The sequence below is a fragment of the Natrix helvetica genome (genome assembly GCF_964273705.1).
Source record: "Natrix helvetica genome assembly, chromosome: 3".
In the NCBI taxonomy this organism is placed as follows: Eukaryota; Metazoa; Chordata; class Lepidosauria; order Squamata; family Natricidae; genus Natrix; species Natrix helvetica.
Genome location: NC_138549.1, coordinates 143,925,136 through 144,208,622, shown reverse-complemented (window position 1 = coordinate 144,208,622; position 283,487 = coordinate 143,925,136). Strand labels below are relative to the sequence as shown.

The 283,487-nt window shown below is 39.8% G+C and overlaps 6 protein-coding genes across 9 annotated transcripts; 2 read left to right on the top strand and 4 right to left on the bottom strand.

The window, feature by feature from the left end:
* Nucleotides 1-73,378: 73,378 nt before the first annotated feature.
* Nucleotides 73,379-75,677, bottom strand: LOC309389841 (beta-3 adrenergic receptor-like). Its single transcript, XM_081948694.1, has one exon. It carries the CDS (start codon nt 74,840-74,842, stop codon nt 73,778-73,780), a length of 1,065 nt encoding a protein of 354 aa, XP_081804820.1. The 5' UTR covers nt 74,843-75,677; the 3' UTR covers nt 73,379-73,777.
* A 30,853-nt stretch (nt 75,678-106,530) lies between these two features.
* On the top strand, nt 106,531-137,613 carry PIGU (phosphatidylinositol glycan anchor biosynthesis class U). 3 transcript variants are annotated; one of them, XM_081948065.1, is made up of 12 exons: nt 106,531-106,761; nt 107,946-108,010; nt 109,683-109,742; nt 110,879-110,941; nt 112,736-112,845; nt 115,643-115,743; nt 118,034-118,131; nt 119,142-119,296; nt 124,154-124,297; nt 125,481-125,605; nt 126,750-126,892; nt 129,122-137,613. In XM_081948065.1, exons 1-12 carry the CDS (start codon nt 106,632-106,634, stop codon nt 129,233-129,235), a joined length of 1,308 nt encoding a protein of 435 aa, XP_081804191.1. In that variant the 5' UTR covers nt 106,531-106,631; the 3' UTR covers nt 129,236-137,613. The 3 variants fall into 3 exon arrangements, with proteins under 3 accessions (XP_081804191.1, XP_081804193.1, XP_081804192.1); XM_081948067.1 differs by lacking the exon at nt 106,531-106,761 and adding an exon at nt 106,790-106,975; XM_081948066.1 differs by lacking the exon at nt 106,531-106,761 and adding an exon at nt 107,241-107,401.
* MAP1LC3A (microtubule associated protein 1 light chain 3 alpha) lies at nt 136,865-165,532 on the bottom strand. The gene is made up of 4 exons (XM_081948068.1): nt 165,203-165,532; nt 148,093-148,148; nt 141,050-141,156; nt 136,865-138,001 (listed from the first exon to the last, which is right to left on the bottom strand). The coding sequence occupies exons 1-4, from the start codon at nt 165,240-165,242 to the stop codon at nt 137,839-137,841; spliced, it is 366 nt and encodes a 121-aa protein (XP_081804194.1). The 5' UTR covers nt 165,243-165,532; the 3' UTR covers nt 136,865-137,838.
* A 2,197-nt stretch (nt 165,533-167,729) lies between these two features.
* On the bottom strand, nt 167,730-176,353 carry DYNLRB1 (dynein light chain roadblock-type 1). Its single transcript, XM_081947552.1, has 4 exons — nt 176,229-176,353; nt 173,318-173,393; nt 171,227-171,394; nt 167,730-169,565 (listed from the first exon to the last, which is right to left on the bottom strand). The coding sequence occupies exons 1-4, from the start codon at nt 176,229-176,231 to the stop codon at nt 169,522-169,524; spliced, it is 291 nt and encodes a 96-aa protein (XP_081803678.1). The 5' UTR covers nt 176,232-176,353; the 3' UTR covers nt 167,730-169,521.
* Nucleotides 176,354-179,331: 2,978 nt separating this feature from the next.
* ITCH (itchy E3 ubiquitin protein ligase) lies at nt 179,332-234,594 on the bottom strand. Of its 2 annotated transcripts, none has more exons than XM_081948352.1 (24): nt 234,472-234,594; nt 210,588-210,678; nt 205,560-205,701; nt 203,970-204,094; nt 202,696-202,833; nt 201,032-201,074; nt 200,096-200,259; nt 199,046-199,271; nt 197,500-197,595; nt 196,863-197,037; nt 196,255-196,315; nt 195,347-195,431; nt 194,438-194,566; nt 192,906-192,978; nt 191,632-191,703; nt 191,370-191,458; nt 190,020-190,179; nt 188,911-189,044; nt 187,985-188,125; nt 186,876-186,996; nt 185,814-185,918; nt 184,993-185,089; nt 182,446-182,518; nt 179,332-181,912 (listed from the first exon to the last, which is right to left on the bottom strand). In XM_081948352.1, the coding sequence occupies exons 2-24, from the start codon at nt 210,655-210,657 to the stop codon at nt 181,813-181,815; spliced, it is 2,619 nt and encodes an 872-aa protein (XP_081804478.1). In that variant the 5' UTR covers nt 210,658-210,678; nt 234,472-234,594; the 3' UTR covers nt 179,332-181,812. The 2 variants fall into 2 exon arrangements, with proteins under 2 accessions (XP_081804478.1, XP_081804477.1); XM_081948351.1 differs by lacking the exon at nt 234,472-234,594 and adding an exon at nt 232,793-232,874.
* Nucleotides 234,595-248,879: 14,285 nt separating this feature from the next.
* AHCY (adenosylhomocysteinase) lies at nt 248,880-278,911 on the top strand. Its single transcript, XM_081949355.1, has 10 exons — nt 248,880-249,038; nt 253,402-253,592; nt 255,254-255,329; nt 256,147-256,299; nt 264,078-264,190; nt 267,066-267,273; nt 269,206-269,293; nt 269,936-270,053; nt 275,049-275,243; nt 278,150-278,911. The coding sequence occupies exons 1-10, from the start codon at nt 249,011-249,013 to the stop codon at nt 278,279-278,281; spliced, it is 1,302 nt and encodes a 433-aa protein (XP_081805481.1). The 5' UTR covers nt 248,880-249,010; the 3' UTR covers nt 278,282-278,911.
* Nucleotides 278,912-283,487: the final 4,576 nt, after the last annotated feature.

Below are 283,487 nucleotides of genomic sequence, written 5' to 3'. Positions count from 1 at the left end.
TTTTACCTAAGAAGAGTTGCGTTCAGTTGAAACATAAACAAGTTGTTTTATAGTTTTATTTTAATCATTCAATCTTTAGTTGTGATCACAGACCAGGATACAGATACTTTAAAGATGGCAACCCCTTCAAAAGGGTTGCCATCTTTAGTTTGGAAGCGGATGTCGGGTTTGGTTCAACATTATCTAATTTAGAAGCAAAGGCATTTATACTAAGGTTGACGGGCACTATTAAAATGTGTACTGTGTGTGCCTACGAAGTATGTGTGAAAAGCTCTCTCGAGGGTGGTTTCAGATAAGCAGATACTTTTAAAAGATCCTGTAACATAACCTGGTGTCTTTTGCTATGCTGCAAATTTATATAATCTATTGGAGGACACTAGATTGGGTAAAGCTATTCTAACAATATTTAAAAAGGAAGGCAAGGTTTTAGTTCCAATAATGGTTAATTCTGCCTTAATCTATATCTTTTGAACAAATCAGTCAAAATACTAACCCTACATTACCCTACATTATAACCTTACATTATAATCTTACACAGGGCCGGATTTTCCTATAGGCTAACTAGGCTTCAGCCTAGGGCCTCAAGATCAAGAGAGGCCTTTTTTATTTTTATTTATTATCCGTGCCACATTTTTTATAAAGGTTAGTACCAATTACAACATGTTTCATTTAATATATTGATATATATCACAGTAATGATGTATTTTATTATCTCTCATGTAATTTACAAACTTAAAAATGGGAGGTGAAAGGGCCCCATAAGTGGAATAGCCTAGGGCCTCTTTTCATCTAAATCCGGTCCTGATCTTACATCATATCACTAGGACATAGAGATGCTACATTTATTTAAAAAAAAAAAACTCTCAAGGCATTTTTAAGGACATGTTTACATTCTTGCCTTCTTGACTCCTAAGTCTGTCCAAAGGAGCTCAGAGCTGACCTTTGGCTGTCTGCACTTCTACTGACTTCAAAACACAGAATAAGCAGAAAATGCCACAGGCTAGCCAGTATCAGCCTTGCATCAGTGTGTGCTTTCAAAAAATGTTTTACTATTGATACCTTGATAGACTGACTGCAGGTTCCAAAGTAACAAAATAAAAAAACCCAGCCAAAAAACCCAAACAAAAATGGAAATAAATTGCTAATATACCTGTCCCATCATGCTTTTTGTTCAGGTTGTGTGCTTTTGTTTGGTTGATTGTAAAAATAATAAAAATGACCATTAACAAGAAGGAAAGCAGAAAGCTGCCCAGAGAGGATAGTGAATAACAACTTGGTACATGCTACTGCAGCAATTGATAGAGTGGAGATACCTTCCAAATCGGGGTGTCAAACTCAAGGCCCGTGGGCTGAATCTGGCCCACACGGTGTTTAGATCTGGCCTGCGGGACTGCCCTAGAAACACTGAAGGACTTGCTCACGGTACCTCTGCCATTGAAGGAGCTCAGGAGGGCCGTTGGCAGAAGATTGCAGGAAGCCGTTGCAGCCAAAAACAGAGCTCAGGAGCCTGTTTTTGTCGGCAGAGCATTCAGACCACCACAGAAACCCTCAACAAGTGACGTTGAGCTGGCCACGCCCACCCTTGTCATGCCTCCTGGGGCCCCCCTGAGGTCAAACACAACCCTGGTGTGGACCTCAAATGAAATCAAGTTTGACACCCCTGTTCTAAATGAACAGAATCTGAAGTAATGAAGATGCTGTTTTGAATCCGGGAGGCAGAGAGAGGGAAGAATTCCCAGTGATACTTGTGAGCTCGTGTTTACATGTCAGCCACATAATACACCTCCAAAACCCTGCTCAAAACTTTGTCTCAGTTTATCCTATATTTAAAAATCCAGGATTTTGTTTTTGTGTTGTGAGATTCTTCAAAGATCAAACATTGCCTAATGCATTTTCCTTTCTGTATGGTGATCTTTCTATTACATGAACCTTAAAATCCCCACCTTCACTCCATGGTCCAACAGGTTTCACAGCTTTGCAAATCTTTGGATATTTTTTTTTTTTTTGCACTATGCAGTGGTAACTGTAAATCTCTCTTACAATAGTTCTCCCCATCACCTCCTCCCACAAAATGAGACATACTTCAAAATATTAATGATCATGCGAACAAATCGTGGCCAAAACATTTGCTCATAAGCTGCTCCTTAAAAGACTGGAGCGGTTCAGTGGACTTATTGTGACATGTTTAGATAAAGTAACTTCTATTTCACAAGTCCTTTAGCCTTTGAGGTGCCTCAGAGGTTCTTTATTGCTTTTGTTATAGCAAATTAATCTCACTGTCTGCATCAAAATGTTGGGAATTGCCCTGTCTGGTGAAGTGGGGTTCTTATTATAGTCACACTGAATGTGGTTTTAGTTGAGGAGCCACGAAGTGAAGAAAGAGCTAAAAAAAGTCAGCTTGTTGGCTAAAATTATAGTATAAAAATTACCAAATGAATAAATTGCTAATTTCTAAGAATCTTCCCCCACTTGCATTAACCACAGCAGAAAAATGCCCTTGGCAACAGCTTTGTTTTCTGTTATGTCCTCATAACATGGCCTTCATCTTATTCTCAGGCCATAAATGAGATGGCCTTAGCTTGTCCTTGGATGTACCAGATTAATATTTTCCTTTTTCTTCTAGTGCTCTCCAAGGGCAGCCTCAAGGCTGGCCATATCTGTTAGGCTTGGTCACCTTTATTTTGGAGGGAGGTCAGGTGACTGAAGTGATTTGAGAAGAAGCAGATGGGGATTGGCAATAGGAACAAATAATGTTATGCGGGCCATGTTTAATGTCTACTTAAGGATGAGTGGATAGCACTTCAACTCAGCAGTGGAGAAAGGACCTGTGAAGGGGAAAAGATTGCTACTGAACTTGACAATCCAGCTATGTAAATCTGAACCTTCATTTTAGACTTGGTTTTGTTGTACTGTGTAGTGTAGGGTAAACTACATTTAGAATTCAAGCAGATGACCTATGACCAATTTGGTCATCCTTTCAGAAATATTTCCTTATTTAATGAAGAAGCAGAATAATCATGGATGGGCAAAAATCAGTGGGAGTGGGAGTGGAAGTGACTTTTGAGTTCCTGCTGGCTTCCCCAATAACTTTGTTTGTGGGAAGCTGGTAGAGAGCACTAGATGTCAAGATCATGTGACTATGGATGAGCCCAGTCACACTGCAATGGCCACAAAATGCAACTGTTCTGAAAATCCTTAAAATTTCAATTACATGGGAGTAATGGGCCTTGGATTTTGGCCCCATTATTTAAATTAGCCCATTTGAGTTACCTTACTTCAAAAATGGTTGTCCTATGATGCACAGATTGGTCTAAAAAGAGATTGGAGACTTTTCGAGTCATATACATTAAACCATTTTGAACACTTACGTCCAGCTTTTTGACCCAATTATTGTGAAATTAAAATTTCACACTAGTTGTAACAGCCTAAGATAATGGATTCAAGAATTATAGAATTCTCAGTCTTGCGTACCAATGTATGTTATTAATTCTGAAGTTCAGCATGCTTCTTTTGACCTCCAGTGATGGAATATGTCTTAAAGAAATATAGCTTATTGTGAAGAAAAACATTTGAGTAAGACATTTAAGGAGACCTAATTGGATATTTGCTATATTCCATCATTAAAATCCCCATGTGAACTCATGAATGTCAGATGTTGCTATGCAGTTATATCATGCAGTATTATTTTCCTTTTCACTTTCATAATCTTTTTAGAGTGGAATTTTTTGGTTTAGAAATGTTACATTGCAATACCTTCCTGATGTTTATAAATGTTCTTTTTTTTTCCTCCTATTTTTTTTTAAACAATGAAGCAGGGGATGAAGTCAATGATCTCAGCACTGAAGCAGCCAAAAAGTTCAGAGGTGGAAGTCTCAGTATAATGGAAAACTCAGTATAACTATGCAGGTGAAGAGAGAGAACCTGCAGTCAGATCTTATACTGTCTGGTTGTTCTTTAGCCCTGGAAAACGTGATGTGAAATCTCTTGGTAAGAACTGATGGTTCCATTTAGTCACCAGGGACCAATAATGCATCTCACCAGGATCTGAGTTTCCCACTTGAGATTTCTGCTGAGATGATTCTAGAGTGATTTCATCGCTGCATAAAACTTGTTGAAAACATTGCTTCTTGACTACTCTGACTAGTATGGCTGGGCCAGCTGTTCCAGTACAGAATGAGTTGGGCAGAAATAGAAACAGGAACAGGCAGATTGTACAGGAAAGGAGCACTGGGAAAGCAGCAGGAATTTATATCTTCCAAAATCAGCGCAATAATCTGTTTTTTGAGTCATTATCAGTGTTTGATATGACACTTTTCCATTTATTCAATGCTTACCTGAGCTATATTATTGTGCTCCCAACCAAATTTATTTCTGTGATTGGTTGTTCCTGGAATTCCCTTGGATGTTGGCTGTGGAACCTTCAAAATATAGCAAATAAAAAGAAGTATTCAAAGCATGAGATAGTGAAATATTATGAGATGTCAAAGTGCTAAAAACCAAGCAATTTACATCATCTTGGGCTAAATGCCCAAATCTCGTACATTACGGAAAAACACATAAGATTTTGGCATTTGATTGGATTGAGATGGACAACTGTAGAAATTGAATGGATGAATAAATAAATAAATGAAAATAAAAAGTTCTGAATTTGTGAAAGATTGTGAAGAGTTGACAAATTTATGAGGTTTCGCCTATTCTGATGGACTCTTGCGCAAGTTTGGGCAGTGGTGAAAAAGTTATAATTCCTACTGAACTACGTAACCTGAAATGTGTATCCCAACTTCTGATATACAAGTACAGTGTCCTGCAATATAACTTTAACATTATATGTTTTATAACATAAACCGGGAGACTTGAGTTCTAGACCAGCCTTAACCATGGAAGCTGGCTGGGTGACTTTCAGCTCACCTCACCTCATGGGTGGTGTTGTTGGCAACAAGGAGAAGAAAGAAGGAGCGCTAGGTATGTTTGCTGCCTTCAGTTATTTATAAAAATAATAAAGGCCAAATAAAAAATAAATACTGTAAAATAAACATTAAAAATAAAAATATTACCATTGCAAATAAGTTTGTTTCAGCAATCAGGAGTTTTTTGTCCTCCATTTCACAAAGAATTGGGCAACTTTTCTTTAAAACAATGAAAGGGATTTTCTTGGCATGCTAAGGATGCTGAATATCAGGACTTGGTTAGGGTGACCCTATCAGAGTGGCAAAAATATGAAGAATTCGTAAGTGGCAGGAAAGAGTTTTTAAAATATACATATTATACATATTTGTACCTGTACTGAATAAATACAAATACAATAGCAGAGTCGGAAGGAACCTTGGAGGTCTTCTAGTCCAACCCCCTGCCTAGGCAGGAAGCCTTATACCATTTCAGACAAATGGCTATCCAACATATTCTTAAAGACTTCCAGTGTTATTCACAACTTCTGCAGGAAAGTTGTTCCACTAATTAATTGTTCTAACTGTCAGGAAATTTCTCCTCAGTTCTAAGTTGCTTCTCTCCTTGATTAGTTTCCACCCATTGCTTCTTGTTCTACACTCAAGTGCCTTGGAGAATAGGTTGACTCCCTCTTCTTTGTGGCATCCCCTGAGATATTGGAACATTGCTATCATGTCTCCCCTAGTCCTTCTTTTCATTAAACTAAACATACCCAGTTCCTGCAACCATTCTTCATATGTTTTAGTCTCCAGTCCCCTAATCATCTTTGTTGCTCTTCTCTGCACTCTTTTCTACATCGTAGCGGCCAAAACTGAATGCAGTATTCCAGGTGTGGCCTTACCAAGGCATTATAAAGTGGTATTAACACTTCACGTGATCTTGATTCAATCCTTCTGCTTATGTAGCCTATAACTGTGTTGGCTTTTTTGGCAGCTGCTGCACAGTGCTGGGTCATATTTAAATGGTTGTCCACTAGGACTCCAAGATCCCTTTCACAGTTACTACTATTGAGCAAGGTACCACTTATACTGTACCTGTGCATACAAATGCTAACAGTCTGCTTCCATTTGGTTGACATCTAGTTTTTGCAGCCCATATATAGTATCTCCAGCCTCGATGAACATTGCAAGAACTACGTTTTTGCAGAAAATAAGAAGTTCTATATCAGACATCATAACTGAAAAGACTTGAATATTGGTCAAGGAAGCTGGGTGTGTGTTGTGCTACAAGGAGGTTTGTAGTGCTTCCAGCCACTAGTAATCCAAAGCAATGTGCAATTATTTTTTCTTCATTTTATTAAAGATGTTTATTCAGATGCCAGAAATTAAAGCCAAACCATGTCCTAAACTTGTCCCCTTCCATATTTTAACAGCATTTTTACCAGTCCTCGTATTCCAAAGTAGCCAATAGAATTCTGGAGGCCTGAAAAACAGATCTTTATTCTTGGCAGTTCATGTTTGCTCAGAAGAGAAGATTCTAATAATGTCTGAAGATAGCTGGAGTATAACAGTTGCTGCCCAAACCCTGTTGGTTTGTTTGTACATAATTTAGTGTTGCTTTGAGCATTGTACCATGGCAACTTAATGTAGAATGAGGCTTCCCGCAACCACATCTATTTCTCAGACTCTGAATGCTCACAAAGACAAGTACTCTATCCTTGATTTCACTTTGTATGTGCGTTTTCTGACCTTCACTTACAGCCAAAGTGCATAACTTTTTCCATGCAAAGGGATATTCTTAGCCTTTGAGCGTTGGTTGAGGCTCAAGCTCCCAAAAATGGTAGGTGATTGATTGGGAGATGTGATTATAATAACATCTAAAGTTCATTTTATTTCATTGTGGGGGTATTTAAATACGAAAGTTATATTTTATATTTATGGAAGGCAGATTCCTTAAGGTGAACATCCCAAAGCAATAAATCAGCATAAATGCAGAGCCTTCTTTCCAGAAGAGAAAGTTGCTTGACAGTACCCTTGTCAAGAGGCCAGTCTTGCATCACCACATGTTTCTGATAGTCACAGAATACTATTTAGCATTTGGGACATCAGAAGAAGAGGGCACTGGCAAGTGAGGGTCATGGCAACTTGCCTTATGAGGCAATAGTCATTTTGCCCTTTGCATGCTTCAGCAAGATCTGACGGGCTTGGGGAAATCAAAACCTGGATTGCTTGTCCCATTTGGCATTGACTCTGGTTATTGTAAGGCAAGATCAGAAACAGTGGATGGAAAAAAATCAAGGAGTGAAGCAACCTGGAAGTAAGGAGAAGCTTCCTAACAGTGAGGACAATTAACCAGTGGAACAGCTTGGTTAAAGAAGTTGTAGGTGCTTCATCACTGGAGGTTTTAAAAAAAAGACTGGACAGCCACCTATCTGGAATGATATATGGTCATCTGCTTGAGCAGGGGATTGGTCTAGAAGACCTCCAAGGTTCCTTCCAACTCTATTCTGATTGGTTTTTCAACTATGTCTTCTGAAGAGGAAGAGAAAGGAGAAGCAGAGTTGTATTGTAGGAGGCAATGGTGGAAGATGTTGTGGGGTTGGGGATCCTATGTTTACTGCTGCTTTCTTTTCCCCTGGGTGGGAAATGGGAGGGTGGAATGGGTATTTCTTAACTAAGCCGTTGTGGGTTGCTATTTCTTACCCTGTTGAGAACAGGGGTAAGCACAAGGTGGTGTGGGCAGATGGCAGCTATTGCCCTAGGTTTGGGGTGCTAAAGGGAGGCATAAATATCATTGACTTCTGGATCGTTAAACTGGAGGAGAGTTTAATGAGTTCCATAGCCACCAGGGATGGTTAAGAACAAGTGCCAAGGAGAGAATATATATATTTGAAGGATTAAAAGCAAGCAATAACATCCTGATGATGAAGGGAGGAGGAGCTGTTGTGGAAACAAGAATTGGCCCTTTGGGGAGCACACCTGCAAAGTTCACCACTAATCCTGTGCTCCAGCTCTCCTCCTCACGAAATTCTATTCTTTCGCCTGTTTATTAGATATAAGATGACCTGGTCTCCAGCTGCAGCTACTTAATGTTGGGAAGAAATTAGTAGATTCCTAGACTAAACAGAGGGTTCGACTAGAAAATTTTCAAAATGTTTCTATTTCCTACATTTATATAGGAAATATTTTCAAATTATATATTTTACATATAGATTATCTATCTATCTATCTATCTATCTATCTATCTATCTATCTATCTATCTATCTATCTATCTATCTATCTATCTATCTATCATCCACCTACCTACCTACCTACCTACCTACCTACCTACCTACCTACCTACCTACCTGAAATCAAAAATTACATAAGATCAGGCTAAATTAATAATAAACATCAAATAACCGCACATTTAGGACATATGTATCAGTTGACTCCAGAATGGGCTACAAGTAGTGATTGCTTCATTTAGTAACTGTGAACAGTTACAACAATGATAAAAAAGTAACTTTACAACTTTACAAATATGAAGATTACTACCAATCTTCATATTTCACAGATCTGTAAAGGAAAGGAAAGCTGAAGTAAGGACATAGGCATAGTTGTGATTTTACTTAGAAACTGCTTTGCTTAACAGCTGAATTGCTGTGTCTAATTGTACTCACTAAATGAGGGCTACCATTAATAAACTAAATATAATCTTGAAGGAAAATAAATAACATGAATGGAAGAGTACTTTTTATTGATGAAATGTTGCATCAAATGTCAGTGATTTTGACATCTTAAATCATCTTCATCCTTTCATCTTTGGCCCCTTGAATTCCTTGCTGGAAAATGACCAGGCAGGTGAGTTCATGATAATTCTGAATCCAAAATTAGAATCAGTCAGAACATTAGCTTTATTACATTTATCTTCCAACTGTAATTCCCCCTCTTCAAATTTGCCAAGACTGTTTAAAGTCTCCAACCATACGCTATGTCCTCCCTGTGGATTCTAATACAGAACTGGACTTGTGTTCTCCAAATTGCCTTGATAAAGTGCTAAATTTAGATGACCGAGCCATTCCCTAACTGGTTTACAATATAAATAGCAAAAGGGAGGGTTCTTCCTTTTAACCATTGCAATCTCTGCTGGTAATGTTCCTTTTCTTTTCATCACACTAGAATCGTCATGTGACCCATAATATGTTAGACTTTAAGGGGAATCTTCTTGGTAATTTAAACATTTCAGCCAGAAATCAGTCAACACATTTTTTTTGTCTTAGTCTTGTAAATTTAATACCACAGGAACTATCTATACAGGCAAATTTTTAAGAAGATACTTTGATTTGATTAGTCCAACATATCTATATATGAATGCAATGAAATATTTAACTAATACTTCATATTTATAATTTAAATAATGCGGATACCTGCTAGCGGATTCAGTAAAACCAAGAATGTTACGCTCTTCATTCTATCTTAACAAAGGTTGACATGCAACGTTAAATCCCTTACCCTCTTGTTTCATTTTTTCATTGCTGATATTGACCTCAATTTTTTTCCATATATGTTTCCATGTATTCCATCCATGAACACATCCTTATTTGTAACATGAGATAGTTAGGAAGCTGATGTCAGGTTTGGTTCAACATTATGTAGCTTTTGCACACCTTAGAATTTTATAAATATGCTAAAACTAGTTTCAACTGTCTATCACATTCTTCTTGTTTGCTTAAAATAACACTGCATCTTTCAAATACATTAGCAAAGTCAATTATGCTCAGGAGTTATAGTTCTTGATTGCCATATTTTGAGTAATGTCTACATCTCATGAAAAAAGTTTACTCAATTACTTGATTTTATCTTTCCAAAAGATAGCAGCTGTTTTGTAGTGAAATCATTTTTGTTTTAGCCAGTCTTATTTCCTTGGCTACATTAATTCTATTTTATTTCTTAATTTCATTTCCCCCTGATTAGAGAATAAGACCCTGTTCTTAATGGGACATCCTTGGAACATACTTCATAATAATCTTGTTGTCTGAAACAGACTGTCTGGAATATGATCATCTTACTAAATATACTTTTTTTTGCCAGTATCTCATTAAAAAAAATCTAAAGTTGGCCCACATATAATTGTATCATATGAACAAAGAAAAATATCCTTCTGCATCATAACAGTGAAACTGTGAAATATGCAAGCATTATTTACCATAACAGTTACTCCCCCCTCTTACTGGTGGTATTATTGTGATAATGATCCACTGAGAGCTTCTGCACTATAGAGACAAATTCCTTGTTTGTGTAATCCCACTTGGCCAAATGAAGTATTCATTCATTCATAGATCTATATTCAGGTTGATCCTAACATTGTGATTTCTAGATCCCCTGGAATTCAAAGAAATCAATGACATTTTTCTGTGATATTGTCTGAAGAATACAGTAGTTTATTCTTATCTGTACCATCAGAACTCTCTGTTAAAAAGGAAAATATCCAAAGTGACTGATCAAAATAAACATATATGCAACTTTTCAGTCTCTTTAATAAAGTTACCAGCTCTGATGTTGAAAGCTCTACATACTTAAAGATACAGCTTTGCCTGATCGGATGTACAAATGTTATTCTACACTTTCCATCACCATGTTTTTCTGTATTGACTAGTCTAGAAACTGGTTGGGTTCCATTTTCTCCAAATCAATTCATTATAAAATTTTAAATCTTTTCTCTTGTCCTTTAGGAAGCTGCCTGCCTGCCTTAATCTAGCAATACTCTTGATGGCATTATGAGTGTTTTTGTATTTATCTATTATTTGATGAGCAGATGAATTTACCATCAGGGAGTATGTTGGCAAAACTGACTTTTATCAGGATTGATTGCCCAATCTGTTGTCTGGGAAATTATTGTTGGGCAAAATCATGCCCCAGGTTTACTATTTTTTTGTTAAACCAAAACAAGCATTTTGACCTCTATACTGTATATAGAAGAGTGGTTTTAATGAAATAGGATACATGACCACATTAAGAATCACTAAGAGAAAAATGGATTATCTATGGTGCCTGGCCTCATTTCAGAAGCCTCTTGAAGTGATAAATTAAGATTTCTAGGAAAAACTAAAGGCATTTGAATCATACTAAGCCATGATTTGTGCTTCATATTAATTTTGTAGGTTTTGAACCCAAGCATTTGTAAACTACATGTTATTTCTTATTTTGCTGTGCAAATGCAGTCAATTGATTCAACGAACTATAATAAAGCAGATTTCAGCTGATTTTTCCCCTTTTTTCTAGAGATGTAGAAAGAAGTCATAGAGATGTCAATGATAGATGAGCCCAACACACACATACAATTTGTAGATTGATTTTATACACCCCTTTTTTAGATGCAGGTCTGATATCAACAGACATACAGTGCGGTGGGCTTTAATTCACAGTTGTGCCTATTTCCCCATTATGGACAGCTCTGCTGATCAATACTGCCATGTTAAGTTTTTAGTATGTCTTTAGGATTTTGTGAAAAACATCTGTTACGATCATTACCTACAGAGGTTTAAGAGAAATAACACATGTTCAAGTTTACTTAAGGACAAGTCTAAATTTAACAACCTGGTAGACTTAGGGTTGTATTGCTCTCGAGATAATGAGGAATAGAAAAAGAAAAGTTTATTTCAGTTATTTATCAGTGCTAAATTTCAGCAAAAATACCCATGTTTAACCTCCCATTCAGCAAGGTGTACTTTGCCTAGGGACTTGCTCATTATTGCACTTTCTTAATAGGGTTACTGTGAACATAATGTGTGTTTGTATATGTATGTGACAGAAAGGAAGAATTCTATCTGTCACTTCAAGCTCTTTTAGAAGAAAGGTATGGAAAAAATGTAAATATGTGAACTAATACACTAACATTTCCAAAGTACAATATGCCTATATGCATGGCTATTAGTAATGATACCAATAATTGAGCCACTAATTCAGGAATCTTTTATGATGCTTTGTATATGTATCTCATATATACAGTATACATACACACACATGTACGGTAGTTTTGTTACTTGGAGAAGCAAAGCTAATAGCTGCTTTTGACTGCCTTTTTGTTAGAGGGGATACAGCAGCACATTTGGTCAGAATGCAGCTTGCCTCCAAAGTTGTATATTCACTTTGTTATTTCTTAGATGATTATCCTGCCCACTGATTCATCTCTACAGTATTATGATCTCATTGTGCATTTTGTCTTTTCTACTTTGAGCAATGGATGGATGGATGGATGGGAGGGAGGGGGGGAGGAAGGAAGGAAGGAAGGAAGGAAGGAAGGAAGGAAGGAAGGAAGGAAGGAAGGAAGGAAGGAAGGAAGGAAATTTTTGTGGTTACAGTTCAGTGTTAAAATCTTCTGCACACAAACAAATTTCATACGGATGGAATTTTTCTCCCATCATTAATGACAACAACCACATGCTTGTGAAGGGCTGTGGGTCAGAGCCTACCCTGGTATGATGAGCTATTAATCATTTTGCAGCCATCCACAGCACACGTTCAAATCACTCTATTAATAGTGCATTGGCAAAAACAGTAGCTGATGACATGCTGACACACATAACTGTCTTTTTTGGGAGATGGAAAAAAGACTCCTGTCTGGGTTACTCTGAACGAGAAAACTCATTATGATAAAATTTCCTTTTGTGCAGCAAATAATAGCCCAATTAAGATTAACCTGAAAAAAAGAGGCAGGTAGTTTACTGAAATGAAGTTCGCAAGTGCAGTTCTTTTTATCAGTATTATTATGGGTACATTCTATATACAGTAGAAGCACACACATAAAATGCCTACATATAAACAAGCACATTGCAAAGCAAAGTGAATCAAACTCTTAATTTAAGTTTTGTTTGTTCTTTGTGGGCCACCATTTTTATTCAGCTGTTTGAAATTGACCAACATTAGAAAGGGAGCTATTTTTACCTTATTTTCCTTTATTGTTTTAATAAAATAAAACAAAGTGTGGTGGGGGGAAACATACTGAAAGGAGAAAAAACAGTACAACGTCAATAGCAAAAACTCCATGCAGCAAGCTAAAGTGGAGATTTAAAAAAAATACAGGAAGAAGTTACTTGCAAACAAGAAAACTGCTTGTTTCATTTGTAAGAAAACTGCTTTCCATGCCCATGTCATTAGGCCTCGGTATCAGTTTGAAGGCACTTCATTTATTTATTTTTATTATATATTTCCTGGTGCTTCTAACAACAGGCCCAACTTGCTTCACCTGTACAGCATAGTGACATGCTGTGTCATCTTCCACTGAGTCTTTAGGATTGTGAGCCTTATTGTTTGAAAGCAATACTTCTGAGTCATGCAAATGTGGTTGCAATCCTGTATGACTATAAAGCAGGTGGGCAATATTTTTGTCAAAAGTGGCAGAAGTTAGGACCACTCCCTGTTGTGTCTCCATTCTCTGCTAGCACATGACCTACACAGTCCATTCGGTTGAGCAACGTCACAAGTTCATGCAGCCGAGAAATACAAATACTGCAGTAGAAACATAGTAATTGAAGTCTGTCTTTGTTGAAATATTTGTCTACAACAAAATGCTCCCAAAATAATGGGATAGAGTAGATGGCTGCAGCAACAGTCAAGCAAATGGAATATGATCAAGAAGTAAATGTGTGTGTGGAAGGGAGAATAATGTGTAGTGTACTTAGCAACAGAAATTTTGGGCTCAGTTGTGGCCATAAGTTAAGGACTACTTGTAATATGACATTAAGCCATCCACTGTGACCAGTATGTGCAGGACTAGTTAATGGTGATCTAAAACTGAGGTGTGTTGTGTTCACAAATTTACTGAATGACTTTCAAGCATTTTCAGTGTAACTCATGTCTTGGTGTAAAAGGGAGAGAGCTGGGTAGGCTATGGAAGGCTTGGACACAGTTCATGATATGAAGATAATACATAATAATAGTTTGAACCTGATTTGTTAAATGAAGCCCGTTTACATTTGGCAAGGAAACATTCTATATATAGGATTGAACAAATGTTTAAATATGAGTTTGCTCATTGCTACACCTCTCAAGAGAAAAATATTGGATCCATATAATATTTTAATCTGAATGTCATCTCCTTAGTGTGTTTTATTAATATAACAAATATAACTGTGAACTGGGTTGATGATTTAAAGTAGAATTTTTCATGACTGAGGTCCCCAGTTAACATTTTGGCAGGCTGAAGTCTAGAGAGCATAGATTTTATCAGGCCTAGAATATTTTTCACTAATTTCCTTAAATTTTATATAGCAATTTTGTCTGTCTGCCTCAAAATGGTGGATACAGATTTCAATATCTGAACCACTGAATTTTAGAGTAAGAGCTACAGGTGCAGTCATGGCCCACGAGACACTAAGAAACAAGAGTGTGTTATTCAGGATTCTTAAACAGGAACAGTGTGTGAAACTATTTGTTTTCCTAATTCCAGTCCTCCCCCCTCCCCCCATGAAACCCCATGGATGGTTTCCAATTCTTCATAGACTGCAGCAGAAACTAATCAAAGCTGCTTGAGCAGATACCTAAAATTATAAAAAGAACTTAACTAGAGCTGAAGTACAGTAAAGGAAACAAAGTGGAAAAGTGTATTATGGTTGTGAAAACTGAGTGATTTGTGTGTGCGTGTGTTTTGTATTTCTTCTTGGTATTTGGATAGTCACCTAGTTATGGTAGTTAGAAGAAGCCAGATGGTCATGTTTGATTACTCAAGGCTTTTGTTTTAATCTGCAATTAAACCATAAATCAATTACTGTAATCACACATTAATTGATTAATTACATGATCAATTATCAATGCCTTGTGTTGTAGTGCTGGAAAAAATGTCCATCTGGGTTCAGTTCCAAAAGGGAAGAAAGACACTGGAAACATGGTGGCTTTTTGGAAAGATGGTTTAATGATGAACCGGATCACATAGTTTGAGGTCCTGAGCAAAAAGGGAAGAGATGCTGAGAGTGCCCCGGTTTTATGCCCTCTCTGGCCTTTTGAATTTGAACTGGTATTCTGATTGGTTGTCAGACTCCCATGGGGCCATGCAGGGGTAACTTTGTAGGTTGTTTTTTGAGTCCCAAGCTTGGTTGAGCCTTGCTGGATGATGATGTAATGAAAAGGCTTTGGGCAATTCCTACTATGGCTCTGTCTGAAGGAGGTGGACCTTTGTTATGTTGAATAGACTGGCCCAGGCCTTAAATTGACAGGGGTGTGTGTGTGAGTTTCTGCCTCCCTTTTAGGAGAAATATTCTGTCCTTTTAATATTTCCTAAAATGTTTCATTTTTCTAGGAGAGGAGTGGGTGCTAATTTCCCACAGTAGTATTTCTCAGTTGAATCCTCACCGCTGATCAGTAAAAGAACCCCGCATTGTGCACGCTATCCCAGTTTAAATGAGAACGGGAAAGAGAAGTGCAATGTCAGGGGACTAAACCACGCGACAACATTACCGAGAGCTGCTCTTCTAAAACAGCCCTTTGAGATTGTAATGGTACATGGAATGACCTTGGCCTTAGACCTTGACAACTCTCATACAAAAAGAGTCCACAGAGACAACGAGGACATGGGAAGCATTTCAGAAGAAGAGACGCTCATTAGTTTTCCAGAGAGTAAAAGGAAAGGAGGGAGGAATGCTTTCAGACTTGCCAAGAATCTGTTAATGTAATCTTTCAATAAAGGTAGAACTGATATTCATTATTGTATGTCTTGTCTGGGCTACCTCAAAAGGCTAGCATCAATCTCGCAAGTCTGAAAGTATTCCTTAGCATCTCGGTGAGTGGCAAATAGGAGCCAGTCTTTCCTGGGATTGAAAGCTAAGCAGGGCTTGGTGGATATTTGGATGAGATGTTACCAGGAATCCCACGGCTGTAGACTACATTGAGAAGTGGAAAACAATGTCCATGAGGGGTGGGATTCAAAATGTTTTAATACCGGTTCTTTGGGTGTGGCTTGGTGGGCGTGGCGTGGCATAGCTTGGTGTGCGAGTCAGAGGAAGATCAAACATTGGTCTGAGCACAGGTTAAGAGAAATCATAGAAAATTCATAACCATTGTTTTCAGTAGTGGGAACCAAATTTTATACTACTGGTTATCTGGGTGTGGCTTGGTGGGCGTCGCTTGGTGGGCGTGGCAGGGGAAGGATATTGTAAAATCTCCATTCCCTCCCCACTCCAGGGGAAGGTTACTGGAAAATCCCCATTCCCTCCCGATCACCTGGGACTTGGGAGGCAGATAATAGATGAGGGCGGGGCCAGTCAGAGGTGGTATTTATGAACTACTCAAAATTTCCACTACCGGTTCTCCAGAACTGGTCAGAACCTGCTGAATACCACCTCTGATGTCCATGCTGTTGCATGCATACAATCATCAGTAGTCAAGCTGGGTTTGAGGGCAATAGTACTTTTCCTTTATTGTACAATATTGCAAAATAAAGATAAGGATCTTTCAGTTATGACACCAAGCTGTGGCATGGAAATGTAGGCAGAAAAAGGCCTCCTATCCAATATTGCAGTTCCCAGTCATCCACTGAAATGAAATACTCACATTGCACATGGATTCTTTCTGGCTTCCTCCGAGGGACAGATATCACACCAAGGTGCCATTTATGCTTTTTACCAGTAGAAAAGTTGCTTTTATTAGACATTTCCTCATTTCTTATGACTCCAGTGTTACTCATTTATTTTTTTAAGCATGCCTTTTAAGTTGTACAAAGCAGCAGGACACAGGAATACTTTTCTTGATACTGCCAAACAGCACTGAACAGGAAGAAGCTGTCATCTATTTTTGCTTGTTGATCTCCTTGGGTCAAAAACCGGCTAGACAAATATGCTTGTGTAATCCCATGGTGTGATGGGGGAGCAGAGAGGTTGCAAATCATTTCAGTAATACTAGAAGCCCGGTTGGCTACACATACACGCCTTGGTTCATGTTGCTTTGAACTGTTTTGAGGGGACACTAAAGTTTCTACTAATCCCTTCAGATACCGAGGTCTGGTGTAGATCTCATCTTTAGTGTTAAATGTTTAACACTAAGATATCTGCATTGATTTCAATGACTACCTGAAAGATGATGAACATAAATTCTTGGCATAAGAACGCTGACAAGCCCAGCCAAATTTTACAAATTTGTGAAATCTCTAATGAGATATCAAGGATGTTAACAATAATCTCTATCCTGTAACAACCAACTAATACAGCAGGTGCTGTCACAGTGTGTGGATGCTGTAGGGGCTGGGATGAGGAGAACAAGCTCAGACTACCAAAATTAAATGGTTCTGGACTTTGGAGGCTTCCTAGATCTGGGAACTAACCTTTGGTATTGAATGGCGTGGCACTTCCCTAGAAACAGTTGATACAAAACTACCATGTTTCCCTGAAAATAAGACCCGGTCTTATTTTCTTTTCACTTCCAAAATAAGTGCTGGGGCTTATTTTGGGGGGAAGACTTTTTTTTTTTGCTCTACACTTCAGGGCAGCTTAATGTCCCAGAGAAGCTGAAAATGGAACTTTGGCTTCAGCCTCTGCTGCTGCAAAAAGCATTGCTGGCGCTGTCTGAGCATGCTCAAGGCTAGAGAACAGGTGTGATTGGAGCCACAGCTGCAGCTGCTTCTTGCTTTAGTTTTCCCTGAGTCAGGAGTGGAGTGTTCATGGCGAAATGGTGGGTGAATTCACTTGTGAAGTATTCCTTGCTTAGGTAGTAGGCTGAGAAAATGGGGTTAATACATGAGGTGTTGATATGGGTCAAGCTTGGCATTTCACCTTCCTGCCCTTTTGCAAACTTTTGGCTGAATGCAAGGAAAGCAGAAGCAACGGATACCCTGGCTTATTTCTCTCCCTCAAACTCAGCCAAAAATGGGTTTTAGCGAGACTCATCATGCTGGCATAGCATCTTGCGGCTGGACACTGCAAGTCTTGTTGTGCCATTGCATGCGTGAGTGGCGATACCGCCCTGAGGTTGATCCCACTGGTGCAGCGGCAAGCGGCAGGATATCACAAGGCTCATCGCTACGGTGCAGCCGTGAGCGGCAGGATGCTGCGAGGTTTCTTGTGCCATTGCATGCATGAGTGGCGGCACTGCCTTGACGAGCCTCACAGCATCCTGCTACTCGTGGCGGCACTGGCAGGATGAACCTCGTGGTGCCGCTGCTAGTGCACACAACTGCACAACAAACCTTGCAGCATCCTGCCGCGAGAGGCTCTGCCGGTGCGACAAGCCTTGAGAAGACCTTGCAAAGGTGCAGGCTTGAAAATGAGACTAGGGCTTATTTTGGGGGTAGGTCATATTTTCAGGAAAACACCGTAGATGTACAACTTGCCTGATCAGGAGGTCCTTTTGACAAACCCATTTCATCTGACAGTTGCACTCATTTCTAATCTGAAAATCCCTACTCAGGGTCAATCATGTTTTGCCTCACCTCAAATTTTGGATTGTTGCAAAGTGATTTATATTGGGCTGCCCTTTATTACCACTGAGAAACTACAGGTGGTCTAGAATGCAATAGCACAGGAAATTAAGTGACTATAAAGCTCCATGATATAGGCCAGGTCTTATTTATTAAGTTTATGTATTACCCAGAGTCATTAGGAGTCAGATGCATTATCATCATTAAGACTATTTGTCTCCTGTCATCTCTGTTCATTTCACAAAGTTTAATGATGAACATGGTCCCTATTAAATAATGTAATCTAATACAACTCAAGAATGTGCCTTTGCTATTGTAGCGCCTGTTCTATAGAACACTGAATATCTGAGTCTTCACCCAAATATTGGACCAGGTTGTGGGGCAATCCTGCCCTAATATTCTATTGACATCCATGTTGAGTTTCCGCTGGTGCATTGGACTGTTTTAATTGCTTTTAGATTTTTAAAAATTATTATTATTATTATTGGTTATTCTGTTGCTTGTGAGCATTGAAAAATATGTCAAGCGGGCTGTCATAATTAATTTATCAGTCTCCATACTCCATCTACTCTGCCCATTAGGAGTATAGGCAGTCTTGACTTTCAGAAACCACAATAGGAGCTTCTCTTGTAATCTCATCAAAGAATTTATGGGAGTGAATGACAAAAAGATCACCTACAAACTTGGATATGTGGCAGGAAAAGTGAAAGAAAGACTTACAACTAAGCTTTCTTCATATGTAATTTTTTTTTAATCATTTCCCATACTGATCAGGGATTATCAATTAATTATGTACCTGGAGACTGTCTGGTTGGGGAAAACCACTGTAACTTTTTTCTCACAGAAGTCCAAAGACTTTTCTATATACATTTCATTGTGAATTTTAGGAATTGCCCCAAAGTCATAATCTGGTTTTGATAACAAAAAGTCTGCTTTTGTTTTTATCTGTTTAAAAGTTCTTCCCAAGCAGTTCTTTGTTCCAGCTAGCAGTATCTGTGAAGGTCAAAGTTAATTTCTAAAGCATGGCCTATAAATAGTTCACCTGTAAACACTGCATAAGGCTAGCTAAATTAGGTTTAACTGTGGGTTAAGCTGACCTTAAATTGGTAGGAACTTCTTTCATATCAACTCAGCTTACTTGCTCATGTAGCTCCGTGTTAATTGACTGGTATTGGCTCTTCAGGGTCTCAAACAGAAATAATTTCCATCTAATGGCAAAATAATTTTAACTAAGAAATGGAAATAAATTTAGGGAGTTTTCATATGTGCTACACCACTGAGGCTACACCACTGAAGTGTATTTTTGCTTACCCTTAGTTGAAACTAGTAACGGCCAAATCTGAAAACTTAAAATGCTAAATTTTGAACTGCCCTTGGGAAGCTCATCTTGTTTCATCTTCAGTGAAATTAAAATAAAATTAAGTAAACCAAATATCAAATATTGGGATTATTTCTCATATAGTTAATATTTAAGTGATGTAAATTATTTACGAACTCTGCAGTCTTTGGATTGGGAATCCTTATTGTACCCACCAAACTGGGAGAGGAGGAGAGGTGAGAGATCCTATTCTGATCCTAGCATTAATGGAATCTGAATCAGAAAATTAATCCTAGAATAATTCTAGAGTTGTCCTGCATGCATATCTTTGCTAATAAATGAATGATTGATGATTGATTGACATGTTTGAAACTCCCCAATGAATTACATTTAAAGTCTTCCATCTCTAATTTGTGTCTCAGATTGAAGCCATCATACTCTCCCATCAGTGGCCCAGAAAACCATGGCAACAAAACGTGGCATTCTTTCATTTGGAGTTGCCTACATTTGACTATGAGTTACATGTTCATCTGATTTTAGACTGAGATCTATTCTTGGTTAAACAATAGTACAAAAAAAAAGCAAAAATAAAATATGATTAAAATTTAAATCTAGATTGAAATTTTGATTAATTCATGAGTTACTCCAGAGATATTAAACACATTTCTCTTTGGGTATTTACGGTAGGTTTCTGAGGAGCTTTGGGGGTTCACTTTCAATAGTGCAGAAGGGAAACTACAGTTTTGGTTTCTAAACTTAAAGAATTATTTTCGGCTGAGTCCACACACATGAACTTCACTTGCTGTCTCATGAATGCATTCCCAGCTGGATTGCAGGCATAGAGGAGTTGAATTTCCTTTCAGCCAGTGCTTGCTTGCTTGCTGTCTTTCATTTAACTCAGCTGTTTGTCTCACTGATCCAAAATGCCAGTTGGTATGGTCCTGCTTTGGAAAATTAATCACCCTGGAGAAAAGAGGACCAGATGGGTAAGCTTAGTGACAGTCTGAGTTATTTAAGGACCAGGGGGAAGAGAAAGAAAGAAAAAGTTAAGATGAAAGGTATTTCAGAGTGGTTATTGTATAGCTACCAGGAATTCTACATTTCCACGGTGCTTTCTTTAATGTAATTTCAAAAATGACCCACGTAAAATTATGGCTGCGGTCTCCTGAGGCCATTGAGTGAACTTCCTAGCTTCAAAGTGAGTTCTCATACCGTCAGAAGGTGGATATTGGCAGATTTTGTAGGAAATAGTTGAAGAGTTTGGTGAGGGTAACATGGCTAAAGCTTCTATTTATTCTCAGTATCCTCAGTAAAACTTACACATCCGCTTGTAAAAATAAGGCAGGAGGAAGAAGGGTGTGTTCTTTAGTAGCTAGGAAAAGTCTGGTCTGCTTTGATATGAGAGGCTCTACATCTCAAAATAGAAGCAGGAGAGGAATGGGAACAAAATCATCAGCTCAGTGAATTTGATAATGGCCATAAGTGTCTGAACATGATCCTTTTTTCGTCTATGTCCTTGGCATTAAATTCACAACATGTGTCATTTTATTTTGGAACCAGTATTTTGCATTTAGCGTACAAGTGTTTGCCACATTTTGGAATTAATTGGAAAGCTACATGACATTTCAAGGTTAAAATTTCTGCAAGGCTATTCCCTGAAGAGCATTATCTCCTTTTTCCTGTCTTCATAACCGTAAACAATCTTCAGAGTTCAGTCAAAGAATGTAAACTATTATTATCTAATTTACTGAACAGTGTTAGTTTTGCAATTGGCTATAAGTGGGCTCCTTGGGCCCCCAGACAAACCTCTCAAATGGGGCCCCAGAATGGGTTAAGATTATTTGGCTGTTGAGCATGCTGTAGGCTGCAGCAATTGAGGATTGGTGGGAGAAAGGGTCCCTTGGCCACTTCTTTCTTCCTCCCGATGCTGCATCAGCTGCGGCCACAAGCTCAGAAGAAGAACATCAAGAGCCAGGAAAGCCATGGGACTTTGAGGAGCTTTTCCTGCACCACCTGAACCCCTTAGCTCACCTCCACGCAATCCAACTTATCAGAGAAAGGCGAGGAGGCTGGCATCTTGGGTGTTGCTGCTTTTGCTACTGCTGTTAGCTAAGGCAAGAGCTGACATCAATGGCAGTGGAGAAGATGATAGGGAACAGCAATGGATGTTCCCTCCCTTCCTACTGCTTGTCTTATTGGGACTTCATGCATGCAAATTTGTTGAAAGTTGAGACAAGAGGGAGCATGGGACTTCCTGTTCCTGCATGTCCCAAGTCATCTGCCTCTCCTGTCTTCACTGTTTGCATGTCCCTGCTTGCAGTGCAATCTTATTGCAGTCTAGTCCAAAGTAGCCTGGTTTAGTTAAGAAAGCTTACTCCCAAGAAAATTAGCATAGGATTACAGTTGTAAAAATTAGAACGTATCATTTAACAAGGACATAAATGATGCATGGATTCGGCTTTAGCACATGTTATCGTGACAGCAAAGGAATAATAATATAAGATTAAAATACTGTGGGATTTCTGAGCACAACTGATAATGTTACGGCACGTAATAATACACCAGATTTAACTGTGGTTGAAAAGAAAGTGTGGATAATTGATGTGGCAACACCAGGAGGCAGCAGAATAGAAGGTGAGGAAATGGAGACCATCACAATCAAGATTTGAAAAATGAAGTTGAAAGATGATGGCATAAACCAGCATGGTGATTCCAGTGGTTAGCAACACATTGGGTGATCTTAGGTGGCACTTGGAATTTTGTCGATCAGCGTGTTTTCTATATGTCAATTAGAAAAGGCCACACTGTTTGGATCTGCACATATACTCCACTAATACATTATAACATCCTTAAGTTTTGGGAAAGAACATAATGCACATGAAGACCAATACCAGCTAACAAATTGGCAGCTATGATTTCACATTGTTGTGTATAATATAATAATTTATTAAATTGTATAGCTCCTAACTCCCAGCAATAATTAAAATATATGCAATGTAATTTTGTTCTCTTAGAATTTTTCTGTCATCCTTGTTATCCAAAAGCCTGTGAACTACTAAAGGTGGCATTAGCTTACTAATACATTTAGACAAACTAGCTCCGAAGGCTTAGAATTACCCAAAGCTCAAAATAACTACTGTATCCTATGAAACAAATACATAAAATATCAAGTAAAATGTAAATGTGTTACAGTATTTTTGTATCACTCATTTTTCCCAACAGTTACTTAATTCAAACATATTTCACCAAGTTCACCTGTCACACCCCTAGAAATATTTGCAGGAAAGGTGTTTCCCAGTTGGTGTTTCCCATTGTTATAATGAAGTCATAAAGAAGGGATGGGTAATGTTTTGGAAATTTTATATTTCGTTTTTGCTCTGGTACATCCAGTCATTTTTTTTTTGTTGCTGCTGTAAATTATGAAAAAGCCTCTCATTTCTCCTCATTTTACTCATGGCCATCTTAATCTAACTCTGTATTTCTTTTTTCCTCCTTCCATTTCCTTAAATTTCCCTCCGACTTTTCCATACCTGCTCTCTGTTACTAGCTTTTCTCCCATCACTGAAGACATTCAATGTCTTCCGTGGAGCTCAACTACTTTTACCTGATTTGAGTTTGAGTTTGAGTTTATTAAATTTATATACCACCCTCTCTCCCCGCAGGGACTCGGGGCGGTGTACAAACAGTACATATATAAAACAACAAGGCAGGACATGAAAACACTAGACAAACAACGTAAATATACAGTCTGTATAGTACCCAAACTAATTTATAGTTAAAAACAATCTAAAACCGGATTAAAACCCCAAAATTTACAATTTAAAACCCCAAAATTTACAATTTAAAAGCCATCCAGGAAGGTCAGTAATAGGTTGTACTTGTGATTACAATTGGGCCAGGCCGGCTAGTCGGAACAGGTGGGTCTTGAGTTTCTTACGGAAGGAGCGGAGATCGACAGTAGTTCTAATATCAGGGGGGAGTTCGTTCCAGAGGGTTAGGCCCATCACAGAGAAGGCCCTATTCCTGGGCACCGCCCGCCCGCATTGCCTAGCAGAAGGTACCCGGAGGAGTCCCTCCCTGTGTGAGCGGATTGGTCGTAGGGATGTATGGGGTAGAATGCGATCCCGCAGATAACTAGGTCCCGAGCCATGAAGCGCTTTAAAGATGACAACACCTTGAAACGCACTCGAAAAGCCACAGGCAGCCAGTGCAGCTCACGCAGAAGTGGTGTTACATGGGAGTACCTAGTACTCCCCATAATTGTCCGCGCGGCTGCATTCTGAACCAACTGGAGCCTTCGGGTGCATCTCAAGGGGAGCCCCATGTAGAGAGCATTGCAGTAATCAAGACGGGAAGTCACCAGGGCCTGAGTGACTGTGCGAAGGGCGTCCCGCTCTAGTAGGGGGCGCAATTGGCGCACCAGGTGAACCTGGTGGAACGCCCTCCCAGCCACGGCCGTCACATGATCATCCAGTGTCAGCCGGGAGTCTAGGAGGACGCCCAAATTGCGTGCCCTATCCACCGGGGGCAATTGTTCCCCCCCGATGGCCAGAGATGGAACACACTGGCTAAAGCGGGGCGCCGGTAGCCACAGCCACTCCGTCTTGGAAGGGTTGAGCCTGAGTCTGTTGTCGCCCATCCAGACCCGGACGGCTTCCAGACACCGGGACATCACCTCAACGGCTTCGTTGGGGTGGTTCGGGGTAGAGATGTATAGCTGAGTGTCATCTGCATACAGATGACACTCAACCCCGAATCCTCGAATGATCTCACCCAGCGGTTTCATGTATGTGTTGAACAGGAGAGGTGAGAGGACCGACCCCTGCGGCACTCCACACGTGAGCGGCCTCAGGGTCGACCTCTGCTCCCCTGTCAACACACATTGCGTCCGACCAGAGACGAAGGAGGAGAACCACCGCAATACGGTGCCCCTCCTTTAAATACATTTAAAGGATGTATTACTTCAATTTCTTCCTGTTTTACATTCGCAAGCCATTGGTTAAGTGCCTGTAAATATTGTGACTGAATATGTCCAGTTCTGTCCTTAATTGGTACAATTAGTTCAATCTCCTGGCCACTGAAGCCTATGAGGGTGCCAATGTTTCTATTATTTCCTGTCCTTTCTATTGTCCTGTTGACCTTAAGGCTTATCTATGGTCAAGAAATTTTGGTACAAGCTTGTATCAAAATCTGGTAAGAGAGGGGGTATAGCAAGGCAAGAGAGTAACATAAATTTGTGATATAATTAGAACATAGAATAATAAAGTTGGAAGGAACCTTGTAGGTTTTTCCCAGTTCTGGAATTAAAAAAATGAAAATGCCACTGCCTTGGCACTACCCACCAAGTTCCCTAATTTTAATTTTTGAAGCACTGCTTTCCTGTAAATTCTATAAATAAATACTGGACAATAATTCAAATACTGTAAAGCAACAACCTCATCTATCCCCCTGCCCCGAATGCCTTCCTATGAGCTCAGAGTTTCAATTCAGCTGGAAGTATCTCTTCCTGCCTGAAGGCAAACTAAGTTTATACTGCAAAGGGCTAACACATTGGTGACTTTTGCAGAGGTCTCTATTGAACCTGTTGGAAATTAAAACCCACCCCACCCCTAGAGAAATGAAATATTTTGGGAAATATTAAAAAGGCAGAATATTTCCCCTAAAAAGAGAAGCAGAAACTCAGCCGCCCCCACCTTTGTGAATGAGGCATTAGGGCCTGAGTCAATCTATTCTACATAACAAAGATCTACCCACTTCAGCTCCAGGGTGATGGGCCTCAGGACATGATAGTATTAGCCCTTTACCCATCTCACCACATGGCACCTGGGAAGATTACATCATCACCCAGTAAGTCAAGCAAGCCTGGGAGATAGCCTACAGAGTTGTCCCTGCATGGCCCCATGGGAGTCTGACAACCAATCAGAATACAAACTCAAGTTCAAAGCCCAGAGGGCATAAAACCAGGGACTTTCAGCATTTCTGCCCTTTTTCTGCTCAGGAACTCAAGCCATGTGATTCTGTCCACCATTAAACCATCTTTCCAAGCAGCCTCCATGTTTCCAGTGTCTTTTTCTTGGAACCACTTGGAACCGAACCCATATGGACATTTCTTCCAACAAACCTTTATATTGAAAATCTATTTAGTAGATTGAAACTCTTGTAAAACAACAGAGGAAGCATCAAGGCGTCAGTGCAAGCAAAGAGACCATGTTACTTCACTTATAAGACCCCCTTAAGGAAAGCTTAACATTTTTGTGTCGTTTTCTTGGCAACAGCACAGAGTTGCTGGCCTTCTTCTGGGATTCATTATCTCATTTATAAACTGCCTTGTTCCAGAGCCTCTATGGAGTAAGAAAATTGGAATGCAAAATAATACAGTGAAAACAAGTTTTTTACTTTCTAGTCTAAGGATTTCACGGTGGTCTCCAGAATTGTCTGTGGGGTATGGTCAAAAAAACTGAATAGGTGCAATTGAAGCTTCCCCTGTTTTTATGCATGTTGGACATTGACATCTTAAGTCAGGGGTGTCCAAACTTGGCAACTTTAAGACTTGTGGACTTCAACTCCCAGAATTCCCCAGCCAGCTGGCTGGGGAATTCTGGGAGTTGAAGTCCACAAGTCTTAAAGTTGCCAAGTTTGGACACCCCTGACTTAAGTACTAACCAGGTTTTGTTCTACATAGTTCTTTCTAGGCTATCCAAGATTGGCCAGACTTTTCTAGATGCCTCACTTTTATTGGCGTTGATCACTGATCATTTCAGATAATTAATAATGCATGGAAGAGATGAAGTTTTTCAAAAGTGACAAACAGACCATGAATATTGCATGATCCAATCCCACCATTCCATAACTGCATAATACAATGGAAGTATTCCCAGATGTTTAGCAAGTAGTTAAGTAGCAACCTCATTAATTTGCATTTCCATATTTGGGATTAGCTCTCATTGTCAGTATGGCACCCTGATGAAAACTATCCTACGTATTAGGTTGCCCACACTTTTCTGTCAGAATCTCAAATGTAGATATTAAGTCTAAAAAAGTTGTGTTTTCCTGATCTAGGCCTTCCTCCCTTTGCTGTGAAGAGGCAATCTTGTTAAACATCCTTTTCAAATGACTTTCCAACTGTAGCCAGAAAAATCTAGTGAATTAAAACATTTGATTTTACAAACTGAATATAGAATATACAGTCCAGTGACATGGATTCTTGTAGCTGACTCAGAAACCTCTGTATTAAATAGGTCATGCAAGACCAAGTCAGACAAAAAAGTATTCACAAAATACTAGTTTCTTCTAGTCTTTGATTAATTCTAATGTCTGCTGAAGATCAGGAGTTGTCCAAGGCTAATGCTAAGGCAAACTGATTAACAAAGGAGAAGAAGATGGGGGTAGCCGTTGGTTGTCCAATCTTTGGAAAAAACGTGTTTGCTTGCCATGACAACTCATGGCAATTCATGTTGTTTTGTTTTGCTTAACAAAAATGTGTCTGTCTGTTTTTTAAGCTTGTGGAATTTCAAATTAAAAAAATCCTTATTAGGATTTCCTCACACATTCCATTCTGTTGCAATAAAATAATTTCTATACAATTCTAGTCTGTCCATTAAGGCAAAGACATGGGTGGAAAGTCATGTGGGTGCCAGCTGAAGGACATTGACAGTTGCAATTATTTCCCTATACTACCACTACTACTACTACTCTATATGTTTATCATTAACATATAGTCTCTGGATAACCCACAAAAGCAAAAAAAAATATAATATTAAAATGTATAATTATATATAGAATAAAAAATATATCTCTGTGTGTGCATCTTCAGTCTTGACTCCTGGATATTTCCTGAACAAATTTATGTAGTGTTTTTTTTTGAGCAAGACTTTTTGTAGTTGCCCATTGCCACTTTCATCCTAGGGCTGAGAGACTAGCCCAAAATTACCCAGGCATAACTGGAACTCACAATCTCCTTTTTCCTAACTTATTGCTTTTAACCACTATTCCGAACTGGCTGTCTAAAATATATGAATTATATTTAATTTATAATTAAAGCTATTTTAAAAGAGTAATTTTCTCTCTGGTGGAGAAGAAACCATAAACACTTCAAATTGATATTCAGGATCATGTGTGGTCATATCACATGCAAAATGTCACCTATAGAAATACGTAGTGCCTATTTTACCATCTCTATGTGTAACGAAATAATTGTGCAAGCATTTCTCATTTTTAATTGTATGGCTATTCCACATCTGAAGAAACTTTACATGGTTCATTAATGTATTAAGTTAGTCCAAATTTTCATGTGACTCCCATTTGTTTTGAGAGTATTATAATACATAATACTTGTCAGTTGAGAGAAATGGAGAATGTGGAATATATACCATATTTTTAGGAGTATAAGACGCTCCAAAGTATAAGATGCACCCAGCTTTTGGGGAGGAAAACAAGGGGAAAATATCTGCTTCTGCCTCCCAGCAATTTGCCTCCTTGCAACAAACAGCAAACAGTACAGACAATATACACTGTTTGTAGTGTTACATTTCAGACTATACTTGTACAGATGCTTAAAATTGATGTGGCTTTCTGGAAGTATACATTATTCTCTGCTATTTAAAAGAAGATACAATAGCACTAGGCCTCTTCAGATCAAGCATTTATTTTAAAAAGCTTCTTCATTTTGTTAAGCTGTCTAGAACAATAATAAAGCAGTCTTTAAAAAATAAGTCTAATAATTTGAACATGCTAGCCTATTGCAGCCTTCTCAAGCCCCATTTTCCCTGTTTGCTGCAAGGAGGTAAATTGCTGGGAGGCAGAGGCCAAAGGGTTGGGGTGGGTGGGGCTACATTCAGTGTATAAGATGCACCCAAATTTTCACCCTCTGTGGGGGTGGGTGCATCTTATACTCCGAAAAATACGGTACCATCTTTTTAATGCATACCATTTTTGCAGAGCAGGAGAATAGGATGCCATGCAATTCTACCCTGTAATTAAAATTATTTTTCTTATACCAGACAAGTCAAACAGGCATTTAGTTTAGTTTGTTATTTTTATGGCTCAGTGTTGAATGAAAAAGTGCAGAAGAAATGGCATCTACCACCAACTATAGCTTCAGTGCCCCAAGACCTTGCTATCACTCCCGTAATAGTTCCTCCATCTCCAGAATTACTATGGCAAAATAATAAGGCAGTTGCAGCCAGCTGTTTTGGCATTTCCATCACCATCACAACTCTTTGAGAAAAGTAATCCCAGCAGATGGCAATTTAGAGCTCCTCTTGAGTGACTTGGGGACACAGTGAGGGAAACATAAGCAAATTTGGAGTTGGTCAATATTGGGTAGGAGTCTATCCCAGACTCTATGCTAAACTGGAAAGTTGAGAAAATATCACAGAGGAGGCAATAGCAAAACCCTCTCTTATTGTTGTCAAGAAATCTTTATGGAGTTGTTCATGGAACCATCAGCTTAATTTAACAGAATAATAGTTGGAAGGGATCTTGCAGGCCTTCTAGCCCAACCCCCTGCTCATTCAGGAAACCTTATACTAGCGCTCCCCAACCTTTCCAGCTTTGCGGACCGGCGTGGGTGGAGGAAGAAGAGGGAATGGTTATGCGCAAGTGGTGGACAAGCATGCAGCTCCATTTGCACAAGCAGCAGGCACATACCTGCTGCTCGTGCAATGCCTGCTGCTCATGCAAATGGAGCTGCATCCACAAGTGGGGCTGCGCACACACTGTTTCCGTGCCCTGGTTCCAAATAGGCCAAGTCCCAATAGTGGGCCACGGCTTGGGGAGTTGGGGATTCCTGCCCTATACCATTTCAGATAAATAGTCCAATCTCTTCTTCAAAACCTCCAGTGTTCGAGCACCCACAACTTCTAGAGGCAGATTGTTCCACTGATTCATTGTTCTAAATGTCAGGACATTTCTCCTTAGTTCTAGGTTGCCTAAGGTTGTCTTTCCACTTAGTGTTTAAAAAAAAGTGCTACTACCTACCGTGGCATTGCCCTATAGTTACTTAATGTGTTTGCTCATTGTGTTCACAGCTGCTACCGTAGAATTGATGGGGTCTCCAGAAGGTTTTTTTCTAGACAGCCCCCCCCGTCTTTAACTTACTATTTGTGCTGCTGCTTAACAATGGATATATATTATAAATATATTTTCTTATGAGAAAGATAAGATAGAATCCAATTGTATTAAGCACCATCTGACAATTGAGGACAGACTGGAGAAATAAAATTCTCCTGAAGATTTGTAAAAACAGTCTTAACCTAGAACTGTGATGGTGAACCTATGGCATTCATGCCTGAAGTGGCACATGGAGCCATGTCGCCTGAAAAGCATGGTGTCACCCATTCCTTTTCCGGGGCTCTGGTGCGCATGTGCACACAACAATCAGCTGGTGTGTGTGTGGGAGTGCTGGAAACTGGAAGAGCTGGTCTTCCATTTTCTGGTGTGAACATTCATGGTAGTAACTGGAAGACTTGCTGGCTGCAGCGCATGTGCGTACCAGAAATCAGAAGTTCATTTTCTGATGCGCGGATGCCCCCTGGGCAACTCCTCTTCCTGATTGTGGCGCAGACGAGCTATACAAAGCGTGTGTACATGCGAGAAGTGCTCCCATTTCAGCACTTGGTGCCACCCAACCCATGTGCGTGTTCCCTTTTCGGCACTCAGTGCCCAAAAGGTTCGTGACCTAGAAGGACCACATGAATCTGGGGGCTTTTTCCAAAATAGTGTTTTCAAGTGTTTGCTCAACAACTAAGTTGTCATAAAGTGGTTAGGGTTATGAAGGGTGCAAAAGAGGAACAATAATTTTCAGAAAAAATAAAATACTTAAAATGCTTAAAATGTGCATGAACCATCTACTACATTACTCCTTTCTAACATCCTTTATAACATTTTGGTTGAATAAATAATAGTAAATCAACTTGTTTAACATTTGACTTCTTTTTCTGAAAAAAACAGTTGTTGAGAAGGAGTGAGTGTGCTGCATAAAAAACTCATTTTACAGTGTGGAAAGTTATCACCCGACCCTCTCCCAGAAAAATGAAATATCCTAGGAAATATTGAAAAGGCAGAATATTTCTGTGGATGTGAAAAGGAAGAAACGTGTTTTAAAAGACAGAATAGCTCCCTGCAGCTTCCTGCCTATCCCCCTTTGTCAATGAGCCATTAAGATGGCCAAGCCAGTCCCTTTACATAATAAAGAGTTCTCCCCTTCAGCTCCAGGGGGATGGGATTAAGGCATGATAGTATTGGCCCTTTACCCAACTCCCCACATGGCATCTGAGAACTCAACCAAACCTGGATTCAAAACGCAGCCTAGAGTGTTGCCCCTGCATGGCCCCATGGGAGTCTGACAACCAATCAGAAGACAAGCTCAAGATCAAAGGCCAGAGAGGGCATAAAACCAGGGACTCAGCATCTCAGTCCTTTTTTCTCTTCTTCTCCCCAACATTGAACCATGTGATCACCTTTTCTGTTCAGGACTCAAGCCATGTGGTCCTGTCCACCATTAAAACCATCTTTCCAAGCAGCCTCCATGTCTCCAGTGTCTTTTTCCCCACTTGGAGCCGAACCCAGAAGGACATTTCTTTCATCATTTCAATAACAGCTTTCCCATTTTCTCTTCAGGGCAAAAGACACTCTGGAGTCCAAGTACAGGACAGGGTATCATTTCTGAAGAGAGGCAGCAAATTCATTGTCAATCACTTCTGGTAACCTCAGATAACATAATGACATAATGGAGGGTAACATCTAAGGTTTCAGCAGTTTCCTTTTGTTTGTTTTTTGTTTTTCCACTTAGAAGAAAGAGTACCAAAGATGTGGCTACCATCCTGACTATTTTGATCATACCCTGTAGAGACCCCAGGCTTCCCCCACTGCTAATTTTCCCGTTAAGTGTAAAGCAATTTTGTGTTATAAACAAGAAACAGGCCTGGCACTGAGTGTTAATAAGTAATTGCTGAAATTTATGCTTCAGCAGTTCCACTGCCAGTTCTTGGAGTCTTCTGGCCACTGATTTTTGTTCACTGCCTGTTTATTTGTCTGTTTGGAAGGCAGGGATAGACTGAGAAGTAACATCTTTCACTCTTTGCACTTAAGGATGGAAGTGAAATTCATTTTGTCTATTGTAAATCAATTTACCCAATTTATCAATCTATGTTTGTGTGTGTATACTACATAACTATGAATAAACAATTGCATGTGAGAAGCTTATGATGCGATTCACTACTTAAATTATTTCCACAACATACTATTTTCCACTCACTTATCAGGGATGAAATCCAGCAGGTTCTGACAGGTTCTGGAGAACCGGTAGCGGAAATTTTGAGTAGTTTGGAGAACCGGCAAATGCCATCTCTGGCTGGCCCCAAAGTGGGGTGGGAATGGAGATTTTGCAGTATCCTTCCCTTGTCACGCCCACCAAGCCACGCCCACAGAACCGGTAGTAAAAAAAAATGAATTTCACCACTGTCACTGATCCATTATAAAGCAATTTGAATGAAGCCAATTCATTCTTGACTTCCCTTCTGAAGATCTCAAAACATGGGGAATACTCAGAGAATCTCATGAGCCAATTGGTGTGTCTACCAGCTGCCTAGGTGGAGGCCACGAAGCATGGAATTTAATTGGTGCCACATCTTCTGATTTGCTCCAAACCCCAAATAACAAAAATCTCCTTCCTCATGCTATGGAAAATTGAGACGTGTCACTGGAAAATTGAGACATGTGACATGTCTCCCATTCCTACCTCCATGCTTGTACGAAGGAAGACATGGAGGCAAAGTTCAGTGAGGGAAGAAAATGGAAACTTCCAAGCTGTCTGTCCACAGTTCCTTTGTTATGCTGACAGATAAATGGGGTGATATGAGCAGTTTTGCAACCAAACAAAGGAGACAAGCCTAAACTACAAGCTTTAGGAACAGATAGTCCAGGAGGCAGTTTGAGCAAGAGTTCCCATCAAATCGAAAACTGATCAGCCTCCACTTCCAAATTATAGCATTTCAAAGAAATCACATCTTTGTTTCTGTTTCAAAGAAACACATTAGAACTAGAAAAGAAAGATCTCTGCTCTCAGGAATACATGATGCAATTACATGGGTCTAGAGTTGGTTCCAAAATGGGGCAATACCCTCAGAGGGCCAAGGAAAAGTTATAAAAAAGGCACATTGAAGGGAAATGCATGCATACACACATGAGTATATTCGGGGTGATGGTGGTGTTTGTTCACAGAAATATGCATGCAAAAATTGACTATCAATATTTATATAGGAGTGCCCACGGGGGGGGGGGGAATGAGCAAAGGTAGACATAAAATTCAGATGAACTTAAAACATGCAAAAATTAGAAGATTTCCCCCATCTCTACCATATCCTCCTGGCCAATGGTACAAAGCCCATACCCAATTTGGAAGGCAGTCCTTGACTTACAACAGTTCATTTAGTGACCATTCAGAGTTATAACGGCAGTGGAAAAAGTGACATGGCCATTCTTCACACTTAACGACCGCTGCTGCCTCCCCATGGTTACTTGATTTACGTTTGGATGCTTGACAACTGACTCACATTTATGATGGTTGCAGTGTCCCGGAGTCATGTGATCCCCTTCTGCGACCTTCTGACAAGCAAAGTCAATGGGGAAACCAGATTCACTTAACAACCGTGTTATTGATTTAAGAACTGCAGTGACTCACTTAACAACTGTGGCAAGAAAAGTTGTAAATGGAGCTCAATTGTGGGTGTAAGTTGAGGACTACCTGTGCAATCACATTAATATTTTTTGCTGTTCAAAAGTATCATAACGGGACCGATAGAGAGCAATGCATGTTCATAATGCAGTATAGAAAGATTATTTAAGCTAGTGTAACTATAGAATGGCTTGTCTATCTGGAGAATGCACTATATATAGCCAATATATATAGCCAACTGGCTTCTGCTACAGCTCTTTCTTTCTTCACTCATAGCTAAATGTCACTTGCAAGCAAACCGCAGCTATCTTGCATTCTTTATGCACACAGAGTTATAAAAAGGTTGGCTCAGCAGTTCAGGAAAAGACATGGGCATATTTTTATCATCAAAGAGCCCATGGGATAATGTAAATGATAAGCTGTGAATGCAAATGAAAGAAGAGCTCTTTTATTACAGAAGACTGTTACACAGATGCGGAACTTGATTGGTAAAAGGTAGAATAATTTCCATTGTCCATGTTCACTAGGTTTCCACAGAGGTCAAAACTCTATCCAACCCAAATGAACAGAATAAAAGAAAATGCTTGCTATATTCAAAAGCCGTAAACAGATTGAGAAACCTAGCTGATCCCATTATTATTATTATTATTTAAAAACTTAATAAGAAGACCTTGGGTCACATGATACATGTCGTCCTCAAATATTGTGCATGCTATCTCGATACCTTTTAAATAATTAAACTCAGCATTAAAGTATTAATGAAATATTAATGAAATGACGTTTTCCTAGATGGCTCATTTTCAACACTGGCAGGGGCATCTGCAGAAGAATTTTAGAAAGTCGAAGTGGCGGTCACAAGCACATGACCGAAGCCTCATTCATTTTTACAGGTAGTCCTCAACTTACAATAGTTCATTTGGTGACCATGCGAAGTTGCATTCATCCTATTAACTGTAATGTTGCCCTATTCTGAGCCCCTTTGTAGCTTACAGCAACACCAAGCAAATAAAAAAATAAATTGGTAGCATTTAAATTAATTAACAACAAACTTATTTTTAAAACAGTGGGAATCCTTTTGATCCTCAAAGCTGGTGCCCAATCTCTAACTCCCAAACAATCAGCAAAATGACATCTTCACTTTTTAAAATAGTTGTATTGGCTTTAGAATAACATCTTCACCATCTAAAGCTCAGCAAAGACGGAGCCGTTCTTCACGAGGGGTTGGTTTTTGGCCTGTTATGCCATTACAGAGAAAATCTAATCAAGCAGTACCCGAGGGATTGCTGTTATTCTGTGATCCCAATTCTTCCACACCCATACCCAGCATTTAAATCTATGTCAAGTATAATTTCCAAGTGGTCCTCTAAAGAAGCTCCAGCAGAGCATGTTAGGGAGCTGATAAGGACAATGGTCATTGTCCCAGTGTTTCCTGATCCACAACGGCTGCCATGGATGCTTCAGCTATATCTGGGCAAGACCTCTAAGTTGCAGACTTTCTTGAGATTGGATGGGACTCCAGAGCAAGGGTGGGCTTCAAAAATTTTATAAATGGGTTCTCTGCCCACTTATTGGATGGGTGTGGCCATGGTGGGCATGGCCTTGATGGGCTCCTGCACCACATTGGGGGGGGCCTTTTGCCCTCCCCAGGCTCTGGAGGTTTTCTTTGAGCCTCCGGGAGGGCGAAAAGGGCCTCCCCCAGTCTCCGGAGTCCCTTCAGAAGCTCTGGAAGGCCTGTTTTTTGCCCTCCCCAAGCCTCCATGTGGGCCCTGTTCTTACCTGGTATCCCAAACGGACACGTAGGGACTTTTGGGAGGGGTGTGATGGGGTTGGGTGGGCCAGGGTGGGCAGGGCCAGCCAATGGTTATTGACAAACTAATTCCATCTTTCTGTTCCGTTTCAGACTTTAGTATCTGAACAATGACCTTTAACCAAAGTAGTGTGTTGGATTATAAAACCTCTCCTCCACAGCCAGAAGAGTTGTAATCAGTTTTCTCAACATAATATTGAAATAGTTGATTAAACTTCCTCTGCTTCAACTTCATTTTTGCTTACCACACAACTAGCAAAAAAAATAGAAGAAACTTTGCCAAGAAATGAAAAAACTTGGCAAATTTAGAAAGGATCCGCTCCATTTCCTAAGACTTGCAAGCCAGTAAGCTATCTAACTAAATTACTTCATTCAGAGCAACCTAAGACCATCTGGGAGTAGAAAGAGAGGGAGAGGGAAGGTCAAGTACCATTTCTTTCTTGTTATTACCAATTTTGTATTTATCATTCTAAATAAAACTCAAGCTATGTATTCAATATCATCATAATGGAGACCTTGATTTAAAAAAATAAAATTCTGTCTCAGCTTCGTATTTTGCAGTCTATTCATTTAGGGCCTTCTCCCCACAGACCTTTGTTCATATTATTGATATCACAGATCCTCTTGGAGTCTTTAGGCCTCTCTGGCTAGGAGGGCCATACTTCCTCTGGTAAGTGCTCTGGGTGTGATTAGAGACAGGATGAGTTGAAGTAGAGGAATAGAGAATACAGAGTCTAACTCAAGAGTTTTTCAGAAGACTAAGCTCATATGTTCCCAAGATTGGACTTCTTCAATAGATCTTGCAGTAAAACAATCAGAGATAGTATTCAGCAGGTTCTGACCAGTTCTGGAGAACCATAGCAGAAATTTTGAGTAGTTCGGAGAACCGGTAAATACCATCTCTGACTGGCCCCGCCCCCATCTATTCTCTGCCTCCCGAGTCCCAGTTGATCGGGAGGAAATGGGGATTTTGTAGTAACCTTCCCCTGGAGTGGGGAGGGAATGGAGGTTTTACAGTATCCTTCCTTGCCACGACCACCAAACCACACCGCACCCACCAAGCCACGCCATGCCCATCAAGCCACGACACGGCCACCAAGCCACCCAGAGAACCGATAGTAATAAATTTGTGTCCCACTACTGAAAACAATGCTTATGAATTTTCTACGATTTCTCTTAACATGTGCTCAGACCAATGTTTCACCCTGATTATCTCTTGACCCACTAATGAGTTTGGATAGATTCAACTATTATAAGTATTTACTCTTATACACACTAAAGTGCTTAAATTAGCTACTAGTATATCAAGGAACAGTAAAGCATCATAGTTTATCTAATATGAAGAACCCCTCAGGTCTATTCTTGCTTGGTTGAAATACTCACCCAAGGTTTACCTTTTATTGAGTCTATGGCAGAGATTAATGGTGTTTAAATTACAGGTGATCAATATATTAATCTTACATCTTAACAACTTACTGACAGTTTTTTCATTTATTTCTTAACATGGCCATCCAGGGATTCTCTTTATTCATCTTAATTGCAAAAAGTAAATGGTAGGGGTTAAGGCAGGGGTGTCCAAACTTGGGAACTTTAAGACTTGTGGACTTCAACCCCCAGAATTCTGGGAGTTGAAGTCCACAAGTCTTAAAGTTCCCAAGTTTGGACACCCCTGGGTTAAGGCATAAAGCTCAAAACCAAGATATTGTAATCCCGCTTTAGGCATGAGGCCAGCTGGATGGCCCTGAGTCAATTACCTTTTCTCAACCCTAGGAAACAGGCAATGGCAATCCACTTCTGAAATCTCGCCAAGAAAGCTGCAGGAACTAGTCTAGGCAGTTGCCAGGAATCAACACTGTTTTAAAGGAAAAGAAAAAGAAAAGAAAGAAGAGAAGAGGAAAGGAAAGAAAGCAAGTCCTTTAAACGATTTCAATTTCTTTATGAAGAAAAGAAGGTAACTATGATTTTCTGTGATCTGCTGCATATTTTTTTCAGAAACAGGTTCTGCTGTATTCAGGGTGATGTAATGCTACATAAGGTAATTGGATTGCAACCCTAAATTAGCACTATATTACTACCTTCTACAATAGCTATGCTGTTGTTCCTGAAGGAAATTATTATAATTTGTTTAAAAAAATGAGATTTGCAAAATATAAAGATTTCCGCTGAATTTGTTTTTGAGAACATGTGAATGATGGTGCAACTACATTTGCCTACAGTTTTTAAAAATGTCTATTTGTCACTTAAGACTTTTTTGATGCATTTTTTTCTGAGTTTGAGAGCTTGTAGCCTTATGTAAGGTGAAAAAGACCATAATATTGCATTAATATTACCAGTGAAAAGCAAAGAACAAGTTACAAAAGGGTGCAAGATGCATCAAAATGAACTGAAATTGCATAGCAACAAGACTTGGACTTACAGAGATGGCAGTCTTTGGGACTACAATTCTATAATATATTCTAACTCTCTTTTATGCAATGTTGTTTGTTTCTATTAAAACTTCATTAATAGTACAGCATAGCTTACACAACCATGACAGAGACACACCTCATTCTTCAGCTGGAGCACCTTGTCATTAAATTAAGAGCCATAACTGAGGAATATGGTGGGGCTGTCGAGCAAGTTTCCACTTTAACTATAGAGGTTCATAGAGTTTCATTGTGTACTGAATTACTGTCCAAATGAGCAAGGATGAGACAGGTAACTAGCATGTTTATGAAAGAAGTATGGAACTGTTTCTCAACAACTTGAAAAATAAAGTGCCTATGAAAGCATATGTTCTTCTTAAATTCTGTGATCCTAGATCTTTCTTCCACTATCATGGTGATGTGGGAGTTACCATGATTGTTTTCCATAAACTCAGCTCATGTAAGAGATCCTTCTACTAAGGTTTCTTCCCATGCCAATATTCTCTGAAAGATTAACAATGAAGTGGGGAAAAGTTGCAAGGTATATTCTTAGAAATCATGTGAAGCTTTTCATGTTATACTGGACAAATTGATGCCACAACAACTGTTCCCACACTGCTAGATCAGTATAAGAATGGGAAGACACACAATCTCATAGAATTCCTAGTCCTTTTAATATTTCTCCAATCACCTAGCTTGTTATTTCTGAATGAGAAGATATAAAATATGTTTGACTTAAAATTATTTCCACAAGCAGATAACCTCAAAGGGACCTTCTAGCCTTTTAAATTTTAGTATATTGATGCCTCTACACACCTTTCCTTGAAACCCTTATTGTCCTATACCTAGTCTTCTTCTCTCTCCTAGATGATCTCCTTCAGTAATATTGCTGAATATATATACCGACTGTATTCACAAGACATAAAGGAAAAGGAACAGCACAAGGTAACAAGATTCTGTTATAGCCAATCTCAATAAAGTTAATTTTAGTCTTTCTGCAGAGTTGATTTCTTGGTCTGGTCTTCTCATTGATAGTGCTCACTTAATGATCACAATTGGGATGAGAATCTCAGTTGTTGAGCAAAGTAGTCATTAAGCAAGATGTGATTACCCAGGTAACTCTTTTTCTCAATGACCACAATCCTGGCACTTCTGGTTGTGGGCATTAAGCAATTGTGTGGGTGATTAGACCTCTTGGGTAAGGTCAGAAGATTCTGGGAAGGTCCGCTTGAGATCTGAAAATCCTACTGAAAATGAAGAATTGTCTTACCTCCTTTCAGAAATCCTGGTTAAAATTCTTTGGTATCTACAGTAATAATAACGAAGGATGATTTCTACACAGCTTCACCACAAAACATAATGCTTCCCCTACTCAGGAGGTTTATATGTTGAATGACCAATGTGTAAATATGTGCATACCCACTAGGCCTCTGACCTTACAATTAACCTAATCCAAGGAAGAAAAACACCTGCACATTAGCACAATTCACATTTTATTAATCATCACAATAGACATTTGAAGACATGACATTCTGGTTGTTATAGTCCAATATAGAGTTCCAGATAGGGTAAAATCATTCTATCCAAGAAAATGTTGTGTAGAAATTTTGCAATAAACGGGCTGTCTACATATATTACTTCACAAGGTAACTGCAGAAAGTATGGCTGTTGAGCAACTTGTCCAGTACTGTATTACAAGATGACTAACTAAGAAACTGAAACCAGGCCTTAATTTGCATAATGCCTCTCTCTCGTTGCTAGTTTGACTTTGAGTTTATATTTAAACTTCGTTCTGGGTATGTTTTAAAAGAATGTTTGCTTTAAAGACTAGAATAGATAGAGTGTATATTAAAAGTCATGGAACCCTTCAGCAAGTCTAACAATGAAAAATGTATGTTCATTTTTTAGTGTTACACTCTTGCTAAATTCAACATTAAAGCAAAATAATTGGGTCCATTAAATGCACCCTCCCTCACCCTCACACTTGGTGCTATCCAGGTTTGTTAGACATTTGCTGGAAGTTGTATGATTGTAGACTTAAAACATTATGTATGTATGTATGTATGTATGTATGTATGTATGTATGTATGTTGTATTTGTGCTGATAAATAAATAAAGGGAGACTAGTATAGATCCATTTCAAGCTATTTAGCTCAGCTTGAAATGGATCTATACTAGTCTCCCTTTATTTATTTATCAGCACAAATACAACACAAATATAAAAAGGCAACATTAAAAATAAAAATATGGTTTTCTGCCTGCATGGTCTTCTGTGATGAGCCGAAGGACAGAAAGAGGGAGTAGTGAGCTCCCTCCCATATTTGGGCATGCCAGGGGTTGTAACACAAATACATACATACATACATACATACATACATACATACACACACACACACACACACACACACACACATATACACACCATTTTGATTAAAAGTTCCTAAAAATTTAGAAATCAAATAGCAATGGAAGAGGAGGATCTATAGCTTCACTTCAGTTTCTTTTAAGTTGCTAGACGCGTTCTTTGCTGTACATAAGAGGAACAAACCATTGAAAAAACCATTTTCACAAGTGACATGACTAATTCACCATTTACAACACTAGAGGCATTGTTCAAGAAGTGCTCTTAACATTCACACAAGTTAATTCCATAAAGCCATATGAAGAGCAATGAATACAGTTTCTGGGGAATTTTCCAATTTCCCTTGTAATAAAAGTACGCTTGGAAGACTGGAAAAGTATATACCATATTATCTCCACGGTGGGAATATTATTTTTTAAGAAGTGAAGTGATAATGTATATTAGATTTTATTCTAGTTTCACACGAAAATATTTATAGAATTATAAAATTGATTCAGACATTGAAACAAGCATAAAATAACTCAAACGATTCTGCATCTTTCATCTTGCTATTTATTTTTGTTTCATTCTCATACCAGGGCAAAATTCAAATTTCATTGGAAGCAACAATGGGAGAAATCTGAAGTGGGAGGATTGCTTTTAAGACCAAAATTATGTGTTTCTATGATTTATTGTACATGGATTGATCTGTAAACACATGAAAATGTGCTAATTGCCAGAAGTTATTATAGATTTGTCAAAAACACATTTTGCCAGATTAATCTTCTATCCTGTATGATAGGGTATGGTTCTTAACAGAGGTTGGGGATGCTGTAGACCAGGGGTGTCAAACTCACATCATCACGGCAGCATCACATGATGTATCACAGCTTTTTCCCAGGCGTGAAATTCAGTAGGTTCTGACAGGTTCTGGAGAACCAGTAGCAGAAATTTTGAGTAGTTTGGAAAACCGGCAAATACCACCTTTGGCTGGCCCCAGAGTAGGGTGGGAATGAAGATTTTGCAATATCCTTCCCCCAGGAGTGGGGACAGAATGGGGATTTTGCAATATCCTTCCCCTGCCACACTCAACAAGCTACACCCACAGAACCGGTAGTAAAAAAAATTGAATTTCACCACTGCTTTCCCCCCTTCGCTAAACTGGGCATGGGCATGGCCAGTGCATGACAGATCTGGCCTGCGGGCCGCGAGTTTGACAACCTTGCTGTAGACCTACTGTATTGGACAAAGTAATACATAATGTGCAAATTATCAGCTAATTAAGTATGGGTTGAATGTCGTGACAAGTGGATTTGTAGCCAGCTCAACAGTTCTATTTAAAAAGTGCTCATCACCACCAAATTAAAGATCAGAATCAGGTAGGGTGCCACCACAATCAGTATGAGCCTCACCTCTTTAATAACTTCATTAGTTATTTGGGCAAAGAAAGGAATGCAATTTGTAGATTATACATTATCTGAGTGCATGAATGAGGAAGCTTCCTGCTTTCTTTAAAATGTTGAAAGCCCTGTCAGGCTGTTCCTGTGCAAACTCCACCCTTCTGGAGCATGTATGCAATGTCATAATGCATGTGTGCAAAGGGCGGGGGCTTGCATTGCAATGGCACAAGGCTGAGTTTGTTATTCTCTTCTTGACCTCCATTAGAGAGATTGCTGTTTGAATAAGATAGCTAATAGTTATAGTTCAACAGTAATTGGTTATTGAAATAAGTTTAAGGATGTGTTTTGTTGGAGAAATGGGATGAAAATAGCCAAATTTAACAGAAACAACTGCAATGGTCTTCACTTACAAAACACAAATCAAATGGCAATTATTGGATGGGATATATACCATATTTTTTGGAGTGTAAGATGCACTGGAGTATAAGATGCACAAAGATTTTCAAGAGGCAAATTAAAAAAAAAGGTTTTTGCACTCTGCAGACCTCCCAAAACCGGCCCATTTTTCACGAAAACGGGCCTGTTTTTTGCCCCCCGAAAGGGCACGTATAGCCTTTAGGAGGCTTATAGAGTGTTCCCGGGGGCTGGGGGGGGAACGAGCAAAAAACATCCCGTTTTTCACTCATTTTTGTCCTCCCTAGCCCCCAGGAGCACTCTACAAGCCTCCTAAAGGCTATGCATGGCCATTTTGATGAAGGGGGTGGCTTTTCAGGAAGCCAAAAATGCTGTATTCGGTGTATAAGACGCACTCAGATTTTCACCCTCTTTTTTGAGGGAAAAAGGTACATCTTATACTCTGAAAAATACGGTACGTCTTCAAAAAGGTACTTGGTGAAAAAAGTTTTTGAATTGATTATAGCAAACTGAACTTGAACTAGCAGTTGGCTTTGGCAAATACAGTTTTAAGCTAGATACACAGAAATATAATTTTCAAATCACTGGGAATAATTCTCTCCCTTCCTCCTGACTGGTCAGGTCCTACATCGAATACTGGATGCAATTCTGGGTATCACTCTTTTAAGGTGGATTCAGAGGAAGGCAATAATCAGGACATTCGAAACTAAGATCTGTGAAGAAAGATGGAAGGTATTTTTAGCCTTTAGAAAAGATGATGGCTAGGACAAGGAGAGGAAACATGATAGCACTTCTCAAATACCAGAAAGAACTTCAGATTAAAAAGTCAGGACCTGTTTTATCTTGTTCCAGAATACAGGAAAAGGAATAAGGAATTTAAATTATAGCAAGGAATATATATGATTGAATGTTTATAAAAATATTTAATGATAGACAGTGGAATGAGTTGTGTGGGCTTTCTTTCATGTTCTTAAGCCAGTGTTTCTCAACCTTGACGACTTTAAGTCCTGTGGACTTCAACTCCCAGAATTCCCTAGCTGGGGGATTCTGGGAGTTGAAATCCACAGGACTTAAAGTCGCCAAGGTAGAGAAACACCGGCTTAAGCAGAGACTAGGCAACCATCTCTCTGGGTTCAGATTAGACCTAAGACAGAACAGAGGTTGAACCTAATGACCTAAATAACCCCTTCCAATTCACTGTTGCTAAGATTATTTGATGTTGAAAAATGGACAAAATAAATGTAGAAAATTTCCTAGAAATATTTTTGCAAAATTTACTATATAAGGTTAATGCTTACCAATAGTATCATTAACTTTTGTAGTATGTAGTTCACAGTTGAACTGTGAAGCCTTTGGTGCTCTCTGAGCATGGTTGCTTTCTTGCAGACATTTAATTACCCAACTAGGAAACATCATCAATGCTGACATATAATTAATGAATCATCGTGTGTATGGGGAAATTGACGCAACTAAGGTACTTGCCTCACATTGTATGACACTAGTAATAAATTGAATCCTTTGCCAAAGAACCTTATGATACGTCTTTCATTTTGATGTCATCATAGTTGGTTATAGATGCTGCTGATACATTTTCTTCTATTGTAGTGATACTTATTTTTCTTCTGTTCACTTATATCTGATTCTTGGAGGCTGCCTAGACAAGTCCTTGCAGTTTTCTTGGCAAGGTTTTTCAGAAGTGCTTTGTGATTGCCTCTATTCTAGGGCTGAGAAAAAGTGATTGGCTTAAAGTCAGCAGCTGCTTTGGGCCTAAGGCACAACAAGAAATCATGTTGTTCTAGTTTCTAGCCTTATATCTTAACCACTATACAAACTGGTTCTCGGTAATAATCTACAGCAGGGATGCCAAACTCCCACTCTGCGGGCCGGATGCGTCACATGCTGGCCACAACGATGCACAGTTTTGCAAAGGGGGAAAAAGTCCCAATACATCATGTGATGACATGACGCTGTGAGTTTTACACTCCCGATCTACAGGCTGTGTATTATGGGAATAAAGGGCAACAAGAGAAAGAGAGGAGGAGGAAAAATATTTATTTTATTGTTATACTGTATTAATTCTATCTTGGAATAAATTACTCAAATGACATAAAAATGGGCTTGCTTTTATGAGACATAAATCATATTGCCATGCCAGAATGCCTTAGGATGAAGAATTGTGCCCAATCATTCCAAAATGCTGTGTAGTTCACAATTTCCATCTTAGAGCAACCTATTAGATGCCTTTCACCCACAAAAGGATCTGAATTAGCTTCCTCCAATCCCTTTGGCCTTCCAGAAAGCTGTTAAAACCTGGCTCCCCTCTCCTTGCAAATATTAGGACCAGGATATTAGGGTAGGCAAAAGCATATTTCTGTCTATGGATTTGTTATATGGTGCAATATGCTCTATATTTTTCTAATGAATTGGGCTTTCTTATATTTTTATTGTGTGTATTGTTTGTTGCCCAGATAATGTGCTTATGAAGGGTGACTGTATACAGCAGGGGTGTCCAAACTTGGCAACTTTAAGACTTGTGGACTTCAACTCCCAGAATTCCCCAGCCAGCTCTGCTGTGCTGGCTGGGGAATTCTGGGAGTTGAAGTCGACAAGTCTTAAAGTTGCCAAGTTTGGACACCCCTGGTATACAGATATTCGTCAGTTTATAACTGTTCATTTAGCAACCATTCGAAGTTACACTGACACTTTAAGAAATGATTTACATCAGATTCTTGCACTGAATGACCATTGTAGCATCCCTGTGGTCACATGATCAAAATTTCAGTGGATTCAGAACAACTGCAGCATCCCGGGGCTATGTGATCGCCAACAAGCAAAGTCAATAGGTGAAGCCCAGATTTGCTTAACAATTTGTGTGATTCACTTAACAATTACAATGGTTCACTTAACAACTGTGGCAAAAAAAAATTAAATAGTTTTCTTATGTATAATGTACACTGAAGATGGCATTTAATTTCATGTACAAGGTGGTGTAGTTCCTGGAGCACCGGGGAACTACCAGAGGACTGGAAAAGAGCTGATGTGGTTCCCATCTTCAAAAAAAGGAAAAAAACAGATCCAGGAAACCTTAGACCTATCAGCCTGACCTCAATACCAGGAAGGATTCTGGAAAAGATAATCAAGCAATGAATTTGCGAACACCTAGAAGCAAACAAAGTAATAGCCAAAAGCCAACATGGATTTGTCAAAAACAGATCATGCCAGACTAATCTTATTGCATTCTTTGATAATGTGACAAAATTAGCGGACCAGAGGAATGCCGTCGATATAGTTTACTTGGACTTCAGTAAGGCATTTGATAAGGTAGACCATAACCTACTACTATATAAAGTAGAAGAATGTGGGTTGGACAGCATCACCACCAGATGGATTCGTAACTGGCTGACCAACCACACTCAACATGTAGTCCTCAATGGAATTGCATCTACATGGAGGGAGGTATGCAGTGGAGTACCCCAAGGCTCTGTTTTGGGCCCAGTACTCTTCAATATCTTCATCAATGATTTTGATGAGGGAATAAATGGGGAACTCATCAAATTTGCAGATGACACCAAGCTGGCAGGAATAGCCAACACTCCAGAAGATAGGCTTAAGATACAGAAGGATCTTGATAAACTTGAACATTGGGCACTATCTAATAAAATGAAATTCAATGGTGAAAAGAGTAAGGTTCTACATTTAGGCAACAAAAACGGAATGCACAGGTACAGTATAGGTGGTACCTTGCTCAGCAGTAGTAACTGTGAAAGGGATCTTGGAGTCCTAGTGGACAACCATTTAAATATGAGCCAGCAGTGTGCAGCAGCTGCCAAAAAAGCCAACACAGTTCTAGGCTGCATCAACAGAGTGATAGAATCAAGATCACATGAAGTGTTAATACCACTTTATAATGCCTTGGTAAGGCCACACTTGGAATACTGCATTCAGTTCTGGTCACCATGATGTAGAAAAGATGTGGAGACTCTAGAAAGAGTGCAGAGAAGAGCAACAAAGATGATTAGGGGACTGGAGACTAAAACATATGAAGAATGGTTGCAGGACCTGGGTATGTCTAGTTTAATAGAAAGAAGGACTAGGGGAGACATGATCTCAGGGGTTGCCACAAAGAAGAGGGAGTCAAACTATTTTCCAAGGCACCTGAGGGTAGAACAAGAAGCAATGGGTGGAAACTAATCAAGGAGAGAAGCAACCTAGAACTGAGGAGAAACTTCCTGACAGTTAGAACAATTAATCAGTGGAACAGTTTGCCTCCAGAAGTTGTGAATGCCCCAATACTGGAAGTCTTTAAGAAGATGTTGGATAGCCATTTGTCTGAAACAGTATAGGGTTTCCTACCTAGGCAGGGGGTTAGGCTAGAAGACCTCCAAGGTCCCTTTCAACTCTGCTATTGTATTGTAATAAAGTAAACTTTATGAAGGTTGTAAAATTGGGCCTGACTCACTTAATAGCTACCTTGCTAGCAATGGAAATTCTGGCCCCAGTTGTGGCCATAAGTCAAGGCCTACATGTACATTTTCTAAATAAACTGTATCTAGCAACTCATGATTAGAAGGATACTTGACAAGTCTTTTGCCTCCTCAGGAGTAAGGAAACTTCTGCCCCCTGATATTAGACTGCTGCCTCCTATGCAGCTTTCTTGTACAATTGCACCACTCATTGCTCACTCTCTAGCTGTCCACTTCCTGCACACAAAGTTATGTCTGTAGTGCACAGTCCATGCACAGTGATCAGCTGTTCTGGCAAGTCACATACAATGAACATGTGCTCCAGGCAGCAGACGTGCATGGCAACAGAAACTCTGAAAGTATCTTCTTCATTTGTACAGGGTACAGTAAGCCCTGAGAGTTGCTGAATGTAGAAAATGACTGTCAGAAGATGCAGTTAATTGAATGGAAAGAGTTGTAGGAATGCACATTCAACTTTTCCACCAAGCCCAGGCTCAGTTAACTGATCACTATACAACTACTCCAACCTGGCAACCTCTAGAGGTTTTGGATTACAAAACCCATCATTTTATCAGCCACTTTTGGGGGTGGAAGGAGAAGTCACCTGATTGTTTTGACCCTACAACATGTGATGATAGTTAATTTTTTCCATTTGATTTTAATTGTTATTTATTATCATCTTAAAAATGGATTATTAATAATTAAGTGCAGGCTTCCAGGTATAACTAAAGTGTTTTTTTTAATGCAGTGGGTTTTTTTAAGTGAGTTGTGGACTATCCTTAAGAATTCAAGGATGCTTCATTTTAGAGGTGAATGAGCATGATATTATTTAGCTGTTACCTTTCCCAAAAAGCTGACCACAAGCACATATTAATATTGCAACAGCAACATACCACTCCCTCATAGTCATATACCTTGAGCTGATGAGGAACTTTGGCAGCCCTACCCCTAAAGATTGCAAACAGAAATAATCCAGGTAAAGTTAACTATTCAGTCACTGCAAATTGCAAGCCAAATCTTAAACCACTGCCACTGAAGCGGAGAGGGATTTAAGCATTTGAAACTAGTTGAATCATGCCAAGATTTTTGGGCTTTAAGGTAGCCCATTGTCTATATTGTTTTCATGTAGTAATAATAGACGGCATATAATACAGTATGATAAATGTGACATGTTGACCTTAAAAGAAAGAAAAAATAAAAAAGGAACAAGGAAGAACTTAATATAGCCATCAGAATCCACATTTCATTTACTGGTATCTGTCTTCAGTCAAATCACATTTGCAGTAGGTAAACTGACACAGGAACTCAACTGGATTATGATCTTGAAAAAGAAAAAAAGTATTTGGGAACATTTTCAACCTGTTGGGCCTAAGGAAATGGATATGGTCTTGAGGATTATGATCTCAGTCTCTGCTCTTTAGATCCATGCCCAGTCTTACTTGCTAAATCCAGCCGAAGAGGCGTCATGTGACTGGGTTCTAATGGTGATGAATCTTCTTTGGGTGGCAGGGTTGTTTATTTACTTCACAAGGAGATCTTAGTTTTTCCCTCTTCTAAAGAACCTGACCCCACTATAGTGAACCAAACTCATTGTCTGATTTGCTTAAAGACAATAACTTGAATAAATTCCTTGTGACTTGAACACCACTGTCAGATTTCTTCCAAGATAAGGAGAAAAATGAACTTTTGACTTTGGGATGTGAGGATTAAAACCCATCTGATTGTATTGTTCTTGCCGTTGCTGTTGCAAAATTATAGCATATTTGCTTTAAAAATAAATAACAAAATAAAGGAGTCAACCTGTTATCCAAAGCATCTGAGGGCAGAACAAGAAGTAATTGATGGAAACTTATTAAAGAGAGATCCAGTCTAGAATTAAGGAGAAATTTCCTGAAGATGAGAATAATTAATTAGTGGAATAGCTTGCCTCCAGAAGGTGTGCGTGCTTAATCACTGGAGTTTTGGGTGAGATTGGATAGCTATTTGCACAGAATGATATATGTTCTCCTGCTGGAGCAGGGAGTTAGACTAGAAGACCTCAAAGGTTTCTTCTAACTTTCTGGTTTATATGATCAGAACTGAAATCTTATTTCAACAGTAAATATATACTGTGTGTGATTTAAATGAATTTCGACGGACTAATCAACTAGCTGACACCTTTCTCCTACCCAAAGTGGAGGAAAATGCTCTTAACTTGAAAGTAATCAATAGGGAAGAAGTGGAAAGAATGGCATAGAAAGAAGATCACCAAGCAATAATAGAGCTGGACAGAATCAAGCATGGGACTTAAACTTAAGAGTAATGATGCATTGAATCTCATGGCAGGAGAAGCTATTGTGAAAAGAAGTTTAGGATGGATGGAAATTCCTAGAAGAGACTTTAACAGTACACGAGTATGAAGATCAATTAAGAAAAAACATAAACAAATGGAAGATAGGATAAGAAGCTAAAATAATGACACAAAAAGCTTTGTGAGGACTTAAAAAGTAAAATGAACACAGAAATAAGCAGGGGTTTATCCATAGCATGGGTCAAAATAGGCAATATAGTGTTTGTGGCATAGTGATCAAATGTCCTTTTAATATTTGTGACAAAGATGCACATACATGCAAAGAGGTGAAACCTGCCATCTTGCCTGTTTTGATAACCGCTGCAAGCGCTGCTGACAGGAAATGAAAACGAACAATTTATTTGTTTTTTCTTTATTGGATACCTATGGTGTCAACACTCTGCAGACTCATGGCTGCTTACAGTAAAATTGAAACATCCACAATATACCATAAATATCCAGATAATAAGATATGGGTGATAAGTCAAAAACAATAGCATCACACATCAACATTAAAATGCCCCAGATAAGAACAAACACCAACCCATAAAAAAAACAAATTAGGTTATAATCAACTTCGCTACACCCATCATATATATAATAACATAGAAGAAATCCACACACAATTAGAAATTGGGCAGCAGCAACAAGACGACATCAGCCACCAAAAACCTCAGGAACAATCCAGTTTTAAGGTTACGTGGAAAATAAACTAGAATTCAGAGGGGTACATTCTTTGGTACTGGATATATTATACACAAAATGTCTGCCTCCCACTCCTCCTCCAACATCCAGAGAAGGCTATCATTATAAAAGGCAATAGAGTTATGCAACACTATGGAAATAATTCAGTAGAGGTATTTTGTAGCATATAGGAATACACGCAAGTCACTTCCGCAAATGGTTAAAGTATTAAAGTGACTTTGCATGGCCAAAAAAAGATGGCGGACATAACAATGTGATCAAAGTTCTGCCAGGGCTATTTGTTTACACATGATACACATAAAAAGGGTAGAGTTTCAGCTGCATGATTGTGGTCAACATCTTAACACTTTTCACCATAGCCTATGACAGTGATGGCTAACCTTTTTCTCGTCACGTGCCAAAAGCACACACACCCATAATGCAATGCGTGCGCGACTCCACTGTGTGCCCCGCCCCCAGGCATGTGCACACACATCCTGCATGCACCCCGCCCCCACACACGTGACCTCCACACATGCACGTGCTACCCCCTGCCCCCCTGTGCATTGCACACATCTCCCGCATGCGCCCCACCCCTTGCGCATGCACAGCAGAGACCCCATAACCAGCTGGCCGGTGGAAGGCGCATGGACATGTGTGGTAGAGCTGAGCTGGGGCGACGGCTCACATGCCCGCAGAGAGAGCTCTGCATGCCACCTGTGCCATTATAGGCCTATGAGCTTTCCTGAGGCTCTGTCTTTACCCCTCATCCCATAGTGGTTTTCTACAATTGCCATGTAATACCAAAAAGAAAAGACGAGGCCACTTTTAAGAATGGTAGAGAGATGCTAGGTTTGCCCTCTTCCAAAGAGGATCTAAAACACTTAGAAATTAGTTAATTATTCAAAAAATAAAATAAACTGTCTTACAAAGATGGTGGATCATTCCTCCATTATTTGACTTTATTCCCAGTATTCCAGAAGATCATTCCATTTAATCCTACTACTTTGCACTTGAATTACTTTTTTCTGTGAACTTGGGAAAACAGAAACTATGGAATCCCTCCTGGCTATCCTCAATTAAATGTGCTTTTAAAATCCCAGAAAAGAGTAGAAAAAATACTAAAAAGAAGGGTCATTTAACAAAACTGTTTTAATTGCTTGAAAACTGAGTAACTTACAACAGTGAGTCCCTTGAGTAACTTCCGCAGTCCTCAAACATTCTTCTACTATGATTACCAAAAATCAGTTTACAATTTCCTACCATTACATTAAAAAGTCACTTCAACATAATTTTACAAACACAAGTTTAGTTTGAGATTAAATGCAGCACAGGAAATCATACATGTTTATCAAATTTTGTTTGAATGACTGATTCTTCCCTGTCATAATTTGTACTTTTTCATTATCTTATGTTTTCTTACCTTTGGGGAATTCCTCCTAATCATCTGAGAAAAATGCAATTTCTTAAGTTTATTGTCTGAGGTTGAGCTTATCCACATGCTATCAAACTTGTCACCCTAATTCTAAAGAACTGGAAAGATGCTTTTTATTTCAAATTAGACTCATGAGTCCTAGTTATACAAGATGTAACCTAGTAATATTTTGTTATGTATGTTTCAATGAGGTTCATAAACAAGGACTATTTTTGTTGATGACAAAATGCTACAGTCACTCAAAGTCAAGGGGGAAGAATGACCCTAAATTTTGTTTTTCTTAGCCCTCAGTATGTACAATATGTAGGTAATGTAGAGTGTGTACAGTAGAGTACAATATGTAGGTAATGTAGAGTATGTACAATATGTAGGTAATGTAGAATGTAAATAAGTGTGAATAATACTGGGAGAGAAAGACCTGCCAGAACTGGTTACAAATAAGATTCTTATCTTTGTCTTCTGGTAATTAGATACTTTAAAAACTAGCTAGGAAACATTATGTTCTCCTGTGTTAGGAGTACAGTTCTTGGAATTCAAAGATATGTCACTTTGACTTCATCTCAAGGACACCAGGGTGGTTTTAAGAAGATATAGGTATGCATTTTCTGTCCTGAAAATATGTATTCTGTCATCTAATACCTAATGATAGATTAAACCATGGCAAAGTGACATACACACCTGGACAAAATATTACATTATGGTTAAGGAGTAATGTCTTTACTGTAATTTATTACTGTGTTTTGTAATAGGCTTACTTAGCTCAATAATAGGTCCATGGGTCATCTTAATTTCAAAGCTGCAGAGTTAATGAATGGCAAACTTCTTCCAAGCTTCAGAGACAGAGATAGGAAAAAGAAGGCACCATAAAAAGGTCTCTCAAGCAGTGTCTCCACTATTCCCAGCTCTGTTTTCATTCTCCATTGAAATATAGGACTGATTGGGAAGTAGAAGGGAAGAATTTCAGGCATCACCCAGTCCAAATCCCAGCTGTCTTGATGCAGTTTTTTAAAAAATCTGCCTTGCTATTCAAAATCTATGTGGACTATGGTACTATCAATATGCTTGTAGCACTCAGCTTTATCTCAAGAAAAAACAAATGCACAGGTATAGAATAGTTGGTACCTAGCTCAATAGTAAGCAACTGTGAGAGGAATCTTGGAGTCCTAGTCAGTGGTGGGATTCAATTTTTTTTACTGCTGGTTGTGTGGCCGTGGCTTGGTGGTGTGGCATGGCTTGGAGGGTGTGGCTTGATGGCGTGGCAGGGGAAGGATACTGTAAAATTCCCTCCCCATGCCAGGGGAAGGTTACTGCAAAATCCCCATTTCCTCATGATCAGCTGGAACTCAGGAGGCAGAGAATAGATGGGGTGGGTCCAGTCAGAGATGGTATTTTCCGGTTCTCCAAACTAATCAAAGTTTCCACCACCGGTTCTCCAGAACTGGTCAGAACCTGCTGAATACCACCTCTGGCTAGTGAACAATCACTTAAATATGACCTAGCAGAGTGCTGCAGCTGCCAAAAAACTCAACCAAGCTTTTGGCTGTTAATGCAACTAGGTTGCATTAACAGAGGGATAGAATCAAGATCACATGAAATGTTAATACTACTTTATAATGCCTTAGTAAGACTACACTTAGAATATTGCATCCAGTTTGGTCGCCATGATATAAAAAAACATATTGAACTTGAGACTCTAGAAAGAGTGCAGAGAAGAGAAACAAAGATGATATGGGGACTGGAGGCTAAAACATACAAAGAACATTTGCAGGAATTGAGTCTGACTAGTTTAATGAACAGAAGGACTAGGGGTGACATCATATAGTGTTCCAATGTCCCATATAGTGTTCCAATATCTCAGGGGTTGCCACAAAGAAGAGGGAGTCAAGCTATTCTCCAAAGCACCTGAGGGCTGGACAAGATGCAATGGGTGGAAACTAATCAAGGAGAGAACCAACTAGAACCAAGGAGAAATTTCCTGACAATTAGTACGATTAATCAGTGTGTAGGAAGTTATCACCCAGCCCTCTCCCAGAAAAATGAAATATCCTAGAAAATATTGAAAAGGCAGAATATTTCTCTGGATGTGAAAAGGAAGAAACCTGTTTTAAAAGACAGAATAGCTCCCTGCAGCTTCCTGCCTATCCCCCTTTGTCGATGAGCCATTAAGATGGCCAAGCTAGTCCCTTTACATAATAAAGAGTTCTCCCCTTCAGCTCCAGGGGGGATGGGATTAAGGCATGATAGTATTGGCCCTTTACCCAACTCACCACAAGGCATCTGAAAACTCAACCAAACCTGGAGCTGATCTCAGAAAGACATTTCTTCCAACAAGCGGCACAACTTGCCTCCAGAGGTTGTGGATCCCGCAAGTTTAAGAAGAGATTGGACAACGATTTGTCTGAAATGATATAGGGTTTCCTGCTTGAGCAGGAAGTTGGACTAGAACAGTGATGGCGAACCTATGGCACGCGTAGCCATTTGTCAGGGCACGCGAGGTGCATGCGCGTGCTGGCCAGCTGAGTTCACCCTTTTTTAAAGCCATTTTTTGCCCTCCCCAGGCCCCAGAGGCTTTATAGAAGCCTGGGGAGGGGGAAAAGAGCCCCCCCCGCCTCACCAGAGACCCTCCAGAGGCTTCATGAGCTTCCCTGAAGCCTCTGGAGCACAAAAAACCTGGCCCTACGGGCAAACTGGAAGTTCGGGGACGGACTTCCGGTTTGCTCAGAGGGTCGTTTTGAGTGCTCCAAAGGTTTCAGGGAAGCATCTTGAAGGTCCCTGAAGCCTTCGGAGCACTTAAAACGACCCTCTGAGCAAACCGGAAGTGACTTCCAGTTTGCTCAGAGGGTCGTTTTGAGTGCTCCGAAGGTTTTAGGGAAGCCTTTTGAAGGTCCCTGAAGCCTTCAGAGCACTTAAAATGATCCTCCGAGCAAACCGGAAGTCACTTCCGGTTTGCTCGGAGGGTCGTTTTGACTGCTTCGGAGGCTTCAGGGAAGCCTTCTGAAGGTCCCTGAAGCCTCTGGAGGGCTTCCGGGGGGGAGGCTGTTTTCGCTCTCCCCATGCTCCTATAAAGCCTCTAGAGCCTGGGGAGGGTGAAAAAAGCAAGTAAAAATGGGGGGGTCACACCTGTAGTGCGCGCATGTGCACTTGGGGGGGGGGTGTCGCACATTGCATTATGGGTGTGGCATGCCTGCACACGACCCCCCTGCGCTCCCCCCACTTATGGCACGAGAGCCAAAAAAGGTTCGCCATCGCTGGACTAGAAGACTTCCCAGGGTCCCTTCCAACTCTGTTATTCTGTTATCCTGCCTTTTGCCAGAAGCTATTGCTTGGCAATAATGGTGGACTGTGGGAGCGTCAGTCAGCTAACACTGAATCTGACTAAGATGGTGATAACTTGGATAGGTGTTCTCATGCCTGAGAAATAGGAAGATGACTATACTAGCCAGGTAAGATAGAATTCCTTCCAAAGGAGCATGCATCTTCTTTGAGATATCTCCTTGATTCCCACCATCAATGGGTTGGGATTTTCCCTGCTGAGATGAGGTACTCCTACCATAGCTTTCATTATTTGAAACTCGTACTCCTGGATTCTGCTATAAATATTTTACAAGAATGTCTCAAATGTTATTATTTTATACACAAAAAGATTGTGCTATAATCTTTCAATTTAGATTTTTGTATCTTGATACTTTGTGATTTTCTCCAATTCTTTGTCTCCTATTATCTCCTGTAGCTCAATTATCCACACTTTATTCTTTTCCATCACAGTTACATCTGGTGTGTTATGGGCCAAGGCATTATTCCACAATATTTTAGCCTGACTACTTCATTTAGACTACTTCTTCAACTCTGTGTTTATTACTGACACATGATAATTTTTATGGATGTTCCAGTGAATCATTTTGGTGACTGTGTAATGTAGTTGTTTACAATCGGTTTGTGCAATCTTGCACAAGCTGAGTGTGTGATCCATGGTTTCTTCTTCCTCTTTGCACAATCTGCACTTCGAATCATTTGATGATTGTTTCTTTCCAGACTTGATTGCATTAATTCGAATAGCTTGTTTTTGAGCAGCCAAAATCAAGTTTTTCATTTTTTTTCATGTTCCAGTTGTAAGCTATTTCCAGTTTTTATCTTTATTCACTTTATCCTTGACCTTTTGTGGACTGTAGAATATAAATGATTAAAGTTTGTATGGAATAATACCAAGTAATAATAGTAGTTATATGAATGAAAGGCTTATTGCGTAAGACGAGGTACAAATATACATGTTTATTTTGCATTGAGAATAAATGTATATGAGCCTCTGTAGAGTTTTACAGCTTTCTGGGAACAAATCCGAGTGTTTTCAAAAGTCTCTAAAAATTTATTCTTAATATAATATTACTAAAAATGGAAAACAACTATTTAAAGCAGTAAAACTACAGTTTGTTTAGTGAGCACTAGATGGTGCCATTGAACAAGCCTACTTTAAGATTCTCCTGGTGGGGCTGAGATGTCACATGTTCTTGGAAAGTTGGCAAATATCCTAATTCATTAGGGATTTTTATCCCACTAGGAACAAAACGTGGCTGCAATATGAATAACAAAAAAGAGAGAAATATTAAGAGTACATAAAGATAAAAATAAGCTGTCAGGCCTGTAATTCTGTTCCTTTTAGGATCTTTGGCCTGCCACATAATTAAAACATATATATATTATGCTGTTTCATTGGTATAGTAGTTGGGAGGGGGGGAATAGAAAGGAGTAGGATTGTGGAATGTATTGTTATGAATTTCTTAGAAGCTCAAGGTCGTCTTTTGTCTCCGCACCTCGACACCTGGCCGGAAGAAGAGGGGTGTACATCCCAGCGTGGAAGATGAAGATTGGACCATGTGATGAATTATGGGGTGTGGGGAAAAATGATGAACTTTTAACTGGGTGAATTCACCGGATGTACATTAGAGTTGAAATTCACCAGCTTAATGCCAACATGCCTGTCTTATTAAATTGGAGTTTTAAGGACTACTTTGCCTTGGACAATGATTTAATTCTGCATGATATTTGGAACGCTGACATTATTTCAACTCTCCCATAATTTTTTTTCTTTCATCGGGGTACTGAATCCCAGTTCTGACCCAACCCTGGGCAGGACGAAATTTCAGTGAAGATGGAGGAGGGAAAGAATGCAGCAGAGAAAGCTAAGGATGATGGATCGCTTATTTTTGTCGAGACTATCTATGCACCTTCTAAAGAAATAGTTCAACAGGCAGAGGTGAGGGAAAAGGAACCGAAACCAAGATTTTCCTCACAGACGGAGTTAGACCTGCGAGAGGAAGTTTCGGGATTTATTGCTTCTCAGGAATGCCTGCTGGAAGGAGGGGGGCCCCCCAAGGGAACTCTGACAGACGGCTGGAGCATGGGGAGAAGAGCAAATGAATGGAGATCTCAGTTGCTATCACGCAGCCAGTCTTTGATGGGCCTTCACGACCAATTCCGACGCCTAAATGTGAGTGAACAAAAACCCCTGGGGCCCCCAGAACCACCCGGGTGGAGGCTAGCAAAGCCCACATTATCCTTCCCCAGCAGAGAAACTGCTGCGCAGTGGAGCGGAGACCTTGGGTCTTTCCACACAGCCATCAGCGAATCAGCAACCCCCCCTCCTGGAGTGAAAAAAAGTTGGGAAGTAAAACTTAACCAGCCGAAAGGGGCCTGGAACACTTTCACCTCCCCCCCTTTGCAAAGCGATGGCTCTGGACCCATCAATCAAGCCAATTCAGGTTGGGCTTTCTTCCCGGGTCATGGATGGGCTCAATGCCAGTGGACGCCTGCCCCTTCCCAACTAATGGCGCCACCCCAAATAGCTGCCCAGAGGCAGAGCCAGGGACTGGGACCACCACAGGGCCCAGCCCCCCCCCCACCAATGCCTCAGCAGGCTTTTGCCCAACCGATGGGTGTGGCCCCACAAAGAAGCTTACCACCCCAAGCAGCAGGCCGACAGGTTGCTCCGGTTCAACCACCAGCACCCCCTCCTCCTCCCACACCCCCAAGGTTCCGTGCAACCTATGATGGCAGCCGAGACAAACTAGCTTACTTTATGAATCGAGTGTTGGCATACGTTGACCAAGTAGGCCCACAATACCTGACGGATCGAGAACTGATCCAAGAAATAGCAGAGGGGATGAATGAAGGAGAGGCAGCACAATGGATAGCGGAACTCCATGAAGAAGCAGCTCCTGAGTTAGATGACATAACGGGGTTCATCCAACTGATGCGGGCCCGATTTTACGATGTGGCCCAACAGGTAGATGCTGAAGACCAGATCCAGGAATTACGACAGGGGGGTCGGCCGGTCAAAGAATTAGTTTGGGAATTCCGGAGAATAGCTGGAAGACTACGTTACTGGCCAGAGAGACTATTGGTCTATACGTTCAAAAAGGCCTTAGATCCCAAACTGAAACAAGCTTGTGCCGTAAGGGGGACCCCAGATCGTATCCAAGAATGGTACACCACTGCAATCATACTGGACCACGAGATTAACACCTATCCAAAGCCAGGTACCAGAACCCCTGAAAAAAAACCGTTAGCCCACCGAACGCAGAGGCAGCAAACTGAAAAGCTCCCGCCAACCCCGCGTTCCTGGGGCCCCAAAATAAAGTGCTACCGTTGTGGTCAGCTTGGCCACCGGGCATCTACATGCTGGGCTCCAGCCCCAGTTCCACAACCACGCCAACCACCTGCCAACACTGTCGAGAAAACCCCAGTTTGACAGTAAGAAGGAAGAAATTTTCCACCCCATCATATCTCCTTCTCACCAAAAGGCAGCTCAAGTCACCAGTCGAAGCCAAGATAAACTGAGAACCGAACTGAAAGCAGCCCTCCAGACAGACCCATGGTTCAACAACAACAAAGACATCCTAACCATTAATGATGGCGTAGCCTGGAAGGGATCCAAACTGTACGTCCCTGCAGAAATGAGATTGCAAGTGCTACAGCGGAGTCATGATGCGAAACTAGGAGGTCATTTCGGATTCCTGAAAACTCTCCACCTCGCTAGACGTCAATTTTGGTGGCCAAAGATGAGGTCGGAGGTGGAAGATTACGTAAGAAGCTGTGCTACTTGTGCAACAATGAAAACCCGTCCGGGAAAGCCCCCTGGACTACTACAACAAGTGGCCAACCCTAGCCGACCATGGGAAGAGATAGCAATGGACTTCATTGTCGAACTTCCAGATAGCAGTGGTAATAAAGTAATCTGGACAGTTATTGATTTGTTTTCCAAGCAAGCACACTTTATCGCTTGTTCAAGCCTACCATCCGCAAAGAAATTAGCGAAAATGTTTGTGAAACACATTTATCGCCTACATGGAGTTCCAAAAAAGATCATTTCAGAGTTCAATTCACCGCCAAGTTCTGGAGAGAATTCCTAAAATCGATCGGGTCCACGCAGGGACTCAGCTCAGCATTTCATCCCAGCACAAATGGGGCAGCAGAGAGGGCCAATGCGATGGTGGAACAGTATATCCAGTGTTATGTGGACTATCAGCAAGACAATTGGTCGGACTTGCTACCTTTCGCTGAAGTAGCATATAATAATGCGGTTCACAGCAGTACCGGATTAACTCCTTTCCAGATTACCAGTGGCATGGAATTCGTTCCCATGCCTGAACTACCTAAGGAACCTCCCGCATCCATGTCCCTGAATGAATGGCTGGAGGCACTAAAGAAGGGATGGGAGAATACCAAAAAGGCGCTAACAGATGCGGCAGAAGCCTACAAGAAGCAAGCTGATAAACATTGTTCCCTACAACCCCCCTTTCGAGTGGGGGACAAAGTTTTTTTGTCTACTAAATACATAAGATTAAAGATGCCTAGTAAGAAATTAGGTCCAAAATTTCTAGGTCCTTTCCCAATAGAAAAGATAATTAACCCAGTTACAGTTCGACTCAGCCTACCTAGACTCTTAGGGAAAATTTACCCGGTATTCCATTGTAGCTTATTGAAGCCGGTAAGGGAGTCTAGCACGAGACCATCCACCCAAACTCCACCTCCTCCCGTAGTGGTAGAAGGGGAAACACATTATGAAGTGAAAAAAATATTAGATTCCAGGCTGTATAGAGGTCGTTTACAATATTTAGTGCATTGTAAGGGATACCCTTTGTCAGAAGCTATGTGGGTGAAAAGTTGGGATCTGAAAGCAGATAAATTAGTGAAGCAATTCCATGAGAAATTCCCTGATAAGCCAAAGGGTCCCCCTGGGGGAGGAAGAGGTGGTTAAAATTTGATGGTTAACATTTATGTTATTCTCTTTTCAGGAAACGTTTTTCTCTTGAGGAGAGGCCGCCTGTCAGGCCTGTAATTCTGTTCCTTTTAGGATCTTTGGCCTGCCACATAATTAAAACATATATATATTATGCTGTTTCATTGGTATAGTAGTTGGGAGGGGGGGAATAGAAAGGAGTAGGATTGTGGAATGTATTGTTATGAATTTCTTAGAAGCTCAAGGTCGTCTTTTGTCTCCGCACCTCGACATCTGGCCGGAAGAAGAGGGGTGTACATGCCAGCGTGGAAGATGAAGATTGGACCATGTGATGAATTATGGGGTGTGGGGAAAAAAGATGAACTTTTAACTGGGTGAATTCACCGGATGTACATTAGAGTTGAAATTCACCAGCTTAATGCCAACATGCCTGTCTTATTAAATTGGAGTTTTAAGGACTACTTTGCCTTGGACAATGATTTAATTCTGCATGATATTTGGAACGCTGACATTAGCATTATGAACACATGGATTGGGCAGAATAAATGTTGAAATAAATAAAAAGCAACGATATATTTGAAAAATGTGAAGTTGCCTAGATGGGAAAGGAACACAGTATCAACTGAATGGCAGAAGAAAAAATGGAGGAAAATATCAATTAGAAAATTGTTATCAAACGATTGCTATGAAATAACATCTCCTTTAGGAAGAATTATAAGATTACAAGACTTCGTTTGGTCTAGTACTTAAGGTATTTCAGGCTCGAGAGTGGGACACTGTGAGTTCTGTTTTGTTGTTAGTTGCAAAGTCGTGTCTGACCCATCGTGACCCCATGGACAACGTTCCTCCAGACCAGTGGTGGGTTTCAAATTTTTTTGGAACCTACTCTGTGGGTGTGGCCTCCTTTGTGGGAGTGGCTTGCTGGCCATGTGACCTGGTGGGAGTGGCTTGGCAGTCATGTGACCAGGTGGGCATGGCTAACTTGGAAAATGTGGTGAAACTCACTTAACAATGCTCTTGCTTAGCAACCAAAATTTTGGGCTCAATTGTGGTCATAAGTTCTTTTTCTTTCTTTCTTTCATCTCTCTCTCCCACTTTCTTTTTTTCTTTTTCTTTTTCTCTCTCTCTCTGGCTCTTTCTCTCTCTCTCCCTCTCTCCCTCTCTGTCTCCCTCTGTCATTTTCTCTGGGTGTCTATCTGTCTGTCTCTCTCTCTGTATCTCTGTCTCTCTCTCCTCCTTCCCCCATCTCTGTCACTCTGTGTGTGTGTGTCTGTCTGTCTCTCACTCACTCTGTGTGTGTGTGTGTGTGTGTCTGTCTCTGTCTCTCCCTCTGTCTCTCTCCCCTCCCTTCCTCTCTCTCTGTCACTCTGTGTATGTGGGTGTGTCTGTCTCTCACTCATTCACTTAATCACTCACTCTGTGTGTGTCTCTCTATCTTTCTCTCCCTCCCTCCCCCTCTCTGTCTCTCTCTGTGTGTGTGTGTGTGTGTGTGTCTGTCAGTCTCTCTGATTCCCTCCCTCACTCCCTCTCTCTGTCTGTCTGTCTGTCTCACTCACACACACACACTGTGGTCACCTTGTTGAGTGTTCCAATCACATTTGAAACACTCAACAACTGGCTTGCATTTATGGTATTTTGCAGCATTCTGCAGTCATAGGACCAAAATATATGCTTTTAACCATATATTTTGGTCCTATGACTGCAGAATGCTGCAAAATACCATAAATGCAGGCCAGTTGTTGAGTGTTTCAAATGTGATTGGAACACTCAACAAGGTGACCACAGTGTGTGTGTGTGTGTGAGTGAGACAGACAGACAGAGAGAGAGAGGAACAGAGAGGGAGTGAGAGAGGGAATCAGAGAGAGACTGACAGAGTCTGACAGAATCAGAGAGGTACTTTTAACTACCTGGCAGCGGCGTTTTTCCTTGGGGGGCTCCTCAGAACATCCTAAGACTTCGGAGGGAAGCCTCCAGCCCGGAGCAGGAGCAAAGCCCCTTTTCCAACTGGCCTTTCCTCGCTTGGAGGGCTTTGGAGGGAAGCTTCTGCATAAGCCCGGCCGAGTGACAACAAGTTCCCACCGTTACGAAGCCTCGGAGGCTGTAATTTTCTGAGCTGTGCGCGCCCGCCTGTTTTCCACGGCGTGGAGCAGCAGCGAGGTTTGTGTGGCCGGCAATAACTCCAAATGCCATCCGGGAAGACGAGGAACGTGAGGGGGGACCGTTGACGGCCTCCGCAATCATCGCTCGCCTCGCAGAGCCTCGCTGCTGCTCCACGCCGTGGAAAACAGGCGCGCGCGCACAGCTCAGAAAATTACAGCCTCCTTCGTAACGGCGGGAACTTGTTGTCACTCGGCCGGGCTTATGCAGAAGCTTCCCTCCGAAGCGTTCTGAGCCTCGGAGGCTGTAATTTTCTGAGCTGTGCGCGCGCGCCTGTTTTCCACGGCGTGGAGCAGCAGCGAGGCTCTGCGAGGCGAGCGATGATTGCGGAGGCCGTCAACGGTCCCCCCTCGCATTCCTCGTCTTCCCGGATGGCATCCTGAGTCATTGCCGGCCTCGCAGAGCCTCGCTGCTGCTCCACGCCGTGGAAAACAGGCGCGTGCGCACAGCTCAGAAAATTACAGCCTCCGAGACTTCGTAACGGTGGGAACTTGTTGTCACTCGGCCGGGCTTATGCAGAAGCTTCCCTCCGAAGCGTTCTGAGCCTCGGAGGCTGTAATTTTCTGAGCTGTGCGCGCGCGCCTGTTTTCCACGGCGTGGAGCAGCAGCGAGGCTCTGCGAGGCGAGCGATGATTGCGGAGGCCGTCAACGGTCCCCCCTCGCGTTCCTCGTCTTCCCGGATGGCATCCTGAGTCATTGCCGGCCTCGCAGAGCCTCGCTGCTGCTCCATGCCGTGGAAAACAGGCGCGCGCGCACAGCTCAGAAAATTACAGCCTCCGAGACTTCGTAACGGTGGGAACTTGTTGTCACTCGGCCGGGCTTATGCAGAAGCTTCCCTCCGAAGCGTTCTGAGCCTCGGAGGCTGTAATTTTCTGAGCTGTGCGCGCGCGCCTGTTTTCCACGGCGTGGAGCAGCAGCGAGGCTCTGCGAGGCGAGCGATGATTGCGGAGGCCGTCAACGGTCCCCCCTCACGTTCCTCGTCTTCCCGGATGGCATCCTGAGTCATTGCCGGCCTCGCAGAGCCTCGCTGCTGCTCCACGCCGTGGAAAACAGGCGCGCGCGTGCACAGCTCAGAAAATTACAGCCTCCGAGGCTCAGAACGCTTCGGAGGGAAGCTTCTGCATAAGCCCGGCCGAGTGACAACAAGTTCCCACCGTTACGAAGTCTCGGAGGCTGTAATTTTCTGAGCTGTGCGCGCGCGCCTGTTTTCCACGGCGTGGAGCAGCAGCGAGGCTCTGCGAGGCGAGCGATGATTGCGGAGGCCGTCAACGGTCCCCCCTCGCGTTCCTCGTCTTTCCGGATGGCATCCTGAGTCATTGCCGGCCTCGCAGAGCCTCGCTGCTGCTCCACGCCGTGGAAAACAGGCGCGCGCGCACAGCTCAGAAAATTACAGCCTCCGAGACTTCGTAACGGCGGGAACTTGTTGTCACTCACCCGGGCTTCTGCAGAAGCTTCCCTCCAAAGCCCTCCAAGCGAGGAAAGGCCAGTTGGGAAACGGGCCAGAAGACAAGGAACAGCAGTGGCGGCGGGGAGTCAGCCCCGATGCAAAAAAAAACGCCAAGGGGGCGGGGCCGGAAATTACTTCCGGGTTCATTCTTCAACCGGTTCGCACGATCCGGTGCGATCCGGTAGAAACCCACCACTGCTCCAGACCTTCCTGTCCTCTACCATCCTCTGGAGTCCATTTAAGCTCACGCCTGCTGCTTTAGTGACTCCATCCAGCCACCTCATTCTCGGTCGTCCTCTTCTTCTTTTGCCCTCAGTCTTTCCCAGAATTAGGCTCTTCTCCAGTGAGTCCTTCCTTCTCATTAGGTGGCCAAAGTATTTGAGTTTCATCTTCAAGATCTGGCCTTCTAAAGAGCAGTCAGGGTTGATCTCTTCTAGGACTAACCGGTTTCATCATCTTGCAGTCCAAGGGACTCGCAGGAGTCTTCTCCAGCACCAGAGTTCAAAGGCCTCCATTCTAGTCTGTGAACTAACCCTGTGAGTTCTAGTCCTGCCTTAAACATGAAAGCCAGTTAGCTGAGTTTTTTCTCAGCCCAACTCATCTCACAGGGTTGTGATTGTGGGAAAAATAAGAGGAGGAAGGAAGTACATTCAAAGCCTTGGGTTATTTATAAGAATGATAAAGGCAGAATATAAACAAACAAATAATCTGGTAGTTAAATTAGGCTGTTGTCTACAAATAGCAAGGACTTCAAGGGGAATGATGGAAAGAAATAAATTTGTATGTTTGGATTACAGCAAATCTCCCTGTCTGTGTTAAAAATATGAAATAAGATACATGGAAACATTTGGAAATGGTTTTCAAGAAGAAAAATCAGTTGGAAATTTCATGAGGCCCAAGTGAACTATTTTTTTTAAAGTCACTTTTATGAGAAATGATTTTGTAGTGTGGATACCTGTTGGATTGGGTACTGGATAGGCACACACAGGCTTAACGGTAACAACAGCTCTTTATTAAGTACAACAAGTGAGAACAATCCAGCGAAGGTTGAGTCTGACAGCAGCCCTTTTATAGGGAGCTGTCAGACCCTTCGACCAATAGGTTTAAACCTCTGTTCCCACTGGAACAGAGGACCTTGGTGGAAACCACTGTAGTTAGAGCAAGTATCTAACATCTCTCCCCTCTTGGATGGAACAATCCTACTTGTTACATAGTCATGCAGGTAGGCGGGCTTTTGGGTAGCTCTGCCTGACCTGCGCAGTTCAGTAGGAGGGGTTTCCTTGGACAGGTCGGACAGACCTGTTTGCTCCACAGCTCCGCTTGGTGGAAGCTCCCGGAAACTTTCAAAGGCCGCGGCTGGAGCTTCTAGAGCCAGTTTGCTCGGAGCTCGCTGTGGGCCTGCAACTTAACCAGATAGGTTTCCCGGTACCCTTGGGCTTGAGCTGGCCATGGAAGGAGTGTTTGCTCCGTTTGGGTAGGGCTTTGGCTAACTCATGCAGGAGTTACCTCTGGTTGTCTAAGAGTGGAGTTGGAGAGGCAGCCACGGAGTTGATCAATATGCCTTCTCCAATTCCTACCATCCTCGAGCTCTAGGAGATAAGAGCGAGAGCCGGCGATGCTATCACTGTGGCAGAAATCCACAGAGTTCCCTGACGTAGTTGTGGGCATATACTGAATCGCTTACTCTAAATGTCCAAATCTTGCTTATAGAGTCTGGGGGCGATGAGGCAGAATAATTAGGATGTAACCAGTCTAAGTAGGCCGGCAACCCATGAGAAGCTCGGAGGGGCATCTCCCTGTAGTGGCACTGGGTGTGATGTGCTGAATTAGCAATTAGTGGTCAACCCATGTTTGCCAATATCCCGGGATCATCCTAGAGAGGGCCTCTTTTGCAGATCTCACCATTCTCTCTGCCTGGCCATTGGAGGCCGGATGGAATGGTGCGACCAGGGCATGCCTGATTCCCTGAGCTGCTAGGAAGGTGTCAAATTCATGAATTGGGGCCCATTGTCAGAGACCAAGACGTCGGGCAGGCCGTGCATAGAGAAAAGTCTTGATGCATCTTGATGACCGCTTTTGCCATAGTGGAGGTCATCAGTAATACCTCTAACCATTTCGAGTAGGCATCCACAACTACGAGAAATGTCTGGCCATGAACTGGGCCAGCAAAGTCAATGTGCACCCTAGACCATGGTGCTTGAGGTTGCTCCCACTCCTTAGCGGGCACCTCTGGGGGAGCTGGCCTGGACTCCTGGCACGGTGTGCAGGTTGCCACCCATTCGTCGATCTCCCTGTCCATGTTAGGCTACCACATGTAACTCCTAGCCAAAGACTTCATCCTGACAATTCCAGGATGCATGTAAAGCCTCTAATACTGCAATGCACAGTTTGGGTGGAACAACAACCCAGTCCCCCTACAGTAAACAGCCATTTACAACTGATAACTCATCGCGTTTGGCAAAGTACATTTTGAAATCAGCCCCAACAGGCCCCTTGGGCCATCCCCTCCACACCCAGTTCAAAATTTTCTTGATGGTGGAGTCCTTTGCAGAGTGACAGGCAACATCATTGGACGATACAGGCCCAGTCTCAAGGCAGTCAATGAGGGGTAGAGTCAGCGAAAAGTTCAGGCAGCGGGCAGCGGCTGAGAGTGTCAGTGTGCCCCAAAGTGGAGCCTGGTTGGTGGATGAGACGGTAGGAGTAGGCAGCTAGGAAGTTGGTCCATCTGGTCATTCGGAGTGATAATGACACTGCGGTAGGTTGGTCCCCAGCCAGTAAGCCCAACAACAGCTTGTGGTCCATAACCAGTTCGAAGTCTCGGCCGTATAGATACTCATGGAACCTCTTTACTCTGGCCACTGCAGCCAAAGCTTCATGGTCCAGCTGGCTGTAGTTCTGCTCTGCGGCAGACAAGGTCCTGGAGTAAAATGCTATAGGAGCTTCGGTTCTGTTGGGCATGTGGTGGCTGAGGACGGCATGACGCAGAACGGGGAAGCGTCGCAGATCAGCACCAATGGCAGGGTCTGGCTGTATTGTACCAGGAAGGAGTCCACCAAAGGAGTCGTTTTATGGCGGCAAATGTGGCAGCCTCGGCTCTGCCCCAGGACCACTATGGTGTTCTTAGCCAGGAGATGGTGTAAGCGCTCAGCAACGGTGGCTTTCTGTTTAAGAAAGACACTGTAGAAATTAAGGAGCCCGAGGAACGCTTGCAGCTGGGTTTGATTGCGTGTTGTGGGGGCATCCTGAATTGCTTTGATTTTTTGTGTGGTCGGGTGAATCCTAGAGCCATCGATTAGGTACCCTAAGAATTCAACTCTTGGCATATTAATTTGGCATTTCTCTTTTTTGTGGCAGAGACTTTTGTCTCTAATTCGAGCCAAAACTGTTCGTACGCATTTTAAGCAGCTGAAAACCATAAGAAACTACATTTATCATGCAACACACCCAACTCATGGGGTATGAATAATTCTTAGGCTTTAAAAGCAAATTCATGCTTAGCTTATTATATTTCACAAGAATCATTTCACTTGAAATTAAGTAGAGGAAAAAACATTCTTCAAAATATAATAAATATTTATGTAAAATATAGTAAAATATTCTGACAAAGGTTCAAGAGAAAAATGGAAGACTTGTAATCACTCTATATTGCTCCACAATCCAGAGCCCTTTCTAGCATTTTTTCCAATGATTCATAGTCTGTATAAAAAGAAAATTGATTGCAGGTTTCCTTTTTGGGGATTGCAGGATTGTTTTCAATGGAGATAAAAGTTTCTCTGTAATCCTCATAAGATAGTGTGGGGTTCTAGCATGTTCCTTTATTCTAATTATAAAGTGACAAGGGATACTTTCTTATAGCAAATCCCACCATCGTTTGGGAGCACTGATTGGTTCTGGATTTGATAGATCACATTACAGTTTGTTATTTGTTTGGATGAAATAATTCAATGTATATCTTTTTCAATGACTTGCTGCAAATGACAGCAGAGTTGGTGTTTCCCTTCAGGTTACCACGGGTCTTTAGACCTTTGCCAATATAGCAGATTAAAGGAGATTTTAATTTGGTGTGACCTAGTGACTGGTTGTAAATGTTGCTCGCTAGCTGGGAAGCTTTTAAAATTTTTGAAATCACAGTGATTGTCTCAATGGGAACTAGCCAAACTGTGATCTGTTAGATAATTGTTTCAAAGACCATTAGACTAGACATTCCCACTTCCTGTAACCATTTTACAGCTCCTGTAACCCAGTTCCTGTGAAGAAGGCAGGCAGCATGGCAGCACTGAAGTGATCACAATTTAGCCAAATTTCAGCCCTTTAGGAGTCATGGGTCTTGGATTTTGGATGTCATTTGAAACGTAGCCCATTTGAAGTACCTCGGTTCAAAAATGGCTGCCCCATGAAGCACTGTTTCCATCAGTTAAAGGTTATGTTGCAGAAAATTAAGGGACTCAGACTTCGGAACGAAAAGAAGTAGTTTTTATTTGTGCAAAGGTTCAGAGCATTCAAGCCGAAGCTAACATCTGAACAAAGACTTATAGAGAAGTCAGTTCTTATATATCTTTCAAAAACAGCAAGACATGGAAATGTAATATGTCAGCATTAATTGGTCACATGATCTATAGACTACTGTTACTATGCAAAAGCAGATAAACATCTTGGCCTCCTATTGTAGATCGATTGAGGTCACAGGTGACTTGCAAAGAAGTGTCTAAGTTTCTGATAATGGGTTTGTGGTTGGCTGAACTTTAGCTGAACATGAGGCAGGTGTGAATTTTAAATTTCCTGTTGTTCTACGAGTCTTAAAAGTTATTCCTTCTTTCTGTCTTGCCTCATTTCATGTCTTGTCTCACTCTTATGTCCTGCTTTACTTTATGTCCTGCCTCAGTTACAGACCCAAGAGTTTTAGTGGCATACAGATGAGGGAATGGAGGATATTTAGTTTTTCCCAGAGATTGTGTTGTCATCCCTCTAGCAGTAATTCGTTTGCCGTCTGCTTGGTTTCCTAGGCTTTAATTAAATTAAAATAAAGATCTGATGAGACAATTCCTCTCATGGGACTTTTTTTTCAGAACGAGGAGGAACAGAGAAATGAAGCTTATATTCAAAGTAAGAATTGCATCCAGTACCCTGAACCACTTCATAATAAATATACCACCAAAAGAAATTCAATAATGCTCTTTGTGAATAAAGGATGAAAAACTGAAACTTCAGCTGCAAAGGAATAAACTTTTTTTTTAAAAAGAAGGAAAGCTTTCCCCACACTAATAATTTGCATCCGGAAATTATTCAATTCTTAAAGAAACACATGCACAGTTCCTTTGTGTTTTAAAACTTAAAACTCAGTTAGAATACCAGTATTCTTTTGGTTTGGATATTGTAGAGTTGCAGGAAATGGAAAAGATGAGGTTAAAAACTGATAAAATCTGATAAAAATGTAAAACAGTAATTGCCCGGTGTTAGAAGTATATCAGATTAGAGATTTCCTCGGCCAAATTTCTCTAGGAAAGTTGCACAAGTAAACTTCTAAAGGCAGAAAAATAATTTCCTCTTAAAACAGTGTTTTTCAAACTTGGCCACTTAAACTCCCAGACTTTCCCAGGCAGCATGAGTCCACATATTTTAAAGTGCCCAAGTTTGGGGGGGGGGGGGACTGTTCTAAAGCTTGAAGTTCAATAGACCTCTCAGATATCAAAAACATCACTGATCAATTCAATCAATAGGTTGAATAGTTTAGAAGAAAGTTTGGTCTGAATAGGATCACACTCTCTCTGAAGGAGCAGCCCTTTGATTGCCATTTTGCAAGCATTTTGCTTCCAGCTCCATGGGGTTCAGTGGCTACAATCATCCTTGAGCAAAGAAACTTGTCCATAGAAGTAATTCATGAATTCATACCCCCCCCCCAGTTAGACTATAAATCCATGTTCGATTTTTCTTGAAGGTATTTTGGAGCTTACAGTTTGTACAAAATGCAATTGCCGATGGGATGGAAAACCACAACTAGACAATCTTTTTAAAAAAAACTGCAGAAGCGGTCTTGTTGTCATGATGATTCCATCTGAAGGTGCATTTATATTTAATGCACAAATCTTTACATATAGGACTTAGGAGATTTCTGTTTCAGAAGCCTTGTCTAATTACTTAAAGGAGTCTTCTTGTTATATGGGATCTGGTCAAGAAGCCTTTCTGGTTATAGAATCACTGAATAACTTGTAACAGGGCATGGAGAAGCTTTTACAATAAACATTGGCACGGGGCTACTTCTCTGTATGGCCAGATCCTAAGCAAATCTTGACCACTTCTAAGGTTTTGATGCTATGGAGGTACCTAAAACAGACAGGGAGATGAATAAGATAAACACTGCTTCTTTTTTCTTTCTGCAAGCATAAGTCTAACCAGACTAATGGACCATCTGCTTTCAGAATATGAGTCTCCTGTGAAAGAATCCCACATCTGGAAAATGTATCACACAAGGTTTAGTTTCTACTAAGTTTTAGTCAAATTTCTTATCTAGGATATAATATAGACAACAATTTGACCTATAATAATAACAACACAAAACATTATTTCAAGTAACAGGTCTTGAATAGATAATTTACTCAACATGTTTCTTAAGAACAACTCTCTGCTGTGTATTTTTTCACAAAATGTTTAATTCAGTCTACAACTTTGCAGTTTTCTATTTCCTCATTGCATTTTTCCTGTGGGCTTCTAATGCCATTAACTGCCCTTTACAGCAGTCAACAGCTACAGGCAGCATTTTAAGTATATAGCATAATTGTTGGGGACCTCTCGGGCAATAATGTGACCTTAGGAATAGTCCTCATTTTTCAAGACAGTACAGCAATAGGCTTGGTCTGGTCTTCAGCCCAGTTTTCATGTTCTTTTGCAGTTATTATTTTGCATGACTCCTTTGAAAAACACCAATAATTTCATACTTCCCTTGTTTGGATATATTGTAGCTAAGGACTTGTTCTATTATTACCCATAACAAGGAGCCAAATCTACAGCTGAGGGAATTCAGCCTAGTTTCCAAAATTTTGAGCCCCTCACTCAAACATACTGGTATCTACTACTTTTGTACCCATTGTTCATATGCAGCTGATACCGCCACTAGATTGAACCCACGAAGAGATTGACCCTTGTTCTGTGTGCATTTCTTACATGGAAAACTTTATCCATGCCACCATAATTTGTCACTCTAAGCTTGTAGAAGATAACTTGTCCATAGATATAGTCTGAGTAGTTGGACAAAAGTGTCCCATCACCTTTAATAAAAGCGTTCCTCTTGTCTTTTCTTCCTTGTTTCCTTTTCTTTTTTCTTTTTTCTCCTTTCCTTTCCTTTTCTTTTCTCTCTTCTCCTCTCCTCTCCTTTCCTTTTTTTGTCCCATGATTAAAATTCTTCTTGGATTGATCTCATTGTGACTGCCTCCAACTAATGTCTTTCCGAACAATACAGCAGAGTTTGCTATTTTTTTTTCAGAATGCTGTTTTTCAACTTCCCAGTCTAGTCAATGGAGAGCCAGTTTGGTGTAGTGGTTAAGGCATCATGCTAAAACTAGGGGACTATTGAGTTCTAGTTTTATCTTAGGCATAAAAGCCACCCAGATGACTTCAGACCAGTTAATTTCTCTCAGACCCAGGAACTCAACAATGGCAAATGTCTGTAAAACCTTGTCAGGAAAACTGCAGGGACTAGTATAGTCAGTTGCCAGGAATGGGGAAAATGACTCAAAGGGCCTCCTTTCTCCAACCTAGTCAATAGCCCTGGTATTCCCAGTTGGTCATCCTTCCAATACTAACCAAAGCTGACTTTGCTTGACTTCCAAAATTATCCAAGCTTGGCAGGTTGTGTCATCTGCTAATGTTTGTTCTTTGTTGATCCAACTCTCAGATCAAAATGTCCTAAAATCAGAAGGCAGAAATACTATAGAAAAATGCCTATTATTTCCTGGTCTTTCCTAACCTGGTAGGCTTCACTTTATTGGGATGTTAAATCTCAGAAATCCTGAACTATAGGCATTCCAGAATTTTAGTTTAACTGCAATCAGTTGGCACTAGGATGGGTGGGTTGTTCCAGGACATGTGTAAATAAAAAGGCCTTGTGCTATTATTTCACATGCAATGAAATACTGTGTATCAGATTAATTTAATTACAAGATTTTCAAAGGTAATCTGGATACATTGCAAGGGTTACTGAAGGAACTCAAGAATTTGCAACATGTAAGAGACAGGGGAATAGTAATTAAGCAAATTTTGGTTGAAACTCACATATAGTGCTAACTGGATGAGAATAAGCTTAGCTCAACCTAATTCTTGGGAATATAATGAAGAGAAACTTCCATGACACCCACTGAGTTCCCAGAGAAATAATGGGATATAAATGTAATATTATACAAGTCAATATTTACTATTTCAGTGGAGTTATTGATCAAGCATGTTCACATGTTTTCTATGCCTAGGTACAAAACACTTTGAACTGTTAAGAAAAGGATGAAAAAAATAAAGGAAACATTTATGCTCAGGAGTTCAGATGTAGCTTCATATAGTCTATTTTGGATTTAAATTACAAGAGGCTAGGGGAACATTATCTAATTTAATCTAACTGAACAATGGAAAGAAGTATCCCTAGAGTACCATGTAGTTCGCATTTTTAGATGATTTCAAGAAAAGTTTATAGAGGCGTCAATCATGTCTTCTGTAGTTAATGAACATTATGTTCAGAACAGAGAAGGGCATTTTGCTAACAAATCTGCTCCAGCAAGGAAGAATTTCATTTTCCAGTGGGAATGAGATATTAGTCAGTTGTAAAAAATATTTGGGCACCACGAAGCTTATTTTTTTTAATGACACTAGCTTCTTGAAATCACTATCCATGCCTCCAGCTCTTACATTTTATTTCTCTTTAATTTCACAGGCCCAAGTAAGAGTAAGAGCCAGCTGTTGCGTCCTTCACTGCTTGTGCAAAAGCCATTTGAACTGATACTGACTCCTTCAGCACTGGCAATGTGCAATGCTGTTTATATTGATTGCTCTAGGCTGACTTGGTTTCCCCACTCAGACCCATGGTGCATATAAATTCCTTTCTCAAGATTGTGAGTCTCTTGACTCATGACATGAGTCCACTTAAAAAGTTTTTGACTCTTTAAATTTATGCTAGTTGTTAAGCTGCAAGAAGACTCTAGTTTAATGAAAAGAAGGACCAGGGGAGACATGATAGCAATGTTCCAATATCTCAGGGGTTGCCACAGAGAAGAGGGAGTCAGACTATTATCCAAGGCACCTGAGGGTAGAACAAGAAGCAATGGGTGGAAACTAATCAAGGAGAGAAACAACTTAGAACTGAGGAGAAATTTCCTGACAGTTAGAACAATTAATCAGTGGAACAACTTGCCTCCAGAGGTTGTGAATGCCCCAACACTGGAAGTTTTTAAGAAGATGTTGGATAGCCATTTGTCTGAAATGGTACAGGGTTTCTTGCCTAGGCAGGGTGTTGGATTAGAAGACCTCCAAGGTCCCTTCCGACTCTGCTATTGTATTGTATAAGACTTCCTTATAATTTGAACAGTCACCCACACTCTGTTTTTTGCTTCATTCTCTGCATTTTGTTCAGATACTATACCTGAGTTCAGGAGAAACCAGTTCCTCAATTTTGCAATAAAAATCATTTGTGTGAAGTTCTAATTGTGTAGAATGAGGGACTTCATCAAATCATTTTATCTCTCCTCAGACATGGTCTATCTTAGAAATATAAAGCTGAATGCCCTGCCTGAAATTCAGCAAAGGATAACTGCAATAATGATTTGCCTGTATCAAAGAGCATTAGCTATTAGTTTTCCAGACATGATTTTGCACTCCATGAATCAATGGACATCATGGCATCCAAGAACTTGGGTAAGAATGCAGTCTAAGTTAAGACACACACACACACCTCCCCCATGGCTGAAGAAGTCAGGTTTAGTATTCTATTTCTGTTATTCTTTTCTTTTCTAAATTAAAAAAATTAAGGAATTATGAAATATTTGGCAGTCGTGTGTGTGTGTAATATGTATGTGTACACACATACATATTAAACACACACACACACACACATACAGAGTATGTGTGTATATGTATGTTATGGAAAAACTGTGTATAAGTGTATACATTGAAAGGATGATTGAGTAACTCAGCACAAGCCATGCTGCTTCTAATTCTGAAGAAACCTTGAACCTCAAAGTATAACAGGTTGTGTTGGCCCATTTACTTCCCACACAATCAGTACAAAGCTTTTACTTAAAAGGTGTTTCCTGTGAAAAGATATTAGTATTGACAACTGTTACAAATAAACTTTGTGTGCCTTTTAACAGATTATTATTTCGGTGTCAATATTTGATCAATGATATTTACCTTCATAGAACACATGCACAATGTTTATTATCAACACAACCACATACAGTAAATGTTGAAGTTATTTTAAGCCAATCAAAACAGGAATAGTAGTAATAAGAGCATGAGAATAGTTTCAGATTTCAAATGAAAGGCACGTTACCCATCCTATTTCTTATTGTGATTTTACATTTTTCCGTTCTTTCACTATCAACAGTCTTGTACAACCAAACACTGATTACAAACATGCTGCATGAATGAACTTCTGGACTTGATTTGGAAAAACTGAATCATTTTTTCCTATATTGCTGCAGATTAATATAATCTTTCTTGCAAATATCAATGTCAACAAAACGTCAGCAATCATAAAAAGTTCCATTTTACCATTTTTAAATAGGCAATTTTTGTGCAAATACATTTATGAATAAATGCTATAGATTAGAATATATACTGAGTACTATAAGATTAACAATAATTAAAAGGTCATTGTTTTTCAAGTGTACAATGTAATATATTACCTTGGATTAATTTTGCAAAACAGAACACAGAACATATTATTTCAGCCCTCATCATGCCTAGAGATTCACACATTCATTATGTGATGTATTTTAAAGTTTCTTCTTTTTCTTTCTCTCTCTTTCTCTTCTTTTATTCCCATCCTGTAAATCAAAACGGGGATATTTTTATACGGATCAGGAGTCACTAACAAATAGCTGCTCTGTGTTAAGATATTTTTCTAGCAGCAGTTTTTAAAAGTGCAATGTGCTTCCAACACTCTGAAATGCATCCTCATAAATTCGTTCTACATTTGCTATACAAAGGTCAAGAGGCTCCAATCCAATGAATGGAAAGAAAAATCTGGCACTAAGAAAGTACATACTTTAGGGGGCGGGGGAGGCATTCCATTAAGCTGCAACAGCTGAAGAGGAAAATAGTTATTGAAAAATCCAGAATCTACAGCTAAAATACCCATACTGCTCTGAAGCCAAAAAAAACCCAATCATCTCTTTAAAAACAGCAGGTACCAATTCTGCCACTAGTTGGACTCTGGACGGAGCATCTCCTTGAGGACTATTACACAAGCAGGGGCAGAACAGTGCCCCTCCGGTGAGTGACTGGAATGCTGCTGGGGATCGGCTTGCTTGCAGAACATTTCCCGCATCCCTTGCCGGAATTTGGGGTCCCAAACACTATAGATAGCCACATTCCAACAGCTGTTGGAAGCCAGGATCCAGAAAGCATAGAAGGAGAATTGGCACCATTCATATCTCACCACAGAGCCCACAACAAATACAGCAATGGGAACGAAAGACGCGGAGAATGCAAAGGTCAGGATGCCAATGGTCCTGGCAGCAGTGACATCAGGGTAAGAGAGCCGGTGGGTTCCTTGTGGTTCTTCCCTCAGTTGCTTCCGCATTTTGTAGTACTGCCGGAGTGTGGCAAAGGTGATGGAGTTGACAACAAAAATGCCAACTAAGAGGGTGAAGTCAAATATTGGGTACAGGAGCATGACGTTCCAATTGGACTCTGGCAACTTGCCTGGAGGAAAGCCGTAGTTGCACATCTTACTGCAGGAATTGTACTCAAAGGTGATGTTCCGAACCGAGAGCAGAGGTATCACCGCCAAGGAGAAACTCAGGATCCAAGATCCAAGAATCAGCCAAGTGATCCTGCGCTTGGTAATCACAGCTTTCCTGTGCAAGGGCTTCAGCACAGTGATGGTCCTCTCAACCGAAAGCAGAAATACGGTGCTGATTGAGACTAAGGTGCACCCGGCAAAGATAGGGCCAATGATCAAACAGACCGACAAGCCAGGTGGCCTCTCCATCCCATAGGCCAACATGTTCGTCTCCTGATAAACGGAGTAAGGTACTACAATGAGCCCCACGGCCAAATCAGCAACCGCCAAAGAAGCTTTTAGGTAGCTTTGGGGAGTCCGGAATTGCCTTACACAGAAGAAAACCAGGAGACTCACCAGGTTTCCAAGAGTGATGGCCACGATTAGGAGGACCATGAAGAGCAGCTGGCAGACCACTCCAGCGAAGGCCACACTGCACTCTGTGCTATTGGCATCCCTGTCGCTGCTGCTGTTTCCCGACATCGATCAGGCTCTCTTTCCTTTCACAGGGCAAAACAGAAAGAAGCCAGCTAGGGAGCTCCACTTTCAAAGGGCCATGGAAGAGGTTCTACAGACTAGCAGTTTCCCAGGATGCTTGGCTCAGAAACGACTAATTCATAGGGAGGTCCATGCCAATAAACGGTTCAGTCTTTGAAGCTCAGATCAGCTGGTGCAGTCACATAGTCTGTAGGTACGTGAAGCACCTGAGCAAAAGTCAAACAGGAAGGGCTCTGAAACAAGAGGTCTTCTCCATATGTCAGAAAGGGGAAACAAAAGTCAGAGAAGCAACAGCTCAAGGGAGGGATCAGATCTGTGGCTTGCATCAATATTCGAAGAGTAAGTCCACCTTTTCAATCACTGTGTTTGATCCGCCGCCAGAACATCCACCCAAGATTTTCTCTCCTCCTCTCTGATAACATATGGTGAATTGATATACTCCTTTAAGTGATAATGAATATTCTTGATGCGTTTTGATGCTATTTGCTCCTGAATACAATGGAATATCCAGGCTCCTCCCTTCCTTGGTGGGGGAGGGGGAGGGGGCACACACCAAGTAACATGGACAGCTGCCTTTCAGGATAGAACTTCAGGGCTGATGATCCTGCATTCCACAGAGTCTGTGATTACCCAATTGCAACCTCTGCTTGTAACCCACTTCTGAGCTACCTCCCTGTAGTAATTGCAGGTGGGCATTCTAAAAGGGGGCCAAGCCAAGAGTGCATCTTAACCCTTTCCTCTGCACGCAGGAGGATCTTCCAAGGTGAATGCTCCCACCCAGACTGAGGCCTGTTTATGCTGCCCATCAGCCCAGCCCAGCCCACCCCTTCCCTCCCCAAGGGATAAGGCGGCTTTTAAAAACGCACCCTAAAACACTTCAGACTGGGGCAATTTGTGCCCAGCATCTTCCGGCAGCGCAAAGTAACCCTCGCACGGGGATGAAGTCCAACATCAGCTGGGCAACCTCAGGGCGAAATCGCGGCCCCTGAGCACTTTCTTGCCTTCGTCGGTATTGCTCCGCCACGATCTTCGCCGAGCTCCTCGGCCAGCCCCGAAGGGAGCTCGGCTGACCCCCGAGGCCCTTCCTGCAGCGCCAAGAGCGTCCGGCTCCTACTCGCAGCTTCAATGCAAGCTCCGGCCGGCCAACAGCTCCTCCGCCTCCCCCCCCCCCCCCCCGCTTCTCGCTTTAAAAGTCAGAGCTTCTTCGCAACAGCTTCGCCGCCTCCGTCCGTTCCTCTCTCGCCTCGCTCTCTGCGCGGCCGTGCAGCGATTTGCTGCTAGAGCCGCTCGCAACAGGTGTTGCTGGTTACCCAGGCAGGTAACATCACCCTGGCTGGCCTGCTGAGAAAGGCGGGCAGGTGGGCTCCGCTCAGCGCTCCTGTCTCCCGAGTCGTGGAAACGAACCCGTCCGCCCAAGCGAAGAGCAACCGCCGTCTGGATTTTCGCTCCGTAAAGCATGCCAGCCCGGGTCGGGATTGTTCGGGGCCGCCCGCCCCCCGAAGCTTCTGCGTCTGCCCAGAGGCGGCTCTTTTGCTTCGTGCTGGACGCCCGAAGGAGCCTTGGAGGCGGGAAGACCATCAATCTTCCCGCCAATCTTCAGAAGGCGTCTTTCTCTGTTTTCTGGGGTTCGTGGGCAAAGAGCCCCCTTGAGGCCCTCACCTCGGGAAGCCATATCCTACCCGCTAAGCATCCAACAGGAGAGGTCTATGGAGATTCTCAGTCACGGTTGTCCCAAAGGTGCTTTTTCAAAAAGCAACTGGACTCCCTTTGTTCTTGCTTGAAGAGGTTTCCCTTCTTATTCAAGAAGCTTCTTCAGTTCAGCAGAATAGGAAGGGGAATTAGCAACAGATGTTGCTAATTTTGTTTAGATTAGAACAGGGGTCACCAACCTTTCGGACCTCAGGGACCAGAGGTGAGTTTCTGCCAGTTCGCTCCAGATCGGGCAAACTGGCAGTGGTGGCGGCAGAGGCTCCGCCCACCCACATGACATGCATGCGCAGAAGTGTCGCATGTGTGCGCACACGGGTGAACCAGTAGTAAAATAAATTGAAACTCACCACTGTCAGGGATCACTAAATTCATAATTTTAAATCCCACGGACCACTAATATGAATTTTTAAAAAGATAATAATTAGTGCAATATAAAAAATGCAAATGATTTTTGTGTGGACCACCAAAATTTTCTCATGGGCCATCAGTGGTCCAATATATCAGTGGTCCAATGTACCAGTGGTCTAATCCAGCGGTCATCAGTGAGAAACAAATGTCTAAATTGCCCAGCCTTCTCCATTCAGGTGCCTTCCAGGTGGGTCAGGTATAACAGCTCTTATCAATCCCAGGCAACATGGGTGATTGACTTGCCTGTTTTGCCAGGAGGGTAGAGGGAGAATTATGGTTTTTAAAATTAGATACCCAATTTGTGAAGCGATATATAAGTCTCAGTGCTATTGCTATTGTGGATAGTGAAATGAACGGAGCATTTTCTCCATAAGAAGAAGAAGAAAGTCTCCAGCAATTTCTCAAGGGAAAAATTTCCTGTTAACTATGACACAGAGTGGCAAAAACCTCATGGGAGGAATAGAAACTGAAGCAAGAACTGAACTGAAGCATGGGAAGGTGACGGAGAGAAAACAGCAAGGAGGGAGGAGTGGTTATTGAGTCCCCATGATTATGGTCACTTATAATCAAATAAATGCAAAAATGCCTTTCTCTCTCCTTGAGAATTTATCTGAAATTCTCCATTAAAAGTTTCTCAAGTACTTTCTCCCCATCAAACGAAACAACAACTGATGCAAAAAGATGCAAGAAACTATCTCACTCCAGCATTACCCCAGAATTTTTCTGAAAATACCTGAGGCAGAGTTTAAGATTTTCTGCACAAAAAGGACACTTCTGAACTACAGACCTCCTTAGTTATTGTAATCTAGTCTTGAAATTGTATAGATTGCCAGATACATGTTCTCTGGGTTTACAATTACAATCTTCAGGTTTTTATTGAAGGAAAACAATAGATAGGCAAGATAGGCAGAACACCCTGCCCAATTTTTTTCTAGGGGATTACTTCTGGAATTACTTAGAGAAGTAATAAAATGCCAGTTCAGCCAAAAATAACCCTTATAAATCAAAGGATAACTGAGGGACTAGCACTGATGATGTTACCTAGTTTGAGTATTGAAACATCTACAAGAAAACAACTAAGCTCAGAGAGCCTCAGGGACTCCACATTTCAACCTTGAGCTACAAATATTCTCCTTTGTTGCCAAAAGAAAGTTATTTCAAAGGGGGAAAGGCTTATTGAAAGTAAGGCCAAGGGAGATAATACTTAAGGGGAAACCACACACTAAAAGGTATTGTTTAGTTAATTTTTTTCCCCAAAACACACTGTCTTTGTACAACAAGCCACTGTCTTTCTAGTTCTGCCTTTAGTATTCCTAATTCCACAAGTTACATGTATGATATTTCATGCTTTGCATAAATCTATGTAAAAAGGGTAGCATTCCATATTTTTAAAGATTTAATCTCATAGTTTATAGTAGTGCATTAAAGTAATAATTTCTATTAGTGAAATAAAGTCAATTTGTGTTTCGAAAGGAAGGCTGTGATCTTACTAGTGGGGAATGTTTTCCTAACCAGTATTCTATCAGTAATGAGAAATATATAAGCCAAGAATATTTCTGGAATAGGATGAGTTTTTGCCATTCATATCCCACTAGAGAAGGGAGCTACTTGTAAAGAATTCTTCCCTCCCCAGGCCTCATAGCTGCTGAGATTAGGCAGAGGGTGACCAGGAAAGAATCTTAACAGAACAGAACAAAATAATAGAGTTGGAAGGGACCTAGTAGGTCATCTAGTCCAACCCCCTGCTCAAGCAGGAGACCCTGCACTATTTCTGACAGTTGGCAGTCCAGTCTCTTCTTGAAAGTTTCCAGTGTGAAGCTTCCACAATTTATGAAGGCATGCTGTTCCATTGGTTGATTGCTCTCATGGTCAGAAAATGTCTCTTTATTTCTAGGTTGAATCTTTCCTTGATCAGTTTCCATACATTGTTCCTTGTCTGGTCTTCAGGTGCCTTGGAAAATAGCTTGACCCCCTCCTCTCTGTGGCAGCCCCTCCAATATTGGAACACTGCTATCATGTCTTCCCTGGTCCTTCTCTTCACCAGACTAGCCATGATCAGCTCTTGCAACCGTTCTTCATGTGTTTTAGCCTCCGGTCCCCTAATCATCTTGGTTGCGCTTTTCTGCACTCTTTCCAGAGTCTTTTAATCTTAACTTTGATAGTACCTAAATTAGTAGCATTTTCATTAATAAATAATCCTCAACCCCAGATTTAGTCACTCTGAAATCTTTATTGGTCTCTCTTTATTTAATTTTATGAGGCTTCTGGTAGTGCTTATACAGTAAGCCTCTGTTTTTTCCACTTTGGATGCCTCATAATGTTCAATGAGGCATACCTTTCTTTGTTTGCTTTCAACCTATCTGTATAATTGGGGATGGAAGTAATTTCCATTGGATTTGGTGAATATCATTCTTCTACATTTGCATAAAATTTCAGTGTCAAGTTTCCTCTTCCACTGTTTTTGCCCCTGAATTTATTCTTATTATATGATGATGCTTTATGTTGATAAATTGAGACTTCTTGTAACAAAACAATCAAACATCAAATCTACAAATAAATAAATAAAGAGCATTATCTCCACCACCACCCAAAAATTGTGGGGAAAACAGGAGGAGGAAGGAGAATTAGGTATCTACACCACTTTGGGTTACTTAGAGTAATAAAAGGGGGATACAAATCTAATTAATAAATAACTGTTTTTTCTATCTGGGGGAGATGAGACGAAATGTATGCCAAGAGTATATATTCCCACAGGGTCATCTAAAACATGAAGGTCAACCCAGCTGCTCAGCTAAAGCAAACAGATACTTATATTCAGCCAGTAGTGAAATTCAAATTTGTTTACTACTGGTTCCGTGGGCGTGGCTTGGTGGGCATGGTGTGGCTTGGTGGGTGTGGCAGGAGAAGGATACTGCAAAATCTCCATTCCCACCCCACTCCATGGGAAGGATACTGCAAAATCTCCATTCCCACAACATTCCAGGGGAAGGATACTGCAAAATCTCCATTCCCACAACACTCCAGGGGAAGGATAGGGTAAAATCTCCATTCCCACAACACTCCAGGGAAAGGATACAGCAAAATCTCCATTCCCACAACACTCCAGGGGGAGGATAGTGCAAAATCTCCATTCCCACAATACTCCAGGGAAAGGATATGGCAAAATCTCCATTCCCACCCTACTCTGGGGCCAGCCAGAGGTGGCATTTGCCGGTTCTCCAAACTACTCAAAATTTCCGCTACCGGTTCTCCAGAACTGGTCAGAACCTTCTGGATTTCACCCCTGCATTCAGCAGCAGAGATATAGGAAGATTCTAGAGGCAGGCAATGGCAGAAACGTACATTCATATTGCGTAGAAGAAAACAATAGGTATCACTCTTGTACCTTTACCAGGAAAGCCCATATGAATGGAAAATATAAAAGAACGATATAATAACCCAGAGTTGTGTCACAGTGAGATGGGCACCATGTACATTTAATAAATAAATAAAAAAATAGCCGATGATGAGCTCCTCAGGTCATATTGCACTCAACATACTACTGTGGATCTTTTGGTGTACTAACGGTGTCTCTGCCATGATTGGATTAAGGGCATCAGGCCATTGAGTTTTTAATATTGTCATACAACACCCCCCCTCAAAACTGCAAAAAACGAATTACAGTGAGAACATGGAAAGTAGGAAACATAAAAATGGGAAATTATAACACTGTGAAAGATGAAATGAAACAACTTTAGTGATAAGCTATTTAGATGTATTGGAATTGGATGCTTTCAGTTAGAAGATTACACTGCTTATTACTCTGGGCATGGAAAACAAACAAGAAATGATATTGCTTTTACTATTATGAAGGCTATAGCAAGACAGTACTTAGACACAATGCAATGTGACGGAATAATATCAGTTAGACGTTTTGGACAACACCTCAATATGAAAATTATCCAGGTTTATTTTCCAACCACTAATGCAAATGAGGAGTTAGGAACTAATTGACATGGGGAAAATCTATCTATTGAAGATTAACAACAATTGGAAAACACATAACCACTTATTTTGCTAAAAACGTTTCTGTAGATGTCTCCTGGAAACAGTTTCAAAAATCTGCCTGGAAAAAGACTGCCATATATTGTTTCCTTTCAGGCAGAAAAAAGATTATGTAGTAGTAATATTTTTTTAAAAGCCATGCTAGAGAGACAAAGACTTTGATGCTTTCAAGATATGCAAATTTGATAAGTTATCTGCAATTCCTATAAAACTCAAGGAAACGTATTCATAATTGACTGGTCAAATTTTTTAATAATAATCACCTTTGGATGTTCTATAAGCAGAAACTTAAATAAAGAAAAACTGTCTAAAATGCCCAAACTACTATCTTTTTATTTTCATACAAGCTACAACCAATATTAAATTTGGCAACATTTCAATATTAAGAACTGGCTATCAAAATCATGCCATGCTATTTCCAAAAGGTGTTCCATATATTTCTGGCCATTCATGTGAAGTGCCAATGTTTACCTAGAAATTTTGTTCAATTAGAGTACTGAGAATGTAAAGGGTGAATTTAAAAAAAACACCACCAGCTCATGAATATGTGGCACTATAAATACAGAAAAGTGCAATTGTGCACACGCTTGAGGGTGATATTTGGTGTCCCCTAAAAATCACGAGGAGTCTGATAACACCTTACTCCAACTAACACATTTGTATTAAAGGTAATAATCTGTGGGATTATAATCTGTGGAGCTCACTACAGTAGATGGACAGATTGCATGAAGCAATCCAATAGTAAGATCTGAATAGTCCAACTCTCTACATTTTGTTGGCTGCTTCTTGCAAGGCAAAAATGAGGATGGAGAGCTTTGTATTCCCCCCTCTCCACATTGCAAGTAATGGCTAGTCTAATTTTTCTCCTGGACTGCAAACATAAATAAGGTTCAAACATAGCAAAGATTTTTTTTGAATCTTGAGGCTATTTAATATCCCGTATATTTCCTTAATTGTCCACATTTACTGAAGGCATGTTGGAATCCAATGCATTTTGACTCAAAATTGGACACTAGACAGGGGAGATCTAATTTAGTACAGCAGCATGTACTGGGATTGCATAGCTCAAATGTCTACAATAATGGCAAATATTCAATATTCTGGGCAGTTCAATTATTTCTTTAGTAGAGCGCACTGTTGAAATAAGCCAGGCCTTCTTAAGAATAATAACAGGCCCATGATATGAAAGCCAAAAACCTCTGATTGTTTATCTCATCTTTCAATCCACAAGAAGACACATAAGAAAAAGACTAAGCCTTCCTTTATTATGTCCTTGCAGAACAAAGTCATTTTCTAGTGTGGCTAAAATGTGTTCATGATCTCCAAATCCTTCATAAACTGTCATAAACAAGCTTGGTAATAATAATTTGTCACTCTTAGAAGCTACTTCAGTAAATGATGCCCTTGGCCATGACTCTTAAAAGAAATGAAATCTTCACTTGATTTTCTTGAATGGCCATCTATCAAGCATATGTTTATTATCTCCAAAAACTCCCTAAGGAGTTTAGCTACTATATATAATCGTGATGGCGAACCTATGGCACGTGTGCCACAGGTGGCATGCGGAGCCATTTGTCAGGGTACGCGAGGCGTTGCCCCGTCAGCTGGACAGTGTGCATGCGTGTGCTCATCAGCTGACTTTGGCCTTCTTATGAGGCTGTTTTTCGCCCTCTGGAGGCTTCAGGGACCTTCAGGAGGCTTCCCTAAAGGCTCTGAAGGGCAAAAATTGGCTCTAGGGACAAACCGGAAGTCACTTCCTGTTTGCTTGTAGGGATGGTTTTTGCCCTCTGGAGCCTTCAGGGGCTTCAGGAGACTTCCCTGAAGGCTCCAGAGGGGAAAAACCAGCCCTACGAACAAACCAGAACTGACTTCCAGTTTGTCTGTAGGTCCATTTTTCGCCCTTCGGAGCCCTTAGGAAAGCTCATGAGGCCTCCGGACGGCGTCCAGGGAGGCAGGGGAGGCTGTTTTTGCCCTCCCCAGGCTCCTAGAAAGCCTCTGGAGCCTGGAGAGGGTGAAAAAAACCACAACAAAAGTGTGGGGGGGGTTGCTGGTCATGCGCGCATAGTATTATGGGTCTGGCATGCCTGCGCACAATATCCCTGCGGCCCCCCCCCCCGCTTTTGGCATCAAGGAAAAAAAATTGCCATCACTGATATATAAGGTCAATTTGAAAGGAAACAACATGATCATCATGGTGAAATAGCTTTAAGCTACAACTGCATTATTTCAGTGTATGGGCAGTGGTAGCAGTTAAAAGAAAGTTTTTAAAATAATTTTTTTATTTTTGAATAAACACAGACAAAACACAATGAACACCACAAAAATATCTTCCATTACAAATTATAAAGAGTGTGACAATTAGCTACAAAGAGCGTTCATGCATCCCTTCCACAGTCATCACCTACAATTCATATCAAGTTATATGTTTTAAATCAAATATATTTATATATATTACTATCATAATATCTCAATCTTCATATGACTATGATTGTTTTTACATCCCTTTATATAAAATATGCCAAAATTTAAAGCAAAACCATATGATGGCATTCCGTTATCTATTCTCAATATCATCCAGCAACATTACATCTTTATGACACTTTCTAAATAAAAAAATATTTATGTTTAATAACAAAGTTTCTAGACCTCTGTTCTTAATCACTGTTTACAATCTATATCCAATTTCCCTTTTATCATGTCAATACTATATTACATTATTATCATTATCATTATCAATCATTTCAATCATGCTTTAACTAAAGTAGAAGAATGTGGGTTAGACAGCATCACCACCAGATGGATTCATAACTGGCTGACCAATCGCACTCAACGTGTAGTCCTCAATGGAATTGCATCTACATGGAGGGAAGTATGCAGTGGAGTACCCCAAGGCTGTTTTAGGCCCAGTACTCTTCAACATCTTCATCAATGATTTGGATGAGGGAATAAATGGGGAACTCATCAAATTTGCAGATGACACCAAGCTGGCAGGAATAGCCAACACTCCAGAAGATAGGCTTAAGATACAGAAGGATCTTGACAAACTTGAACATTGGGCACTATCTAATAAAATGAAATTCAGTGGTGAAAAAAGAAGGTTCTACATTTAGGCAACAAAAACGGAATGCACAGGTACAGTATAGGTCAGTGATGGCGAACCTATGGCACGCGTGCCACAAGTGGCACGTGGAGCCATTTGTCAAGGCACGCGAGGCGCTGCCCTATCAGCTGCCCAGCGTGCATGCGCGTGCTGGCCAACGGATTCACCTTTTTAAAAGCTATTTTTCGCCTTCCCCAGGCTCCAGAGGCTTTATAGGAGCCTGGGGAGGGCGAAAAGAGCCTGCCCCCCCCCGGAGGCTTCAGGGACCGTCCCTGAAGCCTTCGGAACACTTAAAACCACCCTCCGAGCAAACCGGAAGTGACTTCCGGGTTGCTCGGAGGGTCGTTTTAAGCGTTCCGAAGGCTTCAGGGACCGTCCGAGGCTTCCCTGATGCCTTCGGAGCGCTTAAAACGACCCTCCGAGCAACCCAGAAGTCACTTCCGGTTTGCTCGGAGGGTCGTTTTAAGCGCTCCGAAGGCTTCAGGGACCGTCCAAAGCTTTTCTGATGCCTTCGGAGCACTTAAAACGACCCTCCGAGCAACCCGGAAGTTACGTTTAACCAGAATGAGATTATTGCTTTAAAAAAGATCTGATTTTATATCATTCACGCTTATTTTAAATACTATCATATTTGTAATGTTTGATTACCATCAAACTCATTTAATAAGAAGGTAGCGGAATAATACAGATTAAAACAGCTAAAACAAATATTGAATTATCCTTTATTGCTCTTTTATTACATATGGTTCGAATTCTTATGTTTAAGGGATGAGGAAAGGTGTTTATGGGAGAGGAATGCCAAAGGGAGGTTTTATGGGACTAAATCATGTTTACTGAAATCAGCAGGACAGAGATTCAATGTGCATCCCATTAATTTTAAGCATAATCAATTTAGAGGCCAGCTGTATTTTTGAAGGAAGTACATGAGCAGATACAATACATGTAATTTCATTGTTATCTCTGCTTTACAGAACAAATCTTGCCCAAATTATTGTTCTGGATTTCTAATATCACCTTACAATCAAGACCTACCTTTGCCTTCCTAAACCCAGTGCCATCAGATTTATCAGATTATAATTTTCAGAATTCCTACGAGAGTGGAAAATAGAGCTGCAAGAAAGGCTACCTTTGATTTGATCAGATGTTTGATAAATGAAAAGAAAAACCATGTTATTTTATCTGCCCACATACTTTAATACTAATCCGACTTTAATACTACAATGATAAATATACACATACACTAGTGAAAGAATTTGCTCTATCTGAGTGGCAACAAGAATTTAATTACAGCTTTATTGGTACTAGGATATATGGGCTATTTGCATGCTTATTTATTTAGATTACTTAAAATAAATCAGAAGCTATTTTAAGCATGCACAGATAGATCTTAGGATAGTGTTTAATCTAATAATAATAATAGTCGTTTCTGAAAGGTAGCCTCCTCTGAGATCTAAATTTGATTCAGATAATTTACTTTCAGTATATTAGGTGATTTCCAGTGAACTAAGATTATTTTAGGATGAAAAAGCCAGTTCAAACAGGAAACACAGAACCTCCCAAGCTTCAGAAATGAAATACAGATTCAATTTTTAAATCTTGCTTATCTAAATGATCAAAAACAGGGTAAGCAGCAATGTGACTGCCCAGCTCATGAAAATGTTATTCTGGGTAGCATATAGTAAAAACTATAACAATAATGTATGTATGTATGATTCAGAAAACTTTAAAAAAATCATGATTAAAATTAAGAGAGAGCAGCAGATGACACCTTAGTTTCTCACTGGTCCCCTGGGGCCCAAAGGCCTGATGGCATACCCAGATTTTGAGGGATTTCTAGGAAATCAATGGGGATGGAAACAGTCTCACTTTGGGATATGGACAGAATGGTCCATAAAGCGATCAATATAGTCCACCTCCTGGTCCTGTCAAGTATAAATATCTAGCAGACTGGATCGGCAATACCTGTTCTGCTGGGACAGTCAGATGTAACTGGGAAGAGGCAATCCCTCAAATAACTTGGTTCCATGCCATGAAGGGCCTTAAAGGTCAAAAGTAGAAGCTTGAATTGGACCTAGAGAGAAACTGATAACAATGGAACTCATGGAACAGAAGTATAATCAGAAGTGGCATTCAGCCGGTTCTCTCCAGTTGGAGTGAACTGGTAGTGGCGGCTGCGGGAGGCTCTGCCCACACCCCCCATCGTAATGCACAAGCACTGTGCATGCACAAAAGGTGGTGTGCCTGCGCAGATGAGGCGTGTGCGAGTGAAGCAAGCGTGCACACAAGCACGCTCACATTTACGAATCAATAGGGAAGGTAAGTGAATCCCACCTCTAAGTATAATGTATATCATTCTAGAGCAGTGGTTCTCAACCTGTGGGCCGCAACCCCTTTGGGGGTCGAACGACCTTTCACAGGAGTCGCCTAAGACAATCGGAAAACACATATTTCGCCAGTGTTTGGAACCAGGGGAGCGGCGGTGGCGGCCACTGCCTTGTGAAAGGGAGGGGCTATCTGACAAGAGCAGCGGTGCAAGAACAGCCGGAACCCAGCCAATTGCAACACGAGAGGCACCGGTGGGTGGATTGGACGGCTCCGCTTGACGAGGGGATGGGAGGGGCGAGAATGGAGCACCTGAGCGCCAGTGAGGCAGTGCCCTGTTAGGTGGCCGGGCTGAGCTCGGTCTCCCAGTGAGGAGGGGAGGGGATGCTGAGAAGAAGGAGCCGAGAACCAAGGCGGGAAGGATGGCGACGATGTCTGCAGCCTCCTCCTCCTCAGAGACTCGGAAGTTCACACGACCACTCTGCAGCAGCTGGCTCCAGACATTCGGATTTTCCCTTTTCTGTAAAAACCTCTGTCCATTCACAAGGAGACCCACCTTCATTTCCTTCCCGCAATATCTATGAATGAATGAGTGGTTGGAAAACTTGGGATCAAGTGGATTCCAGGAATTTAGGGGCAGAGGGGGAAAAAGGTAGCCATCACAAAACATCTTCAGCAGCCGCTTTGAAAAAAAATAAAGCACTACATCTTTTTAGTTTTAAGTTTTAAGCTTCCATGCTTAGAATAGAATGGAATGGAACAGGAAAATGGAATGGGAATGGGAATGAAATAGGAATAGGATGGAATAGAATAGAATAGAATAGAATAGAATAGAATAGAATAGAATAGAATAGAATAGAATAGAATAGAATAGAATAGAATAGAATGAAATAGGAATAGAATGAAATAGAAATAGAAATGTTTATTGGTGAAGTGTGATAAGACACACAAGGAATTTGTCCCCAGTGCACCAACTCACTGTATTATAAACAGCAAGTAATAGGTCATAGATCATCATAATAGTTACAATCATTAGTTACAAACAACAATTGATAAATCATAAAGAACCAGTAGGACAAGATGAAAAATAGGAGGGGATATCCAACCTAGAACTGTATTTCTCTTTGACCCATTTTTTTCTGCCTTTCTTCTCTGTTTTATTTTTATTTTGTTACCAACTGAAATGTTTCATGGACTTTTTGTAACAAGGTTAGAGATTATATTATATTATATATATATTATTTTCATTAGCAAACCATTTCACAATATATAATTACATATTGTTTTTGTGATTAATCACCATGCTTTAATTATGTTCAATTTGTAATAGCGAAAATGCATCCTGCATATCAGATATTTACATTACGATTCATAACAGTAGCAAAATTACAGTTATGAAGCAGCAACAAAAATAATGTGATGGTTTGGGGGGTCACCACAACATGAGGAACTGTATTAAAGGGTCGCGGCATTGGGAAGGTTGAGAACCACTGTTCTAGAGACACATATAACTACACATTCTGCTGCATTTTGCACCAGTTGAAGTTTCCAGATACTACACGTGCCCCGAACCGGCAGCAACCCACTCTTGTTGGTAAGTCTTGTACTATAGTATAGTATAGTATACTGAAATATCAATTCTGTGACAGTGTTTCCTGAAATGTGTCTTCCAAACTGTATGTACCGTACCTGTTTCTCTTTATACTATTTTATATTATCAAGGACAGCAACAGGAACTTTACAAGAGGAACTACATTGAAAAATACTCAGTGGTTTCATATCTTTGAGGTTATTGTTTTGGCATTTGCTTCTATTATCAAATTTTCATAGAAGACGTGAGGCATTAAAACAGGAACAGATAGGCACAAATGAGGATATTGCATGTAAATTGGTCTGTTCTTCATTATTAGTCATTTGCATCCTGCTTTGTGAAAGGTTTTTCTTCAATGCAAATTCTTTGGACACTTTCCATTTTTTTTCTTTATGAGCACACTCACTGATGCTTAAAAATTTGTTAATCATGAATTGTTTATTGCAGTATCAATTCTTTTAAAGATAATCTGTAAAAATAACTTTTATTATATATCACATCACACCACAAATAAATGCTTTCAAATAAGAATCCCAAATTATTCATTGCTTAACTTAGCTGGGATGACAATTCATTATAGCATAATTTATCAAAGTATTTTCATTCTATTTTGTGTTCCCTGAAGTCATAATTTTAATGTATGTGAATGAACTATCAGTGGGGTTTTTTGAGCTCTAGGTTCTTCCATTGTATATCAATTACTTATTTCTGCAGGAATATTTCATAAATACGTTTATGATCTTGCTGTTTTAAAAATGGTAATCTTATATTAATATATGCCTGATAGACTAAATTTAGTCTCAACTGAACAAAATAGCAAGAAAATTACAATTACAAGAAAAATAATTCTGTGCAATGATAATAACCTAAACCTACCTACCTACCATTTTAGCTTTACTAAAATGATTTATAGTACAATAGCTCTTTTGTGGCTGCAAAAAAGCCCTTCTGCAATTCTTAGCATCCCCTATCACTACTTTCACCAGACAATCTGTTTTAGTGAATAAGTTAGTCTTCAAATCCTTCTTAAATGGATCCAAGGATTTGTGGAGTGACAATGGAAGGGGACTGAAAACTTAAGTGAGAAGCCAGATCATGAAATGTGGCACTGGCCCTAGGCTGGAATTCTTGATTAGCTTCCTGTAGGCTACAGGATAGGCCAGTAATTCCCTAACCTGGATAAATTATCCAAAATTGGGTAAAAAATGTTTTTTCACCATCATAACGGGGATATTTTAAAAATAACTTAAAGATTTTCTTGTGTAAATGTCTATTATGGAGATTTTCAATCTTCCAGGTCATGGTTGTCCCACCATTCAGTCAGAACTGAAAATGCTTCTTTGATGGGAAGTAAAATGTCTTCACAAGGGGGAAAAAACTCAGAAAGTCTAGTTGCTTTTTGAAAAAGCACCTTTTGGCATTTTCTTATGTAGTAAAATATATTCAAAAACCTCCCAAAGTACTCTTATTAAGACAAAAATGATCCAGTCACATAATTACCACTAAAAATGTCTAAAGGGACAGTGTATTACAGTACCTAGTAGAAGGTTCCTGACCTTTTGACACCAACCAACTCACAGCCCTAAAGGACGAATGGAGAAAAGCTTCAGGGACAATCTGATTAAAATTTCAGAATCTTGGTCTGGCTCATACTTAGTTTAACTAGAGTGCAGACATCAATGACAAGATGTCTAAAAGACTTCTAGACAAGCAGAGCTACACATTTTCATTTATCTCAGTAGCAAGCTATAAACCTGGTTTCATATAGCAATGAAAACCTAACTTTAAAGTTAGGCAACCAAGAGGAAGGAAGGAAGAATAGAACTACTCTGGGGATGCCCACTGAAAATAGCATGGGATGAAATGGGTGTAAGAATGGGCTGAGATACATTATTAAGACCCAGATAAAGACTAGAATACAATAGCATAGAATAGCATAGAATAGCATAGAATAGCATAGAATAGCATAGCATAGCATAGCATAGAATAGAATAGAATAGAATAGAATAGAAAATAGACTAGACTAGACTAGACTAGACTTCTTTATTGACCAGTATAATTGGACACACAAGGAATTTGCCTTCGGTGCATATGCTCTCAGTGTACATAAAAGCTATAAGTGATAAGTTATGATCATAGTCATCATAAAAATACAGCACATTCATCATAAATCATAAGATGCAACACTTAGTGATAGTCATAGGATACTAAATAAGCAATCAACATAAATTATAGTCACAAACTAAATAAAACAATATAAATCATAAAGATACAAGCAATAAGGTTATTGTCATAAGTAGAAAAGGAGATAGGCAACAGGAAAGATGAGAGGAAGAAAAATACAGTCCTATTAAACAATTTGACAGAATTGTGGGAATTAGTTGTTTAGCAGAGTGATGGCATAGGGGAAAATGCCCTTGTGTCTAGTTGTTCTGGTGTGCAATGTCCTATCGCGTCGTTTTGAGGGTAGAAGTTGAAACAATTTATGTCCAGGATGTTGGAGACTGGAGCTTTGTCAACAGTATCTGGGAGTTGAGAATATCGAACATAGTAGACAGAACTAACAGCATTGTTAACTGAGGAACATAATAACCAAACATTTAAGGATTTAGAGCAGGGGTGTCCAAACTTGGGAACTTTAAAACTTGTGGACTTCAACTCCCAGAATTCCCCAGCCAGCCATGCTGGCTGGGGAATTCTGGGAGTTGAAGTCCACAAGTCTTAAAGTTCCCAAGTTTGGACACCCCTGATTTAGAGCCTGCTTGAACACAATATGCTAATTAACAAATATAGCTGGTTTTTTTTAATGGCTGTGATATGAACCCACCCATTTAGTTAATTTACAATTCAATATATTGCCCAAATGCTTAATTTAGTGTCCAAGTTAAACATGTGGAGAGAAAGAAGCCACTGCAGCATAAAGGCATTCATGCCCATTTCTTGAGGTTGCTAATCATAACAAATGACTGTTGGCTTCCTGTTAGAAATCAAAAAGACATAAAAGTCATCACTAAAGGAAGTATTTGTGAGCTTTAGTTAAATTTTCTTGACCATTTCTTAACCTTTCATACAAAAACAGCAGCGCTGTTATGAAGGAAAGGGGATCAAAGCAAAAGGGAAAAAGGAATAAGAATGTTATGTTTCATTTTCATATATTATCTCATTATTCCCTTAGGTGCTCAAGGGGATGGGTTTAGTATGCTCACTCCATATTTTATTTACTATTCTCTTAGAAAGATTAGGATAAGAGTTAATAACTGGATTCACCATTGGTGCTCAGCCATGGCTTGTTTATGATTACTGAGTCTGCCACAGTAGACCAGTTTCACTCAGTATGTTAAAATATAATCCATGCTTTTCAAGTCATAATATTCAGTCCATACAACATATTAAAGCTAACGTGATTTCATGTGTGTAATGAATTAGGCCAGTGACACAGTTACAAAGAGATTCGACCCTGAGTCTACTTCTCCAATCTTAATGTGAATTTAACTCTGTTCCACATGCCTTTGAACAATCATTCATTATGACTGTCCACTATTTGGTTTTTAAGCATGTCATATAAACTCTGTAAAATAAGGATATGGTTATGGTGCTGGACCTCAGAACTCTTCCTAAGAATCACAACTGCAGTCTGGATGGCCTCCTGAATTAAGTGTGTATGCTTCTTGACAGCTTTGTAACATTGGAAGGGCCTTTTACTAGTTTTGGTTGATAAACCAACTGCTGAAATAGGCCTGGCCTGTGGCAAATCATATGCAGACAATTAGATTTAGACTTAGACTAACATTATTATCACTTTGAATGTACACTAATCGGTATACATTAAAATGAAATTTCATTGCATACAGCTCTCAAAAGGTCACCACCTCCAATATACACTACATAAACTTAAATAAATAAATACACACACACACACACACAAAATTGTAATGTGCTCTTTGTGGGGAGCCTTTGAAAATGTTGTAGAAGTTGCATCTGACCCAGAATGCAACAGCAGGGAAGTGAGCAAACCCTCTGGAATGTCATACATAACCCATTATATTGATACCGCTCCACTAGTCACTGGTTGCCTCTATTGTAGGGCAGTAGTAGCATCACATCTGCCTTGTGAGAGGGGCTTTTGGTGGAGATTTTTAGTATATAAAGAATGGGCTCTATATTAAGCCATGACCTTTCTTCTCTGAGCACAATCTTGTTGTGATGTCCACAAGATACAGTCAAAAAAGTCAATAGGGTAGCCATGATGGCGAGATTAAAGTTCCAAGAAGCAGAGAGTTGATTGTACCATATGTCCACCATCTTCTTTGTTGACCATGCCTTGTAGATACCTTTGTGTTGGTGTTTCTTACATGCAACTATTCTGACGTTACTTAAGCATACTGCAGGTGTTAAACTGGAAATCCCTGAAACCAATCTGCATTTCAAATTCCATAGATGCAAAAATAAAATTGGTTAATTGATAACACAGGCCTATTCTCTAGCCTATTTCTGGCTGGTTTTAGTTGTTGCTTTTTGGACATTGCTTTCATTCTTATTATTTTAAATAAACAGCTTGAGTAAAATGTGTGAATAAATTAGATATGTTTGCTGTTCTACTAATATTCTATACTGCTATTTGTTGCGACAAATTCAACTAGATTTATATGAGGCTCTGAGACATTTGTACAATTGGAGGAAATGGCAAAGGAAAAAAAAGCTCTTTATGCTATTATTGTTAAACAACAGCTTTTCTTCTGTTATGGAAACTACCATATCACGCATTTGGCACCACCTTTGCAGTGACAATAGTGTGCTTCAAGGTTTCCCAAAGTGATACAAGTACTGTGTTCCATGAAGCACAAAAGATTGAGAACTGTTGTGGCCAGAATCAGAGACAAAGGCCTCCGCCTCAAAAAGGAAAAATGCCAAATTAACATGCCAAGGGTTGAATTCCTAGGGTACCTCATTGACAGCCCTGGGATTCACCCGACCGACAAAAAAATTAAGACAATCCAGGATGCTCCTACACCTCGCAATCAGACCGAGCTGCAGAAGTTCCTCGGGCTCCTTAACTTCTACAGTGTCTTTCTCAAACAGAAAGCCACAGTTGCTGAACCTTTACATCGGCTTCTCGCAAAGAACGTAAAGTGGCCCTGAGGCAAAGCAGAAGCAGCTGAAGCAGCCGTATTTGCATTTGCAGTATTAGAGGCTTTGCATGTAGGACATCCTGGAATTGTCAGGATGAAGTCTTTGGCCAGGAGTTACGTGTGCTGGCCTAACATGGACAGGGAGATTGAAGAATGGGTGGCTACCTGCACACCGTGCCAGGAGTCCAGATCAGCTCCCCCAGAGGCGCCCACTAAGGAGTGAGAGCGACCTCAAGCACCATGGCCTAGGGTGCAAATAGATTTCGCTGGCCCAGTTCATGGCCAGACTTTCATGGTAGTTGTGGACACCTACTCAAAATGGCTAGAAGTAGTCCTCCTGACCTCTACCATGGCAGAAGCAGTCATCAAGGTACTACGGAGACTTTTCTCCACTCATGGCCTGTCTGATGTCTTGGTCTCTGACAATGGGCCCCAATTTACAGCCATGCAGTTCGAGACCTACTTAGCAGCGCAGGGAATCAGACATGCCCTGGTCGCTCCATTCCATCCGGCCTCCAATGGTCAGGCGGAGAGAATGGTGAGATCTGCAAAAGAGGCCCTATCCAGGATGGGCCCGGGAAATTGGCAAATACAGGTTGATCAATTCCTCCTCATACAACACATTATGCCAAGTGCTACCACTGGGAGAAGTCCTTCCGAGCTTCTAATGGATCGCCGGCTGAAGTCCCACTTAGACTGGCTATACCCAAGCTACTCTGCCGCATCGCCCCCAGATTCGACAAGCAAAATAAGGAACTTTAGCATAGGGGATTCAGTTTACACCCACAACTACGCCGGGGGAACTCTATGGATTCCTGCCACAGTGATAGGCATCACCGGACCACGTTCTTACCTAGTAGAGCTTGAGGACGGTCGGAATTGGAGAAGGCACGTTAACCAACTCCATGGCCGCCTCTCCAACTCCAATCTTAGGCAGCCAGAGGTAACTCCTGTATGAGTTAGCCAAAGCCCTACCCAAAAGGAGCACAAAGTCACTCCTTCCACAGACAACTCAAGCCTGAAGGTACAGGGGCACTTATCTGCTAGTGTTGCAGGCCCGCAGCGAGCTCCGAGCGAACCGGCTCCAGAAGCTCCAGTCGCAGCCTGGGAAAAGTTCAAGGAGCTTCCACCAGGCAAAGCCGCAGTCAACAGGTCAGTCCGACCTGACTGAAGAACACCCACCAACTGAACTGCACAGGTCTGGGCGAGCCACCAGAAAGCCCGCCTACCTGCGTGACTACGTCACAAGTCGGTTGATCCCATCTAAGAGGGGAGGAGTGTTAGATACCAGAATCAGTTACAATGGTTTACACCAAGGTCCTCTGTTTCGGCGGGAACAGAGATTCAACCTGATTGGTCGAAGGGTCTGACAGTTCCCTATGAAAGGGCTGCTGTCAGACTGAACCTTCGCTGGATTGTACATAGTTGTCTCAGAGTTAATAAAGAGCTGTTGTTGCCTAAGCCTCAGTGTGTCTTTTCTTTACCTGATCTAACAAGAATCATATTTGTTCTGGATTTAAGTTCACTTCACATACCATATTAAGTTATAATTTGTTTTGCTTGATGTTAATTTACAATGCTGTTAACTCAGACTTTGCAGCTTGTAAACAATGGTTTATAGTTTAGGTTGTCGTACAAAGCCAAACAATTGAGTTTATTCAATAAACCATTTTTTAAAAATCATATTTTAACACACTGTATATTACCAGGTCAAAATTATACTTGGAATAGCCATATTTAAAAAGTGAATTTTGTTTGTTTGAATTAATTAACTCCAAATTTGATTAACCACGGAATCCAAGTACATCTCTCTTGTTTCACGAAGTAGAACAAAGTAAAGAGACCCTGACTATTTGGAATCATGACTTTGTATGACCTTATTCCCAGGATTCATATAACTGGAAGGCTACTGCTGATGCATAGTTATTCTACTATACCAATAATGCTTACGTATTTCATTATCATGGAACTACACAGTTGAAAACAACCTCAGAAGTAATCTAATTGAAGTTCCTGTTCAGGGCAGGATCTGCTGATGCCTTTCAGACAGATGGCTATTTAGTCTCTGTTTCAAGAATTCCAGTGAATGAATGAATCCTGTTTATTTATGTTATCTACTTATTGGATTTATATCCTGCCTTTCTGTTTACACAAGTCAAGGTGGTTCTACTTCCTCCTAAATTGCTTTATTGTAACACGCACAATCCTCAGAATCACGGACTTTTAATACAAAACCATAGAGCACTTGGTCAAAGATGATATTTCATTTTGCTCTTTGAGGGTTGGGTCTTTTCCCCATTTCATAACTAAGTCTAAATATAACTTGAACATGGGAAGCAAACCAGCTTCCTTTACTTAGCAGTCAGAGAATAGAATAAAAGAAACCAACACTTTTGCAATTTACCGGTGCTAACGGCCAAATTATCAGCATCAGACTATATCAGGGGTGGGTTTCAAAATTTTTTACTACCTATTCTGTGGATGTGACCTATTTTGTGGGCGTGGCGTGGTAGTCATGTGACTGGATGGGTGTGGCCAACTTGATGTCACTCACCAGGAGATGTCATGAATTGAGTAAAATGTGGTGAAGCTCACTTAACAACGCTCTTGCTTAGCGACCAAAATTTTGGGCTCAGTTTTTAGTCATAAGTCAAGGACTATCTCTGTCTTCCTCTGCATGGCAGCCTTGTCCTAGTAAACTTCTTCTCCTTTCTGGCAATTTTCCTCTCTGTTAGAGGCACCAAAATAATCCAGACAATGTAAGGTTTCCTGCTGCAGCAGGGGGTTGGACTAGATGACCTCTGAGTAACCTTCTAGCCATAAATTGTTGTTCTTCTTTCTTTCTTCTTTCTTTCTTTCTTTCTTTCTTTCTTACTTACTTACTTACTTACTTACTTTCTCCCTTCCCTCTGTGGGAAGCAACCCCCCCCAAATAAAATATTACTCCCAGAAATGCTCCCAGAAAAGGAAAAATCAAACTGCTAACAAAGAAACGGCTGAAAAGTGAGTTTCCTTCTTTCTTTCTCCTTTCCCTCCCTCCCTCCCTCCCTCCCTCCCTCCCTCTCTCTTTTAGTTTTTATAGCCCTTTTTCCCCTTGCCTGAACTAACAGGGGGAAAAAACTTTTTTTTAAAAAAGCTGATGAAGCTTCTGATGGGAGAACAGGCTCGGGGGCATGGCCAGGCCACCATTACTACCGGTCCTATCCAGTAAGCCAGATTTTTACTACTTCTTCTGGCATACCATACCGTATCAGGAGGAACCCACCTCTGGAATAATATATAGTAAGAATGAGGAGAGAGGGTAATCAGATTTGCAGTCTTCAAAAAAAGAGGAATTTATCTCTGCTTTCGAAGGGAAATGTCTAACTGCAGAGAATACAATCCACTCTGGAAGACAAGTTGTCTTGGAAATGTCTCCCTGTAGGAAGCCGATTTCAAACAGACTTTCATAATGTTCTTAAACAGGTGAAGATTGATTTATTTCAGTGTTCCTCAGTTTTGGTGACTTTAAAATGGACTTCAAGTCCCAGATTTCCCCAGCCATCATGCCATTTGCTCAATTTGTCCATTGAGCAAAACAGATTTATTCCATTGAGTTTTACAGCGTAAGCAGCTTTTTGTCCTGTAATTTTTCACTATTTCATTTCTCTTCTTCAGAGCCTTGGGGTACTCCACTGCATACTTCCCTCCATGTAGATGCAGTTCCATTGAGGACTACACGTTGAGTGCGGTTGGTCAGCCAGTTATGAATCCATCTGGTGGTGATGCTGTCTAACCCACATTCTTTAACTTTATCTAGTAGTAGGTTATGGTCTACCTTATCAAAAGCCTTACTGAAGTCCAAGTAAACTATATAGACGGCATTCCTCTGGTCCACTAATTTTGTCGCATTATCAAAGAATGCAATAAGATTAGTCTGGCATGATCTCTTTTTGACAAATCCATGTTGGCTTTTGGCTATTACTTTGTTTGCTTCTAGGTGTTAGTTCTCAGTTGCAATAAAAAAAGCAAACAAGCAAATAATAATAAAAATGCTTTAATCATACTGTAACATCCTGGATGATGATCCTGAGATCATCTTGTTCTTGCCTTGTGTCCCAACCCAATGAGTATTTACGCAGAGTGAAACAGTCAATCAAGTGTGTAAATGCCCTCCTTAGGCAAGCTTATCTGACACTATCATTATATTTTCAGTGCCAAGGGAAGAGTTTCAATTGCCAATTCTTGAACTACCTGAATCTTCTGTACACTTCTAGAAACCTATAGATTTTTTAAAAAATGTATCTACTGCGTGTTTGCTGGAATTTCTTTATTGTTTTTAATCTGTGGCTCTCAGGAAAGACTTCTACAAGGCTGTATAGATATCTTGGCAATAATATCAATGTGATATGCTGAAAAACTATTATTAAGACAAAAAGCAAGAGTCTTTGTGCCTTCTAAAACTTATGTGTCTTAAATGACATGAGAAACAATTAAAATATAGTTAAAATATCAAATTTTACATGACTAGGCAGAGAAAAACTATGTTGATCTAAACTGTATTGAAAAAAATAAATAAAAGGATCCATTGAACACATACTTCTTCGTTGTCTCTTTCAGGTACCCAATGTGAGGACTTAATAACACCCCTATTAATCAATGAGAGGAAATTATTATTTAGTTGTTTTAGCTAACTGGTCAGTTGCAATTTTCAGAAGAAGCACAAAATTATCTTTAATCATTATTGTCACCTTTCATGTAATGTTATACTTCTTGCTGCTCAGAATACCATCCTTGTTAACTTTGTTCAGATAAAGGGGAACATTCTTAACCAATAGTTGCAATAAAAAGGAAGAAGTCTTGTCTGTTTTCACAGTTGTGGTCTATTTTGTTTTCAAATACATTTAATCTCTCTAGGTGGTATTATGTTTCTCTCTGCCCCAAAAGACCAAGCTTCCTAATACGTTCGCTTGCAAAATTTGTTAAAATTGTTAGTGTGACTGTTTTTAATTAATCATTTTCCTATAAACATGTAAAACTCATTTTGGTTATGAAACAGATTTTTTCCCAAAAGATAGTGCTGATGGAAAGAAAGAGTTGAACAGAAATAGAATGTTTGAAAGCAATCATCATACAGATTTGCTACAGTCCCTAGAATAGAGATTGATCTAACAATCCAATCGGAGAAATTGATTGTTTAAAATGTGTTAACCTTCAGTTTTAAAAATTGTTTAGAAGAAGAACTTATTTTTTATAGCAAGCATGAAGCATGAAGTGGAGACGAAGCAGCATACAGGGGGAGGCTCAAAAATTATCCACACGGTGCTCAGAAAACAACTTGTACCTGGACATCAGCAAGACAAAGGAGATGGTACTAGACTTCGGGAAGAAGAGAGAGGAACCTGCTCCACTTTACATCAAGGGGCGCTGTGTGGAGAGAGTCCTCTCCTTCAAATTCTTGGGAGTCCATCTTATCAAAGATTTCACCTGGAAAAACAAAACAATCCATGTGGCCAGCAAGGCCCAACAGAAACTCCACTTCCTTCGGGTTTTGAGGAAGAACAAGGTGGAGCAACAATGACTTCCTTTTACTGGTCCACAATAGAAAGTGTCCTCACTTATTGCATTACAGTATGGTATGCTGGCTTGAAACAATGGATAGAAAGACATTACAGAGGGTGATGGACATGGCACAAAACATCATGGGCTGTCCCCTGACACCACTAGATGAAATTGCTAGGACTCGCTGCCTTAGAAGAGTGAGGAAAATCCACAGGGACGACTCACATCCTGGTCAGCACTTCTTTACTCTCTTACATCGGGCAAGAGATATAGAAGCATAGCCAGTTGTACAAACAGGCTGAAGAACAGCTTTTATCCATGGGCTGTCAGACTCCTGAATGCAACATAACATCTTAAGTATGTAATATGATAGACTTGCAGGGGCGGCGCAACATGTTCATATTGGTGCAATATATTATATAATGCAGTAATGCATCTATTCACTTCATTATCAGTTCGGTAGCGGGACCGCACATCCGGGCATGTGCAGGAGGTCCGTGATGACGTCAGGGTGGGTGGGCGGAGCCTCACGCCGCCTCCACTACCGTTCACCTGAACCAGTGAGAACTGGCACCATACCACTTCTGATGTAATGTTACAGACATATACATATATAACACTGGTGGGTTGCAGGCGGTATTCCCCGGTACGGGCGTACCGGTGCCTGCTGGGAGCACCGGGTACCATTTCAGTATGGTGCTCCAGAGGGCCCACACGCCCTCCCACCCTCCTTACCTGTATTTGAGCTCTTCAGCGCTTCTGCACACGAGCAGCTGGAGCGTCGCAGAGGCATCGCAGGAGGTAAGGACACATGTACGCGTTCATGTGGTGGACGTTGGGCCATATTGCACCATACCGGTTGCAACGGGATCCGGAATCCACCACTGTATAGAGGATTGCGTGTTTGTTAATATGATTAAGTGGGCTAGAGATTTTCTTTCTTTCACTGTGACTTATTGAGATGTATTTGTGTTGAGGGGGGTGCACTAAGGGAGGTTCAGCCAATCCCATTGTACACATATTGTGCTTTGACAATAAAGTTTTGAATGGAATGGAATGGAATGAAGTGCTGTTTAAAAAAAAAAACTACATTCTTGATACACTACTCTGAATTCCTTTTGCTAATTATGGAGTGAAAGCGGATAACTTTGCACAGATGATAATTCCAATTTAAGGTATTAATCTTATTTATTTATTGTTCAAAGTTACTGAAGTGCCTAGAATAGGCATAACAAGGACATAATGTAATCAAAACAAAAAAAGTTGAGCACTTATATTTTTTTCAAAAATTGCCTTGTTGCTGTTTTAAATCCTTTCAAAGACTTTGGAAACTTTGCCTGGATGTAATGCACTACATAAATATTTGTTTTGGAATTACACTCCAAAGATGCTCTGGGCTTGGAGTTTTACCTCCTTTGTTTTGTTGCCAATGTTTCCAAAGCTCATCATGTAGAATTTAGCTTGCAATTGATACTTGATGATTGACCCTGGTTTCTTACACCAAATACTATGCCAAAACCAAAGGCACGTATCAATATAATGGTTTTTATGTATTTATTTGTGATGCTTACATAAATATTCTGCCTTTCTTTAGATAAAATGTAGAGATGCACAGTTTGGGATGAGATTCATCCTGCCAGCATTCCTTCTGCAGCTTTTTTGATGGATGGGCTTAAAACCTTAGACCTTTTTCTTACTGGGCTGGGATATCTCAGGTGCAAAGTAAATATTTTCAGCCTTGCAGATGTTTAGAGTACTCATTGCAGTCCTTAATTTGACCTTTGCAATGGCTAGTGAGGCTTTTGAATTAAAGGAAGTTGTACACCCATGTTTTAAGGGCTCAACAGAGAACTCTTCTATACTTTTATCCTTGAAAAATGTCTTTGTTAAGAAACAATGATAGCCTCAGAGTCATAATGTCAGTTCTCTGATCAAGTAGGAACCTGAGTTTTACAAGTAAGGATCTTAACCAATATGGCATATTGGCACTGATTGAATTAAGATCAATATAAAGAGGTAAAGGTAAAGGTTCCCCTTGCACATCTATGCTAGTTGTTCCCGACTCTAGGCGACAGTGCTCATCTCCATTTCAAAACCGAAGAGCCAGTGCTTTCTGAAGACGTCTCCGAGGTCATGTGGCCAGGCGCACGGAACGCTGATACCTTCCCACCAAAGGTGGTTCCTATTTTTCTACTTGCACTTTTATCTGCTTTCGAACTGCTAGGTTGGCAGAAGCTGGGACAAGTAACAGAAGCTCAATATAAATGAGATCAATGTATTTATGTATATAAATATACATAAATATATGTCTTAATGACTTCATTGAAATTATGTCTGCTTGGTACGTGCCTCATTTAAAAAATGTCTGGGGAAATTAGTCCATCTTACAGGGAATGCCATTTGTGATTAAAGTTCACAAAGATGATACAGCAAAGGCTATCAAAAGTAACATGCTTTACTCTGGATATCTTTAGCACATAAAAAGCAGGATACAAAAGAAAACCTATCCTTGATTTCTTTTCAATTTTAGTATATTTTGTGCTAAGCCAAAACTTGGCTATATCCTAGCTTCTTTGTAGATCTTTCTGCATAGCTGCACAACATGAGAACAAATATAATTCAACGTGCTGAGTTCTTAAAATAGGAGTACCTGACATTAGCTCAGCAAAAACATTTAACGTTTTAGTCTACTTATTCCTCTGTTTCAGGAATAGGAAATTATGGATAAGTACACTGAACTGAATTGGTATAAATTATTTTTAGCTATATTTCCTTTTCTTTTTATTATCTCATGTCTTAATTTTTGAGCATGAACTTTTTTCTTACTTATTTGTATAAATATCGCTACATGCAGAATAGAATTGTGTAACATCTATGCATATAAGTATGGAGAGAGAAACCTTGAAAAGTATGTCGAGATATAGCATCTCTACTTCTTCCAGCCAATCAGAAATGATAAGGAACTGTCATGTAGCTGACACATAATTATTTGAAAATAGTGATGTTTTGTGTATATAAGGTTCTAAAGTAATTCACTAAGTTTATATTCATATTCAGAAGATAAATAGCAGAAATTAATGGATGTTGATCAGGAAAGTGCTTCTCATCACTTAACATTACTCAACCATTTAAATTGATATTTTAATGCTAAGGCCAGCAGCTTGCCAGGGTTTTCAAAAATAATTTCTAATCCAATCTGCAGATGCTGGAAAATAGTTCCTTATAGAGGGCTAAATCTTCATCTAGCAAAAAAACCTGATAAGTAAACTAGTGGCATTTTAATTTAATACCAGACTGTGGTTTACACATTCAATACATTTATATTGAATTTTAGTAAATTTCTGCAAATGGAATTGCATTATTTTAAAAATAAGGAAATATGTTTTATATTTTCTAGACAGACTGCTTCTGTAATTAGAGCTGCAGAAAGATGATATATGATGCCACCTTCAGTGAAAGAACAATACTACATTAAATTTCAATGTATTACTTTCACATTTGGTTTATTTAAAAGTATATATCCTTGCTACATGAAATTCAAGAGAAGGCATACATGGAATTCCAGATTAGGGTCAGTTAGGAGGAATCTTTTTAGAATAGAATAGAATAGAATAGAATAGAATAGAATAGAATAGAATAGAATAGAATAGAATAGAATAGAATAGAATAGAATTCTTTATTGGCCAAGTGTGATTGGACACACAAGGAATTTTAAAAGTAAAGCAAGACCTTTTTGTAATTATTTTTTTGCTATAGCAGAATAACACGGCTATCTACCTTTTCAGAAATGCTTACAATGGAAATTCAGCCATATCAAGCAAATATAGAATTCTTTCATAAACAACTATACAATACAATAGCAGAGTTGAAAGGGACCTTGGAGGTCTTCTAGTCCAACCCCCTGCCTAGGCAGGAAACCTTATACTATTTCAGACAAATGGCTATCCAACATCTTCTTAAAGACTACCAGTGTTGGGGCATTCACAACTTCTGGAGGCAAGCTGTTCCACTGATTAATTGTTCTAACTGTCAGGAAATTTCTCCTCAGTTCTAAGTTGCTTCTCTCCTTGATTAGTTTCCACCCATTGCTTCTTGTTTTACCCTCAGGTGCCTTGGAGAATAGTTTGACTCCCTCTTCTTTGTGGCAACCCCAGAGATATTGGAACATTGCTATCATGTCTCCCCTAGTCCTTCTTTTCATTAAACTAAACATACCCAGTTCCTGCAACCGTTCTTCATAGGTTTTAGTCTCCACATCTTTTCTACATCATGGTGACCAAAACTGAATGCAGTATTCCAAGTGTGGCCTTACCAAGGCATTATAAACTGGAATTAACACTTCATGTGATCTTGATTCTATCCCTCTGTTTATGTAGACTAGAACTGTGCTGGCTTTTTTGGCAGCTGCTACACACTGCTGGATCATATTTAAATGGTTGTCCACTAGGACTCCAACATCCCTCTCACAATTACTACTATTGAGGAAGGTACCACCTATACTGTACCTGTGTATTTCGTTTTTCTTGCCTAAATGTAGAACTTTACTCTTTTCACCATTGAATTTCATTTTATTAGATAGTGCCTATTAGATACCAAAATCAGTTACAATGGTTTACACCAAGGTCCTCAGTTCCGGCGGGAACAGAGATTCAACCTGATTGGTCGAAGGGTCTGACAGCTCCCTATAAAAGGGCTGCTGTGAGATTGAGCCTTCGCTGGATTGTACATAGTTGTCTCAGAGTTAATAAAGAGCTGTTGTTGCCTAAGCCTGAGTGTGCTTTTCCTTTACCCGATCTAACACTGGCGACAAAGGTGGGATTGGAAAGCAACTAGGCAAACAAAAAGAGCCTAAAAGAACAATCCAGCAAGTAAACCCAGCCCGGAGCTCGGCGCGGCATTGAGCAGCCATCTTTGAGCGGCAAATTCAAACACACTCAGGGACACAAGATGTCAATGCACGCCCCACTGACTCCGTACAACCCAGTCACTGAGCACTGGGAATCCTACATGCTGAGGTTCGACTGCTTCCTTGAAGCCAACGATCTCATGGGCCTTCCTGATGGCCGGAAAAAGAACATGTTCCTGAGCTATTGCGGATGAGAGGTGTTCAAGAAAGCAAAGGACTTGTCCGAGCCAACACCACTCCAATCGGTCGCTTGGTCGGTGCTACAACAGACGCTGAGGACACACGTTAAATCGATGGAAACCCTGCAGCGCCAGAACAGTCCTAAAAACATGTGGAAGAGTGCAGGCGTGCATCGCGAGGCTACACAGCCAGAAGGCTCAGAGAGCGAAGACGACAGCTACCGCATGCGCAGTGACCTCACCAAGCCGGCGTGAAATTTTGAACCGCGTTTCCTGCCTTGCACCGGCTATAAAGGAGACCATCTCAGAACACATTGCCATTTCTGCGACGCAATCTGCCAACACTGCGATCAAAAAGGGCACATCGCCAAGGTATGCAGTAGCGATCACCCCGCTACAACCTGGAAGCCCAGAAGCCGACCTAACCTAAGGATCTGACGGCTCCTTATAAAGGGGCTGCTGTCAGACTGAACCTTCGCTGGATTGTACATAGTTGTCTCAGAGTTAATAAAGAGCTGTTGTTGCCTAAGCCTGAGTGTGCCTTTCCTTTACCCAATCTAACAGTGCCCAATGTTCAAATTTGTCAAGATCCTTCTGTATTTTAAGCCTGTCTTCTGGAGTGTTGGCTATTCCTGCCAGCTTGGTGTCATCTGCAAATTTGATGAGTTGCCCATTTATTCCCTCATCCAAATCATTGATGAAGATGTTGAAGAGTACTGGGCCTAAAACAGAGCGTTGGGGTACTCCACTGCATACTTCCCTCCATGTAGATGCAGTTCCATTGAGGACTACATGTTGAGTGCGGCTGGTCACCTTTCTAGCCAAATGAAAATGGCAACATAATTCCTAAACTTTAGAATCTGCCATTATTCATTTATAATATGGATTATATGATAAATTGTGATAATTCCCTTTTCCCTCCACCCAAACCTATTGAACTATTTTATTATAATAGTCTTCATAAACAGAAAAAGATAAAAATACCACCCAGGTTGAAATTTTGCATAAAATCACAACAGCTGTTCATACAACTGTTTACTTTGGAATCATCCTTCAAAACAAGGCAAGCAATTTATTATGTATAACATGCTTCTCTAAATAGAGAAAAAATCAAATTCTAAACTCCCTATTTGAATAGGTCACAATAAATTTCACAAGTCTCCATCTTTGTCCCACTAAGACATACTAAGTGGAATAACTCAATATGATGAAGTAATTTCTTATACATATGCAGAGCCAAATATATATAAGCACATCTGATGAGGTACACTATAGAACAGGGCTGTTAAATTCCTGGGCCATGGGCTGGATGCATCACGCGCTGGCCACGCCAGATTTAGCAAAGGGGGAAAAAATCCTGATATTTCACATGATGCCTCCGTGACATGAATTTGACACCATTGCTATAGAAGGATATACAAATGCCCCAAATAAATACTGTGTATTTTAAAAAGTTAATCATCAATGTACACTCCAGAATATATACTTTACAAAATTTAAATAATGTCCGTTTCAGCCCCATACCTACTTCTCTTGATCTGCTATGGGCACTGTAGGAAGGAAAGGTGGCCAAATTCAACCTCTTGGTATTCTCTAAATTTTTTTGAAGTGCCACTCTAGAATAAAGATTCTAGAGGTTTCCTTTCTATAATGTTCAATTCCATCATCTGTGAACTTACACTGGGGCTTATGTGTGCATTCAGTATATAACATAAAATATACTTAGACTGAGCATCCCTATCATTTTTAAATACTGCCTGCATTTTATTTTTCGTGTATTTCTGATTATTATTAATAAACTTCCCCTCCCAGAGATTTTTAAGAAACAGAAGTGAATTGCAGTCTAAAAGGTTTATACTATAACACGTTATTCTTTAATTGCCTCCAATACTATTACATTGAGTGTGAGATACGCTATTTAAATCATACATGAGCAAGCATATTTTAAAATCATCTTTCATCCTGGCTAATTAGCTTCAACAAAATAGTTGCTTTTTATATAAAAATATATGTAGTTTGTTTTTGTAGATTTTCACGGGTGTAGGTATGCTGGTCTTGTTGTATTCGGGTCTTTTCCCGTGTAAGATTGAGATTGTCTTGGCAACGTTTCGGCAAGGTCCCACTCGCCATCTTCAGGCTGGTGTCACGAAGCCGAAAACACCAGCCTGAAGATGGTGAGTGAGACCTCGCCGAAACGTTGCCAAGACAATCTCAATCTTACACGGGAAAAGACCCGAATACAACAAGACCAGCATATATGTAGTTTGTATGTACATATAGTACATAGATGCATCTCAATCAGTCTTAAAATAACACAAACATCTCTTCTACAACGTCCACCTCTGCCTTATGGACTCTATGTATTTAGACAACTCTCAACTCTTCATTGAATTGCAGGATGTGGGCTGCAGTTAAGGCAGTTTCTGTTACCAACCCCAGGATTATAAATTACTATTGTCCTTTTCGAAATTGAATTTTGGAGTTTCCCCCCTCTAAGCAACCTTGTTATTCAGAAATTAAAGCATGTTTTCTGGTTCTATGGAGAAGGTCCGATCGAAAAACCTAATCAATAGTAATTCTTATAATTTTTTTAAAAAAGCTGTTTTGGTAACGTTTCAAGAAATACAATAATATAGTACAAAACAGCCCGAAGAGCCGCGCATCACACTATACTCATTCATCCGCAATTTGTCCTAACTCTTTCGCCATCGTCTTCAGGAAGTAAAGGCTGCGCAATGGCTTCTGGGAGTTGTAGTGTTCTTCCTGTAACCTGTCCTGTAGATCTCCAATGCAACAGACTAGCGTGGGAACTACTGATAGCTTAGACCGGTGTTTTACGCTAAAATGGTGGCTCCCTTAGTGTTGGTGGTTTTGGTGGCCGTAACGGTTCGGGCCGCTTTATTCCGCTCCAGCCTGGCCGGACTCATCTCTGAAAGGGTGGAGGTGGCGTCTCCTTTAAATGCCTGGAAACGAGGTGAGGCCTACGGAAGGGGACGGGGGTGGGGATTGGTGGTCCTCAAAGGGTATCTCCAGGAGCTTAGACGCCTGGAAGCACTGAGGCTTCGTGGGGCGTCGCTCTTCCCCACCCGCCGCCCCTCGCGAGCCTTGGAGTGGTCGTGACCGAGCGGGGTCTTTACCTTGGGAACGATATGTTGGTGTCAAGGACTCTTTGGCTGCGTTGGCACGATGTATTCTAACCTATTGAGTTCCTGTTTTTCTTAGGACTAAGCCTCGAGCCTTGCGGTCGCAGCCTTGGGTCCAAGGAAGGGTTAAATAGACATAGGGGAGGAAGAAGGAAAGCAGCGGGAATTTGGGGGCGTTTCTTTGCACGGGGCTTTGTTTTTCTAACGGCTTTGTCCAAGAAATTATCTTGCCTTTGTCATTTTAGTCTGAGATGTCAAACGGCTCCAGAATTTCACCAAGACACGCATTCCAAACCAAAAGGTTTGGGTTCATATAACAGGCTAAGCTGCAAGTACATCACACTTTAGATCCAAGCTTCATGAATAGGCTGTCTTCTAGATGCGCTTCTTTTATTTCTACAAGTCAAAGTACCAACACGCTCTTTGACACTTGAGACATCCCAGATCTCTGGGATGCAAAAAGTTAGGACAGTAAGTGATGTCTTTTGCAGTAAAACCGAGATGTAGTCACCTAACAATTTTGTAAGAAACTTATTAACCAAATTGTATAGAAAGTGAATATCTACCCTTGGGTCATACTAATTTGTTCTTGATAATGCCCGGAACTGTGCGCAGTTCAGAGTGATGCAGTTTAATTGAATTTTTAATTTAATTATTTGTCAAGCATGTATAAGATAACAGATATAAGTATAAACATGATTATGAATACAGGAAATGGATACGAATAAGTGGGGACAGTAGGACAGGGACGGTAGGCACATTGGTGCACTTATGCACGCCTGTTACAGACCTCTTAGGAATGAGGTGAGGTCAACAGTAGACAGTCTTAGGTTAAAGTTATGGGGGTTTGGGGATGAAACCACAGAGTCAGGTAGTGCATTCCAGGCATTGACCACTCTGTTGCTGGAGTCGTATTTTCCGTAATCAAGTTTGGAGCAGTTTACCTTGAGTTTGTATCTTAAGTTTGTATATTAAGAAGGATGTAGATAACAAGAACTTATTTTCTATTTTCCAGTGGTTGAAGGACTAGCCCTACTTGATTTGGGTGTATCTCCGTATTCTGGAGATATTTTTCATGAAGTAAGTATATACAGTTTTTGCTGTGAACTGCTTTGATATTGTTACTCCCATATAACATGCTTTTTATATAGAAGATGAGAATATAATGTGAAAGAATCTATGGGGTTTAATAGAGTTATATTATTTTCTCACTTGAGCTCCTGAGTGCATAGGTGGACACACAAATGCAATTCACGGGAATGCTTATTTTTAAATTTTTTGATAATAGAAATAACTCAAAACTGGCATCTCAATTTGTTGAAGTCTATTATTTCCTGCTTTGGGAATATTTTTACAAAATGAAAAAGATATATAGAATAGTTAAAATGAAATAAATAGATATAATTCTACAGTGCAGGTGGTGATTACAGGAAGTAAAATATCTTGTGTTCTTGGCATAAGGAGAAAAGGAACAGGTCTTTTTTCCCTCAGAAACTGGCTTATCACATGTATAATTAATAAAGTATTTTTAAAATACCAAATTTTATCCTTACAGTGTCACATCAGTAGCAAAAAGATTCATAGATATTTTGTCAGAGTGTTTTAGGAAACTTAAATGGAGGGTTATTGTTTATGCCACCCGATAGCGCTTGTGGCGCAGTGGTTAAGTGCGGTATTGCAGGCAAACTGCCTAGCCAGGAGTTTGATCCTGATAGGACTCAAAGTTGACTCAGCCTTCCATTCTTCTGAGGTCAGTAAAATCAGGACCCAGATTGTTGGGCGCAATATGCAAAATAATGCCTCTACATTATAAACTTCCCAGAGAGTGCTATAAAGCACTGTGGGGCACCATATAAGCCTAAACGATATTGCTATCGCTATGCATAAAGGAAAAGTGAAATTAATATGACATCTAAAGTATTTTGCTTGGAAGGGAAGAGTCATCCTCCAGGTCCATTTATCATAAAAACCCACTAGCTGTAATAGCACCGCTGTTAAAATAATAACATTGTATAAAAGTAATGAGACTGAAATGATCAAAACTAAAAATATAAACAATCCTAATTTGCGGACATGCATATAATTTTTGTATGCCATAGTACAAACTAAGTTCACACCCTTAAATAGCAAATTCTAGGTTGCGACTACTTTGTGACTATGTTTGACCACAATTGAGCCCAAATATTTCATTGCTAAACAAGGCAGTTGTTAAGTGGGTTTTGCCCCATTTTACAAGGTTTTCTTTTTGCCACAGTTGTTAAATGAATCCCTGCAATTGTTAAGTAATCATACAGTCATTAAGCAAATCTAACTTCCCCTGTTGACTTTGCTTGTTGAAAGCTGGCTAGGAAGGTTACAGATGATGATCCCATGTTCCTGAGGCAGTGCAACTGTCATATATACATGCCAGTTGCAAGCTGAATTTTGATCATGCAGCCAACGGGATAATGCAATGGTTGTAAGTGTGAAAACAGATCATAGGTTACTTTTTTCAGTGCTGTTGTAACTTCAAACGGTCACTAAATGAATGGTTGTAAGTCGTGGACTACCTGTCCGACTTCAGTATTTTTTCTGTCACATCAGTCTTAGACTTGTACAGTGAATTACTTTTGCATTAATGATTTTGGGTATTCTCTGTAAAAACCATTCTTAGAGGACACTAGATAGCTGTCATTTCCACAATTAATAAATAAATAAGCTTTGATCTAAAGACAAGTTGTCTAAAATAATTGTTTCTTTTTTTTCTTCCTAGACACCGTTTATAATATACCTCTTTCATTTCCTGATTGATTATGCTGAACTAGTGTTTATGGTATGTAATTTTCAACCATCATATAATTGGCTCTTTTTTCAGAATTTATTCTTTGATTTCTTCTGCACACAGAACACATTTTTAAAGTTACAATATACACTTTTTTAAAGACCTAAATCTGGCGGAAAGTCTGAGCACAATTAATAAGTAAACGTAATTCATTGAACTCATTAGGAACTTATGGAACTTAGTAGGATTTTTGGAAAAAAACATGTTTAGGATAATATTGATATTTTATGTGTATTTTTAAAACAAACATATATGGAAAAAATGATTGGCATAACGTGTACAGCACCATTGTTCATCTTCGTGATCTCTTTGAGTACCTTTCTATATTTCCAGAAATTTTCGATAGAACCCCACATCTGGAGTGCAAAAATCTGGATGACAGACATCTAGCAACACAGAGATATAGGCAGAATTTTTTGTCTCTGTTTGCTGCCCTGTTATGGTTGTCCAGACCTGTAGCTTTATACTTTTGCTTTTATCTAGTGATTGACCAGATGTTTGCAGCCCAGATCTGTTAACTCTAATTTCATTCAGGGTAAGCTGTCCTACTGCTGAATAATTATCCAAGGCATTGGAAATTATTTTAGAAACTCTGGTATACTGTAATTTCTTAACATTTACTGCAAAACTTCTTCCAAAAATATTTTTGGATAATATTGAATATCCCAGAGTACATTAACTAAATAATTTATTGAATCATGTATGTAAAAAAAGTTTCACAGTTGTTTATATTGAGATCAGGACATCTCAAAGTTTATATACATAATTATCCATTCATAACTATCTAAGATAGAAATCACTTAGCCATAGGGATGTGTACAAAAAAAATCCATTGCTGGCAAGTTGAAAATACTGTAAATCCACTACCAGCAATACTTTCTGAACAAAGGAATTTTGATGTCTAATAAAAATGAGACAGTTCCTTGATGAAATTAATTCTACCCATAACTTCCCTGCTCTAACCTACATAGCCAGAGCAATGTCTAATTACAGTATAGTAATATGAACTAATTTGTTCAGACAGTCCTAATGTTAATTTAGAAAACCTATTTAATCACTAAAAGTACAATTTTACATTAAGAAAATAACCTGTGGTTTGGTATTCTTTTGATTTGTTTTCTGCTCAGTTTATAGATATTTTGACGGCTATAGCCCTTTATTTAGCTGTTCAGGATTACAACAAAGTTTTGGTGAGTAGATAAGTGTCCATTTGTATTTATATTACTTTCAGCGCATTTTCTTCATACTGTTATATCCTTCCCAGCTTCTATTTCAAAATACAGCCATGTTTTTCCCTCCCAATATTTTACATATTGTTCATTTGGGCTGAGACTCCTGGGAGTTGTCTGAAGACATTTGCAGAGTATCCAGCTGAGGAAGGCTGGTCTTCTCAGACACCTTGACTTGGAACTGCCTTGCTGTGAGCTGGATTCCATTCAACATGCTCCTTTGAATGATTTCATGTGTCAGTTGTTGGCAGAGCAATCCGGGTTGAACATTTAGCACTTCTAGTTTTCGATTGATTCATGGTATGCCCCAAACCTCAAAATTTTCAACAATTCCCTGAAAGTGAAGAAGGGGAAATGCTGTTTCAGGGGGTAGGAATAGCAACATAAAGACCCTTCCTCCATGGCAATGATGGGGCTGATGCTAGCCTTGCCAAAACTTATAGGATGGCCAGAATATACACAATTATATTTAAAGGCTAAGGTCCGTGCTTAAATCAAAAACAGGGTATGGACTAGGGTTTTTTGTTTATTTTTGCAGAGAAAAACTAATTTAATGTGTCTTCAAGATCAATGAATTCTTTTTGTGTTCTGGGTCCCATCAGTGCCATGGAGACATGCTTCTTATGTTGCTACTCCAACCCTCTGGAATACCATTCCTCCCTTCACCTTCAGGAAAATGTTAAAATTGTGGGAGCAGGGAGGGGGGGCAGGGGGTTGGCAGATCCTTGGTCATTTGTAAACCCATTTGAATATCCATCTTCAATCTTTCTTTGGTTATTATATCTTATATTTTGTGACATTTCTAAATGTTACTGTACAATGCTCAGAGTCATTGCCAATTAGTTGATGTTACAATTTGGATAACATAAACAATAACGAATTAATGATGAGTATAATCCATGAACGGTCATGAATATGCTTCTTAATAATAGCTGGCTGCTTCCTTTCCCTCAGCTGCATTGTTTGTCTGTGCCCTCTAGTGTTCCCAACTGGAGAAACCAGTTAGGAACACATTATCCATGATCACAAGCAGAGTACACAGTATTACAAGCCAGCAGCTGCTTGAAATACATGTTAGGCAAATGTGTTGAAGATAACTGGCATGAGTAAGTTATCCAGTTATGTGTTGAATATGCTGCATTTTACTACCGTATTTTTTGGAGTATAAGACGCACCGGAGTTTAAGACACATCAAGATTTTGAAGAGGCAAATTAAAAAAAAAGTTTTTGCCTTGTTCAGACCTCCCAAAAACGGCGTGTTTTTTGCGAAAATGGACCCTTTTTTGTCAAAAAAAAGAACATGCATACCGTTTAGGAAGCTTGTAGAGTACTCCTAGGGGCTGGGGGGGGGGGAATTGAGCAAAAAATGGCCCATTTGTCGCTCATTTTTGCCCTCCCCAGCCCCCAGGAGCACTCTGGAAGCCACCTAAAGGCTATGCACAGGCATTTTTGCGAAGAGTTTCGGGAGGCCAAAACTGCTGTATTCAGTGTATAAGATGCACCTAGATTTTACCCTCTTTTTTGAGAGAAAAGGGTGCGTCTTATACTTCAAAAATACGGTATATATTGCATCTTGTCAATAGAAAAGAATCAGGGCGTATGTAACGATAAGTCAAGTTGGTGCAAATATTGAATTTATAAACCTGGATAACAATCCAGGGAGGTAAGTATTTCTTGCAGGAATCATCATAAAAATGGGCAGAATTGCTAAACAAATACATTACTTTTACTTACACACTTTTTCTTTGTATTCAGTTTAAAAAGCAAAAACTGCTAATAGAATTGGATAAATATGCATCTGATGCTGCAGAGCTTATCCGGACTCCTATGGAAATGTACTATGTTCCTCTCAAAGTAGCATTGTTGTAAGTATTGCTTTTCAAAAGAGATTGGAAACTACTGTATTTTTCAGAATATAAGATGCACCGCAGTATAAGATGCACCGGGGTTTTGAAGAGGCAATTTTTTTAAAAAAGTAGGTAGGTAGATAGAGGGATAGAGAGGGAGAGAAAGAAAGAGAAATACAGTAGGGAGGGAGAGAGAGAGGTAGGTAGATAGGTAGGTAGATAAGAGAGAGAGAGAGAGTGAGTGAGAGAGAAATACAGTAGGTAGGTAGGGGGAGAGAGAGAGTGTAGGTAGGTAGGTAGAGGGATAGAGAGAAAGAAATATATAGAGAGAAATACAGTAGGGAGGGAGGGAGAGAGAGAGAGGTAGGTAGATAAAAGAGAGAATGAGAGAGAGAGGGAGAAATACAGTAGGTAGGGAGAGAGTGTGTGTAGGTAGGTAGGGAGAGGGAGAGAGAGAGAGAGAGAGAGAAATACAGTAGATAGGTAGGGAGAGAGAGAGAGTAGGTAGGTAAATAGATGTTTCCAAGTGTATTTATCCATGTGCTGGAGAAGGAAATCACTGACAATCTGCAGCACCTAAGACTTTGTTTCTGCTGGCAAGGCACTTGAACAATGTAATTCTTATCAATCAGTTAAAGAGCTTTCCAAAAGGGAAAAAAAAAGTTTTTACACTCTGCAGACCTCCCAAAAACGGCCCGTTTTTCGGGGGGAGGGGCTTGCAGAGTGCTCCTGGGAGGGATGGGGGGGGGAAACAAAAAAGGCCCATTTTTAATGAAAACGGGCCTGTTTTTTGTCGAAACAATTGCATGCATAGCCTTATGGAGCCTTGTAGAGTGCTGCTGGGACCTGGGGGGGCATAAACGGCCCATTTTTTGCTCATTTCTGCCCTCCCCAGCCCCCAGGAGCTCTCTGAAAACCTCCATAAGGCTATGTACGGCCATTTTGGTGAAGGGGCGGGGCTTCGGGCGGCAAAAATGCTGTATTCGATGTATAAGACGCACCCAGGTTTTCAGCCACTTTTTTGAGGAAAAAAGGTGCATCTTATGCTCGGAAAAATACGGTACTTAGTTGATCTTTGTTATGCAGAAAGCATGGGAACATTTATTTTATTTTTGAAGACACCGTGCCTCTTATTTTGCTTTTTCAGAAGTCTGTGACTTTGAGTGATTGAGGAATGCTTCTTGGCTGAGGATTTGAGATTTGTTTAAATTAGATTTATACCCCAAATAAGAAAACCAGTTTAGTGGAGTGATTATGGCATCAGACTAGAAAATGGGAGATTGTGTTCTACTCCTGTGTTAGGCACAAAGCGAACTCTGTGATTTTGGGCCAGCCATTCACTATCAGCCCTAGAAAAGAGTGGCAAACCACTTCTAAAATCCTGCCAAGGAAACCTTAAGGAGGTGTTTGTTTCTGTTTCTGTTTATTTGGATTTATATGCCGCCCTTCTCCAAAAGGACTCAGGGCGGCGTACAACATTAAAAAACACACATCCCAAAAGTTAAAAAAATTATATACATATCCAAAAAAACAACCGAATTTAAAAGACAATACATTTAAAATAAGTTAAAATTAACAGGCCAGGCCAGCTTGCTGGAAAAGCCAACTTTTTAGGGCGCGTCGGAAGGACCGGAGGTCGGGGATTATGCGAAGCTCCGGGGGCAGCTCATTCCAGAGGGAAGGCACTCCCACAGAGAAGGCTCTCCCCCTGGGGGTCACCAGCCGACACTGCCTGGCCGACGGCACCCTGAGGAGGCCAACTCTGTGTCCAGGCAGTCACCAGGAATCATGATTTGACTCAAAGGCATCAAAAATAAACAAACATAAACCCCCCCGAATGGAGTTGTTTAAACAACCAAATATTTAGGTATACAGTTGCCTGGTGAAAGAGTCAGAATACTTTTATTGCTGAAAACATTATTAGGTAATGATTATTCTTATATCTTATCTGCCAAAGGGGAGAGGGCTCCTTGTGATTGGAATGTGTCAGCTCTTTTGTTATTATGTACATATCCACATGCTATTGCCTTCTGGGAAAGCAAATATTATGTAAAGCATTATAAAAGAGTAAGAAGTGCTAAGCAGATGAAATTAAAGACAGGGAAGAAGAGAAAAAAGAAACCTAGTTACCAACACCATTAAATATACATTTCCATACTTTAAAAACTATTCTTGCTTGTATTATGTCTGCATAATTCTTCATATATTGCATTTGTTCACAGTCCTCACTTTTATCTTTTTGAGGGCCATCACCTCTATCCAACCACAACTTGTTTGTCTTTCATTTCAAGCCACTCACTTTCCTTTCATGTACTGGTTTTGTGATTGAGTGCAGAATCCCAAATGTTTGGCTTGAAGAAAAGACAATTGCAGGGATACATAATTAAGGTCTTTAAAATAAAGAAGGAAGTGGACAAAGTATTTCTCCCTCTCTTAAAATACTAGAATTAGAGTTCATCCATTGAAGTTGACTGGAAAGAAATTTTGGACAAGCAAAAGAGAACTCATCTTCACTCAGTACATAATTGATTTATGGAATATATCACAGATTTGCATAAAGTCATGGAGGACATATCCATTAAGATTAATAAGGGTTATTAATCTTGAGACTCGATGTTACCTATGGATCGAGATAGCATACTTTCAAATACAGTTGCAGAGTAACAAAAATGAAAGAGGAGAATATTTCTATCTATATCAATTCCAGTTGTAAAACCCTCATGAAGCATCTGTTTGACTAATTTGATGAAAAGAAATTGATTTATATATATATATATATAAATGTATGTGAACTTGGATGTCTCTTTTTTTCCAGTTACCTATTGAATCCATACACTGTGTTGTCTTGTGTGGCAAAATCCACCTGTGCCATCAACAATGCTATAATTGCATTCTTCATTTTGGCAACAATAAAAGGTAATGTACTTTACTTTTCATGTAGAAATAGACCCCTTTATACTGCTGTGCATATTGAGCAGCAAATTCTTTCCAAGGTTTTTGATCAACTGAAGATGTTTCTGCTTGATATCAGCAGTTTACACATTTCGTGGAATGTTCTGCACCAAGTTTTATAACATCTGCGTCTCTTCCGTTTTCCTCGGATGTTGTCCAGCTAATTGCAGTCTTGGCATGATGCTGATCTGGAAGAGATAAAACTTGTCTCATGAAGCACATCCTCTGCTGTATCACAATATCCTGTATTCCGATGAGTTACTTTTTTGTAGGATCTCAGCATGTAGGATTGTAGGATCAATGATCATGATAGGCAATGCCAGGATCTTTCAAAGGCAGCCCTAATGGAACACATTTAATCTTTGTGCCACCTGCCAGGTTATCTTCCATGTTTCACTGACATTGAAATTGGCAAAACAATACTTTTGTAAAATTGGAACTTTGTCTCAGTGTTAATAATTGCATGGACCAGACTGGGAACAGCCACTGAAACAACCACCAATGCTTTTTATAAACATACTTTATTTTATTAACGTATTTAATTTTTTCACGTTTCTGTGTAACATTTTTGTGCCTTATATCGGATTAAATCCGAAACAATGATCTGCATCTGCTTTCAATATATTCTTTCACGTCGTGTCTTAAACAATGGAATATTGAGATCTACTTTGCATGCTATTGCATGATAGTTCTGCTACAGCATAAAGATATAGAACTGGGAAAATAGAAAAATAATGCAAACGTCAGCAGAAACACCTGGGCTGCATTGACTTCTAAAATAATTTACTCTCAGAATATGTAATATATGTTAATATACCGTATTTTTAGGAGTATAAGACGCATCTTTTTCCCTCAAAAAAGAGGGTGAAAATCTGGGTGTGCGTCTTGTACACTGAATACAGCATTTTTTTCTCCCCAAACCCCGTCCCTTCACAAAATGGCTGTTCATAGCCTTTAGGAGGCTTCCAGAGTGCTCCTGGGGGCTGGGGAGGGCAGAAATGAGCGAACAACAGGCCGTTTTTTGCTCAATTATGCCCCCCCCCAGCCCCCAGGAGCATGTCCTTTTTTGACAAAAAACCCAGCCCATTTTCACAAAAAATGGGTCATTTTTTGCTCATTTTGGGGGGGACCCCACCCCCCCAGGAGTACTCTACAAGCATCCTAAAGGCTATGCATGCCCTTTTTTTGAAAAAAAAACGGGCCATTTTTGGGAGGTCTGCAGAGTCCAAAAACTTTTTTTTAATTTGCTTCTTCAAAGTCTTGTTGTGTCTTATACTCCGGTGGTTCTTATACTCCGAAAAATACGGTAGTTATACTTGGTGTAACCCTATGTTTGCATGTCGGACATGTACACTTAGATTTCTTTAAAAGTGACACAATTATACTAATGTTTGTAAGGACCACAAGGGAATATTGATTGTACTGCTATTGATGGTTTCCTGACAGAGAAAGGGGAAATACAAATATCATTACAAACCTCTTGGTTTCTGTCATGTCTTGTTTCTAATAGCTAAGCCTAATGAGATTAAGAGTTAGGTCACATCCAGGCACCAAGACCACTTGCTCTTAGTTTAGAGTTAACAATATTAACTTAATTTGTCAGAGCGTTTGCAGCGTGACTACTATTAGGAGGCAACCCAGGAGCAAAACACAGCACATAGAGACTTAGACATTTAACAGTGGTTTCTATATATATACAACATTTAAAGAAATATACGTGATAGCAGATGCTTGATAAGTATTCAATCTTCTTCTTAACTCTACACGGAGAACTGGATACCGGACACAAGGAGAGAGAGAAACGCCCTCTCCTGGCTGCCTTATATAAACACCTTCTAAAATGGTAAAGACTTTTGTGGACCCCTTCATAGTCTTCAACTGGCTATACCAGTGCTGATTCATCTTCATTGCATCAGCCTTACATTTCATCAGCTTTACAGTTGCATCGGCTTTACAGCTGGTGAGCTCTTCAATACCGTAACATAATTGATGAAGGGAACCAGTGCAGCAGATGCCTTTAAAAACTGGATTCCTTTTGGGTCATTTCAGCCTTACAGTTGAGGCACCAACATTTAGACTTTACTGTTCAGTTCAGAAAGCACGACATCTCTACTGAGAATTGCTGCGCCAGCCCACATTTTATATGGATTTGCCATAGATATTAAGTACTGTAAATATAAGAGATTATGTTTTCATGTTCACCTAAAAGCTTCTTGCTATTGGCTATTTATACCCTTTTCTCTTTATTTTGCAGGTAGTGCTTTTCTGAGTGCTATATTTCTGGCATTAGCAACGTATCAGTCTTTGTATCCTCTTACTTTGTTTGCACCAGCCCTTCTCTATTTATTACAGGTATCTTATTCCCTAACACCAAATGAGTCTTTTTAATGTTTTCAGTAAATAAAAAGATTAGCCACCATGAATTGCTAGTCCTGCAGAGGAATAACTATACCTACAGGATTGCTAGTAGGGTGATGGCTAGAATGAGAACGCAAACTGTAAATTGCTTGCAAATCATCTTCATAGGATCAGAGATCTTAACTTGTGACCAAAATCATTGGGGAATTATCTGTGCTGCTGCGAGGTAACTACTGTTCGCAGCTATTTCTCTGAAAACAATTAAATCTAGAAGAACTGCAGCTGGCAGTGGTTCGTTTTCATTTACCTCTCTCCCACTTCTCTGACTAAAGATTTGCAAAGGCTTTGCTGTAATACTGTTCTCTCAACTCCTAATCCAGAGTCAATGCAGAAGATTAGCCTGGTTGATAGTTTCAAAAGTCTTTTAGAGCAAGAAAATCCAAAGGGTTGATCTACCATTTTCTTTTCCCATTAAGCTCAATCATGAAAGCAACCCAGGCTGATACAGGCCATCAGGCCTCAACCAGAGTATATAATTTGCATTACTATAAACCACCAAGAGTCACTTTATAGGGGAGATAGGCGGCATAAAATTTTAATAAATAAAATTATATGCAATTTTGTGAACTGCAACGCTATTATGTAAAAATCATTAAGAAACAAAGAAGAGTGGATCCACGATTATTTCCTACAAGGTATCTTGTACCGTCCCTCCTGCAAAGATGGATTTTCATGTTCTAGATATATCCAGACAGTTTTTTTCAGCTAGATCAATTCCTTCCTATTCAGGAAAGACCACACAATCGTAAACACAATAGCTTCCGATTTCTATATGAGCTTGAGAGTGAATCTTCCCATAGCAATTTTTTTCTTCTAATGTCTACACTTAATATCAGAAATAAATGTGCTAAATTGAAAGAAAGCTTTTTCACGCAGTTTGCTTGCAAGAAGCTACATACAGACATTTCAAAACTATACTTTGTTGTCACTTTTTTCCTTTTCAGCGTCAGTTCATACCAGTGAAAATGAAAAGCAAGGAGTTCTGGTTTTACACCATGCAATATGCGGGACTATATTTGGGAAGTCTGATGGTGATAATTTTCCTCTCATTCTTTGTCCTCAACTCATGGGATTTCATTCCATCTGTTTATGGTTTCATGTAAGTAGATCCTGTTTGTCTGCATTATAACTGGTACCGCCCCAGGCACCTGATGGAATCTGACAGATTCCTGACGGAGCTTGGGCCAATACCTGTAGCCTTGTCCCGCTCCCGTTCCGAGGACCTAGTGACTGCCTGGAATAGGGCGACGACTGGGGCCTTGGACCGGGTTGCGCCTTTGCGACCTCTCCTGCGGCATCGACCCACCCGGGCTCCTTGGTTTACTGAGGAGCTTAGGGTGATGAAGCGCCACAGGAGACGTCTAGAGAGCAGGTGGAGGTCCTCACGCTCCGAATCTGACCGAACACAGGTAAGAGCCTATTTGCGGACTTACCTTGTGGCAATAAGAGCGGCCAAACGTAGATATTGTGCTGCTCTTATTGCGTCCGCGGATAACCGCCCGGCCGCCCTGTTTAGGGTGACCCGCTCCCTTTTATCGCAGGGGGCGCGGGAGACACCCTTACAGGGTAGAGCAGAGGAGTTTGGGGAATATCTTCAGGACAAAATCGATCAGATCCGGAGCGGGTGGACCTCCGTCAGTGGACCAGACGAGCCGCCAACAGCGAGTCTTGAGAGACCATTCTGGGAGGAGTTTGACTCTGTTGCCCCCGAGGATTTGGACAGGTTGCGTGGACGGCTGCGACCCACCACTTGTTTAACGGACCCGTGCCCCTCCTGGCTGGTACTGGCAGCCTGGGAGGTGACACGAGGCTGGCTCCTGGGCCTGGTGAGCGCCTCACTGGGTGAGGGATACTTACCAACCGCCTTGAAAGAGGCGGTGGTGAGACCCTTGCTCAAGGGGCCTTCGCTCGACCCAATGGAGCTAGCTAACTATCGTCCAGTCTCCAACCTCCCCTTCTTGGCGAAGGTTGTTGAGAATGTGGTGGCGCAGCAGTTCCCACGACACCTAGACGAATCCGACTATCTAGACCCACGCCAGTCCGGCTTCCGACCCGGACACAGCACTGAGACAGCCTTGGTCGCGTTGGTTGATGATCTCTGGAGGGCCAGAGATAGGGGTTGCTCCTCTATCCTGGTCCTATTAGACCTCTCGGCGGCTTTTGATACCATCGACCATGGTATCCTATTGCGCCGGTTGGAGGGGATGGGAGTCGGAGGCACCGTTTTGCGGTGGTTCGGCTCCTACCTCTCCGACCGGAAGCAATGTGTGTTGACAGGGGGGCAGAGGTCGTCCCTGAGGCCACTCACTTGTGGGGTGCCGCAGGGGTCGGTCCTCTCGCCTCTCCTGTTCAACGCATATGTGAAGCCGCTGGGTGAGATCATCCGTGGTTTTGGGGTTGAGTACCATCTCTACGCTGATGATACTCAGCTGTATATTTCAACCCCAAACCACCCCAACGAGGCTGTCGAAGTGATGTCCCGGTGTTTGGAAGCCGTCGGGGTCTGGATGGGGGACAACAGACTCAAACTCAACCCCTCCAAGACCGAGTGGCTGTGGTTACCGGCACCTCGGTTCAGCCAGCTGACCCCATCGCTGGCCATAGGGGGCGAACAACTGTCCCCTGTGGAGCGGGCGCGCAATTTGGGCGTCCTCCTTGATGCCCGGCTGTCAATGGAGGACCATGTGGCAGCCGTGGCAAGGGGGGCGTTCCACCAGGTTCGCCTGGTGCGCCAATTGCGCCCCCTACTGGACCGGAGTGCCCTGCGCACGGTCACTCATGCGCTGGTGACGTCTCGCCTGGACTACTGCAATGCCCTCTACATGGGGCTTCCCTTGGGACGCATCCGGAGACTGCAGCTAGTTCAGAACGCAGCCGCGCGGGTTATTATGGGAAGTACACGTTACTCCCACGTAACACCTCTCCTGCGCGAGCTGCACTGGCTACCTGTGGCCTTTCGGGTGCGTTTCAAGGTATTGATCACCATCTTTAAAGCGCTCCATGGCAGAGGACCTAGTTATCTGCAGGATCGCATCCTTCCACATACGTCCCTGCGACCTATCCGCTCACACAGGGAGGGGCTCCTCCTGGTGCCGTCTGCTAGGCAATGCCAGCGGGCGACACCTAGGAGTAGATCCTTCTCTGTGATGGGCCCAACCCTCTGGAATGACCTCCCCCCAGACATTCGAACTACCACCGACCTCCGTTCCTTCCGGCAAAAGTTAAAGACTCACCTGTTTCAATCAGCTGGCCTGGCACTTTCTTAGTTTTACCTCCCAGGGATTTATTTTATTTTAGGGTTTGGGGTTTTAATTGTGATGTTTTTAGGATTAGAATTATTTATTTCTTAGTACAGCCTATCTCCCCTCCAAATGTATCTTAAATGTAGCTTAAATGTATTTAATTTTATGACTGGTTTTATTGTATTGACTGTACACCGCCCCGAGTCCCTTTTTGGGAGAGGGGCGGTCTAAAAATCTAAGAAATAAATAAATAAAATAAATAACCACCTCATATAGGACATAGATCTCTTTCCCAAGTTGTGAGTTCAAAGTATGAAACAAAACAAAACAATTGAATTAAATTGTTAAAACATTTACTCTTGTTCAATGGCTTACTAATTAGACGATTTCTTGCTTCATAATATACCTTTGTTGATCTGAATGACCTGAGAAGTGTTTAATTAGTTCAGTGAAACAGAAGGGTGATTAAGTTATCCTGGCATTCTAAGTGTGGGCTGCATGATTTAAAAAAATCCAGTTTAAATTTTGTGGAATGAGAAAAGCTTTGTTCACAAATGCAACAGTGCATGTAAAAAGCTGCATATAAAAGATGAAATATCTTCATTGGATTTTGAAAAGGTTAGATTAGCACTTGCCAGGATTGTCCCAAAGATGGTTTTCAAAAGGCCACTGGACTTTCTTTTTTTTTCTTTGAAAATGTTTCATTTCTCATCCAAGAAGCGTCTTCAGTTTTTTTCATTTCTTCCAGAATTGAAGAAGCTTCTTAGAGAATAAGTAAAATACTTGAAAACTACCAATTTTCAAAATCCAATGAAGATATTTGGGGCAACTGTGGCCTGGATGAGTGAAAATCTCCATACACACCTGCCAGGGTTATTTTATAGGAAAGTCAGTATAGTGCTGTGCTTTGGACCACGTTGTCTGTTTAGCGTCTTTGAATTTTTTTTGTTTCCAAACACTGACTTTCCCAGAAATGACAGTAAAAAAGAAATATAATTTTCAAATTGCTTTTACTAGTTTTGAATGATAGTTGCTGACATTTGTCTTGCAACTTGTTTCACTCTATGGGAAAAGATCAGCATGATCTTAGATTATATATGACGTACACTTGAGAAATTATTAAATGATAAAGTTCAAATATATTATCTATTTTTATTATGTTCATTTATTCAATTTGTTTCCCCACCCATCTCAACCAAGTGACTCTGTATTATCTATACAATTGTCTTTTGAGTAGAATTACTAAAAATGGATGTTTATTTTCTGCTCTTTTATTATTGAGGGGTTTTAATATATTTTTTTACTAATAAAGACCCAATCCAAAACCCAAAATAAAATTGTTAAAAGAAACAAAACTTGCTGCTGTGAAAAGGCAGGCGATGGTGGACGTCAGTTTCTTGAATAAAAATCAAAAACATTTTCAGATGAATGCTAATACTTTATTTCTGTTGGGTATGATTGGTAAAATATAGTGCATTTTGCAACTGAGAAGAGCAATTATACAGTAGTTGACTAGGCTGGAGAGTCAGGGCTCAGTTACTTCATCCCTCTGGCAATGAATTAGTTCAGAATTCAGTAAGTTTTATTTATTTTTATTTTATGTATTTATTAATATCCCACCTGTTTATTTAAATATCATATTTTTCAGAGTACAAGATGCACCGGAGTATAAAACGCACCAAGATTTTGAAGAGGCAAATTAAAAAAAAAAGTTTTTGCACTCTGCAAACCTTCCCAAAATGGCCCGTTTTTTTGCAAAAATGGCCCGTTTTTTTGCAAAAAGGGCCCATTTTTTGTTAAAAAAAGAGCATGCATAGCCTTTAAGAGGCTTATAGAGTGCTCCTGGGGATTGGGAGGGGGGAAAATTAGCAAAAAATGGCCCATTTCTTGCTCATTTTAGCCTCCCCAGCCCCCAGGAGTTCTCTGAAAGCCTTCTCCAGGCTATGCACGGCCATTTTTGCAAAGGGGGCGGGGTTTCAGGAGGCTAAAGCTGCTGTATTCAGTGTATAAGGCGCACCCAGATTTTCATCCTCTTTTTTGAGGGAAAAAGGTGCGTCTTATACTCCAAAAAGTACAGTAACTCAAAGTGGTACACATACCTTATTCTTTCCCTATTTCCCCCACAACAACACTCCTGTGACCTAAGTTGGACTGAGAGAGAATGAATGGGCCAAGGTCATCCAGTCGGTTTCCATGCATGAGGCGGCACTAGAACTAAGACTTTTGGCTTCTAACCTGGTGCCTTAACTACTAAATCATACTGGATCATTGGAAATCACTGTGACCAGTCATGCTTAGGCTTAATATGTTTCTGGACAATAGACATTCTATAGCATAGTTAAAAAGAAACAAATATATAATCCTTCCTTCCAGCTTTAGGGATGTTTCTTCAGTAAATCACTCTCTTTTGAGCTAACCTATCTCATAGAAATGATTTGGGGGAAGATAGAAGGAGAGAACCTTGCGCCCATTAACTTTTGCTCCTGAAGAAAAGGCTGAATATAACTCTTAACAAACAGAAAGGATCTTAAAAGTATCTTTTTAAAAAAACTGCGTTTATTCTCATGTCTTCATAGTGAACAGAAACACTTCCTGTTTATAGTGTTTTCTGCAACATACTAACCCAGACATCTTTTGAAGTTATTTGTGAACCTGAGTATAATTTTATAGATCTAGATAATTCACTAATGATGATATTATTCTGTCAATTTCAGCCTTTCTGTTCCAGACCTGACACCCAATGTTGGCCTTTTCTGGTACTTCTTTGCTGAAATGTTCGAACACTTCAGTCTCTTCTTTGTGTGTGTTTTTCAAATCAATGTTTTCTTCTACACTATTCCATTGGCTCTAAAATTAAAGTAAGCAGCTTGTTGACATTTATTTATTTATTTGCATAATTGTAACATGCTAGTTTAGGTCAGATTAATTGTTGGTAATATTTGATATTACCTTACTTTAACTAAAAATTAAACTTTCAAGAATTGAGTCAAAATAATTCAGTCAGTTTAGTTTTTCCTATTAAGAATTTACACTTTTATAGGTTACTAGTATTATATAGCGATAGCTATTTTTTCTATTTCCTTTGTCTTACACACACTACAGGTAATCCCTGGCTTATGACCACAATTGAGCACAAAATTTCCATTGCTAAGCACAATAGTTGTTAAGTGTGCTTTCCCCCATTTTATGGTTTTTCTTGCCACAGTTGTTAAGTGAATCACTGCAGTGGTTAAGTTAGTAATAGGGTTGTTAAGTGGATCTGGCTTTCCCATTGATTTTGCTTGTCAGTAGGTGATCACATGACTCTGGGACTGCAGCTGTCGTAAGTACATGCCAGTTGTCAAGCATTTGAATATTGATCATGTGACCATGGGGGGGTGCTGCAATGGTCGTAAATGTGAGCAATGTTCATAAATCACTTTTTTTAGTCCTGTTGTAACTTGGAATGGTCAAGGACTACCTGTAATAGCTATCTTATGAGAGAGAGTGTCTCTTTGGATTAAGTGTTATGGCAGGAGGCTGGGGGAACATTCCCTTGTTGGAAAAACAGTTTCTCCATGGCCGAAGCCACCTAGGAGAGCAATGAAATCTTCATTGAGTATTCCCCGAAACTATTTTGAAAGAGGATGTGGCAGTGCTTTAATATATACAGCAGCGCTTTCATTTCTAAGGCAAATAATGCATTGTTAGTAGAAAAGTTACACAAATTGAGGGTTTGAACTCCTCCAGGCATGAGCTAATACCAAACAATTGGTTTTAATTGACTTTTAATGAAATAATCCAATACTACTCTCCTGCTTGGTAATGTTTCTAAGTTTCTGTTTTGCCTCAGACTAAAATGCCTGCATGCATCATCCGTACATGAAATAAATCAGAAGCTCTAATGGCTTCTATATTTTTAATACTGGGAGAGCAAACTGCACAGTGACACCAATGGATATTGTGCATTAAAGCTACTTAATTGTAATTCAGAATATATAAACCAGAAGAACAGCAGCAACTGAGTAGTCACCCAATTACTTATGGTCTTTTCTTTTCTAGGGAACATCCCATGTTCTTCATGTTTGTTCAGTTGGCCATCATTTCCATCTTTAAGTCCTACCCAACTGTAGGTGATATTGCTCTCTACATGGCCTTCCTCCCTCTCTGGAGCCACCTATATCAGTGTGAGTTCTATATTATTATTCATGTGATAATTGTGCATAATGGTCCTTACCTTGACACTGGGCCAGGAAGAAATATAGAGTATCTAATAAGATATCATAATTTTTCATAAGTGGATCTATCTATTTGGGTTTCAGACTATGCTAAGGAGCTCCAAAATCTGCTTCCAATGGCTGGTTTCTCCAACGGTTTTAATACATTTCTGAGTGAAGCAGATACAGCAGTGGAGTGTTAATTTCATCAATTGGGAAAGTTAAAAAATGTGAATAGTTGGTTCATGAAAACTGAGCAATATTCTCTACTTATTTTTTTCTTCTGATGTATTTATCTGAAACATAAGATTTTTCAGAGAATAGTATGTCACTTTATGGGTTCAGTGCAGAGGTGGTATTCTACTGGTTCGGACCGATTCGCCCAAACCAGTAGCGGAAATCACGGGTGGCCCTGCCCACCCGCCCCGGTTCTACGGCATCCCATTTAGGCCCTTTTTTCACCAAGCGTGCATGCGCGGAAGGCTGAGCGCATGTGCAGAGGTGGCGCGTGTGCTCACATTTGCGAACCAGTAGGGAAGGTAAGTGAATACCACTCCTGGTTCAGTGTACTGTTGAATCACTTTGGGAGTCTTGTTATAAAATATAAAACTAAAAATAAATCAATGAATTATAAAGTACTTTATCAATGTTAAATATATATTTTAATTGCTAAGCATTGACTTAAGTAATGCATCTTAAAAGGGTGGTGGGAGACAGTACTGTATTCTATAAAATACTAGAGTTCAGAACATTTAACATTTTATTTTAGAACAGGAAGAATTCATTCCAGAATTAGCTTTCCACCCAGTACCCACCCATATTGTATTGTGATATCCTTGTATTTTATAGTTCGCACCTGCTTCAATTCAAGAAGTAGAATCTGGGCCTGTGTAGTTGGGAAGTCTACACAAATAAACCTGTCAAAAGTTTTCCTCCCCCAGAGGAACTATGGTTAATTACCAATTCTAAGAAAGGGATGTCTGTAGCAGCTGTCTCTGGATCCACCCTCTAAATTAGTATGTGCCACCCGTTGTAACTAAGATAGGACAAGCCAACAATGCCTCAGTGTATCAATTAACCAGCTTTAATGATGTCTCTGCCTTTTTTGTTGCAGTTTTGCGGAATGTCTTTATACTTTCCTGTGTCCTCATTGTGTGTTCCTTGCTGTTCCCGGTTTTGTGGCATCTCTGGATTTATGCAGGAAGTGCAAACTCCAATTTTTATTATGCAATCACATTGACATTCAATGTAGGGCAGGTTAGTGAAACTAAATATTGCGTTTGAGTTAAGTAGCCCTCACAGACTCTCTTATTCCTAATTTTTGTTTTATATCAGTATTAAGGTACTAGACATTCTAGACATATTTGAAAGTACTATGGTACTAAACATAAAAACATATATCCTTGGGCTCTTGGCTTTCTTTTATATCAAAAAGAAAAAGTACTGCAAATCTTTCCAGAATTAAGAGTGGAGATAATTAGGAATTAAGTTAATAAAGGCTCTATGTAGATCCTTGCATTTTCCAATGATGGGACCAAATTTAATAACTTTGTATGCCTGTGTAACAGTTTTTCTAGGGCAAGTTGTTTAATACAATTTGTTTAGTTAATATCCATCTTTCAAATGTGCTATCACAATATTTGTCAGGGTTATTGAACTGGACTTTTTGGTTCTTTGTTTCCAACTAATGGGCATCAACAGTGATGACCAAGGGTCTGTCTGTGTCCAAGTAATGATCTATATGTTTACACAGAGGCCATAACATATAGATTTATCAGTTGTCCTGCCTGAAATATATAATTACAGCATTTGCATGATTTTGTCATTATATACATGGGGTAATATTGGCAACCTACCGTTTTCTGCAAAAGATGCTGTCTCAAATCCAAATACATTTTATTAGAGTTGTGTGGAAAATGGGAAAGTAAAACACAATGTTCACTTATATGAGTATTACTTGCATGAGAATTTGGTTCAGCCTGGCAGGTTGGAATGGCAGCTGCTTCCTCTGTCGTAGCTGGAATTTTCTGACAGTATTGCCAATTTCCTAGACCCATCTGATTTAGTTGATAAGTAATCAGCAGTGTGCAACTAGTCCTTTTCATAGTGCTCTCCTATTCTTTAATGGTTGTTCATCTGAAAAGGGAAGTGGCACTTCTGGAAGTTATATATCATTAAACCTTATTGTGATGAAGTGTGTTGCTATATAAAATCTCTATTTTCTGCTATAACTAATCAGTATTGCTGACAAGAGATAGATATGGAACTGAAAATGATAGAGGTGACTACTCGATTGAAGCTAAGATTCAATTTTTCAGTGCATAATACTGCTGACGGTGATGCAGCTATCCATCTTGGTTTGTTCCTTTTATGCTGAATATTTCAAAGCATTAATCTATACTTTTAGTGGAAATATTAGCTCATAGATTAGATCAGCTGTTCATAACTACACCATCTTTAAGGATCTACAGTACCATATTTTGTCTCTCCAAATTTATCTTCATATATTGTTTTGGTTCTATAAATCCAGAAGTTGAGCCTTTATTTTTGTGTTGATCTATTAGTCTAAAAAAATTCTTACAATATTGACTTCGGCTTTTCTGTCTCCTAAAACTGATTGCCACATTTCAACCTGTATCATAATGGGAGCATTGCTGGCAAGGCTCAAGTTTTCATTGGCAATACATTTTGTTGGGTTTGCAAAGGAAAAACAAACCCTAATATCTTACAAAAATAGTCAATTGTGCAATGGTTCTCAAACTTTTCATAAGGCAAAAGTTTCATCCTAGCTAACCCACATTGTCTTGCACAAACCTGACAGGCAGCAATGTTCTTTTTGGAACACTGATTGTATTACAACCACCGAAGCTGTTCTTTTGGCCAAAGACAACATTGCTCTTCAGCGTGCAAAGAAATACACGATCCAAGACACACATATCTATTTTCCTTTTTACCCTTTGCCATTGGCAGGTAGCTATGAATTGGCTGCATTTTCCTGTAATCACTATTTGTCTCTGAAAGGAGGAAACTGTTGATGTCAGAAGAATTCCAACAAGGAGAATTTTAATGAGAACAAATTTGGTGCCAGTTCCGCCTATAATATAGATCAGCATTCCTTAATCTTGAGAATATTAAAATGGACTTCAACACCCAGAATTCCCCAGCTGGCTGGAGTTTTCTGACAGTTGAAATCTACAGATCTTCAATTGTAAAGTTTGAGAACACTGATATAGTGTATATACCCATACGGATCTGGGTATGATTTGAAATTGGCAATTTGAGATTTCTTGATTGTAATATTATCATCATGTAGTCATCTGGCTTTAGATAAAGTGAATCCGTATCTCCATAAATCAGTCTGATGTTGTTTATACTACTACTAAACTGCGTATTGGGCTAAGCTTTAATGTTTACAATATCTCGAGTGCAACCATTTTGTTTTAAAGGAAGTTATGTCAACTTTTTTTCTCTCTCTCTCTCTTGCAGATTTTTCTCATCTCGGATTATTTTTATGCCTTCCTGCAGAGGGAATACTACCTCATTCACGGAATCCACTTAATAAGAAAAGATAGGACAGAGCCTATGTTGGTTCTTAAATAATCCTGGCATTTGATGTGACTTGAGGAATAGACATTTATGAAGAAAAGATGATACTTAAGTGGGTGGGGGACTGATTTTTGGGAAGAAACTGTTTTGCATATGGAGACTAGGCTGCAATATGGGAATAACGCTAATCCTGATACAGAGTTGATTCTAAGAACTTGTGAACAAGGTGGAAGAGACTGCATTTATAGCCTGTATCCCTATTTAAAGCTATTTCCTCCAGCCATAGCATTGCTGTTCAACAATCCTTGAGTTTCTTCAGGTAAACTGCATTGGGACTTACAATCAGAATGAGCGTTTGTACCTAGAAGCAAGGCGGTAGATGATGATGGTGGTGATAATAATGACGATTTCTCGGAATACTGTTCGGAAGGTTTTTTTTTAAGGAAACAAAAAGTATACGTTATTTTGGTTTTTCCTGCATTGCTTCCTTTGCTGTAATTGTTCATTTACCTGTCTAAATTTACAGAGATCTTTGAAGAAATGGAAGCTACATGGAAATTCTTGTGCTAATACTAGAAACTAGGAGGAGGCCTGATACGACACGGTGCTCCAGACAGATGGTGGATTCAGCACCAGTCAGAACCAGTCTGGCAGACATGGAGAGCTAAATCCCAGATTTTAAACGATAGTGGTCAGGATTAGGATTAAGGTCACGAGGTGGATAGAATTTGCTCACATTTCTTTAAGGGAAAATTGTGTTTCTCCATCTGGAGATATCACTATGTTATTTGGATATTAGTTTTAAGGAAGAGAGATTAACACAGCATGTTATAGGAAATCTTCCCTACCCAACCACCCCCTTCCTCCCCCGGTGGAATGCACATGGATCTACAGGGTCATGGGTGAGCTATGTAATCCATTTTTTAAGAGATGCATAAAATAACTCCTCTACCTTGATCCAATTTTGAGAGCATAATATGTATTTTTTTTTATTTTTCTGATTTTGTGCAAAAATAATCAGAAAGCACAAACCTTTTAACTTCTCTCCAAATGTATTTCCACATGATCCTAAGCCTTTACAATACTCAGACCATTACATACATATTCCAGCCTAAGTATTACCTCTTGACAGGACAAGCAATCAAATGTGAAGGTGTTAGAAAAGAGGCTATGCAAAAAGGCTGGTCCCTTCTCATCTACCTTCAGTGTTGTCTGGGCAAATTTTCTCCCTATGTATGTATGTATGGTATGTATGTATGGTGTGTGTGTGTGTGTGTGTGTGTGTGTGTGTGTGTGTGTATGGTACTTGCTATTTAAAATTTTTCCAACTTAATATAGCTGTACCTGATGTCTTTCTCTGTTAGTCACAGTGTGTTTTTATCACAGGAAAGTTCCCAGTTATCAGAAAAAGGACACAACACTTTTTTTTTTACCTGCGAGCAGAAATGATGAGATTGGGAGGCACTGAATTTAGTATTAAATATGCCATCTGTTACTTTTTGCAAAGCCACTCTGCAGGTCACACGTACGCTTTTCTTTTACAGTGTATTTCTTACTAAGTGCTTTTTCAAAAGGAATTAAAAATAAAGAAACATCTTGCCTTATTAAACGACAGAGTGTATTTATATGTAGAATGCTGCAGCTGTGTCTAGAAAGGACTCTACATTGTATTACCCAAAAAAATCTGTATTGTCCAATCCCAAGATTGTGAACAGTGTGTGCATGTATATAAAACAAAGAGCCGTTCAGCTGCCTCAATTAATAGATACAATCAATACATTAAAAACCCAGTTATAATAATACACTCATTATCTATATATTCATATATTGGAACAGCTTATATCTAGCCTTGGTAGTGCAGTGGTTAGAGTGCAGTACTGCAGGCTATTTCTGCTGACAGCCGGCTGCCTGCAATTTGGCAGTTCAAATCTCACCAGGCTCAAAGTTCCATCCTTCCAAGGTAGGTAAAATGAGGAGCCAAATTGTTGAGGGCAATATGCTGACTCTGTAAACCACTTAGAGGGCTGTAAAGCACTGTAAAGTGGTATATAAGTCTTATTGCTATTGCTATTATATTCCACTACTATAAATCCTGAAGTTCACCATCAAATCAAAATTGTTTCTTGTTTCATGCAAATTGATAATCCTTGATGAATGATGTAATCTGATGTAAATTCCAACAAATTGGATACAATAATTTAATAGTAAGAAATGAAATTGATACTTTGCTAGAGAGCCTGTTGTTTTGTCTCTTATTGAGGGGGTCTTCTTTTGGCATCTTATGTCAAATTCAAGGCTGTTGCAAGGTGACATGTTGACAAGAGGAAAAACTTTTTAATATGTGACTTGATATAGGCATAAGAAAGTCAGGAACTGCTGCATTTCCAACGGACATAATTTGCATTTGGCTAACTTATTCTAGAACTCTGCTCTTTTCATATCTTATCCAGGGTTTAAAAAACAAGAACAATTCAGTTTCCTACTTTCGAACCAATATGGAAATAATATCAGTGGACTGTATAATATACATGAAATTCCTATTGATATTTTTGGTAGGCCACTTTAAGATTTATAAATTGGTATGAAAGCTTTTTGAGTTTTTTATTAAACAAGATAATTAAAATGTCCAGGAATAAATTAGCATTGCCCACTTATTTTATAAAATTGTGTTGGCCTAATAAACAATTGCTTGAATATGGATTTTCTTTGTTCGGCTACTTTTTCTCATGGCCAACGCAAGTACCTTCACTAGTCCACTTTTTAAATCAGTGAACATTAACAATAAGATGATGGCAAGAATAGGAAATAAATACTGGTATATATTCAGGATCTACTCTAGCTATTTTGCCGCCCTAGGCCTATAGTTTGGCTCACTTTTCACTTTTGTAAGGATTTTTAAAAGGCGTCCTCTTGCATTTTTTTCTTCTTTTGAGTTTTCCATTTATGATTTTCAGCCCCAGACATTATTTTTCTGGGATATTTTTCATTTTTATTTCATGTTTATGCTGTGAAATTTTATTCAAACCGCAAGTTGCATGCCAGCTCAGGAAATGTGTCATTACTACTTTGTGCTTTTCTGCTGTGTTTTTCGGAAGACTTTTTGATTTTTGCATCTCTTAAAATTTGGTGCCCCTAGATTAGTGCCTGTTCAGCCTTAGCCTAGGAGTCAGCTCTGTATATATGTTGCTGTCAAACATTGAAAAGTGCCAGTTATTGTATGTGCTAAATTTTATATAATTACAGTGCCTGCTTATTTATACTTATTCCTTATGAATGTGACATACCTGAAAAGTCCAATCTCACAAAGCAAACTTGCCATAAAGGGATAGATGTACACCATTTAAGATACTGTTGGGGCTTTTCCAACAAAAGGAATAGTAGTAGGGGAGATTTCAGGGTGACGATGAAGAAGGGGGGGGGGGAAGGCTTCAGACTGAGAGAATATGCGAAAGGATTATAGAAGAGAGGGAAATTAAGATTTTTAGAACCAAGGCTTGCGCAACTTTTGATGCGTATGATATGGAATGGATGATAAAGAATAAGGTGAGAATAGAATTGGAGAAAAGGAAGTGAATGGTCTGAGAAGCCAAACTGGGTCGGACCTCATTACTGCTATGGTGGAAATGTGTAGATTACATTACATTAGATTGGAAGAAAAGTATTCTGGAAAAAGGTAATGCAAACTTCTCCTTTTAGTTGCCAAAAAAACCCACATAGAAGCATTTGAAGCCATCAGGAGTTGTGCTTGACCTGAAAGAGACTTGACTTTTCCTTTTTAAGTTTTAGAAGCAGGGAAAAAGGCAGGTGAGACAGGTTTACATATACAGCCGTGGAAATGAAAAACAAAATATGAATTGGCCTATGGGTCAAGCAGAAGAAATAAATGGTAAATCGATGCAGGTCTTTGATGGTTGGTGAACCTGATCTTTTCTTGGATGAAAAGAATTTCTAGAACATGTGAATTTCTTTAACTAAAAAAATAGTGAGGTTTCACTTCAGCATAGTTCCTCGGAAATAGAAAACATTTGTTAAAGTGGCATGCAGGAGGAAATTTCCTCCTTTGGTATTGAGGGATAGGGGAGGAAGGAGATAATTCTTTTGTGACACATGGCTAGACATTAGAGCAAACATTTTCAAATTAGACCCTACTAATATCTGGGCATCTCAGATACTTTGCTCTAATGGGAACATAAGATCTCAGTTACTTGGGATATGCGCCTTCAAAGAGTATTGAAAATTTGTGTTTTCATTACATATACCGGTATCTACCGAGCTAACTAAATAAAAGATTAATATTAGTGACAAGCTGTATTGGAATGAGTAGAACCTATGACATGATTGGGATGAAATGGCACCCAGCGGAAATAATGTCTAAGGAGCATGGTAATAAAGCAGCCCTATGGTTTTCTGGACCATGAGTATATTTCTCTTCTCATTTGGCCTTCCAGATATTTTTAGTTACAATGCAGCAGCTCCACTCAGCATAATTAACAGTGAAGATGGAAAGGTGGTGATATCTTGAAATATTTGTAAAAATAATAAAGACAGGATCCAAATAAATAATAATTTGGAGAGTTTTTCATCTTGGAACTACATAGTGGCAATTAAATTAGATGGCGTTAAAGGAAAATTACAGAGATTCATGGGAATATGGGTCTGTCAGTAGTAATTTACCATGATAGGTTCAGAGAATCTCTACAACCATGGGCAATAACCTTACTAATGTGTTACAGAAGTAAATCAGTGTGTTGTGCATTCCCTTGAGATCAGATCGTATTACTTTCTTGGAGGATAGGATTGAAGTCTAAAGTATCTTCTGGTGTAGTATAGAATTATTTTCTTGGTTTCTTCCTGGTGCAGGGGCTATCTGGGCTGGCCTAGGCAAAGCTTAAAGAGCCCATTCTCACGATCTCCAGAGCTCCATAAGGTCTATAACCATGATGGTGAACCTATGGCACGCGTGCCACAGGCAGCATGCTGAGCATACCAGCAGATTGCCATTACCATTGCCTTAGCTCATTCCAGCATGCATGCATGCACTTGGCTAGCTGATTTTTGGCTGGCCCACCCATGCTGCCCTTCCCTTTCTAGGAGTCTCCACATAATGCCAGGTAAGCATAGGGTTCGCGTGGAGGCTCTAGAAGGGCGTTTATCTGGTTCTGCCCCAGTGGTCGGTGCTGGATCCCATTTCAACCGGTACAGTTGCAACAGGGCCTGGCGTCTACCACATGAACATGTGCAGAATGCGCATGCGTCCTTACCTCTTCCGACACTACTCGCCGGAGCGTTGCGCAGGCACTGTGCACTCCGTGTGCGGAAGCGATGAAGAGCTCAGATATAGGTAAGGAGTGCGGGCGGGTGGGCCCTCTGGAGCACCGTACTGGAACGGTACCCCGGTACTCCGGACAGGCACTGGTACGCCCATACTGGGGCAAACCGCCTGCAATTCACCACTGTTCTGCCCAGATATAAATTGAACTATCATTTTTCATTACAAAATATCTAGGATATTGCAATCCAACAAACATTATGTCTTCCATAACTCTTAAGACTTCTGTTATTTATGGAAATAATTTCCTCAATAAATATGAACTAAACTGAAAGCTTTAGTATTGTCAAATACATTTTACTTGGCAAAATAGTTGCCTGAAGTCTAAGCTTTTGGTAGCATAGAAAGTAACATGCTGATGAGATTCTCTTGGACTACTACAAAATACAACACAATTGCCCTTCTGTGGAATGGGTTTTCCATTCAATGGCATTTTCTCTGCTTTGTATTCTCTTTGTGAACTGGAAAAGAAATGCTGGTTTTATATGCTATGAGCAACACCAACCAATCCCATCTTGAGTGAGTCAATGCCTTAGATAAATTAGATTCTTTATGGAGGAGATGAATTGAGTGAGAAGGGGGAAATATGCATATTTGGTATATTTATTGAACAAAGGACACAAAGTACGGATTGTATGCTTATGCAGTGGTTAGTTGCATATTTCTACATGAGGTTTACTGAACACTTATAAAATCTGTTCAGCTAAATGTAATCATTTTTATCTGGCTATATCCTAATACCCCCACCCCCATTGCAATTACTTCTCTAGAATAGCATGCAGAATTCCTGTAACTTCAGTATTCTGAAGTTTATAGTTGTTGTGGCCTTACTATTTTTTCACGTGGCTGAAAGACATCCAGAGGCTCTATTTGTAGACTGCCTTGCATGTAAGTTGATCACCGGTCAGGCAAGATTGGGAAAATGAAAATAGAAGGACGCCACTTCACTCACAAAGAAACAGAATGATTGAGCAGCATTCCTTCTTGGCTGTAGAAAATGCAACTCCCATGCACGGCAGTGTCTGGCACGTAGCCCTGCTGTCTAGAATCAGATGTAAAGATAGGCTCTAGCTCAACTTCTACCTGGTGCTCTCCAAATATGTTGTAACATTACCATATTACAAAGGGCACTAGATGGAGCATACTATATTGACTCAAAGTCAAATAATTGAACTAGTCTACCTTTTAGTCAATAAATTGGATGACCTCCATCTCAGTGACCGAGTCATCCCCACCTAACTTTCTGAAGCAGGGGTTTTTTGGGGGGGTGGGGTGGGGTTTTTGGAAGTTCAGGTAGCCCTTCACTTATGATTGCAGTTGGAGCTGGCGTTTCTATTGCTAAGCAGTATGGTCATAAAGCGTGACTACATTACTAAGTGATGACAATCCCTGAAGTCCCAATTGCCGTCATTAAATGATCAATAGATGAGGCCATTTCCTGCCATCTCCCCACAACTATAGTCAGTAGAGAAACTGGCAGGAATTTGCATGTCCCAGGCCCACAGGCAGGTAAGTGGCAGGTAACCAGCTAAAGGTTGACTCAACCTTCCATCCTTCCAAGGTCGATAAAATAAGGACCCAGATTGTTGGAGGCAATATGTTGACCGCTATAAACTGCTTAGAGAGGACTGTAAAGCATTGTGAAGCAGTACGTATAAGTGTTGTTGCTATTCAATTGCAGGGGGAGCAACAGGTGCATGGGAGTGTTGGGGAGGATGCAGAAGAAGTGCAGAGTGGGTAGAGTATGCGAGAGTGCAAGGAGTGTGTTAGGCACAGTGCCGATCAGGGAGGGTGTGTGAAGTGGGAATCATGTTTGCAAGAATCACAACACGTATCGGGGAAAGTGTGCAAGTGACTGGTACAGTGTGAGTATTAGCAGGACTGGGGGTGGGATGCTAGGTTGGGGGGGGCATTACCTTCAGCAATTTGTGACCTTCCCTGCCCCAATATGTTTCTAAGGAAGCTGGCGGGGAGGGTTGCAAATGGTGATCACATGACCATGGAGTGTTTTGCAACTGGTTGTAAGTATGAATGGGTTGCCAAGCAGACCGCAGGGGTGCTGAGACAGCTGGCACTCTGAGTAATCCCATTTCATTCAGCGCCATTGTAACTTGCAGTGTTTGATGACTGAATGGTCGTAGGTTAAGGGCTAGCTGTATGTTAAACTGAGCCGTGTAATAAATGTGTGAAAAAAACATGAGTAGAATATGGAAAGTCTATCTGCATCATAGCAGTAAAATCAAAGTGATAAGAAAACGTGATAAAGGGACCACTTTTTTTTCAAGGCCAGTTCCTTAACTTCAGAGATATGTGATGATGAGTTCAGGGCAGGGAAACTAGTTTCCATCAGAAGAGAATTTTAATTTATCTTTATTTATATAGCTAATTATATAGATTTGACTGGGCAGATCTTTGTCCTCTGTCATACACACTTTTTGGTATTATAGTCTTTTTTAATAAAATAACCAGGTAGAATAGCAATATAAATCAGTACATTCCTTGAACCATATGGTCTGTTTGCCACAATGGGATTAGAAATAGGAAAAAATAATATCAATGCATGCATTAAGAGCAAAAAAGGGGAAAAAAGACTGGCTTTTGAAAAATAAACCTTATAAAAGGCAAATAGAAACATTGTCAGAAACAGCACAGAATACGACACCTTTGTGAAATTAAGCTACTTTCATTCTCACTTTTACAACATTTTAAAGTGCAAAAAAGCATAAGATTTTTTTTAAAGGCTACATCATACAAGCAAATTATAATCCCCCTCGTGCTTAAAGATAATAAACTTAAAAGATATATATATTTTTAAAAAATACTGGAAAAGATGCCTACATCTATTGTGTAGCACCAAGAATCAATAGCTGAAAACTCCAATAAAACCCCAATAAAAGTTATAGTAATTTATTTATGTTTTAATTTTCTGCCCTTTAATAGCAGAACAAATACATCCCTTGCTTTAAAAAGTGAGGAAAACAGTTTATTTGCCAGACTGCCAGGGGTTCCATCAATTTGGCATTGGAGTAAGAAAGAAGACATAATATGAAAGGAGAGAGCAAACACACCTGCATGAACAAGATGGGAGACAATGTACAGCAATCATAAAAGACAAGAGGCAATGCAAACAGAGAATTATGGGTCTCTCACACACCTACACACTGAATTATCTTGGTCTGATGCGCTACGAAATTGGAGGAACACAGTCGCTTCCAGGCTGCTCCTGGACCAAAAGCTGCTCTCTGCACAGGGCTTGCCAAGGTGGGGTGCAGTGAGGAGGCAGAGATGTTGCTGCGACAGTTTGGAATTAGTCCTCTGGTGGTGACCCTCAATATCCAAAGGTTTCCTGTGAGGCATAGACCATGTAGAGAAAGCCATCTTCATCCTTCTCCTGCTCATAGATCTCAGAGATTGGGGTAGAAACGCTCACCATGCTGTGCTGGTTTACCAATAGGAAGAAAGCCTGGGTGGGATTCAGCTGTAGCCGGCGCCTGAGGAGGTGCAGAAGGCAATTATTGAGCCTGGGTTAAAATAGCATAATGGAGCATGCACAGCTAATTCTAGTTAAATATAAATGAACGAGATACGGGGCATCAATACCACAAATGTCTAAAAACTAACAGGCATGTCAGTGCTATTTTATTACATGTTCTATCATCCATTTAATAAATCTGCCCTGCTAAATTCTCTTTCTTTTTCTAATTTGCTTGTGCTTTTTAAAAAAAAACCTTTGTAATGTAGGCTAGGCAGCAGGTCAGTATTAATGGTTACAAGAGCATCTTAAGATATTTAAATGGGAATGGTATTCCCAACACCTCCTGAAGACAGTATGCTTATTTGAAATTGATTTTGCAATCATGCTGCCTTCAGAATGGGTCGGACTGCCATTCCCAGAGATTGTGGGAGGGGGGGAATGGCATTGGCGAGGTTCAGATTGGTCAAAGGTGCTTTACCCTTCTCATTCTATAGTTTACTCCCACTTTGGACACTTGACAGTTTCAAGCATCCACATTTCTATCACACTTAATAATGGAAGCCTTGCAAAATATATCTGCTGCCTTGCTTTAACCGTCCATGTGTCTCTGCCACACACATTAATCATCTTGGGGGGGCCTCCAAAGTGTCCTTCTGTGTGATTTGCACACAGTTGAAGCAAGAGCTAATCCAAATAATGACTATGGAGCTATGAAGCTCTTTTAACTCTCAAAAAAGTGCAGTTTCAGGGAAGAGACAGAAATTTGATATACTTCTGATTTGATAACTGCGACTTGATAAATGCAGGCCGGTGAATTAGTCAAAATGCAGATATTGCAAATCTGCATCCTCAGTGCAGGGTTATCTAATGTCTAAGACAACTACCCATCTTCATGGAAGACAGAAATGCCATCATAATCCTTATATTTCTTCAGGAACCAACTGCGGCCGGCTTGAATGAAGAGGTGGGTTGCAAATCCTGGTGCTACCGGTTTGCTCGTGAGCCACGCTTCTGCGTCCGGGAGGGTGGGCGGAGCCTCCCGCCGCCACCACTACCGATTCACCTGATCCAGGCCAAACCGGGAGCAACCCACCTCTGCTTGAATGGGTAATAATCTTCCAAGCAACTACCTATATACCTGAGCAGCAGCAGGCAAAGAATTATGGAGGATTGCCATCTGTAACTGGGAATGTGTATTTATTTATTTATTTATTCTTCGCATTTCTAAACCGCCCCCTCTCCCAAAAAGGGACTCGGGGCGGTGTACAGTCCACACAACAAATAACAGATAAAATACAAATATAAATATAACTATAAATATACGTATATATGTGGAGGAGGTTAAAATTAGAGTACTGTACAGAAGAATAAATATGGCTCTAAAAGCCCTAAAATCAATTAAAATTAAAACATTAAAATATTACCTTTAAAATAACCAGTTGAGTATACTTCCAGGAGTTCATAGTTGTAACATTTATAATCATGCCAGGCCAGCTAATCGAAACAGGTGAGTCTTCAATTTTTGTCGGAAGGAGCGGAGGTCCAAGGTGGTTCTAATGTCGGGGGGGAGGTCATTCCAGAGGGTTGGGCCCATCACAGAGAAGGCTCTACTCCTTGGCGCCGCCCGCTGGCATTGCCTAGTGGACGGCACCTGGAGAAGGCCCTCCCTGTGAGAGCGGATTGGCCGCAGGGATGTATGTGGGAGGATGCGATCCCGCAAATAACTAGGTCCTGTGCCATGGAGCGCTTTAAAGATAGTAATCAGGACCTTGAAACGCACCCGAAAAACCACAGGTAGCCAGTGCAGCTCGCGCAGGAGCGGTGTTACGTGGGAGTATCTAGACCTCCCCATGATCGCGCGGCTGCGTTCTGGACTAGCTGCAGTCTCCGGGCGCGTCCCAAGGGAAGCCCCATGTAGAGAGCATTACAGTAGTCTAGGCGAGACGTCACCAGTGCATGAGTGATTGTGCGTAGGGCATCCCGGTCCAGTAGGGGGCGCAATTGGCGCACCAGGCGAACCTGGTGGAACGCCCCCCTTGCCACGGCTGCCATGTGGTCATCCATTGACAGCCGGGCATCTAGGAGGACGCCCAAATTACACGCCCGTTCCACAGGGGGCAGTAACTCGTCCCCTATGGCCAGCGATGGGGTCAGCTGGCTGAACCGAGGTGCCGGAAGCCACAGCCACTCAGTCTTGGAGGGGTTGAGCTTGAGTCTGTTGTCCCCCATCCAGACCCCGACGGCTTCCAAACACCGGGACATCACTGCGACAGCCTCGTTGGGGTGGTTTGGGGTTGAAATGTACAGCTGTGTATCATCAGCGTACAGATGGTATTCAACCCCAAAACCACGGATGATCTCGCCCAGCGGCTTCACATATGCATTGAACAGAAGGGGCGAGAGGACCGACCCCTGCGGCACCCCACAAGAGAGTGGCCTCGGGGTCGATCTCTGCCCCCCTGTCAACACATATTGCATCCGGCCGGAGAGGTAAGAGTCGAACCACCGTAACACGGTGCCTCCGACTCCCATCCCCTCCAGCCGGCGCAGAAAGATACCATGGTCTATGGTATCAAAAGCCGCTGAGAGATCTAATAGGACCAGGATAGAGGAACAACCTCTATCTCTGGCCCTCCAGAGATCATCAACCAACGCGACCAAGGCTGTCTTCAAAATATGGTAAGCCAGCCATTTATACATTTGGAAACACTCTTAGTCATTCTAATCCTTGCCACTCTAAACTTTTGTCCCCAAATCTTCCCATGACTTGAGCAGGGTTCCTTTCTTCTGGTTGAATGAGATGGTTAAAAGGCAAGGTACTCTACAGCGAAAGAGAACTTGCTTTCATACCGCAGGCCGGAGGGTCTCCAAATTTGGCAACTTTAAAGATTTGACTGGCTGAGGAATTCTGGAAGTTGACGTCCACAAGACTTAAAAATGCCCAAGCTTGGCGATCCCTGCCATAGGCAACCAAATTGTCAGCACTATTCTACTCAAAAGGAAAGATGCTCCTTGGTCATATGATATAAAGCAAATCCCAGCTGCTTTGAAGTATTTCACTTACCGGATTATTTTTACCAATTCACTCATATTGACATGATCAGGAACTAGAAATTTGGTCTTATCCAAAACAGGTAGCTGCTTCTCCCCTTTGTATCTCTCAATAATGACCTAGTGAGGAAAAAATGTGGTGCTGTCAGATTTTTTTCTTGCCCAGCAAAATAAAAAAAAAAATCCTTTTTAAGGCAGCAAACATTATTGATGAACAAGTAACAATTTTTTGGATCCACACAATTAAGACAGAGAATTGGGTCCTTTTTAAACATATTTCTTCCAAATTATCTTGTGAGATGTTGAAGTTTGCACTCAAAATCTAATTAAATTTCAAATGAGAACACAAAATAAGCAAAATCCACTGGTCTCGTGAGATTTGAAACATTTTGATATGTTACATTTCTTTAAAAAAAAAGTCTAAGGGTCCCAAGAGATGATTTGAAGGAGGTGCAGGTGCTATATCACTCAGCTGATTAATGCAAGAAGTTTGTACAACCTTTAATAATGATGTAGAATCTGTAAAAAGGAAAGCAGGGAACCACTGTTTTCCATCAGTAGAAAATGAGCAATTAAAATGGTGTTCAATCATGGCAAACTCAAAGCCATATCATTATAATTTTGCTTTATCGTTATTAGTACTTCCTTATTGTGTGATCATAGAAAGAAAAACTTCCATTATGATCTAAATAAAACTCAACCCCAGAAACCTGTTTCTTGTACAATAAAATATATTTAAGGCCAAATTAAAATTCTGCAATAAGCAACTGCATCTGTTCTTACTCAAAAGTGTGACTTCTAGCCATAGCCTGATAGCATATGATCATCAAACTCTACCTTTGGGTATAGATGGCTGGAGAATCCCTACCTGAAAGCAGATGTTCACCCAAATAAATTCTACGTAATCCTAATGGCTATTCAGAGGTCCTAGTTATGTATACTGCTTGCATTTAGGGGGTTTTCTTCAAACATCTGCATTCCAGCCACATGATATTGGACAGTAAAAACTGTATTCTGTGACAGTAACACATGGAATGTGACACAAAAATAGAGAGGACTTTCTCACTTTGGAATGATAGACACATAATCAGCAACATTCATGATGGAAAGCCAAGCTTAAGCCTTATTTTCCCAATGATATCCTAGTTCTTCATATTCAATTTTGTGTTCCTTTCACTATGGAAAAAAACAAATATATAGTGATTGTCTCTTTTTCTTTTGCTATATTCCTTTACTGTATTTTACCAGCTAAATTGTTTATATTCTGCTTATATTCCTTTACTGTATTTTACCAGCTAAATTGTTTGCTAATCTTGCTCTTTTCACAATTCTTTCTGTCTATTGTTGTAATCCATATACATTAACTGTGCTTGCCTACCTATCAAAGGTGTGGACTATTTATGTGCCAATTCTTAATCAGGTCACCAAAGATATACAATGTTTGCAGCTGCACTCTTTATTTCAAAACAAAAAGCAAACTTAAGTGCTGTATGCAATATACAAACAGTTGCTTAATTCTTTGCAATATTAAAGAGGACTGTCATTTGTTTTGACACTCCCCATTATCACACAAAGGAGATAGTTGATCACTCACCTGTATTGGGGCTGTATGGGGTGCTTTGGATGCATAGATTACTCTTAATTGCTTCTTTGAGTTGTAAACTTAGGCTTCCCTTCAGCTGTCAGTGATATCATCTAGCCACCTCTCTCTGTAAGCTTCTTTTTCAGTTGGCCCTCATTTTCCCAAGCAGCGTCTTTTCCAGTGACACTTGCCCTCCCATTATGTATCCAAAAGGCTTTAGCTTCGTTATTAATGCTTTCACTGAGTAATATGGTTTTGCTTAATCTAATATTGAATTATATGGCGTATCAGAGGCATAGATTTTTCTTTGTTCATATTTGCACAGCTATATATCAAAACTGGGAAAACCATGGCCTTGGCAACATGTGATGTTGTTAGTGTGTCACATGTTAATGTCCCACTTACTGTCTAAGAGAATTTCTGAGCCTGGGAAGAAACAGGGTTTGCTATTACTTTTACTGCGCCACCGTGGCTCATGGCAGGACTATAAAGATATTATCAGAACACTGCCATTCTTTCCTAGGTTACACTTGGAGCCAAATAAAACCTAACCCTAAATAAGTAGCAGACTGCCACATGATGTTGCTCTTTTCTCAAAAGAAACCATGGACTTCGTACTCTGAACTAGAACCAAAGTACGAGAGTGTGAGACACAGTCCTTTGCCCCCTATGGTCAAAATCAGAAAAAAACTACATAGCAACAATTCGTAGGGCCAAAAAAGGAGCCACTGATTTTATGTACATGTGGCTTGTAGCCAGGTCTAAGCTATAAGCAGCTACACCTTTTTAACCACCTTGACTCAAGTGTTAATCTTCAGTCTTCAGTGTTTGTATTTTGATGTTTGTGAATTCTCCGCTCCAGAAATGAATGACAGTTATTTTTATTTCTTTTTATACCTAAAGTGGACATATTTCTTTCAAGCAAACAATTACAAAAAATATGTGAATGACTTTCAAGCCCTGCAAAAGCTGTGAAAAAAACTGCTTCCAAAAGGCATAGACAAGATTGTGATGTTTTTGAAATATCTTTCTCCCCTATGCCCCCGTGGCTCATTTTAGGCAGCATAAGATGTCTGTAATTCTTCTAAAATCAGCTGTCTACCAACATATATTATATTTAGGTAAGGGTTGTGTGGTCCTGAGACCCTGCAGGGTCACAGGAATTGGCAAGTGGGGGAACTAAAATTAATATAGAAAAGGAGAAAATAGCTTCGGAGAGAGAAATGGTAGTGCTGAATCACTTCAGGCATTAAAGAAGATTATTTTGAAGTACAGCAGAAGCTTTGGTGTCACCTCCTCTGGGGCTGTGAATTTGAGATCAAGTTTAGCATCCAGAAAATCTTAAAAACGAATTCCTAGTCTAGCTCTCCTCTTACCATCTGCTAGCAAGAAAGCTGGACTGGAATTACACCCAACAGCATTCACCCCGTTTCCCTTCTCCAGGACGGAAGTTTGTTTAAATGTGGAATTTGGGTTTAATTCCTTCACTTCTATTACTTCTACCATTACTAATAAAAATGGCACAATCTGAATAATTTTTAAGACAGAAGCAGGACAAGCTTTCGCCTATTTTCCTCCCAAGTCATTCACATCGGATTCATATGTAAATTGGCAGGTTTCTTGGACTCAGTATCACATGTATGACATCTGACACTTGGAGAGAACTTAATACAGCAAACCTTTGATAGATCAGCTGCTGAAAAGAATCTCACCCTGAATTCGCTCATAAACTTTTAACTCCAGTGTATACCGGCTCTTGAATCAGGATTTAAAATCCTACAAATAGTACTAGAGACCCTCAACCTAATTTATAACCCAGACATTTTCATAGCTTCTCTGCATGAAAGTCAGCTTCTTAGTATCAGGCGATTAGAAAAGAAATCAAGGCTAGAGGCAAGGTATTCAATTTAGATACAATTCCACAGCACATCAAAATAATGAAACATACACGGTCACATCACAATACAAGCTTTTTGTACTCCTGTTGCAATGTCACACACAAGGATGGAAGGGGAGATGTTTGCACCACAAAGTCATTGTGCAAGTTTATAATTTTCCCCTTCTTGCTCTCTTGCTTGTCTCTCTCCCCACCATTGCTTATGTTTATAACATATTCTTTACCTAAATTGGAACAAAAGAAATTGGAGGAAGGTAGCTCTATCAGTTGATTGTAAGGTAGTGGATGCTTCAGGGATGTATTCAAAGAACAATTCAAGGTTTAACAAAGGCATGCATTTAACTTTTCCTATTCACCTTGCATTGGAGAGGTTGGTGGAAATGCTAAGGGTACAGTGTGAAAGACACGTTTAAAAATTACAAGATTTCTTAATGTGTTTTCAGTCACTTAAAGAAGTAAAGCATTACAACCATTTCAAAACAGTTAAACCATGTGCTTAAATCAGTAAGCTCTAATGCCTGATATGCAAATTGTGATGTGCAACGCAGCCCTAACATAAATCAAGTTGTTTGGAATTTTTTTTATTTATTTTATTTTTCTTAACTTGTACAATCATACCTTGGCACTCGACTGCTTCAATGCTCATTAAATTTGGAGTTTGACACATTCTGAAGCAGAAAACCTATCCTGGCACTCATCTTTCTCTTGATAGTCGATGTACAAGAAATAACTTGCTGAAGTTGGCTGCCTGGTGACTCGCTATTTCTTCTGGCCAAAATAGTGGGTCACGTGGTTTTCTCGGTACTCATCGGTTTTAGTATTTGTCGTGTTTCCCAGAATGAATTACCGATGGGTACTGAGGTATCACTGCATTCTGTACACTAAAAGCAGCTTACAAAGAAATTGTATATTTATCTATTTAAAATGCAAACATATAAACAGTGTACCATACTGAAAATGAGCAGGAAAAATAAGGAAAAGAGCCAGTAGTTGTAGTGGTTAAGGCAGGGGTGTCCAAACTTGGGAACTTTAAGACTTGTGGACTTCAACTCCCAGAATTCCCCAGGCTGGGGAATTCTGGGAGTTGAAGTCCACAAGTCTTAAAGTTCCCAAGTTTGGACACCCCTGGGTTAAGGCATCACACTAGAAACTGGGGGGGGGGATGTGAGTTCTAGTCCCAGCTTAGGCATGACAGCCAAATGGGTGACTTTGGGCCACTTACTCTCCCTCAGCCTAATCCACCTCACAGGGTTGTTGTTGTGGGGAAAAAAGGAGAAGAAAGGAGCATTAGGCTGTGTTCTCCGCTATGGATTATTATTTTTTAAATAATAAGGGTGAGACAAACAAACAAACAAATTAATAAAAAACACCAGCAGACTTCTATAATAATTATGAACCAGTTAGCACTTGTTCCATAGGGCTGACAAACCTTTTGAAAGGTGGCTTTCAGATTGCACAGCATCTCTTTTCGAATTGTTAAAGCAGGTGCATCTTTTTTGAGCTGGCACAGCTGTTTCAGAAACTGCTCCCAGCTATCTCTACTGTACATGCATTAGCACGATTAGCCCTTTAGCTCTGTACTTCAAAGACAGCCAGAAACAGCTTCTGAAGTATGTGAGAGCCGGGGGTGGTGATGGTGGGGGGTGGGGTGAATGTTTCAATCATTTGAGAGAAGAGCTACTGTATATTCCCGAGCACTTTTTGAGAGGGAAGGATTCATACTATTAACAAAGGCCCACCTATCTAATATATTGGCTGAAACACAAATGCTGTATTGGATAAGTAATTGACACAGAGCATTTCATCATTACATTTAATTAGGTATTTCATCATCCATTTTAAACTGAGGCATAGCATTAACATTAAATATCCCAACGACAATCTCTTTACATTAATTCCTTGTTCCCTTTTTGCCCAGAAATGAGTCTGGGATGCTTCTTTTGACTGTCACATTCTACATGGTATCTTTGTGCAATATTGATACAATCAAGTTTTTGATTAATATTCACGTAACTTAATTGTTGATTAATAGAACTTTGCAGAACATGCCTATGAAATTTTCTGCCTTGGGCAATAACATTTGGGGCATGACTAGTGAAAAAAAGAAAGAGGAGCTTAAATTATTTTATTATCTAAGAACAATAAAGGAAAACAAGAAAAATAAATAGAGGATAATTGATGGCAAGCCTGTACTATGCCAATTTAGTGCTTTCCAGTATGTTTATATATTAACGTAATGTAATAAGCAAAACATGATACTTCCATGCACGTAATCAGTTATTACTATAGCAATGGAATATTCACATATGAATAATAATGCAATAAAAATTCCAGTCTCAAAGAATTTCTTTGGAGGAAAAAACTTAGAAGAAATATTAAATGGGACACAAGAGAGTTCCTATGGGGCGAGTCTTATGGGAGTCAAAACATTTCTGTTCATCTCATGTAATAAACAGATAAGCAGTTTTGCTTTTTGCTCCCTATCATCACAAGAGGTGATTTATTACAGGAGTAAAGTTGGCCAAACCTTACTCCCATTAGGAGACTGGCCAAAAGCAACATCTTCCTCTTCGTTCTTAACTTGGCATGAGATCTGCCTTGGTAAGAGGAGATAAATGTCATAGCTTGACACCATCCCAATCACCACTCTTCTGCCACATATTTCAGAGACTTGAAGGGGTAACGCTCTTCCTGTTCCCCAAAGACTGGATTCAATTGTACTGTGACTCTGATTGAACTCAGATCAAACCCCAAGTACTTATTATCATGTGTGGTGGACTTGCATGAAAGCAAGAAAATATTGGAACAAAATACATACGCGGTTGGAAAAGATGATTAAGCAAAATATAGATCTGAAACCAGAAATATTTTTGTTGTGTATAATGCCAGAGGGTTATGATAAAGGGACTATATATTTAGTTTTGCATTTACTGACAAGAGCAAGGATTGTGTTTGCACAATATTGGAAAAATGGGAACAATCCATCAGATGAGGATGTAATTCGAAAAATATTAGACTATGAAGAGATGGATAGATTGATTTTAAAATAAAAGACAAAAAAGACACACACTATTATTTGACATGGAATAGATTTTATGAGTGGTTAGAGATAAGAGATAGAAATTAAATGAAGAAAGATTAGTGCTATGTATGAATTAAATGTAAAGATGGTTTATAATTATAACTATCCTTATATAATTAACAGGATTACGAATAAGCTAATATAAAGAAGAAATTGAGCCAAATTTATTCTGTTATAGTACTACTATTGTTATTAGTATATACTGTATGTTAATATTTAATGTTGTTTTCTCTTTGTTTTTCTTTTGTAAATGATATACCCTAACAATATACTGTATTCAAAATATTTATGAATTTTTTTAAAAAGTCTCTTTTAAAAAGAAAATAACATTTATAAAGCTACTCCCTAAACTTAGCAATATATACAATCAAATGGTCAACGTGGAAAAAAACAGGGAATGCTTCATGATCCTGGCATATGACCTACCAGACACTTATTATGTTTCAGGGATTTATATAAATTGATTTAAAAGCATAGATAATCTTCTTTACTTACTGGAATTTTGTTTGGATGCTGTTCTCGGATCTGCTGTACCTCTTTACAACGATCCGCTGTGAAAGGGAAGCATAATTAAATTTTAGGAATTTGAAATAATTTTCTAGCCCACAGTATATTCAAGAGTTTTATAAACCTCAGAAAAAATATGGAAGAGGGAGTGGTGATTCTAAGCAGTTTTTTTAAACTAAAAAAACATTAATCTTTCCAATCCAAATATAGTGGCATGGTCCAACAGTAATACTTATGAAGAAGAATATTTAGTATTTTCGTAACAACATTGTTTAATTGTTTAAGCCATCTGAATACAAGCCTTCTTGACCTGTTCACCAAGAATGTGAATTTACTGATCCCTACCCATTTGCACCTCACATTAAAAAAATAACTCTCTTTTTATGACCCTCAATTCTGGACAGAGTCAGGGACATTAGATGGAGCTAAGCTTTTACTGTCCAGGTGCCCTTCCTGACACCTATACAGAGTTCATAGCAAATGTTTTTTTCTTTGCGCCCTGGGAGAGATACATCTGCAACTACCTAGGATTGAACCCTCAATCTTCCAAGTGGGAGGATGAGCATCTTTACCACTAGGCCACTACACTGCTCTATTTGTACTTTATATACAGTATAATGGATCCAATACCTTTTAATCTACCAAGAAAGGTAGAGATAAAATTCTGCAATAGTAACTACCTGTTCTTGAAGCATCTGTCATTGTGCAATGTAAAATGAATTAGGGACTGCCTTCTGTCCAGATATTTACTTGAGCAGCAATAATTTTAGTATCAGATTATGTATTTTAAGGATTATATAGCCTGTTTTGTTTTATGTAGCTTCTATCAGCACAAAACACAGGACTGCCCCCCCCCCCGGGTTTGTTTGTTTTTTAGTTTTTATTTTGCCTTCTTTAAAAGGATGCTATGGGTGCTATACTATTCAGTAAGTCTTGAAAAATGAATGAAGCAAATAATAAAAATCCACTATTTTCAATCTTGTCCTTTCTGGAGGGTTTTTAGGCCACAATGACCAAAGGCAGTCTTGTCCTTAATTTTTCTATCTTTCAGTCTTCTACCTCACAGGTAAGCAGAAGATAAAACATGATCTACTATCTCAGATCTATTTAATTCTTTCCAGCAGATCTGCAACAATTTCTAATTCTTGAACATTTCTAGTTTTATGTTAATTTGCTTATTTCACAACCTTCTTTATTATTTGCTTCATTCATTAATCTATTTTGACCAAAGTTGTTTCTTTTCAGCTCTTCAAGCCTACTTGTTTTGTTAAAATTCCTAAATCACATATACATTTCTGCATATTTCATATGTGATCACTTGGCTCAGCCCCCTGAACCAGGATGAGGAATGTCACTGTCAATGAACTACATAGTAAAAATGAGTTCTATTTTTTATTTCCTTGCAAAACATATTTCTGGTCAAACTAGTTTTTAGAGGTAATAAATTAGATTCGACTAAGAGGATAGCACCTGACTGGGAAGGTCTAGAAACACAATACTGTAGACTAGACAGGCCTGGGAAGTACAGAAAGGCCAATGCAAACAAACCAAAAACTATCACCTACAATAAAAGGATTCTGGGACAGCTGATAAAAAGCAGAGCTCAAAGCTATGTTTACAAGAAATTTCATTATTAACAGCAAGGAAGATAACTTATTAACTTTGTTCAGTGTCAGATACTGTTCCACTTGTTCGCATGCAAGAACAGTTTCATTTCCTGGAAGCAAAACACAACACCATTACCCTAACTCATGATCAACAAGCCAGTGTTAAGGACTTATTGGTGGTTTGTTTACTCCCAAAGGATCATGTGAATATTTTTGCAAGAAGCTATCTTAAAAAAAAAGGGGGGGGGTGATAGCTGAGTGAGATGCAATTACTACTAGCCAGCACAATATTTACAGCCAAAGTACTGAGATTAAAATAAATTTGAAATCTTAAATACATTCAAGCACTTAACTGAAGGTTAGCCAAATTATTCGGTTAGTGCAAGTATTACATGCTGGATCTTCCTTTTTCCCACAATATGAATGATCCAGATTACTGAAGAACAAAGTCAGACTTTAAAAAAGATGTTAACTTGGGGAAGGGTTAATTAGCAGATACATGCTAATTAGCACAATTCAATCTGAATACTACAGCAATATCTAGATTGCAAACATATTAATGATTGAAATAAATATTCTAAGCAACTGTGTAGGATTTCACATGCAACAGGGAAAGAAATACAGTTTGTTTGATGACAAACAAGTCTGATGTTACCTTGTTTGGTAATGAAACATTTGCAAGAAAACAACCAAGCTCAGAGAGCACCAAGGACTCTACAGTTTGTTTATTTAAAACGTGTATATAGTCACCCATCTTATATCAAACTCTTGATGGTTCCCAAATCAACAATTAGAAAACAGAACTAGGAATTTTTAGAAGCACACATTTCTAGTATCTAACATAATATGACTTAAAAGTTGATATCCTGCCTGTAAATATCAATTAGCTATTTTCCACCTTAGCATAAAACTGATTGCCTTAGATGCTTCCAAAGAGCCTTTGGAATTTATGAGTCATTGTTTGGAAGCTGCCTAAAAATTAGAGATGTGCCTAATCTGACTCTGGGAGTGTTTTCACCTAGAACAGCCCATTCTACACATTCTAAGAATTGGCTTCTGCCTTTACTCAACCATATTACCCAGAACAGGGAGTGGCTGGTCATGTTCCAGAGTAAAATCACTCCATTTTAAAAACCATTACTAAAAATATTTACCTGTGACCACCATGTGGGTCCTCTGTTTATTAAAAAGTATAAGAACAATGGTAGGTAGGTAAATTAGATAGATAGACACACACACTCGCATACACACACACAGATAGAAATATTTATGGGCAATACTTTTACTGTATTAGTGAACTGAAGTTGTAAACAATAATTTCAGGTTTAAGTTTCATAAACTTTTCCTTAGGCAAGCTTTTCTTTTAAAAAAACCAAATGGAAATAAAGAAAAAAAAGAGATCGTTGTGGAGGCCTCTCTACAGGTTTATATTGTGAAATAATATGTTGGGAGCTGTCAAACCTGCAATTTGATTCTTGACACTATCAAGTGGGATGAGATATCAATAAGGACTCCCCAAAGCAATAGTAGTAATAAAATATTTATAAATCCTTCATTTTGGAAAGATCTAATGATAAAAACTGTTTTCATGCTATCAAGATTCACAGATTCTTTGACCAACAAAAACAGAAGAGATTATTTATTAGTTAATTTATTGATGTATAAACATATAAGCAATATATCTCTTACCCTTGGCTGACACAAGACATCCTGCAACAAAGCCAACATTTTCACATTTGAGATTGAGGTTGTGATTTATTAAATCTGATTATGTAGCCCCAAGACTGGAGTTTACTGCTGGCTAACAGGGACAGCATATTTCTGTTAAGGTTTCCAATAAGAAAATAAATCCAAATCTGAAAAAAAGCTTACTTTATTCCCAGGCTTACTCAGGTTGCTTTTAAGTAGCTATAGGTCATTACCACGTAGACTTATATAGTTGAAAACAATGAAATCTCGCTGATGAAGTTCTTTTTATCATAACATTTGTGCTTTCCAAGAAGTTCTCTAGTCAAAGGCATTTGGAAAGCTCTGGTTTCATGACCACTTATCATGAGACAAGCAATTTCAGCCTCCAATTTGCTCACATGTTCAAGGGGAGAAGAGAAATTGAAATGTCAACCAACTACTAGCAAGAACAGAGCTGTCTTAGGTTTTCAGCCCACAGCTAGCCATCAGGAAAATAGCAGAGAGTAGATAATTTTATCTGATGGTCACAGTTTCTAAAGGAACACAGTGACCTGTAAGTAAGACAAGATAACACTGGGTTAGGGCTAGGACATTTTGGAAACCTATGTTCTCTCTCACAATCTTTGCAAACTGTATAAAATCAAGAGTTCTGAAAGAGAAAGACATTTGGTATGTATATATCAGCATAATGGATTAAGGAAATGCTGTGGAAATATCCAGCTATGCCCACAATTGAAAATCTGGAAAGGAGCATGGAATACAACCACTGTTCTGTCCCTAATTTCTATATGTTCAATAGTGCATATGCACATATCAAGTAAGCACTTTATATAACCAAGTCATATATTTGTTAGGGCAAATGCTTAGCCATGTGTACCAACAGCTTATAAATGAGAATCTGATAGTTAGATGAAACAGTCATGTTGGATTCTGCCAGCTGCCACAAAAGAAGCTGAATGGGCATTTCTGCCTAATAAATAAAATACAATAAAATCCAAAGTGGATATTATGGGCTGACTTAAGAGAACGTACCACCTAACCTGATAGGCATTGCTATACCTGGTTTTAAGAGGAAAACTGGCACATTCTTGAAAATCAGATATATTGAGTAGGAGAATGCTTACAAATGCTAAACCTTTGTAAAGCAAGTCAAAAAGAGGAAAAGCGTATAGAGGTATTAGGATGTTAACATACATTAAGGTTGACTGCATTGTGAAGCACTAATTTTAAAAAAATCAGAATGTCTGATGCTTCTCCAAGTATTTTATAAATGGATTGTACTATCATGCCCCAAAGCATATTACTCAGTGACTTTATTTACTGCACAAGCTAAAACTGAATTCACAAACAAGATTACAGTGATCATATAACAAGCTGAGGCAACATCTACAATAGGTCCCACAACATGTTGGATGATTGATTTTAGTTCAGTGTTTTGTGCTAATCTAGCTATAAAAGTAACAAGACTCACGGAGACCTTGAGCTTTGAAAATACTTCAGGCTTCCCACATTTTTCCTATAATAATATTTACTCCCAGATACTGCAATACATATTACAGGTCCTGTTGTATCCAGACTTCTGTAAATCATTGTGACTGATCACAACCTGGTATTTGAAAGCCAAAAGAAAAAAATGGAAGTACAGAGAAGGCATTAGAGGCTCTATTTCATTGTGGCCTTTTGAAATGATCCATTCTTGTCATCCCTTTAAGGGCTCAGAAATACCTTAAAATTTAGCTGAAGAATAAGGAATGGTAGCTCTACCACATGCACAGAAATGAGGATTTTGGGTTCATAGTTTAAATTTAATGTATATAATTTGAACTTGGTAAGGTGGCCCTAGCAAGGCATTATACTAGTCTCTTCTTATATGAAGAAGAGGGTAAGAAAAACTGCTCAGTAAGAGTAAAGGACAATCAGCATTTTGTGCAGACCTGTGGCCAACCACAATCTTCCAGGGACTTCACACTAGTGCTTCCTCTCCCTCATCCCAAGTGTCCTTGATTTAGCTTCAGTGGGTGATTAAAGAAATGATGAAGATCATTATGTGTCTTAAGCTGTGTCTTAAACTCCATTTATATTCTTTACACATTACATAATGTATATATGAACTGTGATCAGGTATATATGCATGTCCCCATATAGAATGAAATTCGGCAGAAGAATCAGCAAGAAAAAATATTGCAACATGGACATTTTTTCAAGCCACTTTTGGCCTGAAATTATTATTTTAATCATCATCTTATACCTTCCATAACTATTGTTTATATATTATATAGATTACGTCTTTAGCATTGACTGTATAGTACCAGGTAGTCATACATCAAAGCAGCTTTCTACGCCTGACTCAAGAAATCACAAACAGGCAGAGGAAAAAAACAGAGTGAAATAGACGTGAGGTACACAAGATCAGAACACAAGATTATTTTTCTGAAACATATATTCTCTTAACCATTCTCTTGGGACATAAAACTGCCTGCCAATAGACATTTGTTTACCTTTGGTCTCATATATTGAGACCTGTCATATAATGAAAACTGAAGAGCCAGTTTAGTCTAATGCAGGGGTGTCCAAACTTGGGAACTTTAAGACTTGTGGACTTCAACTCCCAGAATTCCCCAGCCAGCACTGGCTGGGGAATTCTGGGAGTTGAAGTCCACAAGTCTTAAAGTTCCCAAGTTTGGACACCCCTGCCTTAACCACTACAACTACTGGCTCTTTTCCTTATTTTTCCTGCTCATTTTCAGTATGGTACACTGTTTATATGTTTGCATTTTAAATATATAAATATACAATTTCTTTGTACTGAGGCTGGGTACTGAGATATCACTGCATTCTGTACACTAAAAGCAGCTTACAAAGAAATTGTATATTTATATATTTAAAATGCAAACATATAAACAGTGTACCATACTGAAAATGAGCAGGAAAAATAAGGAAAAGAGCCGGTAGTTGTAGTGGTTAAGGCAAGGGTGTCCAAACTTGGGAACTTTAAGACTTGTGGACTTCAACTCCCAGAATTCCCCAGCCAGTGCTGGCTGGGGAATTCTGGGAGTTGAAGTCCACAAGTCTTAAAGTTCCCAAGTTTGGACACCCCTGGTCTAATGGTTAAGACACCAGGCTAGAAACTTTGAGACTGTGAGTTCTAGTCTTATCTTAGGTATGAAAGCCAGCTGGGTGACTTTGGGCTAGCCCAATCCACCTCTTGGGAAAAATAGGAGGAGGGAATATTAGGTATGTTCACCATGTTGAATTATTTATAAAAATAATAAAGGTGAGATAAATAATATACTGTATCTTTTGCATTATAAGACGCTCCGGACCATAAGACACACCTAGCTTTTGGAGAGAAAAACAAGAAGAAAAATCTGCCTCCGCCTCCCAGCAATTTGCCTCCTTGCAGCAAAGAGCAAACAGCCAGGTCAGCTTCAGCACAGCCTGATTTAGCACAATTGGTGGTTGGATCGGCCTCCCAGAATACACACAGAGATTTCCACCCACTTTTGGGGAGGGGGGGGAGTGTGTCTTATAGACCAAAAAATACGGTAACCAGCTGTCAGGCCTGTGTGAAGCCTCAAGAAAGGCTCTGTTCAATGTTGTTCTTCAGAATGCCATGACATCAGCTGCTGAATGCCACCTTAAGGTAATGTGCCACCCTGCAGATATTCTACAAGTTTATGTATGTGTGTCAAAACACATGTGCCAAAACATAGAGCACAAGAGCTTTCTTTCACTCTTCCAAACTAATGAAGGACAAAGCATTGTCTTTGTTTTGGTTTTTTAAAAAAATAAGTTTTGGGTTTTTTTTAAAAAAATATTATTATAGTAATAATAAAACGTCTTAGAAGCCCCATTATGTGACTTTAGAACACTTATTTTCTTTTGACCCAAACTACCTTATGCACTATTGTTTTAACTTATGCTTCTGAGAGGAAGGTTGAGATATTCCAGAAATATAAGAATGTAATAAAACAGATGTAGTGTCGTATTTAAGGTACTGGATTAAGAGTTGAGAAACCCACATTCTGGTCAATGCACAGTTATAAAAATACACTGAGTGTCTTGAGGCTCTCTGTCCAACCCACTGCATGGAGTTGTTGAATATGCTGTCTTAAGCTCTCAAATGAGAGATGGGACATAAATCTACTAAGTCATTGTGGCTTAATTCACATAATGAAAAAGCTTAAATGACAATAGGTACCATATTTCCCCGAAAATATGACCTGTCCTGGAACTAACGCCTTACCACATTTTTCACGTGGGAAAAAATATAAGCCCACCCCTGAAAATAAGCCCCCTTGACAACCCTCCCCTCCGGCCAGGCAGAGCACCGCTCATCGATCTAGCGGTATCCCGAAGGCGCAAGCCATGGGAGGCGGGAGGGAAAGCGCTCACGTTGCTTGGCGCCTTCGGGATACCACTAGGTTGGGGAGTGGCATTCTTCCTGGCCGGAGGGGGGAGTTGCCAGGCAGCTGCTCCCTTGCAAGCGGGCTCCCGAAGAGCCGGGCACAGCCTCAAGGGCAAAGCAGGCATGAGGTGACCATGCTCACAAGCAGCTGCCCAGCAAACCCCCTCTCTAGCGGGGCAGAGCACCATTCACTGACCTAGGGGGTATCCCTAAGGCGCTGAGCCACATGGCACTCTGCCCGCCCCGCCCCCAGCTCCCGCAGCTTGGCACATTAGGGGATCTAGGGGATACCCCCTAGATCAGTGCATGGAGCTCTGCCTGGCTGGAGAGGGGGGTTACGCGAGCGCCTGTTCCATCCCCAGCAAGCATGCCTCACCAGCCTCACCATGCCCTGGCCCAGATCTCCCTGCAGGGCCAGGGTGCTGCCAGCGCCGCGCTCCGAGTATAACTTCTTCTCCGGCTTCCAAACTTCAAAAGTCGGCTGCTGAGTCTTCCAGTCTTCCGAAAGACTCTCTGTCTGGCAGCCAGCCCACAACCATAGAGCACACTCCTAGAGCGGCCGCTGCTGGAAGATTCGGCAGCCGACTTTTGGAGTTTGGAAGCCGGAGAAGAAGTTATGTTCGGAGCACAGTGGTGGCGCCCTGGCCCTGCAGGGAGAACTGGGCCAGGGCATGGTGAGGCTGGGAGGCATGCTTGCTGTGGGCGGAACAGGCGGTCGCACAACCCCCCTCTCCAGCCAGGCAGAGCTCCATGCACTGACCTAGGGAGCATCCCTAATGTTCCAAGCCACGGGAGCTGGGGAACGGGCAGAGCCCCACATGCCTTGGTGCCTTAGGGATACCCCCTAGTTCAGTGAATGGTGCTCTGCCCGGCTGGAGGGGGGGTTTTCCGGGTGGTTGCTCGTGAGCGTGGTCACCTCATGGCTGCTTCACCTGAGGCTGTGCCTGGCTCTTCGGGAGCCAGTTCGCAAGGAAGCAGCTGCCCGGCAACCCCAAAACAATAAGCCCTCCCCCTATAATAAGCCCAAGGCCATATTTTGTGGGGCAAAAGAAAATGAGACCCTGTCTTATTTTCGGGGAAACACGGTAAGATACACATCTCATATTAAACCTAACCAAGCAAACATAATGGCCAAGGAAATTATCTGAAGCAACTCGCTTTGTGCATTAAATTGCAGGCTAAGATTTTCTTGAGGCTGGGGATGCGGATATGAGGAAAAGAGCAAACACTTAGAAGGATTGAGAAATATTTAATAATTGAAAACAAAACCATTAGTTAAAAAAAAGCTGTGGGATAATCCCCTCTATTTGATTATGAAAATGTATGTGTTTTTGGCTGTTTTTTGCTTCATTTTTATTTCTGGGCCAAGTGTGTGCTGTTGAGTTCCCATCAAGGAAGTGTTTTCATTTGAAGCTTTCTAAAGCATTTCACAGACTTGCACAATACAACAACAGAGGTTGCCATGTGACAATACTAAAAGGAAAGATGCCGCCCTGGGGACTTTCTTTCGAGATCAAATGTCAGCAATATTTCTGAAGTACAAGAACAATGAAAATCTAACCAAACCCCACCCTCAAACCAAGCCAGACTACATTTAAAATCTCTGCATTAATTTTATGTATTTATTTGTTTGTATAAAATTTGGAGACCATCCATCTCGCTCACAGAGTGGCTTACAAAAAAAGATCACAAAAAAGAGGAAACAATCCAATTATTTCCTAGTTCAGTGATGGCTAACCTTTTCCGGACCAAGTGTCCGAAGCAAGTGTGTGCGCCCGAACACCCAAAATGCAATGCGTGTGTGGCCCCGCGCATAGACCCAAAGATTAGCTGGCCGGCGGGAGGTACGCACGCATGCATGGTGGAGCTGAACTGGGGCGACAGCCAGTGATGATTCCTACTTGTTCGGATCAGTTTGGCTGAACTAGTAGTGCTTTGGCGGCCTGGGTCACAGGAACCAGCAGCGACTCAGGCCTGCCACGTCCCCAAAACGGTTTTTGCTTCTGCGGTATACGCAGAACCATTTTTATTGCTCTGCCAATGGCTCATGTGCCCTCAGAGATGTCGCAGCATGCGACTTCTGACATGTGTGCCACAGGTTCGCTATTCATCGTCCTAATCTAAAAGTTTAAAAGTTTAAAAAGTAACTTAATGATGAAAGCAATGATACAAAACACTAAAAGGAACTTTAAAAAAAAAACCAATTCTTTCTAGAAACCCCTTGTCAACAAGTTTTAAGTGCAGTGCACCTGAGGGCAGGTAAGAGCGTTTTTCAAGTGTTTTGTAAACATTCAGTTATGTCACTGCCAGGTTTACACTGTTCAGGCTAGTCTAATGCTACACATTTTGCAGCCTGAAAAATGCTGAAGCCCAGAGGACATTTGATCAAAAGGCATTTTCTTTCATGAATATTACTCAGCTTCTTAAAGATCCTCCCCCTTTTCTCCCCTTGTCCATAATTGTGGCTCTATACAGCTATCTGGCTGACCCCTCTATCCCTCTGCCTTTCTTCCCAGAAAACAGAGAAAGCCAGTCAGCTGAGAAAGCAAAAAAAAAAAAGAAGAAGAAGAAGATATGTGGAAAATAAGCTGAAAGGCACTCAACAGTTGCAGCTGCCTGGGCTCACATCCCCCACCCACCCCTGCTGCTTTTGAGCTATTTTCATCCTGTTTGCTTTTGAGCTGGGACAGTCAGGGAGAGTAACAGGAGGCAGACCAAGCACCATCTGTCTACTCCACCCCACTGGCATCCAAGCAGTTGCTGCCAGCAAACGGCGGCAGGGAGGAAGGCAGCTTCTCAGCCTGTTATTTTTCGGAAGGACATCCACTGCTCCATAGAGAAATGAAGCTGAAAGGGACAGATGGAGAAACAGGGCATGGCACCTGTTTTCTCTGGGATTGTTATTCTCTCTTGCTACAGAGTTTTTGTCAACGTTGGGGTGAGTCAGAGTGTAACAACAACAAACTGCTGGAGGTGCACTCGGAGTTGTGGCATGTGGAAGGGTCAGGGTTATAATGACAATCCACAAGATGAGGGGAAAACAGATTTCCTTGAGTGTATCTTCTCTCTATATATAGCAAAACTCTCTCTCCCAACCTAGGCACTCCATATGTAAGAATATAATTAATATTTCCCGGCCAGCAAGGACACTGCTGGGAATTCTGCAGGTTGAAGGCTGCACATCTGGATTCAAGAGGAAGTCAAAATCGCAGACGCTTGCAGAGGCAGAGGCAGTTTTAAAACTTCTGAAAACCAACACATTTAATGCTGTGTGACCTTATGCAATAATAGAGCAACAATAGATATATTGTCCTTTAAAAAGCCACCAGATTCTTTGGCTGAAAGGCGAATAAAGATAAATGTTTTCTATAAAAGCCGCCTTCAACTTCTAAATGTAAGCCAAGATATAGGCTAAAGGCCAAAACAATTAGCATAGAGGTTATACAGTATACATTCTTGATAAAACTTTATCAAGAATGAGATTACACACAGTAATTGCTTATGAGGAGTAAAGCAACATAGGAGGATTGATCAAATCTTCAACTGGCCAAAGTAAATGCAAATACAAACTATACTTGCTAGTGTCCTACGTAATGCTGCCATCTATGGATTTTCAGCTGTGGCTTGCCTTTAAGCAATGCAGAATTCCAAGAGTGGCAGCTCTATACAAAATTGAAGCCTTAAGTTCATTTCAACATCACCTCTTCCCCCAATAAGTCATGGACTCTGGTCACAAATTGGCAGTATCTCTAACAACAACAACAAAAAGACAAGTGGCATCATTTCCCTAAACAGTTACCAGTTGCATTTCATGATGTCATCAGGTAAGCAGTTCAATTCCATTCATCCCTCCTTATCCCAAATCCTCCATCTACAAAAGGCAAATGATAACAGTATCTTCCACATAATATATTTGAGGCTGAAAATGCTTAAGAGTGTTATCTGCCTATTTGCAATAATAAAATTTACCCGGGGCAACTTGGAAGATAAGCTTCTGAATATCAAGAAAAAAATCAAGTGGATGTCTTGAGTAGTTGTAGGGTAGAAAACAAGATAGGAATGAAATAAATGAAGCTCCTTTTCCACTTATTATTTATAATCCTCTCAAGGACACTTTGAGTACTAGAGATTCAGGATCCCAAAATGTATTCATGCCATGAATAATTAAAAGGACCTTTAATGCCAAAACAATGCAATTACAATCATGTAAATTCAGTGGCATACAATTATAATTCACCCATTAGAGCTCTTTGGTACCCTCTCTGTTGTGACTTCTACTCCCAGGACATGAAGAAATGAATTACAATGGCTAGTCTCAAAACAGTATAGCTGAAGTAGAATTCATTCTAAAACTTTAAATTATTTTGCATTGAATTAAACGAACCAAATTATTTATCCTAATAAAGTGCTCATACAATGTCCAATAACTGGATTGTAAATGGTCACTATATACGAACCAAATTATTTATCCTAATAAAGTGCTCATACAATGTCCAATAACTGGATTGTAAATGGTCACTATCTAAAGGTAATTTTTACACATTTCATTTTCCTTTGACCTTTTGTTTTATTATTCCTTCATCTTTTCCAACAATAAATGTATATTTGGAATACTCTTCCTTCAAGATATTTCATGTATTTGATAAACTGGACAATATGCCAGAAACATTAATGGGATTATAAATGTGTTAAGATGTTACGATGGAATTTATTATTGTAAATATAATCCGATGAAGAATGCAAGGAGCCACAGTTCAAAACATTTAGAAAGCACAACATTCTCTACTGTTATAGAATATAAAACCTCCTTGTTTAAAAGCGTACCTCTGCTATCATACAATACCTCTAAATCTGGTATTTCAAATAAACATATACTTTGTTTTAAAGTTATATTATGGTTTATTTTTTTTCCAAGTCTCAGGTTTTCCACTGCAATCCTAAAGCTTACTTAAATGAAAAATAAGCTGATTTTTAACCAAATATATTTTTAAAAAGAGGGTTTGATGTAGTGGAAATGGGGAAAAAAAGACAATAGATCTGTGCCTATCAACCAGCTGGGAAAATTCTTATTGAGCTGGGTTGGAAGGAGCGTTAGAACAAGAACCAGAATCAATACTACTTTATAGCAATAGAGGATACAGATAGCTGCTTTGTCCTACACAAACAAATGACAACCTGGAATTCAGAATACAAGAAATTTTTTATTACTCTGTAGGAAGTTACCACCCAGCCCTCTCCCAGAAAAATGAAATTTCCTAGGAAATATTGAAAAGGCAGAATATTATATTTTCCTGGATGTGAAAAAAGGGAGAAACACATTTTAAACACAAAGTAAATTCCTGCAGCTTCCTGCCCATCCCCACTTTGTCAATGGGCCATTAAGAAGGCCAAGGTAGTCCACTTTACATAATAAAGAGTTCTCCCCTTCAGCTCCAGGGGGATGGGATTAAGGCATGATAATATTGGCACTTTACTCAACTGACCACATGGCATCTGAACTCAACCAAACCTGGATTCAAAACTCAGCCTAGAGAGTTGCCTCTGCATGGGCCCATGTGAGTCTGACAACCAATCAGAATACATTTCTTACACAGGAACAGGAAACAGATAGGTGGGGCCAAACAGATTATAAAAAGCCCTGCAAGCCCTTCTTCACTCTCTTCTCTTCCCTTTTATTCTTCTCCACCAACATTGAAGCATGTGATCACCTTTTCTGTTCAGGACTCAAGCCATGTGGTCCTGTCCACCATTAAAACCATCTTTCCAAGCAGCCTCCATGTCTCCAGTGTCTTTTTCCCCACTTGGAGCCGAACCCAGAAGGACATTTCTTCCAACAGCTCACTGGCATTTTTTATTAAATGCAGATCTGATTCTTGCAAACTCTTACAAATCTCCCAAAGATGAAAACATACAATCAGTAATCTCTTGCAGTATTCCACTTCATCTCAGTAAAGCCCTTAAGGGATAACTTTTTTTAAAAAGAACCCTGCTACATAAATCCTATGGTGGGGGTGGGGGCACAATCAAGTGTGCATATAACCTGTTTCCTTTTGGTCAGCTTTCATACCACCAGATGGCCAAAATAGAATGTTTGTGTGTGTGTGTGTGAAATCAGGGAATTTGAAATAAGAGCCAATATCATTTAACCTGGAGAGAGGAGAAGGATTCACAGAAGGAAAGATTTAATGTGTGTTGCATACATATCCAGAAAATTACAAGGCCTGCTCTTGAACCGTTCACCTTGATTACTCAAACTGATTTCCTGTATCCAGGTCTATATTATAATGTTCTTAAGAACTACTAACAGTCTTTCTTTACCAATCAGAAATTATAGACCGCTATGACCAAGAAAACGAAAGCCAATTTGGAGTAGTGGTTAAAACACTAGCAAATTCCCAGTCTTGCCTTAAGCAAAAAGCCAGCTGTGTGATTTCCTATTTTTTTCTTAACTCAAGGACAGACATGTTCAACCTGATGCTCATTGGTCAAATATGGCCCTGGACAGCTAGTAATGTGGTCCCATAAGATCATTTTAAAAATGCTAAAAATAAAGGAAGTTTGTTATTTATATAATTAACTATATCATATATCTTATTTGTGGCTCAAGACAATTCTTCTTCACTCAGTGCAGCCCATGCCAGCCAAAAGGTTGGGCAGACAACCATGACAATCTAGGATATAGGCAATGACAAACCATTTCAGAAATCTGGCCAAGAAAAGTGTAGGGGTTTGTCCAGAGAGAGACCAAGAAGAGATTGTCAGCATCACATTTGAAGTACATACACTCCAAAGGTCAGTAGCAGCACACAAAAACTAAACAATACAAAACTAAGTTAAATTGCTACAGCTAGTCCTTGACTTACAACAGTTTGTTTATAGTGACTGAAGTTACAATGGCACTGAAAATAGTGACAATTTTTCACTTACAACCGTTGCAGCATCTCCATGGTCACATGATCAAAATGCAGATGCTTGGTTCCTATTTATGATGGTTGCAGTGCAGTGGTGGGATTCATATTGTTTTACTACCGGTTCTGTGAGCGAGGCATGGCTTGGTGGGCATGGCAGGGGAAGGATACTGCAAAATCCCCATTTCCTCCCGATCAGCTGGCAGAGAAGAGATGGGGGTGGGGCCAGTAAAAGGTAGTATTTACCGGTTCTCCAAACTACTCAAAATTTCCACTATCGGTTCTCCAGAACTGGTCAGAACCTGTTGAATACCACCTCTGTTGCAGCGACCTGGGATCATGTGACCACCTTTTGCGACCTTCTGACACACAAACTCAATGGGAAAACCAGGTTCACTTAACAACTGCAGGGATTCACTTAGCAACTGTGGCAAGAAAGGTCATAAAATGGGGCAAAACTCACTTGACAAACGTCTCAGTTTACAACAGAAATTGTGCGCTCAATTGTGGTCATAAATCAAGGACTACCCGTAGTTTAAAATGACCAATGATCGGAGGTATTGTAAATAAGTGCCGTAAAATGTGTTTTCAATGCCTGAAAAAAGTTTTAAGGCAGTTGGGTTGAAGATTCCTTGATAGCATTGAGGATTCTAGCTTTGTATAGAGGCAAAACTCTCCCACATAAAGTGCACCCACATTTCATACCATAATCTCCACTAACTACTTATTCTAAGAATACACTGCTTGTATCCTCACGATTTATATTGATTTGATTGTTTCCTGATTGCTTATTTGTACCCTATGACTATCATTAAGTGCTGTACCTAATGATTCTTGACAAATCACACTTGTTCAATAAAGAATTCTATTCTATTCTGGGGGGGGGGGAGGAAACAAGAACTGATCCCTCCCTTTGGTTTCTGCATTATTTTTATTTTACAGTGAAAAAGGAACAACAACAGTGCAGATTGCTTCTTAAGGTCTTATTATATAAAGCCCTACACCAGTTTATACTTGACTCACAGGATGTGGAAACACTGTACTAAGAGCATAAACATAACTAGACTGTCAATAAAGCAGGAAAGGCCACGCCTCCCGTCTTGGACCCAAGAAAGTTTTCCACCAGAAGGGGAGCATAGTCTCTCTTCAGCGTACGTTTCTTCCTGAAGACCGACCCCGCTTCTCCCCTCACCCCCAGTTTGGCTTCTTCTAAGCCGGGGCCTATTTCCCAGCTCTGCTCCCCAAAGCCTATCGCCGAAACGCAGGGACCTTCTCCGAATCCCATTGGCAGGCATTACATCACCAGCAGGGTACGACATCTCGTCGTCGGCTGCCAATTACCGCTGCCGCCTTCTTTCCTGCTTCCCTTGGCTGCCCAGTAGGAAACTTGGGAGCTGAGCTAAACAAAGACTCAACGGGTTGCTTGGCCGCTTGTGAGTCTCCCGAGTTAATCGATCTTCGGGATTTGGGCAACTAGCGACTAAAGCAGTATTTTGGGTACCCTCCCCTCGGGGCCTGAACCTGCAGCCAGGGTCGGTTTGCACGACCCAGGCCGGAGTAGCAGCCCTGGCACCTTTTAGTCTGCTGTTCCATAGACTTGAATCGAGGAAATCGGGGTTAGATTAAACATGAATAAACCGTGAAAACGCAAGGGGAGAAGTTTCAAGATGCTGCCGTATTAAGGTCTGCCCCGCACAATGCCAGGCAGGCCTCCGAAGGGGCTCGGTTTCCCATCCCCGGTGGAGCAAGTGCCTTTCTCGGGTGCGCCCAAGAGCGTAAGCGGCATTGTGAATTCTTGTCGCCAACACAAAGCGCCGAAGCGAGGCGATAATTATTACCAAAAAAACAAAAAACCACCCAGGCCCGAATCTGTTTCGATCTGCCAGAACAAGCAAGAGAGCGTTTCTTGGCTGGCAGCGAAGTCTGAAGGCACAAACAAATGGCGGCAGATTCTTTCTTTTCCACCCCCCACTCGTCTTTTTCCAAGGAGGGGTCCTCGGATTGTGTCGAACCACATCATCCCCCCCGGACCCGTCCCGCTGGTCGAAGGTTTCCCATCGAGGTGGCGGGCTGAATGTCCTTTTGGGGAGAGGGCACCTTGTAGGCGTACGCACACGCATCCCCCTCGTTTCAAACCCCGCCGCGTCCCTCCAATCCGGCTCGCCAAACCCTCCAGGGTGGGAGTGTGGGAATTGGGGAGGGGGGTGGAGCATCTCCGGGGAAAATGGAGAAGCAAACAAGAATCCTCTGTGCCCCAATTTTGAGGCGGCGAAGGCGGCACCGCTGGGCACCTGCCCCCAAACTATCTCGGTCTTCCGGTGCTCCTTCCAGGGGGTGGTGGCTGGGATGGGGTGGGGTGGGGAGATGATCCTGGACGCCAGCCAGTTCCCCAATTTGGCTTCTTTCCCAGCCGCCGTTCTTTCTCCAGGGCGCTCGGACTCTTCCCCTCCGCCCCCCCCCCCAAAAAAAATCCAGGCAGGACTTACAAAAGCTCCGCCGCTGCTTGAAAGGCCGGTCCGAAGGCATCACGGCCGGGAACCGGACAATACCGAAACCACCGCCTCTCGGCACGGGCGAGAAAGTCGTCGATAAGACTCAGAAAACGCTGCCGCCGTCGCCGCCTTGGGGAAGGCAGGGGAGAGCTCCGGAGCCCCCGAAAGCAAGTGCCGCGACGCGCACCTCCTCTTCCTCGGTCGGCCGACGCCGTCTGCTCTCGATCGAATAACTGAGCCACACCGATCCCTGAAGGTGGCAGCGCAGCGGTGACTTCATCCCACAACCTCCTTAAAGGGGAGGCGCGCGATCCCGCCCCTTCTGCAGTGCGGCCTCGTTGCCAGGGGCGCACCGGCCTCAACCCCGGGCTGCCCTCGGCGAACTTGCTGGCACCCTCGGCCGGCAGACTCCCTCCCCCCCCCCGCCCGGAGGAAGAATTAAACCGCGTCCAGAAGAATGTTATAAAATATGCATGGAGAGCAGATGTCCTCAGATAATAAGTAACACACACACACACTATTAAAAAAAACATTGCCAGGTGTTCATCTAGAAATAATCCCACAAAGGACATTTGTTTATTCGTTTATTTAATAGCAATTTATTATAATTAATACTTCTCTTTTAGCCGGTCCTGAACAGCTTTCAGTTGGCTGTTACTCGGTTGCAGCACAACTGGAAAAACTGGTCAATGACAGCAGAAGTGTCATCTTAAAAATTAACATATTTGTATTACTGTATAAGCTTTGGTGGATCACATGTGTTTCATATATATAAGGCTGGCTTTGTTATGATTCACTGAAAATGCTGATTTGCCAAATTACATCTTTTAATTTAAGATGACCTTCCAAGTCAGGCTTGGAGGAATCCCAAATGATTTCACGTTTTGTTTGTACATTGATAAACACCTTGAGGCTTAGCCATGTCCTTCCCCTGCCCCAGCGCCAGGGAAGTGACAGTGAACATGGGGAGAATGTTCTCATCATAAAATGTCTGTGTAGGTTCTCAGTCTGAACCGAAGAAACTTGGGTGAGAATCAAAACATTGTCAAGGAAAAAAAAAAACCAAAAGTACAGTTGCCTTTTGGAAAAGCAACTTTAGGGTCTCAACACAGAATGACTTGTTATTTGTATTTGTGATCAGAAGACAAAGTGGAACTCTGGTTCAGGCTTCTGGATGCGAAGGATTTGAAGAGAAGCGTCTCACATGTACTTGATGTATTTATAGCTTCTAGCTACTGAGAATGCTACTCCCCACTTTATTCTGAGAACAACCTGAGGTAAGTTAGGCTAAGTAACTATGCCAAGAACACTTAATGGCTTAGAAATTAAACATTAATCTTTGCTGAGATCCTATAAACAACATCTACCGCTTCATGAGCTTGGAATGTGTAGTAGGTCTTTCAACTACCTTATATAATTTTCTGCTTGTTTATAAAAGCTGTACTCTTTTCTGCCCTTTTCAGTGGTCAAAACAACAGCTCATTGGTGCTGCATATCAGTTTAGTTGAATTTCCAACCCTTTAATAAAACTGCAAGTTGCAATCATGTGATTTTCCCTTAGTGACCAACTTACCTATCCCAATTGTGGTCACCAACTAAGGACTATTGTAGTAACTTGAAATGTGACAATTATGACTTTATCTTATAGATTAGATGGACATTTTACAACAATTCAATCAAACCAGCACCCTCTACCAATTTGGCTCCAGTTTTTCAACAGCTGAATTTCGTATTCCAGGAAAAGAATGAGCTTTGCTGAAAAAGGCAGTTGTTGACTTAGCAAAGTTTTCAGCTGCAGAAGTTATCAAAGGCTGTTTTTCCTAGGAAGCTTCAGCAGATCAGAAGCTAAGCAAGCTGGAACTGGTGGTGTGTATTTGAATGAGAATTTTCTAGGAAACATTCAGACTGTAGACTACACTGAAAATTTCAAAAAAATATTTGAAATGGTGTCAGTGACAAATCATTGAAGAGCTTTTGTCCATGAAATCACAAGGAGTTAAGTTTGGCTAGAAGGAGATTTGGCTTCCCCTGTTTCTCCTGTACTGCTAGTAACTGTTGGCAAAATTATAGGATTGAGTTTACTAGAGTAGTTTGTCTGAAATTAGAAAGCTGGCAGGCCTCTTGTTTGGGGAGGGAGCCACCTAGCGATCGCACAGCAACATCACTGATTGCAGGATAAATCTGGGAAGCTTTTTAGGGCTAAGAGCCGTAGCACTTTGTAGATTGCCAAGGTTGCACTTTAAATGTAATTTCCCTTCCATTTCTATTTAGTTCAAATATTATAAATATGGCTGGTCTTGAATTATGGATTTCATAATACTGCTTTCTGTCACATTAAAACACATTTTGGAGAATGTAAAGTACCTTTAGAATTTTAGTTTGCATTAAAATATCAGCTCATGGGTTAATCCAACGCAAGTGAAAATGAGACTCTTAAGTGTATTCTTAAATTGCCCTTGAATATTGGTTTGATTGGGATTGTAGTTATTAGATAGAGTGAACAGAGGAGGCAGACTCATGCTTAGCAACAACAGCTCTTTATTCAGTGACTGCTATCTACAATCCAGCGAAGGTCCTATCCGGCAGCAGCCCTTTAATAAGGTCTTCGGCCAATCAGATTTAAATGAGTTCCCGCTGGTAGCAGCGGATCTTGGTGGAAACTACATGCATTCAAGGTACTTAACATATTCAAAGTACTTAACAGTAAGTCATAGCATTCATGCCTAATTGAGAGTTATATAAATATAGTTGAAGCTATTTTATATTAAAAATGCATCTTCTGCACTGGTGGGATTAGAATTTTTTTACTACTGGTTCTGTGGGCGTGGCATGACATGGCTTGGTGGGTGTGGCAGGGGAAGGATACTGTAAAATCTCCATTCCCTCCCGACTCCAGTGGAAGGTTACTGCAAAATCCTCATTTCCTCCCGATCAGCTGGGACTCGGGAGGCAGAGAATAGATGGGGGTGGGGCCAGCCAGAGGTGGTATTTACAGGTTCTCCAAACTACTCAAAATTTCCGCTACCGGTTCTCCAGAACTGGTCAAAACCTGCTGAATACCACCTCTGATCTACTGTGGAAAAAGCTTCCTTTGAACTTTGTATCAATTAGCTCGCTATGATCATGTGCTCAGTCAAAAGATGTGCAAATTTTAGTAGCGGACATATTCCCCTATTACCTTCCTCCGAAGGTCATGCCACATATGTGATCTGGCTGCCCTCTAGCACAGACTGGGAACATAGAAAATAAACCAAGACGACGACTGTTCAAGTAGGTCAAATATAGCTCATATTTATTTTTAGCTGGTCTATTCATCTTTGGAGGTTTAAAACATCTACTGTAGTAAACCAAATTTCCTAAATATATAATTTAGAGCAGGGATGTCAAACTCAAGGCCCTTGGGCCAGATCCGGCCTGCGAGGTGCTTAGATCTGGCCCACTGGCCCTCCCTGAAAACAGCAAAGGACTGGACCATGGTGCCTCTGGAGGCCGTTGCAACCAAAAAAGGAGTTCAGGACCCCATTATCGCTGGTGAAGTGCTCGGGCCACCACAGGCACCCCAACATAAGTGATGTCAAGCTGGCCATGCCCACCCCAGCCCCGTGAGGTCAAACACAACCCTGATACGGCCCTCAATTCAATCGAATTTGACACCCTTGATTTAGAGTGATTTTGGCCTTCCCCTAATCTAGATACTAACAAATTGGAGTTACCTTTCCTACTGGAATACACTACTATAGGTTTCATGGCACTTACATTTGTGTATGTATGTATCTTTACAGAAAGGATTTACTTCACAATAGGTTGACTAAATGACTAACAAATTGTCTTCCATATTCCTGACACCAGTAATGGAAGGGTTTGATTGAAAGGGTACACCAAGTATTATAAATAAACTGATTTTCAGAGAAATATTTCAATAGCATGAATTTCAAGGAAGAAAATGCTTTGAAAACCATGAGAAAACTTTACTGAAATCAACACACAAAGATTTGCTTGATTATTTTAATTTGCTTTAAAAGCAACAAGTGCAAAATAAAAGGAAGACAAAAATGTTTAGTTATTACAAGTGTTTTGAACAAAGTTATTCAGTTATATACGTATTTTCTAAAGAAAACATCCATCTTTGATCCTCTTTTTGGTTTCATGTTTTGTCTTCTGCAAGGAGTAACCCTTGAGTAATTTGAACAAGACTCCTTAAATCTTTAGTACATTAAGAAAGGAATCTCAGGCATTACCATGGACAATAATTACCAGTGTTAAATAAAAATATACAAATAAGTAAAAGGAATGCAGGCCAGTTGGGGAAGCTTTCATTCTGTTGGATTCTGAACGACAATCAGGAAATAATCCTTATCTGCAAAAATAGAAAGCAATTTTGATTTGGTTGTTACTATTAACTCATAACTCTTGTGTCATGTTACACTATTTCAACTGCTTTGTAGAGAGAAATTATGCACCTTCCTGGCATTATCAGTTACAAAGAAATTTGGTTAGTGGCACATGCTGAAAAGGACTTCTTCATGAGGTTTTGCGAATATAGTACACATAGTCCTTGACTTACAGCTGTAATGGAGCCTGCCTATCATGGTCGTAAGTGGTGACAATTGATTTTATGACCTGTTTTGTGAGGGTCATTGAGCAAACATGGCATTGGTAAAGTGAATGCCATGGTCATTAAGCGAATAATGGTTCACAATGGGTGCAGATTTGCTAAAAACCAGAAGTGCCCATTTTCAGCCAATCTTTCATAAAACACAGCCACAAGACTGCAGGATGCTGCAAGCAGCCGTGAATGTGGCCAGGATGACAGATGCCCAAAGGTCAGTCATGGGACCATAAGGGGAGAGGCAACAATTGGAACTTTGAATTCAAGGCAGATCCGTCAAAACTTTGCTGGATCTAAGTAACTGGTTGTAAGTTGGGGACTACCTGTGCTAGTTGGAAAAAACAATACTGGACAAAGCAGATTATAAATACCTACATGTTCCTCATGCAATTTCCTTTTTGGAAGCGCAGTTATATGAAATACAGAAAGGGAATACGATATAGTAACCCAAAGAAATAAAGGAAAAGGCACAAGAAAAGGCTGAGCATAAAGAAACATGTGAAATCAATAAACTACATAGAAAATTCATTCAAATATTACAAACATTAGAGTTGTTAAACCAGATCAGGCCAAAAGCTATCTACTGCAACATTGTTTCTTAAAAGGAAGCAATAGGCTTGATTGATATCTGGAAATATCATTTAGAACAGCAGCCCCCAGCCTTTCTGGATTTGAGGACCGGTGGTAGGAAGTGGGAGGGGATGGTTCTGTACAAGCGCACATGCAGCTCCATTTGCACGAGCGGTGGGCCCACGGGCCCATTGCTCGTGTAAATGGAAGTGCATGTGCGTGCCCTCGCCTGCTGCACGTGCAAGTGGAGCTGCACACATGCGCCCGCTCACCCACCACTTCTGCAGAAGGTCTATGACAATTCACCATGGCTAACTCGCAACGACCAACTTGCCACAGGACAACTCACCACGGCTGTCTCACCACAGGACAAGAGTTACACTAATATCAAAGAACTGGTGGATTTGAATCATTAAAGAAATGATGCAAAAGGAGGAACAGAATAAAATGCGAATGGCAAAAATGAAAATATTTTTTTTATTTATTTTAAATAATTAAATAGAATTGCTACATTGTCTCGCAGTGAATCATCCCTTGGTGAATTGGCCATGACGAGTTGCCCCACATCACTAGTTGGCCATGATGAGTTGGCTGCAACATGTTGGCCATGGTGATTTGACTGCAGCAAGTTGGCTGTAGCAAGTTGTCCCATTCCCTTCCGCGGACCAGTTCTGAATGGACCACAGACCTGGGGGTTGAGGACCCCCAATTTAGAACCCATTCTTACCTACATCTTTTAAAGAAAAGCTGTGGTATAGACATAGATTGCCTATTGCTGTTACATTGGGGACAACTCTACCAGAGGCTCCAAAAGATCTCCCCACACTTTTTAATTTTACCTGGTGCAACCATGATCTCATTTTTCTTGGAGCGAATCCGCAGGAATGTAAGATCGTTCTGGGGATCTATGTCTCTGACAGTGCCCCTTGCCTTCATTATTAAGTTGTGCATTAAGCCTGCATACTGTACTGTGGAGGAGTTGTCCATGGTGCTTTTGATGGGGATACCTGCAGAGTGCAAAAGGATTCTTTGGATAAATTATTTAAGACATTACTTGATCAGAAAATCTTAAGATCTCCATTTGTTACTGAACAGTTTTGATATTAAATCCTGTTACTTCATATGACAGTTTTAGCTCTCCAATGTGGAATTCGCACCTCTCAAAGTATCCTAAGCCTTATGGTGGGGTGATTTTCACTGAATGAACATTCTTGTGGAAAGCAACAACTGGTGTGGCATTTCCTCCATTTCCACACTATCAGTCTGACTGTGGCAACATTTTTATAGTCTCTTCCAGCCTAAGGAACAGCAACTTTCTATCTGAGGTTTAGAAAGATCTCTTTTAATTGATGCATGATTTGCTTCAATCTTCCTGTGTCATGAAGAGTAGAGTCAAAGGTGGCCACCCAGATGTGTTTTTAAATTTTGTTTATTAGATTTGCAGGCCACCCAATTCCCAGAACAATGTTTGCAGTTTAGCATCCAAGGATGCTAAGCTGTTTTAGTCCTATTTATTTAACCAGAATCTCTTTATATGTTAGTAAGATTTAGATCACTCTTACAGAACCAATGGGATGGTTTTTACTTTGGTTGCCCATTTGTTTTCTTTACTTCCATTCAGCACCCAGAAATCTGAGGTTGAGATCAGTAGCCATAAAAATGGAAATAAACAGATAAACATACACACCTGTTTTACAAATACGATAGTGTTCTAAAATTAGCAGTCAACATTCCTTTTGCACACATTGGCTAACATGGCTCAATGTAGACTGAATTTTTGTATGGAGATGTTCTCTCTTTCAGCCTCAACTCAATCTATCCTTTAAAAAAGTTAAAGGCAGACCAAAATTACACTATGTTATACAAGTTCTGTTTGGGAAAAAAATCAGACATAATACCTTGAATTTCTAAAATAAGCTTTTAAGTTAAGATGTTTAAAATTCGAATCTACTTTGCTTGTTGCTGTTGTAAAAGAAGGGGCACATAGCAAGCACATATGTAGATTGTTCATTTCAGATTTGGTATCCATCTCTTTAGTAAAGATGGATCAATACAATTGCCTTATTATACTAACAAGAGTCAACCCATACATTGCAATCCAGACTTATCACAGAGGGAGAAAAATGTTTAACTCTTTTCTCAAATTATTGAGTTTGGAGGGGAATTCCCAAACTCTTATCTTTATTTTTCTTTATTTTTTGCTTGGAATTGAATTTAGGGAGCTATTTAATGGATCTACGGTTTTGCTGTCAGTCATTATATCACACACTATAAATCCAAGACAGCAAAATCTTAATAGAATTTTATAAAATAGAAGTCTTTAGAGGAAGGGTTCTAGAATTAAGAATTCACCTTACAAAGTTCTACAAAGGGCATACACATGAATAGCTTCTTGGCTATTTTGAAAAGATCCTGAAGAGCTAGAATGTTCCAGATTCCTATATATTTCTGGCTTAATAAATATTTATTAAGCAAATCTATTGGGCAGCCTACCTTAATCAAATAATTTATTTGATTTATATGCTCTTGAATTAACATTTATTTTACGTGTTTGATAGTTATTTTATATTGTGCTACTTTCATAGCTTGGATTTGTACACTCCACTGATTTTAAAATGCTACTTTATAACTGTACTGGGGAGGCTCTGTTTCAAAAGAGGTCAATAAATGTTTTTAAATAAATTTAAACCAGAAAGTTTATTACAATTTCTAAAAGAAGATACTAAATTAATGCACACTAGTAATCAGAGTTAGCACAATTTCAAAATATTGTTAAGGCTTTTGATACAGTGTGATTCACTTCCTCCCTAACAGCCATGTAATTTCAGCCTGAGTTTCATAATGCATGTCTGAGTCTTAATCCCAAACAAGACTGATTATGTGCTACGAAAGGGCAGATTCCATTCCCATCAACTTAGCTTTCACAGTACCTTCTGAATTCACAATAATGATCCCTTGGACTCCCTTTTGACTCTGGATTCGCTTCAATGTTTCCTCCACCTCAGCCTGAGAGGGAGAAAAATATTAACAGCTTGAAATATGCAATTTTGTTTCTGGATCACACTCTGTGCTAAGGTATCTAGAATCGGAAGGAGCATAAAGGATTCCAAGAGAGACTCTTAAATACTAAGCCAAAAGCACAGCTATTTTGGGAACAGACGTATCAATGCCTACTTTTCTTAAACCCATAATTTTCCTCCTATCATTTAGAAATAAGCCTTGGATGCCAGACATTTGTTTCCTGTAATTTTCTAGTAGGTTTTTTTGTTATTGCACTCAAAACATCCCACCACATAGGATATATAGTGGTAAAATCTTGCTTGCTCAATTTCCCTGTCATAATATAAGGGTCTTTTCACACATAATCTTCTATATGGGGATAATTTCTATCTCATAAAAGATTTGCAGGATTCGTCTTTGAAAATGTAATGTAAATATTTAAATGCTGATTAGAACACATAATTGCAAAGTCAGCATCTGGAGCATCATGGCTTTAGTGGCAATAACATGCTGAAAGATGAAACCTAAAAACCTTTAGCCGGATGAAATTATACTTAGAAGGCAGTAATAGAGACTATATATACAAAACTTAGGGTTGACTGGTTGGATTTCTTGATGTTCTCTGAGACTAGGTTTCCAAGCACTGATGATGCTAGACTGGTAATGAAACATCTATAGAAAAACAAACTCCAAGAACCCAGCTTGGAGACAAAATAGAAATAGCAAGAACATTGCGTGAAGTAAAATGTAATGCTTTTAATTCTTTATGTTTAATTCTTTACAGAAATTAAAGCTAAAATAATCAAACACATACTCTGAACTTCAAGAAAGCAAATTTAGATTCAGAGCAAATACAATACAATACAATAGTAGAGTTGGAAGGGACCTTGGAGGTCTTCTAGTCCAACCCCCTGCCTAGGCAGGAAACCCTATACCGTTTCAGACAAATAGCTATCCAACATCTTCTTAAAGACTTCCAGTGTTGGGGCATTCACAACTTCTGGAGGCAAGATGTTCCACTGATTAATTGTTCTAACTGTCAGGAAATTTCTCCTCAGTTCTAAGTTGCTTCTCACCTTGATTAGTTTCCACCCATTGCTTCTTGTTGTACCCTCAGGTGCTTTGGAGAATAATTTGACTCCCTCTTCTTTGTGGCAACCTCTGAGATATTGGAACAATGCTATCATGTCTCCCCTAGTCCTTCTTTCTCTTAAGCTAAACATACCCAGTTCCTGCAACCGTTCTTCGATTTATTAAATAATAAATCTAATTCCACAAAAGGTTAGAGGTAAACATGCAAACAAGAATTTCTTTTAAAAAAGAAAATAACAACATGATTGCCCACAATTCCAATGAAATAAAAAGGAAGAAGTGACTATAAAAAAAAAGACTTGGGGATGATTTGAAATACATAGGAAGTGGAAAGAAAGAAGAAAGGCTATAAGGAAAAAGTAGCTCAAAATTTTAAAAAGTATATGGAAAGCAAAAGAGTGAGCTGAGGTTTGCGATGGATGCTAAGAACAGTTTTTTTAAAAATACATCTTCAGAAATGTTCAAAGAAGGATTGGATGTGGATGTAGATGTAGATATGGGCAACTGAAAACCATGGAAAAATGTTACAGGAAACATCTTTCTTCTAAAAAGAATACTTCATTTCAACCAGACAATCAAGCCATTAGATAAGTAGAATGTGAAAAAAAAAACAGTAGACTGTTTTTTAATTGTGCCATTACTCTGCCTAATTCAGGGAATTTTACTTCCTGGCTGATACTGTTTTCCACTAGAATCTGTTAGAACAACTTTTTTTTCTTTCCAAAAATAAATGATTAAATAATGGAAGCCAGAATAGTGCCATGATCACTTTCTGATTAGTAATAGTGTGAGCATTTGTTTCCTTGGAAACACTGTTTTATAGATATTAATCACAATTCATTGTCACTGAAATCTTTTGAGTTTTGGTTCTGTGAAAGAAATATTTGAAGAGAGCTACTTCTGAAAACATTGTGATATCCTCAACTATGTCAATGTTCCTTATTTTTTAATTCAATATTAGCAATATTGATATGATAACAAGAGTTATTGTACTGGTTTTAAGGCAAAGTAACAAACCAATCATTCTTGGAGAACTGTACATAGATCTGATTGCTTTTCAGCAATGGGCCTATAGTGTGGAAACATTGCTAAAAAAAAATCACAAAACTGATCAAAGGGCTGGTTTGTTGAGCAAGACACACAAGTTGCTGAGTTAACAGAACACATGTAAGGTTTAAATGAACAGTCCATATTATGACTCAGTATAATGGCCAGGTTCACACAACACAATGACGCAACAACTGGACTTGTCCAACACAGGGGCTCTTTCGGGACACAAAGCATCACGAACTACTAGCCAGTCACATCTCAATTTCCTCGGGTGCTGTGCAAAACCAGCCCTAGTACCCAATTTACAGCGTAAACCGGAAACCAGGGTTGAGAAAATAATAGTTAACTTAAACTAATTGGGTAAGCGAGGCAGAAGTGAAAAGGCCAGCTAAAAGACGTATTTCAGAAGACATGAAAGCGATTTATGCGGTGCAAAGCAATGACAGGACACGCTTCGCCTCATCCCATGAGACTCTGGTCCGAGAATCGAGAAGCAAAGGCTGACATCTGCGTCCCACGGGGGTGCGGTGGGGGATCCTCAGCCTTCCTTTGGTCATCCCACTGCATTCCGGAAAGACTCCGCCCGGGTCTCACCCAACCACCACCAATCCGTCACTCCATCCCCATTCAGAATTTTAAAGGGCGAAGCAAAGGCGGCGATCTACACCGATGCACCGACCGCCCCCCGCCCTCCTTTACCATGTTGCAGGAGAGAAAGCAACTCGGGGCTTTCTCTTAAGCCAAGGATCGCCAGCTGATTTCGCAGCCGAGCCCCTGAAAGCCTGCGCGCCTGCGCGCCATTCTCAGACTAGTTTAGGGGTGAGACCTAATTCAGCCAATCGTGGCAGGTGGGAGGCGGGTTCTGAAGGGTAGGGATCAAGAATAATTTCCTAGCCCTCCCCCCCCCCCCGCTTGTATCGGAAGGTTCACAAAGGGAGGGGTTAGGGGCCGTCGTTTGAAACGCACGCCGCAAAGATAGAATTGAAGGTTAGTTAGGCGTGCTTGTTGTTAAACAGGGCAAAGCCTGATATAAAAGGAGGAGACAGCAAAACCATAAATGCAGTAGAAAGAGATGTGTCAACGGGGTTTTGAAACCAGAATCAGGAAGAGCCAGGTTCAAAGTCTCGGGAGTGAAGCTGAGTGGCTTTGGGGCAGAATGGCTTCTTGCGTTGAGAAAATACAATGAGGACGCCTCTCCGTCAGTCAAGGGAAAGGTATATTCTGGGATCCCATCTGAGTCGGTCACCGATACCAGAGGTTTTTATTCTTCCAAGCTTTCGGACCCGAGCTGGAGCCCATCCTAAGGGATTGTGCCAGTTTTTAAGATGTATGGACTTCAACACCCAGAATTCCACAGCCAGCAGAGTTGACGTTCACGTTCTTAAAAGTTGCCAATTTGAAAACTACTGGGTAAAAATGAGAAGATATGCATTATTGGAGGTTGTTCTGTGCAAGTGTCCAGGTTGCCCTCTATGGATTCAAGCAGAGACAAATGCTCCAGTTTTCATGACAGATGCTTTATAAATAGAACAGAATAACAGAGTTGGAAGACCTTGGAGGTCTTCTAGTCTAACCCCCTGCCTAGGCAGGAAACCCTATACCATTTCAGACAAATGGCTATCCAACAACTTCTTTAAAACTTCCAGTGTTGGAGCATTCACAACCTCTGGAGGCAAGACGTTCCACTGATTAATTGTTCTGTCAGGAAATTTCTCCTCAGTTCTAAGTTGCTTCTCTCCTTGATTAGTTTCCATCCATTGCTTCTTGTTCTACCCTCAGGTGCCTTGGAGAATAGTTTGACTCCCTCTTCTTTGTGGTGACCCCTGAGATATTGGAACACTGCCATCATGTCTCCCCTAGTCATTCTTTTCTTTGAACTGCACATACCCAGTTCCTGCAACCGTTCATGTTTTAGCCTCGTTTCCTAATCATCTTTGTTGCTCTTCTCTGCACTCTTGAGAGTCCCAATGAGCTTTTATTCTATAGTTAAAGTTCAAATCCTCAAACTATGACACCAATCCTTATTGAATGAAAAACTGTTCTGTGAAATCCAGTATTCTATCCCTATAATGACCAACTAGTGCCTTCAAAAAGCTGCATAAAAGCACTTCCTGTTTTTGTTTACCAACTAACATACACAATATGTAATCATGGTGGATGCTAGTAATCTCTGTTTTAAGTGTTTAAAAATATTTTAATATGTACAGGCTAGTAGCCATCATATCCAATAGCTCCTTAGTTCAGCTATAGACTTTGAGAAGTACTTCTTTATCTGTTCAGAACTCCCAATCTATAGCATTAGTTAGAAGGATCTGTTCTATCTCAATGCAGAATCTACTAGAGCAGGTAACACAGAGAACATAGAATAGGGTTAGAAAGGACTTTGAAGGTCTTCTAGTCCAAACCACCTGCTTAAGCAGGAGAATCTGTACTATCCAACAAATGGTTGTCCAGTGTCTTCTTGAAATCCTCTAGTGAAAGAATACCTACAACTGCCAGAGGTCTTGTTCTGTTGATAATCTGTCAGGAAATTTCTCTATAGTTCTAGTTTGGATCTCTCCTTAATGATCTTCTACTCATTACTTCTTGCCCTGTACGCAGGTCGGCTCCTTTTCTATGACAGCCCTAGCCCTTCTCTTTGTTAAGACTAGGCATACCTAGTTCTCTTAATCATTTATCATAAACCATATGGTTTAGCCTCCAGGCCCCTTATGTTTGTTGCTCTTCTCTGCTCTTTGTATGGTCTCAGTATCTTTTTTTGTATCATAGTGATCAGAATTGGATGCAGTATTCAAAGTACGGCCTTACCAGTGCAGTATAAAAATGGTACAATCACTTCCTGTGATCTTGAAACTGACTGTTGATGCAAGCCAAGGCTGCATTAGCTTTTTTGACAGCTCCAACAAACTATAAGGACACTTTAATCCCTCTCACAAATTGCTATTGTTGCCAGGTAGCAACAGCTGTAGCTATTAGCTATCTGGTAATTAGACTTATGTACATTAAATAGAAGAACATAGTTGGAAGGGACCTTGGAGGTCTTTTAGTCCAACATAGTTGGAAGGGACCTTGGAGGTCTTTTAGTCCAACCCCTTGCCTTATATACAACTTCATAGTGCTTTACAGCCCTCTCTAAACGGTTGAGTCAGCATATTTTCCCCATCAGAAGTAGCCTGCAGTACTGCACTGTGCCACCTATTCTATTTATCTCTCTCTCTCTCCATCTTGAGCATTTTTATTGTTACAATTAACTGAGTATCTGAATCTACACTTTGACAACAATTTAACAATGAGCTTTTTGCAACCCAGTGCTTTTGATCTCTCTTGTGATTCTGGGAAAGAAATGTGCAACAGTTTCTTCTCACAGTAAGAGCTGAAGATACTAAATGGATTCAATTTAATCTTCAACTTCAGTTTGAATTCTGTTGAAGAATGTGTTAATGTGATCTGGTTATCATCACAATGAACATAATTGATGAAATTTCACCAAGTAAAAATTGGAACTATACATTTCATGTATCTTGTCATGACCTTACCTAAGGCATAAAGAATATTCAGACTGAAATATATATAAGAGAAATATAATAGAAAATATTTTTTACAACTAATGTTTCTGGAGATATTGCTATGTGAGATATTCATGTGGAAGAACTGTTTACTGCTGTCCACATATACTTTTGAATTAGTTTATGATGAACAAATCCTACTCTTTGCAGAAAAAAATCTTGCCATTCCACCCAGCAACGGTACCAGACTTCCACAAGCCTTCAGGTTCCCACAATGAAGAGATACAAACTGCTCAAATGATTTTTATTACTGCAACATAACAAGGCATAAGAACAAAATTTAGACATTACAATGCAAAGGGACCTTAAAAGTGTCTTTTCATTCATTATTTTCATTTTAGAAATATTGCTAGCACAATGCTTACAATAAATGTTTTAACAAATACTTCATGGCCAAGACTCCGTTTGTTAAATATTCTCAGTTTGAATGTTTAAAATACTTTTTTTGTGCTTGGGATATCCAGCCCCCACTTCCCCTGTAATGCAGCAGTAAAGACAAACAAAAAGCTATTTAAATTAAAAGTTTGAATAAGCTACACTTTTCCAGACTGCAAAAATATATACAAGCATTTGTTTTTTCCTGAACTAATCATCTGAGCCATAAAAATATTAAACAGCCATGCCCTATAGAACTAGGGCCTCAGCTATTTTAATTAGAGCTATCCTTTATTTTAAAAATATAGGGCAGAAAGCCTTTTGTATATTTATACATTAACAATATTTCTAGGTCACTAGATGAATAATGTAACATTGTGTAGAGCATCAACTATATTCCATACTTGTTACCTCAATTTTATTTCTGAATTGTAAATGTTTAGTAATTAAATGTTATTAAAACAAATAAGCAAAGAATTCTAAGGCTTTTTCTCCTCCAAAATCTAGATTTTTAATATATACTTCAGATATTCAGACAGATCTCTCTCCAGAATCAATATATGACCTTTTCCATCCAAGAAGTATATCATTTGTGTAAGAAAAAAAATCTGGGTATATTCCTTTGAATGTATACTGAAGGGGGAAGAAAATCAAATTGTTTTCATAATTCTCAGAAATAAAAATGGAAGAACAATGGGCTATTTATACTGTTTCAAAGGCGAATTCTAAAAAAAAGTCAGTTATAAAAATGGTTAAGCCCATAAGCGTTCAATAGCCCTGAATTAATTCATTCTTAGACTCTGGATGGGTAGATATGTAATGCTTGTCTTACTGGCCAATTGGGTTCATCTTTGACTATTCTAGCTAGTTCTCAAAGGATTCTGCTCTTTTCACGCAGTAGGACAATACAAGTATGTAACCATCAACATGCATTACTGATTTCTGAAAATGTCACCATCTCTTCTACTGAGTTCCGGAGCAGCATGCAGAACACAGGATTTTAACAACTTGGAGGAAAAGATGCAAGGTAGCAAAACTGGGCAACAGAACTAAGTGCTTTTGTTAAAAACTTGGGAGTATAGTTTAATTGCTATTATCAGCTGTAATGGACATTATAAAAATATAATAATTGAAATTTAAATCAAGTGCTACCTAAGTTGTTAATAAGAGCTGATCAACAGTCTAAATCATAACAACACATAATTTCCACCCTCTAAAAAAAAGTTAATGAATTATTTAAAACAGTATTCGGAAGTATGCAGGAATGTAATTTTTGTGCCTCGGCTTCTTACCAACAGAATTCTATGCCTGTTTATTCAGAAGTAAGTTCTACTCTGTTCAATAAGATTTAGTTACAAATACACATACAAAGGATTGCATGTCCAGATGTATTCATGAGGCAGTTTTGTTGCAATGATTAGACCACTACTGGGAAATAGGAAGCAATGTTCCCGCATCTAGAGGAGAACTAGAATTGACAGTTAATGGCCATTTGTATAGTTTTAAACTCAAGCTACAAAGAGGACTGGGAATAATCTCCAGTTGTTTCCATCTGAAAGAATTATCTTTCAAATTTACTATTAAAGTACCATCATCAAAACTAAGTACACACTTAGCTGAAAATGGGTTAAAATTCCTGCAAATTTGAAGAGGCACCTTCAGATGGAGGAATAACCTGAGGAATGCGATCATAGTGGTAAAAATAAATAAGTGCGCCATGCTGTGGATGCATGCATTAAGGTCTACATAACCCTCTACTCTGTTTGAACAGAGATGGCTTTGGGATATGTTTTGGGAGAGTGGAAACAGTCAAGCCTCAGTGGGTAAAGAACACAATATGCAAGCCATGGAAATGCGTTTAGCACCCCCAAAGTCTGAATGCAAGCAAGTGCTGTTAGATAAAGCCTGCTGCAATGCTACAGCTACAAGTGGACTTCCCAGTAGCAATACTTTGCTACTAAAACAGGAAGAGAAAGGAGTTATTTTAGAAAAAGAAAAGAGAAGGATAGGAAAAGAAGAGAAAAGAGAAAAGGAAAGAGAAAAGAAAATGCACTCCAGTTAATGAACATGATGCAAGACATAGCTCCAGAAGTATAACAACCTCTGGTCAAGGAAGATTTCATTTATAGTTTATCATTTTGGATTTCTGTAACGGATTTGGAAGAAATCTAAAAATAGAAGGATAAAATGACAGAGCAACATTCATTTACTTACATACTAACATTTGTTTAAATAAATGAAGATCAAGTCCTGTTTACAGTAAGAAGTGCAACTAGCAGAGGCAGTGAAGAACTCACACCCTATATGAATTTATGTTCTTCTGATCCAAATTCCACAAAAAGTTACTCTTGTCCAAATCCTTCTGTTTCTTCAATTGCAAACAATAACTTTTCCTTTAGCTGTTCATAACTCTTGTATGGTGGCAAATCCAAGCGATTGAAACTGAAAATAAGCAGTAAGCTTAATAACACTGAACATTTGAACAAAATGATGCAGAAGAAAAATAAGAGCATCCAACTCAACAAATGATTTTCTCTGCCTTGATGTTGAGCTACAGCAACACACTCTGGAGAATAACATGCATTTTCAGATGTCTACATCATGCATTAATCCACTTCAGTCTATATCTTGAGCTTAACTATGTAACATATGAACTACCTGTATATTATATAATTAGCTCCTTCTACTGAATATTTCTACTTTGAATGATAACATGATATGCATGATATACATATGTGTAAAACAGATCTGCTTCTGAGTAGACAAGAGGGAAATAGGAACAGTTTTAGTGTAATTATCTAACAACTTTGACATACCTATTTCTAGAGGAAAAAATTACCTTGTGGGCCAACACCACAATGGCATGCAACTTTCTGTATGATTTAAAACATCTTAGCTATTTATTTACAAAAATATAAAAGTAGCCCTAATTGTTACAGAATGGACATAGTAACCTGAATCATCTAATTACTTACCATGTATGGCTTCTAGGCAACCAGTTTTCTTTACCAACTTTTTCAATACAAAATTTTTGGGGTCCATTACTCCCTAAAAATATATTTTTTTAAAAAAATTAAGATATGAGAGAAATTAAGTTGTATTAAGTAAGTACAGTGAAAATCGAAGCTGCTGAGGAACATATATTTTGTAAAGAAGTAGTAAGATCTTTTGTATATGTGTCATTATTAAGTAGTAGTCATATTAATTTCTGTGCCATCAGAGACAATGTATTAAAAACAATGCCATGTAAAGTTCTTCCATTTGTGTTGACTTGCATAGCACCTGAAATTCATTTCCAGTTCCATAAAACCAGGGAGTCTTGGCGATGGTGACCCATATCCATCAACATGTAGTTCAACTACTGCAACACACATTATCTAAAGATGACTCAGAAGCTGCAACTGGTAAGAATGCAACAGCCAGACTATTGGTAGTCAAGCCTACCATCGAAGTGCATCTCAAAACTCGGATTTAGGGACTGCTTCTCCAAAAGGTTTTTGCCCATTTTTATCAGATCACCAAGTGAATGCCTGTTCAAGGTCTTGCTTCCTCAAGAAGTAAAAACATTGGGGATCACAGACAGTGATAGTGCCATTTATTTTTGCAACATCAGCCCCCACCCCCCATCCCAGATGAACATGAGTTTTTAAAGGTTATCTCCCTCCTAGTCAAAGTGAGTTATTCTAAGTTTCTTTTCTCATGTTTTCTCTCTGTCTTTAGATTATGAAATAGTTACTTAAAGTCCCTTTTGGTTTTTTTCATACCAAGGCCACCTCCTTCACATATGGAGTTTGCTTAACTGTAACTTCGCATACAGTGCCTGCATGAGAGTAGCAGATCTCTCATACAAACACTTTGTACAAGTTTGTTTGTAAAGAACAAAGGTAGAACATACCTACTTCCGAAGTCTAACTAAGGTGAAAAAGTACATCATGAGGCTGGCTAACGAAATATTATTTTGAATTGCATAAGGAAACAGAGTTTATCATTAGTTATGACAAAAGTCCATTTAATTACAAAATAATATGGGCCATAAAAATATGCAATGGTTGGGATATCGTAACAGTTCTGGATACTTTAATGAGCAATGTTTGCATTCATGTTTCTGAATTTTTAGGAGCACTGCACAGCCACAATAGATCACTACAATCTTCTAACATTTTGGAAGTGATTCATTCTGCACCATAAATGACCACACCTTCAATAGTACAGAGGTATTTACTTGAAGGAAGTATGTTTCTTCAAAATGCTGAAGAAATGGGATTTTATTCAGTTATTCTACTGCCAACAGAGAGTGAAATGACACAAAGATACAGAATAAAACAGTGTATCTACTTTTCCCTATTCCTATTTCTCCTACAATACTCAGCATTGTGTTCTAGAGAAATCGCTATCTTTCTTTTGCAATAACAGAAGCGGAAAAGGCAGAAATTATCTATGTTAAGCTGCCAGAATTATCACGGCATAAAAATAACCATTGTTAGAATCAATCCTTAAGAAGCTCAAGTAAGATAAAAATACTTTCCCCATTAAAGTAATTGTTCAAGGATATTGTGAAACTTACCCTTTGAAGATGTGCACAATATTCTTTCCACAACCCCATTTCTTGCATAGAATGACATACATTTTAAATGTTTTGCCCTAGACAGAATCCATAATGTGGCTTATCTACATGCTAAAAGATACTCTGTGTTCTATTTTATCTGGAGGTTGCTTCTTGCGAATGGACTATCCAATTTCTGTCTGAGCCAGATTGGTGGTTTTGTAAAGAGTTGTGTGTGGAAGCTTAACTTCATATGTTATGAATTAATGTGGTAGCTTCCTTAATGTGGATTGATCATTTGCCCAACTGACAGACTGCAGACACTGAAATGCACCAGCCTTGTAATCAGCCAGGCTATTTCTCAACACAGATCTAGTATTCTTCCGAAAGTGCTAAATGTGTGTATAAAAATAGCATGGTTGATAATACAAGCAATTTTTGTTGTGGCAGGCAGCTGTCCAGTCTCATCTACAGCTCAACCCAGAAGGACTGTGGAGAGGAGCTCCTAGTGACAAGACGGGATGTTAGCTACTGTCTAAAGTGGCCAATAAATACAGAAAACTTATTGCTCCAATTTAATGGTCATATGGATAGCTGCAAAGATTGTTCCAAGGCTGAATCCCACTGTTTTATATAGTCAGAATATCCACAAATCATTCTGCATTTTATTTTGTTCTTGTTGTGGCCAATATGAAACAGAATTTCAAGTATGCAATATTTGAATTAAAGCAAAACTTTTTTTTTCACTCCACACCTCTACTATCCATTAACCATGTGCAATGTATCCTACTTTAAAAATGGTTATATTTGGAAACTTGTATCCTGTCAAAGATAATTAATTGATCAATTATCTGTGAAAAGGAAAAAGCTGATAAACAGATGTTCATGTTTCCAAATTCATATATGAATGCCCAATGATTTGACCTTATGCCCAAACAATATCAAACCATGCTAATCCAGCTCACATAATTTTGCTTACCCATGAGGTCAGAAAATCCTCCAACTGGCAATCGGCATGTTCCAGTAACAAATTGTAGTAATCTCATTCTCTTCTCATTATCTATTTCCTTTACAAACTGAAATAAAATAGATCATTTAAAACAATTTGCAATATCTCCTGCCAATTCATGAAGTGTTCACAGCCATAGCTGAATATATCAAAACAATTCTTAAATCAAGAATTATTTTTAATACATTTGCAGGTTTTTACAAGCTGAAATGTTTACATGGAAATATTAAACATTTCTATAATTTCATTATGGTCTAAAATTTGAGACCCAGTTAGGAGTACCATTTAAAGGCATGGGGCTAAAAACTAAGAGTCCATGAGTTCTAGTTCTGCCCTAGGAATAAAGCCAGCTGGGTGACTTTGGGCCAGTCATTCTCACTTAGCGTTAAGAAGGCAGCAATGGTGAAACACGTCTCAAAAGTACTGCAAGGACTTATCTATGTAATTGTCAGGAATCAAGATTGATACAAAAATGTATAAAAATCCAATTTTATTAAAAAAAGAAAACACTATATTTTTAGTGTATATGAAAATGATCCATCTGTCAACTATTAACAACTGATGCATATTCAAAAAGGAATAAAATGTACACAATCAATTTTCATCTTAGCATTTTAGCTTGTTTGTAATGGAATACTAGGAAATGAAACAACAAAATTATTAGACCCTAGGAAAATTTATTGAAATATTTGCCTGAATAAATACATTGCCTGATGTTCAGACAACAAATATAACCTTAAATTTAAAGCAGGGTAGAGATGATAGATAGATGTTACTCAAGCATTACAAACCTGCCAAAACCACACTATATGTTTGCTTGTCCTGGTATAATGCCGGTAGATTGTATGTCTTTGCCAATCAGTCAGGTCAATCTCTTGCATTCCACATAAAAGCACCTGGGGAAGGGGGAAGAGATCAGAGAAGCACAACACAAATGAAGGCTTGATTAATGTACAGTATTTATTTGCCATGATTTGCAATGCAAGGGGAAAAACATCACTTAAGCCATGGTGAAGTACTGAATACAACTCTATTCGCAAGTTAACAAAGGCTGCAAAACAAAGAGTTTGTGTTGTTTATGGATCAAATCTCATACAATTTATTTCCAGCACTGCTACAGTTCATTCCAAGTGACTTTTAATATTAATCCTCACTTAAAATGGGGAAGCTCTGGATAGCTTAGAGGCAAGGTAGATTTCTCAATGACGACAATTTCTGCATTGCCTTGTCTCAGGTTAACTCAGTCTTTTCCTTCTCCCTCTAACTTTCAGCTACTAAAGGTATAAGCAATTTGCTATTACAGTACTTAAAATGCAAACATGCAAAAAAAAAAAGAACTTCTACTTTAATGGCTTTTCAGCCACTCTGTTTATTTAAGAAAGTACCAGACAAAATGAAATAAAACCATGAATGTGAGGAAGAAATCAGAAGAAACCTTTTTTACACAGTATAGCTGGTAAACAGGGGAGATACCATTGTGTCCTTTTCAAGGATGCTGAATTAGCTTCAAACTGCTTTTGACAGATGGGAGAGTAAAAAGGGATGGCAGTGTGGAAGTCTCCTAAAATTAATCTGCAGCTTGCCTGGTTAAAATTGACACGTTACTAATTGCAATAGTGGACCTATACTCTCCCCATTCGAGTAGTAACATAGCAAACTAAAACTTTTGCTAACATTTGGTAGCCCAGAGATTAAAGTACAGTAGCTTTTCATAGTAGCAACAGTAGCTGTCCAGAATCATGTTGGATAGTGAGATGGGTGGCATATGAATTTAATAAATACATAAACTGTCCCTCAAGTTATCAGTCCCTGTGAACCTAAGTTTTGTCTAAATTGCAGGTTTAAAGGTTTACCTCCAGCTCTTTGGCATCGAAGTACTGTAAGTACTGCTGTGATAGAATCTCATTGAATCCTTCAAAGAAAGCTTGTGTCTGCTCTTCTACACCCCGGGAAAGCCTCCATTCTGCTACCAGTCTTGAAAAGAAAATATACACTCATATAACAACAGCCAATGAACCTTGATTCAGATGAATTCTAATATTAATTAAATGATGAACAATTATACGAATTTGAAGCCACTCACTGTTTGAAAAGATAGCACACAAGAACAAAGGAATATAGAATCTTGCAAAACATGTAGCTCAGGGTGTCAAACTCAATTTCATTGAGGGCCACATCAGGGTTGTGTTTGACCTTGGGGGGGCGTGGCCATGGTAAGCTTGACATCACTTGTGTCGGGGTTGCCTGTGGTGGCCCGAGCAACCTGCTAGCAAAAACAGGCTGCTGAGCTCCATTTTCGGCTGCAATGGCCTCCTGCAACCCTTTGCCAGCAAAGAACAGCTGGTCCTTCACTGTTTCCAGGGCTACCCTGCAGGCCAAATCTAAGCACCATGTGGGTCAGATCTGGCCCCTGGGCCTTGACTTTGACAGCCCTGATATAGCTGAAGTGTTACCACCATGGCAAAAGGACGTGATTAACTTCCAGCCTTGTGCGCTTCAACAAGGTCAAATAGTCTGTTATATTCAATTATACAGTTCTAGTGAACTGCAATTTGGACAAGGGACTTTTTCTGGGATTATGGAAAAGATTAAGGCACAAATGGGCAAACTGCATTACACTCACACTTGGATGTTCACACATACTGAAATGTAATCCAAAAATGCGGGGAGCTTGGCTCATTTTCTCTCACATATTAGCTGATCAGGGCTCTGAAACAAGAGTGGGAAACTTGTGGTGCTCTAGAAGTTACCAACGATAGTTCTACAATCCCAGATAGCATAACCAATGGTAATGATTAATGGAAGTTGTAGTTTAAAGACAGAAGTTCCCCACTGATGAAAAAAGCCCTAGTTCTACTCTGCCCAAGTTGTATGCATGAATAAAAAGAGACGTAATCAGAGACTAGCAGCTTGAATACAATAAAAAATATGGTTAAATATTTAAAAATAATTTTGAACTTACTTAATATATTCTTCTTTGTTTTCTTCGGTAACAAGGACGTTGCTACCATTGGGTTTCAAGTCATGGCTCTTTATTTCACCTAGAATTTCTTTATCAACTGAATAATACATTTCTAGGCCACATTCTTCAATATTGTTTTCCCTACAAAATCAATACCACGTGGTGCGATTAATTACTAAAATATTTTTTTACTATGGATATTTTGACAATAAACAATACCATGCTTAGGACTATAATTCATAGCTTTTAAAATCAGCACTCTTTCTCTGAAGCTGTGAGTCATGTTTCCTTTTTACATTATTCTCTGAAGATTACCAGTCGCATGAGAGTGGCACAAAGCCATTATGTAAATGTAATCAGCATTTTGATGAGGTTAATTTTTTTAAAATACATGCTAGTTGTGTTGAGCCCAATGGAAGGTCAATGCATCTAACCTCTAAATCTTACAAAATATGGAACAACATGCCAATGAAAATCAGTGATACATTATTACATTTTGATGTTGGCATAGAACCCCCCTTGAAAGAATGTCGAGGTTTATTTAGCACAGTGGCGTATCCTGTTTATCACAACTTATCTCCTGATGTAAAATCTACAGGCTATCAAAATTAGAAGTATCAATCTGTCTAAATATTTGAACTTCACAAAATATTATTGGCCTTTTGGAGGATCCCAAAGACATGGTTATATTATCAGGAATCCTATGGGGGTATGTAGCTAGTGAGCCACCCAGAGACACACATTAGATGGGTGGATGGGTTGAATAAATAAACAAACAAATTAAATATCTCTATTAAAATATATATTTAAATGTGAATAGCAGAACAAGTTTTCATTAAGAGTTAAATATTTACTAATTTGGTCAAATATATAAACATTTACTTGCATAAAAGTTAATATTCAAAAAGTAGAAATAAGAAACTCACTTAACCCAGATGAGGGAATTATAGAACTCGGGATCTACAGATTCCAAGTCTTTTAATCCAACTGGTTTGTTAAGGATACGTTTGTAGAAAGGTAGAGAGAAACCTGTGTCTATAAATTTTCCATGGAACAATGCCTGAAAAGGATAGAAGGTATTACTTATCTCACATTAGTTGCACTTTGCATATCTGATTTGAAGCCTATGTTACTCTTATCACTTTGAAAGAAATTTTAATGAAAGGAATCCTCACAATGGGATATATGCTACAATTATAGTCTCAATTTTCTTTCTTTTGTTTTTTCCTCTCTGGTTGGCAATTTTTTTCATGTTCACCTTAACAACTATCTCATTGAATAATTCCTCTGTTTTCCAATCAATGATTTTAAAGATGTCAAAAACATTCAGTGTTTTCCTTGAAAATGTAGGCTAAAAGCACAAGGTCATATTGTGAAAACTGGTTGACTTTGTTTTTCTACTGTAACTTGATTTGGAACTTGTGCATAGGTAATTTGTGATCTGTTCTATAATCAGCCATGGTTGTCTAACCCAGTGAACAATGCTGAATAATTTAACTTTTGTCAGTTATTAGAACATGCAAGTCAATATAATTTAGATATGTTTAAAGTACTCAAAAACATCTCTACAATTTCATGTAGAACCAACAAAAAATCTATAGCCTATTTTAACCAAGCATATGGCAGCCTATAATAATTTCAAGTTTTTTTAAGAACATTTCAGAGTAAATTCAGAAAAAAAGAATTATTCTAATAGCACTCTTATCCAAGATATATGATAGATTTTTATCAAAGCAATGTTTTTCTTCTCACCAGGTATTAAGAGGAATAGCAAAATTAAAAGCTTGGCAGCCTTTTAAATATATTGAGCATTCAAATATAAAACACTGGATGGAACACAAGAAAGATCACTGTTGTCAAGGATACCAATATGGTTTTCCTATATCCAATTACATATTTACATAAGGTTTGCTTCCTATTTTAAAAGAAAATGGATAGAGATTCTAGTCTTCTAGAAATTAACCATTTTCAGCTTTGCATGTGGTTTATAATATCTTAAATGTGTTATGAGTATTATTCCATGCACTGAACTCACCATAGCAATAAATCTACCAATAAAGCGGAAGTATTTCAGGTGATCTGGATTGATGTAAGAAGCTGGGTTTATCTGTAGGCAGTAGTTATCCTTCCCTGCATATTCAAACAGGCAATACATTGGATTCAGCACTTCATGCGACAATAGAAAGAACCATTCCCTGAAACCACATAAAGAACTCACAGTCAACACCACAAAAAAAAACACATGCACACACACAACAAACATAAAATTTAGACAGTTGTGTATACATTTCTTTGGTGTAAAAACACTAACAAGCTTGAATATGCCTTTGTTTTTGCATCTATGCCATGAGTTTCAACAAATCTTGCATCTGCTAGACAACATTGCACAAGTTCATAACAAAAAAACTTCAGAGTTATTCAGTGATGTCTACCCCAATTCAGGTATCAATAACAAGTTCACTTTTACAATGTTCACTTTTTGGATGAAATTTGTAGGAGAAAGAACGGCAGAACCTAGGGGAGGAGTCAAAAGAGGAATCAGCCTAGACTCTATGTAGTCACAAATGGGCTAAATCCAACCCCTCTTGAATGCTGTTGAACTCTATTCAATGCCTAGTGCTGTTAGTTCAGTAGATTCCTGTACATGGGCATGAGTAATAATAAATCAACTTAATTGGAACTTCACATGTGGTCTAGGTCTTTTGTGCCTGACAAATTCTTTTATCATATTTATTTCTATGACAACACAAAGTTTTATTTTCATCACTATTTCAATCACTATTCTTGAAATCTCCATGTATTTCAATTGACCACTAAACTGCTTAAGAATATTGAGAAAAATTAATGATATCTAAATTGCTGTATAATATCTAACATATAGTTTACAAAATCACATTCCTGATGTTGATTTTTCAAGGTGTTTAGTTCCAATATTCATACAGATAGCCGATATGCTTATGTATTTGGCTTTACAAAAAATCTTTTATGATCTGAAGAGTAGGCAAGGATGTTTGAATGTGCTGTATACCTGAAACTATGGATGAATACTGCATTGAAATAAATTTCTGCATGATAGTAGCTTCTTAAATTAGCAACAATTCCAACTGTTCTCAGATTTCTAAAAAATTAAATACTGAATTGGATCCAAAGATCATCATATTTTTGCAAAGGATTTAGTTACTGTAATTCTAGACCTTTGTTTTTAATGAGTTTATAGAAAATATAACTAAATTTGAACCTCACAGTATGTACTTTACAGAGGGCATTTAAAAAGTCTTTTAATATAATGGGGGCAATAATGAAAAAACTAAAACCTCAATTTCTTAAGCAACTTTCTACAGCAAAATTTTACAGTTTTATGGGTTTTATGAATTGGCATACTTACCGTGCAACACCTCCATAATCTAAGCCTTCTTCTCCTGGAAAAATGACCCACAAGCGTCTTCGTAGGTCCACCGCACTGAGGCTCATTATCTTCACAGGAAAAAAAAAATCAAACGTTACTTAGAATATTAATAGTTATTCACATAGCTATTTAGACTGAAGCACATGTAAGGCAGAGATTCAAGTTGAAATTAGGAAAAAATGTTGATCAAATAATTTTAGGAAAAAAATATTACTTAGTTCAAAAATTTCTGCTCATTTACCTGCTGAAATGAATCTTCAAACAGTGTTTTCCTGCTCACGTTTATTTTTATATGCTGGGGCATAGAGAGTTGCTGAAATGTAAGAAATACATTTGAAAAACAAACATATTAGATAATCATAATTACAAACATATTGCACTCTCAGCAGGAACTCACTCTCTCAAACACTCTCAGAAGGAACTGTGAATAAATTAATTACTTATCCAGAATAGGAGGCACTTTATGTTCATACCCAGCAATTTTCTTATTACAAAATAAGAAATATTCTTGCATTTATTTTATGCCCACGTAGCGCATCTGATAAAATACAGATACAGGCAATGTCTGATATATTATATGAAAATTTAAAAAGTTGATAATCAAGAAAATCTTAATTGTAAACAAAATTATAATTCATGTGTGCAAGGAAAGATGTGAAAAGTTGGTCTACAGAGTCATAGAAGAAATGTATCTTCATGCATAAGGGTTACCCTCCAAGAAGGCAAATCCATAAAAGGACAAACGGTGAACTCATTATAAAGAAACATTGCTATCTTCATGGTGAAGTGATCTGAATACAAAGTATTACTGTGTAATCTTTTGGAAAAAGGTGACATGCCAATTCTGTAATTTTCCCATTAACATGTTTTTTATAATTAAATATGTTAATCACAGTTTACATTGTTTACATTATTCATAAATTCAGTATTCAATATTTATCTGTGAGTACTTCAAATTTGGTTTCAAAATATGGATGCCTCTTCATAGCAACATAGCAAAATGCCCTCTCACTGAACCGGTAGTAAACTGGTTAGGAACCCACCACTGGGCAGGAAGACGTGGTTTGTTTGTTTCGGGTCTGCATGCATTACAAGACAATTTTTAAAAAAGAAAAACTGCTGCAGAGTGAGAGGAACCCAATATCTCTTTTTCCTCTTCAACCCTTATGTTGCTGGAGCTGTTTTAATACACATCAGCTTCAGAAAATCCAGGACTAGAAACCTAGTTGCAGGAGCTGATGTATAATATCAGAAAGGATTATATAAATATTTCTTACTCTGAACATACAGAGGCAATATAAGCTCTGATTTGATTAATCATGATTTTCAAATATGTCATGACTGAATTAAAAGCAATAATAAATCATGCCATAAATAAACCAAAACAATAATCCAAATGCTAACCTACACAAATCACAATATGGCATAACAAATTGCATGATTTCAGGCAAGGTTAAATATTTTGCAGATAGCAAGAGCTTCATGATTACACTTGTAAAGGAAAGTATCTCTCACCTGACACCAAAATCGGAAATATTGGACCTTTGCTTTGAAATCACGAACATAGGCTATTTGAGGTCCATTGTCTCTGGAAGCAAAAACAAGGTGACACTGATTAGGCACAAATGTATATTCAGTTAAGGATTTTGCCTAAATAACTGAATAAAATTGATCAGAAAAATATGCTATCAGAATGCATGCCATATTTCCCCAATGGAATTGGCCCACCCCACTGGTGCTGGCAGAAACGGCCCGCTGCAGATCCCACCAGCCAAGAAATTTTGGTTTGGTGGGATCCAGAAGAGCCTTTTCTGCTATGGCTCCCATCCTTTGGAACATCTTGCCTCAGGAGACAAGATCAGCTGCTCCTCTTTTAGACTTCAGAAAAAGCTTGAAAACCTCTTTCAGGCACGTAGTCCTGAAAGAGAAGCTGGCTAGAAGTAGGTAGTACACTAACAGAGAAGGCACCTCACCTCTGCCCCAAAACCCTTGTTTTTTAGCTTGTTTTATTTTTTGTAATTTGGTGCAAGTTGGCACCAAATAAACTTGATTGATTGATTGATAAATAATAAATAAAATAAAATCCCTCCTCACAATAAAGTATTTCTCCATAAAAAATCATTACTTAAAACAGCAATTTCCTATCTTGTGTTAAATATAAACTTTCTTTTTAGAATTAGGAGGATTTTTTTAGTCCACCTTGGAGTGACGTGTGTGTGTTGTGTGTGTGTTTATACAGTTGGCACTGCCCCAACTGTAAAAGAAGTCAAGGGGCATCTGGTTTCCTCCCTGATAATACTTTAAAAAAAACTGCTGATGATCCTTGGGAATTGCAGTTTATCCCAGAAAAGATGGACTTTCACCCTGGCATCAGAACCCAAAGAGAAGGATAGTCTATTTCAGTGTATGGATTTCATCACTTAGAATTTTGGGAGTTGGAAGCCCATACATCTACAAGTTGCCAAGATTGAGAAACCCTCGTCTACTTCATCCATTCCTTTTCTCTCATTCCTAACATACAACCCAGCTAGTGCAAATTAAATGGAAAGATTTGAAAAAGTGGAGGGAAAGGTGATATGAAGAAAGATAAATTGGAAGTCTTCTTTTCATTCTAATTTCAATGAAAGCAAGGAGAACAATTCCAAATAAGAAAGTGAAAGGACAGGAAAAATCTATTTGCCAATATCTCTAATGTTCAGTGTCACACCACTTTTAGTTTTAAATGGATTTAGCTGCGTAGCATTTACATTACATTAAACATTAAAATACTGAAAAATAATTGCCTTTAAGCATTATCTTGTTTTGTTTTAGAAACTGCCCGGAAGCAGAAATAAACCTGACCTGCCTTGAGAATAAGGGGTATATAGAAGAGAAAAAGTTCAATATTCAGACTGGTATATTAATCAGTCTTATCAAATAATATTTGATCAGAAAGTAGCATTGTAATTTAGTTAATATGAAAGAGACCCAACCACTATTGTGTTAACCCTGTCCCTTTTTACAGACTACCCAAACACTATTGATATTTTAGGAGGAAAAAAACATACAAAGCAGATTTTCCAGTACGAGGATCGATATATGTTGTTGTTCTTCTGTTGTGATCCACAAAATATGGAATTCCATCCACAGTGAATCTCATTTCCCAGCCCTCTGGTAAAGGTTTTTCATTTAATTGACTATGAAAAGATACAAAAGATATGAACTGCATGTTACAAAACTGATGGACTATGCAAATCATATCTGCCTCTTAAATCCAAACTAGCAGTTATTTGAGCAGAACTTTAATTGTCCATTACCATTTACCTGGTACTCAAAGGAATTGTGTCATTAGAAGGGAAAAAAACAGAGACATTTAGTAAGAGAATATTAAAAATGCTGCTATTTCTGCTCAGTGATCATGTTTCTTTCTCTACTAGATTATCAAAGCGAACAAATAACACTGTTTTCGTTACAGCATACAGGGTATGTCTTTGCCATTCTGTTCTTTCTTTTAAACTCAAAATATGCCATTACATCTGAATATTTTATAAGGTAGTAGACACTTGTTACACCTTAACTTTCATGTTGTTTTTCATTTTTATCATTTAAATATTCAACAAAATGGACAGGAGAAATAATCACCATTCTTTGAGCTCATATTTCAAACACTGATGCTGCAAGTATTCTGTATGTCACATGTAATTATACTGCATCTTAATCAAATGTTAATATTTAACCTTAGTAAGATTTCCACTGAGGGTCCAAAGAGACAAATGTGATATCATCAAGCTCTACTCAATGCATGTGCATTTTTGAGTTATTACTACACTACTTATTTTAGCAAGAAACCATCGAAGTTAGAAGATTCTCCATACCTTTCTGAATTACAGATCTTTTAGTACTCAATGTTATTTTCACTGCTTGTAAGGAAAAAAAGCATACTCTTTGGAATATTGTTGAACAATGCTGGATCTTACCCTTGACTCCTGGGATCTTCCCACTGTGTGATGCGAGTATTATGATTGACAAAATATACTCTGCCATTGCTGTCTGTTCTCTTTTCTGAGAGAAAATACAGTAATATGTTGTTAATTTTGATATGACATATCTAAGTAATATTTATATGATCACATTTGTTCATGGAAAATATCTCACCCAACTTATGTAAGTCTTATTGCTATTGTTACTATGCACTACGACAATTTGGATGACCCTCCACTCAGAACCAGTGTTAAGGGCTTCTAAGGCAAAGCTTAGGATGTGTAATAGGAGATGAACTTGCTCAAATGGAACCTTTCAGAGGATGTAAGGAATTGCAAGTATGGAAATTATCACTGAGAAAGCATTTATTTTGACACCATCCAACTACATTTTGGCAGCTTTGAAATTACTTCATGTTGATTTTAATCTTAAACACTTTACCTGGAAATATGGTCTTTTGTAATAGTTATGTAGATGAAGTATTTAAATTGATCTAGAAGCTTAATTCCTCTTTATAAGATGCCAGTGCAAGAGCAACAAAGAGTAAATCTACTCTCAGAAAAAAAAATAGGCATCACTTTTTTTGAGTAATCCTCCTTCAGCAGGATACATCCTCTCACTGTTTATCCCTTAAGAAACAAAGGTCAAATCCTGATTCTAGATTTTGAACAATTATGCAGTTCTGCATGTAAAGTAGTAAAAAATAAATTGACATTATGCATTAACTCCATAAATGGGGAAAAAACATTTCATGTGGCTTATGCATCAGTGCCCCTGCATGTAAGCTTTGGGATCATGAATGTCAGATAAGAAAAAAATATATCCTGGTGATTACTAAATGAAATGAGTAAGAATAAATTCCAAATAAGTGAAACTAGAAACTAGAACTTAAAAAGTATCTTACCCCATCCATGTGGCAAGGGACCAAGAGGATCAAATTCTTTATTCTGTGTGAAATCTTGATTCTACAATCACAAGAAGACACATCTTAATAACCACTAATTAAACTGTCCTAGTGGTGATCTACAATCTGTGCTACACGTATATTATTTTAAAACAAGATTTCTCTTTCAAGACTTAAGGGATATTTTATAAATAAGACTGAGTTCAAGTGAAATCTAATGTAATATTGCAAGTGAATCTCTTTCTTGAATAAATTATGATTACAATCTCTATATTGGGCTAAATGTTACTTGTATTGTTCCAAGAAAGGCATAAAACATAATCTGAAATATCTAAGCCGTACTACTCTGAAGTAAAGAATTATTTAAAATAATATTGTAAGAAGAAGTAATTTTCCAAAAACTATAAATGGAAAAACAATAATTTCTCTCTATAGCAAGCAAATCACATTTAAATTTTATTGTACTTCTTTGTTTTTGGAAGCTTAATGGATTCTCAATAGAAATTAATTAATATAGTGTTCTCTCAATTCTTAATTTTAATTATATGGTATTGTGCTAATGTATCTGTTAGATTTGATTTGCAACCCATTCTTCAGTAAGTTCTCACCCCATATATGAACCTCTGGTTAAATTGTTGCATAGCTCCTTGAAGCTGGCTACGCTGAAGTTGCCATTGCTCATAATTACGGACAGATTCCAGAGTTGGTCGTTGCCAAGTGGTTGTTCTGGTAAAATGGTCAACGTAATAAATCCGTCCCATGTTGTCTACTCGGCGCTCCCAACTAAAGAACAAGGATGATATATTTAAATGAAAGCAGCACAGACCACAAAGAACATAGCAATCAGATAAAAGAAAGAAAACGGAGAACATATGCAGTACAAAGGACACACACGCAAATAGGGAGCCCTATGTTTGCCACTTGGGGGTCTTGAATGAAAGCCAGGATATAAATCTACACACAAATGGCTATTCCTTTTACATTATTCAAGTGTATTATATATATATTAATAAATATATTAGTGTATGAAAAATGGGATTTGATTGCATTCTTGTCAATTGAATCAGAAAAAGATAGGGGCAGTACAGCAAACCTAACTGCTGAATGTCCAACTGCTTAGGAATGTCCCAAATTTCTAGATCTACAACAACAACAACATTCAAAAGCAATAAAACATATGACTCCCAAAGCAATAACAACCTAGCAAAAAACAATCCGTGAGTTAATATATTGAGAATTGCTCACCCTGGAGGAAGAGGCTCTGGCCTATCCCACGTTGTTCTTTTTTCTACATGATCTACATAATACACTCGGCCATGCTGATCAACTCTTTGTTCCCACCTGGAAAAAAACAATAACGTGTGAATTTATTCAAATACCTTCACCTTGTTGCTTATTTGAAAGTGGCTTCTTAAGCCTTCTACAATTGCAATATATAATAAGTGCATTTTCTTCATATTTAGACATTATATAAAGCAAAGTGTTCTGCCTCAAGTGCTGTAGGCTTGCTCTGGGTATGCAGTTAACTCCACATTTGGGAATCTCATTCAGATCGAATTTATTATCAGGCATTCTTAATAACAAAACTTACATTCCAGTGTTAAGATACTTCTGACTTTCTATAATCTGTCCCCTCACGTGGTGTAAAAAGATGATGATTTTGTTCCCAGGTTGAAGCACACACGTTGCTTTCCCAGTTCAAAATGACCGGCTATTGTCTCTGCACACAGGCAGAATGCTTCAGTGGCCAATCAGAAACACAGGTATGATCACATGTCATGGAACTACAATTCCCATAAGGCAGCCTCTCCCTACATTCCCAGGAGATGGTTTCTTAAAGGAGACATCTCTTAATTCCTACACTATCTATATACTGTTGGGGCAGCACATAAAGGCTTACTTTCATTTCACATTTGTAAGTTTGCTATTACTATAGTGCAATCCTTGATAAACAAAATTCTTCAACAATTTGCAATTTCACAAATTTCTTGGACTAAAAATATTTGTCACGTTAGAACTGTCCGCTTTTTAACTCAAATATTTAGGGTGGCAAACATGATATTTCTCATTTTAACCTCGGTAATTTTGCAAACTATTGTAGGGTAAGAATTTTGGATCAACTACCCGTCTTAATTTGGCAGTTAGGACCTGAATCACTCTCTGTGATCTAGTGCTCTGACAGTACCCATTTCCCATCACACTTTTAAGTTTTGGAAAAAGCAGAGCAAAACCTGCTTATCATTCCAATGAATTCTATTCTATTCATATTTTTACAGTATATATTCTATTTAGTTGTACTACAATCCTTCTAATAAGACGACGACCATTCAGATGTAGCCAATTTTATCTTTACCATATCACGCTAACTTGAGAACAAGAATTTATGATGATCTAGTGGTGCTGCACCACTTGGAAAATAGCCACACTAGTTCATATTTCCCAATAATTTCTAATCATATGTTGGAAACAATATCATTTTATTTATAAACTGTGTTTTCCCACCAGTATTGCAGAAGGCCATCTAAGTATACCTGCTTAGCTGTCTTGTTTGGGTGCTGCAATCAACATTCGTTGCTATAGGAATTTTGATATTTGTGTCATCATATGAGATTTCATAAATAACTTTAAAAACTGGTTTATAGATGGCAGAATTATATTTCTGAATATACAAATCATATTTTGGATGATTTCAGGCATGAAAGAGATGCAAGAAAGTGCTGCCTTTCAGAGGAAAAGCTGCTAAGCTCCAAAATTACTTGTAATACAGAATTTAACAATGTTGAACACTTGCCCAGGTGGAAGAGGACCTTGGCTAACTGTAGGATGGGGCTGCGAAATGGGAGTTGCTGGCTGAACTTGTCTGCATATGGGTGGAGTCGTTACAGGAGATGCTGCAGGAAGAGCTGTCCCTGCAGTTCCTCCATCAGAACTTGGTTCTGCTGCTGAAGTGCTTGCGGTTGGCACAGTTTCTTTATTAGCCGCTTCTGATTCTGTGGAAGAAGGGCCATTGACACATGCTGCAGAGAATAGAGATTGGAAAGAAGGCAATGATTACTTTTACTCTGGTGCATCAGAGAAAGGCTGTAGGCTTCTACAGGGTACATGATAATAGTAGCATTATTAGACTATTTTGATTAAGAATGGTCAAGTAAAAAAGCCTTTAAAAATACCTAAATATCAAAACTCATTTATAACACTACATTAAAAATTAGGGATTGTTTTGGAAAAGGTAGCTCCCAGTTAAATTTTAACCAATTCCATTTCAGGGAAAGTGTAGTTTCAGAAAATTAAGATGAACAATTTGGGATACAAGTTCTCGTTCTCTGAATCACAAAAATTTGGAAGTCTTTAATGAGAATATTCACATTTTCAGGATGCAATATATAAATATATAAATTTATATATATAAATATAAATATAAATATAAAGGGTTTTTGGGGGGGGGTGTCATGTAAATGAATGAATAAATTTAAAAATTAAAGTTATTTCAGTATTTATTATGTCAATATGGTGAAATCTTCCAAACTTTAATCATCCATATCCTAGCATTGTATACTTCTCTTTATATAGTTTGAGAATGTTTTCCTGAAAGTCAGAAAGTTAAACAGTGCAGTGGGCAAACAATGGCAATAGTACTTAGATTTATATACTGTTCCCTAGTGCTTTAGATGCTTCCCTGAGCAATTTACAAATGTCAGCATATTGTCCCCAACAATCTGGGTCCTCATTTTACCAATTTCGGAACCTTGAGCTGGTCAGGAACGAATTCCTGGCAACATTCATAAGTAAAATAAACTCTGGACTCAATTTGAAAACTTATCTCATACTGATATTCACATACCAACTGGAGCTGAAGGCCTACGTGGGGTGGGTGGAGGTGGTCGAGAGGGCCTCGGAGGTCTAGAAGGCTTGAAGCCACCATTTGCAATTAATGGAGAGTCACTAGTATTAGCCTCCTTGTTTTCACTGGAAACAGCAGTCTCACAATTATCAACACTGCCACACCTTTAATAGAAAGGAAAACACGATTTATCCCTGAAACCTGAAATTTGCATCTAGATAAAAAGAGTAAGTTAAATTTCCAAATCAAATACTATCTACTGTGCTATATAAGAGTGCAAAGGATCACTGAAGATATATAACAACCTCCAGTGTTATATAACAACCTCCAGCTTTTGAAATTGTCCCCATAATGAAGAGGGTAAGCTCTTATTTTGCTTTGAAAAAGGGGAAGGAGAGCAAAACAGGTAAAAAAAATATGCAGGTATGTTGTAAAAACTTCACGAAAAAGGTGAAATTTCAATAAGTGCAGGTTTATTTCATGTGTTATTCTGAAAAGCAATTCTTGACATAAGAGATACTAGAATGGATTTGTAAGAAAAAATGGGCTGGGATCAAAAACACTTGGGTGGGGCAACACCATAGAGATGTTTGGATGAGCTGCCAGCTCAGGATCCTCACATAGGCAGGAAGTCAGCGTAGGTTGTTATGGTTGGCCTTCATATAGCCAGAGTGACATGAATAATTCTGACAGCATAGTGCTGAAAGACGAGAAGGATTTTATGACATTAGAACATAGATACAATTCACCAGATATTAAACCGTGTCATTGAATCTGTTTATATTCATCTGCTCTCTGCTTAGTCTTTCTGAATTACTCTGTTTACTTTAAATACATATTTAAATATAAATTTTAAATGTATTTATGCTGAGTCAATTATAGCTAGGCCAGCAATCATCTAGAACTCATGGTAAGATACAACTGGAACCACCGTACCTTGTTTCATTTTTTGCTTTGGAGCCATCATTTTGGTCAGGACCTTAAACATAAGGCAAATACAAATTTACAACATTTATCACACTAAAAAGATATAAACATTACATAATTATACCAGGCAACCTTATGCACACTGAATATATGATAAAGTGAGACCATAGGTGTCCCACCAAACAGAAGAAACCAGAACCAGGATCCAGGAAACAGTTCTTAGCTGAGCAACAGAGGAGGCTGGCAATTTTCACCAATAGCTCCTTTCACTTAAGTCTTAAGCCCTCATTATCCCTTCAGTGTTGTTCTGAACCCTAACCCTCAAAATTAGGTAAGCTTTTTCAGGAGCTGAGAAAACGGAAAGATAATTCTGTGATTTTATATAAATTAAAATCAGAAAAGACAGGGAATTTGTAGATACCATTGCTTGTCTTTGATTAAAACATACATTGGTGATGTCTGAAAATAAACAACTGACATTTGCAGGAAGACCAAAGGCTATGGAGAGCACAGTAGAGACAGTTACTTTTCTCCAACCTGTTGCCTTTTGATATCTTGGACTACGTTCTTTTAATTCCTAGTTCATGTGCCTACAGTCAATGCGAATTGAAAATGATAGGTGATATAGCTCAACATATTTATGTGATATAGCTCAACAGGTTTATGTGATATAGATACTCTATAGCAGTGATAGTAAACCTTTTTTGGCTACCGTGCCAAAAGCGGGGGGGGAGCACAGATGGGTCGTGCGCCGGTGTGCCACACCCACAATGATATGTGCGCGCGCTCCCCAGCATTCCCCCCCTTTTGCCACGGTTTTCCCGCCTTCCCCAGGCACACACCCCTGATACCCTCTGGAGGCCTCAGGAGCTTCCCAGAAGGCTCCAGAGAGCAAAAAATGGGCCTACGGAAACCCAGAAGTTCGGGAATGGTGACTTCTGGTTTGTCCATAGGGTCGATTTTCGACATCCAGAATCTTCATGAAAAAAGGCCTACAGACAAACCAGTAGTCCCGGTTTGCTTTAGGGCCATTTTTTGCCCTTCAGAGCTTTCAGGGAAGCCTCCTGAAGGCTGCGAAGGTCAAAAATTGGCACTACGGACAAACTGGAAGTCACCATTCCAGAACTTCCTGAACCTGAAGGGCCCATTTTCAACCTCCGGAGGGCAAAAAAACGGCCCTACAAGCAAACCGGAAGTGACTTCCAGGTTCCCCATAGGGCCGATTTTCGACCTCTGGAGCCTTCAGGGACCTTCAGGAAGCTTCCCTGAAGGATCTGGAGGGCAAAAACTGGCCCTATAAGCAAACCAGAAGTGACTTCTGGTTTGTCTGTAGGGCCGGTTTTCGACTTCCAGAGCCTTCAGGGGCCTTCAGGAGGTTTCCCTGAAGGCTCCGCAGGGTGAAAAACAGCCCTACGAACAAACCGGAAGTCCATTCCCGAACTTCCAGTTTGCCCTTAGGGCCGGTTTTTCACGCTTTGGAGGCTTCAGGGAAGCCTCCGGAGGGCAAAAAATGGCCTCAAAAGAAGGCCGAAGTCAGATGGCCAGCACGCATATGTGCGCTGGCCAGCTGACAGGGCAATGCCTTGCATGCCCTGACAAATGGCCCCACATGCCACCTGTGGCACGCGTGCCATAGATTCGCCATCACGGCTCTATAGGAAAATATTACTCACTTCTTATGCTTGAGGCATCACCATTAGTCAGAAGCTCAGGATCCACCTGCATACCATCTAGACATACAGACAACTCTCCAATTCCATCAGCTGGTTCTTTGTCACCAATAAGATCCATGTTCACAATCACTTCCTCAACTATGTAAAAAACAGAAATAGCTATTAAAATGTTTTAATTGCTTAAAGCTAAGCAAATGTGTTAGAATTGTTAACAACATATTTAAATCCCCCACATATGCATTTTAAAGAGTTGCTGATAGAGTTAACTATAATACAATGCTCCTTTCCTATTTTCCCTATTTATCTTTATATCAGCCCTTATTGTGCCACACATTCTTCACTAGTCTATGGAAGTAAATCTCATTGATGAAATGAGCTCTTATCATTGTTCCATTATTGTACCAACTGAAAAAGGCTTAGATATTTTGACATTCACCAAAAGAACCACAAATGCTTTTCAGATGTTCTAAAGTTACCTGAATGCGCAATTCAGCAGCAAAGGTTCCTGCAAAGTGTTTTTGTTACTGCATTTTAAAATAGGATTTCCACTCAAATCACTCGACTAATATGATTTTTAAAAATCAGAGTTTTTTGCAAACATTTTTCTTAGTTCAACTCATTTATTTCTGTATAATTTTAAGTATCAACATCCCTTAGAAACATCACCATACATTAATGTGCATTTCAAAGTGTTGAGAATGAATTAGAATGGTATTGTTTAAAATCTAAGAAATGACTCATTACTATTATGTAGAAATAGACAGCAACAGCTTGGCTAATTTGATTGACATTAAACCAAGAGTTTCCAATATATACAAACATTATAAAATTGGGAAGATCCTTCCAGGGAAGAAATAGCAAACTGAAGATGGCTCTGCTAAAAGTGATGCTGATAACCACAATGGAATGAAGAGCCAACAAATAAAAGTGGCTTGTCATAATTCCTCTCCAGGCAAGGAGAGGACTTGAGATTGCTCACAAGTTCTTCAGACAATTGCTCTTTGTGAATTGGTCCTCCTTAAATCTAATTTAGAACTCAGAACATAATTGGTTCAAGTTCAAAAATATTTCCAGAATGTACAGATAACCCAATTTGAACTTGAAAGAACTGGTGTTTTTTTTTACTTCCAGATTATTTCGAATTCAATTGTTTTAATTTTGAAATTATAAGCATGCCTGTATCAGACACAGCTATGCTGTTTATTTCTTTTTAAAAGAGGGCTCCATATATGTAAAAGTATATCATTTTCAGTAATTTGTTGCTACATACTTACGTTTCATATTATTTGCTTTTAGTTTCTCCTGAATGTCTAGAGTGGCACTTCCAAGTAAGATATCTGATTTCAATGTTTGATGACTCCATACACGAAAATGTAGCTTGCTAACAGGGGAGACAATTCTAAAGAAGCAGAAGCAGTATCAAACAAACTTTTCTTTCCTTCATTTAAATTATGTATCAAAATGCCACAGAAATATCTATTTTGAAAGTAGTTGCTAATAATATAAAATGTTGAAGGCTGGAGTTTTTAGGTGAAATATGAACTCTAATCAAAAGTGCTAGTCACTTTACTATGTTAACTTTTTTTTAAGCTTTTTTAACACACATTTATACTAGTATTTCCAGCTGCTGATCAAGCATTTTCTGAAAGAAAATATTGAACCGTGGGAATATTCAATGTGGTATATTATCCAACATACAAATATTTTTTAGTTATTTCAAAACAATATAATGAATAATTTTGAGTTCTTTCTTTCTACAACTGTTTACCCTACTCCAGAAGTCATTCCAGTGGAGTACTTCTTTTTCTTAGCTGCCAAAAAAGCTGTTAAGGTTTTGACATTTGCTTTAATTAAACTATACTATTTTGGCCTTTCATTGAACTGAAAGGGGGTAAATTTCTACAAACTATAATGTTTGATACCTACAGATCATGCAACAAACTATTACAATATTGATCATTCCTGGATTTGGTTTTTCTTAAAATGTTTTGGCATTTTTTCTGGCACAATATATAGTAGAATATCCAGAGTCTTAGAAGTATCTCTAGAAGTATTTGTTTTATTGATTTTTGGTATTTTTTATTCATTATTTTAATGGATGCTAAACTGATAACTGATATACACGCTGTTACTGAGAAACAATTCATTAATGTTTCTTCCGACACTTTCTTGTAAAAAAAAAAACTCCTTGCCAGTATCTCTCCCTGAATTTTGGATTCGTATGCACAATGAGTGCCAAGAAGTTAAAGAGAAAGCTACGAACATACTGATTCCATTTACAACAGTTAGTCAATGTTTTTCTACAGTTGTGGTTAGAAATAATAAAGATCAATCAAAAGTAAATGTTAAATGACAATTGAAAATAGCTACCTTAAAATAAAACCTGGATTTCAGGAGTTATAGAAAAGTTAGCAAGCTTCCCATTTAAAGTAACTAATTTCATTTCCAATTAAACGGTATTCTTTTATAAAGTTGTAATGGTTGTCATTGTTTTGACAAACACATTAACATTTAGTAAACACTGATATATGTACTTCTTTCCCCATTTAATCCCAATGAAGTCATTTGTTTTATTCTTTGGGGCCAGGGGGTTTGAACAAATTCATTTATTATTTTAAACAGTTGCGGCATCAAGTAGCCTGAGAACTCCAGGCATTTATTAGGTTTAGAAGGCTGCCCAAATGGAGACTTTCTCCATTTATTTGGGGACCAACAAATTTAAATAAACAAAATTCTGTATGCCCATGAACATGTATACTCTTTCCTTATAAGCACTGCATTTTTCCATTATCAATATTCATCCCATAATATTATCTGATTGTATTTCATTTTTTCTTAGAATGAAATGTTATTTCTCAACTTACACTGTAAGATGCTGTTTCCATTTTGGACTGTTGGTATTGTTGCATTTTTCTGTCTTCTTTGACTGACCATCAACCCAAACTTCCACATATGGGCTGGGTCCGAACCACTTGTTTTTGTTTTCTTTCAACTTTGCAGAAATAACTTGAAAAATAAGAGAGAACAACATGGTCAAAAACGACCTGCAGATAGGTATCACATTGTTTCATATTATTCAGTCCATTTAAGTCAAGGAATGAAGCATTTATTACAGCAGAACTAGATCAAAACTAAACTGAAAGATGTCCAATATTTAAAACAGATAGCAACATTATAATACAGATTATAAACACTTTATTTAGAATGGAGGCCGGAAAGTATGTTATAGCTCCTTAAGTGTGCATTTCATTTGAATAAGCTAAATATGAGAATGAATATGAATATGAATATGTTTATATTCACCCCACCCACATGCATATTCTGACATTAATAGGTTTCATTAGTCAAAATTATATTGTGCATAAAATAATTTTTTATTTTGTATGTAGCTTTTATAGAGCTTCTGAAGCTATTATTTTCATTTAAAAATTGTTCTATTCTTATTTTTAGGTGCTCAGAAACTTAAATGTAACTGTAAACAAATTAAAAGTATGTATATGTATGTATTTGTATCCTCCATTAATTTTACAAATAACTAAAGGCAGTGAACATATTCAACATACCTTCCTCCTCTTACTCTTCCCACAACAACCCTGTGAGGTTAGTTGGGATAGAGAGCGCGTGAGGCCCAAGTATATAGTGATATCAATAAGCATAGTCATGTGAAAAATATACAGCTTATTAAAATCTTGGAGTTTTTTAAAATAATTTCAACATACATATATTTTATCTTCATTTCAATTATATTGATAAAGGGGATAGAATGCAATGAATACCACGCACCATTTACATTTTATAATCCATTGTGTAATTTAAATTAACATAGATGAAAATTCTGCATGGAAGAAATAGTAAGCACATTGCTATATTTATCGCTAGCTCAGCTCAGGTGGACATGACATGGAGATTTCAAACCGCTACCGAGGCCAGTCTGTCCAAGCAAGTTCAGCAGAAGAGCAGAATATAAGATATTGAAAGAAGTCTTTGAGATTCCCAGAATTGCATCACATGACCTACAGGTAGCTCTTACCACTGCTGATGTCACAATGCATGAATCTACCATTAGAAGGAATCTGTACCAATCAGATCTACATAGAAGATATGCCAGGAGAAACATTTGCTATCCAGAAAAAAACACCAGGGCAAGACTGAAAGTCGCTCCTGAACACCTAGGCAAAAACCAGGATTTCTAGAAAAACGTGCTTTGGAGAGATTAGCCAAAGATAGTTATTTGGTCTCAGCACCAGAACATATATTTAATGAAAATCAAGACAGCATTTCAGTAGAAGAACCTGATACCAACTATAAAGCATGTTGGTGGAAATATAGTCAGCAGCATCACAAAATTGTATGTATGTATGTATGTGTGTGTGTGTATCTATCTATCTATCATCTATCTATCTATCTATCTATCATCTATCTATCTATCTATCTATCTATCTATCTATCTATCTATCTATCTATCTTATCATCTATTATTATTATTATTATTATTATTATTATTATTATTATTATTATTATTATTATTATTATTATTATTATTATTATTATTATTATTATTATTTATTCACATTTCTAAACCGCCCCCTCTCCCAAAAAGGGACTCGGGGCGGTGTACAGTCCACAATAAATCACAGATAAAATACAAATATAAATAGGGCTATAAATATATGTATGTATGTGGAGGAGGTTAAAATTAAGAGTCCTGTACAGAGGAATAAATATGAGGCTAAAAGCCCTAAAAACAATTAAAACTAAAACATTACCCTTAAAATAACCAGATGGGAATATACTACCAGGAGTTCATAGATGTAACATTTATAATCATGCCAGGCCAGCTAGTTGGAACAGGTGAGTCTTCATCTATCTATCATCATCTCTATTTATTAAATTTGTTGCTACCCATCTCACTACAAGTTGACAAGGAAGGAAAGGAAAGGAAAGGAAAGGGAAAGGGAAAGGGAAAGGAAAGGGAAGGGAAGGTAAGGTTCTGGAATGAGCAAGTCAAAGTATGGATATAAATATATGGGGGTGATCTGACACAGGTTGCAAGAAAGCCTCAAACATTGTGGGGGAAATTTATATGGAGAAATGGGGAAAAAATCTTTGCAGTCAATGTCAGAGACGAGTTGATGGTTATAAGAAAAATCTACTTGATGTTGTTTTTGCAAAATGGGGCAATGCCAGTATTAGATCTAAGTATTATATATTATTATAAGTATTATATACAGTATATAGATCTGTGTTCTAATTAGCTCTACTATATTAGATCTAATTTCACGACTGTATATATAAAAATAATAGTGACAGAATTAGGCTAACAGCTAACATTCCCCCTAACCATTTTGTTTTGATATTAACATCACTATATGAGCTCAATTTGATTTAAAAAGTGTCAAGTCTCTCACTTCAATTACAAAAATGCAAGAGAACATTAGTTTTTGTCATCCTTGCCAAATTTAGAACACTCCTGCTAAGTGGTGATTTTTAGGCCAAGCATGAAGAAAATAAGCTTATGCCACAAGATTAATACTCCAGTGTAACATAACTTTCTTTTCATAAATGTTAAACCATTTATTTGCTTAAATTTATATAGCTGAACAATCTCAGATTTGTTGCTCAACAAAAACAATATGTATACTGTATATAAAAAAACATTAAAAGGTAGAAAATGTATTTAGTGACAGTACAATTAATGCATCACAACCTATACAGGTAGTTCTCATTTAGCAAAGACATTTGGGACTGGCAACTTGGTTCTTAAACAAAATAGTTGGTAACTGAAATATGATTTCAGCATTCACTCCAATTTTCCTTTACTTTACAGTTTGTGAAGGTGGTAAAAGCAAGGATTGGTTGCAAAGTTACTTTTTTATCAGTATCGTCACTGTGAACAATCAGTAAAGAGGCAGTCACTAAACATGGACTACTTACAAAGTCATCCAGTAGGTTCTACACTACAGCCAGATTCCTAAGTATGATGGCAAAACCATGTCTTCAGAGTCCTCGGAAAGGCTAGGAACGGCATGGTAAAATAGCGTCCCACTTTCTGCCCCTGTTATATGTACCAGTATCGTTTTACCAAATGTATTCCTATTTTTTTATCAGCAAGGCCTCTTTACGGGGTATTACAATGTATACAGATGTACTGTCCCTAGTGCACAATATAGGATATGAGTGGACAAGGGCACAAAAGAAAGGAGGCTACCGTTATCTGCCTCCATGACTCCATCCCCTTGCATTCAGTCAAGGTTTTCCAGAGGGCTGATTCACTCATAGGCCAGCACAGTTCAATGTTAGCTAATGGAAATGTTAGCTGACAGTGTTGAGTGCCCATTAGCTAATGCAGCTCTGTAGGTCATCATGTAGATCAGGCCAACAAAGTCATACTCCTAAGGATTTTAATGGAAGATGACTTCCATATCCACTATGTTTCTCCTAGATACTTTTATTTTTCTTTAGTTTGGAATTTCAGTCTCAGTACATATTTTTAATCATCTGAGGAATCCCTGATTGTGTTAACAATAGTGGTAGCTATGATAGCACATGGTATGTCAAATCTTTTTTCATAGTTTCTTCCAGCCAAAATTTGTCCATATCTGATCAAATCATATCAACATTAACAGCTGTATTAGCAACAACATATAAATGATGGTAATTCCCATATAAGAGGTTTAAAAAAGAAAAAGTGCTAAAGAAAAGCATTGCCTTCAGATCTTCTAGTTCAGAATATAAAATCTGTCCAATAAAAGAGTATAAACTTTTGCCTTTGGTATTATAACTGATTAAAGGAAGACTTTCATTTAAAAGCCCCTAATATATGCAGAAGTCATGAGTACTTAAAAAGGCAGGCAGTGTTTCTAAAATGTTTCTAAAACTGAAAAAAAACTTTCAAAAGAGGGTACAGCATATATTCACAATACCATCTATGTACTTCTTTAGTACAATGGATTACTGTACTTCTACTTTGGATTATTGCAAAATCCAAATGAGAAGTGACTAGAGAGCAAGTGACCATAAGCAGAGCCCCCACCCTTCAGGAATGAGTGCACAAGATGAATTTATATAAAGCCCCACCCCCCCACCCCAAGCCATGACTGCCATCTGATCTTTAGTACCGGCAAGTCCAGAAGGACACACAATTTCTGCAACAGCTCTTATTGAGGAGTACTACCCATTGACAGTTAAAGACAGCAACTCTCTAGAACAGTGTTTCTCAAACTTGGCGACTTTAAGTCCTGTGGACTTCAACTCCCAGAATTCCCCAGCCAGCTATGCTGGCTGGGGGATTCTGGGAGTTGAAGTCCACAGGACTTAAAGTCGCCAAGTTTGAGAAACACTGCTCTAGAACCAGGGGACTCCAACCCAGAGGCGCTTTCTCTATATGGGGCTGCCCTTGAAGATCATCCCCCAAAATTCAACTGGTCCAGAATGCAGCAGTTGTCATCTGGTGGTATATCCATAGCTTCACCTACTGTAGGGAATAGGTAGATACAAATCTGAGGTAGGGAAAGCTGTATCTTTCTTCCTTCCCAAATGCTGTTAAAACATAGCTCTTTCCTCAGGCATTGTGTCATTGTGTAAAGTGAGCCAAGCTTTTTTTTTTTTGAGAGGATAATATCAAGGCATTGGTGACTGTTAAAAGTTTTAATCTTGCATTTTTATTATTGTATATTTTGTTTAATTCATGGAAAATAACTATGTGGCTAAGAAGTGACACAGATTTGATAGCACATAATTAATCAATGTGTTTGTTAGCTGCCTAATGTTGTTTTATATAATAAAACATGCAACATATTCAAACACAATAAAAAAGAAACAAAATATTTGGTGATGCTGTCAGAGACAATATCTGAATCAAACCACAGGACTGGATAGATAGATAGACTTACCAGTTACCTGAAGCTGTGATTTCATAGTTGGTCCACTGATACACTCTGATTTTGACCCATTTCCAGCCATATCATAGGAAGGAACATGAACCTAAGTAAAAAATTCAATAAAAAAACTATTTTAAGAACAAATATTACACTCCTTAACAACATGGTAGGACAGTCAAGTGTATATATAAACTGGTTAAATCAAGGGAGCATCAGAGACACAGACAGTCAGTAAAGAATATGTGTTGATAAAACACAGAAACGAAGTACCAATATTAATTGAAAGTAACTACAACTATTAACACAATTATTGTCAATAGTTCTGAGTATTTAATAGGGTAAATTGTAAAAATGATCTCCTTTTGTCCTATCTCAGACAGATTCTTGTTAGCAAAACAACCAGTAGCAAGGAAAAGGAGCAATATGGGCAGTCTCGAAACATGAAATATAAATAAATAAAAATAAAATAAAGGCGAAAGAAAAATAAATTTGCGTTAACATGGGACAAAGATATGCAAATTATGAAGTAGAATAATAATTACTATAAAGCCAGGAAGGTAAGTTCAAGAAAAACAATCACTAGATTATTTTTACGACCTCCATGCCACCTAATTCAACATATTGTATTTTACAACAGACTTATACTTGACCAAAATTTAGATAGCCACTACATCTCTTAAAAATAATGTCAGGATGGTGAGGCCCAAATTTACGTAAATGAAAGACTACTATGAAGCTCAATATAAATTATTTTTGGGTTGTTGTTTTACGAGCTAAAGAAGGTGGCATTTCATCCATTTTCAAATACACCAACTTCTTACAGTGGTAACACATAGGTTTTGGAAGATATCCCACAGAAATCAATACTGAGCAACGTTTCACAACAGCCAAATAATTAATTATTCAAACATTTTATCTGATATATTAATAATATGTACTTGAGCAACTATTTTTCCCACTCCAGTATTTGCCTAGACTGGTTGCTTTTGCTTTGCATGCTTATTTGCAAGGCAAAATATTAATCTTCATAGGTCCTACATTATGTGAAGAAGCTCAATATTGTCATTTTTTTCTTGTGAAAAGTTTATGCTTTTTAAACTTTCAAGGCTAGCCCAAATATATATTAGCAGATCCTAAAGGAGCTGAGAAAAGAATCTAAAGTACCACTTCCAAATCCTTATCTTCATGAATGTGTGGGATTTCTTTAGTTAATTTTCCTATCTTTATGTAACCCACACACCCCTTCATCATTTTGGAAACGCACAAAGAAAACAATGGAGATATTCTTCTTATTAACTAATATGACTTTCTACTAGGGGGGAGGAGTACTCTGGCAAAGTGACCCATTAACATTTGCTTGGTTTTACACAAAAAGGACCCATGAATAATTCATACAAATGAGCATAATAACTGTAGAGGATAGAAAGAAGCCAAAAACTCATGTATCCTTCTCCCTGCAATCAATTCTCAATTCCTACTTTCCCAAAGCAAATATTTCTGATGATGAAAGAATACATAAAATCTTTAATGCACTAATTTTGCTTGTAACAGATTTACAGTATGAAAAATGGAGTATGTATGTACTCTTTCCCAAGAAAACAGAACTGAGTTGCATTGGACTTTTTGGTGTTTGTTTTTCTGAAGGTATATATGTGTGTGTGTGTGTGTGTGTGTGTGTGTGTTGTATTTGTGCTGATAAATAAATAAAGGGAGACTAGTATAGATCCATTTCGAGCTATTTAGCTCTCATCAGCTAGCCATACCCTTACTGGGATTTGAACCTGGGCTGTATTACATATTAGGCAGGAATCTTAGCCACTATGCCACAGGCTCTCCTCCTTTATCAGCTGAGCCAGGGAAATAAGTATGTGTGTTACAACCCCTGGTATGCCCAAATATGGGAGGAAGCTCACTACTCCCTCCTTCTGTCCTTCGGCTCATCACAGAAAACCATCCAGGCAGAAAACCATATTTTTATTTTTAATGTTGCCTTTTTAATATTTGTGTTGTATTTGTGCTGATAAATAGTCTCCCTTTATTTATTTATCAGCACAAATACAACACAAATATAAAAAAGGCAACATTAAAAATAAAAATATGGTTTTCTGCCTGGATGGTTTTCTGTGATGAGCCGAAGGACAGAAGGAGGGAGTAGTGAGCTTCCTCCCATATTTGGGCATACCAGGGGTTGTAACACACATACATACATACATACATACATACATACATACATACATATATTATTCTGCCCTCAGTCTCCAGTTGCAAAATGGAGATCCTTAAGGCACTGATATAACAATGGAAGACAATGTGTTTAAGATTGTTTGAATATTTTAAAGCATAATAATAATTAAAAGGTTTCTGCATAAGTCAGTCTTGGTGGTCCCAGAGATTATTGGCACACTGGGTCCATACCAAATTTTTTAGCTCTTAAAATATGTATATTTTCTGTATGTATATGTATATGTATATTGACAAAATTTGCAATTGTCAATTACAAAAGGCCACACAGCTTGGACCCACACATACCATATATTACACTGACACATTGCAATATCCTACAATACCCCTTTGGAAGAACTCAATGTGTATGAAGGCCCACACTAGCTAAAGAACCTCAGTTCTGATTTTATATTTTTGTGTACATCATAATGATAATATTGGCATCAATTGCAAAAGACTGCTTGGAACAATTTACATCCTGTGGATAATATGTTTAACAACATCAGTCTATCCCAAGTTGAAGCACTTGGGAAAGACTCAGGAGCTGAGCCAAATCCAGTCTAAACATATGGCTATATGATGAACAATAATAAATTCTTAGTTAGGACTTAAATTGTTAAATTTCCACCAGTCTTAAACTATGAATCTAACAATAAATTACTCACACATAATAATAATAATGATGATGTATTAAATGTATTTGCCACCCAAATCCAAATTATAGTAATTAATATTCTGCTCAGGAATTCTGCTTATCTCAACTAACTTTAAACAAATAGTAATTCAGTTTCAACATAACATTGGTGTTATCACCACAAATGACCATTGGCTTACCTGAAGGGTCCTTTTCTGTGCACCGCGGGAGAGTCCAAGCAATGGGTTAATTCACTCTGGTTGCCCTGGATACTGAGGAACTTTTTTTCTCCCTTTAACCACACCTCCTCGTGTGATCACAGCCAGAATAATTTCCGAAAAGTCAATCTGTCGAGAGGATGGAGCGAAGGCGTCCAAGGAGTTTCCAGTTGAAGAAAAGAGGAAAGAATCCCCGGGCCGAAGACCAGGGTGGGTTGGACTCTCCCGCGGTGCACAGAAAAGGACCCTTCAGGTAAGCCAATGGTCATTTTCCTGTGCACCGCTTGGAGAGTCCAAGCAATGGGACATACCCAAGTTATTGTCCGATTGGGTGGGCAGAGTCAGAGTCCCGGGATTCGGTCGAAGACACGACCCCTTGAAGTACCCTCCTGCCAAAGGACGCCTCAGCCGAGGCGTAAACGTCCAGTTTGTAATGACGGATGAAGGGCGACGGGGAGGACCACGTAGCCGCCTTACAAATGTCTAGTATTGATGCCTGGGTGGCCCAGGCCGCCGTGGTAGCCGCGCTGCGAGTGGAATGCGCAGTGATGCCTCGGGGCACCGATCTGGACTGACATTCGTAGGCCAGGGCGATGCAGGCGCGCAGCCACCTGCCAACAGTGGAAGAGGAGATTTTCTTGCCCAGGGAACCTGGATGAAATGACACGAATAAGGACTCCGACTTCCGGAATTCGGAGGTGCGGGCGATGTATGTTTTCAGCGCCCTTCTCACGTCCAACATGTGCCACTGTCGTTCCCTGGGATGTGACGGTCCCGGACAGAAATCAGGAATCACAATTTCTTGCGTTCTATGAAACCAAGTATTAACCTTTGGAATAAAGGTAGGGTCCAGTCTCAACACCACCCTATCTGGGTGGACGGTACATAGGTCCTGGCGAACTGACAGGGCTGCCAGTTCGGAAATACGACGAGCTGACGTCACGGCGATGAGGAACGCCGTTTTTAGTGTAAGAAGACGCAGCGACGTAGTGCTGAGAGGCTCGAAGGGTGGAGCGGTGAGCGCCTGCAGAACCACGGACAGCTGCCAGGTGGGGTAGCGGTGGACCGTGGGAGGTCGTAAGTTACAAGCTCCCTTGAGGAAGGAACGGACCCTGGGCACCTTGCTAAGGGGCAAGACCGGGTCACCGGCCCAAACGGTGGAGAGGGCCGCCACCTGTCGTCGAAGGGTATTTGGAGCGAGGCCCTTGGGAAGGCCCCCTTGCAGGAAGTCCAGGACGCGGGAGACCGGAGCCGTCACCGGGTCCAAACGTAAGGCGTCGCACCATTTGGCGAAGGAGGCCCACGAGGCATCGTAGATTCGAGTGGTCGATGGCCGCCTAGCTGCTTGAATGGTGTGTATTACCTCCCCTGAGAAGCCCTCGCGCCTCAGCTGGTCCCCCTCAAGTGCCAGACGGCCAATTGTAGCCATTGGGGCTCTGGATGAGTTACGGCCCCCTGGCTGAGGGAGACTTGGTCTGGAGGAATCTTCCACGGAGGTGACAGGGAGAGGCTGACCAGGTCGGTGAACCACGAACGACGGGGCCAGTGCGGGGCCATGAGGAGTACCTCCGCCTCCTCCGCGATGATCCTGTGGATGACTTGTGGAATCAGGGGCAGCGGAGGAAAGGCATAAAGTAGGCCCCGGGGCCAAGGAGAGCGAAGGGCATCCGTCCCTTCCGCCCCCGGGGACTGGAAGCGGGAGAAATAGCGGCGAAGTTGAGCATTTTTCCTGGATGCGAATAGGTCGACCACGGGAGTGCCGAACCTGCGGGACAGCTGGTGAAACAGAGCCGGATCCAGTTTCCACTCTGCTGGGTCTATGGTGGTCCTGCTCAGCCAGTCCGCCTGGGTGTTGTCGACTCCCGAAATGTGGTCGGAGCGAAGAGATGCCAAATGCCTCTCCGCCCAGCGCCCCAGGGATTCCGCTTCCTTCATCAACGTCTTGGATCTGGTGCCCCCCTGGCGGTTTATGTGGGCCTTGGTGGCCACATTGTCCGTCATCAATAGGACATGTTGATGGAGAATGTCTTGGCGAAAATGCCGGAGTGCCAGGCGGGCCGCACGCAGCTCCAGAAGATTGATGCTGCAGGAGCTCTCTGCGGGTGACCATTTGCCTTGCACCACTAGATGACCCATGTGTGCCCCCCAGCCGGCGAGGCTTGCGTCTGTGGTGACCACTAACCGGTTGGGCTCCTTGAACAGGTGGCCCTTGAGGAGTGCAGGGGACGTCCACCATCGGAGCGATCTCTTCACTGCTGGGGGAACGCTCACCAGTCGATTCGAGTTGCTCCTTGAGGCCCTCTGGTGAGGAAGGAGGAGCCATTGGAGAGCTCTGGAGTGAAGGCGAGCCCATGGGACGATCGAGATGGCAGAGATCATTTTTCCCAACAGCTGTGACAGGAGGACGATCGGTACCTGTCTCGCGAGCATCACCTTGCGGGTCATGGCCACTAAGCTGTCTAGCCTGTCCTGGGATAGGAAGACCCTGCATAGGGAAGTGTCTATGACCGCCCCCAGGTGGATAAGTCTGGTGGTGGGAACCAGATGGCTTTTCTTCAGATTTAGGGAAAAACCGTGGCTCCTCAGGGTTCTCATTGTGATGCGGAGGTCCCGCAAGGCCTGCTGCCTGGACGACGACTGGATCAGGATGTCGTCCAGGTAGCACTGGAGCCTTATGGGTCTGCGCCTCAGTTGGGCTGCTACAACTGCCAGGACCTTGGTGAAGGTCCTGGGGGCCGACGACAGGCCGAAGGGAAGGGCCCGGTATTGAAAATGCCTGCCGGCATAAAAAAAGCGCAGGAACCTCCTGTGCTGGGGACGGATGGGGATGTGTAGGTAAGCCTCCTTGAGGTCGATAGAGGTAAGGAGGTCTCCCTGACGGATCCCCGACAGGATGGACTGGAGGGACTGCATCTTGAACCTCCGGTAGGCAATGTGCCTGTTGAGGTTCTTTAGGTCCAAGATGGCCCTCCAGCCCCCCGAGTTCTTTGGTACCAGGAAGAGGATGGAGTAGAACCCCCTCCTTTCCTGGTCGGGGGGGACCTGCTCTATCGCGTCTATCTCCAGGAGATGGCGAATCTCCTGGTTCATAAGCTCCCTCTTCAGAGGGCAGGAAGGAGTGGGACACCGGATGAAGTTCCGGGGAGGGGGGGATAGGAATTCTAGGGATAGGCCCTCCCTCACGATCTGGAGGACCCAGGCGTCCTCCGTGGTCTGGACCCAATGGTGGGCGAATAGCTGGAGGCGCCCCCCTATGGGTGACGGGCCCGGGCAGTCACTTAGATTTGCGGAAGGGCCTGTTAGAGGCACCTCCGCGGTTGGATTTACGAAAACCGAATTGTTGTCTACCTCTGTCCTTAAAGGAGGACCTGTCCTGGAACCTGTCCCCTGACTGACCGGCCGGTCGGTAGGGCGGGGAGAAGGAAGTAGAGGTAGAGGGTTCAGGGGCACGAAAGGGCTGCCTCCTGGGGTATGGAGCGGACTTGCGGTCCTGCTTTTTCGTGGTGGAAGGCAAGATCTTCCTTTTATCTTTGGATTCAATGAGGAGAGGCTCAAGCGCCTCCCCAAATAATTTGGCGCCCTTAAAGGGGGCTGAGGCCAGCTTCCACTTGTGCTTCTGGTCCGCCTGCCAGTGGCGGAGCCAGATCAGGCGGCGTGAGGTGACGTTGGCCGCCAAGGCTCTAGAAGCAAATTTAGAGGCGTTAAGGGATGCGTCGGCCGCATATTGGGAGGCCGCAATAATTTTTGAAATATCCTGGCGGAGGCGCAAGTCTCCTGCCGGGAGTTTGGTCAACAGTTCCCTTAGCCATATAACGGAGGCCCTGTTAAAAAAGGAGGCGGAAGAGGAGGCTTTGATGGCCCAGGCAGCCGCCAGGTGGGCCTTATGGCACACCCTCTCCGCCTTCTTATCCTCCGCCTTGAGTCCATCCAGCAGTTCTGCTGGGAGGGAAGAGTTGGAGGTTAGGGCAGTGATAGGTGGTTCCACGGCCGGGAGAACCAAAAGGTCTTCCAAGGTGGGGTCCATAGAGTAAAGTTTCTTGTCTGCCCCGCTGGGGGAAGACAAGGTGGCTGGTTGGGCCCACTGGCGTTGGATCACGTCCAGGAACAAGCCCGGAACCGGGACCAGTTCCTGTTGGGGGGCCGGGACGTCGAACATGGCCGCATTGGGATTCTCGGGAACAGCATCGGCCGAAGGTTGGGCCGGCTTAGGTTTAATCCCTACCCTGGTAGCTAGTTTGGCCTTACGGAAAATGGACTTAAAAAGAGTGGGTTTGAAAAGTCCGGAAAAGGCAGGGGCTTCCGGGGGGAGGCCCTCGTCTTCAGATAGCTCCAGGCCGTCCTGGTCAGCGTCCTCGATGGCGGAGGTTTCGCTGACCACGGATGACTCAAGGGACGGATGGCGGGCACGCTTGGCTGGAGGGGGGGCCGCCGGGCCCCGGGAAGAGGCCCCTGGCCCCGAAGGGGGAGGGGAGCGCTTTTGGAGGCCCTCAGCAATGCCTCTGGCGATAGCACGATCGACCAAAGCCTGCACGCGCGGTGACAGCTCGGGCTCCTGATCAGAATCTGATCCCGGGTCCCTGGGGTCTTGGAGATGGTAGGGAGAACCCCCAGCCGGGGGAGCCCTGGTGTGACCCTCTGGGACTGGGTCCTGCTCATATGACCAGGACGGGGCAGGAGAAGTTGGCTCCGCCAGTGATCTGTCCGGGGACAGATCCTGAGACTCTACCTCCTCATTCAGCAATGCCAAGATATCACTTCTGGATGGGGGAACGGGGGCCACTTCTGGGGGGGACCCTGTCCCAGCCTGGCGCCGGGCCTTCTCAAATTGTTTATCAAGGGCCCGCTGGCGTCTCTCAGCGTCCTTGGTTTCGGCTGCAGTCGGGGCCTTGACAGGGTGCCTATGGGTGTCCCCTGAGATGCCCTTGCCCACACTCCCACCCCTACTGGAAGGGGGATCCTTGCTAGGGGCCTGAGAGGGGCCGGATCTAGCCTCAACGGAACCTGATGGAGGGAGCTCCATGCCAATGACCGCACAAGGATGATGCAGAAAACACAGGCAAACGGGTGGGCTGCAGCGGAATTCGACTGGCTACACTGAAGGCCTAAGGAAAAAAGACAATTATGATTAATATACAGGTATAGGAAAATTAATAAATCCATTTCAGCCTAACACCAGTAGCCAAATGGGAGGAGGACACCCAGGAGGCTGAGCTATGAGGTGGGCCTGCAGCCCAGGCTGCAGTAACCCTAGCAGGAGAGGCAGGGAAGTCAGTAGGCCAGGAGACTAGAGCTTAAAAAAAGGCGAAGGCCTGGCCAGATCTTAAGGATAAAGAAAATCCTTCCCTGTGCCGGTGCAAAGGACACGTGGTGGCCAAATTACCAGCGCCGCTGATGTCCAGTGGGTGGTGGCCGAGGGTCCGTTGGGCGGGCCCGGCGAGGCCCTGTAGCCACCAAGCGGCCTCCTGCAGGAGCGTGGCTGAGCGGCAGAGGCCTAAAATTAAAGGCGCGAAAAGCGAGGAGCTGGGCGGAGAGGAGAGCGGCAGCCAGGATCAATCCGGGCCGCTCGTAGCTCCGCGGGGGCTGAGGGGTGTAAAAAAACGCAGGGAAGTCAAAAAAACGAAAAAACTAGGCCGGAAAATAACAACCGGGGAGGGAACCGACCAAAAAACAAAGAAAAAAACCCCTTCGCCGCTGTTGCCGCGCTCTGGGAGCAAGCGGCAAGTTTCCAAGCCTGCAAAAGTGCGAGGCTGTGGAGAAACAACCTCCCCCACACACGCTTACCTCCTGGCCTCCTAGATAGCTGTGTTGATTGAAGAAGAATAAAAGACAGGGAGAAAAGTTGGTTTTGAAGAGGAAAAGGTTTTCCAAATTATTAGGAGAGTCCAAGCCAAGGATTAATAGCCTGAACTCAAAAATACATCCGATCTGGGCAGTGAGGAAAATTATTCTGGCTGTGATCACACGAGGAGGTGTGGTTAAAGGGAGAAAAAAAGTTCCTCAGTATCCAGGGCAACCAGAGTGAATTAACCCATTGCTTGGACTCTCCAAGCGGTGCACAGGAAAATCTATATGCATATCCAGGAATACACATCTCTCTAATCTGCTTTCCTTCTGAAAATGTTATCTTGTTAAAAACAATTGAACATTATGATTTCTCTTTATACTAATGTTAATCACATGAAGCAGTGCCTTTTTGTAAAGCCACAATACATGTTCAATCAGCACTACAAAGACAGGAATAAGTAAACTCATCTAATCATCTAATTTTCTAATGAGTTAAGTGAGATTATTTAATCAGGGTGTTTTGTTTTTTTACCTTTCTTGTTGGAAGGACTCTGCAGAGAGACTAAGGCTTATGCTCTCCTATCGTATATTGCCACCTCCTAATATGACTACAAGGATATTTGAGAAATTTATTTGTATATATCCTGCCTTTATTATTTTTATAAATAATTCGAGGGGGCAAATATAACTAGTTTTCTTCCTTCCTATTTTCCCCACAACAATCCTGTGGGTTGGTTAAAAAAGAGTGACTGGCCGTAAATCACCCAGCGGCTTTCATGCCTAAAGCAGCATTAGAACTCGCAGTCTCCTGATTAGGATTTTGATTACTATTTGTCAAAAATATTATTCCGAATTCCTGACCTCAATAAAGAAAAAAGCAGCTACCATTGCTTTTTCTTGATTTAAAGACAAAACAGTATTTTGCATGGATAACAGAATCTGCTTTATAAAGAAAGTTGAGATCTTCATAACAAAAGCGTGTTTTTACGTAAACTGGACATTACCAGAAAATCCACGTTTACAGGTACAACTGCATATTTCTCAAATATCACAACTAGAATTATCTTATTTTGAATATATATTTCCTATCTGAGGCATAGAAAATCTGAGTTTTTACTACTCCAGAGTACTGGGAGATAAAAGTCTCATTAATTAAAATGAAAATAAATTAAAATAAAATAAAAAACAGAAACTTATAATGTTGGTGTGCATGTATATTCAAACACCTATATATATATATAAATATGGGGCAAATTCCTAATTGGTTTCAAACTGTAAAGCTATCTGAGATTTGAACACAGTTCCACAGAAACACAGATCATCTCACTACAAGGGATCCTTCTGGAGGCTAAGAAGCAATTAAAATTGATCATGGCACAATAAACAGTATACTTTCCATTTCCTTTAATATCTTATATATACCACTATTATACATATTATAACAATGAATTATTATTTTGTTCACTGAAGACTTCATTCTTTATTACTGTACAACCTAACTTTTGAGCTCTTACGAATCTTAATACATTTTGAACAAAGAATGAAAATCATATTATTTGTAACATTAATTACAGTTCCTAAGTACTAGTGTTAACTGCATAGATTAATAAATAGAGTAATGACTATAGTTCATAAAGATTTATTGTTTATAATTTCTGGGTCATAATCTAAACAACTGATGTGTATTTGGGGGCATAGGAATTTGGAATAATTTTGTAGTTTTGATGGTATTAGTGTAGAATTCTTATATTTTGAATTTATCAGAAATACTTGATCATGATTCCTCTTTCAAAATGAGAACCAATATATAGAGGTTAAGCTATCAGACTAGGAGTGTGAAGCTCCTACTTTAGTCTGTCTTCAGCAATGGAGGCTCACTGGATGACTTATGCCAGTTGTGCTCTCTTAGGCCAACCTGTCTCATAGCATTGTTGTGAGGAATAAGAGGAGGAAGCACTCTCTATGTCAACTTGAGCTCCTATACAAAAGGCAAAATATAAATCTAGTAATACATTTTTAAAAATAGGAAATTGACATTTTAATGGATATTTTCTTCTGATGTTTTCAAGTTTTCCTATCAGGTGTGACTACTTTCACTCTTATTTAGATTCCTTGATGTTCTGCCTCTGAAATTCTCAGACAGTATGCCTAGATCCTGCTAATCTGGGAAAAAGTAATATAGTACTTTAAGTATCCACCCCTAAAGAAAAGAAATAAAATATGACAGCTTACTTTCTAAAACAGAAATGGAATGCAATTTTAGAGGAATTCATATGTTACAAATTTTCATGCTTTCCTTCTACAGTAAAGCTTCCAAATATCAATATTTACATTTATTAATAATCTAGCATTTAACCTAGATTTAAAGCTAATTATATAACAATTAGTAAAAGAAAACTAAAAATTTGAAGTTAAATAATATGAAACATAAATACATTGAAATACAAAATCAGCACATACAGATTCATCTTAATTTACAAAATGAACTATGATTATCTCAGAAAATAAAAACAAGTGCTACTAGAGAATAGCTGGTTAAAGAATAGGGTTCTCTGTAGGCAGAAAATTGTATGTATCCTAAGAATTATTTTTATAAAACATATATAAACCTTTATATAAACTTTACAATAAATGTTTGTGTTTAACATATACAAACAGTATATTTTGGACTTTGGACCTGACATCAGTTTGCATCCTATGCGCTCACAACAACAATGACTACATTGGCAACAATGTGATTCTCACTAGATATTTGGCCAGAGGAAAATGTATAACAATTTTCAAAATCCAAACCAAATATTTTACTTAACAAAGTAATCTAATATCTGTAAAGGAGGAAACCAAATTATACATCATAGAATGTTAGAAAAAGATAAACCACTTACGTACCTTGCCAGATCTAGTAACATAACCCCAGGCTGAATGGACTAGGAGGGAGGGCAAGCAAAAAGCACACATTGCTTCTCCTGTCCCATGGCCATGCTGCATGGTGGAAGGAAGGAAAGTGAGAAGCAGTAACTCTCCAGCTATCACCCCTTGGGATGAAGCTGCCTATGAAGAGCAGGCACAGCCGTTGGGGTATGTCAGGAATTTGGCAGCTGAAACAACTCTACTGCAGGGGTGTCAGCTAAAGAACCATCCCTCTGGCCTTTCCCCTATGGGAAAGGAAATGAGGGGAATTGGTTCTCCAGTCACCATATCCAAGCATAAAAGTGTGTGATGAAGCCAGTCTTTTTAGTGCTGGGAGAACACCAAATTTTCCTCTTACCCTTCTTTATCCTACTTCTCTTGCCAGGGAGAGCACAATTGATAAAAATGATTCTTCTGCTCACATTGCTTCAATCCTGCGGAGTTCCCCCTTCTAAAAGAGTCATTTCCCACTATGACCCTCCCTCTGCTTCTCATGCCAAGATAGGACAGGGTCTGGAAAGGTGCACAGAAAATTTCTATGTCACCATATTTTCCTGGTGGCTCACATACTGGAAAAAAGCACTTTAAGGCTGTTATGTAGAGAAGCCAGATGCTACCATCTACTAAGTTTATAATAATTCATATCATGACCTATCTCATTTGTACCTGATGCATCAATGTTTTCATTGCTGACTTGAAAGCTACCTTTCAAGGCTTCCAGGTCTGACACCTTACATACCTTACATTGTGAAATGCAGGATTTAAGTTGAATACAAAACTAAAACCAGTCACACCAAGATTATTCTGGAAAGCAAACAAATAAGTACTGACAAACTAGTTTCTTCTACTTCCTGCTGTGTCCTCCTAAACATTTCTGCAACTCTCTTTAATCATCCACTATTCCCTTTATCACCAACTCTGTCTCCTACAGATTCTTCTACTCAGAATACTCACCCATTTCTTGAAGTGCAAGCTGACAGAAAAAAGGAGACATGTAGCTTCTAATCCTCCCAGACTGCCCAGAGAATACAGGCTTAGTTCTGTATTATAAATTGTCTGCCTTCCATGGGGCTAAACGGAAGCCGAAACTAACCAAGAGGGACACGGGTCCAGCACACAAGTGGCAGCACTGATCTCCCCATAATCCTGTCCATGCCCTCGGCAGTCACAGGGTCAAACTCATCCCCGATAGTTTCCACAAGATTCATCCCCGTCAACTCGCCCGAATCTACCAAGTCAGAGTCCAAGCCTGTCTGAATCTGAGCGATTTTATCCTGCAGATACTGAGCAAATTCCTCAGCCCTACCTTATTAGATCCAAGGCCTTCCTGGGTTATTAAGGCTTCCTGGTAAGTGACCAATATTTGGCTCCATTTGAGTCAGCTTCATCAAAGGAGGGGATGGTCACATTATATTCATTCATCCCTGCTTCTTGAGTTGTATTCATTACAGATCACTTCCTAATGCAATTTAAGGTGCTGATTATCAGCTAGAAAGCTGTTCATGGTATAGAGCCTGATTATATGAAGGATTCTGAAGAAAACTGTTTCTGGTCATTCTGGGAGATTAAGCAGAAAGGGCATGAGGGGTCTTTGGTGCTCCTTGAACTTGATAATTTTTTTGCAGACGTTTCATTACCCAAACTAGGTAACATCATCAGTGCTAAAAAGGGCATGGTCAAGATCCTCCAATCAAATAACGTCATCTATCAGAATCTAGGTAATACATTTTCTGTGTTATGATGCCACAGTGTGGGAGCCATTCATATGGCTCCCATACTACAGCTCTTCTGGATGTTGTTAGAAACATAGATCTGTTCCCAAGCATTAGTTAGCATGGATGCTGAAACTTTGTTAGTTTTGTTGTTGATGATGATCATTTTGGGTATATTTGGAGAAAAACTAAACAATAAAAAGACTATATATATATAGTCTTTTTATTGTTTAGTTTTTCTCTATGTGAAAATTATCACAATTATCTGCAAATGTTTGTAATTTTCTCAATGACAAACTGTCCCAGAGTCTTTCAGGAATCAAGTGGTCTCCAAATTTAATAAATACACAAAACACAGCAAAGAAACTAGAGGTTACAAAATGTACACTGAAAACTTTTCAAGTAGGTAAAAGTTCTATTTTACGCACATACACTTACAATTTTACCAATCTCCTTACCAAGAGTACTTCGAGACAGGAATAGACTATATGGTATCTGTGGTCCCAATCTACCTTCCGTCACTTGGCTTATAACATAATATTTGCAAGGCAAGTTGCCCTGTATTTTTGTTCATAAGAATTCATAAGAATGCCTCTGAGTACTGTAATCAATTTTAAAACATAAATATGTTGTATGGCTGTAACTAACATCCTAACTGGATGCATACCAACTTCTGGATGGGGGATTGGATGTAAGAGGGAACATTCTGGGTAAACTGAAGGGATTGATAATTTCAGTATTTGTGACAAATTTTATTTCCCATCCCTTCACATTGATTTAATCTTCCTCGTGTTAAATCAACATTTTCTGATTGACCAGGCCTACACTGGCAGGCACTATATGAATAGACAACAACAATACCCATCAGCCTATTGATAAAATGATTATCAGAGACACATTTTGAGAGAATGACCATTGGCTTACCTGAAGGGTCCTTTTCTGTACACCGCGGGAGAGTCCAAGCAATGGGTTAATTCAGTCTGCTTGCCCTTAGGACTGAGGAACTATTTTTCCTTAAGCCACACCTCCTCCTGGTGTGCTCAATCCCCCAGAATTCTTAGAAGGAGTCAGTTCGTGCGGACGGAGCGAAGCGTCCAAGATGATGTACTGTTGACACGAGGAACCCGAATCCCGGCCTTGAGAGCCAGGGTGGGTTGGACTCTCCCGCGGTGTACAGAAAAGGACCCTTCAGGTAAGCCAATGGTCATTTTCCTGTACACCGCTTGGAGAGTCCAAGCAATGGGACATACCAAAGTTATTGCCCATCTGGGCGGGCAGAAGAAGGCTCCCGGGATTCGGTCTCTGACACAACCGCCTGGAGCACACGCCTGCCGAAGGACGCCTCAGCCGAGGCGAAAATGTCCAATTTATAGTGTCGCACAAATGGAGAAGGAGAGGACCACGTAGCGGCCCTGCAGATGTCCAGGATCGAGGCCTGGGTGGCCCAGGCCGCTGAGGTAGCAGCACTTCGTGTGGAGTGTGCAGTGATGCCGCGCGGAACGGCCTTGGATTGACTTTCATAGGCAGTCGCAATGCAAGCACGAAGCCACCTGCCAATTGTGGAGGAAGTGACCTTCTTCCCTAGGGAACCGGGCTGGAAGGAGAGGAAAAGAGCCTCTGACTTCCTAAATTCCGCAGTATGAGCGATGTAGACCTTCAGGGCCCTCCTGACATCAAGATTGTGCCAGGATCGCTCTCTGGGATGCGACGGATGAGGACAAAAATTTGGCAACACAATGTCTTGCGCTCTATGGAACCATGAGTTTACTTTGGGGGTAAAGGTCGGGTCCAGCCTCAAAATGACCCTGTCAGGGTGGATGACGCACAGATCCTGGCGAACAGAAAGAGCCGCCAGCTCCGAAATCCGGCGAGCTGACGTGATGGCAATCAAGAAGGCCGTCTTCAGCGTCAGGAATCGAAGAGAAGTAGTGCGTAAAGGCTCGAATGGAGGGCCAGAGAGGGCCCGCAGGACCACGGACAGCTGCCAAGTAGGGTAGCGATGAACGGTGGGAGGGCGAAGGTTAGAGGCGCCCTTGAGGAAAAGACGCACCTTCGGGATCTTGCTGAGAGGCGATTATTTTTGACACGTCCTGGTGGAGACGGACGTCTCCCGCCGGGAGCTTGGTTAGGAGCTCGCGCAGCCAGATCACAGAGGCCCTATTAAAAAAGGAGGCGGATGAAGAGGCCCTGATGGCCCAGGCAGCCGCCAGGTGGGTTTTGTGGCACGCCTTTTCCGCCTTCTTGTCCTCCGCCCTAAGGCCTTCCAGGAGGTCGGCCGGTAGGGAGGAGTTGGAGGTGAGCGCAGCGATGGGCGGGTCGACAGTGGGCAGGGCCAGAAGGTCCTCCAGCACTGGCTCCATAGTATAAAGCTTCCTATCTACCCCACTGGGAGAGGACTGCGTGGCTGGCTGAGCCCACTGGCGCTGGATTAGGTCGAGAAACAGCCCCGGGACCGGAACCAGCTCTTGCTGGGGCGCTGGGACATCAAACATGACCGCATTGGGATTAGCCGGAGTGGCATCCGCCGCCGGCGCGGTCGGTTTGGGCTTGATCCCCACCCTGGTGGCAGCCTTGACCTTGTGAAGGACAGATTTGAAAAGGCTGGGCTTGAACAGACCCGCAAAGGCGGGCGCTTCAGGGGGGAGGTCCTCGTCGTCCGAGACCTAGCACCTCCGGGTCAGGGTCCTCAATGGCAGAGGCCTCGCTGACCACCGAGGATTCCAGGGAAGGATGGCGAGCACGCTTGCTTGGAGGGGGAGCTGCCTGATCGGGTTTGGGACCCTTAGGGGCCACTGCAGTGGGACTCTTAAATTTCATGGCCTCCGTGATGCCCTTGGCAATGGCACGGGCCATTAGTTCCTGCATGCGGGGCGATAACTCCTCAGAGTCAGAATCAGGATCCAAACCCTCCTCTAGGGGGGGTGAAGCCTCACCCTGCATATCGTCTATGCTAGCATCCCCAGGGGGAGGGGCCTGCTCACAGGCCCAAGAGGGCGCCGGGGAAGCCGGCTCTGCAAATGACCTATTTGGGGATAGGTCCTGGGACTCCACCTCCTCGGCGAGGACCATCTGGAGCTCTTCCCGGGAGGGAGGGATTCCTGAGAGGGACTGCTCCCTGTCTGCCTGGCGTCTGGCCTTCTCAAATTGCTTGTCAAGGGCCCGCTGGCGCCTTTCAGCATCCTTGGCCTCAGCCACAGAAGGGGTCCTGGAACGCTGTTTCCCAGAGCTACCCCCACCACTCTTGCCCGCACCCCCACTCCCCGATGAGGAGGAACCCTTGCTAGGGGCCTGCGAGAGGCTCGGCCTAGTATCTTGGGAATCGGGGGGACTGGGCAGATCCATAGTCAATGACCACACAAGATGGAGCAAGGCTATGATAAGGCAGAAGGATAGAGATAGACTGGTTGCTGCAATGGGAAACAAAACGAAAAAATTCGTTAAAATTGCCATATGCACAGTAATTGAATCAATACGTAAGACATCATCCCATGCTTAATACCAGTCGGAGGCCCAGGGGTAGGATTGGAGCCTGCACCGAGGTGCAAGGCTCTGCAGGAGAAGCAGGGAGGAGAATGACTACCAAAAAGCTTTGGCCTGCGCTTACTTAAGGCCTCCTCCCTGAGCCGGTATGATGACCGTTGGAATGGCACAGGAACCAGCGCCGCTCGCAAAAATAGACAAAAAAACGAAGGTGGCGATCCTAGCCCGAGAAACCCTTGCTAGGCCCTGCCACCTCCAGCGGCCTCCTGATAACGAGGCTGATGCAAAATGGCGGCCATGGCTGGGCGCGCTATTTTCGCGCCTAAAATGGCCGCCGCAACAGCGTGGGGCTAAGGGAAAGCGAGGAGCGAACGCGCCTCGAATGGCGACGATCGCCCACTCCTCCCTGCGGTCGAGGTCTTCTAGCAGGCCGGGAACGAAAAATACTTCGTCTAAAACAACAAACGGGGGGCCTGGGAACATAGGGACCTCGCCGCTGCAGCCGCGCCGTTTTAAACGACAAGCGGCAGGCCTCCGAAGCCGTCCCATGAGGATCGGCTGAGGGGCACCCCCCACCACCTTCCAGCTTACCTCCTGGCCTTCAAATGCAATTTCTACTGGAGAGAGTCGCAGAATTGAAGAGAGAAACGTCTCACAAGGTTGGGGAATATTAGGAAATAGAATTTAAACGCAAATAGAGAGTCCAAGCCAAAAAAAGGATTAATTTAGCTCAGAGCTCTAACTAATTACGTCCAAACGGGCTGACTGAGGAAGAATTCTGGGGGATTGAGCACACCAGGAGGAGGTGTGGCTTAAGGAAAAATAGTTCCTCAGTCCTAAGGGCAAGCAGACTGAATTAACCCATTGCTTGGACTCTCCAAGCGGTGTACAGGAAAACATCCAGAATATGCCTCCAAATTAGCATAGTGGTGACAGAAGCTATAGGACTTTCCTTCAAATTATAACACAGCTAAATAATATTATTTAGCACTTCTATTTGTAGTCTTTCAAAAATGCCATACACATTTGCAATTATACTACAGCTAATTCATATTTTAGTATATTAAGATTTATTTTTTTTAAAGATTGAAGACTGTAAGAATTTGAACTCCAATAAACAAATATTATTTTCAATTCTAAACACTTGTCTGGAACTACATTTTTATGAAACTCTGGACTCACATCATTAAACAACTAGTTAATCAACAGCTATGTTATATCAAGTTCATGTTTCAGACCAACACACTTAATGTAAAACCCAGACTCAGATAAAAATCTGACTTTTGCTACACTTGGCCCAAGTCAAATAATGACCTCAGGGGCAAGAGGCGGAGCTCAGAAAACTCCAGGTCTCCCTGGTAATAAACCAATTTTCTCTGGAAGGAAAAAAAAGGAGGACCTGGATCCACTAAAAGACAAATCTTTGTGAAATTTTGTAAATAGCCTTCTGAACATTCTTCACAGTGAGGTCCATTCCTGGCTTGACCAAATATCTCAGACTGAAGGTGGGAGAACTGGAGTCTGGAATATCTCTTTCTTCCTCTATATGAAACAGATATCTAATAACTGGTTAGTAATTAATAGTATTTTATGTTTAAAAATATTGTGACAATGCAGATCAGCATTTCTATAATATGAGCTCAAACTTTTGAACTTCAGAGGGCAGAGTGTTTCGTAGGGCAGGGACTGCCATGGAAAAAGCATGCTTCCTAGCTTCCCATGGCAATATATTTAGCGAAAAGAACTAGGAGCATGCTCACCATATCTGAACTGGTAGGCAGTCCTGCAGATAGCATGGCCCTGCGTCATATAAAGCTTTAAATGACCAGTGCCTTGATTGCACCAAGAAACTAGAAGTCACACAACAATGGTGTTACATGAGCAAACCTAAGATTCCCTATTACTCTGTGTGCTGTTGCATTCTGGACTAGTTGAGGTTTCCAGGTGACTCAAGGGCAGTCCCAGATAGAATGCACTAAAGTAATCCAGATGGATTAAGACATAACAGACCCTGAGAAAGGCCTCCTGATTCAGGAAAGGGCACAACTGGTGCATCAGACAAATCTGTGCAAAGACCTCCCTAGCCTCAGCTGCTACCTGCTTTCAAGCAGTAGTTGTGAGTCCAGGAGGACCCAAAATTGTGCACAGTTCAGTTCAGAAAATGCCACCCCGTCCAGAGTCAAAGATGAAGGATCATCTGGTCTTGGGATCTAGAAGCTGATAGCTACTCAGTCTTGCTAGGGCTAAGTCAAAGATGCGGGTTCCTGTGCAAACAAGCCACCACATCTCTTGTCTGGCTAAGGGTGGAGCTATACTGTATAATTGGGTATCAGCATATTCACAATACCAAACCCTACACTGTTGGAGTCAATCAGACTCCAACAATGTTCCTTGCAGAGGATGCTTGGGGTTATCCCTGCCCGCCCCCCCCCCAAAAAAATTATGTTATAGTGGAGTGCTAGACTTCTTGCAGCATTTCAGTTAGCCTGGCCTTGATATAACATTGCTCATGTTACTGAAACCTCTACATAATAAAATTATTTACTGGAAAAAAGTACACAGGTGAACATTCTAAATAGCAGTACAAAACACATTTCAATCTTAATCAGAACTTTATTCCCAAAAAGATGTGAAACATATTGCCCAATCTAGAATCTTTAAAGAAATTCAAGTTCATTTGAATTTTATTTTAAACATTAAGAAGAAAAATGACTGTGGTTATTTTCAAAGAAAATAATGGGACAATCACTAGGAGGGCTTCCAAGCAGTATGAATTTATTCAGCTATTATAGAAAGCGAGCATAAGGCTTGGATAGGCAATTTTTTACAGCTAGTTTTTTTAAATTACCACTGATGACACTTGGCTATTTTCTCTATTAAGTATTGCTTTAAGTTTTCTCCATTACATAAGGGTGTTTTTATTCATTTCAATTTCACTTGTTTGCAATTACTATGCAGTATAGTTTTGGTTAATAATTTCAACAGCTTCACTATAAAACACTTTGTTTGGGCTACAATACCACCAAGGTGTTGGCATCGATCCATTAAAATATCTACCTGTTCACTGCCAAATAAATCTGAACAATGAAACTTTAAGTTTCTGGCCTATCACAAAATCATGATTATTTGGTCAATTAAAATGTTATCCTGCTGATTTGAGATGAACATAAACTTACTGCTGTGCTAAGAAAAAGCAGAAGCACTGGAATAAAAATCTATAAAATTTTATGATTTGTACTCTATAATAGTGATAATGGCAATCCATTCTAAAGAGGAACGTTTAAAAATCATAGGGTTTTTGTCAAATGTGGTAACGGTATTTAAATTATTAATACTTACAACCTCACTCTAGCTTTGCTTGCATTAGTGAAATGTCAAAAAGAAAGATTTAAAAATGTATCTGAAGGCATTCAACACAAAAGTGCATATTGTGAGAAGTCAATCTATATACAAAGAAGCTCAATCACTTGAAAGGTGTTTATATACCTAAAAATAGTAAAGTACAAGCTTTAATTTATTAAGCAATAATCATAAGCAATAGTCTGCTCTACCTTTTAAGAGGTCATGTTGACCATACATATAAACTGAAGTCCAACAGACAAAACATTGCTTTACAACCTCCACTCCTTTCTAGGAAAAACATCCACCTCTGGAAATGGAAATTTAATCTTGTGATCTTCTATATCTACAAACTTGCCATACACTTTACCTTTGTGAGATGAGAGGTAAAAAGGAGGCATTTTGTGACATTTAATGCTTGAATCCACAGGATCTAAAATATTCCAATTCCTCCTAAACCAGCAGTTCTCAACCTGTTGGTCGTGACCCTTTGGGGGTCGAATGACCCTTTCACAGGGGTCGTCTAAGACCATCAGAAAATACATATGTTCAATGGTCTTAGGAACTGAGACACCGCTCCTCTATGGTTGGGGGTCACAACAAGAGGAACTGTATTAAAAGGTCGCAGCATTGGGAAGGTTGAGAACCACTGTCCTAAACTCTTTTAGAATTGGGAAATATAAATGTTAATCCTGATCAAGTTAAGTGGGAATTTGTAACAATAAAATAAAAAATCCAAAAACTCTATAACTCTCACCATTTAACTTTAAAATCTCTTATCTGCCAGTGCTGATTTGCCAGTCAATTTCCACTTTATCATTTCTGTTCCAACTGATTCACGTTTTCAAATATATAAATACAAACTTAAAATCTCTTTTAAATGTAAACACTCCTTAAGAAACTAAAATATTCACCATTAATTATATTTCTAAGCTGGCCAAGAACAATTTATTGCTGCTTACCTGACAAAGTGACTCTCAGCATAGATACAAACAAAACCGCTATGGATAATTCTTATAAATTGTTTTAATGTGACTAATGTTATGCTCCATGGAATGTTGTTCATCTCCTATCTATTCTAGATAGAAGAACAATTATAAGGGATAATCAGAACTGCAGGTTTGAGATCACATGATAGCCATTTTTTTAAAAAAATGTTAACAGTCTTAATGTTAACAGTCTTCATCTTGTACCATTGCTTGAGATTTAACAATTCTTCTATTTTAAAATATGTTTAAATTAGTGAGTGCAAATACCGTTATTTATTTTTCAAATATTTAGCACATTTTCTCAAGTGTTACAAGATAAATGATCCTATTCTTCAACAGATTCAGGCTAACTTTCAGCCCATGATTTCCATATAGCAAGAAGCTCCTTCAATCAGAGTTAGACATTCACTGAGGTAAGCAATAAAACAAATTAAACAAACTGAATTAGAAGGTTTTCATTACCCTATTCCTATGGAACTATATTTATATCTTATTATTCCAAGTAAGGATGTATGATATGTCAACTGTCAAAGTCCTTTGGACAGAATAAAACAAAATATTCAGCTGCATGAATAAAAATCTCAACAAAATCCTTTAATAGACTTAAAATATCTTTATAATTTTTCTGCTATTCACATTACAAATATGTGGAAACATACACAATTTTTCACATACAAAAAAGTTTGCTTTAATGACAATATTGATGATATAAGGTTTTCCACATTTCCACATATATAATATTTTAAGTATTTTGCAAATTGCTCTTTCTGTGCAATTCAATGTTTTAGATTATCTAAACTGGATCTAAACTAAAAGAAACCCCCATTTTCAATTACACAGTAAGAGCACACTCAAAACACAGCAGTTGCACACTTCACTTTCAAAATAATGACTCGATTGCTAATTATTCACTGAATTTAATACTTACCTCATAACTCTTTAAGAGCTGAGGGAAGCATTTTAGCTTTGTACCAAGAAGATTCATCCTTTAGGCAGCAGATATATTTGGAATGGTTAACATCTTAAATCGAAGTGTCAAAGCAAATTAAACATGAGAGACGTGTCAAGGGAATTACAACTCAGCATAGCTCCACTAAACCTTCTAAAACACGTAACACTTTAAGGATAGAAAAGAAATTGAATCAAAGTTCACTGCACTGACCAACCTAATAATCGAACTATTTGCTGCCTTCCAATGGGGTGGAGAGGGCAGGTGATGGGATTTGCAACACTGTACCATACATTAGTTTGGTCTCTTCATCAATTAGAAAAGGCATGCATACCAACAGAGGTGAGAGGCAGTGTTTGTCCATACAGTAACCTATGGACACTGAGTTAACCCAATTGCCTAGTTTCACACAATACAATCCATCACCAACTAGCCAGCCACATTTTCGGCTAACTTCCTCATCTAATCAGAGAGTCAAAGAGCAGAGGGAAAACATTCAAGTAGCAACTAATAATATAGAATAGAATAGAATAGAATAGAATAGAATAGAATAGAATAGAACGGAGAGGAAAGGAACGGAACAGAATTCTTTATTGGCCAAGTGTGATTAGACACACAAGGAATTTGTCTTTGGTGCATTTGCTCTCAGTGTACATAAAACAAAAGATGCATTCATCACAAATCATAAGGTACAACACTTAATGATGGCCATAGGGTACAAATAAGCAATCAAATCATACTAGGAAACAATATAAATCGCAAGGATACAAGCAACAAAGTTACAGTCATACAGTCATAAGTGGGAGGAGATGGGTGATAGGAACGATGACAAGACTAATAGTAATAGTAATGCAGACTTGGAAGCCAAATGAAAAGAGATGACAAGGTCAAGAAGAAGAAATGGCTCAAGGTTCAGTATCTATATAACCAATCTCGAGGTATACATGATGTACAATGACAATAAAGGCTATACTATTATTATCTGCAGACAATCCATTAGGGCACTCCAGAAGCCCAGAACCTTTTACCAGCCCTTCCTCTGCCCTGCATCCAACAACCACCCCTCAATCACCCAGTCGTGTGGAATCAGAGCCTATCATAATAGAGTCTATCAAACTCTATCGCAGGGCTTGTCAGCTTGAGAATGGACACCCTCGGGTCCTAAATGTGCGCCAAGCGCGGTCATCTCATCGACTTTGAACTTATTTCAAATATTCCTCAGGGACAACCCGGGCGCTTCGGTGGGGAAACAATTCCCCCGATTCCCAATGCCGCGGATGTGGCAGAGGAGGGGCGAAGGCTGAGGAAGCAAATCCTCACCCCACTCGGGAGTGGAGACACAAGTTCACGGACGACCCCGGTAAAACGGGGGGGACGGGACGAGCAGCCACGCTCGGAGGCCCTGGGGGGGGGCATAAGCAATGAGCCCCCCTCCTCCCTCATTACTCCTGCCTACCCTGGAAGAACCACCTGCTACCAAGCTCTCCTTCTTCCGCATCCACCGCCCCCCCTCCCCAAAGACACGGCCTACTTCAGGCTTTCCCCTCGCCTCTCTCCTGACAAATTCCCCAGGAACGTTTGCCCAGGCCGGAAAAACAGCCGTCCCTCACAGCCCAGCCTTTCGCCAGCCCCCTCTAGCAGCGCAACGGATTTCTTACCAGCCCTGAAGGCGACGACACCTCGACTAAGATGGCAGCCAGTCCAAGTCCAAGCTTAAGAGAGCGACTCCCAAAGCCGGGAGCCAAGGACGCATGCTCCAAGAGTAGGGCTTGTGTGGGGGTGTGTTGTCGCACGGACGAAGACGCGTATGACTACAATTCCCAGGAAGCTGCTGGGGAGTGCCGGTGTGCTATCATAGACTCCCGGGTAGAACCGTCTTTGACAAAGGAGTCGACTTAGATTCGCGCGCGCGGACCTCCGGTTTCTCTTCTCTGCTTTCTTGCTGTTTTCGTAGTAGTGGCGTTAGTTCTCGAGAAAATATATTAGGAGAATCATGGCCTTGACAATATATTCCTTTAGTGGTGTTTCTCACTAAATACTTTATAAACATTATACATTATTTAATATAAATGTTAAATCAATGACGCTATAGAGCACTCCACACCAAGGTAACTAGACACAAGAACATCACTCTGCTAAACACCATCACTCTGCTAAACAAATAATCCCCTCACCATTGTCAAACTATTCACTGAGGCTGCATTACTATTACTATTAGTCTTCTCATCATTGCTATCACCCATCTCCTCCCACTTATGACTGCAGAACTGTAACTTTGTTGCTTGTATCCTTATGATTTATATTGATACTGATTGTTTCCTGATTGCTTATTTGTACCCTATAACTATCATTAAGTGTTGTACCTTATAATTCGTGACAAGTGTACTTGTCTTCTTATGTATACAGAGAGTATATGCACCAAAGACAAATTCCTTGTGTGTCCAATCACACGGCCAATAAAGAATTCTGTTCTGTTCTATTTATCTAGATCTGCAGAGCTTTTGCTATTACAGCTATACAATCATATTAATGTTTGATTCTAGGAAGATATTTTTACTCCTTCAACTCCCCCCTTATTTGCATAAGTTTTGTGCTGCCTATCAATATAATCTTAGTTTATCTAATATTCAGCAACAAATCAGCTTTTGTATTCTATTTCTTCATGTTCAGCCAGAGGTTCTTTCAAGTCTTCCTTGCTTCTATCTGTAAAAGTGGTACAATTATATACATTTCAGGACATCATACATATTCTTCAAATTAAACAGCCTGGTCTACTTACGCTTTTTAAAGGACTACTACAATTTGTACAATTCAACTAATTCAAAAACCTTATGTAATCAATAATAAAGGGGGGGATTGTGATCACAGGTACAATTGCATCTTATGAATGCATCTGGTATTTTTTGATAGTTCTTGTTCTATACATTGTTGAAGTCTGGATTACAAACTTTTGAGGATTAGTTTACTAACATGAGATTAATGCAGTTGTTTGGTAGTTTGAGAATTCTTTGATATTCCCCTTTTTGACACTGGGATGTAAATTGATCTTTTTCAGACTTTTGGCCACTGCTCAAAAACCTCATGTAGCACTTTGAATGTATAATATTGAACAGTTTTAAACAATTATGCTGATATTTAACTAACCCCTGCAACTTTGATGATAGGAATATATTTATGGTCCTGTTTAATTTCTCTTTCCAGAATGTCTATCTTTAGTTCATTGATTAAACCACTATAACGAACATTGATTTTGTAATCATTTTGTACTGCTGTTCTATATACATTCATGATATCTCTTATTTATATCTTCCTCCTTTGATAGATTTTTTCTTTGTTTTTATTGTGCATATCTTTACATACAGTTTGCATAGCGTTCTTAGATAAACATCTTATCCTCAATTTCTTTGCATTGCCTATTTAGGTATTGCTATATTTTTATGACTTAGGGGACGACTATTTTTGGTTTGCACTAAATGTATGTAATGAAGTGTAAAGCCAAGAATGAAATTATGAAATAAGTCAGGGTTTTAAATTCTGTTTCAGTTTAGCTTGATTAGCACTATGAAAAAATGTCTGCCTCTGCTTCCAAGCAATTTGCCTCCTTGCAGCAAACAGTGTGTTTCAGTTTCAATTTCAGCACAGCCTGATTACCACAAGCAGCTGATTGTCAGTTGGATCCGCCTCCTGAAGATCAGCTGTTGCAGGCTGCAGGGATTGCCATAGCCCAGTGGTGGGCAACCTTTTTTTTCAACTGAGCCAAATCTCGCCAAAACCACGATTGAAATTTATTTTGAGAGCCACATTTTTAAAACCGAAAATACATAGGATGGTTATATGGAATAATATGGGATAATAGGAATTGTAATATATGTGTGTGACTTACGTTATAATTGAGCATGTTAAGAGTCTTGTAAGAAGAGATAGCAAGAAACACCTCACATAAGAGCACCTGTAACCGCAGACATAACGGCAGGAAACTTAGATAGCTTTTGCAAACATCCTGTGACCTATATAGAAGAGGCCACAAGTTATTTAGCTTTTTGGCATAGCGATGAGGGAAAGGGGAGTTGAGATGAGGGGAGGGGGGGGGAAAGCTGTGGGCTGTCAGAATATGTAACCAATCATGAAATGTCACACATATGTATAATAGTGATGAATTAGAATCCTTCGGGGTTCAGTCTTTGCTTCTTGTGTTGCTAACTGAACCTGCGCAATAAACCTTTTCTGTTTGATCCCGGAATTCCGTGTCAGTTCCTATATTCCATAATAAAGGTACACTGTTTTTAGTTTCAATAAACTCTGGCATTTGAAGCACGCAAGTCTTAAAGCTGTCAAGTTACAAGATCCTTGCACCCCTAACCCTTTAGAAAAAAAAACCCAGGGGTCTTCAAACCTGACAGCTTGAAGACTTGTGGACTTCAACTCCCAGAATTCTGAGAATTGAAGTCCACCAAGGGCATCAATCATATTAGCCCAGGGATCTGCAAAATTGGCTCTTAAGACTGGTGGACTTCAATTCCCAGAATTCTGAGAATTGAAGTCCACCAGTCTTAAAACAGCCAACTTTGCAGACCCCTGTGTTAGCCCAAAGCCTGGTGCTGTGCCTTGCTCCCCCATTGGTGGAGCCCCAAGAAGCGAGGAGGGAGAAAAAGAGATGGAGGCCAAGGAACTTCCCCCCCTCCCAGCAAAAATCTAACCGGGGAGCCGGGCAGTAGCAAATTAGCCAATCATGCGAGGAAAGCAAGGTCTGACCGGGTGGGCAGCGAAACTCCAGGGCTCTCTGTTCTAATTCCCTGTGAAAACTGTTGCCTCTGAAGCGTTTGCTCTACTGTTTGAAACTTTAAGCGTCCCTTTCCCTTTTTTCTTTTCAACCCACAATGATTAGGGAGGATCCTGAAGTCGGGTGGGGATGAGAAGCGAGGAGGCAGAAAAAGAAACGGAGCTCCGTTTCTTTTTCTGCCTCCTCGCTTCTCGTCCCCGCCCGACTTCAGGATCCTCCCTAATCATTGTGGGTCGAAAAGAAAAAAGGGAAAGGGGCGCTTGTTTTGAAGTGCCCGAGAGGAGGGAGAGGAGCGGGCGCTTCAAAACAAGCGCCCCTTTCCCTTTTTTCTTTTCGATCCACAATGATTAGGGAGGATAATAATCCGGCACACAGAAGAGCCGCATTAAAATGTGTAAAGAGCCGCTTGTGGCTCGCGAGCCGCGGCTTGCCGACCACTGCCATAGCCTATTGCTGCCACCATGCAGCAATTTTCGGCCTCTGCATGCCCCATTTTCCGCCCGTTCCGGACAGCAGGACTCAAAATGACCAGAAAATGGAGGTGGCAATTGGCAATGGCAATCCCTGCAGTTTGAAACAGCTGATGATCGGGTGGCCGATCCAACCAACAATTAGCTGCTTGTGCTAATCAACCTGTGCCAAAGCTGAAAATGAAACAGGATGTTTGCTGCAAGGAGGCAAATTGCTGAGAAAGGCCAAAGGGTGGGGGCTGGCGGGTGGGCGGGACTACATTTGGTGTATAAGATGCACCCAAATTTTCACCCTCTTTTAGGAGGGGGAAAATGTGTCTTATACTCTGAAAAATACGGTACTTTGTGTAGCCATTTGTACCATACAAAGTGTAAAAGAACAATTTGTTTTTCAGAATTTCAATGGACTGAAAAGGTATTTAAATTATAAACACAATAAGCCAAAGTTGTTTAGTAAACTTAGGAAAAAAAGCCACTTTTGACCAAATCATTGCCCTGCCTCATCTCACTCACCTCTTCTCAAGGGTAGAGAATCCCCATCCCTCCAATTGTTCTTCATAAACATTTCTAGATCACCTTATTCACCTTCTGTACACCTATTCCAATTTGCGTGAATCTGTCTTAAAGTATGGTGCCTTGAAATGGATAGAATACTCAGAGGGATTTAATTCATAATTAAAATAAAAATTACTTCTCATGATTTGATAAATATATTTCAGTCAATGCAACATACAGTTGCATGTCTTTTTTACAGCCGTATTACATTGCTGAATCACATTTAGTTTGCAATCAGCTATTCTATGAGTGAGTCCACAAGTATTACCAAGCCAAATATTCCCCAAACTATACCAATCATCTGCTTCCTTTTTTCCCCTAAATGAAGTATTTTACACCTGTCTCAGATAAATTTCATTGTGCTGCTTTCAGTACATTTCTATACCCTATTGAGATAATTTTGAATTTTATTTCTGTTTTCCAGAGCATTAGCCATCCTACAACAATTTTATATCATCTGCAAATTTGGCAACATTCTCAATTTCTCTTAATCTCTTCATCTAAGTAATAAAAATATTGAACAATACAGGATCTGAGAGTTAACTTTGATACACTTCAGTTTTCTTCCTTTTGGAATATGGAATATTTCTATTTAACCAGATCTTTCCAGATGGAATAAGTGCATACCAATTTTAGCTATTTTTCACTTTTTAAAAAAAATGCTTATATAAAAATGTGTTGTTGGCTGCTTTGACTGTTCTCTGGGCTGAAACGTAGAATATAAATTCTTTGTTTGTATGCATATAAATGTTGTTTGTTTGGTTTGGTTTAGGGTGATGGGTATATCCAGTTACTGAACTGTTATAAAAACAAATGAAGTTTTGACTACAAATGTAAGAAAATTGTTTAACAGAGAATACAGCTGGAGTGAGACTTGTTGGTGAGTGTTGGGTTTTTTTCCCTTAGCCCAAACATGCCTGGTTCATACCTACAAGAATATGCTGTCAGCCAGGAGAGTTGGAAGATGCTAATAACCATATTTTACATTCCATTTTAGCTACTCTGCCCATTTTCAAGTGAATCAAAAGAAGAAAAAAGAATAGACCTTCTAGTCCTAATAAAAAAAACCCTAAGTCTTCTATTCAGGATGGATGTAATGATCACTGGTTGACCATTAAGTGAACACCATGATCATTAAGTAAAAACCATGGTTGTTAAGTGAACCCATTCATTTGATTGGGCTTTTTTGCTGGAGACTGGCAAAAAAATCATTAACTGGGGCCATGTGACTGCAGAACAACACAACCAGTCATAAAACTGATCAGCCTAACATGTCACGTGACCATGAATGGGGGGGGGGCAGGGCGACGCAGCACTAATATTTATGATGGGCCATAAAGCACCCATTTGTAACTTTGACCAATTGTAAACTTGTAGTAAGGCTGGAACTAATACTAATAAGATTGTCCAGCTTGAAAACTACTATGTGAAAATTCTGCTGTGGTCTTCCACTCTCAATACTCCAGTCTCTTGTTGACTCAAAAAGGTGAGAGGGAAAGTCTCAAGAACTTAAATGCTAGAGTAAACCTGTCTCTCTTTCTCATTCTTTTTTCTGCAGTAGGAAGATCTCGGTATATATGGTTTCTACTTTATTTGCAATAAAACAACTTACTTACAGAAAAGGTAATTTGGCTAGCCAGGTTTTGTGGACAAATATATGGTCTAAATCACTTGTTGAATATGCAATGAAGTGTCTGAAGAGTCAAGATATATTACCATGCCAGGTGTGAGATGCAGGTTTGAGGGAGGTGGAATGCTGCATGAGAGAATCCTCTTTTTATTGGAGTGGTGTTTTGTATATTGTCCTTCCAACTCAGAAATATAGCATTTCAAATTTCCAGTTAGGGAATGGGGTAATAGTAGTTCGTCTAATATCTTATGTTTATCTTAGTAGACAGTAGAGCATTAGTGTCAAACTCGAACATGTCACGTGACATATCACAACATTTTTTGCCTTTGTGGAGCCGGGATGGGCGTGGCCTGCATCTTACGCATCTGACCCACAAGCTGCCAGTTTGACAGGCCTGCTAGAGATGTTAAGTCAAGTGCTTGTAATTATATGAAATCTTACATCTATTTTATAAATATATAACTCTTGCATTGATGTAACATATTATGCCCCCTAACTGCTTATATAATGGCTACAAACATTGGTCTGGTGCATATAACATACAAAAGCAATGACTGGTTTCGCCAACACCCTGAATAACAAACTACCCAACACCATATTAGCCTATATATTGTTGAATTTAACCACTTAACATTATTAACCATACTGCACAAAATTACTATTTAAGCTTCTTTAAATTCTTATTGGATCTTCTATTTTGGAAAAAATGTTTATTCAATGGTTGTATTTACACTTCACATTAATGCATGTTTGTGTAATCATGATTTGTTTAATAAATCACAACTGGCTGATTTTAACTAAGCTATAGTTTCCTATATGATTGACAAATTATAATGGCTGGGTTCATAAAACACAATAAGATACAATTCTAACATTAGGCTTAGCATTATATGTGTATCTAGTAAACATGCTTTCGATTTTTAGAAAAATAGAACTACAACAAGGCATATGTCTCTACGATATAGTAATTCCCACTTACTTTCTCTCTCCTTTAAAATCCTGCAAGGAAAATATTCTACTAAGCGCTTTCATCTCAATAGTCTGCTTATTTTTAACTTGACTTGAAACCTTAGACTTCTCCATCTGTCCAACAGTTGCAATTCATTTCAAGATGCTGATGCTTGCCCCTTCAGCCAGTCTTGGGCTTAAACATATCTGAAGTCATGATCTCTGATACCGGCCTGCCCGTGTTTTAAGATTATCCATACATATATTTAATGTTATATTACATCAAAGAAAAATTTTGTAGCATTATATGTAGTAGCCACCTAATTGTTAAATATGCTCACCACAAATATGTAATTGGTGTTGACATAGTTTTTTTCATTTGACGATTAAACCTTTTGTTGCTGCTTAGGCATTTAACATTTTAATGTAGTATTTGCTGATGATCTTACCTAGCTGTTCTGAAGCTAAATGGCAAGCTTAGAAAGCAAACCACTGCCAAAATCTAAAACCCGAGCTACAAGCACTTTCTATAATTTCAAAGCTACCGTCTCTTTAAAGTGCTCAAGAGGAAAACCGAAAACAGGAAGAGAACCAACAATGAGGATGATCTGTCTACAACAGTGACGTGCGGTGAGGTTTATGACTGGTGAGGCACTGACACAGTGCTGAGTTTCAAATATTTTTAGACTTGTGGACTTCAACTCCCAGAATTCCACAGCCAGGCATGCTCAGTTCCAATTTAAAGCGACAGCATTTGTTTTTCTCCTTTGCTCCTTCTTTCTTTTTCTTCTCCTTCCCCTCCTTCCTCACTCTCTCCCTTCCTCCCCCTCTCTCAAATACACACACACACACACACACACACACACACACACAGAAGTTGGATTGGACTATCTCTCCTACCACTTCCCTCTCTCACTCTCAAACAAACCCCCCCACACACAAAAGTTGGATTGGATATCTTTTCCAGTGGCTTGAAAGCAGCTCCTCTGCCACCATCCCCCATTCCCCTGCTGCCTTTCCCAAACACCTCCACCATTGCAAATGCAGCCTGCTGTCTGGGTGGGAAATGGCTGGAACACAATAAAGCCCACCCACCACCTCCTGCTGGCAGGCTGGGGTGAGAGGAGAGGCAGAGAAGCCGGAGGGGAGCCGAGCCGAGCCTTCCAAAAGAAAGAGGCTGGGGGGAAGTGTGTGTACTACAGCATGGCTCTTTGCCTGGCTTCCTGCCTCCTCCTGTGGTCTCCTCAGTGCTCGCTTGTGCTCTCCCTCCCCAAGTGTAGTTTGATTGCAGGTGGAGCCACGTTGCCTTTTCAAATTTGTAATCAGTGAAGCTGGGCTAGATTTTTATATAGTTTTATCCAGCTGTGTGTGTGTGAGAGAGAAATGAATGGGGGCCTGGGGAGAAAGTCACTATACTTGGGGAGGGAGAGCACCAGTGAGGTTAAGCAGAGTCATCCACAGTGAGGCAGCAACTAGCTCAGCTTTTTCCTTTTCCTTTTTTTTTTTCATGATGAGAGTGGTGAGGCTGTGCCTCACTTGCCTCACCTGACTGCACGTCACTGGTCTACAAATATCATAGCATGTGATCCAGATCATCTGTTTCCAGCTAAAAGTTTTGAAATAACTGTTGATCATGTGCTGAAATCTAAGATCTTTTATTTGAGGAAATAAATAGTAAATACTCAAACAGTTTGAGTCAGCAATAGTTTGCTGATTTACTTTGGAATGATCTGTATGTAATTTTATCTACCATTGATTTTTCTATTTTTGCAATATTTTTTATATATCTAGAGGTTTGATTTAATTGGCTTAACAAGGAAATTCCTCATTAAAAATATTGTCACTTGCAGGACTGCATAATTATAAAGATATCCTTTGGCTTGTAGAATTGGCACAAAGCCAGCATATTCCACTGTATTTTTCAAAAGTTGGACTAAATTAAGAAAACCTTCCTAGAAGAGCTGAAAACATGCCAGCTGGATAGATTAGGGAATATGTGAAGAAGTACAGCCTAACTTCTGGCAGCACACCACTAATACTTTTTACTTTGGTAGAAGACGTTTATATTTTAATTTATATATTAGATTTATCATGATCATCTACTGTAACTTTACAAAAAAACTGGACAGCCTACAAAATTAAAATTAAAACATAGTTAAAACACATCAAAACATAATGACCTGGATATGATATCTACAAGGATATTTTTAAAAACAATCCCAAAACACAGGTTTGACAGGCAGGTTTTTAATTAACCCTAGCTCCCCCAATTTGTAGTATTATTTTATAATTTATTTTCATGATCTTTTAAAGATGATTTTATTGTTCAAAGGTGAACCAAAATGCTGCTGTTGTTTTCTCCATCACTCTGAAAAATCCTTGGTTGCTTCTGATCTAGATAAGTCTCATGGGAACAATCCTTTGTGTTTTGTTCCTTCAGATGTAACTGAAATATGTGAAGAACTCAGAATGATTACAGATGTAATTGTACAATGAATCAAGATGCTCACACATGTTGTTTGGGCACCTCCTTACTAAGATAAATAAATGCAAGAACCATAGTGCATTCATTGTAATTTTCACAGAATGTGCTCTTTAAAGCAACAACTGAAAGCAAGTTTTCTTCCAACAAATTAAACAAGAACAGTAAAACAAATGCAGAATAATTTTTCAGGAGAGTGCTCCCGCATTGTTTGCCTCTGGACAGTAACTCATCTCTAACCTTCATAACTTGCTTTTGTGATCTTATCCATTTTGATTTTTTGGTTGCATTATCTACAGTGGTGGGTTTCAAAATATTTTAGAACCTCTTCTGTAGGTGTGGCCTGCTTTGTGGGAGTGGTTTGCCAGCCATGTGACTGGGTGGGCGTGGCGAACTTGTAAAATGTGGTGAAACTCACTTAACAACGCTCTTGCTTAGCAACCAAAATATTGGCTCAGAAACTCTGGCATTTGAAGCACGCAAGTCTTAAAGCTGTCAAGTTACAAGACCCTTGTAAGGAAGGAGGGAAGACAGGCCCTGAATCGGGAAGACAGGCCCTGAATCTTGGTTCAGACTTTGGTTCATTATAACATTGCAAAAGACTGGTCAAGGAAAAAGATATTTGCAGACAGAGGCAGGGTGAGATCAATGAGGCATAACATTTATATTTTTATCTGTATGTTCAGACAGACCATGAGGGGTGTATCCTGTTATCTGTCTAGGACAGGGGATAGTCCCGTGTTTGTCTCGCAGATGTTAAATGTTCCTTGACGTATTTTTATTCTCGGCTCTTTCTGTACTTTTCCATTTCTCCTTTTATCAATTTAGCAAATGTATGCCTGCGTATATGCTTACGTCAAAATGACTATATAAGATTGTTGTTTGAGACTGTTTGGGGTTCAAACCCCCTTATGCTATTTTAGCTGTTTGAACCTACGCAATAAACTTTCTTGCATTGCAAAGAGCTGGTCTTTGAGTCCTCAATTTCCACAACACTTGCACCCTAACTCTTTAGAAAAAAAAACCTCAGGGGTGTTCAAACTTCACAGTTTAAGACTTGTGGACTTCAACTCCCAGAATTCCTCCTCTCGCTCTTCATCTTGATGATGTGCGGACGGGCAGGAGGAGGGAGCTGGAATTCGTCCTCCAGTCATGTTGGCTCAGAAACTCTGGCATTGAAGCGTGCAAGTCTTAAAGCTGTCAAGTTACAAGACTCTTGCACCCCTAACTCTTTAGGAAAAAAAACCCCAGGGGTGTTCAAACTTGACAGCTTTAAGACTTGTGGACTTCAACTCCCAGAATTCCTCCTTGCTCTTCATCTTGATGATGTGCGGACGGGCGGGGGGAGGGAGCTGGAACCAGTTCTAAACGGTTCTGTAGTTTTGTGGAACCTCTTCTACAGAAGAGGTTAGAACTGGCAGGAACCCACTCCTGATTATCTACCATCCTTTACTTCTGTTAACTTGCACTACAAGCTAGAGAGGTCATCTATCTCTAGGTTCATCTTAACTCAGCAAACACCACTAAATCCAGTAGAATCTGGTATTATTTGCATTGTTTGGAGTTCACACCCCACAATGACTCTTTTATATTTTGCATTCCTATGATTCCCCAAACTTAATAGTGCCTCATATCTCAAAGTTATAATTTAGTACATTTTTCATAAAAGTCCTTGTAAAGGAAGAACATTCCCATATAAGTAAGAGAAGTGACGGTAAATGTATGACTATATTTAACCCACCCACCCCCATAAGATGAATCAATTGGTAAAACATATAAGCACATCAGGGATCCAAGAAATAAATAAATAAATAAATAAATAAATCAAGAAAAATCAATGTACTGCCATTGGCACTTCTGAACAGGATTCTGTAAATAACACTAACTTTACATTTTCTCAAGATTCCGGCAAAATTGGAAAGGTGAGTCAGTTTATTTTCTGCTCAGCTGCAGTGAAACCAATGTCAAAGCTTTGTTCTGCATTTCTTCACTTGCAAAACAAGAAGCACAACTCTTGACTTCTGAACTTTGCAACTCCTTCCAGGAGTCCAAGCAGCGATAAAATTGAACTCATTTTGTGAGTTTGCCCATTCTCTTCAGCAGAGTGTAAACTTGCTTGCAAAGTGCAATCTATTTGTTTTCCTTTTTGAATAGACTTTGCTGAATGAATTGTTGTCATTTCAGGATATATGCACCGGTTTAGGGTGGATCAAATTTTCTCTCTCTTTGTTCTCTCATTTCAAGTGCAAACTACCTTCAAACATGTTTAGGCAGAGGATAAGTGCTTATAATTTTAAAGAAAAACATTTCAGGAATTTTTTAAAATCGGAATTATCCAGAAGGATGAAAAATTAAGTCCATAGCAGCAGGGACCTTAATTACAACCTAAACAACACAACACCTTTATGTATATAATGTGCACAAATGGAGGGGGGGTTTCCCCAAATTTCATTTATTCTTGAAACCCCTTCCAAAATCTACCACTGATGTGTAGTATAGATTTTAATGTGATAATTAATGAAGAAGGTAAGGTTCTACATTTAGGCAAGAAAAACCAAATACACAGATAGAGAATAGGTACGTAGTACCTGGCTCAATAGTAGTAATAATAGTAATAATTGTGAGAGGGATCTTAGAGATCTAGTGGACAATCACTTAAATATGAGCCAGCAGTGTGCTGCAGCTGCCAAAAAAGCCAACACTGTCCTAGGCTGTATTAATAAAGGGATAGAATCAAGAACACATGAAGTATTAATACCATTTTATAATGCCTCGGTAAGGACACACTTGGAATATTGCATCCAGCTTTGATTGTCAAAATGTAAAAAAAGGTCTTGAGACTCTAGAACAGGGGTGTCAAAACTCACATTGTCACGGCAGCGTCACATGACATATTGGGACTTTTCCCCCCCTTTGCTAAACCAGCTCAATGTACAGGCTGCACATTGAGTCACAGTAAATCTCATTTTTTTCCTCAACCATAGCAACTTTCCAGCTAGGAAATTCTGGGATTTGAAGTCCACATATCTTAAAATTGCCAAGGCTGAGAAACACTGGGTTTTATTACAGACAATAATAAAGTCATATACACAGAGACATTTTGCCTTCTCCAGCAAATTATATGTCAACTTCATTTGCAACTAGTTTCAGCAGAGATGAGATTGATATGCAGAAGAGTTTTCAAATGTAATAGTTTCTCTGGTCTGAACACTGCTGATATAATAGTATTATATCTCCTATTTTCAGCATTTAATCAGAAGGCAGTTAACTCTAATTTCAAATGGAAGATACTTTTTCTAAAGTTACACAGGAAGTAAATCATATCTGCCCTCTGCTGGGGAGCTAATTTATAGAAATTAATTGAACAAAGGCTATATCCTTCTTTATCACACATGTCAAACAGTGCTTTTTAAGTTAGTACAGTACAGGCAGGATTAATTTAACCCTTTACTTACCTACTATAAAACCAGTTATAGTTACTCTAATACTTCAAGTCTTGATATGTTGTCTGCACAAATACTTTTTTTTAGTGAAGAGATTTCATGCATACTTCCTTCCAGATTATTTGAAGTTGTTATAACTGGTATTTTAAAAATCCATTGGAAGTGAACCAAACCTATTGGACAACATTGCCAAAGATTCCTAGAAAGGGAAGTTAAAAAAAAGTCTTTTGGAAACATAGCCCTGGATTGCTGATACTTAATAGACAAGAGCAGTCTAAAAGTGCAAATGCTTTAGCCACACTGATTTATTTAACATTTAGTATTAAATTAGCTAATGCCAATTTATACTGTCCTCAATTTACATAAATGAAATCAAGCCATGTGCAAAGAAATGATGTAATCTGAGATGACAACCTGTGCATAATGTTTGCACAACTAAAGACTGGAATGTACAGTGTTAACCAATTCCTTATCAAAGGACCACAAACGTGCTGCATTCTAAATCATTTACTTTCAGGTGAATGTGAACGTACCAAGAATCCAACTAGCTCATTTTCTGCTACATACTGCAATAAAAGAACAAGAATAGACAGATCTTTGAAATTGCCAGAAACAAAATTGCAAAAACTTGGACTTTGGTAATTCAAGTATAACATTAAGCTTGCTTTGTTAAAGTTAAAAAAAAACATTATCAGAACGTTCTATTTAGCAAGAAACCTTTGATCCAGCAGGATGACTTTACTGATACATAGGATTAAGGACGTCATTATTTAGAACTAGCAGATCTGGGTGGCCAAGATTTGGATAATCATTAAGTTAATAGTGAAGTTTTCATCCAATCGTGTGAACTGGTACCTGTTTATCTACTTGCACTTAACGGCTTTCGAGCTACTGGGTGGGTAGCTGAGTTCCTGAGCTTGCCCCTTGGGGTTCCCGGGCCATCAGTGGCTGACATGCTAAGCTCAGCACCTTTAACCACTGAGCCATAGCCATCACCCTCCACGATCATTAATTGGCAGAAAATACAGGCAGTCCTCAACTTACAACCATAATTGAGCCCAATTTTGTTGTTGTTAAGTGAAACATTTGTCAAGTGACTTTTGCCCCACTTTACGACTTTTCTTGCCAGAGTTGTTAAGTGAATCACTGCAGTTGGTAAACGAATAACCTCGTTGATAAGTGAATCTGGCTTTCCCCATTGACTTCACTTGTTAGAAGGTCGCAAGAGGGGATCACATGACTCGGAGCCGCTGCAACCAACAGAAAAATTAGGTGCATTTTGATCACGTGACCACGGGAATGCTGCAACAGTTGTAAGTATGAAACATGGTCATAAGTCACATTTTTCAGTGACGTTGTAACTTTGAACAGTCACTAAACAAATTGTTGTAGGTTGAGGGCTACCTGTAGCCCAGGGGTCCCCAAACTTGGCAACTTTAAAACTTGTGGACTGGGAGTTGAAGTCCACAAGTCTTAAAGTTGCCAAGTTTGAAGTCCTCTGCTGTAGACGGAAAATGAACTTTTTGTCACCTAGTGGCCGTCCGAATGATTGTAGCTGCATTGTATCAGCTCTCGGTGTAATAATACAAATACAAAAACATGAACGTCACTGCGCTGTGACGTCAGCAAAAGAAGGCGTTTCTCTCCGCCCCTCCCCTCCCCTCCGCGCTTTTCCACCTCTCGCCGAGCAAGCGCCTTCCTCTGCATAGGAGCATTCTAACGGCCACGCCCACATCTTGCCGCAGGCGGGGATTGGTGGACGGGGTCTCGAGGATTTGCAAAGTAGGCGAGTCTATTTAAAGCCTGTTTTTGGCGCCGCTTGCTTTTCCGTGCCTGCCTAGGAGGCTGCCTTTCTCTCTCTCCTCTTTTGTACTGTTAAAAGCACCGGTATGTCGGAGAAGCTCCCCTACAAAGTTGGTAAGTAGTTCATTCTCCTATTCTTTCTCCTTCGGGCCACAAGCGGTCCCCATACGAGGCCTGATAAGAGGCAGTTCTGTTTCCTTTCTGAACGCAGTACAGAGGTTTATTGCAATTTTTTTTTTAAAAAAAAGCAATGGCCAAAAGGACTCGGATTTTTGTCGGAAACATTTAGCAGCGAAACACGTGATGCCTTTTTAAAACGGTGCCTTTTTAAAGCTGAAAGAGATGTTTGATTCTTGACAAATGTGTCTTTTCTTTTATGTACACTGAGAGCATATGCACCAAAGCCAAATTCCTTGTGTGTCCAATCACACTTGGCCAATAAAGAATTCTATTCTATTCTATACATCTGAAAGGATCTTGAAAGAGGGATACATCATTCTTTCTTCCAGGGGAGGATTTAATATGCATTTAATATGATTGCCTTTAACTGAAAATCGATCAGAAAACTAAAGGGTTGATCCTCGCTAAGTGCTGCTCGCATAATGTTGGAAGGCTTTTCCCCCTTGTAATCAAAATGGATTTCAGATTGACTCCTAGATCGTTTTCTATGCGAAATCTGAGCAAACGCCATGTGGCTCTGAAGGGAAAAAGAGGCTTTGGGGAAGTGTAGTTCTTCTGGCTGCTCTCCAGCAGTGCTATGTTCGAGTCTTGCAATTGAGATTACTACATTTCCCGTCATGCTTCTGGGGACCATGCTGTCAAGCAACCGCTGCCCTCTGGCTGCTAAATCCATTCACAGTGTGTGGTAATTATTTCTACAAAAGAAAAGGGATTGAAAAGAAATTCAAACCGGAATAAAAAATATCTTTAGAAGACACGTTCCTCCAGCTGCATAAAATCAAATGTTATACAGAATCAAGACTTGTTAACTTTTCACATGCTGAAAGAATTGTGATTATAATGGAAGCCTTTGTGGGCAAAGATAGAAGTTCTACTTACAAATGTTTGAATCAGACCTTTTCCCCCCCATTATTGCAATATTCTTATTTTGCTGAATTTGGACCTTCTGTGGACTTTAAACATTGCATAGACAATGGAAGAATACTGTAATGAAGTAATTGGAGATTTGCCATTCCTTTAAGGGATCAGAATTAAAGGGCAATTATGTATACACTGGACAATGTGGGAAACTCCTTAGGCCAGCTCCACCGGTATATTGAACTGTAGCTTCCATAAGGGTCAATTCTTGGTCATTTACAACCTTTGAACATCCACTGAATAATACCATGTTGGATAAAGGTACTCTGACCTTCTGTGCCCGAGAGCATACAAATCAATATTGTCAATTCCCAAAGGTTATTTTATATTTGAATATCTTGATATTTCCTAAGGCAATTTAGCTATCTTAACAAAAGACTTGACTCTGTTCATTGTGTAAAACTCTTCTTTCTGTCCTGCATCTTTCCTTTCAACAGATAATTTATCTGAAGCCAGACCTGTATGTACACGCAATCACTTAAGTTTTGTTCTAGGGTAAAGTTGACTAAAGTCAATTATTTATTAGATGCTTTGCATAAGCATTTTTTTTTGCTTCTCTGTCATTTCAACGTTTTTTAGAAGCTTTGCCTGGAGCAATATCTGTTTCTTTTCTTGAGTTTCTTTTCAGTTAAATATCTATGATTTCACTGAATACAGTCTCGAGTCTTCAACTATTTGTTTTCTCCTTTATGTTTGAATCCCCCAAGTGTCCACCATTAGAAGTCCTTTAATGGCAAAATGCAGCAGATGCAGAATAACAACAGAGTTGGACGTCATCTAGTCCAAGGGTCTCCAACCTTAGCAACTTTAAGCCTTGGCGGCTTCAACTCCTAGAATTCTGGGAGTTCTGGGAGTTGAAGTCTGCAGGCTTAATGTTGCCAGGGTTGGAGACCCCTGTTTTAGTCTAACCCCTCTCCCCTGCTCAAGTAGGAGACCCTGTACCATTTCAGGCAAATAGCTGTCAAGTCTCTTTAAAAGCCTTCAGTGATGGAGCACCTACAACATTTGAAGGCAAGCCATCCCATTGGCTTATGGTTCTCATTGTCATGAAAGTTGTCCTTAATTCTAGGTTGATTCTCTCCTTGATTAGTTTCCATCCGTTCGTTCTGGTCCTGCCATCTGGTGCTTTGGAAAAATAGGTTGACTCCCTCTTTTTTGTGGCATCCCCTCAAATATTGAAACACTACTATCATGTTACCCCTAGTCCTCCCCCCCCTTTAAACTAGACATACCAACATTATTTAGGTTCATGGATATTAGTGAGGCTTGTAAGAGGATAACAAAAGAATTTAACATTACCAACTGATGATATAAGGGGCTTTTAAAAAAGAAAACTGCAAGTGGGATTAAATAAGGAGCAGAAATGGATTTGAAGGTAGGTCATTCTGGGATTGCAGTCTTGTATGTCAGTTGTTTTTGCTCATCCGCTTTCCAAGACTTGTTCCAGTGTTTCTCAGCTATGGCAACTTTAAGATATGGACTTCAACTACCAGAATTCCCTAGCCAACATTGTATTTTCTTGGTATTTGATTGTTGCTCTTTCTTTGTTTAGATTTTTATCCCACCATTTTCAGATAATTCAAACATCAGTACTCCTTCAATTTTCCCCAATGTTGTGTTGATTTGAGCTGAGAGAGACTGGCCCAAAGTCATCCAGCCGGTTTTTCATGCCTAAGGTGTAATTAGATTTCACTGTCTACTAGTTTCTGAACCAACATCTTAACCGCTGGTGTAGTATACAAAACTTTTAGAATCCTCTTTATGATTTTATTTTTGCTAAATCTAAGTAAACTGATGGCTCCTCATGAATGTTCTTTTCATGAGGATATTAAAGTGATTTGCTGCTCTCATAATCCTAGTAATCTAGAAATACCACCATGAAACAGGAGGATGGGAGAAAAAAAATCTTTGCACATTTCCATTGCTTTTCTTATACTTTTTCTATCTGTGTAAGTCTGTAATGGCGAACCTATGGCATGCGTGCCGGAAGTAGCACACAGAGCCCTCTCTCCAGGCATGTGATCCGTCACCTGTTGCTCTTCCGAGTTCCGGTGCACTGGCCAGCTGGTCTTCATGTGTGCGGAAGTGCCGGAAAACAGAAGATAATCTTCCAGTATCCAGTGCACGCATGCTCACTCAATCCACCCAGCTGGTCTTTGAGTATGCATGCATGCCAGAAACCAGAAGACCAGCTGGCCAGTGTACCTGCGTGCACCAGAAACTGGAAGTTCATCTTCCCGGTGCGCGCATGCACACCAGGCAGCTGCTCTTCCATTTTCCAGCACGCACACTCCCGTTTCAGTACTTGGTGCCGAAAAGGTTCACCAACCCTGGTGTAAGTATTAGAAGTTTAGGAATTGATAAAATCAACTTTTGAACAGTGATACATTAGGAAAAAATGCATTGAGATGCATATCCCTGTAATTGCTTTGCTGAGTCTGGACAAATATGTATCAAGGCCAATATTGTTTTCTTTATGGGCATTGCTGTTTGTAAGCAATGTCACTGCTTTCTGAACACTGTCAGGTTATCTTTTGAATATGGAGTTATTGTAGAAAAAAGTTTCTTATATTTTTAACAAAAGTAATTGATCTAATATAGACCCAATAGCTGTCCAGTCATAACATTTCACAAATGACAGTTGTATAGCATTTGTATGATAGTTCTGGTGATGGGGAATTCCCCTCTAGTTCTTGAAAGGCTGATGAGTGACCCTATTAGTATTTTTTTTAACTCAGCTACTCCATGAAATACATGCACATTGATAGTTATTCTAACAGCACCTACATTCAAAGACTTGACGGCTATCAGACTTGACGGCTATCATTCCTTCTTGTCAATTTTTTCTGTTCAATTGTGTCTGATTCTCTGATACTGTTTGGACAAGACCCTCTCCAGTTCACTTGGCAAGGTTTTTCAGAAGTGTTTTACCATTGCCTCCTTCCTAAGGCTGAGAGGGATTGACTGGCCCTTGGTCATTCAACTTCCTTTGTGACTAAGGCAAATATATAGCTCACAGTCCCCTGGTTTCTAATTTGATGTTTATTATGTCAAATTGATATGTCTGTCAATAGTGCTTGTTATAAATCAGAGGTCCCCAAACTTGGCACCTTTAAGACTTGTGGACTTCAACTCCAGAGTTGAAGCTGGAGCTCCAGAGCAGAGCTGGCTGGAGAATTCTGGGAATTGAAGTCCACAAGTCTTAAAGTTGCCAACTTCGGAGACTTCTGTTATAAATGTTAAACTAACAATTGTTTTTAGTTTAGCACATGGGACTCCTGTTTCCTTTCTTAACATTTTATTCTGGAAGTTTGGAGAAGATATAGTATTATAATGTAGTATGCTATATTTAAATGTCTGTTATTTCCTTAATCGGCAGCTGACATCAGCCTTGCTGAATGGGGACGCAAGGCTCTGAACATTGCTGAAAATGAGATGCCAGGGCTGATGAAGATGCGTGAGATGTACAGCCCTACAAAACCACTGAAAGGAGCTCGAATTGCTGGTTGCTTACACATGACTGTGCAGACTGCAGTTCTTATAGAGACCCTGACAGCCCTGGGGGCAGAGGTAAGGCTGCATTTTGGGCTTGGGTTAAGTTGCACTCGCCTGGATGGTTGGGATGTATTTGGATGATACCAGATGACACATTTACAGGTTAATGAGCTGCGGTGGTGCAGTGGTTAGACTGCAGTACTGCAGGCTACTTCTGCTGACTGCCATCTGCCTGCAATTTGGCAGTTTAAATCTCACCAGGCTCAAAGTTTACTCAGCCTTCCGAGGTGGATAAAATGAGGACCCAAATTGTTGGGGGCAATATGCTGACTCTGTAAACTGCTTAGAGAGGGCTGTAAAGCACTGTGAAGCAGTATATACTGTAAGTCTGAGTGCTATTGCTATTGCTAATACTGTCACTTGATAGAGGCAGCTAAAACCACAGTAGTGGGAAAGCTTAATTGATTACAATTTATCTCAAAGCCAGGGATCCCCAGGCCGCAGCCCATTACCAGGCCTTGAGCCTTTCAGAACCAGGCCGCAGAAGTGACGAGTAAGCGTGTGTGCATTTCCACTTGCAGCAGGCAAGCACATGCTCCACTTGTGCGAGCAGTGGGTGCACATGCATGCCACTCATGCAAATGGAGCCGTGTGTACATGCTTGCCCACTACACATTCCTTCTCCCCCTCCCCACAGCTAATCCGCAAAGCCGAAAAGGTTGGGAACTCTGCTCAAAGCTATGGGGACTATTTCCACCAGCCAAATTAAACATTTTACTACATGGTACTTATACTTTACATTGAGTCTTTCCATTTTAATCTTGTAAAGATGCTACAGTTTCAGTGTGTTTATACGAACCTAGTCATTGGGGCTTGTAAATAATTGATTTTGGCATACCATGTTGTGCAAACTCAATTAAGTTTTATTTTATAAAGCATGGTTGATAAAATTATGGTTTAGTGCTTCATAGTCATTATAGCTGGTTAGGCATGAAGTACTAGTGACTGTAGATGACACAAAGATAGCTCTGTTTCAATGTTTGTATCCTGGCACTGAAAAAAAGGATTAGGGCCACATGCCATAGTGTGATTTGTTTGTATCTGTAAACCCAAAAGTTGTGACTTAACATAGTGCATGGGACCCAGACTGTTATTTGCTCAACTGAAAATGTGGTTGGAATACTGATCCCCTGCTCACAAATTAGTTTGTACAGAAATTTCCTTAATCCTAGGTTGATACGGCTCAGTTTTGCAAAGCTTTGTTAAATAATTGCAACGGGTTGGTTTTTTTGTGCCAAACTATAAAGCTGAAATGAGTTTGTGCAGCAGAATCAAAGAAACAATGGCATTGTTTAAAACAGTGTCTGAGCTAGCTGCAAACCAGCCAACTATAAAGTTTCCTTACAATGTAATGATCAAATTGATAGGAAAAAAAGCTGTCAAAAATTTTGTCTGAAGCTAAAAAAAGAAACTCAAGGAAGCAGTCGCTTCTAGATCCATTTATATTCTGATTTTTCAACTACTTAGTTTTAGTTTAACCAGGTACAAAGTTTTGAGATCTGACTCAGCTTTCACTGGGAAATAATTGCTCTCCTGATTTTTCAAACTATTTGCCTTTAAAGCACTCCTTCTAACCGAAGTCAAATTCGGTGAAAGTGGTAAGCTTTAGGGATTGCTTCATTAACTCTATATAGTTATTGAGTATAGTGCTGATGGCATTTTGAATTATTTTTCAGGTCCAGTGGTCCAGTTGCAATATTTTTTCCACACAAGATCATGCTGCTGCAGCTATTGCCAAAACCGGAGTTCCTGGTAATGTTTTGCATTGTTAACAGTTGTGAGCTTTTTTAGTCCTGTCACTGTGGGTATAAAGTAAGGGAGAACAGGAAAAAATGTGTGTTCCTAGAAAGATGGTTTCTCCAACTGAATGTGTGCTATCGGGATGACCTCCTTTTTTCCTAGTGAAAAAAAGAACACTACAATGTTGTTTTATCATTAAAAATAATTAAATGAAAATAAAAATCCGGAGGTGGAGGATGAAAATGAAATGTACGGAAAGCAGAATCAGAAAGCTTTTGATCTTGAAATTAGCAGATATGTAATCTTGAAGATTTTGCACTATTGGAGTCAATGCATTCAATATTTTGAAAAAGGGTTACATTTCCTTTTTCAAAATATTTTCCCCAGCATTTCTGGATGTTCCCCAGCCAGACCTTGCTGACAATTCTGGGACTTTTAACATCTGAAGAGTAACCAGTTTGAAGAAGGCTGATCTAGCCATTAATTTTTACCTTGAGTTAAATAAAGCTAAGTTACTCTGTAAATGTGTTCTTGCCTTTTCACAAATACCTTTGTAAGTATTTCCATTTAGACTGCACTTTTTTTACTGCCTTTCTCTGCTGAAAGGCTTATAGGTCAGTGTCTTAAATCTGTGAGAAACTGATGAGCGCTGATCACAATCTTAATAGGGGGAAATAGTTTTCTACGCAGATAATATTTTTTACTTCCTCAAGGAAAATTTTTACATTAGGTCTTCCTGTCATTACGCTGTCAAACTTCACTCAATTGTTTATAACAGCCCTGTTGGAGAAATTATAAGCCATATGGTTTATGTTTGATTTGGATCTAGTATATGCCTGGAAAGGAGAAACGGATGAAGAATATATATGGTGCATTGAACAGACCCTCTACTTCAAGGATGGACAACCTCTGAACATGATTCTTGATGATGGTGGAGACCTCACCAACTTGGTTCATACCAAACATCCACAGCTGTTGAAAGGTAATTATCTAGTCTTCCAAAACACTTTTCTAATATATTGTACATTCAAAGTCACTGGGGAGATAATTGTTTCATTTTTAGAGGGATGGCTGGGCGGGTAGGCAAAACTCATAGTCATTCAAAACAGTAGATTTTACTTGTAAGGCAAAAAACGCCCACAAAGTATGTGGTAAGCCCCAATTGACTTAGCATATGATAAAGGAGGATTTATTTGCATTAAACTTTCCCCCATAAATTTCCCCCCATTCCTCCATAATATGCTAGGTCCTTTCAGCTCCAATCTTTGGTGTTGCCAAATGCTCTACAACCTTTAGTAATACAGAATACCCACTTTAGATAGAAAGATTGGTTTGAACTCTTTTCCAAGTGACGTCTTATTCTTGCTTAGTGCACAAACCAATGGAAGGCATCAGATTACCCAGCCATGATTATCCCTCATATGAGGGAAACATTGTACAGTTTGGGGTATTATGGATATATGCTTCTGTGTAGTGCATCCCTGTATTTTTCACATTATATTAACAAAGAATGATAAAAATAATTGAAATAAAAACCACTCCTTTGGTAAATATCTGAACTTGCCTGAGAAGCTTGATAAATCTACTTAAGTATTTATACTGTAGAAGTGAGGTGTACATTTTACATTTTGTGGCCTTGTAAAATTGTAAGATTGTTCCATTAAAAAAAAAAACTGACCTGTATGGTAGTATAGTTAGCATGAATCTGAAATTCCATGTTTCAAATTACATACATTTAATAGCTAGGAGTCATGTTCTGCTCTTTTCTCTTTGTAAATTTCTCAGTATTTGGAGTGCTACGCTCAGACTTTTTTTTGCAGCCTTAATAACAATATGGCTTTAACTGTAAAATAATATTAGACAACCCAAGCTCTGTTGGGTCATCCGTTTAGTGACATTTCCTTTGTTGTTGTTAGTCACGAAGTCGTGTCCGACCCATCACGACCCCATGGACAATGTTCCTCCAGGCCTTCCTGTCCTCTACCATCCTCCGGAGTCCATTTAAGCTCACGCCTACTGCTTCAGTGACTCCATCCAACCACCTCATTCTCTGTTGTCCCCTTCTTCGTTTGCCCTCAGTCTTTCCCAGCATTAGGCTCTTCTCCAGTGAGTCCTTCCTTCTCTTTAGGTGGCCAAAGTATTTGAGTTTCATCTTCAGGATCTGGCCTTCTAAAGAGCAGTCAGGGTTGATCTCCTCTAGGACTGACTGGTTTGATCGCCTTGCAGTCCAAGGGACTTGCAGGAGTCTTCTCCAGCACCAGAGTTCAAAGGCCTCAATTCTTTGGTGCTCAGCCTTCCTTATGGTCCAACTTTCACAGCCATATATTGCAACTGGGAAATCCATAGCCTTGACTATACACACTTTTGTTGGCAGAGTGATGTCTGCTTCATTTCCTTACTTAAGCAGAAAAACAGAATGATCACAGATGGGTAAAAAAGCAGTGGGAACAGGAATAATTTCCAATTTCCTGCTGACATCCTCAGTGAGTTTCCTGCTGGAAAGTTGGCAGGGAGCATCAGAAATCAGCCCAGCCCAGCCCAGTAGGCAAGTAAGTGGTTGCTGCTGGGTAGAGGAGTGAGTGAGACTGGCTGGGAAACTGTCATATTGAAAGCCCATGAGAACTGAAGAAGCTTCTTGGAAGAGAAGTGAAATGTTTTCAAAGGGGAAAGAAAAAAAAACAAAATTCAGTTGCCTTTTAGAAAAAGCACCTTTGGGATAAATATGACTTGGATGATTGAGAATCTCCATAGACATTCTGTCATGGTGAACATTAAGACTATGTGATCGCAGAAGTAACATCGAAACAGCTACAACTTCCCCAAATTTCATTCCCTTGGGAATCATGGGTCCTGGATTTTGGACACATTCTGTAAGCTACCCATTTGAGGTACCTTGGTTCAAAAATTGTTGCTGTGTGATGCAATATTTCACTGTTAAAAACCCTGACAATGAGACTTTTCATATATATAAAACTTTTTTGTATTAATGTAGTAATGCCAGATGAGCCTAGTAAGAAGAAATGTCATATATTTATTGCTTATAGACTGAATATGTTCCACAACAAATATACAATGAATGTTTTGGAAAGTAGCCAAACAAAAAAAAATCAATACTATTCTTTTGATTATGAGAAAAATGTTTTCTTTTGAAGATCCTCTTGAAAATTTCCCCCCATTTTTCAATCCTCTAAATCTTAAATTGTTCAGGAATATCCCAGGTTATTTTTTTGTCACGAATTACATGGCAAAGTGGAAGATTCAAGGAAAGACAGAAAATACAAATACAAAATACAATAGCAGAGTTGGAAGGGACCTTGGAGGTCTTCTAGTCCAACCCCCTGCCTAGGCAGGAAATCCTATACCATTTCAGACAAATGGCTATCCAACATCTTCTTAAAGACTTCCAATGTTGGGGTATTCACAACTTCTGGAGGCAAGCTGTTCCAATGATTAATTGTTCTAACTGTCAGGAAATTTCTCCTCAGTTCTAAGTTGCTTCTCTCCTTGATTAATTTCCACCCATTGCTTCTTATTCTAAGCTCAGGTGCCTTGGAGAATAGTTTGACTCCCTCTTCTTTGTGGCAACCCCTGAGATATTGGAACACTGCTATCATGTCTCCCCTAGTCCTTCTTTTCATTAAACTAGACATACCCAGTTCCTGCAACCGTTCTTCATATGTTTTAGTCTCCAGTCCCCTAATCATCTTTGTTGCTCTTCTCTGCACTCTTTCTAGAGTCTCCACATCTTTGTTCAAGTAGCTTCTCTGCTATGCTACTGTGACATTTTCTTGGTCTGTATGTATTAGATTAGAAATTTAAATAGAATAAATAAAACATCAATAAACCCCGGGGGTTTGAGGAAGAGCATTTTAAATTCATGGCTGCCAAAAGAATGTGCTTTTTTAAAAAATAAATTGTTCAAAAGGGTGTGCACTTCTGTGATAGCACAATGCAATTTTGCCTTGTCATGTTTTGCTGTTTGGAAGGCACTGATTTAGTACTTAATGCAGTATTTCTGGCAATGAGAAAGTCTAGCTTCCTGTTCACATCTTCCCTATTCATTTTTTAAAGCTTTGCATTCTTTTTTTTTCATTAAACAAATGGCATTCAAGGCAATTAATATAAAACAGTAAAGTAATTAATCCCACAAATGAAAATCTAATACAGTGGATTAGAAAGTGCTCAGATCTATCTTCTTTAGCTAAGCAACTAAAGCTTGCTTACACATCAAAACCAACCTACACAAAAATAATGTCACCTTCCAGTGAGAAAGATAAAATAATCAATGCTTTTGGATTTTATATAATTTACCAACCTGTATGTAAATATATACAGCATACACACCCCAATTCAGTAAATTCAAATCAATTATTAAGGGTAGATTGTTTTGGTTTTCTTTTGTGAAGAAAAAGTAATTTGGATGAGGGCTCATCTTCTTAGCGTTCCTAGATGTGACAGTAGGTTTTAGTTCAAGAATGGTATCAGAGCGATATAGACTATTAATTTCTCTTAATTGAACTTTGAAGACATGTAGAAATAGTTTAATATCAAAATGCCTTTACCCCTCAATAAATAGGTATTCACTTATAGGTTTGAAACCATGCCTGTCAATAACTTGTCTTTCAGGATCAGAACTCAGGTCTTTATCATCAACATCTACAGTCCTTGATTTATGACTGTAATTCAGCTCAGAGTTATTATTAAAAATTGTGATCACTAAGCAGGTTGCCATGTGACTATGCTGGGTTTTATGACCTTTTTTGAAGTAGTTATTAAGCAAGCACCCCAATTGTTAAACAAATCCATTTTATCCAGTGGGCTGTTTTTGCAAGTAACTGGAAGTAAACCTTGGGAACAGGCCATGGTCCTATAACCGTGGGACATTGCAAATAACCATATAGGCCAGTGATGGCGAACCTTTTTGTTATGGCGTTCCAAAATTGTGTGTGCGCACACCAATTCAATCCTCCCCCACCCACCTGCACATGTGCGCATGAATCCCCCTGCGCATGCACGCACAAACCCCTCCCCAGGCTCCGGAGACTTTCCTGAAGCCTGGTGAGGGCGAAATCTGCCTCCAAAGGCCCTCCGGAAGCCGGAAACAGATCGTTCCCAAACTTCCACTCGTTGGGGCTGATTTTCGCCCTTCCCAGCCTCTGGAGGCTTTCCTGAAGCCAGAGGAAGGTGAAAATTGCCTCCCCCAGCTGTCCAAAAGGCTGAAAATCAGTTGGCTGGCACACACACAAAAGTCAAAAGTCAAGGACTACCTACAGTCCAGCACAGTACAAATCAATACTGTTTCAAGTGGCAATCCACATAGTTAGCAAACTGCATATATTAAATGTATTGCAGTTAATAAAGATGACGAATAGAAAAAAGTTCCTAAAGATAAAAACCACAAATGTTGGAAAAACAAAAACCAACTTTAATCTACAAATTTGAGGAAGGCTGTTTTCCAATGCAATAGTGAAACTGAAACCTGCAAGTTAAGCCTCTAATGTCCTCTATTTTAACAGCAGACAAGGATAAGGAAACAGACCAAGATCTTCCAACATTGGTTCTTTTAGAGGCAATAATCCTGCTGGTTTAACAGGTCCATCAATATTACACAGGAATTATTCCATTATTCTACATTATATAATTACTTTCTAGGCTTGTGTACCTTTGGACATTTTGTAATTGTTTAAGCAAACATGGGAGCAATTGTTCAAGGACAGTGCTGCCCTTGACTTTTTAGAGATATGGAAGGGGCTACACAAAATAGGCAGGTTCAAGAGTAACTGAAATTTAAATTACAGTTAATTAAGCTTAAATCAAAATGCAATTAATATGGTTACATATATATGCTGTATATAGTTATATGCTATATTATATATGTATGTATCTAGAAAGAAACCAAAATTGTAGAAGTATAGAAGCTTTTGTGGCCATGGGAGATGATACAATTACTAGTAGATAGCTTACTGTAAGTATTTCTTAAGCTGTAATAATAGGTTATACTTTTTACATAATTTTTTGCAATAAAGTTGCAGATGCAACAGTGAATCATTAAAACCATGCACTAAAAGTAAAAGGGAGACTAAATGGTAATTGAGGTATAAAGTTATGTAAATAAGGTTTTGTAAAAAGTCCACTAGAGGGAGGCCTTGCATTTTTAAATCTAGTTTATCAAGCTATTGCCCTAGTCATTCTTTCTTTACATTAACAAACAATATATTGCCAAGTCTATTTTTACTCATCAGCTATATTTCAGGAGAGATATAGGGTAGAATAGTCCTTTGTACATCCAGAAGTGATTAGTGTTCAATTTTTTTTCCCTTTCATTTTTTCTAATGCTAAGAGGTACAAATGGGGATATACTTGGTACTTGGCCTCATTCTTCTAAAATTTTTACAATTTGTATCCAACCTGAAGTATTTATGATCTTTTTTTTTACTGCTTCCCCACTATCTAAATATTTGCATCAAATGTGATACTACCAAATGCATTTAATGGTTGGAAGTGATATCAAAATAGTTAATTATCAGCATTTTGATACAAAATTTGTCTCCTTGAATATGTAGTCTACTAAAATACTAAATCAATAGGGCCATTAGTTATCAGTTAATATATGGCAGCAGAGCATATACAAGGCTATTGTTCACTTCTGTGAAACACTATTTTTGATTGGTTTAAGAGCTAAATTTTATATTTTTATAGTACTTCATTCAATGAAAAGTATGCCTTAAGTTTCACTTACTACAGTACACTGTCCCATAGGGAATCCAATAGCTATGGAACGTGAAACTAGATGGACAAGCTAATGCTAACCATACCTTCTCAAAAATATGCTTCCTCTCCAACTATCTCTTTTATTATTTTGAAATAAGAGATAATTTAAAATGAAAGATAATTACTTTATGAATATTCCAAAATCCTTAATAAAACAGTTGTATTCGGTCAATTGCGATTATAGAATAACGTTCAAAATTTCAAGTTCAACAAAGTCGATTGTTAAATCTAAATTTGGTTTCAATCTTGTGTGGAAATGGGAGTAAATCAAAGTCATGTAAACTGGGACCTATCAAGTTACATGTATTTGATCAGCTAAGTAAGCTGATTAGGCTGATGAAACAATGTAATTTATAAAACATACAGTCCAGCTTAGCTTTTCTTGTTTCTTATTCCATCAATCTTTCAAAGCCCCCGATGTAGCTTAAAACTGAGTTGGAACATCTGCATTTTGTTCCCAGGTTCCATCTAAGGCTATAGCACATATAATTGTGGTTAGTCAACTGTTATGAATTTTAGTTGAACTAATAATGAAGGATATTACTGTAGCGTAGATGAAAATCAATATAATAATAGTGTGCTATAGGCAGCCAGATGTTGATACTGTAGTCACATACTTTTTCCGGTACATTCTTGAATATGTACTGACATAAACATTCATTTCTAATTTTATTTCAACAATATAATATGTACAGGACACATTTAATGTTATCCTCGGAGAGAGATACAGATACAAGAAAGTAAAATAATAAATGTGATGTGTTTCCTTCAGTGAAGCCAAATACTGTTCTCAATTCTTTTTACTATAAAATATCCACTGCAGATGAAGTTACAATAAAATAGCTAATAGCTAATAGTAAAGTAACATATTTATATTTCAAAAACCAAAAGGAAAATAGAAACCATGCCTCAACAGAAGACATATTTATTGCTTGCCTAATTAATGTTTGTAAAGCAGTTCCATCCATAACTGGTGGAAAGTTTTCTTGTTAAACAAGGCTTATACATTTTCTTTCCTACTCTTCCCCACCAATAACAAGTAACTCTTGTACCCTATATTAAATTTTATTAAGGTACATATTTTTTCAAGGATGAAAGCCTTGTTGTACAGGTAGTCTTCAACTTAACAACAGTTCATTTAGTGATTGTTTGAATTTACAACGGCATTGATAAAAGGTAACTTATGACTGTTTTCACACTTACGACGATTGCAGCATCTCCATGGTCATCACCATGATCAAAATTCAGACACGTGACAACTAACTCATATTTATGATGGTTGCAGTGCTCTGGGGTCATGGATCCCCTTTTGGCAATCTTCTGGCAATCAAAGTCAACGGGGAAGGCAGAATCACTTAATAACTGTGTTACTGACTCAATTACTGCTATGATTTACTTAACAACTGTGGCATGACAAATGATAAAATGTTGTAAGTTGAGGATCAGCTGTAGTCAGTTATAACGAAGTTTCAGATGATTTTGGACACAGTAGCTTCTAAATGTAATCTCAGTGTGCGAATTTATGCTGCTTCAGCAGTGCATCCATAAATCCTGATTGAATCCATCCGTGAAAAAGGATTTGAGTCCCATCGTTAACTTAACAATTTGAAGTAAGCATAGGATTATTTTATATCAACTATTTGAAATTCAGGTAATGTTCCAAACAACTTGACAATTTCTGAGAATGATGTATATTGTTGTTTGTCATTGAGGGAAGATCCTTCTTCCTGGGTTAACCTTGAAGCCCTTCTTGACCATACGTATTGTTTTCTTCTGCCCATGCCGTGGATATTTATTCTGAAGTCTTCAAGTGCTTAAAACGTTTACACTGAAAGGAAATAAATAGATGTTCAAAGAATAAGTTATATCCCTTTTTTATGTGTTAAAAAAAAAGATTGGTTATGTCTGTCCATAAGTATTGACTGTCATCCTGCCAGAATAAAATCTAAGACGTAGTGCAGTAAATTCTGTTGGATTTTTCCCTTGCAGGAATCAAAGGAATATCTGAGGAGACAACTACTGGCGTCCATAATCTTTACAAAATGCATGCCAATGGAACCCTGAAGTTGGCGGCTATTAATGTTAATGACTCTGTCACTAAGGTAACAACCAGTATTCTTGTGTTCTACCTTCTTTTTCCTTGAAAAAGAAAGGCAACTGTTGCGGTCCGTTGGCGACCTGCGGAGCTCGCAACAGAGTTGGACAGTGAGGAAGTTGGGGCGGAACATGGGCCAGTCCTGGAGTCTGGGGAAGGCTCGGATGAGGGCTCTGCATTGGAGGCAGAGAGGGGGCCAGGGCCATCGGGGAGTTATGTGCTGCCTCCAGAGATGGACATCAGCGAGGCAGAGGAACAGGGGGAGCTTGTTCCCAGTGCGCGTATGCGCAGAGCAGCCAAAAAGCAAGAACAATTAAGACAAAAGGGACGATTCGGGAGTAAGGCTTGAAGGTGATTGGCCCCTTTCATAGGACATAAAGGAGGAGCAAAGGCATGTCAGCCTTTGCAGGAAGCAACTTTATTTGTTCTGAAGCTCCTTTTTGATTTTTTGCTCTGTGTGGCCTTGCATGCTAATTGCCAATTAGGTCTTTGGCACAGTTTCAAGGGAGATAAAGATGAGTGCTTATCAGCCTTATCCCGAAAAACTTTGGCAGACTTCTGTCGGACTTTTTACAAACTCTTTGTTTCTCATTAAGGACTGTGAATGAATATAATTCACAGCTGTTGAAATAAAAAGAGGGTTTCTTGGGATTAAGCATATGCTTTTTACTGTATCAGGAAGCCTAGGTCAGAACAGCAACACTGTTTCTTCGTATTTTACATGAAGGGTTTGTTTCCATATCCCCCTTTATGGATGTTTGACTGCTGAAGCTATAGAATATTGCATCTAACAGGGAATGAGGTCATGTCTCCTTGGCACCAAAATTAAAAATAAAATATTATGGGTCTTTCTTGCATTTGGAAATGCTTAAAAGCTACAAAGTGTTTCTGCCATCCTTTTGTCAATAAATTACCCAATAATTATCCTTTACAATATATGTACAGAGAACATGAACTGTGTAGTTGTTTTTAATTCCTTTTATTATGTTTTATGATTTATTACTTAGTTTTATTCCTTTGGATTGTGTGGGCTTTGGGGTTTTTTATTACTTGGTGGGTTTTTTGGTCATTCTCCCCATCTTCTATTTTTTATTTAATCTATTATTCTATTTTTAATGTTTTTATTTGTGAAGTGCCCAGAATCATCGGGAGTCAAGTGGCATATAAATGTAACGAATTAAGTTTGGAAGATCCTATCTTCAATTAATATGAAATAATTTCTGGAGGCTTTAAAATGATAGTGTGGGGAGAACATGATCATATGGTTTGATATCTAAATGACTCATTGGAAATCGGGTTGTATACAAGTGTAATTAATAATGATAATAATAATAATAATTCCTAGGTCCTTGGTTAGGACTTGAGCTGTTGAGCTACCGTCCAGCCCCAAGGCTGTGAATCTCACCGAAGATTAACCACATAGTAATTGATCCAATGAATTAATATTTTCCTGGGCTTGAATCTTATGGAAGCCCCTCATTATACTGGTACATCCAAGTTACATGTATTCATTTTGTTTAATACAGTTCAGATATTTATAATTGATAAAGATCAAGCCTTAGTATAATCAGTATGCAAACATTTTCATTTATCTGTAGTTTTGGCTTCATTTTTTAATTTTTTAAATCTATCTACCTTTTAATTGTCCAAATCACCAGAGAAATTCTTTGTGGCTTACATATTAAAATTTTAAAAAGTAAATCAAAACAATTAATATGCAAAGGACAAAACGGTAGTGCATAGCATGCATCAGAGAAAGATAACAAACGCAAAAGCTGGTGTAGCATTCAGATTATATTATCAGGAAGAGAATGAATACAATACAGGCACTGCTGAAAGAGTCATGTTTTGGGACCTAGCATTGTTGCAGCCTTATGAACCTCAAGAGGAATGCTGTTCTACAGGGCAGGCAGTGAAATGTAGTAGGTTTCCCACCTAGATCCTGCTCAATGGCAACCCTAGAGATCTGAACTCCTCCATATCTTAGTGATGGGACAAGAAGTGACAGCAGAAAGTTGACTCCATAAGTCTTGACAATCAACACCTTAAATTTTGCCCGGTAATCCAACATTTTTATTGGATTTTGATAATATTTTTATTATTAATATTTTTATTACTTTATCCATGTGCAAAATGGCAGATGGACTTGTAAAATCAGTACTTAAGGATTACATCATCTGTGCCAAATGTTTGCAGTTGCTGCTTTTCCTGCAACTGATTGAGAACTTGCCATGAGCAGTGGATGCAAACAGCTTGCAATGATCTCTCTACTGCACCACTGGATACTAATGCTGCTTGCACATTGTCTGCAGATTACTCCAGTTGCAACAAATGATCTGCAAGCAGCAACAGTACCCAGTGCAGCCCCTTGCGATGGCCCCTCTCACCAAGACTGAAAGATGCAGTGTACAGTGGAGAAGCCAGCATGAGTCACATGGCAGAAAACGGAGAGCAACACCCTTCGTCAGCAGCCCATCAGTCTGCCCAAAATGATACTTTTACTGCAAGAAAACATTGTGGCATCTGAAAACCAGACTTCACAGCTGATTGAGATAAAGAAAGGGCAACTACATTATAAGGCAATTGTGTAAATAATTGCTTGTGGGAAGAAGTGCTTTGTGGGAAGAAGAGAATTACCGTTGGCTCCAGAACCTAACCCACAATTCTCATATTTGCAGGCTTGTTTTGTTAGCCATAGTTTAATACTGGAATAGTCTCCATGAACAACAAGAGCCACGCATGAGATGTTGAATAATCTGTTTTCTTTCCAGTAGAATTTAGATCCATACAATAACAAATGACAGTTGTTGTTTTTTGTTTGCTTTTACATGCAACTATAAAGAATGTTCAGTTTTCTTCAAATGCTCAGTTTTCTTTCCTAGAGTAAATTTGACAACCTCTATGGCTGCCGAGAATCTCTCATTGATGGAATTAAGCGTGCCACTGATGTCATGATTGCGGGGAAAGTGGCTGTTGTAGCAGGCTATGGTGATGTTGGCAAAGGTTGTGCTCAAGCCTTGAGAAACTTTGGTGCCAGAGTCATCATCACAGAAATTGACCCAATCAATGCATTGCAAGCTGCTATGGAAGGTGAGACGCAACTTGGTTGTATGATACAAGATGGCATTACCTTGGTTATGTATTAATTTGGTAGCTGTACATTGACTGTAACCTGATACTGCAGTGCTTTTCCAGCATCCAGTATTTGGCTAGAAAAACTAGTCCAAGATACTAGTATAGTGTCAGAAAAACCTCCCTTAATCACATGGTTGCCATTATATTCAGTACACATTGTCCTGTAGCTGACCAGTTGTTCTTTTCCCCCCCTCCCCTTGCATGGTAGAGAGATTCTAGAAGAAATTAGAAGAGAGTAAGCAGGTATACAATGGGGAATATATATTTACAACAATTTGCTGGTTCCTGTAGCCGCCACCAAACTCATTATGTGGGAGATTATTCTCTTCTAATCCCTGGCTTCCTTGCTGCGCAACATCCTATTGGGGGAGTGATTGGTAGCCATCTGCCAAAACTGGTTGACACCGGGCAGACTAAGAGGTGGCTCTGAAGCCACTTGCCAAGTCTTGGTTCCATCACAGTCCTCTCCTTTTAGCCAAACATTTCTTCACATCAAAGCAGCAACCATTACGAGGACTCTATATTGCCAAGATCAGTTAACTTTCCCCTGCAGCTTCCACCCTGCCAAAATGAAAAAGGAGTTGCAAGTTTGCACTACCTAAGCCAGCCTTCAGGCACCTTCCCTTTTCAGGTGCACTGGGGTGGAGTCCAGACATGTGCTACTGGAAATGAGGGACATGATGAGAAGATGCCCCTTTGAGTCTCTTTGGAGGCCAGAACTCATAGGCACCTTTCCAAGACAAACTCCCTTTTCCCCTTGCCAGTCTCCTCCCGTCTTTTACTTCTGCCCAAGTCTGTAAAGCAAGAGAGAAGAAACACCCACATGCCTCTCTCCCCAGCCCCTATAGAGGCTCCTATTGAAGTGACACCTATGCTCCCCCTTTATGCTAACTGCAACCACTCTTCCCTCATGCCCACCCCATAAAGGAAGGGTCCTGCCAAGTGATTTTTGTAGGCAATCTCGTTCACCCCATCCCACAGACTGGAGAAATTGGGAGGTAAAGATATTAGAAGAGAAGACACTAAACAGGCAAATGTGACTGCTGACACTGGCGCATTGCTTTCAATGTGATTACTGTCTTCTAATCCCTTTCTCTCCAAAACGAATGCAAACATTAATTGCCATTCCAGCATTGGGGTGGGCATTCCAAAGGGCAGGAGGTAGTTAGGAAGGCAAACAATATCTGCCTGGTAAACTCGCAAGATTTGTTTCTTTCGCCGTGGACATGTATACATCCAAACTAAACTGTGTTGTTTCTCCGTTTCATATAATATACGTGGTTATATGCATAATTTTGTATTTATTTATTTAATCATATTTATGTAGTGTATATTAGAGGTGGATACCCTTTGAGAGCTGCATGCAACGAAATTTCATTTTAATGTATGCCGATTAGTGTACATTCAAAGTGATAATAAAGTTAGTCTAAGTCTAAAACCAAGGTGTGAAACTGATTACTTTTGTCAGTTTCGAGTTGGAAAGCACAACTGCAATGATTTCCCACTTAGTGACTGCTTTGGTCATTGACATAGTTACTGGTGCCATTTGTGGTTGCTAAATGAGGGCTACCTTTATTGTGGCTGAAAATAGATGAATTAGAATACCAGTACATATTCTCCCTTAAACTTTTTGTAGGAATAGGAAGAACCATATGGATTAATAGAGCTTTTAAAGCTGTATTTACAAGCTTTGCTTGTTTGGTGATGGTTCACCAATCCAGTAGTGATGTATAACAAAAATATATTTTAAAATTATAAATTCACACATACATTACATAAGGAAGATTGAATCTTTATTGGTTCTATTGATGCTTTATATTTTTAGAGGTATACGTGCATGCCTTTGGCTATGATGCAACATACATTTTTCTTTTTCGGTATTTTCAGGCTATGAAGTTACAACAATGGAAGAGGCCTGCAAAGAGGGCAACATCTTTGTTACTACAACTGGATGTTCAGATATTGTGCAGGGGAGGTATTTATCTTTTTAGTTACGGCTGGTATGGCTCCATGTGATGTTAAACAGAGATGCAGAATATTGCAGAAGTTGAATTGCTGGCATACTTTCTTTGATGGTTTAATTATCTTATTTTCAGTGCTATTTACTCCCAATACAAATCTTTAGGTTTTAGTAGATGAAGTCTGAGAGTCAGACTTCCAAAACAGATTTCAATAGTTTTGCATACAGGAATGCCTTGTTTAATGACCGTTTGCAGTTATGACAGTGATGAAAAAGTAAACATGATCAATCCTTGCATTACAACCTTTGCAGGTGTATGAAGTAATGCTGAAGTAAGATCATAAGCACATTTGCAGTTTTACTTAGTGACTGCTCTACTTAAAACCAAGTTGCCCATCCTAATTGTGGTTGTGAAACAAGGACTACCCGTGTATTAAAAATATGGATTCGTTTATAAGCTTAGTTTCCTCTGTCTTAGCTTAGAATTGAGACTTGCACATATGTTTGCAGCAAAAGATTCACTAATGGTAGAGACATCCATCATTAAAACTTTGGTAGGTCTTCTTATTGCCAGACATCTGGAAGCCTTTAAAGTCCAGTTTCTTGGGTTCCTGCCTAGTTTCTGTCCCTGAAAAAGATCTCCCTGTTTCATTTCAGGCATTTTGAACATATGAAAGATGATTCCATTGTGTGCAATATTGGGCACTTTGATGTGGAAATTGACGTGAAATGGCTGAATAAAAATGCTATGGAGATTGTGAATATCAAGCCTCAGGTTAGTTACATCTAGTCCCACTTCCTATCTTTAAGGTACACAGAAATGTGTGTGTGTTAATACCTGTAACAGATTGTGGAGAGCCTAAGAAAAGAATGAATGGGAACATAGAACGGCGACTTAATTCTGGTGGAGAGAATTCAGAATTCTTAATTCTGGAAGGAGGAATTTTAAAGTATTCAAAGAGACTCCATCTTAATGAACACTTTATAAACAAACCTAGGAAACTCTTTGCAGTGAAGTTGTTACCTAGTCAAGTAATAAAATTTCTGCAAGCAAGCAACCAATCTCAGGGAGCTCCACAGTTTAACCCTGAGCTACATAGATTCTCTTCTATCGGATCCTGCTGCAGTTTCTAAGATTCTCTATTTATCCAAGACTAGCATAAAAATTATTGTACTGAAATCTGGTTTATTCTTGCTTTCCTGAGCTTGCCCAGTTACGTGGGGTTTGGCGCTCGTGGGTTACCATGCTGTGACTGAGCATTCTGATACCCAAGCATCACAAAACATCAAATCACTTCAGGTTTTTTGGCAATGTGATCTAACCTGATAAAAATCTAACTTAGGTGCATCATAGCCAGTTGAGAATGCATTTTTGGTTAGTTTAATCTGTCTAAATGCCATTTGACACAAGCTGAATTTGTTACTGTCACTGCTTCGTGTTGTCTCGTGTTTCTCTAGTGAAGCTTTCTAGCCAGAGTTGCTATCTCCTTCTGTGGTGAATACTTCTGGGTATCATATAGCAAATCCACATTTCCATCTTGTCCGTCCTTGTCATATTGAGCTACTGTTTTTCATTTAATGATAGGTAACTGGAAGCCTGGTGTCTTTCAGAAACATATGCTTCAATATTACTTTTTTTAAAAATGAAGACATTTTCCAGTGCAGTTTTGAAACAGTCCAGGTGCTAAGATAAATAATTCACATCAAAAACATTTCTTATTCCTTCATGTAGTTTAATTTTAAAGCTTTTCCCATCTTCCCTAAAATTCCTGAACATCTTATGCAAGCAAGATGTCCTGTAATTTTTTTGCAATTAAAGAAAGCACAATTTTGATAAGAACCAGCACTTTGGCATTCTTAAGGAAAACGCTATTCTGTTCAGATTGGTTCTTTGAGCTTTATTCCAAGTTGCTTTCTACTCAAAAATAGATAGCCTTTCAACAAGTTTTTTTCCGCTTTGGTGTTTTGGCAAATACATTTAGAAGTGTCTTTTTAAACTTAAAATCAAATCCATCTCCCCTGGTATTTTATATTAAGCAGATGTCCAAGATAAAGTCTGGTAATTATTTGCTGTATCTCAGCAGTTAGGAATGACCTGGCCAGTTCTTAACCATAGTGTGTTTTGTTATAAGGCAACAGACAGTAATTTTATAATGAACATATTAATTTGATAGCATTTAGTTATATCATTTCTTTGCATTATAATAAATAATAACCAATTTCATTGTATTTATTTTGTACGACAATAAAGACTATACTATACTAAATATCCTAAAAGTGAGATACTACCTTAATTCTAAAAGCTCTGTTTTTACATTATGTTGCAGATTACATGAATAATAACAGTTTTTAAAAGTGGTCCTGTGAGAGGAACTTTGTTATAACTTTATCATATCCTGATGAGATGGCAGCATTCAATTCTGAAATAAATGATGCTATATGTCAGCTTTCCTAATGTAGTGCTTTCCAGATGGATGGGATAATTTATTTTGTATTTATTTTTACTTATTTTATTTGGTTTGTCAAGCATGTATGAGGAAACAAGTATAACTATGAATATAACATATAAACATATAAGCATAAGCAGTATAAGTATATACATAAAAAATGAGTACAAAGAAATGGGAACAGTAGGACAGGGATGGTAGGCCCACCCTCTACAGACCTCTTAGGAATGGGATGAGGTCCACGGTAGATAGTCTAAGGCAGTGATGGCGAACCTATGGCACGCGTGCCACAGGTGGCACGCGGAGCCATTTGTCAGGGCATGCGAGGTGCTGCCCTGTTAGCTGGCCAGCACGCATGCGCGTTCTGGCCAGCTGAGTTCACCCTTTTTTAAAGCCATTTTCACCCTCCCCAGACTCCAGAGGCTTTATAGGAACCTGGGGTGGGTGAAAAGAGTGCCCCCGCCCTCCCGGAGGCCCTCCGAAGACTTCATGAGCTTCCCTGAAGCCTCCGGAGCGCAATAAACCGGCCCTATGGGCAAACCCGAAGTTCGGGAACGCACTTCCGGTTTGCTCGGAGGGTCGTTTTGAGTGCTCCGAAGGCTTCAGGGAAGCCTCTTGAAGGTCCCTGTAGCCTTCGGAGCACTTAAACCGACCCTCCGAACAAACCGGAAGTGACTTCCGGTTTGCTCGGAGGGTCGTTTTGAGCACTCCAAAGGCTTCAGGGAAGCCTCTTGATGGTCCCTGAAGCCTTCGGAGCGCTTAAAACGACCCTTCGAGCAAACCGGAAGTGACTTCCAGTTTGCTCGGAGGGTCGTTTTGACTGCTTCGGAGGCTTTCCGGAAGCCTCCTGAAAGTCCCTGAAGCCTCCGGAGGGCTTCCCGTGGGGTGGGGTAGGCTGTTTTTGCCATCCCCATGCTCCTATAAAGCCTCTGGAGTCTGGGGAGGGTGAAAAAAGCATGCAAAAATGGGGGGTTGTGCCTGTAGTGCGCGCATGCGCACTGGGGGGTCATGCTTTGCATTATGGGTGTGGCACGCCTGCACACAACACCCCTGCGCTCTCCCCACTTATGGCACGTGAGCCAAAAAAGGTTCGCCATCGCTGGTCTAAGGTTAAAAGTTTTTGGGGTTTGGAGATGAAACCACAGAGTCAGGTAATGCATTCCAGGCATTGACCACTCTGTTGCTGAAGTCATATTTTCTGCAATCGAGTTTGGAGTGGTTTACCTTAAGTTTGTATCTATTGCGAGTTCGTGTATTGTTTCGGTTGAAGCTGAAGTACTCATCGACAGGTAGGACATTGTAGCAGATAATTTTGTGTACTAAGCTTAGGTCAGACTGTAGGCGGCATAGTTCTAGGTTGTCCAGGTCCAAAATAAGGTATTCTATTGCGAGCAGAGGAGTGGAGTACTCTTCTTGTGAAATACCTCTGGACTTGTTCAATTATATTAATGCCCATTATACGGTGTGGATTCCAGGCAGATGAGCTGTATTTGAGAATTGGTCTGGCAAAAGTTTTGTATGCCCTGGTTTGCAGTACAATATTACAGGAGAAGAAGCTTCGCAAAATTAGGTTAACAACTCTTAATGCCTTTTTGGCAATGCTGTTAACAGTGAACTCTGGGGCTTAGATCTTTTGAAATGAGTACTCCTAGGTCCTTGACAGATAGTCATCTACAAGTTTGTATCTGCCCAGCTTGTATTTGGTGTTCCAGGTTTCTTTCCTATAAGTTGGGAATTGTAGGGTAGGCAATGCATTATGGAAGTTGTTGGTTAGTTGCTTACACAGTTGAGTTAAACATTATTATACAAGGTGGTACTGTTCACTGGGCATTCTTATCTCTGCAGGTCTCTTGTTATAGAAATAGTCAAGTTTTTTATTATGAGATCCCTAGTATATTGAAATAGGACAGATCTGAACAAAGAGTTTAAACAGATGCATTTTATAAAGTGTTTTTTAGATTAATAACATTCCTAGACCTCAAGGTAATGAATTCTTTCATGCTGTATAGATGTCATCTGCAACATCAGATTCAGATTCCAGGGGAGATACATAAGTGCAGCTTTATCTTGCTGAAGTTATAAAACCTGTGGAGAGCTGTTGCCTCTTCACCTGAATAAACAGTTGATTTATTGTTCCAGATTGTGGGCATTTCAGACAAAAAGTGTAATTCATGGCACAAATTCAGATTGATGGATTCAGCTGTGCATTTTTTAAGATGAATGTCTTTCAAAAATATTATTTTATTTTATCATGTCCCATTTCAAATTCATTATTCTGGGTAGTTAATAGTTTAAAAAATTAAAAATTTGAAAAAAACCAGGAAAGCCTAAATAGAAGTTAGTGTAAAAACACTCCTCGGTCACAAGTTAACATAACCGGTGTTTGGGCCCAATCTCCCCCCCCTTCCCACCACAATTGATCGCCCCACAATTCAGACCGAAGTCTGAAAGGCCAACAAAGTCAAGGGCAATCAGATCTCCGAGGGGGGAGTATGATGTTTCAAAAGGCAGATTTTCTTTTCTTTTCTTTTCTTTAATCATGTCCCAGCATCACAACAGAAAAGCCTCTCTTCCAGGACCACACTTGGTACCATTCCTTATCAGACAGAGCCTGAAGCATACCTCTTCTGTCAAACTTAATGAGATGGGTAGACATGATCAGAGGCGTTCTCTCAAATAATCTGGCCCCATGCCGTGAAGGGCTTTGTAGATTCCAGTCAAGACCTTGTGTTTTAACTTCTGCATTTAATTAGGCATAGATAAATAGAATTCCTTGGTGGATCAGGTTAAGACTTTCCTCGCTGTCTGAGTGTCTCTAGAAATGATTGGATGCTGTAGTGTATTTCATTACTGTGAACAGGCTTCTGTTGGTTTTATAATTCGCTGTAATTCGAGAGAGATGGGCAAGGAAAGTCAAAGAAGTAAAAGTCAAAAATATTTGGACCATTTGTGGCAATGTAATGACTCTAAGCTGATGATTTGCTTAACTCTGCTCCCCCAACTCTGCCTGCTTTACTTCTACAAGAACTGAGAAGTTATCCAAGAACTTAGCTGCCTTGATATACTTAAGGGACTGTATGTTTTACCTTGCTTTTAAGATATTATTTTTACAGGAAATGCAGTGAAAAAGATTATCAGGAGATTGAATGATCAATTTCTTTTTCCTTGTTTTGCAAAATTGCTTATATAGATTCAGTGTATCATTTCAGTTCATCACAAAAATAGTTGTGATGTTGCATCATCTGGAAGTCCAGCACTGCCTTTCTCCTTTCCAAAAGAGAAAAAAAAATCCTGACAGGTTTTGTTTTTTTGCTTTCATTCAGGTGGACCGCTACACACTGAAAAATGGGCATCATATTATACTTCTGGCAGAGGGCAGGCTGGTGAATTTGGGGTGTGCCATGGGACATCCCAGTTTTGTTATGAGCAATTCTTTTACCAACCAGGTGCTGGCACAAATAGAACTTTGGACAAATCCTGGCAAATATACTGTAGGAGTCCATTTTCTGCCAAAGAAGGTAAGTGTGCAAATTAAAAAGGGAATGATATGTTTAAGTTGAAATATATAATTTCTGGTATCCAAAGTAAATGTGGGGAAGATAAGCCAATCTTATTTTCAGAACTGATTATATTCTGAGAAACTCAATTATCAGTGTTCACATAAACAGATCTTCTCTAGGATATTCTGTCCCCAGTCTGGTGCTTCAGAGCTTCAAACACTACACTGCCATTATAACTGAGTCCATCCATCTTGCTGATAGATGTCCTCTTCCATACCATCATATCCAACATTATAGGCTTTTTCAGGAAATAATAAAAATACTGTATTTTATTTCTACTTGAAATATCTGTGGCAAAGTTAGCATAACATGCTAGGCCATAAGCCAGACCATATAAACTATAATAGCTAAGCTAAACCAAACAGACCACATTATGTCTTAGCATGTTGTTTTCATGTAAATTATGAGTTATAGATTTATAGTATTTAGAAATTGGTTTTTATGAGCTTCCCAACATCTGGCTCACATAGGAAAATTAAAAGGTTATTCATCTTGTTGGATTTTCAATCTGGTTATTTATTTAGTTTGTGCACTTGATAATGAGCTTCTCTGCAACAATGGAACATAAAATACTGCATATACAGTTTTTTATATTTTTTTCTGAAATTTCATGCACTGAAGCATATTTCACATATGAAAGATATTGCTCAAGATTTCCTTTGAGGATATTCCAGGTATCTAATGATTCCCTTGCCAATCATAATGGAAAGATGCCTTATACCTCACCTTGAACTTCTGAGACAAAGGCAATATGTTTCTGGCAAGTGCTCAGAATATAGATAGTCCTCAACTTACGACCACAATTGAGCCCAAAATGCATGCACACCGCCCCGAGTCCCTTCTGGGAGAGGGTGCGGTTTAGAAATCAAATAAAAGTTAAGTTAAGTTAAAGTGTTGCTCAGTGAGAAATTTGTTGAGTTTTGTCCCATTTTGCGACTTTTCTTGTCACATTTGTTAAGTTAGTCACTGCAGTTGTTAAATGAGTAACCGGGTTGTTAAGTGAATCTGGCTTCCCCATTGACTTTGCTTGTCAGAATGTGTCAGAATATGGTCACATGACCCTGGTACACTGCAACTGTCATAAATGTGACTTGTTGTCAAGCATCTGAATGTAAATTATGGGGATGCCTCAACAGTCAACTCTGAAAAGTGGTCATAAGTTACTTTTCAGTTTCTATTAAATTTCTCCTTAATTATGAAAATTATAGGTGAATTATTTTTTCTAGAGTGAGATGCCATTTAAGAACTCTGTTTAAACTCTTTTAAAAAAATCAAATGGATTCAATCCCTCCCTCCCACCCCAACACAAAGAGTATCAATTCAAAAAGATTGTACATGTTGGATGGTTTCTGTAGAATAGATCTATTATCTCTGAAATTCAGTCAGATTCAAAAAAGATTCTTCATTCGTAAGATGAACCCATGATTTGCTTAGATAGAAAATGATGGAAGTGAATTCTAAAAGTTTCCTGAACAATGCTGCAATAATGGAATAGAGCAAAGGGTGTCAAACGTGCGGTGTGACATCATCATATGACATATCATGACTTCCCCCCCCTTGCTAAACCAGGTGTGGGCATGGCAAGCACATGACGCATCTGGCCCAAGGGTTTGACACCCCTGGAATAGACAATCAAACTATGGAATGTAAATCAGAGACTCTTCCATTAAGACCTAAAAGTTTTAAGTGAACACAACGAAGTTGGCTTTGTTCATGATCATTTTCCATTGACCTATATCAGTTTTTATATAATTTCCAGGAAAGATGCTATGATGATATATTGGACTGGGTAGCTTAAAAGGGGGCGTGCAATTCTTCCGGCTAATTTTGGTAATCCCAGAGCATGTTGAGCATTGTGCTATCCACGTTTAAAAGCACTCCCAATTTTCCTTAAAAAAAGAAAGCCAAAAATTTTTTTAAATGTGGGGGTGATTCTCCTGTTCACCGCAGCAACAGTATTTGATTATTGGACTGCAGTGTTCACAGAATGACATTTTAAAAAGGATGCCTAGACGTGGAACACAGAGGTAGTTGTGGAAATGATTGTTCTATCTATGTGGTAAAATCAGCAAAGCCATCTACTGGCATCAGCAGATTTTCTAAATAATGAATAATAATAATATTCTCTCCTGGTATACAAACCACATATACCCAGCAGATATGCATATCCACCCAGAGGTGGTTTGCATTAAGTTTTATTTAGGATTTAGCAAATTCAAGCAGCAGTAGACAGAATGTGGGTGCAAATGCGTGCTCAAAGCAAATAATCCCAAATCCCTGTAGATTATCTACAATAGGGGTGCCAAACTCGCATCGTTACGGCAGTATCAAGTGATGTAGTGGGACACACACCCCCTTCACTATAGTGGCCGTGGCCAGGATGTGACGCAGCCAGCCCATGGACCGGAGGTTTGACAGCCCTGATCTACAATGACTTCCAAATCATTATGATCATTAATTTGCTGAGTGAGTATATTCCAGAAAGGGCTAGGGAAAAAAAACCCAGCCTGAGTCTTTAGTACCTTGACCTTTAATAACTTTAGTAGCTTTAAGATGTGTGGCCTCCAACTTCCCAGCAAGGCTGGCTAGGGAATTCTGGGAGTTGAAGTCCATCCATCGTAAAGTTGCCATGATTGAGAAACACTGCTTTAGCATGTTGCTGTCCATCTGTGTGGAAACATTGCTCGATGAAATGATGATTTGCACATATTTCTGGCATTCACATATTGCCGAAATTCAGCTCCCTCATATCTTTCATTGTTGGCCATCTGGAGCTATTCATTAGCAGACAGACAGTTACATGTTTTCAGCCCATATCAAGATGTTGCCTCCTATATTAATAACTTTCTACATTTTTTTTTCAGCTGGATGAAGCAGTAGCTGCTGCTCATCTGGATAAACTCGGTGTGAAGTTAACCGAGCTGAGTGATAAGCAGGCCAAGTACCTAGGACTGTCCAAAGATGGCCCCTTCAAACCAGATCATTACAGATACTAAGCAGCTGGCAAAGCCCATCAGGCTCCAAATTCAAGTCCTTCTGTACTGCGTTTTGATCAACAGCCACATCACCTGTCATCTATACTTTCCCACATCTGCCTCTTGTCTTCTCCACTTCCAGCACATCCGCTCTTCCAAAGAAACTTCCAAGAGTCTTTCAAGCAGGTGCCTGATGCTTCAGCCGAGGAGGGATGATGCTGGAGAATCAAAACGTGCTTTGCAAATTCTCTTCTCTTTGGGGCGTTGCCCTTCTGAATTTTTGAATACACTGACTAAAAATAAACTGGAGGGAGGGGGCAGTGAGAAGAAGAAGAAAATACCTCTCAGTCTCTTTTTCACATTAGGGCTTCAGGTTGGGATATGAAATGATGTGTTTTAATTTAATGTTTGCTTACATTCAATCTCAGATGCTGCTTTGATCTGGCTGATGAGGCAAAATGTGCATATATGCAGGCCTTGAAAATACCTTAGACGGAAATGTCTGAAAGCAATTTATTTACTATGTAGTAAAACTAATTCTGAAAGCCTGACTGTGGGGAGGGGGAGCATTCAGTTCTCCAAAGAGGCCATCAGCTCAAGCCCTGTCTGTTCTTATGTCATAAAACAATTTTATTAAACATCTGGAAAGTGGTCTTGTTTTCATTTTAATTATGTGGGTTGTTATTATTTTATCTAGTGACACCTAGATTGTGCAGCAACTTGAAGGTACATTGTGCAAATATGATTCTGGCGTATTATGAGTCATTTGTGAATGGAACAGTTTATTTCTCAAAATAGTTACTACTTACTGTCCAGTGGCAGCGAGTTGTAGGTCCTCATCTTGTGGCAATGAGTTCCAAAAATTATGTATTGAGTGGAAATCTAAATATATTTTGGCAGCAATTTAGAGGAAGCACCGGTATTATCTCTCCATTGATTGTTCTCCATCTAATTATTACTCTTAATATTTGATTATTGGCAGCTAAAAATATGGACAGGTTCTGTTAAGACGCAGTTCTTTTGAGTTTTTAAAATGCAGAGCTTAATGTATATTTAAGATAATTGAAAGAATAATTTTAGTCCATTGAACTCACACGTTGTTCAAAATGTGGAATAAAATAAAATATTTAGTGCTGAAATTGATAATCTAATACAAATTAAGAAATTAATCTAGTTGAGATTAAATATATTCATTTCTTGCTTTGAAGAAATGTGTAAGAATTCCAGTCCACTGGATAAAATTTATATATTATCATTACATCCCTTTAAGTTAGTTAATATGCATTAATGCTGGCATACAGAGTCCATTTACATAGGCAACACCCTTTATCTGAGTTCTCATAATTTGATCATAGGTATATAAATTGACATTCAAAATATAAAATTTTCTTAATTCTCCAATGTTCATAAAAGGGTGATCTCACTTTATAATGTAAAGTGTTGCATTAACTGAATTCACCAAGCACTACAGTTGGTTGAAATATGCAGAATGATGCAGATTTTAATATAACAGACACATTTCTCAAATTTGCTGTATTAAACCATGAGAATATCTAATGCAATTCCTTCTTTGACTAATGCTTCCTCTTTTAGCTGTAATAATTATTGTGTACGATAGAGGTCATGTACATACAGTATCTGGTTGCAGAGACATGGAATTCTACAAGTTGGAGGAAAAATAACCTAGCTTAGTAAATGTCTGAAAAGTAAAGAAGATCCAAGTCTGGAAATGATTTTGTAAAACTTGACTACTTTCAATCTAAAATTGAAGAAATGTTGGGAAATACATTTTATGCATACTTGAGATTACTGACAATACTTTTCAACTCATCTTGATTGTAATTAATAAATAGTGTCTTAACCGCTGAGCCATCACCCCACCCCACTCTAAACAATACTATTCCATTTTCTATTAATACAGCTCTTCAGGCCTCTGAAAGCATCTATCATATTTCCCTGTAGTCTTCTCTTTCTTGGCTGAACATACTCAGTGCTTCCAACTGGTAGGTTTTTTTTTTCTAAACCTATCAGCTTGCTTCTAGATGTGCCCCACTTTGTCAATGTTCTTGTTGAAGCGGTACTTAGAACTGGATGTAGGCAATCTGACAACAATACAGAGTAACAATTACTATAAGATGCATCCCTTCCCAAAGTGGATGAAAATGTCTCTGTGTCAGAGCGAATTTCGGCGGGGGTAGAGGGGTTGGTGCAGTGGCGGCATTTGCCACCACTGCCTGTCACTGCTGCTGTCATTCACCACTGCCAGGGAAAGCTGGAACCATTGCTGTCGAGTAGCTGATCAGTGGTTGGATCAGCCTCCCGGAATACCGCCAATCAGCTGCTTGGCAGCGAAGGCTCCAATGTTCAGCGGCAGCAGCTCAGCTCAATTGACTGGTGGTGGGCGCAATGGAGTGGAGCCCTGACGAGCCACGTGCTGGGGCCTCGATAACGTACTGAAGCTGACCAGGCTATTTGCTGTTTGCTGCAAGACTCTAGCCCAGTGTTTCTCAAACTTGGCGACTTTAAGTCCTGTGGACTTCAACTCCCAGAATCCCCCAGCCAGCATAGCTGGCTGGGGAATTCTGGGAGTTGAAGTCCACAGGACTTAAAGTCGCTAAGTTTGAGAAACACTGCTCTAGCCAGATGAATACCATGTCAGGTCTGGAAGCCATCTTTATATTGGCCTTTCAAGCCTGCCATATTTCCCCACAGTATGGAATCCTGACGTACTGGATGGATGCTGGGAGGCAGAAGCAGATTCCCCGCTACTTTGTTTTCCTCCTCTAAAGCTAATGTGCTTCTTATGGTCTGGTGCATCTTATAGTGTGAAAAATATGGTATATACGGAGCACCTTAATATATATATTAAGTAAAGTCACCTTAACTGTACCTACTTGGATGGGTTAGCTGGCTAAATCTTCTCTTTGCTCTTTAGTTACAGAATTGACTGCAGTTCAAAGTCATTCCTACATAGGCACTTTCATAATTCTTTATTCCTTATTGCAGGGGTGTCCAAACTTGGGAACTTTAAGACTTGTGGACTTCAACTCCCAGAATTCCCTAGCCAGCCATGCTGGCTGGGGAATTCTGGGAGTTGAAGTCCACAAGTCTTAAAGTTCCCAAGTTTGGACACTCCTGCCTTATTGCCTTCCCCACCTCACAAATGGTGAATTTAACATACAAAGGAGTGAAGATATACTTGGATTTCTCTGTTCCATGCACAGAATTTCATCTAAATTCTAAGAGAGTCTTATTGTGTGGTGTTTCTTTCTTTTTTCTTTTTTCTTTGATGTGCTTACTGACCACACGGGGACTGAAGATAGTGGTTGGTCGTAAGTCATATTATCTTATGTTTACTGCCTAATGCTAATACTTAATGGAAATGTAGCATGACTTGGAGAAACAAATGAGCCAAATATCAGGGAATTATGAAGATTCTTGATCTTGGCCCAGTGTACATCCTCATTTTAATTTATTGAAAATATTGTTCGATTAGTTAGGGGACAGAGGAGGAAGATCAGAGTTTCATTTGGAAATGCAGACAAAATACAGTAATAAAATGGCTGTGACTAGAATAATAAAATACAAAAGCAAGAGTGTTGTGAAAGAAAATTGGACAAGAGCACTAACTGAATGGTTAAATTTAAGAATGGGGGTAAATTAAATTGATTCCATGTGGCTGAGTGTTCTCTTTCATAATTGCTTTAGAATTAGAAAAAGCTTGATAGAAATATTATTTAGAAAAATATGATATTTCATTGTGGAATCCAAGTAGAGTTGGTCACTGGGACCAGACTTTAATCTTCCAAGCTTTTGGATTTGAGCCCCATCCTCAGGTAACTTCCTTCTGACATGAATAGTCACCTGAAGATGGGCTCCAGCACAAATCCGAAAGCTTGGGAGACTAAATCTCTGGTCCTGGTGATCGATTCAGATTGGATCCTGCAGCTGTTGATAAAAATAGGATCGCCAACATCCGATGACGAATATGGCACAAGAAGAAGAAATGATCCAGCATTCAGTTTCTAGGAGAGGGATATTCCTATAAATGAAAAATAAATTGAAAACAAATCTGACAGTTGGCAACCAATCATCCCACACAAAAGAAGCAAGGCAGCCCATTAGATCAGGAATGAAATAGAAGCCCCAAAGGGACTGAATATTGTTTTTAAAAAAATCAGTCTTGTGATACAGTAGTCATTGAGATTTATTTATTTTTAAATAAATAAACCCTTATGGCTTTCTAACTTTCCTTTGATAAACATTGCTTTCCAGAAGTTAAAGTGGTAAGTGAACTTGCCTAATTGGTTCCAGTCCCTCCTGTTGAGTTAAGTCTGACTGATGATTTGGTTATAAACAAACTCAGACATGCATAAGATTAATATGTTTTCCAGCAGCTGGGAGGACTGAAAAAAATGGCTGTTGCAATCAAGTCATACCTAAATACATGGTGTTGGCCTACAGCCTGGGAAATGGGATAGCTGGTTATTTATTCTGTGAGAAGTTGTTGTTGTGAATCTCACTTATCTAGTAAAAATATTAGGAGAACTGATTATGTGCTTGCTACGTTTCTTGCCAGTGGAAGGGATCCCCATTGCTTCCATTTTGATAATGAGAAATTGTAATAATTTTCATGGCCCTTTCAGCTCTTTGCATGTATCATATTTAACCTTTAAACACCTAGCACTTTTCTCTAAAGCTAAATCTTGTGGTGTTTTAACATGGAGGTTGAACAAGTTTCCATTGCTCTTAGTAGAGTTTTAAACTTATCTGGTTGCAGGGAATTAAATTTTAGGATGAAAACAATGAGTACTGTAAGATTTTTCCAGGTATGTGATGATTCTAAATGATACTGAAGCCCAGTGGTAAAATTCAAAAATTTTCCCTACCGGTTCTGTGCGCGTGATTTGATGGGCGTGGCTTGGTGGGTATGTGACCAGTGGGTGTGGCTTGGTGATCATGTGACTGGGTGGGCATGGCTGCACAGTTGACTCACACACAATGTAAAAGCAGCTGGACTTCACACAAAATGGTCCCTGCAACAAGCAGGAACCTCACAGACAATCAGGCACAGCCAATTGTTGCACAGCTGATTGGTACTAAAAAAGTGCTATTTTTTTTAAAGTTCCAACGATTGCGCGGCACAGCTGATTATTGCACAGCTAATTTTTTAAAAAAAACTTTTTTAAAAGATTTTTTTATTTTAATTGAACAAAAACAAAAAAAG

What these genes read in the sequence shown, in the direction of transcription:
- LOC309389841 (XM_081948694.1), bottom strand. Translation starts at nt 74,842, where the DNA reads ATGTCGGGAAACAGCAGCAGCGACAGGGATGCCAATAGCACAGAGTGC.
- PIGU (XM_081948065.1), top strand. Translation starts at nt 106,632, where the DNA reads ATGGTGGCTCCCTTAGTGTTGGTGGTTTTGGTGGCCGTAACGGTTCGG. An exon ending in CTGGAGATATTTTTCATGAA is followed by an intron (nt 108,011 to 109,682) that starts GTAAGTATATAC and finishes TTTTCTTCCTAG; the next exon opens with ACACCGTTTATAATATACCT. An exon ending in CCATCTGTTTATGGTTTCAT is followed by an intron (nt 119,297 to 124,153) that starts GTAAGTAGATCC and finishes TGTCAATTTCAG; the next exon opens with CCTTTCTGTTCCAGACCTGA.
- MAP1LC3A (XM_081948068.1), bottom strand. Translation starts at nt 165,242, where the DNA reads ATGCCTTCGGACCGGCCTTTCAAGCAGCGGCGGAGCTTTT. An exon ending in CAAGCAGCGGCGGAGCTTTT is followed by an intron (nt 148,149 to 165,202) that starts GTAAGTCCTGCC and finishes TCCCTTTCACAG; the next exon opens with CGGATCGTTGTAAAGAGGTA. An exon ending in AGCATCCAAACAAAATTCCA is followed by an intron (nt 141,157 to 148,092) that starts GTAAGTAAAGAA and finishes TTTCCTCACTAG; the next exon opens with GTCATTATTGAGAGATACAA.
- DYNLRB1 (XM_081947552.1), bottom strand. An exon ending in CATTATTGTGAATTCAGAAG is followed by an intron (nt 171,395 to 173,317) that starts GTACTGTGAAAG and finishes TGCACTCTGCAG; the next exon opens with GTATCCCCATCAAAAGCACC. An exon ending in TGAGATCATGGTTGCACCAG is followed by an intron (nt 169,566 to 171,226) that starts GTAAAATTAAAA and finishes CTATTTTTGCAG; the next exon opens with ATAAGGATTATTTCCTGATT.
- ITCH (XM_081948351.1), bottom strand. Translation starts at nt 232,849, where the DNA reads ATGAATCTTCTTGGTACAAAGCTAAAATGCTTCCCTCAGCTCTTAAAG. An exon ending in ATCACAGCTTCAGGTAACTG is followed by an intron (nt 205,702 to 210,587) that starts GTAAGTCTATCT and finishes TTATTTTTCAAG; the next exon opens with TTATTTCTGCAAAGTTGAAA. An exon ending in TAGGCCTTCAGCTCCAGTTG is followed by an intron (nt 199,272 to 200,095) that starts GTATGTGAATAT and finishes TATTCTCTGCAG; the next exon opens with CATGTGTCAATGGCCCTTCT.
- AHCY (XM_081949355.1), top strand. Translation starts at nt 249,011, where the DNA reads ATGTCGGAGAAGCTCCCCTACAAAGTTG. An exon ending in TGCCAAAACCGGAGTTCCTG is followed by an intron (nt 255,330 to 256,146) that starts GTAATGTTTTGC and finishes ATTTGGATCTAG; the next exon opens with TATATGCCTGGAAAGGAGAA. An exon ending in ACATCCACAGCTGTTGAAAG is followed by an intron (nt 256,300 to 264,077) that starts GTAATTATCTAG and finishes TTTCCCTTGCAG; the next exon opens with GAATCAAAGGAATATCTGAG.